This window comes from Elephas maximus, chromosome 23, assembly GCF_024166365.1.
Source record: "Elephas maximus indicus isolate mEleMax1 chromosome 23, mEleMax1 primary haplotype, whole genome shotgun sequence".
Taxonomy (NCBI): Eukaryota; Metazoa; Chordata; class Mammalia; order Proboscidea; family Elephantidae; genus Elephas; species Elephas maximus.
In genome coordinates this window covers 55,311,792-55,547,746 of record NC_064841.1, presented here as the reverse complement: position 1 = coordinate 55,547,746, position 235,955 = coordinate 55,311,792, and the positions used below count along the sequence as shown (strand labels likewise).

At 39.7% G+C, this 235,955-nt stretch overlaps 1 protein-coding gene across 5 annotated transcripts; it reads left to right on the top strand.

Moving 5' to 3' along the window:
- Window positions 1-3,822: 3,822 nt before the first annotated feature.
- MIPEP (mitochondrial intermediate peptidase) lies at window positions 3,823-232,558 on the top strand. Of its 5 annotated transcripts, XM_049867153.1 has the most exons (19): window positions 3,823-4,123; window positions 7,264-7,437; window positions 11,765-11,853; window positions 14,656-14,742; window positions 29,005-29,068; window positions 39,720-39,902; window positions 40,600-40,756; window positions 56,296-56,344; window positions 57,987-58,047; window positions 62,812-62,864; window positions 95,622-95,775; window positions 97,613-97,690; window positions 99,473-99,677; window positions 112,644-112,753; window positions 151,958-152,032; window positions 154,893-155,012; window positions 194,482-194,603; window positions 197,801-197,874; window positions 232,301-232,558. In XM_049867153.1, the coding sequence occupies exons 1-19, from the start codon at window positions 3,935-3,937 to the stop codon at window positions 232,396-232,398; spliced, it is 2,142 nt and encodes a 713-aa protein (XP_049723110.1). In that variant the 5' UTR covers window positions 3,823-3,934; the 3' UTR covers window positions 232,399-232,558. The 5 variants fall into 5 exon arrangements, 2 of the variants coding, with proteins under 2 accessions (XP_049723110.1, XP_049723111.1); XR_007515047.1 differs by lacking the exons at window positions 197,801-197,874; window positions 232,301-232,558 and adding an exon at window positions 153,071-153,201 and having other exon boundaries at window positions 194,482-194,573; XR_007515046.1 differs by lacking the exons at window positions 194,482-194,603; window positions 197,801-197,874; window positions 232,301-232,558 and adding exons at window positions 153,071-153,201; window positions 154,210-154,543 and having other exon boundaries at window positions 154,893-154,977.
- The last annotated feature ends 3,397 nt before the right edge of the window (window positions 232,559-235,955 follow it).

Genomic DNA, 235,955 nt, shown 5'->3' with positions numbered 1-235,955 from the left:
GGTGGCGCACTGGTTAAGTGCTCAGCAGCTAACTGGTGGGAAAAAAATCTGGAGGTCTGCTCTCAAAAAAAGATTAGAGCCCAGAAAACCTTATGGGGCAGTTCTGCACTGTCACATGGGGTCACTATGAGTCAAACATTGACTTGAAGGCACGTAACAACAAAAACATTTTTCTTCTACCAATTTTAAATGATCTATGAGAGAGAAAAAAATTTACTGGACAGAGACACCTTATGAAGTTACAATCATAAGAGCAGTGGGATGAATTTATTATGAGAGTAGGGTAAAAGGGAACCTTCTCTTTAGGCCTGTCAAATTTAGGGGGGGATATTTTTTATAAACGATGAGGCGTAAATTATGTTTTAAAGGACATGAAAAACAAAGTTGATTGGGGAGTCTATTCTCCCATCTGAGATTATTTTTCATCAGTTGTCTGTGAATCTGGAATCCAGTTTTCAAAAGTCTAACAACTATATTCAGGCTTTCTGGGATGCCAAACACCTTGTTAACATACCACCTGCCACCACCTGCTGAGGGAGTCTTTTTGCTTAAGTGTTTGCATTCTAAAAGGTAAGGTCCTCTTTTGTGAAACCAACTCTGGGCTAAGAAAAAACCCTCATATTTGAAACTTTTTTCTAAAAACATAATGAAACCAATGTTTTTGTAAAATACATTGATGAATATTTCTTTTTCAAGTGACATATTTCCTGTCTTTGCAACGGTGTGCCCCAGGCACCAGGTCTGCACTGTGACCTGGCTGCCTTGAAGACACATGGCCCCTGAGTAACGACTCCAGGAGCCAACAAGCTACAAATAACTCGATGTTAATAATAACATGGAGTCAGGAGTTGGGGAATTTTAAATAACTGTAAATCTCTGATTAAAAAGCTAATAGAGAAGGAAAGCACAATTTACTGTATATACACAATGAAACATAAAATTTATAAAACCAGTTGCCATCAAGTCAACTCTGATTCATGGTGACCCCATGTATGTCAGAGTAGAGCTGTGTTCCACAGGGCTTCCAGTGGTTGGTTTTTTGGTAGTAGATCATCAGGCCTTACTTCCAAGGTGCCTCTGGGTAGAGTCGAACCTCCAACCATTTGGTTAGCAGCTGAGTGCAGTAATGGTTTATACCACCCAGGGATTCCGTAGAATTTATAGTCAAGGTAAAAAATACCACAGGTACGCTATAGTCTTTGTTTTAACTAAACTTCACTGGTTATCATCATCATCACAATCTCTTGCACTTTTCCCCATACCAGGTAAAACTTAAAATTTGATTTCATGTGTGGGGGTGGGGAGGGGGAGTGTTAGAAGATTCTATAGGAAACACATACAATGCCCTTGGCCTTCACCTCTAGCCCTTTGGGACTTCAGAGAAGGTCTCCAGCCTGCTCAAATCCAACAGGAAATGTTAAAATGAGCAAGGCTTTTACCTTAGAACCAAACATTCGGGGTGAGATAAAGCTCTGAACAGGACTGCACAGGAAGCACCTTTTAAATATGTGACTGTTGTTTGCTGTGGAATGAAAAGGTTCACTTGGATTCTTGTTCCTTTGCACAACTCACACCTCTGGTATATAAAAAAAAAAAATTTTTTTTTTTATAAGGTAACTAAATCACCCTTTGATTAGTTCATAAAAGACCATAGTCCATCTCATTCAGACACAGATACGCAGGAGTCAATAGGTATCCAGCTCCTGCGTCAAGCAGAGAAGGAGACGTGTTACTTAGAGGGGCTAGCTGAAGTCCTTGGGTGGTGTAGATGGTTAATGAGATTGGCTGCAAACCTCTAAGGCCTTGTGATCGATCCACTTCCAAAAAATCTGCAATTGAAAACCCTATGGAGTGCAATTCTACTCTGACACACATGGGGTCGCCGTGAGTTGGAGTCAATTTGGCGACAACTAGTTTAGCTGAAGGCTGAAGTGGCAGGCTGGTGGATTTGAGCTGCCGACCTTTTGGTTAGCAGCCAAGCTCTTAACCATTGCGCCACTGGGGCTCCCATTCTTGCCTTCTCTCCTAAAAACCAGAAAAAGCAGTTGCTGTTTAGTTGACTCCAACTCATGGCAGCCCCACGTGTGTCAAATTAGAACCGTGTTCTATAGGGTTTTCAAGGATGTGACCTTTCGGAAGCAGTCTCGAGGCCTGTCTTCCAAGGCACCTCTGGGCAGCTTCAAATCACCAACCTTTTGGTTAGCAGTTAAGTGCTTAACCACTCACACCACCCAGGGGCTCCTCTACTCTCCTAGGTGGTCTTCTCTCCTCAGGCCCAGCCCACCTGGCCGCACTTCTGCAGGAGGGTCAGTTCTCAAAGGGTGAGTCTCACGTTGATTATCCATTCAGCAGCCTCACCCCAGGAGATTACCAAGAAGTGGCAGGTTACTGCGACCAGCCTCAGAAGCAGGGCTCTGTCCAGGTAAAATGTGAAAGAGAGTTGCTTTTACAGCCTCACTTTTCCTTATGTACAACAGAACGAAACACTGCCCGGTTGTGTGCCAACGTCACAATCATTGTTATGCGTGAGCCGGTTGTTGTGGCTACTGTGTCAATCCAGCTCTTTGAGACGCTTCCTCTTTTTCTGTGAACCTCTACTCTATCAAGCATGATGTCCTTCTCCAGGTACTGATCCCTCCAGATGTGACCCCAAGTACTCCCCAGCATGTTTATTCCTATTTCAAAATGGGCAGCTGAGAACTTGACACAACTAATGCCATCATGAAACTGTAAGTTCTTCTCCTTGCTCTGCCTGCCCCCTCCTTCACATACCTCTGTTAATGACTTTGTTTTGACCAAATGTTAATGGCTTTGTTCTCTGTCTGACCACCTGTGGCCTACAATCCCCACAGGAAAATCAGAGACCAGGTATCTGATATGAATATCTTTAGCCTAATAAAGAAATGTCTGGCAGGAGACTACGAAGACATTTGTAACCCTTGTAAGATTCTATAAAAGCTCAAATGTAAATTTGCTCTTTGGGGCTCCATATAGACAGCCGGTGTTGCTGCCCGGTCCCCGGTGATGTAAACATCTCCTTAATAAACTTTCTCACTCTTTCTGACTCGGGGTATGTTTCATTGGCTCGACTGCTCCACGGCACGGACCCTAATCAGGTAACACTGAGAACATGTCCAAAGCATGTGAGATGCAGTCTTGCCATCCTTGCTTCTAAGGAGCATTTTGGCTGCACTTCTTCCAAGACAGACTTGTTCATTCTTTTGGCAGTCCGTGATATATTCAGTATTCCTTGCCAACACTATAATTCGAATATAATTCAAAGGCATGAATTCTTTGGTATTCCTTATTCATCATGATATTATAATAATCATTCATTATGATTGTCATACAAGTTAAAATAGATAAAGAAGATTCAGTGTTAATTTACCTGGTTACACTCAACCGGAACCCCGACACGCAGTCACACCATGTATTTAATTTAAACCATCTTTTAGAATTTTTTTTTTTTTTTTAGAGTGGAAATAGATTCATTGAAATGTGCACTTGACCGCGTGTCAGAGACCCTGGGTTAGGCCACAGGCTTTATCACTAAATCACGCCGGACAAGGCAGTGATTATTCACACTGCTGCCTTCTCTAACTACCCTCTTCCCAGGGGAATCGGAGTAAGTCAGACTTGGCCCGCCCCGCTCCACTCACGCGAGAGGTCAGACACACAGTAGTAATTCCTTACTCCAGACACACGGGGGCGCCATACAGTAGCGGCTGCTGAGATGGCGGCGGGCGACGCTCTTGCCCGTGGGACGTCGACGTGCGCACGTCCTGAAGGAAGTGTTCTTTGACCCGGAAGCGCGGGGTATCACGTTTCATAGCGTGGGCCGCTGTCTTGGAAACACGGAGCGAGCTCCGTGAGGGAGCTGCGGGGCGCGCGGCCGGGGCAGTGCGGCAGGGGCAGGGGGCTGATACCCGACAAGATGCTGTGCACACTGAGGCTATGCGGCCTCGGAGCCGGGGCGGCAGCTTTCCAACTGCTGCGCACCGGGCGGGGCGACCCTCTCGCCAGGATCTGGCCCCGAGGGGTCAGCACTAGCTGGTCCCCGGTGGGCGCCGCCTTCAATGTCAAACCTCAGGGCCGCCGCCTGGATCTCTTCGGCGAGCGCCGGGTGAGCGGCGCGGAGAGGGCGTCCTCTCGTCACCCCGAGCTAAGCCTGCTCCCTTCCCAGGGGGCTAGCGGAGCTCCGAGCGGGGTTGTTGGGCCTGGGAAGACCCAGGGCGGCGAATCCACGTGTACTGTGGTGTCCTTGCCGGTCACCTCCGGGCTTAGCTAGGGGGAGCAGGGCAGAGAGGCCTGAAATGACCGCTTCTCAAAGCGTGGGGCCCAGCGCTTGCCTCTGCGTGAGCCCCTTGGCGCCATGGGAGCTTAAAATCGGTCACCGTGGCGGTGGCGTTCGGCCTGCCGCGTCCCGCCCTCTCCCCTTGGCCACACTCACCCCTACCGTCGCTGAAGCCCACACTTTTGCTCTGACCTTTCTCTTCTGCCTTGAGAGGCCTTGCCCGGTGATTTCACATTGGGTATCAGGTTGTCGTTTCGCAAGAACACATTTTCCGTTACTGGTGTAACAGTAATTCCACTGATACCCGAAATTTCTTCACTTACTGATTTCTTTTTTCAGAACCTTTCTGTTTTCTTTTAGAACACAAAACTGCTGAAAGGGGTCCAAGTTCCTGTAATGCGGTGGATTGATCACGTAAATTTCTTCCCAGAGGAAGTCACTAGACTGAAATCTTATTTGTATATGCACAGTGTCTAGGATGGTGTCTGGCATTCAGTAGGCACTCAATGATACTTGAATGAATGATTTAAAGGTGAAAGGAAGGCAAGCTTGAAAAGCGGGCGTGGGAAAGGATCTTGAAAAGGACTCACCTGTTTCTAGTTGGCATTTTTGGATGTTGTCCATCCTAGGTTAAGGGTTACTTTTGTTTTTGTTTTTTTATTTCTTCATTATGCCATTGCCTTTCTTATAAATGGAGTCTAAGACATGGTTGCAGTGAGTTAAATGGTGTGTTTCTTATTTTATCTATTTCATCTATTTTTAAATTCTTTTTCTTTGAAATGTGGTAAGCTGAATATCCCCCATGAGGTAGATTATGTTTGTATTAACGTTGGTGTGAGGAGGAAAAATGTCACCTGTAGCTACTCACTCAACAGCTCAAAGAAGTGATGGGTCAGCCTGGTTTTCTGGTGGATGAAATACAGCTAATTTTAGCTTGGTTTTTCTCTGTGCACTGTGATTTTAAGCGCTGATACTAGATTTTCAAATATATGAATTGGCTTTTGCCTCAGGAACAAAAAATTTCGTGTAATTGGTGTTTTTTTTTTAGCATTATCATGTTTGGTATTCCAGGAACAGTGTGGGGAAGTTGTACTGGGAAACGGAAATAGTGCTTGAATTAAATTAAATCACTTTAAAGATCAAATTGATCTTTGCTCCCCATTCTACTCTACCTCCAACTGTCTTTCATTTATTTTCTTCACATTATTACTATGTTTTGAAAAGAGTTCTGTTTCACGAATTGCATCTTGCAAAAGCAGTTGTGCCTGACCAGGCTGAACATTTTCCCTGTTGGTATTTCAGAAAATGTATCTGTCGAAAAATTTGAGCGTCTGCATTAGTTTGTTTTACTTTACTGAGTTCATTCCGTGTGTTAGGCACTGTGTTGAGCAACTGGTTAAAAAAGATGAAGCACAAGGTTTCTGCCGCTAGGAGCTTGCCTTCTAAATACCAAACACCAGTCATCGGGTCCATTCTGCCTCAGGTGACCCCATGTGTGTCAGAATAGAACTGTACTCTGTAGGGTTTCCAATGGCTGATTTTTCAGATATTGATCACCAGGTCTTCTGAGATAGACTTGCATTGCCAACCTTTCGGGTGGTAGTCGATCATGTTAACCGTTTACTCCACGAGTAGAGAAGTCTTTTAAGCGGATACATTCCAGTACAGATGTATGGAAAAAAGTGGGCTTTAGAGATGTATGTGGCAGGTTCCAGTTCCAGCTTTCCCACTGTTAGTTGGTGACCTCATGCGTGTTTTTTTAACTTCTTGAAGTGTTTCTTTATCTGTAAAATGGGAATGATAGTCTCTGCTCTAGAACTGTGCGATTTAAATAAGAAACAAAAAAAACCCAAATGATTTAAACAAGAGAACCCATAAAAGCTGCATAGCTCACGACTTGGCTTGCAGTGGGTACGTACTGAATGGTTGGGTGGCTTTTCCTGCCATCCTGTGTGCTGTAACAGAGGTGGTTGAGCTGGTGCAGAGGATGGTTATGTCAGTGAGCAGTCATCCTCATTAGATCTAGGGTTTTTTTTTTTTAGTCTTTATCAATATATTAAAACACCTTTGAGAACTATAAAATTGGCTGCCAGTTTCAGCCTATGACTTGGTTTAATTTGTTTATTTAAATCTTTCTAAAAGTCCTTAGGTAAATGGTTTGTGCTCAACTGCTGGCTGAAAGGTTGGTGGCTCAAACCCATCCAGGAGCACCACAGAAGAAAAGGCCTGGTGATCTCCCATAAAGATTATAGCTCACAAAACCCTGTGGAGCAGTTCTATTCTGTCATGCATGGGGCCACCAAGAGTTGGAATCAACTCAATGGCAACCAACAACAAAAGATCTATATACTTGATAATAAGTCATCTCCCTATTTTAGCTTGTAGAATAGTTGGTATGTGTACTGAGACCTTACTGTGTGCTAGATGTTTTCCTGAGTACTTTGCATGCATTTTCTAACTTAGGACCTGCACCCATGCTGTGAAATATGTGTTATCATCCCCATTGTACCGGATGAAAACAGTGAGGCCTGGGAGCGTAAATAAATTGGCCATGATTACATACCTAATAATGTTTCTAGATGACATTTATTAAATTTCTTTTTATGTGCCTGGCACTGTTAGGGTTTTTTTTTTTTTTAACATGTCTTATTTAATCCTCCCAACTGCTTTGTGAGTTAGGTCCCGTAGTAGTGACAGGGCTGGATTTGGAACCCGTATCATAATATTGTTTCTTGTCTTTGCAAAAATAATTACAAATTGAAGAAAACTTATGTTTCTAAAACATTGTTTTTAGTCTCGTTGGTGTGGAGTGATGGGGGGAATATGAAAGTGATGTTCGTGATCACAGGTGTTGTAATTACATCATACAACAACAAAACCAAGATTTTCTGTATGACAAAATATTTCTGTTTCATGCTCATGTTAATCATATTTTTGGTTATCAACTGGAAATATTCTTTGAATTTTAGGGCCTTTTTGGAGTTCCTGAGCTCAGTGCTCCAGAAGGATTTCATGTTGCACAAGAAAAAGCCTTGAGAAAAACAGAAGCGCTCATGGAGCTGGTGTGCAAGACCCCACCAGGCCCGAAGACCGTGCTCATCTTTGATGAGCTCTCAGATTCTTTGTGCAAAGTGGCCGACTTGGTAAGGTGCTTTGTTTAAGACTTGAGACCACCTTTTTAGCTGTGAAAAATTAAGCTAAATATATCCTTTTGTTGTTTAAGGTTAATATTAGACAGTAAGATTCAAATGCCTTAAACTTTGAGAGCTGTTTGGTGTAATGAGGTGTAATAGTGAAGAGTGTGATTAGGAATGGGTGAAATGTATAGGAAAAGGTGTTTAGGCAAAGGTGGTATTTGGAACGTGTACATTAATATGTAATAAAAGAATGATTACTTGTATGGCAAAGACTCTTCATTTATGAAAGCTTCTGCCAAAATTCTAATAGAACATTTTATCTGTACATTTGCAGTAAAATTCCTGTTATGAAAAAACACTTTTTATAAACCCTTTTTGGAATGCATTTTCTGATTAAAAACGAGGTTTTGGCTTCAAACTGATTGTATTAAAGACTTTTTTTTAACATTTTAAAATTGAAATACACGTAGTTTTCTTCACCAACTAAGAAACCCATTGTCGAGGTAGAAAGCATGGTTTTCTATCAGCCCAAAAGAGAGCCAGACCTTGGTTACTCATATCAGTGAAGGTAGTGAGTAGTGCGAATAATGATAATTCATGATCCTCCCCACTTGGTGTTGGACTGTATAGTTTTTTTTTTCCTCTCATATTCGTTCAATATTGAGCACCTACTATGTGCCAGGCACTGTTCTAGGCACTGGGAAGACAGTAATGAAAAAGACAGACAAAATCTCTGACCTCCTGGGGTTTACATTCTAGTGTCAACTTTTATTTTGATCTTATTAGCTCTCAGGCCTTATGGTAGGATCTTTGCCTGGGTTGTCTGATTTAACCTTCTCAGCACCTCTCCACTTTCAGATGAGAGAAGAAAGTCACTGAGAGGCTAAGTGATGTGCCCATGGCTACCCAGCCAGTAAGTGGTGGATCTAGGTTTGAATCCAGCAGCTGAGTGTGGAGTTCACGGTCTTCCTTGCTGGTCTCTGCAGTTCCAGGGGCTGGCTGGCTGCTCGGTAGATGAAACCTTGCTGGCGGATATTGGATGTTCGTTAACGTCCCCATCTTTTTTAAAAGTATTTATTTAAAAAATTACAGTAAAATTAACTCTTGCGGGGAAGGGTACAGCCAGAGTGGTCCTTGGAAGCAGGGATGGCGGCAAGACTTCATCTCATGTACGTTGGGCATGTTATCAGGAGGGACCAGTCCCTGGAGAAGGACATAGTGCTTGGTAGAAAGAGGGTCAGTGAAAAAGAACAAGACCCTCAACGAGATGAACTGACGCAGTGGCTGCAATAGTGGGCTCAAACACAGCAACGATTGTGAGGATGGTGCAGGCCCAGGTAGTGTTTTCGTTCTGTTGTACATAGGGTTGCTAAGCGTCGAAACTGACTGGATGGCACCTAACAACGACAGTAACAGTTCTGTGATTTTTTTTTTTTTCCAACTTTCAGTGTCTTCTTTACGCATTCTAAGTAATTTTTACAAAGAAAGGTAACTGTTCAGCTTCGGATGGTCTCAGACAGGTTCTACATTGTTTAACAAACTTCCGAAAATACATCCTTGTGTTGGGGAAATAGAATTAAAGAAATCTACACCCAACCAGGAAAACCTCTCTACAAAAGTAAAAGAGCAATAATTTTATTGTTTAAGAAGCACTCAACTAGGATATGATGCACCACAGGGAATCTTCTAAAGAGATTGTAGAGACAGAAAGGAATCTGACCCTTTATGTAGCTGAGTGGATACAACCCACTGTTGTGTTGTTATTAGGTGCCATTGAGTCATTTCTGACTTATAGTGACCCTGTATTCAACAGAACAATATACTGCCCAGTCCTGAGTCATCCTCACGATCCTTGCTATGTTTGAGCCGATTGTTGCAGCCGCTGTGTCAATCTATCTTGTTGAGATTCTTCTCTTTTTCACTGACCCTCTACTTTATCAAGCATGATGTGCTTCGCTAGGGACTGGTCCCTCCTGATAACGTGTCCAAAGTACGTGAGATGAAGTCTTGCCATCCGTGCTTCTAAGGAGCATTCTGGCTGTACTTCTTTCAAGACAGATTTGTTCGTTCTTCTGGCAGTTAAGGGTATATTCAGTATTCATCACCAGCACTATAATTCAAAGGTGTCAATTCTTCTTCAGTCTTCCTTATTCATTGCCCAGCTTTCACATGCATATGAGGTGATGGAAACACCATGGCTTGGGTCAGGCGCACCTTAGGCCTCAAAGTGACATCTTTGCTTTTTAACGCTTTAAAGAGGCCTTTTGCAGCATATTTGCCCAATGCAGTTTGTCATTTGAATTTTTTTTTTTTTGTGCTTAAGTGAACGTTTACAGCTCAAGTTACTTTCTCATACAAAAATTTGTACACATTATTATTCGACATTAGTTGCAATCCCTGTAATGTGACAACACACTCTTCCTTTCCACCTAGGGTTTCTTGTGTCCATTCAACCAGTTCCTGTCCCTTCCTTCCTTCTTATCCTGCCTCAAGACAGGAGCCGCCCATGTGGTCTTGTATATCTGCTTGGACTATGAAGTCCACTCTTCACGAGTAGTATTTTTTATAGTCCAGTCTAATCTTTGTCTGAAGAGTGGGCTCTAGGAATGGTTTTAGCTCTGAGTTAACAGCACCTGGGGGCCATGGCTTCGGGAGTTTCACCAGTCTCAGTCAGACCATTAAGTGTGGTCTTTTTATGTGAATTTGAGTTCTCTGTTGTGTTCCTTGTCAGGGCGGTCATTGGTGGTAGCCAGATACCATCTAGTTCTTGTCTCAGGCTGATGGAGTCTCTGGTTTATGTGGCCCTTTTGTCTCTTGGGCTAGTATTTTCCTTGTGTCTTTGGTGTTCTTCATTCTTTGCTTCAAGTAGGTTGGGACTAATTGATGCATCTTAGACAGCTGCTTGCAAGCTTTTAAGACCCCAGATGCCACTCACCAAAGTGGGATGCAGAACATTTTCTTAATAAACTGTTAGGCCAGTTGACCTAGATGTCCCCTGAAACCATGGTCCCCAGACCCCAGCCCCAGCTACTTGGTCCCTTGAAGTGCTAGTTGTGTTCAGGAAGCTTCTTAGCTTTTGCTTTAGTCCGGTTGTGCTGACTTCCTATGTATTGTGTGTTGTCCTTCTCTTCACCTAAGATGATTCCTGTCTACTGCCTAGTTATTGAATTCCCCTATCCCTCCTTCCCGACCCTCCTGAAGTTCTATGACTTTTAACTCATGTGTAAATTCATAGCAGTCAAGAAATAAAACGACAGATTGCAGTGGGCAAATCCGCTGCAAAAGACCCCTTTAAATTGTTAAAAAGCAGAGATGTCACTTTGAGACTAAGGTACACCTGACCCAAGCCATGGTATTTTCAATTGCCTCATATGCACGCGAAAACTGGACAACGAATAAGGAAGGGTAAAGAAGAGTTGACACGTTTGAGTTATGGTGTTGGTGAAGAACGTTGAATATACTATAAACTACCAGAAGGACAACCATATCTGTCTTGGAAGAAGTGCATCTAGAGTGCTCCTTAGAAGTGAGGATGGCTAGACTTTGTCTCACGTACTTTGAACATGTCGTCAGGAGGGACCAGTCCCTGGAGACAGACATCATGCTTGACAAAGTAGAGGGTCAGTGAAAAAGAGGAGGACCCTCAATAAAATGGATTGACACAGTGGCTACAACAATGGGCTCAAACATAACAATGCCCCATAGTAAGGAGTCCTGGCTAAGTTTAATTCTGGCGTTCAGTACTGTAGTGGTGGTGGTACTACTAGTAACGTGCTCTTCTGTTTTATCCTGGAACTGTGATTTCATATTTTACTAAAAGGGCAATCAAGAAAGAATGTGCCCTTTTTTCCTGCACAAAGACTAGAATATAGTTAAATCAGTCTTGAAACTATACTACATAACAATTTTTTTAAAAGAGTGTTTTTAAAGAGCTTTTCTCTGGCACCAGTTTAAGATGTGAAAAGCCTGTTGAAAACAATTTTAGTTGGAAAGTTTTAGAATAATTAATACAATTTGAAATAAGAGTCTGCTTATTTTGAACTACAGACTTTGGAAGAACTCTCTTGGTGTTTATATTTGAAGGCAAAAGACTTCTAAAGTTAGTACCAGTATTTTCCTTGGAGTGAAGCAATCTTGGTCCTAAGGAATAACAGAGTTAAATGTCGAGGACGAAGCTGTTCGCCTTACTAGTTTAGGGAGAACTCAGTAATGGAAACACTTGGGTCAAGCCAGATGGCACATTTTAAAGCACAGGTTTTCCTTTTAACTCTCAGATCCAGCAAGAAAGTTTTCCATCAAATTCCCTTTGGTTTTTTCCTCTCCCCTTTACTAGGCTGATTTTGTGAAAATTGCCCACCCCGACCCAGCATTCAGAGAGGCTGCAGAAGAAGCTTGTAGATGTATCGGCACCATGGTGGAAAAGTACGTGTTGTCCCCTTCTTTACTGTCTGGGCGGCACGTGCCGTGGGCTTGCTGTAGGAGAGTTGTCCACAGGGCCTGTCTTGCATATGTAGTGTGGGAGGTGGTGTGTGTGCTGACTGTGGAAAAGGGCCTCTGGAAGCCGACTGCGCCCAGCAGTGTGACTTTGGACTGGTTCTTTATTTCTTCTCCAACTTGCTTTCCTTGTCTGTAAATGGGGTGATAAGATTATCTGCTTCTTAGGCTGGTTATGAGGATTGAATGAGATAATAAATATAAAGTGCTTAAAATGGTGTCAGGCACACAGCGAACATCCCATACCATTATCACTGTCATCGTTATTTGTATTATGTAAGGGCTTTTTAGTATCTTACTGGTGAGTTAGAGTTACTAGATTTTCACATGATTAAATTGCAGTTGCCATTGATGGCTCTAGGCCACGGGGCAGGAAGCCAAAACACTAACCTTGGAGTTGCTGCCAAGTCAGGATTAGGGTGGTCTAGGAAGACCATAAAACAACCTGGGAGGGCCGAGGTGGGCTGTAAACTGAGGTGGCCATGATGCAGTGAATGCCTTTAAAGTGATTTTGAGGTAAATTTAAACATTTTAAGCCACTTTTGAGGGCTCCAATGTGCTTGTTAAAATAACTTAGAGGTGGGCAGTGCTATATTTAAAAGCACTCAGGTGCATGACACCATGCCAGAAAGCGTGAAGTTACAATTAGAAGCCGTGAGAAGCAACACATGAGGACTTAATTTCACAAATCAGAAGCTATTGTGGGAGGAGGCCGATGGCTTCCTAGAGGACCTAACACTTCAGATGTGTTGCTGCTGCTTTTCACTGCATTGAGCAACACTTAGGACAATAAATATGATTCTTAAAGAGCCATTGAAAATCAGCTCGCTGAGTGGGGTGAAGCTGGTCCCTGCAGCCATTGAAAATCAGCTCGCTGAGTGGGGTGAAGCTGGTCCCTGCACACTCCAGCCACTGAGTTGACAGTGGGGCTGAAGGCGGGGACTCTTAGAGAAAGAGAAACTTGCCCAGGTGAAAGGGCTCTGGGTTGCTTGCTGGTCACTCTGACTGTTGTATGGCCCGGAACCTGGACACAGTTCTGTCCTTGTGGACACATACTCTCAGTCTCTGGGAGGATGATAGGAACATGTAGCAGCAAAGCCTTGTCAAGAGTGTCTGCCTATGGCCTTCATTTACCACAGACAGCTTTCGAGCCTCTTGTTCTTCTTGACCACACTGTTGCCGCCTCCTGTTGGCCTGTCAGGGTTGAGGGGAGTCGGAAACAGTCTCCATTATTCCTTAGAGCTTTGTTTTCTAGTCCCTCTGAGCACCATGACTCATTTTCTCATTGAGTCTAACTGAACCATATCTTAACTGACTTCCTCAGTTGATGTTTAAAAACCAGGATGATTTAGTTGCACATGTAGAATTGATTTATTTTCCAGTAATGGAAAAAAAGCCTAAAACAAGGTGTACTTTTTTAGACTTAATTGCAAATGTAAACTAAACTTTAGGCTTTACATCAGGATCCTCCAACAAAACCTAATGTGAGAGGTTTGCTTAAACTTCTGAAAAGAGTACAGTGAAGGCCACCTCCCTACCTGCCGTTGTCCTTTTTGACCTGGGGTAACACCTTACCTGCACAGGCCCCAGGAGGGAGGCACCACACTGATTTCCTCCCTGTCTTCCTGGAATCAGTACTTGGAGCCAGGCATGAGAGGGTATGCCAGCCCTCCTTGATGAGAGCTTCTTGATTGGAGGTGACTGCCTTAGTGCCCCTGGTATTTGGGAAGACCCATGAGCACAGAGCCAACAGAAACCCTTTGATTTATATAAAACTTCATTTTGTTGATTGTGAACTGACTGGGGAACCTGCCCGTCATTGGGTCCTGAAGAGGAGTTGGTGGATGGTTTTTATAACCTTGCCCTTACGTGGGGATCTACCAGGCAGAGAGCAGATTTTTTTAGAATAGCCTATGCTTCAGCCCTGAGAATGCCGGGGCTTTCTGGGGTCTAGGGAACTGACAGCAGCACCCCAGTTTGGGCTGAGATTGGTGCTCGGTTTGGGGCACAGTTTGCTCCACAGCTCTGGCTGAGGGAAGCCTGGCATGGCCATGTGGTAGTAGCTACACTTAGTATAGGGAAGGTGTGCTTCACATGCATCATCTCATTTAGTTCTGACTGTAGCCTAAGACTGGCATTGTCCCATTTTATAACAAGCTGGGTGGGTTTACATATCTTGTCTAAGATCACAGAGCAGTAGTACAGCCTGAATTTAAACCCAGGTTTGTGACTCCAGAGCTCATGCTCCTGACCATGACCGTATGAGCAAGGTCTCCTGCACTCTAGGGTGCTTGGCTTAGGACTGGAAAATCTTTGTGCTTGTTCACCCTCCTGCCCATCCTCACTTTCCTTTCATTAAAAGAAAAAAGGCCTTTGGCATATTGCTAATGGGAACTGGTTCTAAGTGGCAGCTGGGTCAGTTAAATTGCCAGTTACCACATACCTCTCCCCTTTACATCATCTTTTCCTCCCCAGCTGCTGACTGTAGTTTAAATTTACTCTTTCCACTTCCAGAGCAGTTAGTACCTTGACCCCTTGCCTAATCGATTGCCTTTCCCTCTGCTAACTAGTTCAGTTTCTAAGGATGGTCCAAATGAAAGAAGCAGACAAAAACCTACCCCGAACCTTTGGACTCTGAGCATATGTGTACTAGGATTAGACATTGTTTTTTTGATGGAAAGTAAAAAATATAGAAAATCATTTAATTTTTTTCATTTGTAATTTTTCCAGGTTGAACACAAATGTGGAATTATATCAAAGTTTGCAAAAATTGCTAGCTGATAAGAAACTAGTGGATTCCCTTGATCCAGAAACCAGGTACTCATTCCTTTGCGTGCATTGTGATTGTGGTGGGGTAGGGTGGCTCTGCCTGGGATGTCCCTCCACCAGTGCCTCCATGACCCACACTTTCCTTAGGGCTCACTCACATAGTGGCTCTCCTGAGATCTTACCAGGTCATGTTATACTGCTTTAGTTTTCTTCGTAACTGAATAATCTCTTCATAACTTCATAATCACTCCCAGTGTTATGTGATCTGTTTTTTGTGATACTTGTTTATCTTCTTTCTACCTCAATGGACTGGAAGCTTCTTGAGGGCAGGGACTTGGTCTGTTTTATTCACTGCTGCATCCTCAGCACCTTGGCATGTAGTAGGTGCTTAATCAGTGAATGGATTCCTAAAAACCATTGATAAGTACACTTAGCTTTATGGTTAAAGTTTTGGAATCAATGCCATCAGAAAATGTAAGCAAAGTGATTTTATTTACTGGGTTGATGTTAAGGTCCTTGAAATGATTTGCATTTATTATTACATAGATTTATTATATAGATTACATTTATTATTCTGAATTTAAAAGGCCTAATTTCTAAGTTCTTTTTTTTTTAATTTCTAAGTCAGTACTTAGAAATATTTGTTACAAAGACCTATACAAAGAAAACTACAAAGTACTAGTGCAAGAAACTAAAAGGGACCTACGTAAGTGGAAAAACATACCTTGCTCATGGATAGAAAGACTTAACATACTAAAAATGTCTGTTCTACCACAAGCCATCTATATATACAAGGCACTTCCAATCCAAATTCCAATGACATTTTTTAATGTGATGGAGAAACAAATCACCAACTTCATATGGAAGGGAAAGAAGCCCCAGATAAGTAAAGCATTACTGAAAAACAAGAAGAAAGTGGGAGGCCTCACTCTACCTGATTTTAGAATGTATTATACAGCCACAGTAGTCAAAACAGCCTGGTTCTGGTACAACAACAGGCACATAGACCAGTGGAACAGAATTGAGAAGCCAGATATAAATCCATCCACATATGAGCAGCTGATATTTGACAAAGGCCCAGTGTCAGTTAATTGGGGAAAAGACAGTCTTTTTAACAAATGGTGCTGGCATAACTGGATATCCATCTGCAGAAAAATGAAACAGGACCCATACCTCACACCATGCACAAAAACTAACTCCAAGTGGATCAAAGACCTAAACATAAGGACTAAAACGATAAAGATCATGGAAGAAAAAATAGGGACAACATTAGGAGCCCTAATACAAGGCATAAACAGAATACAAAACATTACCAAAAATGACGAAGAGAAACCAGATAACTGGGAGCTCCTACAAATCAAACACCTATGCTCATCTAAAGACTTCACCAAAAGAGTAGAAAGACCACCTACAGACTGGGAAAAAATTTTCAGCTGTGACATCTCCGACCAGCTCCTAATCTCTAAAATCTATATGATTCTGTTAAAACTCAACCACAAAAAAACAAACAACCCAATCAAAAATTGGGCAAAGGATATGAACACACACTTCACTAAAGAAGATATTCAGGTGGCTAACAGATACGTGAGAAAATGCTTTCAATCGTTAGCCGTTAGAGAAATGCAAATTAAAACTAGGTTAAGATTCCATCTCACTCCAACAAGGCTGGCATTAATCCAAAAAACACAAAATAGTAAATGTTGGAGAGGCTGTGGGGACATTGGAACTCTTATACACTGCCGGTGGGAATGTCAAATGGTACAACCACTTTGGAAATCTATCTGGCGTTTCCTTAAAAAGTTAGAAATAGAACTACCATACAACCCAGAAATCCCACTCCTCGGAATATATCCTAGAGAAATAAGGGCCTTTACATGAAAAGATATATGCACACCCACGTTTATTGCAGCTCTGTTTACAATAGCAAAAAGCTGGAAGCAACCAAGGTGTCCATCAACAGATGAATGGATAAATAAATTATGGTATATTCACACAGTGGAATGCATCAGTAAAGAACAGTGATGAATCTGTGAAACATTTCATAGCATGGAGGAACCTGGAAGGCATTATGCTGAATGAAATTAGTCAGATACAAAAGGACAAATATTTTATGAGACCACTGTTATAAGATCTTGAGAAATAGTTTAAACTGAGAAGAACACATTCTTTTGTGGTTACGAGAGGCGGGAGGGAGGAAGGGTGGGAGAGGGTTATTTACTGATTAGATAGTAGATAAGAACTACTTTAGGTAAAGGGAAGGACAATACTCAATACAGGGAAGGTCAGCTCAACTGGACTGGACCAAAAGCAAAGAAGTTTCCTGGATAAACTGAATGCTTCCAAAGTCAGTGGAGCAAGGGCGGGAGTTTGGAGACTATGGCTTCAGGGGACATCTAAGTCAATTGGCAAAATAAATTCTTTTAAGAAAACATTCTGCATCCCACTTTGAAATGTGGCATCTGGGGTCTTAAATGCTAACAAGGGGCCATCTAAGATGAATAATTGGTCTCAACCCACCTGGATCAAAGGAGAATGAAGAACACCAAGGTCACAAGATAACTATGAGCCCAAGAGACAGAAAGGGCCACATGAACTAGAGACTTACATCATCCTGAGACCAGAAGAACTAGATGGTGCCTGGCCACAACCAATGACTGCCCTGACAGGGAGCACAACAGAGAAGCCCTGAGGGAGCAGGAGAACAGTGGGATGCAGACCCCAAATTCTCATAAAAAGACCAGACTTAATGGTCTGACTGAGACTGGAAGAATCCCAGCGGTCATGCTTCCCAAACCTTTTGTTGGCTCAGGACAGAAACCATTCCCAAAGACAACTCATCAGACATGGATTGGACTGGACAATGGGTTGGAGAGAGATGCTGATGAGGAGTGAGCTACTTGTATCAGGTGGACACTTGAGACTGTGTTGGCATCTCCTGTCTGGAGGGGAGATGGGAGGGTAGAGAGGGTTAGAAACTGGCAAAACGGTCATGAAAGGAGAGACTGGAAGGAGGGAGTGGGCTGACTCATTAGGGGGAGAGTAAATGGGAGTATGTAGTAAGGTGTATATAAGTTTATATGAGAGACTGACTTGATTTGTAAACTTTCACTTAAAGTGCAATAAAAATTATTTAAAAAAAAAACTTGTTACAGGACCTTGGGTATCTTATATTTTGTTCAAATGTTTTTATTTATAAAACAAGTGTAGTAGCATTTGTCATTAACCTGCCTAGGATATTTGTGTCATAACACAGAGATTAATTTTTTTCTCACTCACTTGTACCTGTTCGTCTAGTTTTTATTTATGGGAGATTTACTTCTTTTGGAGCTCTGGTGGCGCAGTGGTTAAGAGCTCGGCTGCTAACCAAAAGATCAGTGGTTTGAATCCACCAGCCGCTCTTTGGAAACTCTATGGGGCAGTTCTGCTCTGTCCTGTGGGGTTGCTTTGAGTTGGAATTGACTCGACAGCAACAGGTTTGCTTCCTTTGGCTACTTGATTCTCCTGCTGCTTTTTCTCTCTTTTTCTGTTTCCATATGTGGTTAGTGACCCAAGTGAAACTCTATTTCACAGGGGTTAGTTAATAATAACCCATTGCCATTGAATTGATTCTTACTCATAATGGCCCCATAGGACAGAGTAGAACTGTCCCAGAGTCTTTCTCCTAAGGAGTGGCTGCTGGGTTCCAACCACCGACCTTTTGGTTAGCAACGGGTGCTTAACCACTGGGTTACCAGGACTCCTTAGTTAACAATAGAATCTTGCTATTAATATAGCATGTAAACACCATCATAGTTAAGTCACGTGAATAGACTCAGTCCTCCAGGAATTATGTCACATGAGTGATTGGCACACAGATAACAGTTTGGTCTTGTTTCACTTCATCAGTCCTGCCACTTAGGATACTAGTAAAGCTGACTGCGTCCTCTGAATAGTTTGTTTTCATTATTTTAGGCTTGAACATTATCCTTTATTAGTGAAGCAAGTAAAAGTTGAATGCCTACTAGTTGTGCCAGATTTATACTCAGCTAGTTTTTTTAGTACTGAGTATGGAAACCCTGGTGGCATAGTGGTTAAGAGCTACGGCTGCTAGCCAAAAGGTCAGCAGTTCAGATCTACTAGGCGCTCCTTGGAAACCATATGGGGCAGTTCTAACCTGTCCTATAGGGTCGCTATGAGTTGGAATCGACTCGATGGCAATGGGTTTGATTTTTTTTTTTTGGTTATACTGACTTTAAGTAAAGACAAAAAAAAAAAATGCTAAAAATAACGTACTGATAACCTGACTTTACTAACAATTGACTTTTCCATACTTGATGTATGAAAATTGTAGTGGAAAAGCAGACTGTTTTAGATACAAAGGACTTATAGTAATATACATGCCGTACTTCTGGATGTTACTAAAAACGCCAGTAGGAATTTTTATATAACAAAATGGTTCTAAAATGCATTCAGAAAAACAAGCTAGGTAGAATATCGATATTCTGAAAAGGAAAAGCAACCTGGAAGTAGGAGGAAACAATAATTTGAAGTGCTAGTTATTAAAATCCCATGGCATTGGCATCATTAAGAGGCTTGGCTGAACACAGAAAGAACTGTATTTTAGAACTTTGCATATGATAGAGTGTAAGATAATGGCTGAAAAAACAGAGTTGTATATTTAGTAAATTATACCGTCATGGCAAGCTAATGAACAGGAAAGTAATTTGAGTGGAGTAGACTTCCATCTTAGTACTTCCCAAGCTGCATTCCTTGAAATAATAATTCTATGCGATATTCAAAAGTATTCCTGGAAGTGTGCTGTTGGTCAGTAAGTTTGGAAACCTGACACAACTAATACATTTCCCCCTCTCGGAGAATTATAGGATATTAGAGTCTCCGAGAAGCCCAGCCCTAAAGGAACCTGTTTAACTTGGGGTTTTCCAAAACCATCAAGAACTTTTCTGAATGCAAAGAATATGATAGACACGCTCTTCAGAAAATACCGTGGAGGGAAAATCCCAGCCATTATAACAGCAAAAACTGTAATATACTTCAGGATAATCTTAAAAAAAAAAAAAAAAAAAAAAAACTTCAGGATAATCTTAGGAAGGCAGAAAGTGCAGAACCTCAACACACACACACACGCATGCTCGCCCACACATACGTGTATGCACATGATGGGGAACATGAAAGGTGACTTAAACACAATACTGTTTTCTTAGCTAAGGAAGCTCAATAGTGTTTTCTGCTGGCCTGTATTTTTGACATGGTCCAATATTTATCTTAAGATTTTTTTTGTTTATTACTTAGGAAAATGTTTTTTAAGCCCTAGAGAGTGAATATACAAGAATAGGCAGGAAAAATCTGGCAAAAACAAAGGTACTACAAAAGAACTTATACCAGATGATAAAATATAAAAATACTGCCAACTGGGCTAGCGCAAAAGCTAAGAAGTTTCCTGAACACAGCCAAACACTTTGAAGGACAGAGTAGCTGGGGCTGGGACCTGGGGACCATGGTTTCAGGGGACGTCTAGGTCAATTGGCATAATACAGTTTATTAAGAAAATGTTCTGTATCCCGTTTTAGTGAGTGACATCTGGGGTCTTAACAGCTTGCGAGTGGCCATCTAAGATGCATCAATTGGTCCCAACCCACTTGGAGCAAAGGAGGTTGAAGAACACCAAAGAAACAAGGAAAATATTAACCCAAGAGACAAAAGGGCCACAGAAACCAGAGACTCCATCAACCTGAGACCAGAAGAACTAGATGGCGCCCAGCTACCATCAATGATGGCCCTGATGGGGAACACAACAGAGATTCCCTGACAGAGCTGGAGAAAAGTGTGGAGCAGAACTCAAATTCACGTAGAAAGACCAGACTTAATGGTCTGACTGAGACTGGAGGAACCCCCAAAGCCATGGCCCCCGGATGCTCTGTTAAGCCAGAACTAAGACCATTCTAGAAGCCCACTCTTCAGACAAGGATTAGACTGGACTATAAAACAAAATAATACTCGTAAAGAGTACGCTTCTTAGTTCAAGCAGATTATACATGAGCCTAAATGGGCAGCTCCTGTCCAGAGGCAGGATGAGAAGACAGAAAGGGACAGAAGCTGGTTGGATGGACATGAGAAACCTGGGGTGGAAAGGGGGAGTGTGCTGTCACATTATAGGGATTGCAACTAATGTCATATAACAATAAGTATGTAAATTTTTGTATGAGAAATTAACTTGAGCTGTAAACTTTCACCTAAAAAAAAAAACAAAACCTAAAGCACCATAAAAAAAAGAAAATACTGCATTTAAAAGAGGATTATATTCAGTATAGTCAATTAGGTCAATGAAAAAAGAGAGAAGGTTCAGACACAGACACGAATTTATGTAAGACTGTATCTATATGTGATAGGAGTGTCATTTCACATCAGTAGGGAAAGTAACCATTTTGGAAAAAAAGTAGATTGATTAAAGGTTTAAATGTTAAAAGAAAAAAAGAAGAAAGTCATAAAGTATTAAATAATCTTCGAGTCTTGAAAATCTTTCTTGGCATGATACCAAAGACACACCATGAAAGGAAAGAGTGATTTAATTATATGAAAGTTGCAAACTTTACTATAGCAAAACACTTCCACATTCTAAGTCAGAGTATACAGTGGGACAAAATGCTACTTACGTGGCACAGGGTTAATATATTTACTAAGTTAAGAGATAATTACAAATTACTTAAAAAAAAAGTGAAGAGCTATTGAAAAAGGGGGCAAAGAATTTTTTTTGTGAAACTATGATTTCACAAAATAATAGCAACAAATGGCCATTATACTTATAAAAATATGTTTCCCTTTATTAATAAGTGTAAAGTAGTAGCTGGAAATGTGGGCTCTAGAATGGGTTTAATATTAGCTCCGTAGCTTTCTAAGCCTTAGTTTTCTCCTCTGTAAAAGAGGCATAAAAAAGTATTGCATAGGATTACTGTAAGGTTTAAATGAAATCATGTAAAGTGCTTTGCTTAGTACCTGGCATTTAGAAATCATGCTGTGATGCTGGGAGCTACACTGCTGGTATTTCAGTTACCAGCAGGGTCACCCATGGTGGATAGATTTCAACAGAGTTTTCAGACTAAGACACACTAGGAAGAAAGGCCTGGCCATCTACTTCGGAAAATTAACCAATGAAAACTCTGGATCACAACAGAATATTGTCTGATAAAGGCTGGAAGATGAGCCCTTTTAGGTTGGAAGGCACACAAAATACACAGTGGCCACAATGAACTAGAGCTTCCCAACAATCATGAAGATGGTGCAGGACAGGGCAGCGTTTCATTCTGTTGTACATGGGTCACCGTGAGTCAGAGCCAACTTGATGACAACTAACGCCGCCACCACCACCACTATTCAAGAAATGTAGAATAAAACAAAGAGCCTATCAAATTGGCAGAGTTGAAAAGGAATAACAGTATTGTTGATGGTTTGAGATATGGGTTCTCTTTGTTGTTACGTGCCGTCGAGTTGCTGCCAACTCATAGCAACCCTATAGGAGGTTTAAATTGATAAATTTTTTGGAGGACAACTCATTAATACTTTCTGATAAGTTTCTTTTCTTGGAATTTATCCTAACAAACAAGAATAAAGAGATGTATGTTGAAGAATTTTTATCATAGTGTGGTTTTTGAGGGTGGGAAAAATGAAAGCAGTTTTAGCCTATATGACAATCCAATAAAACATAAAAATCATGGTTTTTGAAGAACATTTGAAGATATAAAAAAGCATTTGATGTTTGTGTTATAATTTTACTAGAAAAAGCGAGATACAAAAGTACATGTAATCTGATCCCAATTATTGTAAGACAAGTAATACAGTAAAACCTGCGGAAGCCGGAGCCTGTGTAAGGCGAAAACCTGGCAAAAAAGGAAAACCCAACTATTTTCCACATAACGAATGATAGAAACGTAGTAAGACTGTACACTGTCAAAAGTGAAAAACTTGTGAGATCAGGAAAAACAAGATAGTTGTGTGAGTTCCAGCTGTCACAGGTTTCACTATGTAATATTGGAAGTAGATTGGAAGGAAATATATGAATTGTAACAGCTGTTATCTTTGGGTGGTGGGATTAGTGAATTTTAATTTTTTCCTACATTTGTGCAATGAAACTATTAAACAATAAGCTGTGGTACTCTAAACTTCTACAGTAAATTCCCATCGCCCATTTATCAGGCTGTGCTACCTTTCTTCCCTCTTATTAAACAGAAGACATTTTTGCTTGAAAAAGAGAGTGGCATGGTTTTTAGATTGTTCAGGAAAGGACATCAAGTGACATAGAGATAATGGGGACAGTTCTAGGCGTTTGAGTGATGTAGTTTATTTAAGAAAGAAAGTAAATGACTAAAACGTTAACGTGGTCTATTGAATTTTCAAAGTTTTTGGAGAACTTAAAGTAATTCTGTTCATTCCAGATGGTATTTGGCACAATCACCAGGAAGATAAATACATCCATTTTGAAAAGTCAAGGAAAGCCAGAGAGTAGATCAAATATTTGGTTAACTTTAATTCCAGAAAAAAGCAGGTTTTTTTTTTTTTTTTTTTTAATTGCTGACAGAGGTGTTACACTTGAAATTGGTTCCAAGCATGAAGCAGGGTTAAAAGAAAAGAAAGAAAATTTTCATTAGCCAAGAAGCTCAGTTTCCGGCACAGCATCAAAGAATTTAATATTCTAACTAACTGCTACTAGTTGGAAGAAAAACTGAAAATCTCATCCACAGGGCCTTTGAAAAATTGTCCAAGTATAAACTGTTTTATGTTTTTAATTATTGCTGTTTGGATGGAGTTGAAATAAATGACTATCATGGTGGCTTTCACAGGCTTGTTCTCTGTGAATAAAAGAATGAGCTCCTACATGAAAAGCTAATTTTAATTGTGTTTCATCTTCTGCAGTACATATACTGACTTATTTAAACATTGGTTGAAGCTCCCTTTTTATTCCTTCTTCGCTTATTATACTTAAATACCCATATGAAGTGTTTGTGCTATTTATGCTTTAGGTCTTCTGCGGCGTACGTGACTTTCTATCATAGAAGCTCAGTACAACTTTTTTTTTTAATTCAATGTTTGTACAACAAATACATTTTTTAACCCTTTCATGTTTGTGGGTACCTCTAGGGACCAAATACTTTCTCTGTCTCTGAAGGTTTATTGGGAAGCTGCTGCACCATTGATAGTGCGTGCTGCCACAAGACAGGGGTCTTTATGACTGTTTGACACTGAAGAAACAGGTGTGCTGCAAATTACTGTTTTTACATGGTATCATATGAGTTGTCTGAATTTTTGGTAGGAAAAAGAGAAATTTGTTACACATACATTACAGTAGACCCTGGTGGGGGGACTCTGGGATATAATTAGTGGCAATTCTCATGTACCACTAAACACTTAGAGTAGGCTTGTGGGAGGGGGCAAGAAAAAAAAAATCCATACTACCCACCAAAAATATAGACACACTCAATGATTCAGCATGCTTCCATTAATGAAAACACATGTATTAACAAAAATTAAAAGCAGAAAATAATTGGTTCACAAAAGGGTTAGTGAAGCCTGTTAAGTGGAAATGACAAATGCTGTCAGTTTGGTCGGTGGTGGAGAACAGTGTTCAGGGACCTTACATGGCATTTCCTGGGGTACCAGGGAAATCATGCTCAGGACTCGGCTTTGGAAAGATCCTGCTGGCTGCAGGAGTGTGAGACCAGAGGCCAGGTGGCCATCAGGGGGTGGTTGCCATGTATCAGGGCCAGGGCGACAGCAGCCTGGGTGAGGGTGGTGGTGGTACGGAAGGAGAGGAGAGGCTAGTATGGATGATTGCTTTACTCCTTTCTAATCCTTTTTTCTCTCACCACCAAATAAATAGCTACCATTATCGAGCAATCTTTATATGCCAATAAATAAATGATATAAGGTGAAACATTACGTATATTTTCATAATGCTTATATCAACCCTATGCGATACACTTGATCCCCTGATAGTTACCAGTCGTATTTATTTATGAGTGATGTGTCATCTCTTGGAGGCCAGGGACCAGGCTTTCTCACTACCTTTGACAGGCTGTGTGTCCCAGCTGGTGCTTCTCTGACATAGCATGATGGTATCTTGTTTCCAGGTTCAGGTGGTTTTCTGTCATTTAGTGTATGTTACGAGTTTTAGTATTTTGATTCTGGTGGTACTTAGCAGAAAAGTAAATGACACTAAATTAGATTATAAGTAAAAAGGGGAAGATGTAATTCTGAGTATAAAGTGTTACAGGAGAACACTCACAAAAAACTACTCCATACTTGAGATGTCATCCACGGTATTTTCCGTTCCAATGTTGTTATTAAAGATGCAGTTGGTATTTCTTGCTAGTTGTCTTAGTTATCTGTGCTGCTGTAACAAAAATACCACAAGTGGATGGCTTTAACAAACAGAAATTTATTCCCCCACAGTTTAGGAGGCCAGATGTCTGAATTTAGGGTGCTGGATCTAGGGGAAAGTTTTCTCTCTCTGTTGACTCTGGAAGAGGGTTCTTGTCTGCTTTCAACATCTCTGGGCCGGGAGTTCCTTGGAGATCTACTTGTGTCTTGGCATTAAATCTTTCCCTGGGTCTAGAAGGTTCTCAGCACAGGAGCCTCGGATCCAAAGGACTTGCTCTACTCCTGGCTCTTCTTTCTTAGTGATAGTGAGGTCCCTCTCTCTCTGCTCACTTCTCTCTCCTTTTAGCTCATGTAAGATAAAAAGTATGGAGGCCACACCCTAGGGAAACTCCTTTTGTATCAGTCAGGACTGTGACCTGAGTAAGGGTGCTCCATCCTACCCTAATCCTCTTTAACATAATCTAGTCTTGCCTGATGAACCACAAGCAGAGATTAGGATTTATAACACATAGAACAATTACATCAGATCACAAAATGAAGGATGAGCACACAATACTGGGAATCATAGCATAGCCAAGTTGACACATATTTTGGGGGGACACAATTTAATCCAGGACACTAGTACTTGATATTCTGATGAAAGTCTTACATTAAGGAAAGGCTAGGAAAATTAGGGCTTATTGTTAGTTTGCAGAAGCATTTTATGGCCATTAAAAAAAAAAAAGGTAATCTCTATAAAATAGTTCTAATTCTTGAAATACTAAGGAATCTTCCTTCGTAAGTCTTTGGCACATTTAACACAATAGGAAGAGGTTGGTGGATTGAGCTAATGAAGAGCGTGCTTTTTAATAGTGTTATGGAAATAAAAGGTGGTACTATAAATGCTGTTGACAATTCAAAGGGTGTCATTGATGGTCCCCCTTTGAACTGCCCACTGTACTTGTACCCCTGTTACGAGATTTATTTTTTCTTTCACATTGTATTTATCATTCATTCATTGTAAAAGTATTTATCCCCTTATTGGACCATGCCTTACAGAACATCCATAGTCTTTACTGGCAGGCAATTGAGAGTATAACTCTGTTAAACAAGCTACATATAATGCATTATAGGTATAGGTGTACAGGCTTACCAAGTTCCAGTTGATGACTGTGTTTGTTGTTGCTGTTAGCTGTTGTCTTGGTCATCTAGTGTTGCTATAACAGAAATACCACACGTAGGTGGCTTTAACAAGGATAAATTTATTCTTTCAAAATCTGGTAGGCTGCAAGTCCAAATTCAGGGCATCAGCTCCAGGGGAAGGCTTTTTGTCTGTCAGCTCTGAAGGGAGGTCCTTGTCATCAATCTTCCCCTGGACTAGAAGCTTCTCCGCACAGGAACCCTGGGTCCAAAGGACGTGCTCTGCTCCCAGCGCTGCTTTCTTGGTGGTATGAGGCCCCTGACTCTCTGCTTACTTTCCTTTCCTTTTATCTCTTGTTAGATAAAAGGTGGTGCAGGCCACACCCCTGGGAAACTCCCTTTACATTGGATCAGAGCTGTGACCTGAACAAGGATGTTACATCCGGCCCTAATCCTCTTTAACCACAGGCAGAGCTTATGATTCATAACACATAGGAAAATCACAAAATGGAGGACAACCACACCATGCTGGGAGTTGTGGCCTAACCAAGTTGACACATATTTTTGGGGGACACAGTTCAATCCGTGACAGCTGCCTACAAGTCACTTGCAACTCATGGTGATAACTGTATACATCACCCCCCAAAACCTAAAACTAAACCCATTGCTGTCGAGTTGATTCAGACTCCTGGTGGCCCCATGTGTTACAGAGTAGAACTGCTCCGCGGGGTTTTCTTGGCTGTAATCTTCATGGAAGCAGATCACTAGGCCTTTCTTCTGTAGTGCCGTGGGAGAGATTGAACTGCCAGCCCTAGGTTAGTAGTTGGCCACAAACCGTTTGTACCACCCAGGATAATACTTAATTGGTGTGTTGCATACGGTAAAAATTGGTCAGTGTTCACCCATTTCAGGAGGTAGCATATGATCAAGAGCCGATGACATTGAAGGAAGAAGTCCAAGCTGTACTAAAGGTGTTGTTGAAAAAGAAGACTTCAAGAATTGACAGAATACCAACTGAGATGTTTCAGTGAATGGATGCAATGCCAGAAGCACTCACTCGTCTATCCCAAGAAATTTAGAAGACAGCTGCTTGGCCAGCTGACTGGAAGATACCCATATTTGTGCCCATACCAAAGGAAGGTCATTTAACAGAATGCAGAAATTATTGAACAACATCATTAACATCACACGCAAGTAAAATTCTGCTGAAGATCATTCAAAAGCGATTGCAGTAGTACGTCAACAGCGAACTGCCAGAAATTCAAGCTGGATTCAGAAAAGGATGTGGAACAAGGGATATCATTGTTGATGTTAGATGAATCTTGGCTGAAAACAGAGAATACGAGAAAGATGTTTTCCTGTGTTTTATTGACATTGCAAAGGCACTCGACTGTGTGGATCATAACAAGTTATTGATAACATTGCGAAGAATGGGAATTCCAGAACACTTAATTGTGCTCGTGCAGAACCTGTACACAGGCCAAAAGGCAGTCACAGAACAGGGGGATACTGTGTGGTTTAAAATCAGGAAAGATGTGTGTCAGGGTTGTACCCTTTCACATATTCAATCTGTATGCTGAGCAAATAATCCCAGAAGCTGGACTCTATGAAGAACACAGCATCAGGATTGGAGGAGGACTTGTTAACAACCTGGAATATGCAGATGACCAGATGACACAACCTTGCTTGCTGAAAGCAAAGAGGACTTGAAGCACTTACTGATGAAGATCAAAGACTACAACCTTCAGTATGGATTATACCTCAACACAAAGAAAAACAAAAATTCTCACAACTGGATCAATAAGGAACATCATAAGAAACGGAGAAAAGATTGAAGTTAACAATTTTATTTTACTTGGATCCACAATCAATGCCCGTGGAAGCAGCAGTCAAGAAATCAAAAGATGTATTGCATTGGGCAAATCTGCTGCAAAAGACCTCTTTAAAGTACTAAAAAGCAAAGATGTCACTTTAAAGACTAAGGTGCACCTGACTCAAACCATGGTGTTTTCAATTGGCTCATATGCATGTGAAAACTGGGCAATGAATAAGGAAGATGGAAGGAGAATTGATGCCTTTGAATTATGGAGTTGGTGAAGAATATTGAATATACCATGGACTGCCCAGAAGAATGTCTTGGACAGAAGAATGTCTTCTGTCTTGGAAGAAGTACAGCCAGAATACTCCTTGGAAGTGAGGATGGTGAGACTTCGTCTCACATACTTTGGACGTGTTATCAGGAGAAATCAGTCTCTGGAGAAGGTCATCATGCTTGGTAAAGTAGACGGTCATCAAAAAAGAGGAAGATACTCAATGAGATGGATTGACACAGTGGTTGCAACAGTGGGCTCAAACATAGTAAGGATTGTGAGCATGGTGCAGGAGCAAGCAGTGTTTTGTTCTGTTGTACATAGGGTCGCTATGAGTTGGAACTGACTTGAGGGCACCTAACAACAATGACAGATATAGTAAAAAAGCAAATATTTGTTGAAGGAATAACAGCTGGACGGTTGGAAGGTTGTCCAGCTCCTCTAGAAGAAAATGGAGTCATTGGAATAATTGTCATTCCTTTGTTTCAATTTAAAGCTTATTGTTCAGTTATTCATATGATAGCTTAAAAACCTAGTCAGTCAGCTAGATGGTATACCTAACTTCTAAGATGTTAAGCTCTTGAATTGTAAATACATGAAGGTGTTGAGTGTGTGTTGATGCATCTGGCTTTTGGGCAATAAGGCTCAAAAAGGCTGGTTTATTTAACAAAATACTAATTTTTGTTAATAGTTATTCTTACTATAACCTAGAACTCATTTTTTTTTTTTGTAGACGAGTGGCTGAACTGTTTATGTTTGATTTTGAAATCAGTGGAATCCATTTAGATAAAGAAAAGGTAAATCTTCTCTTGTTATTTTGACTCCTCTTGTTTTTTAAACATTTAGTTGGTATCTTTATTGCTACAGTCTTTGCATATTGCTTGAATTTGCATTTTTCTTTGTTGTCCTAATAATAATTATAATTAAAATTAATTGAACATTTGCTACTTACAGCATCTATTTGTCATCAGATACCCATAACAACTCTAAGATGGGTGCTATTATTCCTATTTTACAAATGAAGAAACCCAAGTCCCTAGAAGATTTTTTTTAGTTGGGTTTTAGATGAAAGTTTACAGCTCAAATTAGTTTCTCATTCAAAAATTTATACACAGAACGTTTCATGACACTGGTTGGAATCCCCACAATGTGTCAGTACTCTCCCCCTTTCCACCCTGGGTTCCCTGTTTCCCTTCGTCCAGTTTTCTTGTTCCTTCCCGCCTTCTCCTCTTTACTTCAATGCACGTGTTGCCCATTTGTGCTCATTTACTTTATTGATCTAAGGAGCATGTTTCTCATGTATTTTATAGGCCTGTCTGTTCTTCGGATGAAAGGTGGACTTCGGGAATGGCTGCAGTTCTGGATTACAGGGGTTTCCGGAGGGTCGTAGTCTCAGGGGTTCCTCTAGTCTCTTTTAGACCAGTAAGTCTGGTCTTTTTTTGTGTGGATTTGAATTTTGTTCTCTGTTTTTCACCCGCTCTGTCTGGGACCCTCTATTTTGATCCCAGTCAGAGCGATCAGTAGTGGTAGCTGGGTACCATGTAGTTCTTCTGGGCCCAGGCTGGTGGAGGCTGTGGTTCATGTGGTCCATTGGTCTTTTGGATTAATATTTTCCTAGTGGCTTTGGTTTTCTTCATTCTGCTTTGTTCCAGATGGGATGAGATCAATAACTGTATCTCAGATAGCTGCTTCAAGCTTTTAAGACCCCAGACACTACTCACTGAAGTAGGATATAGTACTTTTTCTTTATGAACTATTTTATGCCAATTGAGCTAGATGTCCCCCAAGACCATGGTCCCCAGCCTTCAACCCCAGTAACTCGGTCCCTTAAGGTGTTTGGATGTGTCTAGGAAGTTTCTGTGACTGTGCCCCGTTTTTGTTTGTATACTCTTATATACCCTCCTTTCCGTTTTCAGCAGATGTATCTGCCTATGTATCTGCTTGTAAGTTATTGTTTTTTTACTGTTGTTGTAGGGTTGTATATGTTATAGTATTTACTGTGATCACCTCTTTTTTTTTCTTGCGTTCCTCTAAGTGTCTTCCTTTGCCTTGATCAAGTTGTGCTGATGTCCCCTATATTGTGTATTGTGTTTCCATTCACTAGAGTTAACACTTGTCTACCATCTAGTTGGTAATTTACGCTCCTCCTGCCTCCCCTCCCTTGTAACCATCAAAAATTGTTTCTTTCTGTGTGTAAATCCTATCTTGAATTCTTATAAAGGTAATCTCATACAATATTTGTCATTTTGATTGACTTATTTTGCTCAGCAAAATCCCCACCAGATTTCATCCATGTTGTGAGACGTTTCTCGGATTCATCATTGTTCTTCATCATTGCTTAGTATTCCATTGTGTGTATGTACCATAATTTGTTTATCCCTTCATCTGTTGATGGGCATTTAGGTCGTTTCCATCTTTTTGCCGTTATGAATAATGCTCCAAGTGAATATGTGTGTATGTCTGTTTTTGTGATGGCTTTTATTTATCTAGGATTTATTCCTAGGAGTGAGATCATATGATATTTCTATTTCTAGCTTTTAAAGGAAGTGCAATACCCTTTTTCCAAAATGGTTATACCATTTTAGATTCCCATCAACAGTGTATGAGAGCAGTGTATGAGAGTTCTAGTCACTACAACGTTGCCAGCATTTATTGTTTTCTGAATTTTTTATCAGTCCCATTCTTGCAGGTATGAGATGGTGGTTATCTCATTGTGGTTTTGATTTACATCTCTCTAACTGCTAATGATCGCAAGCATCTTTTCATGTATTTGTTGGCCACCTGAATGTCCTCTTTGGTGAAGTGTCTGTTCATATCCTTTGCCCATTTTGTGATTGAGTTGCTTGTCTTTTTATTGTTGAGTTGTTGAAATTTTCTGTATATTTTAGAGATTAAACCTTTATCAGATATGTCATTGCCAAAGATTTTTTCCCAGTCTGTAGGTTCTCTTTTTTATTCTTTTGGAAAATTCTTTTGATGAGCATAAGTATTTAATTTTTAGGCAGTCCCAGTTATCTGGTTTATCTTCTGGAGTTTGTGTATTTTTAGTTATGTTTGACATTCTACTTACGCCATACGTTAGGGCCCCTAACATTGTCCCTATGTTTTCTTTCATGATCTTTATAGTCTTAGGTTTTACGTTTAGGTCTTTGAACCATATTGAGTTAGTTTTTGTATACGGTGTGAGGTGTGGATCTTGTTTCATTTTTCTGCAAATGGATATCCGGTTTTGCCATCAATATTTGTTGAAGAGATGATCTCTTCCCTGTTTAATGGACCTCAGCCCTTTGTCAAAGATGAAGTGTCCGTAGGTGGGTTGATTTATTTCTGGGTTCTCAGTTCTGTTCCATTGTTCTATGTGTCTGTCATTGTGCTAGTATCGTGCTGTTTGACTACCATAGCTTTATAATAGGTTCTGAAATCTGGTAGTGAGGCCTACTACTTTGTTTTTCCCCTAGAGTTTTGTGATTTGCCAAGGCCACAGAGTTAGTCAGTGGAGGAGGTTATTACATGGCCCAGAAAGGCAGATCCAGAGCCTGCCCTGTGAGCCCTCCCATTTGGTCTTCTCTTTTGTCAGATGAGCCTGTGTAGGAACATCCAGTTTTTTTAAGTATTGATTTGATTCTTACGCTGCTGCAGAGAACGTTTCTGTGACTTCCTATTTTCTATTGAAGAAGTAAAATAGCCAATCAATATGTGACAAATAACTTACAGGTGAGGCTTTCCCAGCATCCTCTGCTTTTATTCGCTCATGTGAACCCAGTGTTCCAGTCATTAATCACATGCCTTGCCATGTCTGTGGTCATGGTGTGTCCTGCTCACCATGTCTGTGGTCCTGGAGTGCCCTGTTCACCACGTCTGTGGTTCCTGTGTGTCCTGCTCACCATGTCTGTGGTCCTGGCATGTCCTGCTCACCATGTCTGTGGTTCCTGTGTGTCCTGCTCACCATGTCTATGGTCCTGGCATGTCCTGCTCAGCATGTCTGTGGTCCTAGAGTGCCCTGCTCCCCATATCTGTGGCTCCTGTGTGTCCTGCTCACCATGTCTGTGGTCCTGGAGTGCCCTGTTCACCATGTCTTTAGTTCCTGTATGTCCTGCTCACCATGTCTGTGGTCCCGGCATGTCCTGCTGACCTTGTCTGTAGTCCTGGAGTGCCCTGCACCTCATATCTGTGGCTCCTGTGTGTCCTGCTCACCATGTCCGTGGTCCTGGAGTACCCTGTTCATCATGTCTGTGGTTCCTGTGTATCCTGCTCACCAGTCTGTGGTCTTGGCGTGTCCTGCTAGCCATGTCTGTGGTTCTGGGGTGCCCTGCTCACCATGTCTGTGGTCCCTGTGTGCCCTGCACACCGTGCCTGTGGTCTCTCTTTGCCCTGTTCACCGTGTCTGTGGTCCCTGTGTGCCCTGTTCACCATGTCTTTGGTCCCTGTGTGCCATGCTCACCGTGTCTGTGATCCTGGTGTGCCCTGCTCACCATGTCTGTGGTCCTGGTGTTCTCTGCTCACTGTGTCTGTGGTCCCGGCTTGCCCTGCTCCCTGTGTTTGCCACCCTGAAATCCCTGTAAAAGCTCCATTTTCTGCCGTGTTGTCTCAAGGTTTTTACCAGTCCTCCCTGGTCGAATTTTGCATTCATCTGGATTCGTATTTGATTTATTTCACTCTTATGGCATTTATTTTGAACTGCATTTTATTGAGGTTGTTGTTATTATATTATTCCATGTCTTATCTAATTGGAGAATTATGAATGGCAGCATGGACTAGTTTTTAATACAGCATCAGTTTTGGACTCAATGAAATATTGAATGAATGTATGATGAGCCATACTAAATTAGCTAACATTAATTTTGTTTGATATCTAGTAGAAAGGTTGCTAGTAAGGAGTCTCTGTGAATAATTTATTTTACATAAATCTCATGAAAGATGTTGTTGAAACCTTACTGAAACGTAATATGTTCTATTTCACCAGCATAGACGTTACTATTTTATCTAATGTGTTTTCTTACAAAGTATAGGTACCCTCTTCCTGGCATGTAACTCTGAGGAATCCACAACATTAAAGGTGCAAGGAAGTTGTCTTAGTTATCTAGTGCTGCTATACCAGAAATACCACAATTATATGGCTTTAACAAAGAGAAATTTATTCTCTTACAGTCTAGTAGGCGACAAGTCGAAATTCAGGGCACCGGCTCCAGGGGAAGGCTTTCTTTCTCTGTCAGCTCTGGAGGAAGGTCCTTGTCATTGATCTTCCCATGGTCGAGGATCTTATCAGGTGCAGGAACCCCATGTCCAAAGGACACGCTCTGCTCCCAGTGCTGCTTTCTTGGTTGTATGAGGTCCCTAAAAATTTTGTGTGCTTGCCACATGTAAAACATACTCACCCCATCATATCATAACAAAAGTATTAAATCAAGTCCAAAATCCAAAAATTCCTCTTCATCTGTGAAATGTAAAATACAGGTTATCTGCTTCCAAAGTACAATGGCAGAACAGACACAAGGTAGACATTTCCATTACAAATGGAAGAAATTGGAGGGAAAGAAGGCATAACAGGCACTGAGCAAGTCAGCAGAACACATTACATTAGCCCTCAAGGCTTTGAAAATAATCCTCTGTTCTCTGAGACCATTTACAGAAGGTAAACGTGCTAAATTCTTACCTCTTGTAACTTCTATACTTGTTCCCAAAGATGCTCCCGTAGGACAGGACACAAGGAAGACACATTACAATTTTTAAAATAGCCTTAAAATAGTACCGCCAATATAATCTACAAACCATAAAGCCCTGTATTCTTTCCAGTTTTTTTCTTACTTAATTTTATTGTAAATTCTCATATGAACGTAATTTAAAAGTTTAAAATTAATGTAAGTATATGTTTTTTTAGCAATTCTTTAATAAATAACACAGTTTCATGGAATTTTTAGAGTTCACAGTACTGCACATGTCATTATTATCTCAGAATGTTGAAATGGCAAACCTAGCCTAGCAGATCATTGGTAAAGTTAGGAAGTGAACCCAGTTTTTATTTTTCCAGGGATTTTATCACTTCTTCCTCATAGTGCCCCTATGTACAACAGAATGAAACACTGCCCAGTCCTGTGCTGTCCTCATGGCCATTGTTGTGCTTGAGCCCATTGTTGCAGCCACTGTGTCTACCCTTCTTGTTGAGGGTCTTCCTCTTTTTCGTTGACCCTCTACCTTACCAAGCATGATGTCCTTCTTCAGGGACTGATCCCTCCTCATAACATGTCCGAAGTACGTGAGACAAAGTCTCAACATCCTCGCTTCCAAGGAGCATTCTGGCTATACTTCTTCCAAGACAGATTTGTTCGTTCTTTTGGCAGTCTATGGTATGTACATTCAATATTCTTCGTCAGCATCGTAATTCAGAGGCATCAATTCTTCAATCTTCCTTATTCATTGCCCAGCTTTCGCATGCATGTGGGTGATTGAAAACACCATGGCTAGGGTCAGGCACACCTTAGTCCTCAAAGTAACATCTTTGCTCTTTAACACTTTAGAGGGATCTTTTGCAGCAGATTTGCCCAATGCAATGTGTTGTAAATTTCTTGAGTGCTGCTTCCATGGGCATTGATTGTGGATCCAGGTAAAATGAATTTCTTAACTTCAGTCTTTTCTTCATTTATCATGATGTTGCTTATTGGTCCAGTTGTGAGGATTTTTGTTTTCTTTATGTTGAAGTGTAACCCATACTGAAGGCTGTACTCCTTGATCTTCATCAGTAAGTGTTTCAAGCCCTCTTTACTTTCTCTCCAAGCAAGGTTGTGTCATCTGTATATCACAGGTCGTTAATGAGCCTTCCTCCAATCCTGATGCCCTGTTCTTCTTCATACAGCCCAGTTTCTCAGATCATTTGCAGAGCATACAGATTGAATAAGTATGGTGAAAGGATACAAACCTGACACACACCTTTCCTGACTTTAAACTATCCAGCATCCCCTTGTTCTGTTTAAACGACTGCCTCTTGATCTATGTACAGGTTCCTCATGAGCACAATTAAACGTTCTGGAATTTCCATTCTTGCCAATGTTATCCATAAATTGTTATGATCCACACTTTTGAATGCCTCTGCATAGTCAGTGAAACACAGGTAAACATCTTTCTGCTAGTCTCTGCTTTCATCCAGGATACATCTGACATCAGTAATGATATCACCTGTTCCATGTCTCCTTCTGAGTCTGGCTTGAATTTCGAGCAGTTCCCTGTTAATGTGCAGCTGCAACCGCTTATGAATGATCTTCAGCTTAATTTTACTTGCGCATGATATTAATAATACTGTCTGCATTCAGTTGGGTCACCTTTCTTGGGAATAGGCATAAATAAGGATTTCTTTTAGTCAGTTGGCCAGGTAGCTGTCTTCCAAATTTCTTGGCATAGATGAGTGAGCACTTCCAGTGCTGCATCCATTTGTTGAAATATCTCAATTGGCATTCCCTCAATTCTGGAGCCTTGTTTTTCACCAATGTCTTCAGTGCATCTTGTACTTCTTCCTTCATTACTGTCAGTTCTTGATCATATGCTACCTCCTGAAATGATTGAACATCGACCATTTCTTTTTGGTACAGTGACTCTGTGTTTTCTTTCCATCTTCTTCTGATGCTTCCTGCTTTTGGTCAATATTTTGCCCATAGAATTCTTCAGTATTGCAACTCAAGGCTGGAATTTTTTCTTCCGTTCTTTCAGCTTGAGAAATGCCAAGTGTTTTCTTCTCTTTTGGTTTTCTAACTACAGGCCTTTGCGTATGTCATTGTAATACTCTGTCTTCTCTAGCCACCCTTTGAAATCTTCTGTTCAGCTCTTTTACTTACTTCATCATTGCTTCCATTCGCTTTAGCTCCTCGGCTTTCAAGAGTAAGTTTCAGAGTCTCTTCTGACATCCCCTTTGGTCTTTTCTTTCTTTCCTGTCTTTTTAATGACTTCTTGCTTTCTTCATGTGTGATGTCCTTGGTGTCATTCCACAACTTGTCTGGTCTTTGGTCATTAGTGTTCAGTGTGTCAAATTTATTTTTGAGATGGTCTCTAAATTCAGATGGGATATACTCAGGGTTGTACTTTGGCTGTCATGGACTTGTATTAATTTTCTTTAGTTTTAACTCGTATTTGCATATGAGCAATTGATGGTTTGTTCTGCAGTTGGCCCTGGCCTTGTTCTGACTGATGATATTGAGTTTTCCCATCACCTTTTTCCACAGATGTAGTTGATTTGATTCCTGCGTATTCCACCTGGTGAGGTCCAAGTGTATAAAATAAAAAACCCAAATCCATTGCCATCCAGTCAGTTCTGTCATAGTGACCTAACAGGACAGAGTAGAACCGCCCCATAGGGTTCTCAAAGGGTCCCTGGTGGATTTGAACCGCTGACCTTTTGGTTAACAGCCAAATTCTTAACTACTGTGCCACCAGGGTTAGTCACCGTGTATTTGCAAGATAAGGTTTTCGGGGAGTCCCTGGTGGATTCGAACTGCCGACCTTTTGTTTAGTAGCCGAACTCTTAACTACTACACCACCAGGGTTAGTCACCGTGTATTTGCAAGGTATTTGCAATGAACAAGTCTTGGGTCTTTCAAAATTCTATCATGTAATCTCTGACATTATTTCTATCACTAAGGCCTGTTTTCCAACTACTGATCCTTCTTCTTTGTTTCCAACTTTCACATTCCAATCACCAGTAATTATCTGTGCATCCTGATTACATGTTTGATCAATTTCAGCCTGCAAAAGTTCGTAAAAATCTCCAGTTTCTTCATCTTTGGCGTTAGTGGTTGGTACGTAAATTCGAATAATAGTTGTATTAACTGGTCTTCCTTGTAGGCATGTGGATATTTTCCTATCACTGACAGCGTTGTACTTAAGGATAGATCTTGAATGTTCTCTTCGACAATGAATGTAACACCATTCATCTTCAATTTGACATTCTTGGCATAGTAGACCATATGATAGTCCAATTCAGAATGGCCATTACGAGTCCACTTTAGCTTACTAATGCCTAGAATATCAATGTTTATGCATTCTATTTCAATTTTGACTATTTCCAGTTTTCCTGCATTCCACTTCCCGATTATTATTGGCTGTTTGCAGCTGTTTGTTCTCATTTGAGTCGTGCCACATCAGCAAATGAAGGCCTTGAAAGCTTGACTCCATCCGTGTCATTAAGGTCAACTCTGCTTTGGGGAGGCAACTCTTCCCCAGTTGGGCCTCACTCTATCAGACAGTGTTCTGCTGCCTTTTGTAAAGTTTTCACTGGCTAACTTTTTTTTTACAAGTTGACCACCAGGTCCTTCTTCCTAGTCTGTGTTAGTCTGGAAGTTCACCTGACACCTGTCCACCATGGGTGACCCTGCTGGTATTTGAATACCGGTGGCATAGCTTCGAGCATTACAGCAACACGAAAGCTCCCACGGTAGAACAAACTGACAGGTGCACATGCGCGTGCGCACGCGCGCGCACACACACACACACACACACACACAAAGACGTAGTAAAGGCTTAAGCACTCGGCTGTTAAGTATTCAGCTGCTAACTGAAAGGTTGGCAGTTTGAACCAACCCAGCGGGTCTTCAGGAAAAAGACCTGGTGATCTGCTTCCATAGAGATTATAGCCTAGAACAATCTATGGGGCAGTTCTATTCTGGTACGTGGGGTCGCTGTGAGCCAAAAATTGACTCGATAACATCCAACAACAGTAAATGCTTTGGGGAAAAGTTTTGGAATTGTACTGTTATTTTCAGTTATCTATCATCTTTTTTTTTTTTTTTTCTTCCTTGAAGGCCCTGGTGCAGTTGTTAAAATGCTTGGCTGCTAACCAAAAGGTCGGTGGTTTGAACGCATCAGCCACTGCGTGGGAGAAAGATGTGGCCGTCTGCTTCCATAAAGATTTACAGCCTTGGAAACGCTAGGGTATAGTTGCACTCTGTCGTATAGGGTGGCTATGAGTTGGAATAGATTAGATTGCAACGAGTTTAGTTTTGAATTTTTTAATTATCTTTTTTGCTATTCCACTGGTTACCATTAGGTGGTGATAAATGGCCACGTCAGAAACAAATTTGGCAATTGAAATCCTGGATGAAATAAAAGATTGGAGTCTCTGAGCACTTTATTGTTCCCATGAAATTTGAATCTTCTATGTTGGAAAATTTTTATTGTTACTATATACTTATTTCTTTTTAGGATCTTTAGCAAGCATGCATCTGCATCTTTTGTATTTATCTTAAAAAAAAAAATTAAACCTGTTGCTGTCAACTCGATTCCAACCCATAGCGACCCTATAGGACAGAGTAGAACTGCCCCATAGAGTTTCCAAGGAGCACCTGGTGGATTCAAATTGACGACCTTTTGGTTAGTAGCCGTAGCACTTAACCACTACATCACCAGCATTTCTATTTTTAGGATCATGGTATAGTTGAGAGTCTATTGATAGTTATTGACCCCTTCCCTAAAGCGTTACATGTAATTTCACCTGTTGCCCATCATGTGTCCAGGTCCAGATGCCTGATTAGTTTTCTCGTAATAAATTACTGAAAATTCGTCTCTCTTCCTCCAGCCATCTTGATGAATTACACGGACTGTGATTTATATTTCATCTTAAAACATTTGGGGCAATGCCTTTAGTAATGAATGTTTTCTGAGGAGATTGTGCATTATAAAGATAAACCTACATAGGTATACCAGCATATCACCATTGTCGTCATTGCCTACTGAGGGCATCCCAGGTACAGGTTCTATGCCAGGTTCTGGGGAAAAGAACTGGAGCCACACTCCTGCCCGGCCATCTCCAGTCTGCTTCCTCTCACCACTACACTGACCTCATTCTGCAGCAACTAAAACATATGGACAGTTAGAACTGGTACAGTGTGCTTTTCACTCTTCTGGATGTTCACTACACTTTGTGGAGAATTGAATTAGTTTCTTTCCCTCTGTCCTTTGAGCCTAGCCTTTTAAGATTAAGTATATTTTATAATCTACCCTTCAAATACTTAATGTTTTAGTCTAAAAATACTTTTTATGTTTCATACCAAATAGATCCAACTTTCAGATTCTCTTCCATAAGGATTTTTTAGAGGGCAAGGGAGGATTCTGTACTTGTTAGTATTGTTAATTTCAAAAATTAGTTTGATAACCTAGACATAAAATAGAACTCTAGAAGTTATGTAACTCGTAAAGCATAGAAACAGCTATAAAATCATAAGAATATCATTTTGTCAGGATATTAAGTGCTTGTCAAAAATAGAAATAATGTATTATAATATGTATTATACTTTTATAAAAATGTTTAATGTTATTTTATATTTATATTTAAAGTTTGTTTTATTTAATGTGTCATTAAATTCAAACACATTTCAACAATATACATGTTGATTTGCCATCTTTCTGTCTATTAATTGTGAAATACTCATTTTAAATACCTTTAAATAAATTTACTTGCCCCGCATACAGCGTAAAAGAGCAGTGGACCTCAATGTTAAAATCTTGGATTTGAGTAGCACATTTCTGATGGGAACCCACATCCCAAACAAGATTGGGAAGCATCTCCTTCCAGAACACATTCGCCACCACTTTACGCTCGATGGCGAGCATGTACTAGTTGACGGTCTACATGCAGAAGCTCCGGATGACTTGGTTTGTGTGTTTCCTTCTCTTTATGTCTCATCTGTGTTTCTTAATCGACTCGACGGCACTGGGGTTGGTTTAATACCCTTAAAAACATAATAATACCCTTAAAAACACTTGGGTGTTATTAAGCCCTAAAAATTTAACTTGTGAGATTGTTAATCCCATAAATGCTTAGAATAAAGAAAATGGATTAATTACTCTCTTAAAGAATGCCTCATGTTAAAGTCTGATAAATAACAGCAATGATTGACATTCTAGACTACTCAGATTTTTAACGCACGCAGGTAGAGTTGTGTTATGGCAGAGACACATGCCCTGGGTAAGATTTTGCCCTACCTTTCCCATGGTGGTGCAGTGGTTGAGAGCTTGGCTGTTAATCAAAGGGTTGGCAGTTCGAATCCACCAGCTGCTCCTTGAAAACGCTATGGGGCAGTTCTGCTCTATCCTATAGGTTCACTCTGAGTCAAAATCGACTCGATGACAGTGGGTTTTGATTTTTAGTTTTTCCCCATAATAGCACCTAGAGTGCCAGGCAGGTATGCTGTTGTAGCCTGTACCGTTATTTGCCTTGTTTAAGCTGTGACTTTATTTTTAAAGCAGTGCTCATCTGCAGATAAAGTGGTGAAAATTACTTTCTATTATTGTTGCATAAGATTTTGTGTCATGGTATTTACACCTTGTACCATTTACTTTTTAAATATAGGTGCGAGAAGCTGCTTATAAAATTTTTCTTTATCCCAATGCTCGTCAGCTGAACTGTTTAGAAGAATTACTCAGCAACAGAGACCTTCTGGCGAAGTTAGTGGGATATTCCACATTTTCCCACAGGGCTCTCCAAGGAACTATTGCCCAAAATCCAGGTAAGCCTGCTTATCCAACTTTTAAGGATAAAGTTGGGTTTTTATGAAACTAAGCTTCTGATTTTATGCAGCTGTAAGTTATGCTCTGTTTTTAGTATTCTCAAAGACCTATTTTTGGGGGGGGGATTTTCTCCATTTTTAGATAGGCATGGTTTTTATTTATTCATTTTTGTTTTATTATTATCTTTTTATTGTTTTAAGTGAAAGGTTGCAACTCAAGATAGTTTCTCTTAGAAAAAATAATACACACATTGTTATGTGACCCTGGTTTCTCTCCCTATAAATGTGACAGCACACGCCTCCTTTCCACCCTGGCTTTCCTGTGTCCATTCAACCAACTCCTGTCCCTTTCTGCCTTCTCATCTCACCTCCTGACAGGAGCTTCCCATTTAGTCTCATGTTTTTTTATCTACTTGAGCTAAGATGCACTTTTTTCACAAATATCATTTTATGTCTTATACTCCAGGCTGATCTTTGTTGTAAGAGTTGGCTTCAGGAATGATTTCAGTTCTGGGCTAACAGAGTTTCGGGGGCCATATCGTCTGGGGTCCCTCCAGTCTCAGCCAGACCATTAAGTCTGGTCTTTTTACTAGAATTTGAATTCTGCACCCCACTTTTCTCCTGCTCCGTCAGGAACTCTCTGTTGTGTACCCTGTCAGGGCAGTCATTGGTGGTAGCCGGGCACCATCTAGTTTTTCTGGTCTCAGGCTGATGAAGTCTCTGGTTTATGTGGCCCTTTTGTCTCTTGGGCTAATATTTTCCTTGTGTCTTTGGTGTTCATTATTCTCCTTTGCTCCAGGTGGGTTGGGACCAATCATGCATCTTAGATGGCTGGTTGCAAACTTAAGACCCCAGACACTGTTCATCAAAGTGGGATGCAGAACATTTTCTTAATAAATTTTGTTACGCCAGTTGACCTAGGTGTCCCCCAAAATTATGATCCCCAGGCCCCTGCCCCTGCTACTCTGTCCCTCGAAGTGTTTGGTTTTGTTCAGGAAACTTCTTAGTTTATATTTTAGTCCAGTTGTGCTGACTTCCCCTGTATTGTGTGTTGTCCTTTCTGTCACTTAAGAAAATTCTTGTCTGCTATCTAAAAAAAAAAAATTTTTTTTTTTTTTTTATCTAGTTAGGTAACCATCAAAGAATGTTTTCTTCTGTGTTTAAACCTTTTCTTGAGTTCCTTTAATAGTGGTCTCATACAATATTTGTCCTTTCATGACTGACTGATTTCAGTCAGCATTATGCCTTCCAGATTCATCCATTTTATGAGATGTTTTGCAGATTCATCGCTCTTCTTCATCGTTGAGTAGTATTTCATTGTGTGAATGTGCCGTAATTTGTTCATCCATTCATCCATTGATGGGTACCTAGGTTGTTTCTGTCTTTTTGCTATTGTAATCAGTGCAGCAGTGAGCATGGGTGTGCATATATCTATTCTTGTGATGGCTCTTATTTCTCTAGGATATATTCCAAGGAGTGGGAGTGCTGGATAGTATGGTACGTCTATTTCTAGCTTTTTAAGGAAGTGCCAAATCAATTTTCAAAGTGGTTGTACCATTTTACATTCCCACCAGCAGTGTATAAGTGTTCCAGTCCCTCCACAGCCTCTCCAACATTTCTTATTTTGTGTTTTTTGGATTAGTGCTAGCGTTGTTGGGGTGAGATGGTATCTCGTTGTAATTTTGAATTGCATTTCTCTAATGGCTACTGATCATGAGCATTTCCTTATGTATCTTTTAGCCACCTGAATGTCGTCTTTGGTGAAGTACCTCTTTATATTCTTTGCCCATTTTTTAGTTGCCTAATTTGTCTTTTTGTTGTTGAGTTTTTGCAGTATCTGGTAGATTTTAGAGATTAGACGCTAATTAGATTTGTGGTAGCCAAAAATTTTTTCCCAGTTTGTAGATTGCCTTTTTACTCTTTTGGTGAAGTCTTTTGATGAGCATAGGTGTTTGATTTTTAGGAGCTTCCAGTGTCTACTTTGTCTTCTGGTGTTTGTGCATTGTTAGTAATGTTTTGTATTCTGTTTATGCCACGTGTTAGAGCTCCTAGCATTGTCCGTATTTTTTCTTCCATGATCTTTATCATTTTAGGTTTTATGTTTAGGTCTTTGATTCATTTTGGGTTAGTTTTTGTGCATGGTGTGAGGTATGGGTCTTGTTTCATTTTTTTGCAGATGGATATCCAGTTATGCCAGGACCATTTGTTAAAGGGACTGTCTTTTCCTCAGTTAACGGACTTCAGGCCTCGCAGCAGCTCATCGGTGAATGAATTTATGTCTGGATTCTCAATTTTGTTGCAATGGTCTACGTATCTGTTGTTGTACCACTACCAGGCTGTTTTGACTACCATGGCAGTATAATAGGTTCTAAAATTAGGTAGTGATGTGAGGCCTCCCGCTTTGTTCTTCTTCAGTAATGCTTTACTTACCTGGGGCCTCTTCCCTTTCCATATGAAGTTGGTAATTTGTTTCTCCATCTTGTTAAAAAATGCCTTTGGAATTTGGATAAGGCTTGCATTGTATCTGTAGATTACTTTCAAAGCGCTCCTTGTTGGTGTGGAAGAATCCAACTGAGTTTTGTATGTTTATCTTGTATCCTGATAATTTGCTGAAATCTTCTACTAGTTCCAGTAGTTTTCTTGTGATTCTTTGGGGTTTTCTGTGTATAAGATCATATCATCTGCAAATAGAGATACTTTTAATTCTTCCTTACCAATTTGGGTTCTCTTTATTTCTTTTTCTAGCCTAATTGCTCTGGCTAGGACCTCTAGTACAATGTTGAATAAGAGTGGTGGTAAAGGGCATTTTTGTCTGGTTCCTGTTCTCAAGGGAAATGGTTTCAGGCTCTCTCCATTTAGGATGATGTTGGCTGTTGGCTTTGTGTAAACGCCATTTATTATGTTGAGGAATTTACCTTCTATTCCTATTTTGCTGAGAGTTTTTATTATGAATGCATTTTGAACTTGTCAAATGCCTTTTCTGTGTGAATTAATAAGATCATGTAGTTCTTGTCTTTTGTTTCATGTATGTGATGGATTACATTGGTTGTTTTTCTAATGCTGAACCATCCCTGCATACCTGGTAGGAATCCCACTTGGTTGTGGTGAATTTTTTTTTGATATGTTGTTGAATCCTACTGGCTAGAATTTTGTTGAGGATTTTTGTGTGTATGTACCTTAGGGATATTGGTCTGTAATTTTCTTTTTTTTGTGGTGTCTTTACCTGGTTTTGGTATCAGGGTTATGCTGGATTCATAGAGTGTGTTTGGGAGTATTCCATCCGTTTCTGTGCTCTGAAATACCTTTAGTGGTAGTGGTGGTAACTCTTCTCTGAAAGTTTGTTAGAATTCTGCAGTGAAACCATCAGGGCTTTTTTTTTGGCGGGAGTTTTTAAATTACCTTTTCAATCTCTTCTTTTGTTATAAGTTTATTTGGTTGGTCTACCTTTGTGTTAGTTTAAGTAGGTAGTGTGTTTTTAGAAATTTGTCCATTTCCTCCAGGTTTTCAAATTTTTTAGAGTACAGTTTTACATAGTATTCTGTTATGATTCTTTTAATTTCACTTGGGTCTGTTGTGATATCACCCATCCCATTTCTTCTTCAGGTTATTTGCTTCCTCTCTTGTTTTTCTTTTGTCATTTTGGCAGTGGTTTATTGATTTTGTCAACCCTTTCAAAGAACCACCTTGTGGTCTGAACTCTTTCAATTGTTTTTCCTTATTCTATTTCATTTAATTCTTCTCTAATTTTTATTATTTACTTTCTTCTGGTGCTCGAGGGTTTCTTTTGCTGCTATTTGTTTGAGTTGCAGGGTTAATGTTTTGGTTTTCGCCCTTTCTTCTTTTTGGATGTGTGTATTTATTACTATAAATTGGCTTCTGAACACTGCTTTTTCTGTGTCCCAAAGGTTCTGGTAGGATGTGTTTTCATTCTCATTTAATTCTGTGAATTTCTTTATTCCATCCTTAGTTTCTTTTATAACAGTATATTTTTTGAGCAAGGTGGTATTCATTTTCAAAGTGTTAGATTTTTTTTCCTTGCTTTTTCTGTTATTGATTTCTACTTTTATAGCTTTACTGTCAGAAAAGGAGCTTTGTAGTATTTCAGTGCTTTGGATTCTGTTAAGGCTTGCTTTATGGCCTATATGTTGTCTGTTCTAGAGGATATTCCATGTGTGCTAGAAAAGAAAGTATACTTGGCTGCTGTTGGGTGGAGTGTTCTGTATATGTCAATGACATCAAGTTGGTTGATTGTGGCATTTAGATCTACCTCTTTATTGAGTTTCTTTCTGGATGTTCTGTTCTTCACCAAAAGTGGTGTTTTGAAGTCTCCTGCTATTATTGTGGGGCTGCCTCTCTCTCTTTTCAATGCTGTTAGCGTTTGTTTTATGTATTTTGGAGCCCTGACATTGGGTGTGTAAATATTTATTATGGTTATGTCCTCCTGATATTTTGACCCTTTAATTAATTAATTACATAGTGTCCTTCCTTATCCTATGTAGTAGATTTTACTTTAAAGTCTATTTTGTCAGAGATTAATATTTTCACGGCTGTTCTTTTTTAATTTTTGTTTGATATATTTACTTCCATCCTTTGAGTTTTAGTTTGTTTGTTTCTTTAAGTCTAAGGTATGTCTCTTGTAGGCAGCACACAGATCTTACTTTTTTATCCATTCTGCCGCTCTCTGTCTCTTTACTGGTGCATTTAATCTGCTTATATTCAGTGTAATTATTGGTAGGTATGAGTTCGCCACTGTCATTTTGATGTCTTTTTTTTGTGTATTATTGACAGTTTCTTTGTTCCACTTAATTTTCTGTGCTGAGTTGTTTTTCTTTATGAATATCTTTTCATATTTTTCATCGTTGCTGATTTTGTATTTGCTAAGTCTTTGTGTTTTTCTTGTTTTTTATTTTGATGTGTAGGATTGTTAGTTTCCCATGTGGTTGCCTTCATATTTACCCCTGTTTTTTGAAGTTTAAACCAATCTTTTATTTCTTTATTTCAATGCTTACATTTTTCAGTCCCTCCTTTTTGTTTTAATGTTGTCATCTTTTACATATTGACGTCTGTGTTTCCCCATTTGTAGCATTTTGGCTTTAATTTATTTTTGTGACTTGACTTCCATATCTGGGTTTATATCTGGTTGCTCTTTCCTGTGTTGTAGTCTTGGGTCATTATCTGATGTTATTGATTTTCTATTGTAAAAATTTATTGTAATTTTGGTTTGGTTTTTGCAATTTCTCTGAACTTCTTTTTATCTGGGAATACCCTAGTTTCACCATCATATTTGAGAGACAGTTTTGCTGGATATATAATTCCTGGTTGGCAGTTTTTTTCTTCAAGGCTTTATGTATGTCACCCATTGCCTTCTTGCCTGTATGGCTTGTGCTGAGTGGCCAGAGCTTAGTCTTATTGACTTCCCTTTGTAGGTGACATTCCATTTATCCCTAGGTGCTCTTAAAATTCCTTCTTTATCTTTGATTTTGACAAGTTTGATTATAATCTGTATTGGTGACTTTCTTTTGGGATCTACCTTGCGTGGGGTTCAGCAAGCAACTTGGATAGATATCTTCTTATCTTTCACAATATCCAAGAAGTTGTCTGCCAACAAATCTTCAACAATTCCCTCTGTATTTTCTGTTGTCTACCCCTGATCTGGTACTTCAGTCACTCATAGGTTATTCTTCTTCACAGAGTCCCACATAATTCTTAGAGTTTCTTCATTTTTTTTTAATTCTTTTATTTGATTTTTCCTCAGATAAGTTGATGTCAAGTGCTTTATCTTCAGTCTCACTAACTCTGACTTCCATTGCCTCAATTCTGCTCCTATGACTTTCTGTTGAGTTGTCTAATTCTGAAATTTTACTGTTAATCTTCTGGATTTCTGTTTGCTGCCTCTCTGTTGATTCTTGCAGTGTGTTAAATTTGTCATTGAGCTCTTTTATAATCTTCTTAAGTTCCTCTGTTGCTTTGTCTGTCTGTTCCTTGGCATGTTCTCATTTTGCCTATTCTCCTTCTTGATCTCTTGAAGAGTTTTATATATTTATCTTTTGTATTCTACCTCCGGTAATTCCAGGAAATTCTCCTCCTCTAGAAGATTTCTTGATTCTTCGTTTTGGGAACTTGCTGAAGCCATCATGGTCTGCCTGTTTATGTGATTTGATATTGACCGTTGTCTCCGAATCATCAATAAGTTATTACATTTATTCATTTTATGTTTACTTATTGTGTCCTAGCTTCTTGTTTTGTCTTGTTTAGATATGCCCATATAGGCTGTTTGAGCGAGCTAGTTGGATTATTGGTGCTGTTGAAGCTCTAACGTCCTGTCACCAGGTGGTTAGATTTGTTACTAGAAAAAAAAAATTTTTTTTTTTTTTATGTTAGCCCAGGAGTCCGTTTACTTTTCTTGTATGGATTCTGCTCAGGTGTCCAGATAGTTGGTCACCAAGTGTGTGGTGTAGGCTCTGACCTACAGTCCTAGACAGGCAGAGATGATTGGAGTAGGTGCAGGTATCTGGCTGCAGTAGGGTGGTCATGCGCTGAGCAAGGCAGGTGGCTGACGGCTGCCCCTGAGCATCTGGGATAAAAGTGTGCCCACTACTTAGAGTGCGCACATGGGTGGGTTTTGCAGCCAGATGGTGGGTACCCTGTGCTGTTGGCTGTAAGGACTAGGAGGCACCACTTATTATTGGACCCCTGTCATAGGTGGCTAGGTGGCATGGGTGGAGCCACTAGTCCTCGGGCCCCTGATGTGGGTAGGTGGGGACCCTGCAGAATGGTGTTAAATGTCATAAACCTACCACTCCACCACATAGTTGACACAGTGAAGTTAGGCTTCAGGTATATACCCTGTTTTACTGTGCTAATGACGGCCTATGCTGTTAAAATGGGCCCACACAAGTCATGCAGGGATGAAAGGCATTCAAAATCCCTGGACCCCTTATGCCTGTGCCTAGGCAAAGGAGCTGTACCTGCCCTGAGTTCCCGGCTTATGGAAGCTGGCAGATTATTTTTTCCTGTTTGTTAACTTGTTCCCTCTCCCAGGCTGGGAGAACTGCTCAGGCTATGTGACGGGCCCTACTTCCACCCCAGGGGAGGTGGCAGTCGGCAATCTCTGAAGCCGGCCTGGGACCAAGTGCAGAGCGGGGAAGGAGCAGTGAGAGAGGTTTTTCTCAAATGGGGTGTCTTTTGATCCAGGCAGTAGGTTGTATGCATGTATATGCATGTACTTAGCTTTTGCCGATTGAGGGTTGCTTCCCGCTGGTTCTGGAGTGTTAAGCAGACTCTCCCCGACTCAGTCTCTCCCAATGTGGAAGATGCATCCTGAATGATATCGCTCGCGTCACTGCGCTTGTCAGCTGATCCGGCCTGCACGGTGCCGGTACCCACTGGGTCAGGTCTGATAACTCCTCGCTGCTTCTGAACTCTCTTCCTCCCCCGCCACTCATCTGATTCCTCAACTTTGCCTTTGATGTTCAGGTCTCCTAGATTGTCACATATAATCCATTTACTTGTTTTTTCGGATCTTTGATGCAAGAGGGACCAATGGAAGAGTCTGACTACTCAGCCGTCTTGGCCCCACACCCCTAAGCATAGTTTTTAAATAGAGGTAGTAATTTGGCATATGTTTTATTTCATGTACACATGTTGAAAATAAATCATACTTAAATTTTCATTTGATGCTAGTTAAAATTATTAGCATATTAACTCAACTAGTTTTTGTGTTCAATCTAAGCAGATTGTGCCATTGGTGAGAATTGGGGCAAGAGAGGATGAAAGATCAAGGTTAAATGTAGGGTAGATCATGTAAAAACACAGGATCTTGTAAACTTTTCAGAGAGCAGAAGACTGCTTGGGAAGGAGAAAAGCATCTTTCCTTGGGTTTGTGATAAACTTGCATTGTGCTGTATTGAATTCTTTATGATTTATGATGTTACATTGTAATAATATGGTGTGGTTGTTGTATGATGTAGAGTCAATTCTGACTAGTAGCCACCCTATATGACAGACTAGAGCTGCCCAGTAGGGTTTCCTAGGCCATAATCTTTTTGGGGGCAGATGGCCAGTTCTTTGTCTTGCAGAGCCACTAGGTAAGCTTGAACAGCTGACCTTTAACTGAGAGCTTAACTATTGTTACCAGGACTCTTTCGGTAATGATGTAAAGGTAAATAAATAAGGTTTTTTTCAAAGACATTTGTTAAACTACAGTTTAATTTTAGGAACTGAGTCAGGAGTAGGGAGGTGGTTATGGTGGAGCTGTTCAGATTTAAGACGTGTTTTAGAGGTAGAATTTACAAACCTTGTGACGGATTGTGAGGGGAGTAGACAGTGGAGGGTGACCTTGGTTTCTGATTTGTGCATCTGGATGGGCATGCTATTTACTGATACAGGAAATGCTGGAAAAAACTGGGAGGAAGATCACATTCCTAATTCTGTCCTGTCTTTATCCATGTTTACCCCTTCTGTCTCTTAAAATCAAACCAGTTGCCATTGGGTTGGTGACAACTCATGGCGACCCCATGTGTATCACAGTAGAACTGTACTCCATGGGGCCTTTGATGGCTGAGTTTTGGAAGTAGATCGCCAGTCCTTTCTTCCGAGGCTCCTCCTTTGGCTTAGCATTTGAGTGTACCCTCTGTTCGCACCACCTAGGGATATCTTCTCCAGAGTTTTCTTACCTTTACTCAGTCTTATTTCCCAGTCTTCAGTAAAAGCCATTCCTTTGATCTTTCAAGGCTTTCTGGGAAGCCATGAGCACGTCACACCTGTTCCCTGTCATGGAGAACAGCTTCAGCTTCCCCTTCCCAATTGATTTGTTAACATTTTTTCCAGTTTTTCTGCGCTCAGCTCAAAACCCACCTCTTTTTTTGAAGCCTTGTCAAACTTTTTCACTTTCCTTGGACTTCCTTGTTCTTGAACCCTTAAAAAGCACTTAAAATTTGTGTCAAATAATTTAGCTCCTAAATAGATATTGTATCATTTTTATGTGTTTCTGTAGTTATTGTTGTTGCCAGATTGTTACAGTAATAAAAAATAAATAAAAAGAAAAAAATAATAATTGCCAGATTGTTACAGTAATAAAAAAAAAAAAAAGACATTTATTCAGTGTTACTCTGTGCCGTTATCTCATTTAATTTCTCTACACCTTTGTGAGGTGTTGTTGTTGTTGTTAGGTGCCATTGAGTCAGTTCTGACTCATAGTAGCCTTGTCCACAACAGAACAAAACACTGTCTGGTCCTGTGCCATCTTCTCAGTTGTTTCTATGCTTGAGCCCATTGTTGCAGCCATTGTGTCAATCCATCTCATTGAGGGTCTTCCTCTTTTTCACTGACCCTTTACCAAGCATGATGTCCTTCTCTGGGGATGGATCCCTCCTGATAACATGTCCAAAGTATGGGAGACATAGCCTCACCATCCTTGCTTCTAAGGAGCATTCTGGTTGTACTTTCCAAGACAGATTTGTCCATTCTTTGGCAGTCCATGGTATATTCAATATTCTTTGCTAACACCACAATTCAAAGGCATCAGTTCTTCTTCGGTCTTCCTTATTCATTGTCCAGATTTTGTATGTGTATGAGGTGATTGAAAACACCATGGCTTGGGTTATGTGCAGCTTAATCTTCAAGGTGACATCTTTGCTTTTTGACACTTTAAAGAGATCTCATGTAGCTAATTTACCCAGTGAAATGCATCTTTTAATTTCTTGACTGGTGCTTCCATGGGTGTTGACTGTGGATCCAAGTAAAATGAAATCCTTGACAACTTCAATCTTTTCTCCATTTATCATGATGTTGCTTATTGGTCCAGTTGTGAGGAATTTGTTTTCTTTATGTTGAGGTGTAATCCACACTGAAGGCTGTGGTCTTTGATTTTCATTAGTAAATGCTTCAAGTCCTCTTCACTTTCAGCAGTCAAGGTTGTGTCACCTGCATAATGCAGGTTGTTAATGAGTTTTCCTCCACTCTTGATGCTACGTTCTTCATATAGTCCGGCTCCTCGGATTATTTACTCAGCATACAGATTGAAAGGATACAACCCTGACATACACCTTTCCTGACTTTAAACCATGTAGTATCCTCTCGTTCTGTTCGAATGACTGCCTCTTGATCCACATAGAGATTCCCCATGAGCACAGTTAAGTGTTCCTGAATTCCCATTCTCCACCATGTAATCCATAATTTGTTATGATCTGTACAATCGAATGTCTTTGCATAGTCAATAAAACACAGGTAAACATCTTTCTGGTATTCTCTGCTTTCAGCCAGGATCTCTCTGACATCAGCAATGATATCCCTGGTTCCATGTCTTCTTCTAAATCCGGCTTGAATTTCTGGCAGTGGCCTGTCAATATACAGCTGCAGCCGCTTTTGGATGGTCTTTCAGCAAAATTTTGCTTGCATGCCATATTAATGATATCGTTCGGTAATTTCTGCATAAGGTTGGATCGCCTGTCTTGGGAACAGGCATAAATACGGATCTCTTCCAGTTGGTTGGCCAGGTAGCTGTCTCCCAGATTTCTTGGTGTAGATGAGTGAGCTACATCGGTTTGTCGAAACACCTCAATCGGTATTCCCTCAGTTCCTGGAGCCTTGTTTTTCACCAGTGCCTTCAGTGCAGATTGGACTTCTTCAGCACCATCAGTTCCTGATCATATGCTGCCTCCCGAAATGGTTGAGTGTTGACCAACTCTTTTTGGTATAGTGACTGTGTATTCCTTCTATCTTCTTTTGCTGCTTCCTATGTTTTTTTTTTTTATGTCATGTAATATTTTCCCCATAGAATCCTTCAGTATTGCAACTCGAGGCTGGAATTTTTTCTTCAGTTCTTTTAGCTTGAGAAATGCTGAGTGTGTTCTTCCCTTTTGGTTTTCTATCTCCAGCTCTTTGCACATGTCATCATAATACTTTACCTTGTCTTCTCTAGCTGCCCTTTCTGTTCAGCTCTTTTACTTCATCATTTTTTCCTTTTGCTTTAGCTACTCAACGTTCAAGAGCAAGTTTCAGAGTCTCTTCGTTTATCCATTTTGGCCTTTTCTTTCTTTCCTGTCTTTTTAATGACCTATTGTTTTCTTCACATATGATGTCCTTGATGTCATTCCACAGCTCACCTGGTCTTCAGTCATTAGCGTTCAGCGCGTCAAATCTATTCTTGAGATGGTCTCTGAATTCAGGTGGGATATACTTAGGGTTGTACTTTGTCTGTCATAGACTTGTTCTAATTTTCTTCTGTTTCAACTTGAACTTGCCTATGAGCAATTGATGGTCTGATCTGCAGTCAGCCCCTGGCCTTGTTCTGACTGATGATTTGGAGCTTTTCCATTGTCTCTTTCCACAAATGTAGTCGATTTGATTCCTGTGTATTCCGTCTGGCAAGGTCCGTGTGTATAGTTGCCGTTTATGTTGTTGAAAAAAGGTATTTGCAATTAAGAAGTCATTGGTCTTGCAAAATTCAGTCATGTGATCTCTGGCATAGTTTCTATCACCAAGGCCATATTTTCCAAATATTGATCCTTCTTTGTTTCCAACTTACCCATTCCAATCACCAGCAATTATCAGTGCATCCAGATTGCATGTTTGATCAATTTCAGACTGCAGAAGTTGGGAAAAATCTTCAATTTCTTCATCTTTCACCTTAGTGGTTGGTGCATAAATTCGAATAATAGTCATATTAATTGGTCTTCCTTGTAGGCATATGGATATTATCCTTATCACTTACAGTGTTGTTCTTCTGGGTAGATCTTGAAACGTTCTTTTTGACAGTGAATGCAATGCCTTTCCTCTTCAAGTTGTTGTTCCTGGCATGGTAGACCATATGAGTGTCGGATTCAAAATGACCAATACTAGTTCATTTCAGCTCACTAATGCCTAGGATATTGATGTTAATGTATTCCATTTCATTTTTGATGATTTCCAGTTTTCCTAGATTTATACTTTGTACATTCCAGGTTCCAATTATTAATGGACATATGCAGCTGTTTCTTCTCATTTTGAGCCATGTCACATCAGCAGATGAAGGTCTCGAAAACGTGACTCCATCCACATCATTAAGGTTGACTCTACTTTGAAGAGGCACCTCTTCCTCTGTTGTATTTTGAGTGCCTTCCAATCTGAAGGGCTCATCTTCTGGCACTGTATCAGACAGTGTTCTGCTGCTATTCATCTCTCATCACTTCCTTCTGAGCCCTCACCAGAATTGTCTTAGATGTCCGCTTTTCCACCAAAAGTCTCTTCAAGGCAATCTAAGTGTTTATTCTTAGGCACTTTAAAACTCAGCCTGTACCCATTCACAGTTTCAAAACTGCTTCCACATTTTAGGTATCTGTTAGAGTAACACCCCACTCTCAGTACCAAGTATCGTCTTAGTTATCTAGGGCTGCTATAACAGAAATACCACAAGTGGATGGCTTTAACAAAGAGAAATTTATTCTCTCACAGTCTATGAGGCTAGAAGTCCAAATTCAGGGTGCCAACTCCAGGGGAAGACTTTGTTTCTTTGTCAGCTCTGGGGGAATGACCTTGTCATCAATATTCCCCTGTCGAGGAGCTTCTCAGCATAAGGACCCTGGGTCCAAAGGACGCACTATTCTCCTGTCTCTTATTTCTTGGTGGTATGAGGTTCCCCTGTCTCTCTGTTTGCTTCTCTATTTTATATCTCAAAAGAAATTGGCTCAAGACATAATCTAATCTTGTAGATTGAGTCCTACCGCATTAACATAACTGCTGCTAATTTACCTCATTAACATCATCAGAGATAGGATTTACAACACATAGGAAAATCATATCAGATGACAAAATGGTGGACAGTCACACAATACTGGGAATCATGGCCTAGCCAAGTTGACTCACATCTTGTGGGGACTATGGTTAGGCTGGAAACCTTGGTGGCATAGTGGTTAAGTGTTATAGCTGCTAACCAAAAGGTTGGCAGTTCATATCCGCCTGGTGCTCCTTGGAAACTCTATGGGCAATTCTGCTCTGTCCTGTAGGGTGACTGTGAGTCAGAATCGACTCAATGGCAACGGGTTTAGTTTTGGGCTTGGTATGGTTAAGTTAATTAGATACTGTTAAAAAGGGGCAGAGCCAAAGCCGGACCCATGCCCTAAATTTATGGTCTTCCATAGCCTGCTTGAGACCAACAGTCCTATCTTTTATATACTCTTTATCCTCTAGCTTCATTCATTGATTCAACAAATATTTACTGAGTGCCTGCTATATGTCAGATATTATAAAACCCGTTGATGTCAAGTCATTTCCAACTTGTAGTGACACTATAGGACAGAGTAGAACTGCATAGGGTTTCCAAGGCTGAAATCTTCACTGAAGCAGACTGCTGCATCTTTCTCTCACAGATATTATTATAGGTCAGGAAATAAGTCAGCATATGAAATAAATGAAAATCCTTGCCCTTATGCAGTTTACATTCTTGTGGGGGAAGACAGACAAGAACAAAATGAATAGGTAAACCAGATGGTGTGTTATTAGTTAATATATGCTGTGGAGAAAAATTAGATAAGGGAGGGGACAAGGAATATGAGTGGGTGGTGGTGCAGTTTTAAGTAGGGTTGCCAGAGAAGGGCTTATTGAGAAAGTGACATGCAGGCCTTTCCCTTGAAGGAGATGCAGGATAAGACTGTGGCTCTGTGGGAGGAGGGTTACAGGTAGAGGGTAGAAAAGTGCCTCCATGTTTGGGGAAGAGCACAGAGGGCAAAGTGGTTAACATGGAGTGACTGAGGGGAGAGTGGTAAGTGGTTTGAACAGATGTTATAAAGGACTGGTTGAAGTAGGGATTTGACTGTAACTGAGATGGGAAGCCGTTAGAAGGTTTTAAGCAGAGAAGTGAGATGATATGACTTAAATTTATTGTTAAGTCACCTACTGGTGATACTGAGGACAAACTACAGAGAAACAAGAATGGAAGAGAGACAAACCATTTAAAAGCCATTTTGCAGCAATCATGAGAAATGATGGCAGCTTGGCCAGTATGGTCATCATGTAGGTGGTACTGTGTGGTCAGAGTTGAGCTGTTGAATATTTTGAAGGGAGAGGCAAAAGTTTTTGACCTGAGCAACCGGAAAGACAGACAGAGTTCCTGTTCACTGAAATGGGGAAGTCCAGGAGTTTGGTTTGATTGAAGTTAAGTTCGAGATGCCTGTTAATGTTCAGGTGGAATGTGAGTAGGCAGTTGGATATACATCTCTGTAGCTGAGGAGCATGGTCTGGCTGGAGATTCACATTTGGGTCATTATTTAAAGTCAGGAGACTATATGAGGTCACCAAGGTGGGGGATGTGTTTAGAGAAGAGCTGGGTTAAGAGGACGAACCACGAAAGGAGACCAAGAAGGAGCCATCAGGGGGATTGGAGGAAATGAAGAGCACGTGGTCCAGAAAGTGATGGGAAAGAAGTGTTTTAAGGAGAAAGGAATGATTGATCAGCTGACTCAAGTGCTGGAGACAGGTCGAGTACGAGGAGGACTGGGGATTGACTGTCGTGTTTAGCAGTGTGGGTTGGAGGTCACTGGGCCTGCAGAAAATCACAGATTTTCATTAAGTGGTAGATATGGTAATTTCTTGAAGTCAGCATATTGTGCACTTAGTCATATAGGATGTAACCCATGTCTTTCTTGGATTTAAAATTTTGTCGAGGAGCTCAGATATTTGCATATAAAGATAAGTAATAATGCAGGCTGGTGTATTTTCAATGCCAGATGAGTGGTGTAGACCAAAAAAATACTCTAGGATTTTAGGAATTCAGGAAGTTCAGAAGTTCAGCTGTGTATGTGGCTATTGAAGGTTTCATGAGGATGTGAACTTGAGATGGAGGGAAGGAATGGTGAGACCTAAGCGGAGAGGAGAAGGAAGGTAGGAAATGGGGAAACAAAGGTGAAGGTGGGCCTTGGTGGGACAGGTGAATCAGGAAATCATTTTATAGTGAGGCATTTTTTAGGGGATTTCAAATTTGGTCTTATTAATATGATAGTTTTCCAGGTATACTAGTTGACTAGATTCTTCTCCTATAACTTAAAAAAAAAATGGGTAAAACCTAGTGGAAAACGGTTATTTAGAAATAAAAAGCATATACAGAGATATTTGAAAACAATTCTTTATGGCAACTGGTATGAAATGATATCCTGAAATTAGATTTTATTTTTAACTAAATAACAAATCAGAGTCTACCTATCTCAGAAAAAAATTAGACATGTCTGAGAAACTTATATTTTTCTCTTATCACGTATGTAAGTAGATAGAAACATTGAAATTTTAGATTCTTTTCTTTAGCCTGCTATTAACTCTTTTCATTTTGGGGTGTAATCTAAGGCTTTTGGTTATTGCTATGCCAGTTTAATCTGCTTTTCTGATAAAGAGATCACCCTCATCTAGAGTGTTAACTATGTTCCCAGTGTACGTTAGCAGCTCTGCTTTCATTTGAAAATCATCACCCTGTGGGAATCGTGGTATATAGATTATGATCATCTTGGTATAACTTTAACAGCTATGTTCATTTTATTTTATGTAATTGAACTTTATTTTAATTTCATTTTTAGAGACTGTCATGCAATTCCTTGAGAAGCTATCAGACAAACTTTCTGAAAGGTTAGTTTTTATCTGCTCTTTAGAGTGTATGTCGTTTATTTAAAAAAAAAATACTTGATTTGTAAAAATTTAGGACAGGACCTATTGAGAGAGTTAAGTGTTGGAAGGACAGAATTGTCTTTTTGGGTGCCAGTCTTGAAAACTTAGGCGGTCTCCTCTGATGAACTGATTGCTTTTAGGAGCCCATCATTCATGTGTAATTAAACATTTTTTGAAAACATTTTTGACAATACGTATTTTACCATCAGCTGTCTTTAACAACCTTATCAAGTAGTATTTCCTTCTCTTGGCCTGGCTGTAGGCAGCTCAAGGATGTGGTGAGTTGATCTCAATGTATGATTTTATGTATTTTAAGAACGCTCTGGCCTCAAAGTCATAAACACAGAAAGTAGATTAGAGATTAGCTGGGACTGGAGGAAGGGAGGATAAGAGAGTTATTCCTTCCTGGGTACAGTTTCTCTTTGGAGGTGATGAAAAATTTTGGAAATAGATAGTGGTAATGGTTGCACAGCATAGTAAATGTCATTAATGGCCCTGAATTGCACACTTAAAATGATTAAGATGGTAAATTATGTTAAATATATTTTAACACACACACAAAGAATGCTGTGCCTCAACCTTTCTAATTGAAGCCGAAGGGTTCTAATCTCTCTCGTGGCCCCTTTCCTATATTCCTGCCTTCCCTTCTCCCCACCTGCCCCTTGATCATGTGACTTGCCCTTCACCAGCTCTCTGCTAGTATTGTTATCTTTGTTGAAGGGCAAACTCCAACTGCCTTTACATGTAAGATTCCAGATAGAGGCATGCTATGGTTTGTCAAAGAGAGTAATGTTTTCTATTTTCTTTTTCATAGTGTTATCTAAAATTCCTTTTGCCTTTTCTACTACACCAGCATGTTAAATTTTAACTCAGATTTCTGTTTTGGATTGTAAACTTCTGCCTTAGAACCCATTACTTTGTACTTGATCGTATTTATAAATTTTAAAATTTTCTTTTTGATACTTCAGTGACCATGGTTTCTTTGCCGTAATGAAGAGTGAGTGTTAATTATGCAATTATTTGAGAATTTATTCTACTTGGTTCTGTTGGTCATTAGTATTCTTTCTCTAGTTGTTTGTAGCATAGATTATATTTTGAGCACGTACCGTGATAATTTTACAGTTATATACAGGAGTTTATTCTAACAGTCTTCATGGTCTATAAATATTAAGCACCTATTTAATTACTGCTAGTTTTTCTGTAGGGGAAAAAGTTATGAACGGAACTCGTAAATATAATGTTAATATTCTCTTATAGAATGTAATTTGTTAGTCTACTTTTTGAGGTATAGCAAAAATTAGTGATTTAAAGTTTGCTGATAGGTGCTTTACATTTTTCTGTAACTTTCTTAGTTCTCCAAGCCTTAGTACTTTCAAGACAAACGTCTGGCACAAGATACTTTGTAAAGTAGAAATCCAGTAACCTACTGATTGTATATTGCTGTCTCTTCTAATAAGTTATGTAAAATTTGGATAAATACTGGCTTACATTTGCACTACAAATTTTATCTATTTTGTCATAAATTTTGGAAAGTAGCATAAGCAAATTAGTTCTTTCACAGTGTAATTGTGTTTTAATAATTCATAATAAACATGTTTTCTAGAACTGTAAGGGATTTTGAGATGCTACGAGGGATGAAAATGAAACTAAATCCTCACAATGCTGTAAGTCACTGTTGGGATATTTCTGTCAAAGTATAAATAATCTACCAGTTGAGATCATTGTCCGCTCAATCTAGAACCTAACTGTGATATGCAGGAGGTTCGCATGATTTTGTTTCTGATCCTTGGTCTTGGTGAATAAAGGTGTTGAAATATTTGGTCCATGTGACTGAGTCTAACATTGCCTGGAAATCCAACATTCCTGGTCGTTGGTTGACATATTATACACACACACACACACACACACACTCACACTCACAACCACGTGCGCACTCATATATAAATATATATTAACACCACATATGTTAACGTGTATTAATCCAAAGCCTGAGACTACTTCCTTTCTATAGAAACTTGGCTTCTCAGTTTGAAGCAGCTCAGTCAAGGCTTGATCTGGCAGATGGCGGTTTTAACTATCAGGGTTGGCGTTATGGTTTACTCATCTATTTGCTAATTTATGGAGCTCAACTAAGTAGATCAATATTGACTGACGAAGTATACCCCATATATGTGATTGCATGATCTTATAGATCAAGTGTTTTTATGGCCAGAGTGCTGCCCAAATGGTTGGGTTCCCTGACAAGTGATGGGATTCCAGTTATTATGACCCTAGTCCCCACTTGATGCTGGGGCTGGCTACTCTGTTCTTTTGTAGGAGCTGTAGTTGAGAATTCTTGAATTGGTAGCAGCTGCCAGAGCCATAGTTCTAGGAAAGATCTAGGGAAATGGGCCTTAAAAATTCGGAACCTGTTTTACCAGCTTCCCAGAGACAACCACTAAGAAATAGATCAATCCTATCAAATTTGCCAATTTATAGAGTATAATGTCAATTTGTTAATTTATGGTAGGAACTTTATCTACCAAAGTAATTAGCATTTGTCATCTGTACACTCTGGCTTGGTATGTAGTTGATATGTAGGTTCACTTAGGAAACTAGATCATAAATCAGAATTTAGTTTAGTGAATATAGAAACAAAAAATAAAATATGTTGCCAGAAGCTAATTCGGTAAAAGCTAATATGGTTTGAAACTTTAACCTCCCTAGACGTTTTTGTATAGCTATTGGGACAGGTTATTCTACATATATTTGTGAAATGTCGATCTTCTCATGTTTTCCCTTTTTTTTTTTCGGTGAATGGTACCTCCATTTACCCTGCTACCCAGTCCGAACCTGGACAAATTCCAGACCAGTGGTTCTCAAAATGTGGTGGTTTGGGTTATTATTATTTCTCACCTAGGTTATATTTGTAGTTGCTTTACTGGTTTCCTAGTCCTTGTCTGGCTCTGCTCAAAGCCATCCTGGATTCAGACAGCTTAGCAATGTACCTAGCCCAGTTTCAGGCATAAAGTGGGTTGTTGTTATTTGTTGTTAGGTGCTGTTGAGTCGGTTCCAACTCATAGTCACCCTATGTACAACAGAATAAAACACTGCCTGGTCCTGTACTATCCTCACAATCGTTGCTGTGTTGGAGCCCATCCTTGCAGCCACTGTGTCAAATCATCTCATTGAGGATCTTCCTTTTTTCCACTGACCCTCTACTTTACTAAGCATGATGTCCTCTAGGGACTAGTCTTTCGTGATAACATGTCCAAAGTATGTGAGACAAAGACTCGCCATTCTTGCTTTTAAGGAGCATTCCAGCTGTACTTCCATTTATTTTTGACAACTTCCAGTTTTCCTGGAGTCAGACTTTATAGATTCCACTTTCCAATTATTAATAGATTTTTGCAACTGTTCCTTCTTATTTTGGGTTATGCCACATCATCAAATGAAGGTCCCGAACGAAAGCTTTCCTCCATCCACATCATTAAGGTTGACTCTACTTTGAGGAGGCAGCTATTCCTCAGTCATATTTTGAGCGTCTTCCAACCTGAGGGGCTCATCTTCTGGCACTATATCAGCAATGTCCTGTTCCTATTCATAAGGTTTCCGCTGGCCAGTTCGTTCAGAAGTAGATTGCCCGGTCCTTCTTCCTAGTGTGTCTTAGTCTGGAAGCTCCACTAAAACCTGTCTACCATGGGTGACCCTGCTGGTATTTGAGATACCAGTGGCGTAGCTTCCAGCATCATAGCAACACACAAGCCACTACGGTACAACAAACTGACAGACACATGCTTGGTAGATAGAGTGGGTGCTCACCATTTATTTGAAATATGATGAATAAATGAATGAATTGCTACAAGAATGATTTATCTTAAAAGCACATCTGGTCCTATCAACTCTTTCACCTAAAATTCTTCAATAAAAAAAAATAGCTCCCTGTAATTCTCAGATTTACTGTTATATTTTTGGGGTCTTCCCACCAAGCCCTTCATGATTTGGCCCCACCTGCCCCTCTTGTCTTACTTTCTGCTGCCTAAAGCCAAGTTCACATCCTCAGCTCTCTACTAATACCTCTATGATGCTCATGTATTTTGTTCACTTTCCTTTGCTTTGCTTTCTTTGATTCTTTAATTTTTATGGGTATTGCTGTGCCAGCTGCTGTGGCAGGTAGCTTCCAATCAGTCACACATTCTGTGCACAGGAGGGCTTTCCCTTCCTCATCTAGAAGAACGCCTCCCATTCTTCAAAACTCGCGTCCGGCATTGTCTTCTCCAAAATACTTCCAGACTTTACATTCTGGTTTAATTTCCCTTCTCTTGGGCGCTCTTGCACATTGTATGGCATCACAGACACGTCATACAGTCTCTGATGGTTAATCCCTTGTCCTTCTACCTGCCTGGACCATCAGCTCCTCGATGCAAAGGCTGTGTCTTACTGTTTTTGTGTCATTCATGCCTGCGTGCTATCTGGCATCTAGTAGTGAGTCATCTTCTGTTGAAGGAAGTGTGTTCCAGGAATGAGCATTCATTGCTGGAGTTCCAGGGATGCAGTCCCTGCCCTTGAGGGGCTCATGATCTAGCTAGGCAGACAGAAAATAAACCTTGAAGTATCTTATGATGTCGTATGGCCCGTAATAGAAGTAGGATGATGACTTATGGGAAAGAGAACCCTGTTGAAGGAGATACCATCTAAGCTGAAATTTTACAGGGTAATGGTAATAAGGATAGTAGCCGACACTGAGCTCTTACTCAATGCCAGGTATTCTACTTGACACTTTAGATGCATCAAGCAATCCTATTTGGGAGGTGCCGTTGGTTCATATGACAGGCATTTATTGAGTGCCTACTACGTACTCGGCACTGTTCAGGGTCATAATAGAGAATAATGTAAACAAAGTGCCTGTCCTTATGCAACTTACACTCTAGTGGGAGAAAAAAATAGTAAGCAACTGAAAAAGTGAGTATATACTGTGTAATGTGGTGATAAGGGCTATAGAGAAAAATAATGCAGAGAAGGGGTGATAAACCAAAAACCCATTGCCACAGAATTGATTTCAACTCATGGCAACCCCATGTGTTACAAAGTAGAACTGGTTGGTAGGGTTTTCTTAGCCGTAATCTTTAAGGAAGCAGATAACCAAGCCTTTTTCTGCGGAGGTGCTGGGTGGTTTGAACCTCCAGCCTTTAGGTTAGTAAACCATTTGTGCCACCCAGAAAGGGAGATGGGGATTGCTGGTCTGTTTGAGTTGGTCAGGGAAGATTTCTCTAGGAAGATGACACTTGAGCAGAGACTGCAAGAAGTGAGGGAATGGCCATGGAGATACTTTAGGGAAGAAACTTCTAAGCAGAGAATAGCAAGTGCAAACGCCTGAGGCAAGAGCCTGCCCAACGTGGCCACAGAACAGTGAAGAGACCAGTGTGGCCGGAGTGGAATGGGTGAGGGGAGTCTAGGAGATGGGTTCAGAGGTACAGTGGGGTGGGGTCAAATCGTGTGGAAGGAAGATGGGAAAGCTTTGGAGAGCAGAAATAACTTCTAGGTTTAAGTAGCGTTGATTGAACTTGAACTCAGGGAGCTTAACTTCACAGCTTGAGCTCTTCACTATTCTCTTGTCACCTGGACAGTTCGGGGGAGACTATTACATTCAGAAGGAGCACTGGTGGCACAGTGGTAAAGTGCTCAGCTGCTAACCTAAAGGTTGGCAGTTCAAATCCACCAGCCACTCTGAGGGAGAAAGACGTGGCATTCTGCTTCCGTAAAGATTACAGCCTTGGAAACCATATGGTACAGTTCTGCTCTGTCCTAAACGGTTGCAACAAGCTGAAATCAACTACACGACAGTGAGTTTGGGTTTTTTTTTTTTTTGATACATTCAGGCACTCAAGCTTCCCTTTCTTTGGATATTCTATACCAGTCATCAAAAAACTACTACATATTATCACAGTACTACTTTATGACATACTTTCTTTGCCAAGATTAGAGTTAATTTTGCCTTAGTTACATTTTAAATTGATGCTTTTATTTTGAGAATCCACCCTAAGCTTCTTGCTTAAGTTTAGAAAGAACCTTAATCTTACCTTTAGTACCCTAATCTTACCTATAATATGCTTTATGGTTTAGTACATGAGCTACATTTTGGGAAAATTTTTGACATGACTAATTTAATCCATTAATGCTGACTTTTGTTCGTTTATATTTTAGAATGGTATTTACCTTCCCGCCTAAATCTGAGGCTATGCCTTATTGATACCACCACCCTACCCACTGATTACAAGGGGGTCAAAAGAAGGAAGTACTGGTATTTCCTACCAAGCCATAAATGCGTAAAGGTTTTATGAAAATTTTCTGATACAATAATAAGCTTGCATTTTATAAGCTGGCTGAATTATTGATAAAAATTATGAAATAATTGGTAGATTTCATAACAGTGAACTATTCCGTTGTAGGAATTAATGCCTTGGGATCCCCCCTACTACAGTGGTGTGCTTCGTGCAGAGAGGTAAGTTTCCTGTATTTTCAGAAATACTCAGATAGGAGAAGGGAGAAGAAAGCGAATATTTACTGAGCACTCTGCAACTACTGCCATCCACTCAGCTGCCCACGTTAGAAACCTGCACCTCAGATTCATCCCCTCTGCTGGCATGCCCAGCTAATGCCCACATAGTTTTTCATCTAGATCACAAGTATATGCTCTTAGTCATAGTGTCACACTTTACCGCGCCCCCACAGGCCCATTCTTCCGTTGCTTAGGTCATTTCTTTTTTTAAAACTCCCAGATGTCTACCCGTGGTAGCAAGAATCTAGCCCCTGTCTCTCTCTCCCTGCGTGCAACTTGCTGCTTCCCTTACTCCACTCTGAGCACCTCAGGGACTGGGACTTCCTGGAACCCTTGTTTTATCCCATTACTGGCCCAGCGTAGGTGCTCAGGAATTGTTTGGTGAACCACTGAAGGAATAAAGTAGCACTTGCTGTTGTGCTGTCTGATTTTCTTATGTCTTCACATTTTTATTTGAACGTATTGTCAACACATTATTAGTACATCTGGAGGATGTAAGTGAAGGAACAATTTAGGAAGCTGCAGGTGATTGTTATTTTGACTTCTGTATCCTTCTGTGTTTATTATGTTGTGGCAAAGGGGCGCATATGTCTCCCCCCCGAAAAGTATACTCTATTTCTGTCATTTTTATGTTTATATGTAAACTGAAGCAACAGAGAGGTCTGTTCAAAGTGAACACCTTTTAGAATATTTATGTCCCAAGCAAATTTTATGTATGTAATGAGAATTAAATCTCAGAATCCCACCCTTTAGCAAATTACTATCATTTTTCTCTTATGGCTCATTTTTTAGACTATACAGTTTAACTAAGAGATTAAGATTGATTTAGGAAATAGAAGAAAATATAGGTTGTCGGAGGTTTCTTTTGTTCATTTGTTTCCTCATTAAAGTATCCTGGCATATATTATGATAATATATTTATTTGATTGGTATTAAGCTTTAAAGTCTTTTTTGTTAATATGCATTTTTCAGCATCAGATAAAGGGTAGTAGGCACCTCTCCAAAATTAGACTTTATTTTTGTGCGTTAATTACTTCTTTTGGCATTTGTCATAAAAGTAGAAAGGAATAGCTCTGTATGCTCCTTTCCGCACTGGCAGGCTGAAGGGTCTCGGGTCAGTTAGTATGCTGAAGAGCTCACCCACTTGACTTTCTTTTCCCTTCTTTGACCTCTCCATTATGTCACTATTCCCCAAACCGAACCTGCTTATAAAACATAATTGTCTCATAACCCTTAGGTAATAATAGTTCTCAGTAAATGGGAACCCTGGTGGCGTAGTGGTTAAGTGCTACGGCTGCTAACCAAGAGGTTGGCAGTTTGAATCCGCTAGGCACTCCTTGGAAACTATGGCGCAGTTCTACTCTGTCCTGTAGGGTCGCTATGAGTCAGAATCGACTCGACGGCAGTGGATTTTTGGTTATGTATCCCAAATTCAGTATCAGTCATCTCCATGAAAGTGCATTGAATACATCTGAAAGCAGGCCTTCTGTTAAGTAACCGTTATTTAAAATATTTAATAATTTGATCATGATAAACAGTTCTTAGAATGCAGTATAACAACATAAGATTAACTTCACAAGTGTGTTTTATGGTGGCAAGACTTCAGATCCTGCTACTGTAGTTGCATGTTGTTCTTATTGTGTGCCATCAAGTCAATTCTGACTCACAGCGACTTCATATGACAGTAGAACTGCCCCATAGGGTTTCCTAAGCTGTAATCTTTATAGGATGAGAGCCTTGGTGGCACAACGGTTAAGCACTTGACTGCTAACCAAAAGATCGGCTGTTCAAACCCTCCAGCCACTCCGTGGAAGAAGGATGTGGCAGTCTGCTTCCGTAAAGATTACAGCCTTGGAACCCCTGTGGGGCAGCTCAGTTCTGTCGTGTAGGGTCGCCATGAGTCAGAATCGACTCAGTGGCAGTGGGTTTTTTTGGTTTGGAATGTATTACTGCTATTATGTATTAATGTGTTGTTTTTAGTAAAATGCTATTAATATATGAAATTAACCATCTGTAGAAGTTCTTAATGGTTCACTCTAGGAGATGCTTTTTAAATGCTCTCTGAAATCTTCTGAAGGAGGGGCCAGTTCTCTTTTAAAGCTCCTCTAAGATAAGTCATTTTTAATGTAATGAAATGTGTCAAATGAGTTGTAGAATGCACATCAGAAGAGCTTTTGGTGATAGATGCAGACTATTGAGAAGGGCAGTAATCTTGCTGGTGTTTGCCAATGCCTTGGGGTCCAGGGTAATAGGAACCCTGCCTCTGGAGAGCAGGACCCCTGAGCATTTGTCCCTCCCCTCTGCAAGGCTGCGGGGTTACCACTGCCTTCCAAATAAGATGAGAGCTCTCAGTCAAGTCTTGCAGGATCTTTGATAGTAGATAAATGTACGCATTTGTTTATAGCCTGCCCTCTGACTTTACCGCCTATCAGTCCTCTTCCTCCTTAAGTCACTCAGCCAAGCTATACATCTCTCTGTTCCCCCACCAGACTTCTCTCTGTTTCAGAGACAGAGCTGTAGCTGCAAGCTGTTATCTCCCATCACCTTTCTTCTGTCTCATGTACCTGAGACCTTACTGACAGGGTCCAGGAAAGTAACCCAGGTCTGGACTGCCCGCCTCAGCTCCCTTTTGCCTTGCCACGCATCCTGTCCAGGTGCTTGCTGGACAGTTGACCTCTAAGTATGTGTTCCTTCAGGCATGTTACTGTTTCATATGTGCTCAGTGTGTGTTGTCAACTATACTATAAAGCTCTTAAGCTCAATGGTTGTCTTATTTCTTCTGTTGGCAGTGAAATGCAGAATACACACCCTTGCTGATAGCCGTTGTTCAGACTTGCATCAAAGCCATTCATTGGAAACTGCTATAAAAGCTATCCATGATGAGTTTTTTTGGAAAGAGAACATCCGGTTTTTTGGATGACATTTTTGGTATTTCACATTTGTGTAAAGCAGTGTGACCCTAGGAGGTGTGTAATGCTCACTTGCTGACAGAGGCTTTGACCAGCCTCATGGACTCAGAGTCTGCATCCACAAGCTGGTCTGGGAACATGTTGTGACCTCCCTGACACCCCCAAGCTGGTCAAGGAACATGGTGTGACCTCCCCGATACCCCCAAACTGGTCTGGGGACACAGTGTAACTTTTCTGACACCCTAGCTGGTCAGGGGACATAGTGTGACCTCCTTGACACTTACAGGCTGGTCTCTGTACTTCCCTGATACCCGCAAGCTAGTCTGGGGACACAGGGTGACTTTCCAGACATCCACAAGCTGGCCAGGGACAGTGTGACATTCCTGACATCCACAAGCTGATCTGGGACAGTGCGACCTCCCTGACACCCACAAGCTAGTCTGGAGAGGTGTGACCTCCCTGACATCCACAAGCTGGTCTGGGGATAGTGTGACCTCCCTGACATCCACAAGCTGGTCTGGGGATGCTGTGACCTTCCTGGCATCCTCAAGCTGATCCGGGGACAGTGTGACCTCCCTGACATCCACAAGCTGGTCTGGGGACAGTGTGACCACCCTGACATCCACAAGCTGATGTGGGGACAGTGTGACCACCCTGACATCCACAAGCTGATGTGGGGACAGTGTGACCACCCTGACATCCACAGGCTGGCCGGGACACTGTGATTTCCCAGACATCCACAGGCTGGCCGGGACACAGTGTGATTTCCCAGACATCCACAAGGGGCTTTAGTTTTTCATAGTTCAGGCTTCAGTACGAGTTTATTTGGCTGTTGACTCAGTAAGGGAACCAAGAAAAGGGATGCAGAATGCCCCAGAAGGGCTTGTATTTTAAGTAGCTTAAAAGCAAATGACTGAGTTTGGTTTGAGGTTTCAGCAATCCTGATTGATAAAAGTAGGCTGAAAAGCACAGGTAGTGGAAGAGAAAAGAAGGGAAAATATAATAATTTGAATTTGGGGTTAGAAGAGTAGAACAAAGTGAAGATTTCTAAATCCTTTTTAGATTTATCAACTTTCAAGTAAAGACTTTTAAGTGTGTGATTTGGCATGGAATGAAAAACAGAAGGGGTTCTCCCCGATGTGAACTTTTCTTCAAGTTAACCTCAGGGACTTGTTTTATTTTTATGTTAAGTACTTCAGATTTATTTCAAGCTTCTTAAATGTCCGCCCAGAGAAAAGAAAGAACCTATTAGGAGGAGAACAAGAAATTAACATGTTTTAAAATTGCCAAAGGTCGATAAGGAAAATAGTGCGGAAAAGTGAGGGACATAAATGTTAAGGAGCAGCTCATTTTTTTTTTCAAGTTTTAGTGTTAGCTTTTTAGTTCAGATTAATTAGTTAAATTTAATTTCAAATAATGTGATTATTTATGAAATTATTTTATTTTGAAATTAAATTTTATTTTTGAATAGTCAACACATTCATACGGTTAAAAAAAATCAAAATACCATTAAGAAGTGTTCGTTAAGGACTTTTGACCCCATCCCTGTCCTGCTCCAAGCATTCCTCCCTTCCCCCCATCTTCATAGGTGGTCATTTTAAGTCGCTGTATAATGTACCCTTCCAGGTTTTATTTATTTATTTATTTAAATGCTTTGGGGACTTTGTTTTCTTCTAGTAACCAGTTTCAGTGAATCATATTTTATTTATTTTGGTGCTATTTTATGTAGATATTATAAAAAAAAAAAAGATGTGGAATTCATTATTGTCTATTCCATGCTAAGATACACTGTCAAAATCTAAAGAACATTTATATAGTGAGATAGGAATGCTTTGTGTTTCAACTGTCCGGAAAACATTGGATTACTACTCTCACAGAAGGACCGTATGGTGGTTTTTCAAGATGACTTCTCTTTGATATGTGTCATTATGTAGGTGGTAAGCCTGGTTGTTTTTTTGTTTTTTTTTAAATAATGAAAACTTCCAAAATAAACAGAAGTGGAAAGATAAATATATATTCATAGATAATTCAAGATAATATATATTCATTTCCCAGATTGAATAATTATCAAGATTGTGTCATTTTTGGGTTATCCCTTTTTGTATTTCCTCTCTCTTTTCTTTTATCTCTTCCTTCCTTCCTTTTTCCTTCTTTCCTTCTATTCTTCCTTTCTTTTTTGTTATTAAAGTATTTAAAAATAAATCCTAGACCTCACGTCATCTCCCTCTTACATATTTATTATGTATCTTATACATAGACATTTCCTTACATAACCCTAATACCATCATTACCTAATAAAGTTAACAGTAATTTATTGACATCATCTAATACCCAGTCTATATTCCTGTTTACTTGATAGTATCAAATCCGTTTTATTCCCAGCTATCTTGTTGGATTCAGAATCCAAACAAAGCCTACACTTTTTGTTTGGTTTTTCTGTCTCCTGTATCTCTTACTCTAGAGCAGTACTCCACACCTCCTGCCCCTACTCCCCTCCCCTTATTTCCTGTCATCAACTTGTTGAAGGTAGCAGGCCACTTGTCCTTCAGAATTTCCAACCTCCTGGATACATCTGGTCGCTTCCTTGTGGTGTCATTTAGCTGGTTCCTCTATTCCTACAATTCCTGTAAACTGGATGTTATAGCTAAAGATTTGATGTTAAACATTTAACATTGTGGTAAGAACATTCATCGGTGATTTTGTATACTTTTTGTCATATCACACCATGAGTGGTGCTAAGATTGACCCCTAGGCAGAGTGAGGACCACCTGGTCCCTGCATTGTACAGTTAGGTTTTTCCCCTTTCAACTAGAAAGTCCTGTCTTTGGTGACACTGGCCATATGGACACATCCAGTTCACCATCAGTCATTCACTTAATGATTTTAACACCAATTTATAATCCTTGCCTGCATCAATGATTTCATCAGGGTTTGTAAGTTTTCTAAGTCTCATTGTATGTACACTTTTAGCTGACATTCTTCTATAAAGGGGGGAATGTAGAGTTTTTCTTCATCAGCTGGAGTTGTTTGGTTGACCTAAACTAGGTAACCTAGAAAATGCTGATCCTCTCTTTTTCATTACCAATTTTCAGAGAAAGGATTTATTGTAATAGTTTCCTGAAATGGTGATGCCAAAATTGTTGTAACTTAGCCAATTGCACTAAAAAGTTTTAATGCATTGATTTTTAGCTCATTCTTTAGGAGTTTGGTTAGTGAGCCTCAGTATACCTGTTTATTAAGGGAAACCCAATTTCCTCTCATTACCTCCCTCCAGGGCAGAGGGAGATGGAGAAACTCTCCAGTTCTGAGCCTGGGGGAGGGGTCTGTGAATGCACAGACCATTGAGCTAAAGAGGGTTGAATTTCCCTTTGGTATGACTCTTTACAAAAAAGGGCAGACCTGACTACTTCCCTTTGATCCTCTTTCTTTTTTTTCCCTAAGGGTCTGGGGAAAAGGGTTTACCTATTTCCCTCTCTACTGCTGCCACTTGTTGCTGCTCATTAGGAGTCTTACCTCCCTGTCCCAGTGCACATGTGAACACTGGTTCATACTCTTCTCCCTGAAGCAAGTATATAACACATTTGGGTCTCTGTCTCTTTCAACTATATTTTCATTTTTGACAATTCTTACTATTGTATTTCAGATATGGCTATTGCATTTCAAATATTGATACAATTTAAGAAGCAAACTGACTCGTTTTCCTACATCTCTAGGGTAGTGATGGAATTGTATTATCTTTGTTAAGTTTAGTTTTGATTTCTGTTAATTGTAGTTTGCAGTGAACTGTGTAACTGATCTGCTCTGTTAAGGAAAACTATTACCAGGAGGCTTGGCTGGAACAGTTCTCTAGCTTTAGAAGCCAAGATAGGACCAATTGGCAATGGCTAATTCCTTATAAAACAGAGAGGCAAAGAAAAGCCTTCTTTATTTTCATACTATGTAATTACCTAAAAGGTAAATAAACAGGTTTCCAGTATTGTTCAGTTCTTTTATTGCTACCTTACTTTTGTTTAACCAGATAAAACAGCAGTTCTCCCAGTGGATTTTAAAGACCAAACATTTTAAAATGCCATCCAACTATAACATTATAATCATGCTTAGGCAATCATTCCTGATGCCAAAAACATTCATTTCATTTTCTTTTGATAAAGTTAAAAATAGTTTCTCCAACTGTGTTGTCACATACTCTGTTTTTTCAGTATGTGATTTATACCTCGTCCGCACATGTCCTCTGGCAGGCTGTCTTGTTCATTGTGTACTGAGCCTCTGGAAGCATTTGCCATTTGGTGCAAATGTTCTCTCTCACACTTGCTTTCACTTACTGAATAGAACAAGCTAAGGCTGAAGCCTCTGTTTGCCAGCAGTTTCATCCTAGTTTCATTGACTGTACTTAATTGTGTTTTAAATTTTCACTAACTTCAGTGCCAAGACTTTTGGAGCTACTTTCCAAGTTCTTTCTTTACCTTTATTCCAGGTGCATCAGTGATTGAAATATAAGTCTGACTCATAGAGTGAGGTTCACAAATAGTTATAGTGATTTTTTTTTTTAAACTCAAATTACAATTAAAGGGGAATTATTAAGTTGAGAATCTCTTCTTGACTAATATTTCTGTGCTTTTGATTAGGATTTTGTGATATTGCTAAATTCTTTTTTTAATTGTACTTTAGATGAAAGGTTTACAGAACAAGCTAGTTTCTCATTAAACAGTTTGTACATGTATTGTTTTATAACACTGGTTAACAACCCCATGACATGTCAACACTCTCTCTTTTCGACCTTGGGTTCCCTATTACCAGCTTTCCTGTCCCATCTTGCCTTCTGGTCCTTGCCCTTGGGCTGGTGTGCCCTTTAGTCTCATTTTGTTTTATGGGTCTGTCCAATCTTTGGCTGAAGGGTGAACCTCAGGAGTGACTTCATTACTGAGCTAAAAGTGTGTCTAGGAGCCATAGTCTCAGGGTTTCTCTAGTCTATCAGGCCAGCAAGTCTGGTCTTTCTTTTTGAGTTAGAATTTTGTTCTACATTTTTTTCCAACTCTGCCTGGAACCTTTTATTGTGATCCCTGTCAGAGCAGTCAGTGGTGGTAACCGGGCACCATCTCATTGTTCTGGACTCAGTCTGGTGGAGGCCATGGTAGACGTGGTCCATTAGTCCTTTGGACTAATCTTTCCCTTGTATCTTTAGTTTTCTTCTTCATTCTTCCTTGCTCCCGAAGGAGTAAGACAAATGGAGTATCCTAGATGGCCACTCACAGGAGTTTAAGACCCCAGACACTACTCACCAAAGTAGAATGTAGAACATTTTCTTTATAAATGTTATGCCAGTTGAGCTTGATGTTCCCCAAGACCAGGATCCCCACAGCCCTCAGCCTGGCAATTCGGTCCCTCAGCAAGTTTGAATGTGTCTATGGAGCTTCCATGATCTTGCCTTGTAGAAGTGCTGGCTTCCCCAGTATTGTGTACTGTCTTACCCTTCACCAAAGTTACAACTTACCTATTGTCTATTTAGTGTTTTTCTATCCTACCCCTCCCCTCCCTTGTAACCATCAAAGATTGTTTCCTTCTGTGTGTAAACCTTTCCATGAATTTATACAGTTAGTGGTCTTGTACGATATTTGTCCTTCTCTGATTGATTTATTTCTCTCAGCATGATACTGTCCAGGTTCATCCATGTTATGAGATGCTTCACAGATCGATCGTTGTTCTTTACAGTTACATAATACTCCCTTGTGTGTGTCTACCACACTTTGTTTATCCATTCATCTGTTTATGGACATCTAGATTGTTTCCATCTTTTTGCTATTGTGAACAATGCTGCAGTGAACATGTTGTTGTTGTTAGGTGCTGTCGAGTCGGTTCCGACTCATAGCAACCCTATGCACAACAGAATGAAATACTTCCCTGTCCTGAGCCATCCTTACAATCACTGTTATGCTTGAGCTCATTGTTGCAGCCACTATGTCAGTCCACCTAGTTGAGGCTCTTCCTCTTTTCCGCTGATCCTGTACTCTGCCAAGCATGATGTCTTTCTCCAGGGACTGATCCCTCCTGACAACATGTCCACAGTATGTAAGACGCATTCTCGCCATCCTTGCCTCTAAGGAGCATTCTGGCTGTACTTCTTCTAAGACAGATTTGTTCGTTTTTTTGGCAGTCCATGGTATATTCAATATACTTCACCATCACCACAATTCAAATGCGTCAGTTCTTCTTCGGCCTTCCTTATTCATTGTTCAGCTTTCACATGCATACGATGTGATTGGAAATACCATGGCTTGGGTCAGGCACACCTTAGTCTTCAGGGTGACATCTTTGCTCTTCAACACTTTAAAGAGGTTCTTTGCAGCAGATTTACCCAATGCAATGCGTTTTTTGATTTCCTGACTGCTGCTTCCATGGCTCTTGATGGTGGATCCAAGTAAAATGAAATCCTTGACAACTTCAGTCTTTTCTCCATTTATCATGATGTTGCTCATTGGTCCAGTTGTGAGGATTTTTGATTTCTTTCTGTTGAGGTGCAATCCGTACTGAAGGCTGCGCTCTTTGATTTTCATCAGTAAGTGCTTCAAGTCCTCTTCACTTTCAGCAAGCAAGGTTGTGTCATCTGCATAACGCAGGTTGTTAATGAGTCTTCCTCCAATCCTGATGCCCCATTCTTCTTCATGTAGTCCAGCTTTTCGGATTATTTGTTCAGCATACATATTGAATAGGTATGGTGAAAGAATACAACCCTGACACACCACCTTCCCTGACTTTAAACCAATCAGTATCCCCTTGTTCTGTCTGAACAACTGCCTCTCGATCTATGTAAAGGTTCCTCATGAGCACAATTAAGTGTTCTGGAATTCCCATCCTTTGCAATGTTATCCATAATTTGTTATGATCCACACAGTGGAATGCCTTTGCATAGTCAATAAAACACAGGTAAATATCCTTCTGGTATTCTCTGCTTTCAGCCAGGATCCATCTGACATCAGCAATGATATCCCTGGTTCTACGTCCTCTTCTGAAAGCAGCCTGAATTTCTGGCAGTTCCCTGTCGATATACTGCTGCAGCCATTTTTGAATGATCTTCAGCAGAATTTTGCTTGCGTGTGATATTAATGATATTGTTCTATAATTTCCACGTTCGGTTGGATCACCTTTCTTGGGAATAGGTATAAATACAGATCTTTTCCAGTCAGTTGGCAGGCAGCTGTCTTCCATATTTCTTGGCATAGGTGAGTGAGCACCTCCAGCGCTGCATCTGTTTGTTGGAACATCTCAATTGATATTCCATTAATTCCTGGAGCCTTGTTTTTCGCCAATGCCCTCAGAGCAGCTTGGACTCCTTCCTTCAGTACCGTTGGTTCCTGATCATATGCCACCTCTTGAAATGGTTGAATATCGACTAATTCTTTTTGGTATAATAACTCTGTGTATTCCTTAGGTGTGCGTATGTCTATTCGTGTGATGACTCTCTTTTCTCTAGGATGTATTCCTAGGAGTACAATTGCTGGATCCGATGGTATTTCTATTTCAGGCTTTCTAAGGAAGGGCCGTATCATTTTCCAAAATGGACATATCATTTTGCATTCCTACCAGCAGTGCATAAGAGTTCCGATCTCCCTGCAGCCCCTCCAATATTTGTTATTTCCTGTTTTTTTGATTTGTGCCAATAATGCCAGGGTGAGATGGTATCTCACTGTGGTTTTGATTTGCATTTCTCGAATGGCTAGTGATTGCAAACATTTCCTCATGTGCCTGTTGGCTGCTTGAATGTCATCTTTGGTGAAGTGTCTGTTCATTTCTTTTGCCCATTCTTTAATTGGATTATTTGTCTTTTTGTTATAGAGGTGTTGCATTTTCTTGTAGATTTTAGAAATTACACCTTTGTCTGATTTGTAATAGCCAAAATTTTTTCTCAGTCTGTAGGTTCTATTTTTACTGTTTTGGTGAAGTCTTTTGATGAGCGTAAATGTTAAATTTTTTGAAGATCCCAGTTATCTAGCTTATCTTCTGGACTTTGTGTGTTGTTGGTTGTGGTTTGTAGCCTGTTAATGCCATGTATTAGGGCACCTAATGATGATTCTATTTTTTCTTCTTTTAACTTCATAGTTTTTGGCTTTATATTTAGGTCTTTGATCGATTTCGAGTTAGTTTTTGTATATGGTGTGAGGTATGGGTCCTGTTTCATTTTTTGGCAGATGGACATCCAGTTTTGCCAGCACAATTTGTTGAAAAGACTGTCTTTTCCCCATTTGATGGACTTTGGGCCCTTGTGAAGATCAGGTAATCACAGGTGTATGGATTTACATCTGGGTTCCCAATTCTGTTCCATTGGTCAATCTATCTGTCATTGTACCAGTACCAGGCTGTTTTGACTACTGTAGCTATACTGTAGGCTCTTAGGTCAGGTAGTGTGAGTCCTCCTACTTTATTCTTCTTCAGTAGTGCTTTACTTATTCGGGGTTTCTTCCCTTTGCATATAAAGTTAGTGATAAGTTTTTACATCTCTTTAAAGAATGTTGTTGGTATATGGATTGGGATTGCATTGTATTTGTAAATCGCTTTGGGTAGAATTGTCATTTTTACAATGTTGAGTCTACTCATCTGTGAGCATGGTATGTTTTTCCATTCATGTAGATCTCTTTTGGTTTCTTGCGGTAGTATTTTGTAGTTTTTCTTTGTATAGGTCTCTTACATCCCTGGCTAGATTTACTCCCAAGTATTTTATTTTTTTTAGGGGCTATTATAAATGGTATTGTTTTCCTGATTTCCTTTTTATTGTTCTCTTTATTGGTGTATAGAAATCCAACTATGTTGATCTTGTATCCTGCTTATCTGCTGAATCTTTCTATTTGTTTCAGTAGCTTTCTCGTGGAGTCTTTTGGGTTTTCTATGTATAGTATCTGTCATCCGTAAATAGGGAGAGTTTAATTTCTTCATCACTTATTTGGATGCCCTTTATTTCTTTTTCTTACCTTATTGCTCTAGTTAGAACTTCCAGCACAGTGTTAAAAAGGAGTGGTAATAAAGGGGGCATCCTTGTCTTGTTCCTCCTCTCAGGGGGAATGTTTTCAGCCTCTCTCCATTAAGAATGATGTTGGCCCTTGGTTTTGCATAGATGCCCTTTATTATGTTGAGAAACTTCCTTTCCATCACGATTTTATTGAGAGTTTTTATCAGGAATGGGTGTTGGAGTTTGTCAAATGCCTTTGCGTAGATTGAGATGATCATGTGATTCTTTTTATTATGTGGTGGATTACGTTGATTAATTTTCTAAAGTTGAAAATCCTTGCATACCTGGTATGAATCCTACTTGGTCGTGGTGTATTATTTTTTTGATATGATACTGAATTCTATTGGTGGAATTTTGTTGAGAATTTTTGCATCTATATTCATGAGAGATACTGGTCTGTAATTTTCTTTTTCTGAGGTGTCTTTGCCTGGTTTTCATATGAGGGTTACGCTGGCTTCATAGAATGAATTTGAAAGAATCGCTTCCTTTTGCATGTTCTGAAATAGTTTGATTAGCATTGGCATAAGCTTTTCTCTGAACGCTTGGTAGAATTCTCCAGAGAAGCCATCTTGGCCAGGAGTTTTTTTTGTTGGGAGTTTTTAAATTATGTTTTCAATCTCTTCTCTTGTTATGGTCTGTTCAGATTTTCAACTGCATTTTGTGTTAGTTTGGGTAGGTAGTGTGTTTCTAGAAATTTGTCCATTTCCTGTAGGTTTTCAAATATGTTGGAGTATAGTTTTTCATAATGCTGTGTTATGATCCTGTTTATTTCAGTTGGGTCTGTTATAATGTGTCCCCCATTTCATTTCTTATTTGTGTTATCTGCATCATCTCCTGTTTTACTTTCATCAGTTTGGCAGTGGTTTGTTGATTTTGTTGATCCTTTCAAAGAACCAACTTCTGGTTTTGTTGATTCTTTCTGTTGTTTTTCTATTGTCTACTTCATTTATTTCTGCTCTGATCTTTATTGTTTCCTTACTTTTGGTGGCTGTGGGCTTCTTTTGCTGCTCTCTTTCTGTTTGTTCAAGTTGTGTAGCTAATGTTTTGATATTGTCCCTTCTTTTTTGATATGTGTATCTATTGTTATAAATTGACCTCTGAGAACTACCTTTGCTGTGTCGCAAAGGTTTTGGTATGATGTGTTTTCATTTTCATTTGATTTAGGAATTTTTTGACTCCATCTCTGATTTCTTCTGTTATCCAGTGGTTTTTAAGCAGGGTGCTATTCAGTTTCCATGTAATTGATTTTTTTCCTTGCTCTTCCTGTTGTTAATTTCTACTTTGATGGCATTGTGGTTGGAGAAGATACTTTGTATTATCTCAGCATTTTGGATTTTGTTGAGGTTTGCTCTGTGGCCTCAGATGTGGTCTATCCTGGAGATAGTTCCATGTGCATTAGAAAAGAATGTGTACTTTGCAGCTGTTGGGTGGAGTGTTCTATATGTCTATGAGGTAAGGTTGGTTGATTATGCCCTTTAGCTCTTCTGTATCTTTGTTGACGTTCTTTCTAGATGTTCTGTCCTTTACCGAGAGTGGTGTATTGAAGTCTCCTACTATTATTGTGGAACTGTCAATTTCTCTTTTTCAGTGTTGTTAGAGTTTGTTTTATATATTTTGAAGCCCTGTCATTGACTGCATAGATGTTTATTATGGTTAAGTCTTCATGATGAATCTTCCCTTTAATCATTATATAGTGTCCTTCTTTGTCTTTTATGGTGGATTTTGTTTTAGAGTCTATGTTATCTGAGATTAGTATTGCCACTACTGCTCTTTTTTGGTAGTTATTTGCTTGATATATTTTTTCAATCATTTGATTTTTGATAAATTTATGCCCTTGTTTCTAAGGTGTGTGTCTTGTAGACATCATATTGATGGATCCTGTTTTTTTATCCATTCTGTCACTCTCTGTCCCTTACGGGTGCATTTAAGCCTTTTACATTCAGTGTAATTATTGAGAGGTGTGAGCTTATTGCTGTCATTTTGCAGTGCTTTTTTTGTGGTGCTGACATTTTCTTTGTTCCTCTTCTCCTGTGCTGAATTCCTTTTGTTTGCGGATTTCTTTATTTCTTTTGTTTTTGTAGATTTTGTTTTTAACAAGATTTTATATTTTCTTCTTTATTTTGATGAGTAGGTTTGTTAACTTTCTTTGTGGTTACCCTGAAATTTACCCGTATCTTCCTAGGTCTGAGCCAGCCCATTATTACTTGGTATCACCTTGCATTCCTCTCCATTAGAAAATTCTATACCTATACCGTTTAGTCTCTCTTTTGTTGTTCTGACATTGTTGTCATTTACACATTAACCTCTCTAACTCCCTGTTGTAATCCTTTTGGTTTTGGATAGTCCTTGAGAGTTCATTTTCCAGGTTGGTATCTGGGTGGTACAATCTTGTGTCCTCAATTCAGGGTGTGGTCTGACATTGTTTGTTCTCAGACTGAAGGACTCCCTTTTATAGTTCTCATAAGTTTGGTCTGGTTTTTACATATTCCTTTAACTTCTGTTTATCTGGAAATGTCCTAATTTCACCATCATATTTGAACAAGAGTTTTACAGGATATATTATTCTTGGTTGGCAGTTTTTTTCTTTCAAGATTGTATATATGTCATCCCTTTGCCTTCTTGCCTGCATGGTTTCTGCCGAATACTCAGAGCTTAGTCTTACTGTTTCTCCTTTGTATGTGACTTTTTGTTTTTCTTGAGCTGCTCTCAGGATTTTTTCTTTGTCTTTGGTTTTAGTGAGTGTAATTATGATATGCATTGGTGATTTTGTTTTGGGGCAGCTTTTCATCTTTCATCATTTCATCGTGAATGATTGTGAGTCGGAATCGACTCGACGGCACTGGGTTTTGTTTTGTTTTTTTGGTTTAATCTTTGATATTAGGGAAGCTTTCTGTCAGCAATTCTTCAATGATCCTCTCTGTGTTTTCCATTTCCTCCCCCTGTTCTGGAACTCTGATCATGTGCAAATTTTTCTTTTGATTGTATCCCACATAATTCTTAGGGTTTCTTCATTTTTTTTGTTGTTGTTGTTCTTTTTTCTGATTTTTCCTCAAACAGAGTTGTATCCAAATGTTTGTCTTCAATTTTGTGGATCCTGTCTTCCATCATTTCAAACCTGCTCCTTCGCTCTTCTATAACACTGTTTCTGAAATCTTGTTGTTTATCTTTTGGATTTCTAGTTGTTGTTTTTATATGATTTCCAGTTGTGAATTTATTTTGGCATTTTATTTCTGAATTATTTTCCTGAATTGTTCCTTTTTTTTTTTTTGTCTGTACTTTCAATGAATTTGTCTATTTTTTCCTCATTTTTGTCTGTTTTTTGCTTCAACTCTTGGGTAGGTCTGAATATTAGAGATATTTGAATATTTGAATTATCTATCAGGTAGTCTAGTGCCGTTTCTTCTACTGGAAAGGCATCTGGTGTTTTATTTTGGATGCCTACTGGAACCAGTCTTCCCTTTTTTTAAAAAATATGTTTTGATATTGTATGCTGTCTTTGGGGCATTCTGTAGTTATTTTCTTCATTTATTGATTGTAGATCTGTTTGTTTCATCTTGCTTTTTTGTTTTATTTGATTATGTCTGAGCAGGAAGGCTGTGCAGTCTTTGTCATTTACTTGTCTGTGGTCACAGTACTTTTCACCTCTCGTCCAATGGGCAGGGCCAGTTGCTCATCTATGGTGCAGCAGGGCAGGTCCAGCTGAAGGAGAGGGGCTGGGATGGGTTCTTTGTGGCACATACTAGGGCTGACAGGGTAGGCTGGAAATCAGTGCTGGGCAGGTTCCAGTAGGCCGTGCCTGTACTGCTCAGGGGTGTGATGTTCAGTGCAGAGAGCAAGTAGGCAGGAAGAAGGGGGAGGATGTGATGTGTGGAGCTAATATGGGTATGGGAAAGAGGAGAGAGAAAAAGAACCAAAAAACAGACAACCAAACAAACAAAAAAAGAGTGCTAAGGGAGCTTGCCCTTGGAATGGAAAGATGAGAAACCAAGACATGGAGAAAAACAAAAATGAAAAAGAGAAAAAGAAAAAAAAGAACTAGATAAAAATTTGGGAAAAAAAGAAAGAAAAGAAAAGCCCCCAAGACTCCCACTGGTGAGGTGGCAAAGACTGGGGAAGTGGCTCCCAGGCAGTGTATATAGCTTGGCTAGAGGGAATATAGAAGTCATACAGTACCAGGTATTCAGAAGACAGGTAAGTATAGATAGACGAGAGCTGAGAAATGAAGACAGACAGAAAGGAACAAAGAGAAAGAAAGAAAAAAAAGAAATGCACCCAGTGATCCCACTGACATACCTGCACAGACAGGGAAGGTGGCTTCTCAGCCGCGCAGTGCGACCCAGCTAGACGGGGCTCCCAAGATGCAAAAAGAAAAAGAGATGAAACAAAAGGAAACAGAACAAAGCAAAATAAAACAAAGCAAAAAATAAAAGCCCCGGGATCCCATCAGTGTGGTGTCATGGGCCGGGGAGTGGTTCCCTAGTTGAGTGGTGTTTCACAGGCTTTCAAGAAGCAAAGATGGCAGACGGAGCCATGTGTTGGAGAGGAAGGAGAGGGCAGTGGTGGGAAGCATGGAAGAAACCAAAAGAACCAACAGCAGCAACAGACAAAGGGCACTCAGGGAGCTGAGCAGTGTGGGCGAGACGAATCCATGTGGCTTGGGGCCAAAGCAATTGCCTGCTGTCCAAGAGACTGCTGCCGGCTGTCAGGAAGCAGAGGAGGCTGAGGGGGAAGGGTAAGAAGGGTCAGGGTTAGGAAAGCATATACTGGTGGTTAACAGGTGCTCTGTCTTCTGCTGGGAACTTTGTGAAGCTGCTTTCCTGTACTCCCTGTCCGCCTATCTTCTATGTTGACGGGGCGAATCCAAGTGCCATGGAAGCTGCACTTCCATGGAAGCAGGAAGTGCAGAGGTAGAGCAGGATGGGGGATGGGAAAGCGTGTATCACTGGTTACCAGGTGCCCTGTCTCCTGCTGGTAGCTCTGTGAAGCTGCTTTCCTGTGCTCTGTGTCTGCCGATCTCCTACAGGAGTCAAAGATGGCAGATCCGTGCTGCGTTAGCTGATAGGGGACCTCCGCAGGTGTCTCTCCTCACTCTCTGTTCTCTGTCAGTTTCATATTCTGTTCAGTGCTTGACTGAGTTCTTTATCTCTTCATTTGACACTTCGGGTTCCAGGATTGACATTTGTCTCTGTATTACTTAGTTTTTTGGGTCTTTGCTGTGGAGGGACTGCGTGGTGCTTCTGTCTATGGCAGCATGTTGATTTTAATTAAAAAAAAAAAAGGCCTAATTGTACTTATACCATTTTAACATGTTGATTGTAATATATTCTAGTTCTCTGAAAATCTGTAAACCCATATATAGCATAACCAGAACAAACAACAGAGCATTTATTGAACTTCGTTCAGCATCTGTGGTGGACAACAATGATTTTCTTTGTATTTCTTCAGAGGAATCAATGAATTCTAGAGATTCTTCTGGCTCCAAATCAGTGGAATATATTTTTTAAAATAGTAGTAAACTTCTCTTGTAAAATTACAGAACAGTTTGAGGTGATGAAAGGATGGCAGTGAAACTAAATCCTTAAAATCCAATTAAATTTTACTGTGTTTATTTAGGCTGCAGCTCTGATTGGCTGTCAGGTTTAAAAAAAAAAAAAATTATTTATTTATTTATTTATTTATTTATTTATATCTCTGGCCTGTAGTACTTTTCCATCGTTTTGGGTTTCTAGATGATAAAGGACAAAAAGTCTTATATGCAGTATGTGTGCAAATAAGAGAAGTCTCTGGGTGGTGCAAATGGTTCACATACTCAGCTGCCAACTGAAGAGCTAGAGGTTCTGGTTTACCCAGAGGCATCTTGGAAGAAAGTTCTGGCAACTTTCTTCTGAAAAATCAGTCATTGAAAACCCTAGGGAGCACAGTTCTACTTTGACACACTGGTGTGCAAATAAGAAAGTTGTGGATGAAGACGCCGTGACCCTGAGTTCACAGGCAAATCTTGACGCATTTGAGGTAGCTGCAGGTCTCTCTTTTGAGCTGGGAGCATCATATGTGAAAAGGTGGTCTCTGCACTTGAGGCCTGCTGAGGCAGGGTGCAGTGAGATCCTGAGCTTGTCTGAGATGGCTACAGGTACTACACCCTTGAGGGGGTCTAAGTAATAGTGAGTCAGTGAACTACAGGCAGCGAGACATCCCACTTACTATTTCCTAATGTGCTGAAAATCTAAGCTGAAAGTATCAAAGGCAGGGAGCCAGAAGGATCAGGGCAGCTGCCTCCTGACTGAGTGTCGTCAGGACCTGCTCCTCAGGTTTCTGAGACCTGGGGTGTAGCTGCTGGAAGTATACTCTAGCTCTTTGGATCTCTTCCACTCTCTCTGGATCTTTTCCCATTCTGGCTCTTCTTCAGAAAGGAATTAACTTTCATTTCATGAGTGCCTGGGAGGGTGTGGAGGGCATGCAAGTGTATGTAATCTCGTGTGTGGTGTTTCGCGTGGTTGAGTAAGGTATAAGACCGTTGCTGCATGACCGAGCCTGTATGCCCTATTTTCTTTCATTCCCTCGAGCCTTTGCTGGTGCTCCTTCTTCCACCTGGAATGCCCTTCCCCTGCCCTCAGGAAAAACTTGCAAGGTGCCTCAAGAACCACCTTCCCTCTGTGGCTTCCCCTGACCCTCACGTTCTGTCCTCCCCGGTCTACCAGGTAGAATTACCACCACATTGTCTTTGTTCCCAGAGCACTTTGTACACCCAGTTATTCCCTGTCACTCTGATCAATCTCTTCTGTGGTCAAAGGGCCTTTCTCTTGCTAGCATCAGGGAGTTATCAGGCACACCAAAAAATCCAAACCTCGAGATGATTCTGACTCATAGCCACCCTGTTGGGCAGAGTAGACTTGCCCCATAGGGTTTCAAAGGAGTAGCTGGAGGATTTGAACTGCCGACCTTTTGGTTAGCAGCTGAGGTCTTAACCATTGTACCACCAGTACTCCTATCAGGCGGTGATTAGTGCATGTTGACTGCATTTACTCAGGCCTCTTCACCATGTTGTGTTTCCCTTTAAAGTTAATGGCAGCACTGAGGAGTCGAAAATAGCTGGGATGGGGTAAAAAAATGGTTTGGTCTTGTCTCTGTCACTTTCTAACAATAATGATAATGATAAAAAACAAAAACACTGTTGCCATCAAATTGATTCCCACTCATATGCATCCTATACGGCAGAGTAGAACTGCCCCCGTAGGGTTTCCAAGGTTGTAATCTTGATGGAAGCTGACAGCCACATCTCTCTCCTGAAGAGCAACTGGTAGGTTCAAACTGCTGACCTTTTGGTTAGCATCCAAGTGCTTAACCACTGTGCCACCAGGGCTCCTTAATAATAATGATAGTGGCTACAATTTATGGAGTGCTTCCTGTTTAGCAGGCATCATGCCGAGTTCCTTGCATGAATTTTTCTAATCCTCAGCGGAACCTGGAAAATATTACCCCTATTTTCCTGATGAGGAAATTGAGGCTCAAAAGAGCCAAGTAACTTGCTCCAACCACAGAACCAATAAGAAATAAAGCCAGGATTTTTTTTTTTTTTTAATCGCGCTTTAAGTGAAAGTTTACAAATCAAGTCAGTCTCTCTTACAATAAAGTTATACACACCTTGCTATGTACTCCTAGCTGCTCTCTTCCTAATGACACAGCACATTCCTCCTCTCTACCCTGTATTCCCCATTTCCATTCAACCAGCTCCTGTCCCTCTCTTCCTTCTCATCTTGCCTCCAGACAGGAGCTGCCCACATAGTCTCAAGTGCCTACTTTAGCCAAGAAGCTCACTTCTCACCAGTATCATTTTCTGTCTTATAGTCCAGTCCAATCCCTGTCTGTAGAGTTGAGAGCCTGGATTATAACTTCAAACCCGGGGCTCTTTCTCCTATTCCAGGCTGCCTTGGGCTGTCCCTAACCTCTTTGAGCCTGTTTCCTCAGTAGTAATATTAGGTAATTATTCTTGTTCCACCTGTCTCACAGAATTATGTAAGAATTACAGGAGATTCTATTTTTTTTTTTAAGAATTTTTATTGTGCTTTTTTTTTTAAGTGAAAGTTCACAAATCAAGTCAGCCTCTCACATAAAAACTTACATACACCTTGCTAAATAACACCTTGCTACATACTCCCAATTACTCTCCCCCTGATGAGACAGCCCGCTCTCTCCCTCCACTCTCTCTTTTTGTGTCCATTTCGCCAGCTTCTAACCCGCACTACCCTCTCATCTACCCTCCAGGCAGGAGATGCCAACATAGTCACAAGTGTCCACCTGATCCAAGAAGCTCACTCCTCACCAGCATCCTTCTCCAATGCATTGTCCAGTCCAATCCATGTCTGAAGAGTTAGCTTTGGGAATGGTTCCTGTCCTGGGGCAACAGAAGGTCTGGGGGCCATGACCACTGGGGTCCTTCCAGTCTCAGTCAAACCATTAAGTCTGGTGTTTTTATGAGAATTGGGTGTCCACATCCCACTGCTTTCCTGCTCCCTCAGGGGTTCTCTGTTGTGTTCCCTGTCAGGACAGTCATTGGTTGTAGCCGGGCACCATCTAGTTCTTCTGGTCTCACGCTGATGTAGTCTCTGGTTCATGTGGCCCTTTCTGTCTCTTGGGCTCGTAAGCACCTTGTGTCCTTGGTGTTCTTCATTCTCCTTTGATCCAGGTGGGTTGAGACCAATGGATGCATCTTAGATGGCTGCTTGCTAGCATTTAAGACCCCAGATGCCACTCTTCAAAGTGAGATGCAGAATGTTTTCTTAATAGATTTTATTATGCCAGTTGACTTAGATGTCCCCTGAAATCATCGTCCCCAAACCCCTGCCCCTGCTACACTGGCCTTTGAAGCATTCAGTTTATCGAGGAAATTTCTTTGCTTTTGGTTTTAGTCCAATTGTGCTGACCTCCCCTGTATTGTGTGCTGCCTTTCCTTTCACCTAAAGTAGTTCTTATCTACTATCTGATTAGTGACTATCCCTCTCCCACCCTCCCTCCCTCCTCTCGTAACCACAAAAGAATATTTTCTTCTCAGTTTAAACTATTTCTTAAGTTCTTATAATAGTGGTCTTATATAATATTTGTCATTTTGCAACGGATTAATTTCACTCAGCATAATGCCTTCCAGGTTCCTCCATGTTATGAAATGTTTCACAGATTCCTCACTGTTCTTTATCGATGCGTAATATTCCATTGTGTGAATATACCATAATTTATTTATCCATTCATCCATTGATGGGCACCTTGGTTGCTTCCATCTTTTTGCTGTTGTAAACAGTGCTGAAATAAACATGGGTGTGCATATATCTGTTTGTGTAAAGGCTCTTATTTCTCTAGGATGTATTCCAAGGAGTGAGATTGCTGGATCGTATGGTAGTTCTATTTCTAGCTTTTTAAGGAAGTGACAAATCGATTTCCAAAGTGGTTGTACCATTTTACATCCCTACCAGCAGTGTATAAGTGTTCCAACCTCTCCACAGCCTCTCCAGCATTTCTTATTTTGTGTTTTTTGGATTAATGCCAGCCTTGTTGGAGTGAGGTGAAATCTCTTTGTAGTTTTGATCTGCATTTCTCTAATGGCTAATGATCGTGAACATTTCCACAGGAGATTCTTGATGTGAAAGTGGTTTGCAAATTGTAAAGCACATGCAAATCTAAGATGATAACATCTCAGACCATTGCTTTATGAATTATTCTAATGATATCAGCAGGGGCAGTTTATCCAATAAGAAAGTTAGTCACAGGCTTACTTGTTAATCTGTAGTGAACAATTTGACTTTTTTTTTTTTTTAACCACATCAAAGACTCTGCTCCTAGTTATGGCTGGCATCTGTCTTTCTTCCGGTCTTACAACACCTTCCTACAAAATCAAATCCTCTTTTCCAATTTTCAATCCCTGACAGGGGCAGATGACCCAGTAAGCCAGGTAACCACAGACTGACTTGTGCTTATTTACTAATCTGTAGTGAACGATTTCACATGGGTTTCCCCACAACTTTGATGTGAAACCCATGTGAAATTGTTGACCACAGATTAGTAAGTAAGCACAAGTAAGCCCGTGCTTACCTTGCTTATTGGCTAATCTGCCCCTGGATATCATATATCTTCATATCTTCAATCTCTTCTTTTCTATTAGCTTCTTCCTCTCTGCCTGCAAATGTACTACAATAATCCTTGTCATAGAATAAATAAAAATAAACCCCTCTCATGACCCTTGGAGAAGTTGTAGCCCTCTCTCATTTTTTCTGCCAAACTTGGCTGAACAGTAGTCTATACTGGATGCTTTCGCTCTGGAATCTCTGTGGTCTGATTTATAGCCCTGTTAGTCTCCCGAAATTAGCCTTCCCAAGTTGTCAGCCACATGCCAGCCAGTCATAAAATTCAGTAACCTTTTTCAGTCTTTAACATCCTTATCTTCATTGTTTGACGTTGCTTACCATTTCCTGTTCCCTAAAATTCTGTCTTCACCAGATAACCTCAGCTTCCTGCTCTGCACTTTTTCATCCCCACACCAGGTCTCTTTTTAGTTTCTTCTCTAGGTTGGAGTTCTCAGTCTTCTCGCTCGCCATTATGGAGCCTTAGGAGTGAACTCAGGGTTGCAGTTCCCAGAATCTGGTCAGCTGCTCTTCCCTCCTCTCTCTTACTCATGAAAACATTTTGGGAAATGTGAATAAGGATGAATGATACAGCTATAGTACTTCCTTTTGTACTTTAAACTTGTAACAAATATTTGTGAAAAAGTGCTTCAACACCCCAGCCTAAACAAAACCATGCCCTCGGTTCTCTTCTTCAGGATCATTTTTTTCCCAACTCCTATGCCCTTATTGTCCAATTAAAGAGAAAATCTCAGCTTTCATAGTTATTAGTTGTGTAACCTTGGGAAAGTTACTTATCTTCTATACACCTCTGTTTTCTTATTGGTAAACATTGGGATAACACCACCACCTGGTAGGATTGTCTTTAGTATTGAATGAGATACACTTAAAGGTCTTGGAACAGTGCCATGGTAAGCACTTACCAAATATTAGTTGCCAGCTTCATCATCATCCTCATCATTGTGACTTTGATTGGGAGAGCTTTCATTTTGTAGATTAAATTTAGGGGAAATGGACATATTTGCAATATTGAATCTTCTCTTGCCATAATAATAATGAATTTTTGCATTCTAGACTGTCATGACTAATCATTCTTGTTCTTTTTTTGTGCTTTAGATGAAGGTTTACAGAGCAAATTAGTTTCTCATTAAACAATTAATACACATGTCATTTTGTGACATTGGTTGCCAACTCCACAACTTGTCAACACTGTCCCCTTCTCGACCTTGGGTTCCACATTTCCATCCATCCATCTTTCCTGTCCCCTCCTGCCTTCTCGTCTTTGCCCCTGGACAGGTGTGCCCATTTAGTCTCATACATGGTTGAGCTCCATGTATTATTGTTTGTTTTATCTAATCTTTGGCTGAAGGGTGAACCTCAGGAGTAACTTCATTACTGAGCTAAAAGGGTGTCTGGGGGCCATACTCTTGGGGTTTCTCCCGTCTGTGTCAGACCAGTAAGTCTGGTCTTTTTGTGTGTGTGTGAGTTAGAATTTTGTTCTGCAGTTTTCTCCAGCTCTGTCTGAGGCCATCTATTGTGATACTTGTCAGGGAAGTCGGTGGTGGTAGCCGCGCACCATCTAGTTCTGCTGGACTCAGTGTGGTGGATGCTGTGGTAGTTGTGGTACATTAGTCCTTTGGACTAATCTTATGCTTGTCTCTTTGGTTTTCTTCATTCTCACTTGCTGTGCAGACAAGGTGGGACCAATGGAGTGTCTTAGATGGCTGCTCACAAGCTTTTAAGGTCCCAGACACTACTCACCAAAGTAGGATTTAGAACATTTTCTTTATAAATTGTGTTGTGCCAATTGAGTTAGATGTCCCACGAGACCATGGTCCTCACAGCCCTCAGCCCAGTAATTCAGTCCCTCAGGGAGTTTGGATGTGTCTATGAAGCTTCCATGACCCCTGCCTTGTTCAAGTTTTGCTGGCTTCCCCAGTATTGTGTACTGTCTTACCCTTCACCAAAGTTACCAATTATCTATTGTCTAGTTAGTACTTTCCCTCCCCACCCTTTCCCTCCCTCTTAACCATCAAAGATTGTTTCTGTGTGTAAACCTTTCCATTAGTTTTTATAATAGTGGTCTCATACAGTATATGTCCTTTTGTGATTGACTTATTTTACTCAGCATAAAGCCCTCCAGATTCATCCATGTTGTAAGATGTTTTGTGGATTCATCATTGTCCTTTATCATTGTGTAGTATTCCATTGTGTATATGTACCATAATTTGTTTATCCATTCATCTGTTGATGGACACTTAGGTTGTTTCCATCTTTTTGCTATTGTGAATAATGCTGCAGTGAACATAGGTGTGCATATGTCTATTCATGTGACGGCTCTTATTTCTCTAGGATATATTCCTAGGAGTGGGATTATTGAATAGTATGGTATTTCTGTTTTTTAATGAAGGAAGTGCCATATCATTTCCCAAAACGGTTGTACCATTTTGCATTCCCACCAGCAGTGCATAAGAATTCCAGTCTTCGTGTAGCCTCTCCAACATGTGTTTTCTGTTTTTTTTTTTTTTTTTTTTTTTGATTAGTGCCAGTAATGTCGGGGTGAGATGGTATCTCATTGCAGTTTTGATTTGCATTTCCCTAATGGCTAATGATAGCGAGCGTTTCCTCATGTGTCTGTTAGCTGCCTGAATGTCTTCTTTGGTGAAGTGTCCTTTGCCCGTTTTTTAAATGGATTATTTGTCTTTTGATTGTAGAGGTATTGGATTTTTCTATAGATTTTAGAGATCAGACCTTTGTCAGATATGACATAGCCAAAAATTTTTACTCTTTTAGTGAAGTCTTTCAATGAGCATAAGTGTTTAATTTTTAGAAGATGTCTAGCTTATCTTCTGGTGTTTGTGTATTGTTAGTTAGGGTTTGTATCCTATTTATGCCACGTATTAGGCCTCTAGTTTTGACAGTATTTTTTCTCCCATGATCTTTATAGTTTCTGGTTTTATGTTTAGGCTCTTTGATCCAATTTGAGTTAGTTTTTGTGCACCATGTGAGATAAGGGTCATGTTTCATTTTTTACAGATGGACATCCAGTTTTGCCAGCACTATTTCTTAAAAACACTCTTTTCCCCATTTGATGGACTTTGGGCCTTTGTCTAAATTCAGGTGGCAGTAGGTGGATAGATTTACATCTGGGTTCTCAATTCTGTTCCATTGGTCAATGTATTTGTCATTTTACCAGTACCAGGCTGTTTTGGCTACCGGAGCTGTATAGTAGGTTCTGAGGTCAGGTAGTGTGATGCCTCCTACTTTGTTCTTCTTCTTCAGTTATACTTTACTTAGCTGGGGCCTCTTCCCTTTCCATATAAAGTTTATGATTAGTTTTTCCATCTTGTTAAAAAATGCTGTTGGTATTTGGATCGGGATTGCATCATATTTGTATATTGTTTTTGGTAGAATTGACATTTTCACAATGTTGAGTCTACCTATCCATCAGCATGGTGTGTTTTTCCGTTTATGTGGGTCTTACGTGGTTTCTTGCGGTAGTGTTTTGTAGTTTTCTTTTTAGGTCTTTAAGTCCCTGGTTAAATTTATTCCTAAGTATTTTACTTTTAAAACTTTTTTTGTTGTTGTTATAAATGGTGTTGCTTTCCTGATTTCCTTTCCATAGTTCTCTTTATTGGTATATAGGAATCCAACTGATGTTTGTATGTTTATCTTTTATCATCATGCTCCTCTGCTGAATTTTTCTAGTAGTTCCAGTAGCTTTCTTGTGGAATCTTCTGGGCTCCCTATGCATAGTATCATATCAGCTGCAAATAGGGACAGTTTTATTTCTTCCTTTTTTTCATTTCTTGCCTTATTGCTCTAGTATGGCGTTAAATAGGAATGGTGGTAAAGAGCATCCTGTCTTGTTCCTGTTCTTAGGGGGAATGTTTTCAGCCTCTCTCCATTGAGAATGATGTTGGCTGTTTGTTTTCTGTAGATGCCCTTTATTGTGGTGAGGAATTTCACTTCTATTCCTATTTTATTGAGAGATTTTATCAGGAATGAGTGTTGGACTTTATGGAATGCCTTTTCTGCATGAATTGAGGTGATCATATGATTGTTTTGTTCTGTTTATTTTATTTATTTGATTGATTGATTTTCTAATGTTGAACCATACTTGCAAACCTGGTATGAATCCCACTTGGTTGCAGTGTGTTATTTTTTTGATATGATGCTGAATTCTGTTGGCTAAAATTTTGTTGAGAATTTTTGCATCTATATTCATGAGAGTAATTTTTTTTTTTTTTTTTTTTAGTGTCTTTTCCTGGTCTTGGTATCAGGGTTATGCTGGCTTCATAGAATGCATGTGGAAACATTCCTTTCTTTTCTATGTTCTGAAATAGTTTTAGTAGTACTGGTGTGAGCCCTTCTCTGAATGTTCAGTAGAATTCTCCAGTGAAGCCATCTGGGCCAGGACTTTTTTGGTTGGGAGTTCCTTTTATTACCTTTAGTGTCACCTCACCGTGAGTCAGAATCAACTCAATGACAATGGGTTTGGCTTTTTTCGTTTGGGGGGGTGGGTTTCTTTTCTTTTGTTATGGGCCTGTTCAGATGTCCTACTTCAGTTTGTGTTAGTTTAGGTAGGTAGTGTGTTTGTAGAAATTTATCCATTTCCTCTAGGTTTTCAGATTTGTTGGAGTATAGTTTTTCATGGTACTCTCTTATGATCGTTTTTGTTTCAGTTGGATCTGTTGTGATATCCCCCATTTCCTTACTTGTTTGGGTTATTTGCATCCTCTCCCATTTTTCTTTTGTCCGTTTAGCCAATGGTTTGTCAATTTTGGTGATCCTTTCAAAGAACCAACTTCTGGTTTTGTTGATTTTTTCTATTGCTTTTCTCTGTTTCATTTATTTCTGCTCTGATCTTTATTATTTTCTTTCTTCTCTTCGCTGTGGGATTCTTTTGCTGTTCTCTATTTGTTCAAGTTGTATAGCTAACATTTTGAGCGCCCCCCCTTCTGTGTCCCAAAGATTTTGGAATGATGTGGTTTCATTCCCGATTGATTCTAGGAATGTTTTGATTTCATCTTTGATTCTTTCTGTTACCCGGTAGTTTTTAAGCAAGGTGTTATTCATTTCCCATGTTTTTTTTTTCCTTTGCTCTTCCTGTTATTAATTTCTACTTTTATGACGTTGTGATCAGAGAAGAGGCTTTGTATTATCTCAGGTGTTTTGGATTTTGTTGATGGTTGCTTTGTGGCCTAAGATGAGTATTCTGGAGAATGTTCCATGTGCATTGAAATAGAATGTATACTTTGTTGCCATTGGGTAGAGTGGTCTCCCTAATGGTGCATTTGTTAAGAGCTTGGTTCCAAACCAAAAGGTCGGCAGTTCAAATCAATGAGCTGCTCCGTGGAAACCCAGTGGGGCAGTTCTGCTGTGTCCTTTAGTGTTACTATGAGCCAGAATTGACTCAAGGTCACTGTGTTTTGTTTTGTTTTTCTGTTTGTTTGTTTTTATGAGGTCCAGTTGGTTGATGATGGCCTATACATCTTATGTGTCTTTTTTGCATTTCTTTCTAGATGTTCTGTCCTTTACTGAGACTAGTGTGTTGAAGTCTCCTACTGTTATTGTGGAACTGTCAGTTTCTCTTTTCAGTGTCGTGAGTGTTTGTTTTATGTATTTTGGAGCTCTGTCATTGGGTTTGTGGATATTTATTATGGTTACGCCCTCATCATGGATGTCCTTTTAATTATCATATAATGTCCTTCTTTTTCTTTTGTGGTGGACTTTATCTTAAAGCCTGTTTTTTCTGAAATTAGTAATGCCGCTTGTGCTCTGTTTTGCTTGCTGTTTGCTTCATACGTTGTTTTCCATCCTTAGATTTTTAATATATTTATGTCTTTTTTTCTAAGGTGTGTCTCTTATACACAGCATACTGATGGGTCCTAGGTTTTTATATCCATTCTGTCACTCTGTCTCTTTATGAGTGCATTTAAACCATTTACACATGATTATTGATTTTTGTTTTTTGTTGATAGGTATGAGTTTATTGCTCTCACTTTGTAGTGCTTTTTTTTTTTGTGGTGCTCATGTTTTCTTTGTTCCTCTTACTCTCCTGTGTTCAATTCCTTTTGTTTGTCGATTTTCTTTTTGTTTGTTTCATTTTTGTAGGTTTTGTGTTTACTGAGACTTTATGTTTTTCTTATTTTGATGAGTAGTTTTGTTAACTTTCTTTGCTGTTACCTTAAAATTAGCCCTATCTTCCTAAGTTTTTTTTTTTTTTTTTCCTAAGTTTAAACCAGTCTTTTATTACTTGATACTGTCTTGGCTTACTTTCCATTTGAAGTTCTATACCTATACCATATATTTCTTCTTTTATTGTTCTGAGGTTGTTGTCATTTACAAGTTAACATCTCTGGTTCCCTGTTGTAAGCCTTCTAGAAGGTTTTGTTTTATCCTCGAGAGTTCTTTACCTAGGTTGGTATCTGGCTGATGCTGTCCAGTGTCCTAGATTCAAGTTGTTGTCTGATGTTGCTGGTTTTCTAAATAAAGGACTCCGTTTAATAATTCTCATATGTTTGATTTGGTTTTTACATATACTCTTAGTTTTTGCTTGTCTGGAAATGTCTTAATTTTGCCATCATATTTGAGTGAGAGTTTTGCAGGTTATATTATTCTTGGTTGACAATTTTTTTCTTTTAGGGTTTTACATATGTCATCCCATTGCCTCTTTACCTGCGTCATTTTCTGCCCAGTTAATCAGAGCTTGGTCTTATTGTTTCCCCTTTGTATGTGACTTTTTGTTTTTCTTATGCTCCTCTCAGGATTCTTGCTTTGTCTTTGGTTTTGGCGAGTGTGATTATGATATGTCTTTGTGACTTTCTTTTGGGGTCTATCCTACATAGGGTTCATTGCACTTCTTGAATGGTCAGCTTTTCATCTTTCATGATATTGGGGAAGTTTTCTGTCAACAAATCTCCAGTGATCTTCTCTATGTTTTCCATTTTATTCCCCTATTCTGGAACTCTGGTCACGCATGTATATTTGTTGTTGATTGTATCCCACATAAATCTCAGGTTTCTTTTATTCTTTTCTCTGAATTTTTCTCAAACAAAGCAGTATCCAAGGATTTGTCTTCAATTTTGCTGATTCTATCTTGCATTGTTTCAAATTTGCCCCTAAAACCTTCTATTGATTGCATTGCCCATTTCTGAAATCTTGTTGGTTATCTTTTAGATTTCTAATTGCTGTTTTTGTATGATTTCTAATTATTTATTTATTTTGACATTTTCTTCCTATATCATTTTCCTGAATTCTTCCATTGCCTTGTGTTTTCTCTGATTTTGTCTGTATTTTCCATGATTTTGTCTACTTTTTCCTTAGCTCTGTCTGTGTTTTCCTTCATCTCTTGGAGAGGCCTGAATATTAGACTTTTGAATTTCTCATCAGTTCCAGTGCCTTTCTTCTACCAGAAGGCTGTCTGATATTTTATTCTGGTCACTTACTGGAGCCATCCTGTACTTTTTTAAAATATGTTTTGATATTGTCTGCGATCTCCGGGACATTCAGGAATTATTTTATTTATTGATCGTAGACTTGTTTCATACTGTTTTTGTTTCTTTTTTTTTTTTTTTTAATTTGGTTGTGTCTTGGTGGGCGGACTGGATGTGTTTTGTTGCTTGCTCGTCTGTGAGGACGATAGTTCTCACCACCTTGTCCAGGTGGGCGGAGCTAGTCACTCAACTATCATGCAACAGGACGGGTCTAGCAAGGAGAGGGAGGCAGAAGGGTTGGGTTGTTTGGGGTACAAACTGGGGCCGGTATGGCGGGGCCAGGGAGCAGCACAGGGCGAGGGCCGGGGGTACATGCCAGTGCCGCTTAGGGGTGTGGTGCTTGGTGCGAGGTGCAGATAGACAGGAGGGAAGAGAGAAGATGTGATGTGCAGAGTAGGTTCTCTGCCTCCTGTTGGGATCTGCATGAAGTTGCCTTCCCATACTTCCTGTCTGCATTCCTTGGTGGCTGTAGTTCAAGATGGCAAGTCTGTGTGGTTTTAGCTGGCAGGGGACCTTCACTCTGTAGCTTTCCTCGTTCTCTGCTCTCTGTGAGTTTCTTCTTCCATTGAGTGCTTGACCGAATTCTTTATCCCTTCATTTGATGCATAGGGTACCAGGCTTGATGTTTGTATCTGTTTTACTTAGTTTTCCAGGTCTTTGCTGCAGAGGGACAGCATGGTGCTTCTGTTTACAGTGCCGTGTTGCCTCTGCCTTCTCCTATGTGCTCTTTTCTAAGAACTTTGTCTTTATTACCTCATTTAAAATTTACATCAACCACATATCCCTGTTTTTACAGATGATGAACCTGAAACAGTGAAGGAAACAATTTATTCATGATTACATGATTAGCAGTGGAGTCTGGTTTCAAACTCAGGCATTCTAGTTCCAACCTCATACTCCTATTAAATACTTTATGTGTCCAGATGTAGAAACTCTTTTTCTCGTACCATAAATTTCAAGAATCCGTTCCATCTAATGGGTAAAACTATTCCTCATTTAATAAGAAGGCATTTCCTATCCATAGTCCCACAAGGGCAGAGTGAGCACAGTGAGAAGCTACGCATGTGTCATGGTTCCTCCTGCAGATGATTGTTTTGACTCCACTGCCCAGTCCACTTTGCTCGAAAGTCCTAAGTTCTTCTGGTTTGCCTGTGCCACTCAGAAACACATTCTAGAACCCAGCTCCTCCAGCTTGTCTGTTCTTCCAGACCTAGCCAGTCCCTCTGAACTCTCAGGGTTCACTCACTTCCCTGGGACATGTTTGTTCTGGTCCTGATTCCCCAGCTCCTGCGCAGGATTGCTCTCGTGGACTTGGCTAGGCAGGCATAGTAGCCTTCGGCTTTCTTGGCCAGGTCCATTTTGATCTTTTTCTTCCCTATTTCTATTATATCCCTTTCTTTTGGTTCTCCAATAATTCTAACCATTCTTCTTGGTTTCCTGTTCCACACGTTACTGTGGAGTTTCAGGGATCTGTTCTTGACCCTTTTATCAATCCACATTACCCTTCCTGAGTGACCACATCTCATTCTACAGCTTTAACTAACACCTGAGGCGTGAAGTTTTAAAAATCCTTAACATCCTGGTACCTAATGTCTCATGGGCACTTCAAAGTCAGTGTCTCCAAAACAAAACTTGTGTTCTGTGCATCCTTCTTTCTTCTCTCACAAATGCACCCAAACTACCCTCTTCCTTTTTTGGTGTTCACTGCTCTGATTAACTGACTCTACTATCCACCCATTCGCCCAACCCAAGAATCTGAGTGTTTTCCTAGACCGTTCTGTCTTTTTTGCTCACCTCCAATCCACTCTTTAGCCATGAAAGTTTTACATCCCAAAGAAAAAATTCAAATCTGCCTCCACATCCTTGGCCCTATGGCTACTGCCTTCATTTGAACTCCTGTGAATTTGTCATCTGGAGTGTTGTGTTTCCCTGCCTCTCCTGCACTCCGTCCGCATGCTGTCAACTGTGAAGTCTTCTAGAAACGTCAGCTGGGTTCTCTGTTACTTGCACCAGTGCTCTCCAAAGTGGTTTCTCTGTAAGGCCATCCTTACAGGGGTATAGAAATAAAATATTAGAACTTCTATTTATATTATTTTTCTTTATCTCAGCCTTTTAAGTCTGTCTTTTTTGTTTCATAACAAAATACAACAGTAGTACATACGTATAATTTATAAATGTATGAATATATTAGGGTTGTTTGCTTAAATATTATTTTATTCACAGGCGTGCATGATCAAACAGTGTAGGGACCACAAACCAACCAAAAACCAAACCCGCTGTCCTCAAGTCAATTCCGACTCAGAGTGACCCTATAGGACAGAGTAGAACTGCCCCATAGAGTTTCCAAGGAGCGACTGGTGGATTCAAACTGCTGACCTCTTGGTTAGTAGCCGTAGCACTTAACCACTATGCCTCCAGGGTTTCGTTAGGGACCACAGCCCTACAATATAAATTCCAAATTCCTCAGCTTGGTACACTAGGCACCTATTCTCTGACCCTGCGTACTCGTCCTGACTCTCCCGCTTTTTCCATTTATCCCTGCATCATGAACTCTGTCGTGTTTAGCCACTTATAATTTCTGGTAGGTACTGGGCTATTTCATGTCATTATACTTCGGTTGAGCTGTTGCTTCTGCCTGGAATTCCCTCATCCAACTCTTTTCTCTTGTGCCTCCTTCCTACCCACCTAGGAAACTCCTTTCTTAACCATTTTCTGTAGAACCTTTAAATTAACTTAGTCTTCCTAAGCAGTTTTATTTGTTTAATATTTATGTGATGTAAGTCATAATTTTTTAGAATGAAACACATTTCCTAAAGTGAGGTTTACCATTGTACCTAGTACTGGTCACATTTGTATGTAATATGTGTAAAGAAATGTATATACTGTGATCAGTTGAGACAGACTGCTTAATTGGGCCATGAAGGAGTAAGTAGCCTGAAACGATCAATATTAGGGAATGGTATATCTACCTTTATTACTAGTATTACTGTAAATATTAGTCATAGTTAGGTTTCCTTTCTTCTGAAGAAAATTGAGTCAGAAATCCCTCAAAAGATAGAAATATACTTTTAAGTTTTGAATGCTTTCTTTAGCTACTGTGATCCTAAATATTAAGTGAAAAGTAAATTAAATTTACCTTAAGAAATTAAACAAAAATGCTTTTGAACCTCTTTTCCTTCTCTTAGGTATAATATCGAGCCCAGTTTATATTGCCCATTTTTCTCCCTTGGAGCATGCATGGAAGGTCTGAATGTTTTGTTCAACCAGCTCTTCGGGACTTCATTATATGCAGAGCAGCCTGCAAAAGGAGAGGTGTGGTGTGAAGATGTTAGAAAACTGGTAAGTATCCCATGTACTCACAGGGAGTACATTCCACCATATCTCTGTTTCATGAAAAATCCAGCTTGCCGTTTCTGAGTTAGGTCACTGTATAAAGAAACATTTTCCTTTAAAATTGCTTGGTGCCTAAAAGTCATCTAACCATGGAACAGCAGAGTTCTCTGGAAAAAAAGAAATTAGGAACTTGATAGAAGGTTGAATCTTCACATGCATCTGCATGTGTTTGTGGATACTGGTTATAGGGAAATTTGTCATTACTTTTCATATCCTTTTGGTGCTAACTGTTGCTTTTGGAAAATTCCAGAACCCACTGCATTGGCCACCTTTCCTTTCTTTCTAACCTCCTTCACACGCTGTAGGGGCTTATTTTTCACCAGGTATTAATTTATATCTTATGTTCTGATTTATTGGACTTCTTTGTTAATAACTAAGCCTAGAGCCCATCTCTCTCTTGTTTGGGACCATTTTATTTGAGGTACGAATATTTTTATTACTGTCCTGGTAAGATACTTGAGGATTTATTGACCCATCTTTTTTTATTACTCAGGCTTTGGATTGTGGTGGTTGTTTTATTTTTTGCTTGTGTACTTAACCTACTGTCCTTTTTTTTTCTTTTTTTTAAATTACATTTTAAAATCCTAAGCTACCATGTTGTGTCTTGGCTATATTTTGTGGGCATAGACTAGGAGCGGTAGTGGAATTGAAAGGAGAATTAGAATGGGAGGGCATTTCATCACTGTATTTAATTATCTAAATACCTTATCTGTTTATATACTACTTACTCAAAAAATGGTAGATCCATGTAATGCGGAAATACAGTAAAAAGAGCAAGTAACAGAAGAAGGAAAGGATAGTGAATGGAAGCCCCAATGAGGCAGTGGTATTTGCCAGCTTTGCTCACCATTGTATCCCCAGTGCCTGGATCAGTTTCTGGCACAGAGTAGACAGGGGCTTAATTAATGTTTGTTGAATGAATGAATATATTCCTGCAGGAAATTTTGAAGGAAAAAGTTGGGATTCTCTTTGGCAGAATCACTAAGTTCTGAAAAGACAAGGGAGACAAGATGGAGACTAGTGATGGCATGCTCCCCTGTAAGCTGCACCTCTTTAATAGGCCCTGTTTTTGAGACAAAGAGTCCTGGTGACCTAGTGGTTAAAGCACTTGGCCGCTAACCAGAAGGTCAGCAGTTCAAACCTAGCAGCCACTCCAAAGGAGAAAGGTGTGGCAATCAGCTTCCATAAAGATTTACAGCCTCGGAAAACCCCATGGGGCAGGCAGTTCTGCTCTGTCCTAAAAGGTTGCTATGATTTGGAATCAACTTGATAGCAATGGGTATTTTTGCGATGGGCATATATGATGATATTGCTGATTTTCACCTGGAGCTGGAAGCCACATTTTGTTGTTTTTGAATTGAAGAGTTATAATTTGTGTGGGTGTTCTTATGTTTGAAGGAAAAATAGTTTTGGCACTGAAATTCTTCAGTCAGCACCTAGTCTTGACTCCCTTGTGGTCATTTGTGAAGAGTTGGTCAATGTATGTGTTTGGTAGAGGTATTACAGAGGTTTCCCAATCGGGACATAGGACCCTAATGAGATTTCCTATCCTGGACATAGTGTTCCCAAATCAAAATCATTGGAGAGATGGAGCAAATGAGGATGATGGGGGGCAGGGGGAGGGAATCTATTTGAGACCATATGGAATGTAGACAATAATAAAATGTGTATACATGTGGCTCTGGGTGTTATATACAATTTTTTGTATGCAGAATGTTTTTAATACCCATTTCAGAGTTTCTGCTAACCCTGTTCACCACTAAATTTAATTTTCTCCCCATAGGCTGTCGTTCATGAAGCTGAAGGATTGTTGGGATACATTTACTGTGATTTTTTTCAGCGAGCAGACAAACCACATCAGGTGATTTTGTATTTATAAACTTATCTTTCTAGAAGTGATCAACAGTTAATTTGAACTTTATATTTCATTTTTGTAGTTCCATCATATTTAAGAGGAATTTAAAAAATTACTAAATATGTAAATTTGAAATGAGTGTAAATTTAAGAATAAAGTTTATGAAAATAATTACATGAATCTATATCTGTTACTTTTATCTGGGCCATCGTAATAACGATAGTAATAATGATAGCTGACATTTTATAGCTCTTTTACGTGCCAGGCAGTGCACTGAGCACTTGATACAGATTATATCTTTTGAACTAGTTATTATGGTTATGAGGAGACTGAGGCACGGGAAAGATAAACTGCTTACCCATAGTTACACAGCTAGAAGTGCTAGGATTTTGAACCCACACATTCTGACTTGAGCCCCAGCTCTTAACTACTTCCATACTTGACAATGAACCTGGTTTAAAATTGCAAAAGATATTGTCCATATGAAAACCTTAGCAACTGTCAGTGTTACTATGTGGGAAGGGTAAGGTTCATTTACTCCAGCTGCATGCTAGATTTGTCAGTCAGCTTCAGCAGTTGGTTTCATGCAGCTTGATGGGAAATGTTAAGAGTTAAGGTTATAAATTATAATACAAATAATAGTACCTTGTATTGGAATGAGGAGCCTTGGTGATGTGATGGTTAAGCACTTGGCTGCTAACCGAAAGGTCAACGGTTCCAACCCACTGGCTGCTCTGTGGAAGAAAGATGTGGCAGTCTGCTTTTGTAAAGATTACAGCCTTGGAAACTCTATGGGGCAGTCCTATTCTGTCAAGTAGGGTCACTATGAGTTGGAATTGACGACAGTGGGTTTTTTGGTTTTGGCTTCTATTGGAATAGTGAGTTACAATTTTCAAAGCATGTTAACAGACAGTAGCTTTTTATATCTTCACAAACACACTGTGGGTTTTACAAGGTAGTGTTCTATAGACAAGTCTCATAGAGGCAAACTTTCTGAGATGATTTGGCTAGTCGGTGCTAAAGGGGAGACCAGAATACGGGCTGTCTGACTCAAAGTCCTACGTTCTTCCCTCTCTGCCTGAATTGATGGGACAGAGTACACTTCAGTGCCTAAGAGCTCTCTGGCTTATCGTCAGTCCACCTGGGTTCAGGTCTGAGATGCAGCAGCAATCCTAGCTGTTGCTCATGGACATGCCACTCAACATTTCCAAGACTCAGTTTCAGTCTTCTCACCTGAAAAATGAGATAATACTAGTACTTGCCTCCTAGGGATGTTGTGGAGAATAAGTGATATAATGTATGCCAGTCTCAGTCTAGGGCCTGTTACATAGCTAGTTACTCCAGATTTCTTGCTTCATGATGCTTTAGAGCCCATCACTTCCAAGTGATAAAGACTGTAGGCGTGAGAAAGCGCCTCCTCGTTCGTTGCCTCATACAATGAGTAGCAGTGTCCCTTCCCCCAATAACCAGAGCCTGTCTCTTCCTACTTAAATGTGACCTCTTTGAGGGCATAGATCTAAAAGCTCTTTGATGATTGCATTTCCAGCACAGTATTAGCTCAATACAGTTAACATTAACAGAACTCAATGTTACTGCTGTTTTAAAATTTTTAATTTTAGCAAAATAAAAAGTATTAGGAAAAAGTGTCTATAACTAAAATAAATAGAATAATAATAAAGTTAAATATTGAACACATGCCTTTGATATAATGGTATATTCATTAAAATTATTTTACCCTTTAGATTACCTAGTGCTTTCTTCTCCTTTTATGTTTTCTGGTTGTTCAAGGATTGCCATTTTACAATCCGTGGAGGCAGATTAAAGGAGAATGGAGACTATCAGCTCCCAGTCGTAGTTCTTATGCTGAATCTTCCCCAGTCATCACGAAGCTCACCAACCTTATTAACTCCTGGGATGATGGAAAATCTTTTCCACGAAATGGGGCATGCCATGCATTCAATGCTCGGACGCACTCGTTACCAGCACGTCACTGGTGAGTCATGAAAAGGGACCTGTATTTAATACGGTCCTTTAAAAGCATTTTATTCTGAATCAGAAAAAAGCTTTTTATTTGGATAATCTGGTCATTTATAGTAGTGTCCTATGATCAGTTATCTCAGATCACCTCCTCTTAGACTTTCCATTGTTATGCAGCCTGATCCCCTTACGCTTGTTTCTTCTTGCTAACAGTTCCCACCTAATCATTCTTGTCTGTCTTTGAGCTTGTGCCATTTTACATTTTATAGTGTTTTATGTGGAATTTAAGGAGCCCTGGTGGCACAACGGTTAAACACTTGGCTGCTAACCAAATGGTGGTAGTTGAAACCTACCCAGCAGCTCTGCAGGAGAAAGACCTGGTGATCTGCTTCCATAAAGATTGTAGCCTAGAAAATGCCACGAGGCCATTCTACTCTGTCACTTGGGGTCACTGTGAGTTGGAATCGACTTGACGGCACTCAGCAACAACAATGTGGAATTTAAGGTTGTGGTGGTATGTGTATATGCATAAATATGTATCTCAGTACCTCGCACAGAGTGAGTGAATAAGTGAACTTTTAATTTGTAACTGGAATGTATGGTTTTAAAATGGTACTGTGTGTTCAAAAGTAAGAGAGTAATTTCTTTTGCTCATGTTTCTATTGATGTGTAAATTTAAGGATGGTATTAAAAAAACCTTTTTTTTATTATTAACTGTAGTCATATCATTAATATGATTTGGTTGTCTAATATTTGAGCATAAAAGATTTGAGAGAATAGTTCATGGAGGGGCTTTTCTTAGTATGTAGTTTTTTAGTATGTCAGTCCATAAAAAGCGTCATGATGTAGTGCAGGATTACAACCACTAACTCTTAAAAGGACCACTTCTCTTAAGGAGTAAAGTGGCATGGCCCCGGGATTTGGGGACATCAAGGGAGGGTCTGTTGTTGAAATGTGTAGGCCAAAAAAACTTGTCTGTGGGGTGAATTCAGCCTATTGTTGTGCGCTGTCCAGTCGATTCCAACTCATAGCAGCCTGTAGACCACCAGTTGACATTCTTAGTGGTGGTGGATAAAGCATGGACTAGAAGTCAAAAGGCCTGGATTGCAGTTTCTTTTGGGTTCATGGATTAAGTGGTTAAGGGCAGGCATCTCTCTGAATCTCAGTGTTACAGTCATTGAAAAATGAGAGGCGTGGATCCAGGGCTTTCTAGCACGTATATTTTAAATAGAATTAGCATTAAAAATCTAAGAACATATTAAGAAAGGAAGATCAAAATATTTTATGTCTCTTAGTTTTTAATAATTGAGTTAGGTTTTTAAAAAATAATGTCTTAGTAAAATACAATGAAATAGATTTTAAGTGTACAGTTTAATGAGTTTTGACAAATGTATGCATCTAATATTTAACAAATGTAATAAAAGGATGCATCCTTATGTTTACATCCATGTAAACTCCAGTCTGTAAAGATAAAGAACATTTTCATCATTCCAGAAAATTCCCTCGTACTTTCTTCCAGTGAGTTCTTATCCGGCAAGAAGAAAACAACTCTTTCGTTCAGGAATTTCATTTAAATGGAGTCATTAATATGCACTGTCTTGGGTCTGACATTTTTTTGCCCAGCATGATGGGTATGAGATTCATTCACGTTGTTACATTTAACAGTAGTTTCTTTTCATTACTGAGTACTGCTCCATTTTATGAATATACACAATTTATTTATCCATTCAGCTGTTGCTGTATATTTTGATTGTTTTCAGTTCGGGGTTATTTTGAATAAAGCTTCTGTGACATTCTTGTATAACTCTTTTTGTGGACATATGTTTTTATTTTCTTGGGTAAACATCTCGGAGTAAAAATATAGTCCATAGAATATGTATTAATCACTACGCTATGAGTCAGAATCGACTCGACGGCACTGGGGGGTAGAATATGTATATGGTTAACTTTCTAAGAAATAGTTTTCCAGAATAATTATGAATCATGTTTTCTACTTTTTCGTGTCTTATAACACAAAACAATAGAGCTTGAAGTAAATATTTACTCACAGAAAAGGGCATGCTCCTTTCTCTGGCAGGCCACTAGAATTGGGGTTTGAACCTCTCTAGTTCCTTTTACAAATTTTATATTCCTACTAGTCTTGTACAGACTTTCCAGTTGCTCCACATCTCCAACAGTTGGTCTTTAATTTTAACCATTTTAGTTGGAGTAAAGTGGTATCTTATTGTGTTTCTAATTTACTTTTCATGTGCTTATTGGCATTTCATGTGTCTTTTTATTATTTATTTGTAGGAATTATAATATATTCTGGATAAAAATCCTTTTTCAGATATGTGTTCTTCCAGGTTGTTATTTGCCTTTTCGTATCCTTAATTATCTTTTGATGTGCAAAGTTTTATAATTTTGATCAAGTCCAATTTATCGACCTTTTTTTTTAGAGTCCTGGCTCAGAAATCTTTGCCCATCCCAAGATCGTGAAGATATTCCCCTACATTATCTTCTAGAAGCTTTATAGTTTTGTGTTTTCTTCATCATTCAGTTAAAAATATTTTGAAACTTTTTTTTTTTCATTAGTACATGGTTTATTTTGAAGTGTTTTGTTTAATTGCCAAGTATTTTGGGGATTTAACTCCACTATCATCAGAGAAAATGCTCTTATGAATTTTATCTTTGAAATTTATACTTGTTTTATGGCTTAGCTTACGGTCAATTTCAGTGATTTTCCATGCGTTCTTCAAAAGAATGTGTATTCTACAGCGTTTGGGTGTTGTGTTCTGTAAATATCAATTAGGTTTAATTGATTAACAATGTTCAGATCTATATGTCACTGATATTTTGTCTGCTTGTTCTATCAGTTATTGACAAAGGAATGTTAACATCTCTAGTCATAATTGTGAATTTGTCTATCAATTTTTGCTTCATTTTTCTGAAGCTATGCTGTTTAGGATTGCTGTATCTTCCTGGTGAATTGACGCTTTCATTATGTCATGTCTCTTTATCGCTAGTAACACTTACTGCCTTAAAGTTTATTTTATCTGATATTAATTCACCCATACTGACTTTCTTCTGGTTAATGTTTTATTATTTCACAGTTTCCTTCTGTTTAAAGTGTGTCTTTTGTAAATACCATATTAAAAACCAAAAAACAACCAGTTGCCAACTAGTCAATTCCTATTCATGGTGACCGCATGTATGTCATAGTAGAACTGTGCTCCATGGGGTTTTCACGGTGCTGATGTTTTCATTGTTCCTCTTACTCTCTTGTGCTAAATTCTTTTGCCTATGGGTTTTTTTTTTTTCATTTCTTTTGTTTTTGTAGATTTTGTGTTTACTGAGACTTTATATTTTTCTTCTTTATTTTGATGAGTAGGTTTGTTAACTTTCTCTGTGGTTACCTTGAAATTTACCCTTATCTTCCTAAGTGTGAACAGTCTTTTATTATTTGGTATTGCCTTGCATTCCTCTCCATTACAAAGTCCTATACCTACACCGTTTATGCCCTCTTTTATTGTTGTGACGTTTTTGTCCTTAACAGATTAATCTCTCTGGTTCCCTGTTGTAAATCTTTTAGTTTTGATTAATCCTTGAGAGTTCATTTTCTAGGTTGGTATCTGGCTGGTGTGGTCTTGCATCCTAGATTCAGGCTGTCGTTTGATGTTGTTTGTTCTCAAACTGAAGGACTCTGTTTAATAATTCTTGTAAGTCTGGGTTGGTTTTTACATATTCCTCTAATTTCTGTTTATCTGGAAATGTCCAAATTTCACCACCATATTTGAACTTGAGTTTTGCAGGGTATATTACTCTTGGCAGTATTTTCCTTCAAGGTCTTATGTATGTTATCGCATTGCCTTCTTGCCTGAATGGTAATCAGAGATTAGTCTTACTGTTTCTTCTCTGTAGGTGACTTTTTGTTTTTCTGGAGTTGGTCTCAGGATTCTTTCTTTGTCTTTGGTTTTAGCAAGTGTGATTATTATATACCTTGGTGATTTTCTTTTGGGGTCTATCCTATGTGGGGTTTGTTGAGCTACTTGGATGGTTAGCTTTTCATCCTTCATGATATTAGAGAAGTTTTCTGTCAGCAACTTTTCAATGATCCTCTCTGTGTTTTCCGTTTTCTCTCTCTGTTCTAGAACTTCGATCAGATTTTTGCTTTTAATTGTATCCCACATCATTCTCGGGTTTTCTTCATTTTTCTTTGTTCTTTTTTCTGATTTTTCCTCAAAGTGGTATCCAAGTATTTATCTTCAATTATGCTGATCTTGTCTTCCATTGTTTCAAAACTGCTCCTCAGACATTCTATGACACTGTCCATTTCTGAAATCTTGTTTGTCTTTTGGATTTCTAATTGCTTTTTTTGTGTGATATCTATTGTGAATTTATTTTGACACTTTGTTCCTGTATTATTTTCCTGAATTCTTCCATTGTTTTGTCTTTTCCATGATTTTGTCTGCCTTTTCCATGATTTTGTCTGTTTTTTTCCTCATTTTTATCTGCTTTTTCCTTCAACTCTTGGATAGCTCTGAGTATTAGAGATTAAAATTCCCTATCAGGCAGTTGCAGTGCCTGTTCTTCTGCTGGAAAGTCATCTGGTGTTTTATTTTGGACGCCTACTGGCACCATCCTGTCTTGTTGGCTTTATATGTTTCGGTATTGCCTGCTATCTTCAGGACATTCAGTAATTATTTTCTTTGTTCATTGATTGCAAATTTGTTTGTTTCATCCTGCTTTTTGGTTTTATTTGGTTATGTCTGAGCAGGCAAGCTGTGCATTGTTTTTGTCTGCTTGTCTGTGGGCATGATTCTTCTCACCACCTTGTCCAATGGGCAGGGCCAGTCACTCAGCTATGGTGCAGCAGGGCAGGTCTAGCGGGAGTTCTGTCTCCTGCTGGAAGCTCCGTGAAGCTGCTTTCCTGTACTCCCTGTCCGCGGATCTCCAGCAAGAGTCCAAGTGGCGAATCCGTGCTACACTGGCAGATAGGGGACCTCTACTCTGTATCTCTCCTCCCTCTTGTTCTCTGTCAGTTTTTTATTCCATTCAGAGCTTGGTTGAGTTCTTTATCTCTTCATTTGATGCTTAGGGTTCCAGGACTGATATTTGTCTCTGTTTTACTTAGTTTTTCGGGTCTTTGCTATGGACAGATGGCATGGTGCTTCTGTCTATAGTGCCGTGTTGGCTCTGCCTCTCACTCCATAGGGTTTTCAATGGCTGATTTCTCAGAGGTAGATCACTGGGCCTTTCTTCCAAGGTACCTCTGGGTGGACTCGAACCTGCAGCCTTTTGGTTAGCGCCTGAGTACATTAAGTGTCTGCACCACCTAGGGACTCCAGATACCATACAGCTGGTTCTTATTTCTTTATCCATCACGACCATTTTATTTAAACATGAAGTATTTAATGAATTTACATTTAAAGTAATCATTATTATCATTGTATTTAAGTCTGTCATCTTACTATTTGATTTTTGTTTCATTTGATGTTTATTTGTTTCCCCTTTCTTACACTTTTAGATTAGTCGAGTATTTTTTATTTCCTTATATTTCACCTAATGACTTTGTAAGCTATGTTTCTTTTATGTTATTCTTATTGTTATTCAAATTATATTATGCATTAATTCATCAATCTGTTCAAATAATTTTATACTAGTTTGCTAACATTGTAAAAACTTACAGTTGTAGAATTCTGTTCATACCCCCTTGACCTTTGAGCTTTTGTTGCTTTATATATATTGTACTTCTACAAATGGTATGAATTCCACAGAATATTGTTATTTTTAATTTGAATAGTTAATAGTCTTATAAAGAAACTTTTTAAAATATAAAAAAAATTAAAATAGTCCTTTATATTTATCTACAATTTTAACCTTTCTGGAAATCTTCATTCCTTCCTACAGACCTGGGCTTCTACCTATATTATTTCACTTTAGCATGAAAACTTACTTCAGCATACCTTTCAGTGTGAACCTGGTGGAGACAAATTCTCTCAATTTTTATATGTCCGGAAGTGCTCTATTTCAACTTCATTTCCAAAGGATATTATTGCAAGGTATTTGACTTAGGTATCTAGTGTTGCTATAACAGAAATACCACACGTGAGTGGCTTTAACTAACAGGAATTTATTTTCTCACAGTTTTGGAGGCTAGAAGTTCGAATTCGGGGTGCTAGCTTTAGGAGAAGGCTTTTTCTCGTTGGCTCTGGATGGAGGAAGGTCCTTGTCTCTTTTCAGTTTCTTTTCTTTGGCGACCATGGTGATTTTCATGTGGCATGGCATCTATCTTCCCCAACTCTTCTTGGTTAATCTACTCCTTTTATATCTCAAAAGAGATTGACTCAGGACACATCCTATACTAATACTGCTTCATTAACATAATAAAGAAAAGCCATTCCCAAATGGGATTATAACCACTGGTATAAGAGTTAGGATTTACAACACATATTTTTAGTGGACCCAATTCAATCCATAACAGCATTCTAGGTTGATAGTTTTGCTTTCTTTCTTTGTTTTGACATTTTAAAGATACCTTTACATGTTTCTTATGAGAAGTCAACTAAAATTCTTTTTGTCCTTTGCTGAAAGTACTGGTCCATCCCCTCTCCCCTGGATGCTTTTAAGATTTTTCTGTTTATCTAGGGTTTTTGGCAGTTTGACTATTATGGTACTGAGGCATTCTTTTCTTTATATGTATATTACTTGGATTTGCTACGCTTCTTCAGTATGTGGGCTGATGTCTTCCACTTTCTCTGGAAAATTCTTGGTCATTATGTCTTTAAATTCCAGGGCACTTAATTGTGCTCATGCAGAACCTGTACATAATCCAAAAGGCAGTCGTTCAGACAGACCAAGGGGATACTTCATGGTTTAAAATCAGGAGAGGTGTGCATCAGGGTTGTACCCATTTACCATACTTATTCAATCTGTATGTGAGCAAATAATCTGAGAAGCTGAACTATGTGAAGAAGAACACAGATCAGTATTGGAAGAAGACTCATTAATAACCTGTGATATGCAGATGACAAGATGACACAACTTTACTTGCTGAAAGCAAAGAGTACTTGAGGCACTACTGATGAAGATCAAAGACTACAGCCTTCAGTATGGGTTACACCTCAACATAAAACAAAAATCTTCAGGACTGGGCCAGTAAGCCACATCATGATAAATGGAGAAAATATTGAAGATGTTAAGAATTTCATTTTACTTGGATTCACAGTCAACGCCCACAGAAGCAATAGTCAAGAAATCAAAAGACGTATTGCATTGGGCAAATCTGCTGCAAAAGACGCCTTTAAAGTGTTAAAAAGCAAAGGTGTCACTTTGATTACTAAAGTGCACCTAATCCAAGCTGGATATTTTCAGTTGCTTCATATGCATGCAAAAGCTGGACAGGGAATAAGGAAGACCAAAGAAGAATCAATGCCTTTGAATTATGGTGTTGGTGAAGAATATTGAATCTATCATGGACTGCCAGAAGAACAACCAAATCCGTCTTGGAAGAAGTACAGCCAGAATGCTTCTTAGAAGGGTGGATGGCGAGACTCTGTCTCATGTACTTTGGACATGTTATCAGTAGGAACCAGTCCCTGAAGAAGGATATCATGCTTGGTAGAGGGTCAGCAAAAAAGAGGAAGACCCTCAATGAGATGGACTGACACAGTGGCTGCAACAATGGGCTCAAACAGCAACAGTTGTAAGGATAGCGCAGTACCAGGCAGTGTTTTGTTCTGTTGTATATGAGATCACTGTGAGTTGGAACTGACTCAAGGACGCCTAACAACAACAACATATCTTCGAATAGTTCCCTTGCTCCATTCTCTCTTTTCTTCCAGGAATCCCAATTTCTCGTGTGTTAGACCATTTATTATTGTCCCACAGGTCTTGGATGCTTTGGTCAGTTTTTCATTATTTTTTCCCTCTATGCTTCCATTTGGGTAATTTCTGTTGACTTGTCTTTGAGTTCACTGATCCTTTCTTCTGCTGATACCAACCTGCCATTAAACTCATCAATTGAAAAATTTTTAAATATTTATTGTGAACCTTTACACAGCAAATTAGTTTCTCTTTTAATAATTTCAATGCAAATTATTTAGTGGTATTGGTTGCATTTTTCAGAATGTGCCATTATTCTTATCCATTTTGTTCTGGTTGTACCATTTCCAGTTTTCTAGTTTTCTTGTCCTCTTACCTTCTCATTTTGGCTTTAGAATAATTTTTGACCATTTGATCTCCTATAGATGATTTTGTAAAGAAGCTCATTACTCATGGGCAATATTCTTTATGAGTCAATCTGTTATTTTGCTAAGAGGTGAGTTGGTTTAAGTATAAAGGGTATCTCTGGTTGATAATCTTCGGGAGTCCTCTAGCCTCAACTGGTCTAATATGTCTGGACTTTTTTTTATTGTACTTTACATGAAGGTTTGCAGAACAAACTAGTTTCTTATTAAACAGTTAGTACACATATCGTCTTATGACATTGGTTAACAACCCAACGTTCTCCCTTCTTGACCTCGGGTTCCCTATTACCAGATTTCCTGTCCCCTCCTGCCTTCTAGTCCTTGTCCCTGGGCTGGTGTGCCCCTTTAGTCTCGTTTTGTTTTACAGGCCTGTCTAATCTTTGGCTGAAAGGTGAACCTCAGGAGTGACTTTATTACTGAGCTAAAAAGGTGTTCAGTGGCCATACTCTCAAGTTTTCTCCAGTCTCTGTCAGGCTAGTAAGTCTGGTCTTTTTTTGTGAGTTAGAATTTTGTGCTACATTTTTCTCCAGCTCTGTCTGGGACCCTCTATTTTGATCCCTGTCAGAGCAATCAGTGATGGTAGCCAGGCACTATCTAGTTGTACTAGACTAAGTCTTGTGGAGGCTGTGGTAGATGTGGTCCATCAGTCCATTGGACTAACCTTTCCCTTGTATCTTTAGTTTTCTTCATTCTCCCTTGCTCCCAAAGGGGTGAGATCAGTGGAGTATCTTGGCTGCTCACAGGCTATTGAGACCCCAGACACTACTTACCAGAGTAGAATGTAGAACATTTTCTTTATAAACGAAATTATGCCAATTGTGGTAGATGTTCCTTGAGACCATGGTCCCCACAGCCCTCAGCCAAGTCTGGACTTTTTAAGAACTTGAATTCTGTTCCACATTTTTCTCCCGTTCTATCAGGATCCATCTACTGTGGCCCTGATCAGAACAGTCAGTGGTGGTAGCCAGGAACCACCTAGCTCTTCTGGCTTCAGGGTACATGAGGCCGTGGTTTGTGTAGACTGTTAGTCCTATAGACTACTTTCTTCTCTGAGCTTTGGTTTCCTTCTTTCCCTTTTGTACTGGCCAAGTAGAGACCAATAGTTGTATCTTAGATGGCCGTTTGTAAGCTTTTAAAACCCCAGACACTACTCACCACATTGGGATGTAGAACATATACTTTATGAACTATAGTATGCTGATTAATTGAGTTGTCACATGAAACTATCGTCCTAAACCTTCAAACCTAATGATCCTATCTCATCTGGTGTTTGGTTATGTCTAAGAACTGTTCATACCTGTGTCCCCTATGTGGTTTATTATATATGTGGATACACATGCAGGCACGCATGTACCTCTATGTACATATTCCTACAGATACTTATATCTGTGCGCACATTGGCACCCACATATTCATACTCGTACACACATATGCCTATATACATGTTTGTGTATCCAGACACATATTTTTTGTTTGTTGTTTGTGTTGTTGCAAAATTATATTTGTATGTCCTTCTCTCCTGTGTACTTTTTAGTGATATCATTTACCTTGGTCAAGCTGTGTGTACTTCACCCACATTTGATGCTACCTTTCCCATCACCCAGCAAAACAAGCGTCTGCTATCTTGAGAGTGCTCCCCTCCACCAATGGTAACCACCAATGAGCGCTGGTCTCTGTATATGTATCTGTTTTTGTCATCTTATAAAAGTGTGTTCATTCAATATTTGTCCTTTTGTGACTGGCTTATTTCACTTGAGCATAATGTCCTCCAGATTCATCCATGTTCTAAGATGTTTTGAGGAACTTTTTCTTTTTGGCTGTATGGTATTCCATTGTATGCATATACCACATTTATTTATCCTTTCAATCACTGATGGATATTTAGGTTGTTCTTTCTTTTTGCTGTTGTGAATCATGCTGCAATGAACATAGGTGTGCATGTCTGTGTGAATTTTTCTTTTAAGACTATTATATTCAATTTTAGAATTTTTGCTTGGCTATTTATTTTTATAGAGTTTCTATGTCTGCAGAAATTCACCATCTGTTCATGCATTTTGCCCACCTTTCCCATGAAATCCTTTAACATATTTATAATATTTTTTTCTTCACATTTCTGGTCATTCTAACAGCTGGGCCAGCTCTGAAACTGCTTCTTTTGACTGTTTTTTCTCTTGATTATGAATCATGTTTTTCTCCTTTTTCATATGTCTCATAATAAAAAATAGTAGAGTTTGAAGTAAATAATATTTAGTCATAGAAAAGGGCATGCTCATTTCTTTGCCAGGCCACTAGATTTGGGAGTTGAACTTCTTTAATTCCTTAGACTGGGTTAGGTTGCAGCTTCAGTTAGCTATAGTTCATCATTAGTTTCAAAATATTTGGTAATAGAATGAAGACTCTCTTTTAAGCAGGGTTTGGGAATCAAAACACTGGGAGACTCTAAAATCTTCTTCCTGCGCTATTGACCAACCTCTGGTTTTTGTGGCCACTAGAGAGTTCCCTCAGCTTTCCAGATTAACCTCTGGGTTTCATGACTGTGGGCGATCCCTCTCAGCTCTCTTGTTCTGCCCCAGCATATGGTGTACTGCCACCCTGCTCTAGGTGAAGACTGTTGGATGGTAGATGTTCCTTGAGGGCCCCTGTCTATCTCTCCTTTGGCCTTGCCCCTAGACTTTGGCAGAGGTTGTTGAAAGCTCCGTGCTGGAAAATTTAGCGGGTGGATGTGGACTCCTAGGTCTCACTCACATAAGACCATTGCCTTTCCATATCTGTAACTTCCTTCATCTGAGCATGGTATTTAAGATATAGCAAGATTCAAGCTGTTGTTGACACATTTATTTGTTAAAATGAGCAGAAGTATTAATTTTTTGACCAATCCATTTACAGTGAATGTGTCCCAGAAGTAAAGGTAGAGAATTTGCTTATTAACATAGGACTTACAGTAGCCGGCATTGAATGACTGAAATAGAAGCTGTTCCATTCACAGTCTGTTAATCATGGAGAATATGTAATCTAATGAAATCGATAGTTTTAAAAATGTATGGATCAAATACATTTAGATTTTTATGTTCTCCTTCTTTTGGAATCAAATGCAATAGAAGTAGTTCCATTAAAGAGGGACCAGGTATTACTTAAATCGTAATTTGCTTTTCAAGTTTTATTGAGTGTAATGGTTTTCTAATCTCTTGTTAAGACCTCTTCGTTCCAGATTAAAGATATAAGTAATTAAATTTGAGATTCAACCTGTCATTTGCTAAGTAAGCTTCTTCTAGGTGAGGGCTGTGACTACTTAAAAACTCCTTAACTGTGTTCCTATCATGTTTTGTATATACCTCAGTGCAATATGAGTGTGTTAAGTGAATGTCCCAGCTTTATTGCTGACTACAATATAGTTTTTTTGCATCTTTTTCCAGGGCCAGACTTTGAGCTTCTTGAAAACATGAAATGCATGTTACTCATTTCAGCATTCACAATGCTAAACGCAGTGCAAGTGACTGGTTACTCAATAAATTTTAGTTGAATTAAAAATAAAAATTAGACTTTTTTTTTTAGAAATTAAAGGAATGAAATTGTCACTGCACAGTATAATAAAGGCAAGTACAAGGAAAGTATTTTGAGTTTCATTATTTCCCTCACCTATTAAATGAACATAACACCTGCCTTTTCAAGCATGCTTGAAGATTCAGGGAGAAAGAATATCATAATTCAGTGAAGATAATAACTGTACATACATATAGAGAGAGAGCACTACAATTTTATAAGTTTATTCATATCTGTTTATTTCATGTGACCTCCCAGGGAACTTTGTGAGGAAAGCATGGCAGGTATAGCCTGATTTTCTTATTAAGGAGCTGATAGTTTTGTGTGTGTGATTAAAGAAACTCAAACTCTGAGTTATTTTGATGTCAGGTTCAGCACTCTTTCTTTTACACAGTGTTGCCTCTTTTTATCCACAGCCAATTAGAAAACAAAAAAGCATGTAAAAAAAAAGCATGGTATTTTTTCTTATATTTCTTCCCCTGTATAAAATTGTAGTTCTGCTTTGTTATTTTGTGTGCGTGTTATGTGTGTGTGATGATTATAGACTTTCTTCTTAGCTGTCTCATCTCTAGGTCTTAAGCTTACTACCATATATAGTCAGCGTTAGACCACCTAGTAAATGTTGGCGTTCAGTATTTATTAACTTTATACATATACTACCTTGGAGAGGAGAAAATATTTGAAAAGTCTGTAGGTGGGCTGAGCAGTATCATAAGAATCCGCTGCTCTAAGAAATCTTTAGCTTAAAATACTGCTTTTCTGCGTTGAAGATTAACTTTATTACAAAAAGCAGGTAAATGGATAAAATTAAGTAGTTTTAAAACAAAAGAAGGGTAAAAGCATTTAGTAGTGGAATTCAGTGAATTAAGTACAAGTGTTATAGTAATTGTAAAAAGGTTGTAATTTGTACTGTATGTATAGCCAGGAAGCCAAAGACAGGTTTATTTGTAGAGGGTGTGAGCCATTGCTTTATAAGGTGTTTTATCCAGCTGTACAAATATTTTGTTTTACTTTTGATTTAAAGTAAAATACACAGGGTTATAATAAACTTCTCTGCAAATACGTACAATAATTGTATAGAAGTAAAATATTGATTTAATGAGTTAAGGTTTACCATAGTTCATCAGAAGTACAAACAAGCTTTAAAGGGTGAATAAAAAGAAAGCTAGGTTGATTTAATTTGTGCCAACTTTTTTCTTATTTCCCTATTTTAGGAACCAGATGCCCCACTGACTTTGCTGAGGTTCCTTCCATTCTGATGGAGTACTTTGCAAATGATTATCGAGTGGTTAACCAATTTGCCAGGCATTATCAAACTGGGCAGGTAGGAAAAAATGATAATGTCCTTTGGATACTTAGTCGATAACTTTGTGGATAAGAATCAATATGAAACTGGTCCTCAAACTGTGGGAATTGATCCAGTCCCCACCTTCCCACTTCTCAGTCAGTTCTGACACCAGCCGCCCATGCCGTACACCTTTTCTGACCACCTGGAGCTACGGCAGATCTTACAGGTTGAAAGGACACTGCCCTTTAGACTGCCAAATAGATGCCAGCTACAAGTTTGGGAGTCCACAGGACACCCTCACTTTCATCACTGTCTCCCCCCTCTCCTTTGGGCTCAGTAATTTGCTGGAACCACTTACAGAACTATACTTACGATTAGGGATTTATTATAGTAAAAGATACAAATCAGGATCATCATAAGGAAGAGATGCTTGGGCAAGGCCTGGGAGGGTCCCCAGAGTGAAACTCTCATGTCTTAAAGAGGGTGAACAGGAAGCTGTCTGAGCCACCATGTTCAGGGCTTTTATTGGCCAGTCCTGCATGATAGGCTAAATCATGCCTCCCGAGGCCAGTTGATATTGGCCTCCCAGGTAAGTCTTTTCTGCTCTGGCCAGCTGATACTCTCCAGCACAAATCTTAAGGTGGGACCTGGAAACCTCAGACCAAGGCACTCCAATTAGCCTAAGGGTTATTTCTCAGGAACCAAGGACAAAGGCCACCTTAACTTTTTTCTTAACCTTAACTTAAAGCTGAATTCTTTACCCCACAAACTGCTAATTTAATAGGCAATTTGATTAATTCTGTAAAGCAGCAGCTTTAAAACTGTTTGGTTTCAGGATGGCTTCATCCTTTTAGAAATTATTGAAGATCCTAAAAAGCTTTTCTGTGTGTGGGTTGTATTTATCAATATTTACCATATTAGAAATTAACATTGAAATTAAGAAAATATTAATTCATTTAAAAATAATAAACCCTTTCCATGTTAATTAACAAATTTTGATTAAAAATAACTATGTTTTTCACATAGTGAGAAGAGTAGCATTGTCTTATGTTATCTCTTTAATGTCGGACTTAACAGAAGACAGCTAGATTCACATATCTGCTGCTTTTTCAACCTGTGGATATAAGTTGTGTTGAAGTATATGAAGGAAATCCAGCCTCACACAGATATGAAGGTAGAAAAGGGAGGAGAATTTTAATAGCCTTTTCAGATAATTGTGGGTGTTCTGTGATACTATGCCAAAACTCAACAGTGGTGGTGTGTTAAAGTTTAGTGCAGTGTAGAATCTGAAACCATATCCATATAAGCTTTTCATACTCTGTTATATTAAATCCATTGGTCTGTTTTGCCCTTTGTATCTTTTACCCATGGAAAATATTGACAAAGTTTTGCATATGTGTTCCAGATGTTGACATATTTCATTATGCAGTATATTTTATTTGTTTGTTTATTTATTGTGCTTTAGGTGAAAGTTTACAGCTCATGTTAATTTCACATACAAAAATTTATACACATTGTTTTGTGGCATTAGTTGCAATCCCCACAATGGGACAGCACACTCCCCCTTTCCACCCTGGGTTCCCTCTGTTCATTTGACCAGTTCCTGTCCCTTCCTGGCTCCTCATCCTGTCTCTGGACAGGAGCTGTCCAATTGGTCTCATATATCTGATTGAACTAAGAAGCATATCACTCACATGTATTCATCTTTGTTTTATAGTCCTGTCTAATCTTTGTCTGAAGAGTGGGCTTCAGGAATGGTTTCAGTTCTGGGTTAACAGTGCATCTGGGGGCCGTAGTTTCAGGGGTTCTCATTGTGCAATATTAAAAAAAAAAATCACATTCATTAATATCACCACCAATCTCATCAGAAAAGCCTTTAAGTATGAGATGCTATCACGTTCACAGCGGTAAATAGGAGTTTTCTAAAATTCTAATTTTTGATTGAAAGTTAGATTTTCATTGGCTACAAATACTGTCATTTGTTTTCCTTGAAGTGCCAGGCTTACTTAATTCATTTTTCAGAAAACGTCTGCCGGATACCTAAGTCCGAATAACCATAGTTTGTCTTTTAGTCCTTCTTTCAAGTAAAAATCACATTCCATGGACAAAGTACCTAGTTTAGTTCATAACTCAATCACTTTTAGGAGTATCTTTTCCTCAAGACCACCATCGTACAGCAGAAATGTATCGTATTTATTTCTCATTTCGTCACCCAGAATAATAAAAAGATATATACTCAAGGATTGAGATTTAATAAAATGAATGATTTTTCCTTTTTTTCACTGCTTCATCAAGGGCATTCTTAACAGAAATGAGCGTTTTTTTTTTTTTTAATTAACTTTTATTAAGCTTCAAGTGAACATTTACAATTCCAATCAGTCTGTCACATGTAAGTTTACATGCATCTTACTCCCTTCTCCCACTTGCTCTCCCCCTATTGAGTCAGCCCTTTCAGTCTCTCCTTTCGTGCCAATTTTGCCGTCTTCCCTCTCTCTCTATCTTCCCATCCCCCCTCCAGTCAAGAGTTGCCAACACACTCTCCAGTGTCCACCTGATTTAATTAGCTCACTCTTCATCAGCATCTCTCTCCCCCCCACTGACCAGTCCCTTTCATGTCTGATGAGTTGTCTTTGGGGATGGTTCCTGTCCTGTGCCAACAGAAGGTCTGGGGAGCTTTGCCGCCGGGATTCCTCTAGTCGCAGTCAGACCATTAAGTGTGGTCTTTTTATGAGAATTTGGGGTCTGTATCCCACTGATCTCCTGCTCCCTCAGGAGTTCTCTGTTGTGCTCCCTGACAGGGCAGTCATCGATTGTGGCCGGGCACCAACTAGTTCTTCTGGTCTCAGGATGATGTAGGTCTCTGGTTCATGTGGCCCTTTCTGTCTCTTGGGTTCTTAGTTGTTGTGTGACCTTGGTGTTCTTCATTTTCCTTTGCTCCAGGTGGGTTGAGACCAATTGATGTATCTTAGATGGCCGCTTGTTAGCATTTAGGACCCCAGACGCCACATTTCAAAGTGGGAAGCGGTGTTTTTTTACTGAATGCGTATGGTGGTGAGGAATACCAGGACTGCTAGTACAGTTTCCTGACAAGGCATGACTGCTTTTACCCATCAGTGCTTTTGCACCATCAGGGCAAATGTCAGCACAGTGGAAAGGTGAAATGTCATTTGAGTATTATTGCAAAAACAGTTTTGACCTTGCAGAGTTTTGAAAATATCTCAGGAACCCATAATGGCTTGCTGACCATACTTTGAGAACTGCCTATAAAGGAGTGGAAATTGTACTTAGAGGGAAATTCCTGATAAAATTGGGGCTTAAAAGAAATTTGACAGTTTAGCCTAACAAACATTTATCATGTGTCAGGTAGTTTATAAGTGCTGGGATACAAAGATAAATAGCACAGCCCCTCCCTCAGGAAGTTAAATTTCTAATGGGTCTAGATAGACAGGTAAGCACATAGTTCCAATACATGGTAGTGAGAGCTTTGATGGTAGCGATCAGAGAGTACATGACACCTGCAGCCTACGTCCTGCAGGAAATAAAGAAGGGTGGGAATTGGCCTCCAGGGCCAATGTTGACCTCCAGGGCCAGAGATGAGCCCTAAGGATCCACTGGTCTTTGAGGCATTTTATTAAAAATAATTTTCTTAAAGCCTCAATTGTATGGAATTTGACTAAAACCATATTTACTTAAAATGAATATCACTTTCCCATTTGCTTTTTTTTTTTTTTTTGGCTGTTTTTAAAATTGGAACTATGTTGTCCTGGAAAGAATTCCGAAAAGATTGAGTCTTAAATTGTGGCAAAGAGAGAGTTATGATGGCCGGCTTTTATTGTATGCTGGGTAAATTTGAACTGTTAGTGTTTTGTCAGAACTCTACTACACCCCACCCCCAGCACCAGAATCCTCTATTGTTGCCTTCCTGATTTCCCCCCCCTTTTTTTTTCTGTCCAGATTATGGTATCATAGACCTACAATACATCCATGTATTGAAAAATAGCTAGCCTTTATTATATGCCACATTACCATTTCATCTTTAGAGCCATCCCATGACATAGCACTTTGTCCCCATTTTCCAGGTGAGGAAAAAAGGTCTATGGTAGAACAGGTTTCAGACTCGGGTCTCTTGCACTTCAAAGCCTTTGCTCTTTACGCTTTTGAATGTTTGTCCTCGTATTAATTTTTGTTTCATAAAACTCAACCGCAATGCCATATTTTCCTTTAAGCTTGTCATCAATATGTGATGTGCTTTAGTCTGAAAATTCTTTAATTTTGAGGTTTAATTTTAAATAGTGCATTGTAATTTTAAAATTTTTTCAGTTTTATAAAATAAACCCATTGCTGTCAAGTTGATTATGATTCATAGTGACCCTGTAGGACAGAGCAGAACTGCCCCGTAAGGTTTCCAAGGAGAAGCTGGTGGATTCAAACTGCCAACCTTTTGGTTAGCAGCCATATTAAAATGAAAGATATCTTATAATAAATTGCTGCTAATACAGCTATTAACATTATATAGCTTACCATCCACATGTGCATTGGAAAATACAATCTTTCTTGTCTCTGTGAACTTTGTTATGTAATATTACATCAGATAATGATTTTTCCTTTCAGACTATACCTCCTTAAGTGTAGTTATAAAATTCTACTCATCTTTAATTCCCAACACTTAGCATAGTGCCCAGCACATAAAAAGCACTAAAAACAGTCAAAGGAAAGAATGGAATCAGAAAAAGAAGCACCCAAGACACCTTTATTTGTGACTCTTTTTCTGATTATGTCTCCAGATGCACAATATGATTTGGTCATTTATTTTACATGATTTTATTTAACTATTATTGTCAACTGTGGACTAATGGATGAGTATCTGGATAACTAAGTGAATCTTCATCATTATCTATTTTGGTTACTAAGATGACAAAATTGAAATATTTGTCATCCAATTAACTACTTGTACATCAACATGCAAAGAATTACCCTGGGCAGTTGTGTAGAATTATCCTGGGCAGCTCTAGCATGCCAGCACAAGCAGTTCTGATGATCTACTCCCCAGTGAAACTGGTGAAAACTGTATAAAAAACAAACAAATAAACAACCATTTAAAGTCTCTGAAAAGGATCCTAAGGACAAACAGCAAATCAGGAAACATCTATTCAAGAACATTTACAAAAATTTGGTAAGAAAAGTGAGAGTCTGTGATATTTAAACCAAGACCATTCCTCCTGCCTGCTAAGTGAGGCAGAGACTCCTCTCTAGACTGCCACAGCCAAGGACACAGGGCTACCTTTCCCCCCAGTTCCCAGTCAGAGGGTGTTCTTTCTAGGATGCAGAGACATCAGCGTTTCTCATCTTGCCCCCAGCTACCTGTAGCTGAGGATAAGTCCCAGGAGAGTGCTTTTGAGAGGTGAGGGGCTCTCTTTCACCCACCACACCACTCATGGAACAGAGTTCTGCCTTGGGCATGGTGCACTGAGAATACTGGGGCCCTGATAGCGCTTCCACTGTCTCACAAGGTGGTGGTTCCACGGCAGGACAGGCAAGCCAACAGGACCTCAGGATACTGCCCTCTGCTCCACTTAGCACTCAGCTCCTAGAATGGGGTATCACTTAGAGGGGAGCTTGCCATTGCCCCTACCCCAACTCCACAGCCCTGTCTCAGAGATTTTGCCTTGAGGGAGAAACAGGCCTTAAAACAAAAATGAAATCTGTTACCCTCAAGTCTATTCTGACTCAAGGTGACCTGATGTGCTACAGAGTAGAACTGCTCCAAAGTGTTTTCTTGGCAGTAATCTTTATGGAAGCAGTTCACCAGGTCCTCCTTCTCGAGAGCCTCTGGGTGGGTTTGAACTGTCAACCTTTAGATTAGCAGCCAGTTGCAAATCACTTGAGCTACCCAGTCTATTTGGCTTTAAAACAGCTCATAATCTCTTTCCAGAGAAATTGATTTCATTTGCAGCTAAGGTAGAGAAGTTTAAGCCTAATAATGCTCTCAATAACAGTGGAGGCTGTGGTGAAGACAATTGAGAGGAGCTTCCTGAATCTAATGAAGATACAGTCTAGATAGACTGTGTAAGAGAGCTGGGTGGAGGCTTCCTGGGGTCAGAACAAATTCAAACACTGACCTCAAAAACTATTCCTTCAAAGGAGCCACAATTTGATCGGATTAGTTTGTAAACTAAGTGCCCCAGGGCATTGTTGGAAACAATAGAGCTATCAATCTGTAATTAGTGCAGTTTAACAGCTGGCTGTAGTCAGGAAAAGAAAAGATGAGAGCCCTTCTAATACCACTGTCATCTTAGGGTGACTTCGGGCATATCAAAAGCTGTGCCTCCCTGAGGAGTAACATTAGAGACTTAACATTGTTTGGGGGGAAATAGACTTCATTGAAAGTATCCAACCAGTCACTAAATAAACAATAAGAAGTCCTGGAGCGGGAGAACTGTACCTAGAGTTGCCACAGTACAATCTAGAATGTCCAGTTTCCATCAAAAAATTATGAGCCATGCATGCAAAGAAATAGGAATGTGTAACCCATACACCAGAATAAAGGCAGGCAATAGGAACTACCTGTGAGAGTGACCAGATGTAACATTTAACAGAAAAAGATTTCAAAGTAACCATTATAGATATGTTCACAGAACTAAAGGAAAGCATGATTAAAGAAGTAAAGGAAGGTATGATGACAGGGTTATATCAAATAGAAAATATCAATAAGGAGATATATTTAAAAAAAAAATTCTGGAGTTGAAAAGTACAAAAACTGAAGTAAAAAAATTCACTAGAGGGGTTCACCAGTAGATTTGAACGGGCAGAAGAAAGAATTAGTGAGCTTGAAGATAGATCAATAGAGATTATAAAAACCAAAGAAGAGAGAGAAAAAGAGTGAAGAAAAATGAACAGAGCCTCGGGTAAATGTGGGGCACCATTAAGCTCACCAATATATGCATAATGGGAGTACTAGGAGGAGAGGAGAGAGAGAAGAATAAATATTTCAAGAAATAATGGCTGAAACTTCCCAAATTTATTGAAAAACAATAACCTATGCATCCAGGAAGCTTAATAAACTCTAACTGGGGTCAATACAGAGACTCACAAACAGCAACATCATAGTAAAAATGTTGAAAAGTCAGAGATGGAGAAAATCTTGTTCAAAGAAAAAAAACTCAACCAAGAATCCTATGTTCACCAAAGTTATCATTCATAAATGAAAGGGGAATACTTTCCCAGATAAACAAAAATGGAAAGATTCGTAGCTAACAGAACTGCCTTACAAGAAATATTAAAGTTCTTCAGGCTGAAGACAAGTAGCCTTACATAGTAATTTAAATCCATATGAACAAAGAGCATTGGTAAAGGAATTATGCAGTTATAACAGACACTATTGATGCATGCTGTGTATCCACTGGGGAAAAGCCAAGAGTAAGTCAGACAGTATCCCAGCACTCGTGGCATTTAATTCTCAGGGGAACTAAGGCAGCGCTAAAGAAGAAGGAAGCAAAAGAGATAAAGAAAAAGGAAGGAAAAACCCATACAAAGGCATGGGACAGTGAGAGAACAGCTTGTGGAGGTATGTCAGGGAGGTGTGTGTGGCTAGAGCAGCAGAAGGAGGAGAAGAGAGAAGGACAGAAAAAGACCCTGGAATGAAAGATTAGTAGAGTAAGACTGGGAAAGGCTGCATATTGTAAATAGGAGTTTGGACTTTCTCCTGGTGTCAGTGAGAAGTTATTAAAGGTTTTTGGGCAGGGAAGTGACACAACCTAATTTTTTTTTTCGTAAACTAACTCTTGTGGCAGAGAGGAAGATGGATTGGAGAGATATGAGATTAGAATTAGAGAAGGCTTAGCGGTGGCAGCAAACTGCCACGGTTCCCTTAAGAGTCAGGGCTGAAAGCAGTGCTGCTAGGACTACACTCTGAGGGCCACACAACACCCCTTTTTGTCTGAGGGTGTTTTCCTGGTCCCTGAGCCTGGCTCATCTTGAGAGACATCTCCGACCCCTGCTCTCACTGACTCTGTTCTTGTTTCTAGAATTTGTCCTTGTCTCTGCACTCAAACTGCCCCCACACACCTTCTAATCACAACTCACTTACTGGGACCACCACCTCTGTTGCTGCAGTGATTTTCCTGGGATTGTTTATTACTGGGTTTTGGGCCAGACTTCCTTTGGGGAATTGTGTCTACTCCTTCTAGTCAGAGGCTCTCATACAACTCTGTCTCAACTCATTTTCTCATTAGCCTTTAGCAGCCAGCTTCTTTGGACTCCACCTTTGGACTTGTGACCTTGCTCAGCCTTGAGCAGGGCTTAAGTGAAGGTGATTGCATATGTGTACTCGAGAGATGCTGATGGTCTGGCCTACAGTGGGGTGGGCAGAGAAGCAGGATTCAAGGGCTGTGTGAAGACTTGATTGGAAGGACTTGAGAATACATACTAGGTATGAGATGAAAAGTCAAGGTGGAGATTCCATGAACAGAGAATTCTGGAATAGGGTCAAGTTTGAGAGGGAAGATGCTGAGTTGTTTTCTTGAGTATGTCAATGAACATCATTGCTGTCCACCAGGCCATTGGTAATACAGGTCTGAAGTTCAGGAGTCAAATAAACACTGCAGATATTGGGAATAGTTGGAATAGAGATGGCAGTGAAAATACAGTGAGATTAGAAATTACCCAGAGAGAAAAGCAAGAGACATCTAAAGAAACCAGCATCACTAGGAAAGGAGCTCTCTGATGGGCTTCAATTTTTTAAAGATATGAACACAGAGTATGAGGACATACATATATAAGGTGTATATAGAGTACCATGAGCCTTTCAGAGTAATAACTTAAAAAAAAAAATTACATTTTGGGTTGAAATTCACCAGAAACACTAACCCGTTGCCATTGAGTAGATTCTGACTCATAGCAACTTCATAGGACAGAGCAGAACTGCGCAAAAAGGGCTCCCAAGGATGGGCTGATAGATTCAAACTGCCGACCTTTTGGTTACCAGTTTGTAGCTCTTAACCACCGCACCACCAGGGCTCCAGAAACAGTAAAGGCAATTTTAAAAATATTATCATCTATTAACAGAACAAGTAGAAGAGCAAAGAAGGGCTTGAGCCTCCGCTTGTAGGGTGATATAAAAAGTCCAGGAAAAGGCAGAGCTTCTCAATAGCTATTTTAAAAGAACCATTTTTGAACTAGATAGTTTTAAGCAAACAGTGCTAGGTCTAAAATATACTCTAAGATAGATGCGATAGGAAGAAAGCACTAAGCTTCTTTAAGTTTCCTGACTCAGATGACATGTCCAATTGGCTAAAGGGACTTGCAGACACAATCCCTAAAGAATTTAATGTAATTTTGTGATACCATGGAGAATGAAAAATGTGCCAGAAGGCAGAGACATATAAATGCCTTGATTTTCAAAAAGAGGGCTTGCCTCTTCTTGTCACTAATTAAGACACCAAGTGGATTGATTCTTTTAATTTTAAGGCAGCCTTAGCCCTAAGGACAAGGAGTTAATTCCCTAAGATTCAAGTCTTTGTAAGTAAATGGCATTAAAGCCCATAAGGAAGAATAGCAGGCTTGCATCTTTATGCTTAATTTCCTATCCTGCTGCTTGTCAGGAAAGGAGTCATTTTTTAACACCAAAAGGTGTACTCCAGAGAACTCTCGGAGTATAGGGTAATATTAATTTATTAACACCTAGGGTTTTTGACAAGTATTTAATCTGAACTAAGGCCAGTCATTAAGGCCAGTCGTAGCCAATACATTCCTCGTGGTGGAGCAATTTAGCAGCATGCTTATCAGATGTGCGGATGCCATCCAGCTGTCAGAGATAACAAATACCAGAGGTACTCATTCTAGATTCAAACTGTCTTAACAAGCCACAACATCACAGCTGAAGTAGAATTAACTGTGAATTCATCTGAAAATCATTGGCACAAGTATAGAAGGGTGAAGACTTGATAGCAGTTTACATGAAAAAATGAAAAAGTTCCCAGATTTTTAGACATAGTAAACGTAACCACCAGTCTAGTGACGTTTCCCACCAGTCTCATTTGATCTTGCGTTGCATTCTTGGAGATGTGATGCCTAAAGAACTAAAGGTTGTTCTCTCAGTGGTTCTGGCCTTCAGCCTAACCCCTTTCCAATTGTTCCCCATAAGCCTACAGTTACCTACAGGCAGCCTCACGCTTCTGAAAGCATGGTCATCGCCCCCCCCCACACCCAAGTCATTCTAAGATGTGACTTCTTTCATGTTTTAATATTTCTGAAACTAGGACCTCATGTTAGCTATTTATACTTAATGGCATAGTCCTCCTCTCCCTCAAATCTGTTTTAAAATCACAGGTGCTTTTTCCAACTGTTGGGTTCTTGGATTCAAGAAAGTAGGATAGTCTTAGCCCCTTTGTCCAAAACTGAAAATGCTAAGCTTTTCCAATTTAAAAGCCTGATCATTGACCCCTCCCCCCATCCCTAAATATCTTGTCGGATATATGGTTTCCAAAGATATTCTCCCATTCGGTAGCTTATATTTTTACTGTTTTGGTAAAGTCTTTTGATGAACGAAAGTTTTTAATTCTTATGAGGTCCCATTTATTTGTCTTTTACTGTTTGTGCTTTTGTTATTATATTTGATAATTTGTTGTTAAAAGCTAGGCCTGAAAGTATTGCCCCTCCTTTTTCTTCTTAGAATTTTATGGTTTTAATTTTGACATTTAGGTTCCTAATCTATTTTGAATTTGTTTTTGTGTATGGAATGAGGCATGAATCCTATTTCATTTTTCTGCATGTGGAAATCCGATGTTCCCAGCACCGTTTGTTGAAGAGACTCTTCTTTCCCCATTGAATGGACTGAGCACCCTTGTCAAAAATTAGATGTGTTGATTTATTTCTAGACTGTCAGTTCTATTCCATTGGTCTATATGTATATCATTATACCGGTACCAGGCAGTATTTTTTTGTTTTGTTTTTAAAGTGTGCTTTAAGTGAAAGTTTACAGCGCAAATTAGTTTCTCATTCAAAAATTTATACACAAATTATTTTGTGTCATTGGTTGTGGTCCCCACAATGTGTCAGCACTCTCCCTTTCCCTTTCCACCCCGGTTTCCTCGTGTCCATTCATCCAGTTTTCCCGTCCCTTCCGGCCTTCTCGCCTTTGCTTTTGGGCAGGTGTTCTCCATTTGGCCTCATATGCTTGATTGAACTAAGAAGCGCGGTCCTCGCATGTGTTATTGTTTACTTTATATGGCTTGTCTAATCTTTGGCTAAAAGGTGGGCTTTGGGAGTAACTTCAGTTCTGAGTTATCAGTGTCTGGGGGCTACAGTCTTGGAGACTCCTGCAGTCTGTGTTACACCAGTAAGTCTGGTTTGTGTGTGTGTGTGTGTGTGTGAATTTGGATTCTGTTGTACATTTTTCTTGAGCTCTGTTCAGGACTGTCTGTTGTGATCCCTGTCAGAGTAGTCGGTGGTGGTAGCCAGGCACCATCTAGTTCTTCTGGGCTCAGGCTGGTGGAGGCTGTGGTTCATGTGGTCCTTTAGTTCTTGGGACTAATATTTTCCCTGTGCCTTTGGTTTTCTTTATTTTCCTTTGCTCTAGATGGGATGGGACCAATAGATGTATCTGCCTTAGGCTGGGTTTTCTAAAGAAGCCAAACCAGTGAAATGTATAGAGAGAGAGAGAGATTTATATCAAGGAAATGGCTCAGGTGATTTTTGGAGACCCTGTGTCCCAAGCCTGTGGGACAGGAAAGAGAATTCTGATTCACGTAGCTGCAGGGGCTGGCGAACCCAAGATCAGCAGGCCTGAGAGTGGGACTGTAGCAGGCTGTGAAGATGGACAGATCTCAAGATGGGCAGGCAAGCTGCTAGCTCAAGTCCCAAGAACCAGAGGTCAGATGAACAGGAGCCAGCTGCAGGGTCTAGAACAGTCAAAAGCCCCAACAGAGCGAGCAGGAGGGAAGTAGGTGGTGGAAGGCAGAGAGATGAAGGGCGAGGGGGCAGTGAGCTGCCACAGACCCTGCCCCTGCCAGTACCTCTTAGCAGATTCCATCATGGGGGTGATCACATATCAAATTTCAACAGGAAAGTGATCACAACATTATACAACTACCAAAACACTGAGAATCATGGCCCAACCAAGCTGACATCACAGTATCTTAGATGGTTGCTTGCAAGCTTCTAAGACCCCAGATGCTACTCAGCAAAGTAGGATGTAGAACGTTTGCTTTATGAACTATGTTATGCCAATTGAACTAGATGTCCCCTGAGGCCATGGACCCCAGCACCCAGCTCTAGTAACTTTTTCCCTCAAGGTGTTTGGATCCATCTAGGAAGCTTCTTTGACTTTGCCTTGTTCAAGTTGTGCTGTCTTCCCCTATATTGTCTGTTGTCTTTCCCTTCACCAAAGTTAACACTTGTGTTAACAAGTTAGTGATTTCCTCTCCCCACCTCTCCTGTCCCTTGTAACCATCAAAGGTCATTATTTTTTTCTGTGTGTAAACCTTTTCTAGAATGGGAACTCCAGAACACTTAATTATGCTCATGAGGAACCTTTACATAGATCAAGAGGCAGTTGTTCAGACAGAACAAGGGGATGCTGATTGGTTTAATGTCAGGAAAGGTGTGTGTCAGGGTTGTATTCTTTCACCGTACCTATTCATTCTGTATGCTGAACAAATAATATGAGAAGCTGGACTATATGAAGAAGAACGGGGCATCAGGATTGGAGGACGACTCATTAACAACCTGCGCTATGCTTGCTGAAAGTGAAGAGGACTTGAAGGACTTACTAATGAAGATCAAAAACAACAGCCTTCAGTATGGATTGCACCTCAACATAAAGAAAACAAAAATCCTCACAACTGGACCAATGAGTAGCATCATGATAAACGGAGAAAAGGTTGAAGTTATCAAGGATTTCATTTTACTTGGATCCACAATCAACAACCGTGGAAGCAGCAGTCAAGAAATCAAAAGACACGTTGCATTGGGTAAATCTGCTGCAAAGGACCTCTTTAAAGTGTTGAAGAGCAAAGATGTCACCTTGAAGACTAAGGTGTGTCTGACCCAAGCCATGGTATTTTCAATTGCATCCTATGCATGTGAAAGCTGGACAATGAATAAGAAAGACCAAAGAAGAATTGACGCCTTTGAATTGTGGTGTTGGCGAAGAATATCGAATATACTGTGGACTGCCAGAAGAACGAACAAATCTGTCTTAGAAGAAGTACAACCAGAATGCTCCTTAGAAGCAAGGATGGCGAGACTGCGTGTTACATACTGTGGACATGTTGTCAGGAGGGATCAGTCCCTGGAGGAGGACATCATGCTTGGCAGAGTACAGGGTCAGCGGAAAAGAGGAAGACCCTTAACGAGGTGGATTAACACAGTGGCTGCAGCAGTGAGCTCAAGCATAACAACGGTTGTAAGGATGGCTCAGGAAGGGGCAATGTTTCGTTCTGTACTGCATAGGGTTGCTATGAGTCAGAACCAACTCTACGGCACCTAACAAGAACAACAACAAACCTTTTCTTGGGTTTTTATAATAGTGGTCTCATACAATATTTGTCCTTTTGTGACTGTCTTATTGCATTCAGCATAATGCCTTCCAGATTCATCCATACTGTAAGATGTTTCACGGATTCCTCATTGTTCTTGATCGTTGTGTAGTATTCCGTCGTGTGTATGTACCATTATTTGTTTATCCATTCATCTGTTGATGGACACTTAGGTTGTTTCCATCTTTTTATTATTGTGAATAATGCTGCAGTGAATATGGGTATGCCTGTGTCTATTTGTGGAATGGCTTTTATTTCCCTAGGATATATTCCAAGGAGTGGCACTGCTGGATCGTGTGGTATTTCTCTTTGTAGCTTTTTAAGGAGGTGCCCTATTGTTTTCTGTAGTGGTTATACCATTTTACAGTCCCACCAGCAGTGCATAAGAGGTCCAATCTCCCTGCAACCTCTCCAACATTTGTTTAGTGCCAGTATGTGGGGGTGCGATTGTATCTCATTATAGTTTTGATTTGCATTTCTGTAATGGCTAATGATTGTGAGCATTTCCTCATGTGTCTGTTAGCCACCTGAATGTCTTCTTTGGTGAAGTGTCTGTTCATATCCTTTGCCCTTTTTTAAATTGGATTATTTGTCTTTTTGTTGTTGAAGTGTTGAAGTATTCTATAGATTTTAGAGATTAGATCCTTGTTGGTATGTCATAGGCAATGTGTCTAGACAAGTTGACACATTTTGGGGGGACACAGTTCAATCCATAACAGGTCCCCTAGCATCATCCCTATTTTTTCTTCCATGATTTCTTTCATTTTAGGTTTTATATTTACGTCTTTGATTCATTTTGATTTAGCTTTTGTTTATGGTGTGAGGCATGGATCCTGTTTCATTTTTTTACAGGTGGACATCCAGTTTTGCCAGCGCCATTTGTGAAAAAGACCGTTTTTTTCTTCCATTTAATGGACTTTGATCCTTTGTCAAATATCAGCTGACCAGAGGTGGATGGATTTACATCTGGGTTCTTGATTCTGTTCTCTTGGTCTCTGTGTCTGTTATTGTACCAGTACCAGGCTGTTTTGACTACAGTGGCTGTACAGCAGGTTCTGAGATAAGAGTACCAGGCTGTTTTGATTAATGTGGCTGTATAACCAATTGCCATGAGTCGATTCTGACTCATAGCAACCCTATAGGACAGGGTAGAACTGCCCCATAGCATTTCCAAGGAGCACCTGGTGGATTTGAACTGCCAACCTTTTGGTTAGCAGCTGTAGCTCTTAACCACTGTGCCACCAGGGTTTCCAAATTGTATGTTTTAAAATCAGAAAGTGGGAGTCCTCTTACTTTATTCTTCTTTTTCAACATTGCTTTAGCTATTTGGGGCCCCTTGCCATTGCGCATAAGCTTGAGGAATACACTTCTTTTTTTAAATTTGGTACTTAATTCTACAAAATATTTGTGGCATGAACACCTGTGAAAACACCACCTAGAAATAAAAAAATTACCAATTTGTTCCTTTGTGACCCCATTCCCACCTACTAGAAGTGAATTATAGCCCTGAGTTCTTATTCTTTGCTTTTATATGTAATTTTACCACATAAGTTATTTATGCCTAAGCAGTGTATTGTTTACTTTTATTTAATTTTGAGCTTTATAAAAATAGTATTATACTATTTATAATCTTCTGTGATATACTTTTTCCAATTAACACATGATAATTTTTGGCTTAGATCTTAGAGGAGCAAAATCAGTGAAGCATATATATAAATACATATGGAGAGATTCATTTCACCAAGGAAATGACTCACACAGTTGTGGAGGCTGGCAAGTTCGAAATACATGTGTAGGGTGTTAGGCTGGAGGCATTCCTGATTCACATGGTTGTAGGGGCTTATGAGCCCAAAATCAGCAGGTCAAGCAGAAGGTTGCTATCTCACCAGGTTGTAGGAGCAGGTGAACCCCAAAATCTGCAGGTCATACAGCAGGCTGCTGGCTCACTTCCCAAGAACCAGAGGTCAGAGGATGACAAGTCAAATGCAGGATCGAGAGAGAGTGAGCTTTGCCAGAACATTCATATGTATTACATGCAGGCCACAACCCTAAGGAAATTCCCCTTTCATCTGACTGGCTGCTCACATCGGATCACAAAATGGGGAATGGCTATATAATGTCTGCCAAATAGCTGAGAATCAGGGCCTGCCAAGTTGACATATAACATTAACTCTCACAATGATGGACTTAATTCTTTCATTTTGGTATTTTTGAATTTAGCAATCTTTTCTGTATAGTTAATGCTTTTTGTATCTTAGAAATTTTTATTTCTGTAGAAGTCAAAGATATTTTTGTTTCCTTTTAAAAATTCTGATGTTTTTCCCTTCATATTCAAGTCTTTAATCAAGTTTAAAATTTTTTTGTTTAAGATAAGGTAGGAATCCAGTTTCATTTTTTCTTTATGAATGATATCCCTATGGTATTCTGGTACCATTTATTGGATGGTTTATTCTTTTCCAGTGATCTGTCATACACAATTGTCTTTTCATGAGATTTCTCTAACATTGTCCATCTTGATACCAGTACCATGGTGTCTTTAATACTATAGCTCTATAATAAGTCTTTATATCTGGTAGGACAAGTCTTCCTCAACTTGTTTTTCAAAAATACCTTGTTTATTCTTGGGCCTTTCCTCTTTCATATACATTTCAGAATCAGCTTATCCATTTTCTTGAAAAACCCTGATGGGTGTTTGGTTGGGATTACATTAAACCTATAGATCAATTTGGGAGAACCGATATCTCTGAATATTGAATTTTCCAATCCATGAACATGGCACATTTCTCCATTTGTTAGGTCTTTTTAAAGGTCTTTAAATGAATTTTTTAAAATAATATTTTATTGTGTTTTTGGTGAAGGTTTACATAGCCGTTTAGGTTCCAGTTCAAACAGTTTCTACACAAATTGTTCAGTGACATTGTTTCCATTCTTTGCAATGCGTGAACATTGTCATTATTTCCATTCTGGATGTTCTGTTTCCATTAATGTAGTTTCCCTGTTCCTTTACATTCTCTTCTTTGTTTTAAAGTAATTTTTGACTGTTTGGTATCATATAGGTGATTTTTTAAAGGAGCACAGTACCTATGGGTGATACTATGTTTTTAGCCAGGTTGTTATTTAGCTACAAGGTGACCAAGGTTAGTTTCAGTTCAAGGTTTGATGAGTATCTCAGTGCAGTAGTCTCGGGGAGTCCTCTGGTCTCAACCAGTCCAGTAACTCTGTTTTTTTTTTTTTTAAGAAATTTAAGGTTCTTTTCCACATTTTTCTTCCTTTTTATCAGGTTCCATCTATTGTGCCCCTGACTAGAATGGTTGGTAGTGACAGCCAGGCACCATCTAGTTCTTCTGGTCTCAGAGTAGATGATGCCGTGATTCTTTGTCCCATAGACTAGTTTCTTTGAGAATTTTGTTTTCTTCTTTCTCTTTTGCTCCTGATGAGTAGAGACCAATGGTTTTATCTTAGATGGCTGCTCACAAGCTTTTAAGACCCCAGACACTACTCACCAAATTTTTTAAAAACTAAGAATTTTTTCCTAAGGGTCTTATTTATCTTTTGTTAAATTTAGTTCTAGATGCCATACCTTTTTGATACTATTGTAAATAGAACATTATTTTAAATTGTTTTATCATTGTTGTTGCTGGTGTTTAAAATGTAACCTGTCATTTAAAAAAAGGTATTGAGCTTATTTTCGTCAACCTTACTTAACTTCCTTATCAATTCTAATAACTTGTTAGTAGAATCTTTAGTTTTTCAACCAGATAGTTAAATCTGCTGCAGATCATGCCAGTTTTATTCTCCCTTTCCAATCCACATCTTTTCTTCTTCTTATAGTACTGCACTTGCTAGCACTTCCGGTACAGAGTTGAATAGAAGCTGTAATATAGGCTTTATTTGCTTTGATCCTGATTTTCTAAAGAAAATGTTTTACCATAAAATAAGGATTTTTGCTGTAGGTTTTGGTGTTTAAGCTGTACGTTAGATGTTTTTTGTTTTTTAAATCAGGAGAAGGAAACTGCTGTCTATTTCCAGTTTGCTGAGGCATTTTTTAAATCAATAACGGGTATTGCATTTTCAGATTGTGTTTTCTCCTACATCTTTTGAAGTAATAAGATTATTCTTTTTTTCTTTAATCTGTTACTGTAGTAAATGTTAAATGCTAAGCCACTTTTACATCCCTAGATTAAGCCAGCTTGTTCCAAAATTATTTTTTTGTACACTGCTGTCTTTAGTTCCCTAATATTTTGTTGAGATGATTTTTACATCTATATTTATGAGAAATTGTCTTGTAACTTTTTTTCCTATTCTTTGCTAATATTGATACTAAGCATATACTAGTTTCATAAAATGAGTTGGCAGGTGTTCCCTCTTTTTCTTTTCCGTACAAGCATTTTTATAAAATTGTAATAATCTGTTCCTTGAAATTTTGTCAGAATTCATCTGTAAAGCCATTTAGAGTGTGTTACGTTCTCCATGAGAAGGTTTTTAAATTACCTATTCTTTAGTAGTCACAAAATTATTCAGGTCTTCTTTTCTTCTTAAGTACCTTTGGTAAGTTGTAATTTTCTTGAAATTTATCCATTTAATCCAAGTGTTCAAGTTTATTGCCATAAAGATGTTTATGGTATTCTCTTTTCCTTCTAATCTTGCTAAATTTATAGTTATGTCCTTTTTCATTTCTAATGAAATGTCTCATTTTTTTCTCTACCAATCTTGCCAGAGTTTTGTTTATTAGTATTTTTAAGATATGAATGCTAACATATGGAAACCCTGGTGGAGTAGTGGTTAAGTGCTACAGCTGCTGACCAAAAGGTTGGCAGTTTGAATCCACCAGGCGCTCCTTGGAAACTCTACAGGGCAGCTCTGTTGTGTCCTATAGGGTCGCTACGAGTCGGAATCAACTCGACGGCAACAGGAGAAGGAGGAAAATGCTAACCTTGCTTGTCTTCTCTATTTGGTTTAAGTTTCTTAGTTTCTGCTTTTACTATTACTCCCCCCTTTCCTCTTCTTTGTCTGTTTTATTTTCCCCCAGTTTTTTAAGGTAGACTCTCAATTAAGTTTCAGTCTTCTTCTTTAACATACGCATTTAATGCTATACATTATAAACTGTGTGCTACAGTGCTTCAGCTATACCCTGCAATCTTAATACAGCGTATTTTGTTATACATTTTTAATATTGCCTAATTTCCATTATAAATTCCACTTTTACCAGTGAGTTGTTTGGATGTGTAGTTTTAAATTTTTAAACTTCAGCAAGGGAGTTATTTATCTTTTTGTTTGTTAATGTCTAATTAGTTGGTCAACTGGTATTCTTTGCAGTTTATTGAGATTTATTTTATGGCTTCGTATATTATCAGTTTTTTGGTAAATGTTCCATCTGTGCTTGAGTAGATTGTATATTCTCTAATTATTGGGTCTGGGATTTTATACAAGTTTAGTAAATCAGCTTTGTAGTTGGCGTTGTTCAGATTTTCTATATATAATTTTTTGATTTAGCAAAAATTGAGAGTTTACTAGGGTGGTGGATATATCGGTTTTCCCATTAGTTCTATCTATTTTTGCTCAGTTTATTTTGAGAATATCTTATTAGATGCATGAAGCTCTAGAGTCGTTACATCTTCCTGATGAACCGTTCCTTTCTTCCTCCTTTGTGATCCCCTTGATCATCACAATATTTCTTGTTTTAAAATCTGCTTCCCCTCCCCCCAGTCATAATTTTGAACGTGTTATCAGGAGGGACCAGTCCCTGGAGAAGGACATCATGCTTGGTAAAGTAGAGGGTCAGTGAAAAAGAGGAAGGCCCTCAATGGGATGGATTGACACAGTGGCTTCAACAGTGGGCTGAAACATAGCCAAGATTATGAGGATGGCACAGGACTTGGCAGTGGTTCATTCTGTTGTACATAGGGTCACTATGAGTTGGAACCGACTCGATGGCACCTAACAACAGCAGCAACAAAATTTTGTCCCTAAGGGGCTCTGGTGGCACAGTGGTTAAGCGCTCGGCTGCTAACTGAAAGGTCGAGGTTGAACCCACCAGCTGCTCCATGAGAGAAAGATATGGCAGTCTGTTTCTGGAAAGATTACAGCCTTGGAAACCCTGTGGGGCAGTTCTACTCTGTCCTGTAGTGTCTCTATGAGTCCAACCCGATGGCAGTGGGTTTTGGAATTTTGTCGCATAACGTTAATAATCACAAAGCATATCCGACTGGTTTTTTAGGGAACCTGACTTTTTGTGTAATTCTATCCATTAGCCACACTACTCTAGGTTTGTAGCTTAGTTGTCTTTCTCACAAAAAATTTATCAATCAGTGATGGAAATTACCATTTAGTATGTTTTTTATTTTTATTATTTAATCTTCTGCTGCAATCTGTGGAGTAGGTACATAGTTACCTACACTTTATAGATGGGGAAACTGAGTCTCAGACAGGTAAGTAATTTGCCAAAGGTAACCAATAATTAGGAGAGAGTTGGTAGATCCATTACTTTCGCATTAGAATTTTCTTAAATTCTACCAAATGCTAATTAAATCGGTATTATAACATTGTGGGATTTTTTTCTGTCTCCAGTTTATTCTAGTTAAAAATCCCTTAATATGATAGGAAATAACATATATTCCCAAAAATATGTCTCACCAAATAGCAGACCCATTTCCATTTTAAGTGGTACTTCTTAGAATAGAAGGATTCTGGTGCTCTCATTTTAGAACTGTTCTGTGCTGCATCATTGCAAGGATTTAGTTTGTTGCCTTAGTTTGGGACAGTCAGCCCAAGGCTAAAATTGCTTAAGTTCCATTTCCAAGGAGACATGCAGACTTGTAATAAATCTTGTGCCGTCATTCTCTTTCCGGAGATGTGAACAAGGGTTGCAGGTAAAAATTATACTGCAACTAGAGCTAGATGAGTTTTGGCAGGTTTAGATTGTTTTTAAACTTTTCTTATTTCAAGCTTTAATGCTTCTCAATTCTGTCTAGACAGGAGCATTGGGCTGGCAAGCTGGGATAGCACTGATTCTGGCTCCATACTACATGCAGGGACCTCCCATCAGTCACTAAAATTCTGGAGACTTCATTGCTCTTTTATTTTTTTTTTAATTTAGAAATTAAGTTAATAATGCCTCCATACCAACCTGAAACATTTTGGTCCGTCAAATTTAAATGTAAAACTGCTTTGCAGACTGTAAAACACAGAATTATTGCAATTTTTTTAGAAAAAATGGAAGTTAGACTTCCACCACACATTAAAATGTTTAAAGATGAGCCCTCTAAAACTCTAAGCCCTTCTGACCTTGCCTGTTTTTTTGCGCCATCCATGGTAATACGTAAGCATTTCTAAAGTCTCTTTTATCTCCTATTTCTAAGATCATCTTAGTTTATTGGAAAACACCACTGAAAAGCAAGTAAGTGAAAAGTAGTATTTCCGATGCAGACCTGAGGCTTTGTCTCCTTGGGCCTTGGCACAGTGTTTGCTCTGTGGGTGATGTGCCACTTGGGTTACCGAGGAGAGCACAGAGGCCAGTTCAGACGCCCGCCTCCGGTGTCCTCCCATTACCCGTGTGCAGGGCTGGCGTGCCCTCACACCCAGGGGCCTCGGCCTCAGCCCTGGAGATCCAGGCTGCTGACTTGCAGCCTGGGCAGTCTTGGTGCTTGGCTTGAAGCCTCTGCAGTACTCTCCTGTCTTGGATGACCATGTCTTAACAAGTTTCACATCATTAGATCCAGCACGTTCTCAGGGGACATCTATACGAGGAGCTCTTTGCTTCAGGAGTTGAATTATTACCGTAACAAAAATCTGGACCAGGGAATGTCTTAACTTTTAAAATTTACGTAGCTTCTACCATAGTAAATTTTCTCAGGGGTTATAGTAAAACAAGATATTTTATCACAGTGCCTTGGCTCTGTAAGAATTTGGTGCCAAACTTATAACGCCTCATTACTTAGACAAGTGAGATTGTGAAATGACAGAAAATGTCTGGCAAATTGAGAAGGGTCCATATTTACAAGTCAAGTTGATGAGGAAATATTCAGAGAACCCAAAGTAGTGCCACGTTTGCTAAAGTGTTTGCTTTTTTGAATGTATTTCTTTCTAATTTTGCAACAATGTTGTGCTATCTTTATTATGAAAACCATTATTTTAATATTTTTGTTCTTAGATATGGTCAGCAGACACTGCTGCTTTTGTTTATCACAAGAGTAAAGTAAACAACTGCCTTTCTTTTGGTGGGGGTAACATCTCTGAGGCTCTGGACCACTAGCAGTGTTTGGCACATATGAAGCTCTTTTTATGACCAGGGTGATGATGTAATTTATTGTCCAAGCCAAAATACTTTAAGAAAGAGAGGGGGCGCTATTATATCACACTATGACAGCGGACTTACCCTGGGACTGTCAGCCCACATGGTATGTGGTCACCTCATTGTAGCAGTATTTAGGACCTACTTGCCATACGAAGGAAACCCTGGTGGCGTAGTGGTTAAGTGCTACGGCTGCTAACCAAAGGGTCGGCAGCTCGAATCCTCCAGGTGCTCCTTGGAAACTCTATGGGGCAGTTCTACTCTGTCCTATAGGGTTGCTATGAGTTGGAATCGACTTGACGGCATTCGGTTTGCTTTTTGGTTTGCAATAGAAACAGGGACTTGGATTTCTTCCTAATGGGAAGTTAAGGCAACTCACAAGTTGATTGAATATATGTTATCTCATTCATACTTCATACTAATTTTGTTAGGAAGTATTTTTATCCTCATCTTACAAAAGAGAGAGCAGAGGATACCAAGAGACTTGCCTGAAGCCATAAAGCAATTAGTAGCCACAGAAATCCAGAGACATCTTACCTCACACCCAGTCCTTGTCTTTCATGTGGACGACCTCCCCACAGGCAGGAGGCTTCTCTGCCTGTATATTTAGGATGTTTTTATGTTCCTGCACCTTCCTTTTCTGAGCCATTGTGATGACTTTCTTTAATTTAAATTGGGGCACCTTAAACTTTAATGTGCTTGCAGATCACTGGAGAGCTTGTTAAAATGTAGATTCTGAACCAGTAAATCAGGAATGGGCCTGAGGGTTTGCATTTCCAATAAGCTCGCAGGTGATGCTGGTGCTACTGGTCTGTACTTGCTTTGGGCTTCATATACAGTAAGTCACCAGGTTAAGAATGTCCAACTTACGAACAGCTTGTACTTAAGAACAGACTGCCATAAAGCCTATTGTATTAAAAATTTGAGTTAAATACAATGGTTTATAATAAAGAACGTGTGCATTACTTTGTGATGCTCATGAAAACATTGCACGGCTTCAGGGGTTCATGGGCTCCAGCCTTTTTTAAGTTGGATGATGTTGCCGTTAGTACTGCGTTGAGTAACTTTGTATTTGGCTTAAATTTTCCTCTCGTAACTGTGCCTCCAAAGCATAAGCTCGATGCAACTGCTTCTGACGCATCAAAGAAAAGGAAGACGATCACCATTGAAAATAAAGTGGAAATATAAAAGTGATCAGAAAGAAGTGAGATGCCATCTGTAGTTGGAAAAGCGTTAGGCTATAGTCAGCCCACGATCGGAAAAATTTTAAAGGATAAAGTGAGAATAATGGAACATGTGAAAGGCTCTGCCTGGTAAAACCTTCAGTTATTACTAATCAACACAGTGGTTTAATTACTGAAGTGGAAAGGGTATCGATAATTTGGTTAGAAGATCTAAATGAGCATTAAGATGCCTCTTAGCCTTACCCTAATGCAAGAAAAGGCTCGAAGTCTTTTCCATGAGTTACGTGCTGCACACAAGTGAAGGTGTTTGTGATGAAGAATTTGTTGTGAGTAGGAGTTGGCTTATTTGTTTCAAAGTGAGGGCAAATTGATATTCAAGTGCATGGTCAAGGTGAAGTAGCAAGGGCCAATGTAAGTGCTATGAGTGATTTTCCTGAAATGTTGGAAAAAATTATTTAGGAGGGAGGTTATTTGCCAGACTAAAATTTAATGTAGACGAGACTGGCTTATTTTAGAAAAAAAAATGCCTGAAAGGACCTACATTTTGAAAGAGGAAATAGATGCACCAGGGCATCAAAGGATAGGCTAACGTTATTGCTTGAGGGTAACACATCCAGGGATTTCAAGCTCAAACTTTTGCCCATGTTTTGTCCCCTAAATATGAGGGCACTTTGCCATATCATTGAGATATCTCTTCCCATTATTTGGAAGGCAAATGCAAAGGCTTAGGGTACAGTTGCCATCCTGAAGGTTGATTCTTGAACCATTTTGTCCCTGCTGGTGAACATTATTGCTTGGCCAGGAAAATTCCTTTCAGGGTTCTCCTTGCGCTTGATAACACACCTGGACATCCAAGCACTTTAGAAGATCTTCAGCTCCATGTAAAAGTCTTTTTTTTTTTTTACCCCCCAATACCACGTCGCTACTTCTGCCAATGGACCAGGGAGCCATAGCCTCCTTTAAGGCCTGTTACTTATGGTGGACCTTCTCACAAGCAGCAGGGCTAACCAAGATGATGTGATGAGCTCAAGAGAGATCTGGAGGAGTTGTAACATCTAGGATGCCATCAAGAGTATTGCTGATCCTTGGGATGAAGTGAAACAGTCAAATATGAAAGGAATGGGGAACAAATTGTATGCTCAATTTGTGCATGCTCATTAGAGGTTTACAGTTAACAACATCGCCGAATCCAGGCAAGCTGTGGTTGCTATTGGTAATTGTCGAGGGACAGCCCCAGCAAGGAAAGACCCTCACCGTGTGTCCTGGCGGACAATCCGGAGAACTGACACATAGCCCTTTCCAAATTCATACGTTCAGGGAAACTTACTGACGCAGGCAAACAGCTGCTCTCCAGTGGCGGCCGGCTGGAGTATTTTCTCCAACCGCCTAGCAAGAGACCCAAGCTTATATACCATTCCAGCTGGGTCCAAGGCTCATTGTTTTTCTTTCACATCCCTGGGCAGTCAGTGTTCCCAGGACTTCACATCCAGGCCCAGGCGATTTCCTTCCTGTTGCTAAGGTATTCCTTGGCCTTGGCCACTGGCCCAGTCATGCCACTCCCGGCCTTGTACCTTAGCCTGAGTCCTTCCCAAATTCATCCCTAGCATGCTTTGGGGAAGAACAGAGCTCATTCCATTAGGGAGGGGATGCATATAGCTGAGCAGTATTACCCTACAGTAATAACTGCAGTTAGACATCAATGAAAATGATATTGTAGAGTTACTCGACCCCCGTGCCAAAGAACTAATGATAAAGACCTTATGGAACTGGAACAGCAGATGGTAGTATTTGAGGAACTACAGCAGCATATAGTAGCATTTGAGGAAGAAAATGGGGACCTAGAAACTCCAGAACCGAGAAAGTTTTTGACGAAAGAGTTAGCTGAAGTCCTTCATCTCATTGAAGCAGGGATGGCAAAGTTAGAGGAGCAAGATCCTAATATAGAGAGGTTCACCAAAGTTTACTGTACAGTCACTTAGGGCCTTAGCTGCTACAAGACCATTTATGATGAGAAAAAGAAAAGCTCTGTACAAATCTCCCTTGATGCCTACTTCAAGAAGTTGACTCAAGTAGTAAACACCCCTCTGCAGCAGCAGAATCAAACCCTGACTCTCCAGCACCAGGTTCACCTTCTCCTGCTTCATCCAGGTTACCTCACGAACACCCCTTCCAGTATGCAAGACATCAGTGGAACAAGAGTAAATGTTAACCTCTATTTTTTTTTTAATCATGATCTTTTTTCTATCTAAATTGTCTTAGTCATAAAAAGCCAGATCTCAGTTCTTCAGACAAACACAGGCATTTTTAAATAAAGAACAAAAATAATTGTGGAAAATTTAGGTAAATTAAGTAAGTAAATTAGGTCGTTACGGTTAATTGTTGACATATTACGCTCCAATTGTAGAAACAAAATTTCTGCCATCTTGCCATCAATGGCAAACAAATCACAACCCAAATACTACCACTTCGATAATGCAAGAGGCTTTAAGTAATTGTTAGAATAATCACCTTTCAGACACTGTGGATAATTGCTGTCTCCTAAATTCCTAAATTGCTCTACCTGTACCTCTTTGGTGACACAGAGCACATTTTCCCTTGCATTGTTCTTAATCTTGCCACTCATCCTTCTTCTTGTTTTGGTGGCCGGGCCTGTGTCAGAGCCATCGTTGTCTGGCCTGCCCCACCTGGCATGGTGCCGTGCACACAGTGCGATGCTCAGCAGAGGGTAGTGTGTGGTCCTCACTGACAGCCCTGACCTGCCTCGTGCCCTACCATCTCCCACAGGCAGGTCCTCCATTCAAAACAGGCACAGCTATCAGTCCGCATCGCACCACAGCCACTTCAGGTGCCACCAGACTCTTTGAACGAATCAGACAGGCATTCATATAAAATAAACCCAGGGAAGGGCATACTATAAAGTTCACCCAATGAATGTTAGTTTGAAAAAAGTCACATTATCACTTGTTGAGGGATACAGATTGTTTCAGAAAACCATTTCTGAAGAATTCTATACTAAGATAGTTTGTAAAAGTTGCAGATTGCAAAGTTTTGTTAATAGTATAGCTAGACTTCTATGGAAAATGGTATGGTGCTTTCCCAAAAACCTAGAACTAGAAATACCTTGTGATGCAGCAGTCTAACTCCTAGGTATATACCTTAGATATCTAATAAAAGAGACATGCACAGACATGCATGCCCATATTCATTGCAGCATTATTTACAATAGGAAAAAAATGGAAACAATCTAATTGCTCTTCAACGAATGATAAGCAATATGTGGTACATACATACAATGGAATACCTCTCAATCATAAAGAACAATGATAAATCTGCAAAACATAACATGGATGGATCTGGAGGACATAATGCTAAGTGAAATAAGTCAGTCACATAAGGACAAATATTGTATAATCCCACTTTTATAAGAAAACAAGAATAGATATATATACAGAGACCAGAGTTTATTGGTGGTTACCAGGGGTGGGGGGTAATCACTCTCTAGTCTGTAGATACTTATTATCAGATAAAAGTATCTATATGTACATGTATGTACAGATATATGTGTGCACACATATATATTCATAGAGGACACAGTTACAGATACTTCTCAGATGTAACCAAACACCTTGCTAGAATGGTTTTCTGCGTTTGAAGGCTTAGGACCTTAGTCTCATGGGACAACTCAGTCAACTGGCATAATATAGTTCACAAAGTTCATTTCTGCCTCCTAGTGAGGCAAATAATGTCTAAGGTCTTAAAAGCTTGTGAAGAGCCATTTAAGATATAACTATTGGTCTCTACTCATCAGGAGCAAAAGAGTAAGAAAGTAACCAAAATCTCAGAGAAGAAACTAGTCTACAGGGCCAATAGCCTTCATGAGCCGTGGCCTCATTTACCCTGAGACCAGAAGAACTAGATGGTGCCCAGCTACAACTACCAACTGTTCTGATCAGGGCTACAATAGATGGACTCTGATAGGAGAAAAAAGTGGAACAGGAATCAAATTCTTAAAAAGTCCTAACTTACTGGACTAGTTGAGACCAGAGGACTCGCTGAGACTCTCGCCCTGAGATACTCTTTAAACCTTGAACTGAAACTATCCCCTGAAGTCACCTTTTAGTAAAATAACAGCTTGGCACACAAAATAAAGGATACTAACTGTGAGTGTGGTGTTCTATTAATAAACCATCTATATAAGATCAAAAGGTCAACAGTTACTCTAAAGCAAAGATGAGAAAGGGAACTATAGAACTGGAAATGGAACAATTGGAACACAAATAAAGAGGATGTTGACACATTGTAAAAAATGTTAACTAATGTCACTGAACAGTTTGTGTAGAAATTGTCAAATGAGAACCTAATTTGCTGTGTAAACTTGCACCGAAAATAATAAAAATATTTAAAAAAAAAAAAAAGGAAAGCTAGACTTAGTGTTGTAGGAAACGTACCAGTGAAAAGAATGGTAGATACTAGGAGGTAACTAAAAGATAACAAAGTGGAAATCTGCTTCCCTTTGCTGTGGAAAGAGAATTACAGGAGGAAGATGTGAGGCTTGGGTTTGGTGTATTTGGTTGTTTTCAGTGTAGAGTCAGTGTCTGCAGCTGGGTATATTTTCTTTTTTGTCTGTTGCTTGATGGAAAAGTAGCAGGTGTTCTGGAGCGTAGCAGTCGGAAGGGCCTTTGTAGATCTGTTATTGTAATGAGGAGACTAGAAAAAAACAGTGTCTTTCTGTAATTCTCTCCATTTGTTCCCTGACCGTAAAGAAAAGCAAATTAATATGCTCCCTTTCATTAGCTCCATCAGCTTAACATTAGTTGGACGTGACCTGTGTGACCAAGGCAGAGAAATTGGTGGCACCCACAGGAAGCAGCTGCTGGCATTCTGGAGCCAAGTGAACAGAACATCTGAGGAATCTTCATGGGCCCTGGGAGAGTTAGTGCCAAGATGGGATTTAGAAGAGCTGAAAGGAGCTTTCCAGGGAAAGCCTGTGTACAACTATGGAATTAGGAAGAAGGCTAAAGATCAGTGAGAATGATACAACTTGTATTTATGTATTTATTTCTTTAAGAAGTTTTACTAATTTTTTTCTTTTATTGGTAAAAGTTTATATGTCATCTTTTAAAGATACCATTTCCCAGCTGGTGTCATATTTTACATTGCCTGATAGTAAAGGAGATGTTACAGGGAAAGTGTTCTGTTTTCAAATAATTTGAGGAAATAGATGTAGCGGTTAAATGGGTGTCTACACTTAAGGACTACTCATAGCTTTCAGTGTGCTAATATGAATTGGGAATTCCCTGGAAGGGAATTTACTTGAGTGAATCTCAATTGAAAAACCTGACCTGGTTTTATTGCTGTTATCTTCTCCCACAAGACAGGTCCTCCATTCAGTAAGTACGGGCACAGGAGTTGATCAGCTTCAAACTAAGTCTAAATTATCAAAGCTGAAATACAAAGGCAGAAAAAAAAAAACTGGAATAGCGAATCCAGGAACTGTGGGACAGTATCAGAGAGCGTGACATACTCCCAACTGGAGTTTCAGAAAGGAGAAGAGAGAGCTAAGAAGACAGAAGAAATATTTGAAGGATAATGGCTGAGAATTTTCCAAAAATAATGAAAATCAAACCAGATATCCAAGAAGCTTAGAGAACCCCCCAAGCAGGATAAATAACAAAAAGAACACACCTAGGTACATCATAGTCAAACTTCTGAAACCCAAAGGTAAAGAGAAAATCTTGAAATCAGCCAGAGAAAGAAAAAGATAAAGAAGTTTAGCAGACTTATCAGAAACTATGCAAGTCTAAACTCTCAAGACTCATAGCATGAGATATATTTGATTAAAATACCATCAGAAGGGGAAAGTTTTCTGATTAGTGCCAGTTTTTTCTGAATATGAACTGGAGCCTGCAGATAAAAAAGTAATTCATTGTTTGACAATCAATTCCACTAAAAGTGGAAGTATTTTCAAAAACTGAGTTAATGACCAAGTTCTGTGGCATACATTGAAACATTGAAGATAGACTGATAACACTTTGATTTCATTGTTTTTTTGAAAACCTGTAAAAGAATCACCCGGTTGGAGAATGTATTGTCTTCTGAAACACAGTTATTTGAGGAGGTAGATGTGTTTGCTTAAGCATATTTGGCTATTTTATAAGTGAAAAGAAACAAAGAGGTAAACAGGAAACGATGAAAGTACATTTCCTTACTAAGAACTTGATTGTTGGGTCCTATATAAAAAGCATTTAGCTTTAATTCCTGTGTCCTGAGAATTGATAGGAGTTGGAATCGACTTGACAGTATACAACAAGGACAACAACAAAGAATTGAAAAATCTAAAACAGACCACATTTACAGGATATGTAGATAAAACAATAGCATGTAAATTAAATATTAATCACATTCGAGGATTATTGTATAGGTCAGTAGTAACAGTAACAATACTAGCCAGAATTGACTTGATGGCGCTAACAACAATTATTAATACAGCATCTACTCTATACTAAGCCTGACTATGTTGTTGTTGTTGTTAGGTGCCATCGAGTCGGTTCCGACTCATAGCCACCCTGTGCACAACAGAACGAAACACTGCCGAGGCCTGCACCATCCTTACAATCGTTGTTATGCTTGAGCTCATTGTTGCAGCCACTATGTCAGTCCACCTCGTTGAGGGTCTTCCTCTTTTCCGCTGACCCTGTACTCTGCCAGGCATGATGTCCTTCTCCAGGGACTGATCCCTCCTGACAACATGTCCACAGTATGTAACACGCAGTCTCGCCATCCTTGCCTCTAAGGAGCGTTCTGGCCGCACTTCTTCCAGGACAGATTTGTTGGTTCTTTTGGCAGTCCATGGTGTATTCAATATTCTTCGCCAACACCACAGTCCAAAGGCGTCAACTCTTCTTCGGTCTTCCTTATTCGTTGTCCAGCTTTCACATGCATAGAATGCAATTGAAAATACCATGGCTTGGGTCAGACACACCTTAGTCTTCAAGGTGACATCTTTGCTCTTCAACACTTGCAAGAGGTCCTTTACAGCAGATTTGCCCAATGCAATGCATCTTTTGATTTCTTGACTGCTGCTTCCATGGTTGTTGATTGTGGATCCAAGTAAAATGAAATCCTTGACAACTTCAATCTTTTCTCCGTTTATCATGATGCTGCTCATTGGTCCAGTTGTGAGGATTTTTGTTTTCTTTATGTTGAGGTGTAATCCATACTGGAGGCTGTGGTCTTTGATCTTCATTAGTGCTTCAAGTCCTCTTTACTTTCAGCAAGCAAGGTTGTGTCATCTGCATAACACAGGTTGTTAATGAGTCGTCCTCCAATTCTGATGCCCTGTTCTTCTTCATATAGTCCAGCTTCTCATATTATTTGTTCAGCATACAGCATACAGGTATGGTGAAAGAATACAACCCTGACGCACACCTTTCCGGACTTTAAACCAATCAGTATCCCCTTGTTCTGTCTGAACAACTGCCTCTTGATCTATGTAAAGGTTCCTCATGAGCACAATTAAGTGTTCTGGAATTCCCATTCTTCGCAACGTTATCCATAGTTTGTTATGATCCACACAGTCGAATGCCTTTGCATAGTCAATAAAACACAGGTAAACATCCTTCTGGTATTCTCTGCTTTCAGCCAGGATCCATCTGACATCAGCGATGATATCCCTGGTTCCACGTCCTCTTCTGAAACCCGCCTGAATTTCTGGCAGTTCCCTGTTGATATACTGCTGCAGCCGTTTTTGAATGATCTTCAGCAAAATTTTGCTTGCGTGTGATATTAATGATACTCTTCTATAATTTCCACATTCGGTTGCATCACCTTTCTTGGGAATAGGCATGAATATGGATCTCTTCCAGTCAGTTGGCCAGGAAGCTGTCTTCCATATTTCTTGGCATAGACGAGTGAGCACCTCCAGCGCTGCATCTGTTTGTTGAAACATCTCAATTGATATTCCATCAATTCCTGGAGCCTTGTTTTTCGCCAATGCCTTCAGAGCAGCTTGGACTTCTTCCTTCAGTACCACTGGTTCCTGACCATATGCCACCTCTTGAAATGGCTGAATATCAACTAATGCTTTTTGGTATAATGACTCTGTGTATTCCTTCCATCTTCTTTTGATGCTTCCTGCATTGTTTAATATTTTCCCCATGGAATCCTTCACTCTTGCAACTCGAGGCTTGAATTTTTTCTTCAATTCTTTCAGCTTGAGAAATGCTGAGTGTGTTCTTCTGTTTTGGTTTTCCATCTCCAGCTGTTTGCACATGTCATTATAATACTTTGTCTTCTTGAGATGCCCTTTGAAATCTTCTGTTCAGTTCTTTTACTTCATCAATTCTTCCTTTTGCTTTAGCTGCTTGACACTCAAGAGCAAGTTTCAGAGTCTCCTCTGACATCCATATTGGTCTTTTTTTTTTTTCTTTCCTGTCTTTTCAGTGACCTCTTGCTTTCTTCATGGATGATGTCCTTGATGTCATTCCACAACTCATCTGGTCTGCCTGCGGTCACTAGTGTTCAGTGCATCAAATCTATTCTTCAGATGGTCTTTAAATTCAGATGGGATATACTCAAGGTGATATTTTGTCTCTCGTGGACTTGCTCTGATTTTCTTTAGTTTCAGGTTGAACTTGCATATGAGCAATTGATGGTCTGTTCCACAGTCGGCACCTGGCCTTGTTCTGACTGATGATATTGAGCTTTTCCATCGTCTCTCTCCACAGATGTAGTCAATTTGATTTCTGTGTGTTCCATCTGGCGAGGTACATGTGTATAGTCGCCATTTATGTTGGTGAAAGAAGGTATTTGCAATGAAGAAGTCGTTGGTCTTGCAAAATTCTATCATTCCATCTCTGGCAATGTTTCTGTCACCAAGGCCATATTTTCCACCTGCTGATCCTTCTTCTTTGTTTCCAACTTTCACATTCCAATCGCCAGTAATTATCGATGGATCTTGACTATAAGTTTTTGAAATACATTATCATTTTTGAATCTCATGTAATCCCATGAAAAGGTATTGTCAGCATTTTGCAGATGAGAAAAAATGTTGGTCAGTAAAATGCCCAGCTTTTTTCCACTAAGCTGGTTAAGTAGCCTATCTAGGATTCAGACTCCAAAAGCTGTGCTCTTTCCTGTATGAGACAATGGAAGCGAAATAAGGGGAGGTTCAGTTTCAGGCAGGTGTTGGTTTTAAGGCAGGCCATGCTCCAGTTCTGCGTTCCTGGGGCTAAGGCGAGGGTCAGTGAATGGATGTGCTGGATGATGTAAAGCAGCCATTTTAGCAGGCAGAAGCTAAGGATGCAGGGTATGGCCTGCAAGGCCCCGCGGCACCATGCGGTCAGGCCATCTCTTGTACGTTGTTCTTTACCATCGTTAGCTAATCTGAGCATTATGCTTGATTTGTCACATTCTTGATGTGCTGGCAGGACTCTGTTTAACCTTTTACATATGATAATAACCAGATCCCAAGAAGAACTGTGAAATTATACGTCACTGTTAGGATATGGGAAACCCTGGTGGCATAGTGGTTAAGTGCTACGGGTGCTAACCAAAAGGTTGGCAGCTCAAATCCACCAGGCGCTCCTTGGAAACTCTATGGGGCAGTTCTACTCTGTCCTGTGGGGTCGCTATGAGTCAGAATTGACTTGATGGCAATGGGTTTGGTTTGGGTTTGGTTAGGGTATGAGATTTAGCCGTTGCTGGAAGGCAAGGTAGTATTTTCTCCCTTGGAAGGTATGAAAACTGAAGTAGAGTCTGGTATAACATAGAATTGACTATATGGTGAAGTAGTAATTAATCGCTTTTAATGCGCCAGACTGGTAGATTTTAATTTTAATATAAGGAAAAGTAACAATATGATTTTAGCTTTCGGTATTTTGAATGCACTTTCATTGATATATAATTACTCATTACCTGTCAGGTTGGATGTATTCATTCTGCTTCTTCAACATAAAAGATGCAAGAGTCTTGAGTTTAGGGGCAACAATATAAAACATCTGTGCTACGCTGTAGCTGTAACCACTTTTGAAATTACAGCAAAAAAATGTGTTATCTCAGCATTTGTTATCATGACTGATTCCTGAAGTGATATCTACAGCAGAAAATGTTGGCCAGGAAACATTTTTCTAACTTGAAGTTTAAGATTTAACTTCTAATATTGTTTATTTTTAAAAAGGCATATAAATTTACACAAAAATCTGTTTTTTGTTTTTATTTTGCTTTTGTTGTGTTTTTTGTTCTTTTATTAAAAAACTTTAAAAAAGGAAGTATTCTCTAAGGGAATAAATATATAACTCCATTCCAAGAGCTGAAATGCATTTATTAATGCAGTTAACTACAACTGGATTTAAAAAAAATCTATTTTACTGTTTAAACCTGTTACCATCAAGTTGACTCCGACTCATAGTGACCCTATAGGACAGAATAGAACTGCCCCATAGGGTTTTCAAGGAGTGGCTGGTGGATTCAAACTGCTGACCTTTTTGTTAACAACCTGAGCTCTTAGCCACAATGCCACCTGGACTCCGTTTTACTATTTACACCACCAAAAAGAAAAAAAAAATAACCCACTGCCTTTGAGTGGATTCCAACTCATAGCAACACTATAGGACAGAGTGGAACTGCCCCATAGGATTTCTAAGGCTGTAACCTTTACATAAGCAGACTGCCACATCTTTCTCCCACAGAGCTGTTGGTGGGTTTAAGTCGCCGACCTTATTTACACCATGCATAATATAATTTTTTATTTAATTTGTGATTTGATGGGTTAATATCTGCCCTTTGAACTATTTTACTAGGATTGTACTTACCTTCTATTTACATGGTTTCTTATATTGTTGGTAAATGTTCTTTGTATTCACCTCGAATACATAATCTTTCAAATACTGTTTTCAGGTATCTTTTTTTCGCATGCTTTTTTTTCTTTACACCCTTTGATTTGTTGTAAACCTGACAAGGAAAGAATTAAGCTTCATTAAATTTATCTCAGTGTTTGCCCTTCCCATTTATGTTTGGATTTCTAAGATACTGGGTACCTAAAGAAATGAGCTACTTCCAAATGGAAAGGGGTATTTTGCGTTTGCCTCTTAGATCTAATACTTGGAATTTCCCTCGGCATAATCGTCCTCAGAACAGAAATAGTAAACCTTTCAAAGATCCCTGAGCACAGCTGTGTGCCTTTGCAGCTTGCCCATTTCTCCCCTCTTTCTCTAGCCATTCTCAATCTCAACACAGGCACTATGCCATCGAGCCTTCTGTTTTCTCCCTCCACTGCGGACTTGACTTCCCTCCTTATCTGCTATGGATCTCCACCCCTCCATCTACTGCATCTGTGCCCTCCCCTTCCACCTGCTGTATCTATGCCTGCCCTCCTGCACCTACTGTACCTCTGCTTGCCCCCTCCATCTACTCTATCTGTGCCTACCCCCTCCATCTACTGTGTATCTGTGCCTGCCCTCCTGCACCTACTGTACCTCTGCTTGCCCCCTCCATCTACTCTATCTGTGCCTGCCCCCTCCATCTACTGTGTATCTGTGCCTGCCCCCTGCACCTACTATGTGTGTATCTGTGCCTGCCCCCTCCATCTACCGTGTATCTGTGCCTGCCCCCTCCATCTACTATGTGTGTATCCGTGCCTGCCCCCATCCATCTCCAGTGTGTGTATCTGTGCCTGCCTCCTCCATTTACTGTATCTGTGCCTGCCCCCTCCATCTACTGTATCTGTGCCTGCCCCCTCCATCTACTGTATCTGTGCCTGCCCCCTCCATCTACTGTATCTGTGCCTGCCCCCTCCATCTACTGTATCTGTGCCTGCCTCCTCCATCTACTGTATCTGTGCCTGCCCCCTCCATCTGCTGTATCTGTGCCTGCCTCCTCCATCTACTGTATCTGTGCCTGCCCCCTCCATCTACTGTATCTGTGCCTGCCTCCTCCATTTACTGTATCTGTGCCTGCCCCCTCCATCTACTGTATCTGTGCCTGCCTCCTCCATTTACTGTATCCGTGCCTGCCCCCTCCATCTGCTGTATCCGTGCCTGCCCCCTCCATCTACTGTATCTGTGCCTGCCTCCTCCATTTACTGTATCTGTGCCTTCCTCTGCTATCTGCTGTGTCTGTGCCTGCCCCCTCCATCTACTGTATCCGTGCCTGCCCCCTCCATCTACTGTATCTGTGCCTGCCTCCTCCATTTACTGTATCCGTGCCTGCCCCCTCCATCTACTGTATCCGTGCCTGCCTCCTCCATTTACTGTATCTGTGCCTTCCTCTGCTATCTGCTGTGTCTGTGCCTGCCCCCTCCATCTACTGTATCCGTGCCTGCCCCCTCCATCTACTGTATCTGTGCCTGCCCCCTCCATCTACTGTATCCGTGCCTGCCCCCTCCATCTACTGTATCCGTGCCTTCCTCTGCTATCTGCTGTGTCTGTGCCTGCCCCCTCCGTCTTCTGTATCTGTGCCTGCCCTGAATTATGATATCTACCAGCACCTCTTTCCACCTATTCCTCTGACTAAAGCCAACCCTTTCACCTGTGATCTTGTAGCTTTTCTTTCTGCCTTCTTGGGAACTGAATGCTCTTAATTCCCTCTGCTTCTCTACATCTTTAGTTTGTGCCACTTTGTGTATCTTTACCATTAGCATTATTTTCTAAAGCCAGATGAAGTCTTTTCCAACCTTAAAAATGTCTCCCTTCACCCAACGTCCCACTGCAGCTACTGCCTAAAATCTCCCTTTCCACCACTCAGTCACACTTCTGGGAACAGGTAAGGGTTGTGTGTTCTCACTCTTTCTGTTTCTTCACCTCCCACTCTGTCATCAGCCCACTCTAGTCTTGCCCCCATCACTCTGGCTCTTGCTTAGGTCACTGTTGATCCCATTGTCACTGGTTTTGTACCTGTAGTCTCCTAACTGGTTTTTTCTAATCCATTCTTGCCTTCTTTCTATCCCATATCTACCCTGCAGCCAAAGGAATTTTTTTAGAACACAAGTCTGATCATCTGACATCCTTACTTAAAACTCTGCTGTGGCTTAGTGTGCCGCTCAGTCCAGGGAGACTAATATCATCCACTTCTGACCGCCAAATTGTGTGGCAGATAACAAATCCCACTCCACACACCAAATGCATTTGTGGAAGTCTCAGCTTCCCTTTCCCTGTTCAGTTCAGACCCAAGTTGCTCATGCAGCCCTTCTCTCTTTCACCTCCTACCACCCGGGGCTAGGTCAGCCAAAAAGTTCAGGAATCCACATGACTCTCTCCACTTCAGACCAGTCAGCCTCCATTATCCTTTGCGTCCTGTGGTTCACTGCAGTGGCTCACAGAGCTCATAGGAAACACCATACCTGCGATAACGGAACAGTTTTAATATAACAAAAAAGGATACAAATGAAGAGACATTTACAGCAAGGTGTGGGAGGGGTCCCACCACAGAGCCTCCATGTCCCAAAGAGGGATGTGCCACCCTCTCAAGAGCAGATGTTCGCTCTTACCAACTAGGAAGCTCCATCTGAGCCTCACCACATGGCCATGATAGATTCCATCATGCCTTGTGAGGCTTAGTCAGCATTGGGACGTCAGGTGGCCCCCGCCTTGGTCTGGCCAGCTCCCACTCATTAGCCTCCAATGTTGGCCCGGCTCTCAGAAACCTGGAACAAAAGGCCACATTGCTTCCTGCACCTCACACTTATGACCACCTGGAGTCCCTGGGTGGTGCAAATGGTTAGCTCTCCACTACTAACAAAAAGGATGGAGGTTTGAGTCCACTCAGAGGTGCCTCAGAAGAAAGGCCTGTCCATGTACTTCCAGAAGGTCATGGCCATGAAAACGCTATGGAGTAGCTCTACTCTGCACACATGAGGTTGCCATGAGTTAGAATGGACTCAATGGCAAGTGGTTTGGCTTTTTTTTTTTTTTTGGTATACCGTCAGTTTGAAGATAGAAATGAACGTCCTCCCTTAGTTGACTACCAAGGTGCTACCCGATCCCACTCCTGCCTGCCTCTCCAGCCCACCTGCAGCCACTCTCCTGCCTCCCCCCACCGCTTTTCTTCCAGTTCCTGCAGACAGCCTGTCCTTCTCTGCCCTTCGTACATGCTGTTTCTTCCACTTCGAATGCTTTGTTCTCCCTCCCTTCCATCCATCCTTGGCTAAACAGAAAACCAAGCCTGTTGCCATTGAGTCGATCCCAAATCACGGCGACCCTGTAGGACAGAGTGAAACTGCCCCGTAAAGTTTCCAAGACTGTACTCTTTACGGGAGCAGACAGCCACATCTTCCTACGGCAGAGTGGCTGGTGGTTCTGAACCACCTACCTTTTGGTTGGTAGCTGAGTGCTTAACCTCTGTGGCACCAGGGCTCCTCATTCCATGTCTAGTTAGTGCGTATTCATTTCATGAAACTCACTTTGTCATGTCCTCTGGTGAGCCTTCCTAGGTCACCACCCCCACGCAGTCCTTCACCACTTTCTGCTCAGTACTGTTTTTTACATTTGTAGTCATGTGGATAATGCTAGCCTATAACTGTCTTGGGGACAGAGACCCTGTCTGTACACCATTTTGTATTTCTAGCTCCTGGAGAGGGGGAGCTTGCCCATGGAAGTTTTATTGTTTGTTGGGTAAGAACATTTTTGTCAAAATAAAGTTATTAAAGCGTTGTGAAGGTTGAACAACTCTCCTAAGGATACTGTCCACATAAAGTATAAAAAAAAAAAAACCCAGTGCTGTTGAGTCGATTCCGACTCATAGCAACCCTAAAGCGACCCTATAGTACAGAGTAGAACTGCCCCATAGAGTTTCCAAGGAGCGCCTGGTGGATTCAAATTGCCGACCCTTTGGTTAACAGCTGTAGTGCTTAACCACTATGCCACCAGGGTTTCCTAAGGTATAATATAGAGTATAATTAAAGAAGTCTTAACATTTTGAGACAAGCAATTGACAGATACTAAACTAAATCTTGACTTTTTAAAATTCTGTTTGAGAAAATTTTTCTTTCATACCCGATTGGTGTCTCTAGCATTCAGAAAGTCTTTGGCCTTTTACCTGTCTCAGGATTGACACTGTATGACTTCCTTCATTTCATGCCTTTTATACCTGGTTTGATTTTCTTATAGTCAAACGGAAAGAGAAAAGAAAAGACTACAGGTTTGTTCTGTGAGCCTTCATCAAGTACTTGTGTAGTCTTTTGCTTAATAAGCCATTTCCTAACCATCATTCTTGTATTCATTTATTCATTCAACATGTACACCTGAGGGTCTGCTGTGTGCTGGGTGCTGTTCTAGTCTCCGGGGATATGGTCATGCACGCTGCTCACGTTATCATTCACCAGCGGTTAATTTGTGCACTATAGTGCTGAGGAACTTGCACTGTTTATACTTAGAGGAGCTTGGGGAAGAAAGACCTGGCAGCCTACTTCTGAAAGATCAGCCATTGAAAACCCTATGGAGCACAGTTCTACTCTGACACGCATGGGGTTGTCATGAGTCAGAATTGATTCAAGGGCAGCTGATTTGGTTTTTGGTTTAATTTGATTGTAAATACAGAGTTGAATGAAGTAATAGGTTTCTTAAATAAACATCAGCATTAATGATTTTAAAGGTAGAGTAAGATTGGATAAAGTACCTCTTCAGATACATTATTAGTTTATTTCTAAGAGGATATTTAAAATTGTAGGATTAGGCCTAACAGTGATTAACTAAATCGTATAGGGACATTAGACTGTGTTCAAGCGCTGCGATTCTTTCAGCTTAGAAAATAAAAGAATATGCGGTTAATTATCATGGTTATTTGTTGAGCTATCAGTTCAGCTTTAATACTGGCTGGTACCATGAATTATAATTTATTTCTTGATATTTTAATCTTTTAGTCCTATCATCAGTTATTGTATACACTTAAAACTAGAGAGCACTTGAGCAGGCATTCATCAGTAAGGAAGGAATGGAAAAAGTATTAACGTCACGGCTTTAAGCAGATTTAAAAATACCAGCGTCAGTGTCTTAGGTCTCTACAATCTTGTGTTTGTATGTACAAACACCTATTTGACAAATTACCCCTTTTGAAATTGAACGTCTTCATTCTTGTTGTCTTGTCACCTAAAGTATTTAAAAGTAATAATTATTTTTAAAACTATAATAAAATTCTATTTTTTATTTGATGTTAAATTTCTGACTCCTCCATACATAGTGTAATGCCATGACTTATTAAGCAGTTTACTCATATGTTCTTTTTCTGTTGGTTTCTCAAGCCACTGCCAAAAAATATGGTGTCTCGTCTTTGTGAGTCTAAAAAGGTTTGTGCTGCAGCTGATACGCAACTTCAGGTATGTATCGTCCTGATGTTTTCCAGAGTAGTTATCCAGATAAGTGTGTAACTTTAGGTTCTTGCCAGTGCTGCACATTTATGATGATAATTATGCTTCTAAAACATCTTTCATCTGAGTTCAAAGAACTTGACTAAGATTGACTCAGTACTCGTACTGTCCTTACAAAGTGGATGTTAAGATTATTTTCCATTTTCAGTTGGGAAAATCAAACCTTGGAAAAGTTACATGATTTCTTCTAAATCACATATATCAGCATCAATGAAGTTAGGACTCAAACCTCGTTATATATGTATTTTTCCAGTTTGTATCTTTTTTTTTTTTAGATCTGAAGTTTAAACATTAATAGCCATTATTTTTAGGTAATATTCAAAACCAATTTTTCAGGTTTCTGGATGAAGAATAAAAAAAAATTGTGAACCATCTGGTTGTCATTTCTACATGATAGCAGATATTGAGGTATTTGTAATTACAGTGTTTGTTTATGGAATTTTTATTCTTCATCAGATCTCAAGACTTATGTAAACATTGCCTAAATACCCACCTTTTATCTTAGGCAATATTTGCTTTGTAATGATACAGTTGCCTATTTAAAAGTGTAAGCACTATTGAATTACCTTATACTTTTCCCTAGAAAGTAATAAATCAGCACTATTTTTGTTATACCTTAAAATATATTTCAGTGAAGAAAATGCATAATATAGGCAAAACCATGAATTTATGTTTGATTTATGTTAACCAATCTCTGTTCATATCAACATAATTAAAAGCAAGGAAAAACAACTTGAGGATTTTTGCATTATTTGAAAAAATTAACATTGCTTGGCAAAAGTCTTTTGATTTGCTAGTATCTACAGTAGAAATCCTGCCCCCTCCCTCTTTTTAAAAAAATATATATTGCATTGCTGTATGTTACTACTGACCGGCAATTTTTCTGTTGTGGTAAATGTAAGATAGCAAAACATTTGCCATCGTGATGTTGTTCAACCATCACCATTAACCATTCCTGAATTTGTGTTGTGGCTTTCTTTTGAACAGTTATTCCAGAGATTTTCTTTTAAAATGGAAAACCAACTTTTTCCCTCCTTCCACCCTCCAAAAGAACCACCCCCGGAGAGAGGGAGAATCAGAGAGAGAGGAGAGGAAAGAGGACAGAAAGAGAAGAGAAGGTGATTCCTGACAGAATAGCCGCTGTGCCCAGCTTTGACATGGTGCAGTGATCCTCTTGCACAGTAGAGACAAACAGGGTTGGGAAGGAAATGAATTGTTTCTGAGTTCTAAGGAGATAGAAATAGTGTTTAAAAAATTGTGAACTGTTTTATCATGCATCATTTTTCTGTGGCTCTAAGATTCTTGGTCCCAGGAAAGCACAACTCCCTGGGTGGGTGAATAGGCTCATCACTTCAGGATTGTTTGCTTTAACAGCAAGTAAGCAGGAAATAATGCACATTTAATTTATTTTGCGGTTTTTATAATTAAAAAAAAAAAGTCATTCCATGTTTCAGTTGTTTGTGAAAGGCATAATTGAAAAAAAAAGAAACTCTCAAATTTTGATTTTGTTTATAGACTGGGGCAAAAAACACCTCAGTTGATGTTAGAATTTAAAAGTTTTGAGTCCTAATAAAGACAGAACAGATGAGCTGTTTTAGCTTCTCTGCTTATCTTTATGGATTGTTACTTATTATAGAATATAGAGTTGAAAGAGCTGTATTTAGCTATATGTTTAGATTACCAGTTAGAGTAAAGCAATATTTATATTTAGGAAATGTCTATATTTTTTCCTAGGGAGGTTTAAACTTGAGTTTATAATTTAGAACCATAATTCCATATCTAGATGAAGCCAGAAGCTAGAGGTCATTTAAATTTTTTCTTTTATCCAAACTAATCCTCCCTTCTTTCAAGTCAACAGCTGCACATTCTCTACAAGTTCCATTTCTAAATCAGAAAGATATATATTGGTAGCATATTTGCATGTCAAAATTGTTCTTTGAAATAAAGCATTTTCTACCTTCTTATATTAGGTGAACTCCAAACATTGCTAATATTCAAGTCAAACGTTTTGGTGAAAAAGCACTTTATCTTGACTTTAGATTTTATAGGCAAAATTTAGTTTTCAGTACTTTGTAAGCAGCAGAGTTCATGTGCAAATTTCCTTTAATGCTTTCTTTCCCTCTTAGGTTTCAGTGGCCTATATCCTGCATTCTGAGAGGCGTGATCCCTCTCCCTGGTCACCTAGTTGCGCCTAGAATCACCCCTATTCGGCAGCTGCTTCCTTTGTGCTTGCTAAGACCAGGTGCTGGGGTCTGACTTGGCCCTACCTCCAGGCTCACCAGCAGCTGCATCAAAATTCTTTGCAACATCTGTACTCACCAGATGCTAGACTGTGGTTCCTTTCTCTGTTTGATGTTCTGTCACTTCTCATCACAAAACTAGGATTCTGACCATTTCATTTTCTCACTCAAGATACATCAGGATTCCAGGAAAAATCAAACAAGATTTGCCAGATTCCAGGTGGTCACAAGTTATAACTCTTTATTTTTTCACATTTTCAACTAAGTGTATATTGGCAGAATTCTAGTCTTGTTTAATTTGCTACATTGTGCATAAGGAGTATCTTATGAATAAAGCTCAAAATTCTTTAATATCCTTAATCATGAAAAGGTTAAAAGCATTCCTTTTAATCATTACCACAGTTTTAAACATGGTATGAAATAGGTCGCAAGCAACATACATTCATGTTTTTGGATGTTTTCAACTGATTTACAATTATTATTCTGGTACACTTATAATATCTTTGGTCTACCCCATCTTGGCTGTAAGGATGGACTCCCAAAAGTAAATGGATGTTTTCATTGTCTAGGTCTTTTATGCTACTCTGGATCAAATCTACCACGGGAAACATCCCCTGAGGAGGTCAACCACAGACATTCTTAAGGAAACACAGGAGAAATTTTATGGGTTACCCTACGTTCCCGACACCGTGAGTCCAGCATTTTAATCCTATCGTGTGTGAGTTTGAATGGTTTTGCTCACATATCTGTGAGAGTGAGCAGGTTGTGATCACCTTCTTCCTTGGAGAGCTTGAGATCCTTGCATTTATGTAGAGGTTTCACAACTTGGGGCAAGTGCAGGAAATTGCCTGGCTCACTTAATGTCTCTACACATCCATTTATATGTGTTTATTTTCCTCTTGTTAGCTATGTTTTTCTAGATTTCTGGGAAAGCGGTGGTTAAAGAAAGGCCATTGAAGTTAGTCTATATCCTTCTTTTTCATTCCTTTTCTATACGAAAGATGGTTAGCAATGTAAGATGAATGTGGCTATCAATCCGTAGTCATTTTCATTGCAGTGAACATTTATTGAGTACCTTACTGTGTGCCAGGGATAGATGTAATAGATGCTTTACATGTCTTACCTCATTTAGTCCCTGTCAGGGTAGATAGCAGGGGTGTTGTTACCATTTATTGAGAACCAGTTACCAGACAATTTATCTAATTACTTTGCAAAAACATATCTGATTTAACTCTCAAAACAACCCTCTGAATCAGGTAATATCCCTATATTTGGGCCTGAGATTGAGGCTCAGGCACATTAAATGTCTTATCTAAGATCACAGCACAAACAGTTAAGTACTTGACTACTAGCCAAAGGGTTGGTGGCTTGAACCCACCAAAAGGTGCCTCAGAAGACAGGCTTGGCAATCTACTTCTAAAAGGTCACAACCTTGAAAACCTTATGGAGCAGTTCTATTCTGTACACAAGAGCTCGCCATGGGTCGGAATCAACTTGGCAGCAACTGACAACAACAAAGGTCATTTCGGTAGAAGTGGTTATGTTGAGACCCCAAACAAACTACTAAAGGCATGCTTTGTTCATTACCCCAGCATTCCTGTGAGGAGGTTGGTGTAGTGGAAAGAGTACTGGCTGTTGCAGTTAGCCATATGCCTGACTCTTTTATACTACTCAGTACTCTTTCAGTTACAAGTGATAGAGGCCCAGCTCATTGGCTTAAGTAGAAAGGGAGTTTATGGAGTCTCATAACTGAAAAGTCCAGGATTATGTCTGACTTCAGGAACACTGAATCATGGTCTTAAACAAGGTTGTTAAAAATCACTCCTTCTTTCCATTTCTCAGCTCTGTTTTTCCCTGGGTTGGTCTCATTCTCAGGCAGGCTCCCCTGACTAGGTGGTGGGAGGGCTGCCAGTAGGTCCAGGTTTGTATCCTTCTAGCTGAGTTAGTCCAAGAAAGAAAGCTCACTTGAAAGTGCTCTATCACCTGTAAAATGCAGAGTAAATGTAAGGTGGCTTCATTTGTTATGGCACTGAACATCAGAACATGCCGTGCTAAGTGCTAAGAGGCAAAGTCAACCAGGAAACTATCATTGCCCACGTACCCTCAGGTCCTAACACTCAAACATGCACAGGAAGAGTTTATACTTACCAGACCAGTAGAGTAACAGGGTATTTTATCTTCATTATATTCTTTATCAACAGTTTTTTTTTTTTTTTTGTCTTAGAGGCATAGTCATCTGCTCCAGCTATATCAATGCTAGTCATACCAACTACTGATTTTTGATCTTACATATAATACATTGTTTAATACTGTACGTTATTGAGCTATTGATTATCTGTATTGTTGAAAACTTGTGTCAGTAAGAAGGATCTAATGATTCACCTGTGGAAAAAATAATAATAACAGTTGCCTAGGTTTTAATAAAGGAGCACTGGTGGCTCAAGGGTTAAGTGCTTGGCTCACCTAAAGGTCTGTGGTGGAACCCAGCAGCCGCTCTGTGGGAGAAAGATGTGGCAGTCGGTATCCATAAAGATTACAGCCTTCCAAACCTTATGAGGCAGTTCTCTGTCCTATAGGCTTGCTATGAGTTGTAATTGACTCGGTAGCAATGGGTTTTTTTGTTTTTGTTTTTGTTCGGTGGTGCAGTGGTTAAGTTCTTGGTCGCTAATCAAAAGGTTAGCGGTTTGAACCCACTCAGCAGTTCCATGGGAGAAAGAGCTGATGATCTGCTCTTGTAAAGTTTACAGCCTAAGAAACCCAACGGGGCAGTTCTGCTTTGTCACAGGGTCCGTGTGAGTCAGAAATTGATTCAAAGACACCTAACAACAACTGGTTTTAATAGCTTTTCCCGCTTGCACTCATTGTCTGAGTTGTGCTTTTGTGCTCATGCTATATCCCTTTTGGCTTCTTTGTTCATTTTTAAAATGAATGTGCCTTAAACTGCGTGTAGGTAAAGCTTAACTGGTAAATAGTAAAGTTATAGGAAGATCAAAAGTAAAAGAAACCGAGATGCTTCCCAAAGCTGCAAAACTTCAACTTGGCTGAGTTGCTTGCTTCTGCTTCTCCTTATCCTAAGCCTCATAATAAGACTAAGCCTCTTTTTAGAGGGTTTAATAATGAGCACAATGCGTGTGGAAAATGAGCAGTCACTGGTGCAACCGAAGGTATTTTTCATTGTGGTAAAATATGTATGTAACAAAACATTTGCAATTTCAGTTATTTTTACACCTATAATTCAGTGACATTAATTGCTCTAATGTTGTACGACCATCACCACTATCAATTTCTGAAGTTTTTCATCACCCTTAACAGAAACTCAGTGCTCATTAAGCAGTAACTCCCCTTTTGCCCTCTGACCTGCCGCTGGTAACCACCAATAAACTTTGCTTTCTCTATTTGGCTATTCTAGATATTTCATATAAGTGGGATCGTACAATATTTGTCCTTTTGTGTCAGATGTATTTCTCTCAGCATGTTTTCAAAGTTCATACATGTCATAGCATGTATCACAATTTCATTTCTCTTTGTGGCTGAATAACCGTTGAATGGCTATACTGCACGTTTATCTGTTCCTCTGTTGGTGGACACGGGTTGTTTCCACCTTTTGGCTACTGCGGATAATGCTGCAGTTAACACTGGCGTGCCAGTATCTGTTTGAGTCCCTGCTTTCAAGCCTTTTGAGTGTATACCTAGGAATAGAATTGCTGGTCATATGGTGACTTTATCTTTTTGAAGAACTGTCAAGCTGTTTTCCCACCAGTAATGCACAAGGGTTCCCTTTCTCCACATCCCTGCCAAGGCTTGTTTCCCGTTCTTCTGATAATAGCCATCTATCCTAGTGGTGTGAAGTGTTCTCTCATTGTGGCTTTGATTTGCATTTTCCTAATGCAAAGCTGAAAGGTTGGAAGTTCAGGTCCCCCCAGAGGTGCCTCAGAAGGAAGGCCTGGTATTCCAGTTCTGAAAAATCAGCCATTAAAAACCCTATGGAGCACAGTTCTATTCTGACACGTATGAGGTTGCCATGAATTAGAATCAACTCGATGGCAACTGGTTTATAATGATTATTGACGTTGAACATCTTTCTTTTCATGTGCTTATTGGCCATTTGTATATCTTCTAGGGAAAAATGTCTGTTCAAGTCCTTTGCTCACTCTTTAATTGGGTTGTTTGTCTTTTTCTTGTTGAGTTGTGGGAGTTTGTTAAATATTCTGGATTTTAAACCCTTAGATATATGACTCCCCAGTATTTTCTCCCATTCTGTAGGCTGTCCCTTTACTTTCTTGATTAATGTCCTTTGATTCACAAAAGTTTTTAATTATGTGGAAATACCTGTTTTTCTTTGGTTGCTCATGATTTTGATGTCATATGTAAGAGTCCATGATCAAAAACAAGGTGCCGTCGAGTCGATTTTGACTCACAGCGAGCCCGTTTGACAGAGTAGAAGTGCCTCTATGGGGTTTTCTAGGCTATAATATTTATGGGAACAGATTGCCAGTTCTCTCTCCTGCAGAGCCACAGGATGGGTTTGAACTGCCATCCTTTCAGTTAGCAGATGAGCACTTAACCATTGTACTGTATTTTTTTTTAAGAGTTTTATAGTTTTGGTTTTTATATTTTGGTCCTTGATCCATATTGAATTAATTTTCATATATGGTGTGAAGTATGGATTCAACTTTATTCCAGTTGTCCTAGCACCATTTGTTGAAGAGACTATTCCTTCCCCTGTTGAATGGATTTGGTACCCTTGTTGAAAATCAGTTAGCCATAGATATGCATTTATTTTTGGATTCTCAATTATATTTCATTGGTCTATATCTCTATTCTACCAGTACCACACTGTTTGGATTACTGTAGCTTTATAGTATGTTTTAAAATTGGAAATTGTGTGTTCACCTACTTTGTTTAGCCAGAGCAATTTTGAAGAAAAATTGGTGAACTTGCCCAATCAGGATTCAGGATTTAAATAAAGCTGTAGCAATTAAGACAGTGCCATAGTGATGTTAGGATAGACAAATACAGCAATAGAACAGAATCAAGAGACAAAAGCATACTCAACACATCTGTGGACTCTTGAATATAGCCTAGATGGTGTGGTAGACTTGCGGGCAAAGAATGGAATTATTTTTAATGGCGTTCTAATAATTACCTATATGGATAAATGAAAACTGGATCTGTATCTCATACTGCGTATAAAAAACAAACAAACCAATAAATAAATGGGTTAAAGATCCAAATGTGAAAAGAGAAATTTTACTTTACAGTTGTAGAAAATAATAGAAAAGAGTATCTTATGATATCATATGATAAAGATATTTTTTAACCTTTATCACAGTATCATATACATGATACAAGAGATATTAAGTATAAAGTAAAAGACTGATTTATTAAAACTGATAACTTCTGTTTATCAAAAACATGGAAAAGATAAAATTAAACATGTTAATGTGGTCTAAACCTCTAGACAGTCATGGAAGTGTCTATATTAGCGTTTCTTTAAGTGCATTAATAACTCATCTTGGGAAGAAGGTGTATTATCAGTTATGTTTGAGAAATACTACAGTGATACATAAATGAAAATTAGCACACCAATTATTACCATTTACCTGAGGCGGGGGGGGCGATGTTTACATAATCTGTAAACATTTACCCTACCCATTGCCATTGAGTCACTTCCAACTCATAGTGACCCTATAGGACAGAGTAGAGTTGCCTCATAGGGTTTCTAAGGCTGTAATCTTACAGAAGCAGATTGTCAGGTCTTTTTCCCGAGGAGCAGCTTGTGGGTTTGAACTGCTGACCTTTCGGTTAGCAGCTGAGCACTTAACCACTGTGCTACCAGGGCTCCTTCTCTAAACATTGGTTACCTGTAAATCTCTCTTGGGTGTGTGCTGCTTGGTGATTTGGGAATGTACCTGTTTCGCTGCCACATGCTCAAGATGCATCATTTCAAAACAGCCACTGCTACTGGAGACTGATTTCTATTAACCATAATTATACAGAAGTGATATGTATATTTTATATCAGGTATAGTTTTCCGTCTGTTGCAACAGACAGCTGAGAATAGAACAAACAGCTGAGAATAGTCCTAAATTTAGTCAGACACATCAAAATGCAAACACTTTCGTGTGTTATTTTGCATAATATATATTCATACATTAATGCAATTATATTATTTGTATTTGATAGAGAAAATTTATAAATTATTTCTATAATTTATATTTTATATAAAACTACCAAACCCGTTGCTGCTGAGTCAATTCTAACTCATAGCAACCCTATAGGACAGGGTAGAATTGCCCCATAGGGTTTCCAAGGATCAGCCCATGAATTTGAACTGCCAACCTTTTGATTAACAGCTGAGTTCTTATATTATATCTATATATAATAATACTTTTAAGTGCCTACTATATGCCAGATACTGTCTTGGTGGTGGGAATATAGAAGTGCATAACAGACAAAAATCCTTGCCCTCATGGAGCCTGTCTTGAAAATGGCTTAGTTTTGAATGTGTACGCATTCACTAATTTATGAGTACACCAGACTGTCTTGTCAGACATTTCATTATTAAGCAAATGTTCTTTGAGCCCGTCACAGGTGAAGTGAACAGATGAACTGTTTGCAAAAACCAAGAGTTTTGAGCAGATGAGCTGAATATGAAAGCTAAGAAGACTGAGACATTGTGATGTCGTATAGTATAGCTGATGCAATGAATATGTTGAGACCCTAGTTTTCTAATTTCCACAGGGAGGTTCCTTACCTGAAATAGTCATAAGAAAAAAGGGGTGCACTGCGTATGTTGAGTGGGCTCCTGCATTCTGCCTTACCTTCCCGGTATGGCAACCTGTACCTATTCATTCTACACCAGCAAGCAGCCATGGGGGCATGACGTGGACACAGCACTGGCTGGACTTTGGGAGATTAAAAAAAAAAATAGGAGGGGAGAGATGAATAGGCAGGATAGAAGAGTCATTCAGAGACTCAGATAGACCATCAGAGAGACCTGGGTGGTGGCTGTTAGGGTGGGAGGTGGTGATAATAGAGAAGCAGTGCGCAATGACACCTGTGTTTTAAACTGGGCCATCTCTGTGCATGGAGATGTCACTCAATGAAACATGGAATATAGGAGGGGCAGCAATGTTGTGGGGTGGGGGTGGCAAATTTTGTGTGTGTGTGTGTGTATGTGTGTGTATGTGTTTCAATAGGACTTTATTTTTTTCTGGTGCTATTATTTTTTTTTACTGTATTTCAGATGAAGGTTTGCAGAACAAACTAGTTTCTCATCAAACAGTACACACATTGTTCTATGACATTGGTTAACAACCCTATGACATGTCATCACTCTCCCTTCTCATCCCTGGGTTCACTATTACCAGCTTTCCTGTTCCCTTTTGCCTTCCAGTCCCCATGCCCAGGGCTGGTGTGCCCCTTTAGTCTTGTTTTGTTCCAGGGGCCTGTTCAATCTTTGGCTGAAGGGTAAACCTCAGGAGTGACCTCATTACTGAGCTGAAAGAGTGTCCCGGGGCCATGCTCTCAGGATTTCTCCAGTCGGTGTCAGGCCAGCAAGCCTGGTCTTTTTTTTTTTTTAATTCAACTTTAGCTGAAGGGTTACAGAACAAACTAGTTTCTTATCAAACAGTACACACATTGTTGTATGACATTAGCTAACAACTCCACGACATGTCAACACTCTCCCTTCTCAACCCTGGGTTCCCTATTACCTGCTTTCCTGTTCCCTCCTGCCTTCCGAAGAGTCCCTGCCCCAGGGCTGGTGCCCCCCTTTAGTCTTGTTTTGTTCCACGGACCTGTTCAATCTTTGGCTGAAGGGTGAACCTCAGGAGTGGCCTCATTACTGAGCTGAAGGGATATCTGGGGGCCATACTCTTGGGGTTTCTCCAGTCTCTGTCAGGCCCGTAAGTCTGGTCTTTCTTTTTGAGTTAGACTTTTGTTCTACATTTTTCTCCAGCTCTGTCCGGGACCCTCTATTGTGATCCCTGACAGAGCAGTCAGTGGTGGTAGCCAGGCACTATCCAGTTGTACCGGACTCAGTCTGGTGGAGGCCGTGGTAGATGTGGTCCATTAGTCCTTTGGACTAATTTTCCCTTGTGTCTTTAGTTTTCTTCATTCTTCCTTGCTCTCAAAGGGGTGAGACCTGTGGAGTATCCTAGATGGCCGCTCACAGGCTTTTAAGACCCGAGATGCTACTCACCAAAGTGAAATGTGGAATATTTTCTTTATAAATTGTTATGCCAGTTGAGCTAGATGCTCCCCAAGACCATGGTCCCCATAGCCCCCAGCCCAGCAATTCAGTCCCTCAGGGAGTTTGGATGTGTCTGTGGAGCTGCCATGGCCTTGCCTCGTACAGGTTGTGTTGGCTTCCCCAGTATTGAATACTGTCTTACCCTTCACCAAAGTTACCACTTATCTATTGTCTATTAAGTGTTTTTCCATTCCTACCCCTCCCCTCCTTGTAACCATCAAGGATTCTTTCTTTTTGTATGTAAGCCATTTCATGAATATTTACAGTAGTGGTCTCATACAATATTTGTCCTCTTGTGATAAACTGATTTCACTCAGCGTAATGCCCTCCAGATTCATCCGTGTTCTGAGATGCTTCACAGATTCATCCTTGTTCTTTATTGTTGCGTTAATACTCCGTTGTGTGTATGTACCACTGTTTGTTTATCCATTTATCTGTTGATGGGCGTCTAAGTTGTTTCTTTTTTGCTATTGTCAACAATGCTGCAGTGAACTTGGGTGTGCATATGTCTATCCACGTGATGACTCTTACTTCTCTAGGATGTATTTCTAGGAGTGGGTTGCTGGACCGTATGGTATTTCTATATCCAGCTTTCTAAGGAAGTGCCATGTTGTTTTCCAAAATGGTCGTATCATTTTGCATTCCCACCAGTAGTGCATAAGAGTTCCAATCTCCCCACAGCCTCTCCAACATTTGTTATTTCCTGTTTTTTTGCTTTGTGCCAGTAATGCCAGGGTGAGATGGCATCTCATTGTGGTTTGGATTCGTATTTCTGTAATGGCTTGTGATCGCGAGCATTTCCTCATGTGTCAGTTGTCCCCTTGAATGTTTTCTTTGATGAAGTGTCTGTTATTTCCTTCGGCCTTTTTTTAATTGGATTATTTGTCTTTTTGTTGTAGAGGTGTTGGATTTTCTTATAGATTTTAGAAATTAGACCTTTTTCTGATTTGTAATAGCCAAAAAATTTTTCCCAGTCTTTAGGTTCTCTTTTTGCTCTTTTGGTGAAGTGTTTTGATGAGCATAAGTGTTTAATTTTTAGAAGATCCCAGTTATCTAGCTTATCTTCTGGAGCTTGTGTGTTGTTGGTTGTGGTTTGTATCCTCTTAATGCCGTGTATTAAGGCCTCTAGCGCTGATCCTATTTTTTCTTTTATGAACTTCATGGTTTTTGGCTTTATACTTAGGTCTTTGATCCATTTTGAGTTAGTTTTTGTATATGGTGTGAGGTATGGTTCCTGTTTCATTTTCTTGCAGATGGACATCCAGTTTTGCCAACACCATTTGTTAAAAAAACTGTCTTTTCCCATTTGATGGACTTTGGGCCCTTGTCAAAGATCAGGTGACCGTGGGTGGATGGATTTACATCTGGGTTCTCAATTCTGTCCCATTGGTCAGCATATCTGTCATTGTATCAGTACCAGGCTGTTTTGACTACCATAGCTGTATAGTAGGTTCTGAGGTCAGGTAGTGTGAGTCTTCGTACCTTATTCTTCTTCAGTAGTGCTTTACTTATCCAGGGTTTCTTCCCTTTCCATATAAAGTTAATTACAAATTTTTCCATCTCTTTAAAGAATGTTGTTGGTATCTGGATTGGGATTGCATTGTATTTGTAAATTGCTTTGGGTAGAATTGTCATTTTCACAATGTCGAGTCTACCTATCCACAAGCATGGTATGTTTTTCCATTTCTGTAGATCTCTTGGCTTTTTGCAGTAGTGTTTTATAGTTTTCTTTGTATAGGTCTTTTACATCCCTGGTTAGGTTTATTTTCCAGTATTTCACTTTTTTAGGACCTAGTATAAATGGTAGTGTTTTCCTGATTTCATTTTCATCATTCTCTGTATTGGTGTAGGAATCCACCTGATTTTTGTATATTTATCTTGTATTCTGCTCCTCTGCTGAATCTTTCTATTAGTTCCAGTAAGTTTTCCTGTGGAGTCTTTTGGGTGTTCTACGTATAGTATCGTATTAGCCGCAAATAGGGAGAGTGTAACTTCTTTATTACCAATTTGGATGCCCTTTATTTCTGTTTCTTGCCTTATTCCTCTAGCTAGGACTTCCAGCACAGAGTTAAATAGGAGTGGTGATAAAGGGCATCCTTATCTTGTTCCTGTTCTCAAGGGGAATGTTTTCAGCCTCTCTGCATTAAGAATGATGTTGGCCCTTGGTTATGCCCTTTATTACGTTGAGAAATTTTCCTTCTATACCTATTTTATTGAGAGTTTTTATCAGGAATGGGTGTTGGACTTTGTCAAATGCCTTTTCTGTGTCAATTGACATGACCATGTGATCCTTTTCTTTCCTTTTATTCATGCGGTGGGTTATGTTGATCGATTGTCTAATGTTGAACCATCTTTGCATACCTGGTATGAATCCTACTTGGTCATGGTGTATTATTTTTTTTGATATGCTGCTGAATTCTGCTGGCTAGAATTTTGTTGAGAATTTTTATATCTATATTCATGAATTTTTTTTTTTTATTCATGAGAGATATTGGCCTGTAATTTTCTGTTCCTGTGGTCTCTTTGCCTGGTTTTGGCATCAGGGTTATGCTGGCTTCATAAAATGAAATCAGAAGGATCGCTTCCTTTTCTGTGTTCTGAAATGGTTTGGGTAAGCTCTGGTGTAAGCTCTTCTCTGAATGTTGGTAGAATTCTCGAGTAAAGCCATCTGGGCCAGGGCTTTTTTGTATTGGGAGTTTTTTATTATCTTTTCAATCTCTTCTCTTGCCATGGGTCTGTTCAGATTTTCAACATCATTTTGTGTTAGTTTGGATAGGTAGTGTGTTTCTGGAAATTCGTCCATTTGCTCTAGGTTTTCAAATTTGTTGGAATATAGTTTTTCATAATACTCTGTTATGATCCTTTTTATTTCAGTTGGGTCTGTGTAATGTCCCCCATTTCATTTCTTATTTGGATCATTTGAGTCCTCTCCTGTTTTTCTTTTGTCAGCTTGGCCAGTGGTTTGTCGCTTTTGTTGGTCCTTTCAAAGAACCAACTTTTGGTTTTGTTGATTCTTTCTATCATTTTTCCATTCTCTATTTCATTTATTTCTACTCTGATCTTTATTATATCCTTTCTTCTGGTGGCTTTGGCCATCTTTTGCTGTTTTCTATTTGTTCAAGTTGTGTAGCTAATGTTTTCATTCTGACCCTTCTTTTTTGATGTGTGCATCTATTGCTATCAGTTGACCTCTGAGAACTGCCTTTGCTGTGTCCCAAAGATTTTGGTATGATGTGTTTTCATTCTCATTTGATTCTAAGAGTTTTTTTTTATTCCATCTCCGATTTCTTCTATTATCCAGTGGTTTTTAAGCAGGGCATTATTCAGTTTCCATGTACTTGTTTTTTTTCCATAGCCTTCCTGTTGTTAATTTCTTTTTTGATGATACTTTGTATTATCTCAGTGTTCTGGTTTTTGTTGAGGGTTGCTCTGTGGCCTAAGATGTGGTCTATTCTGGAGAATGTTCCATGTGTGTTGGAAAAGAATGTGTACTTTGCAGCTGTTGGCTGGAGTTCTATATATGTCTATGAGGTCAAGTTTGCTGATCGTGCCCTTTAGCTCTTCTGTATCTTTGTGGACTTTTTTTCTAGGTGTTATGTCTTTTACCAACAGTGGTGTATTTCAGTCTCCTACTAGTATTGTGGATCTGTCAGTTTCTCTTTCCAGTGCTCTTAGAGTTTGTTTTATGTATTCTGGAGCCCTGTCATTGGGTGCAAAGATATTTATTATGGTTGAGTCTTCATGATGGATCATCCCTTTAATCATTATATAGTGTCCTTCTTTGTCTTTCATGGTAGATTCTGTTTTAAAGTCTATTTTATCTGAGATTAGTATTGCTACTCCTGCTGTTTTTTGGTAGTTATTTGCTTGATATATTTCTTTCCATCCTTTGATTTTTAACAAATTTACATCTTTGTTTCTTAGATGTATCTCTTGTCAACAGCATATGGATGGATCCTGTTTTTTTTTTTTTTTAATCCATTCTGTCACTCTGTGTCTCTTTATGGGTGTGTTTAGGCCATTTACATTCATTGTAATTATTGACAGCTGTGAGCTTATTGCCGTCATTTTGTAGTGCTTTTTTGTGTGTGTGTGTGGTGCTGATGTTTTCTTTGCTCCTCTTATGCGCCTGTGCTGAGTCCCTTTTGTGTGTAGATTGCTTTTTCATTTCTTTCGTTTTTGTAGATTTTGTTTTTATTGAGACTTTATGTTTTTACATTTTGATGAGTAGCTTTGTTAACTTTCTTTGTGGTTACCTTGAAATTTACCCTTTTCTGCCTTGGTTTGAACCAGTCTGTTATTACTTGGTATCGCCTTGCCTTCCTCTCAATTGGAAAGTTCTATACCTATGTTGGAAACCCTGGTGGCGTAGTGGTTAAGTGCTACAGCTGCTAACCAAAGGGTCGGCAGTTCGAATCCACCAGGCGCTCCTCAGAAGCTCAATAGGGCAGTTCTACTCTGTCCTATAGGGCCGCTATGAGTTGGAATCAACTCGACAACACTGGGTTTGGTTTTTTTTTAAAACCTATACCATTTATTCCCTCTTTTATTGTTCTGACCTTGTTGTCCTTTACAGATTAACCTCTCTGGTCCCCTGTTGTAATTCTTTTGGTTTTGGATAGTCCTTGAGAGTTCATTTTCTATGTTGGTATCTGGCTGGTAGTCATGTGTCCAACTTTCAGGCTGTGGTCTGATGGTGCTTGGTCTCAGACCCAAGGACTCCCTTTAATAATTCTTGTAGGTTTGGTTTTTACATATTCCCTTAATTTCTGTTTATCTGGAAATGTCCTAATTTTACCATGATATTTGAATGAAAGTTTTGCAGGGTATAGTATTCGTGGTTGGCGATGTTTTTCTTTCAAGGTTTTATATATATCATCCCATTGCCATCTTGCCTGCATGGTTTCTGTTGAATAATCAGAGCTTAGTCTTACTGTTTCTCCTCTTGTATGTGACTTTTTATTTTTCTCAAGCTGCTCACAGGATTTTTTTCTTTGTCTTTGATTTTAGCAAGTATGATTATGATATGCCTTGGTGTTCTTCTTTGGGGGTCTATCCTGTCAATCCTATATCAGGTTTGTTGAGCGTCTTGGATGGTCAGCTTTTCATCATTCATGATATTAGGGAAGTTTTCTGTCAGCAATTCTTCAGTGATCCTCTTTGTTTCCCATTTTCTCTCCCTGTTCTGGAACTCTGATCACTCGCAGATTTTTGCTTTTGATTGTATCCCACATAATTCTCAGGGTTTCCTCATTTTTCTTTCTTCTTTTTTCTGATTTTTCCTCAAGCACGGTTATATCCAATTGTTTGTCTTCTATTTGACTGATCCTGTCTTCCATCATTTCAAACCTGCTCCTCAGCCCTTCTGTGACACTGTCCATTTCTGAAATCTTGTTGTTTATCTTTTGGATTTGTAATTGTTGGTTTTGTGTGACTTCTAATTGTGAATTTATTTTGGCATTTTGTTCCTGTATTATTTTCCTGAATTCTTTTTTTTGGTCTGTATTTTCCATGAATTTGTCTGCCTTTTCCATAAATTTGTCTATTTTTTCCTCATTTTTGTCTGCTTTTTGCTTTAACTCTTGAATAGCTCAGAATATTAGAGGTTTGAATTCCCTATCAGGTAGTTCTAGTGCCTTTTCTTCTACTGGAAAGTCATCTGGTGTTTTATTTTGGACGCCTACTGGAACCATCCTCTCCTGTTTTCTTATTTGTTTTGACATTGTCTGCTGTGTTTGGGACATTCAGTAGTTATTTTCTTCATCTCTTTATTGTCAATTTGTTTGTTTTGTCCTGCTTTTTTGTTTTATTTGGTTATGTCTGAGCAGGCGGGCTGTGCCTTCATTTCTGTTTGCTTGTCTGTAGTCACAATACTTTTCACCTCCTTGTCCAGTGGGCAGGGCCAGTCATTCAGCTATGGTACAGCAGGGCAAGTCCAACTGAAGGGGAGGGGTTGGGATGGGTTGTTTGTGGCACGTACTAGGGCCGACAGGGCAGGCCAGGAATCAGTGCCAGGCAGGTTCCAGTAGGCCATGCCTGTGCTGCTTGGGGTGTGATGTTTAGCACAGTGTATAGGTAAGCAGGAAAGAGGCGGGTTGTGATGTATGGAGCTAGTATGGGTATCGGAAAGAGGAGAGAGAAACAATCCAAAAACAAACAAAGGAAAACACACACACACACACAAAAAAAGAGTGCAAAGGGAGCTTGCTGTTGGAGTGGAGAGTTGAGAACCCAAGAAATGGAGGGAAGCAAAAAGGAGAAAAGGGGCGGGGGGAGGAAAAAAAAGTAGATAAAAATTTAGAAAAGAAGAATTAAAAAAAGGCCCTCAGGGGTCCTGCACATGCAGCCACAAAGGCTGGGAAAGTCTCCCAGGTTGTGCTGGATAGCCTGGTTAGAGAGCTTATAGATGTCACACAGCACCAGGTATTCAGGAGACAGGAAAAGAAGGTAAGTATAGACAGGTGAGAACTGAGAAATGATGAAATACAGACAGAGAAAAAGAGAGAAGGGAAAAAGAAAAAAAAAAAAAGGAAAAGAATTGCCTTCAGGGATCCCACTTATGTGGCTATGTGCAGATGGGGGGCGTGGCTCCTAGGCCATGTAATGCAGCCTAGCCACAAGGGGTTCCCAAGTGCGAAAAGAGAAAGACGACAAAGAAAACAAAACAAGCAAAAAAAAAAAAAAGCCCCAGGGGCACCAGTGTAGTGTCGCGGGCCTGAGGAGTGGATCCCCAGTCGAGCAGGGCTTTACAGCCTTTCAAGAAGAAGCAAAGATGGTACATGGAGCCAGGTGTTCAAGATAAATGAGGGGCAGGTGGAGGGAGGCACGGAAGAAACTAAGACAGAAAGAAGCAACCCCAACTCAGGGACCCAGCCAGTGTGTACCGGGTGAATCCAAGTGGCCCGGGCTGGAAGCATTTGCCTCCTGGCCAAGAGACTGTGGCTGGTAGGATGCAGAGGAGGCCAAAGGGGAGAAGGGAAGAAGGATGGGGGTTAGGAAAGCATATATCGCTCGTTACCGGGTGCTCTGTCTCCTGCTGAGAACTTTGTGAAGTTGCTTTCCCGAATGCTGCGCTTCCCGGCTGGCCATTGCAGCCAGCCAGGAAGTTCAGGTGTAGAGCAGCAGGGAGAGGATGGGGGGTGGGAAAGCGTGTATTATTGGTTACTGGGTGCTCTGTCTCCTGCTGATAGCTCCATGAAGCTGCTTTCCTATGCTCCCTGTTAGCCAATATCCGACAGGTGTCCAAGATGGCGAATCCATGTTGTGTTAGGTGATAAGGAACCTCAGCACATGTCTTTCCTCTCTCTCAGTCCTCTGTTAGTTTCTTATTCCATTTCGTGTTTGGCTGAGTTCCTTATCTCTTCTTTTGACACTTTGGGTTCCAGGAATGACATTTGTCTCTGTTCTACTTAGTTTTTTGGGTCTTTGCTGTAGAGGGATGGCGTGGTGCTTCTGTCTATGGTGCCACATTGGCCAGAAATCCAGGGGGTGGCAGAATGGATGAGTTTATTTTGAAATGACTATAGAATGCCCAAGTGTAAATGCTTGGGGCCAGGTGTTGGGTCAGTTGATACGAAAATACATCAGTAGGTGTGGAAATAGATCAAAGCTGGAGGAACATAGGTTTGGAAGGCATTAACTCATAGCAAGCATTGACCAGGGAGAGTTTGCTGGGTGAGGTGAGGGGAAACTCTGGGAGCAAACCAGAGGAATACTGAAGTAAAGTGTGGAAAGGGATGTCTGTCGAAGGGCACAAACTGGATCAGCCAGTGTGGTTGGGATCTTCTCATTAGAACAGTCTTTTTTCAAGTACCATCAAAAACCAAAATTTTAAACATTTTTATTTTCTTTTCTGTTTCTACTACTCCAATCACAACAGTATAATGCTCTGCACTTTTCTATTATTTTAGGATTATATCGTGTGGTAGCTTGGAACATAACCATCATTTATAGAAGATTTATTTTGGACATATGTTCTGAGTTCCAAATAACAGACTAATAAACAACCAGAATACAGTTTATGTGTAATTTGAGGGCTTCCTCTGTTAAAATTGCTTGATTTTTAGAGCAATTTCTTAGGCTCACATTGCTGTTGTCATGTTTATATGTGCAAAGGAAAATAACCGCTAATTTACCAGTTGGGAGATGGAGTGTAACCAGTGGTAAACCTCATTGTTTATATAGTGTGCTCATCCCAGATCAACTTTCAAACAGACCTCTTAACCATGTGGAAGAATGGGAATAGGGAGATGAAATAAATATAATGAAAGAGTTCAGAGAGGTTTCGAAAGTACCATTACCATATTTACTTTACTGTTAGAGTTTTGTTTTGTTTTGTAATGGTCCCAAAAAAGAAGAAAAATAAACAAAAACACCCACCCTGAGAAAATGGCATTGCTGCATACAGTTCGGGTTTTAAGACTTTGGCTTATTACTACTAGAGTTTATTTTTCTTCCTAGTCACTTGATAGTCAATTTTGAAGAACTTCTTCAAAATATGTATGAGAATGTATATAGGGAGAAATATCTATAGATATCTGACATTTCAGAATCAAGCAGATTAAAATTTCTGTTTTCATATTATTATATTTAAAGTATATTTTAATGCTTTTCATGGATTTCATCATTTTAATTCAGTTATTAATATAAAATTTTATCACAGCTTATTGACCTTCATATCATCAATTATTGTTAATTTTATTTTAAAACCTTCAATTTTAGAATCATTGATAAAAAACATATTAAGATAAGAAATAATTATCTATTAAATGATTTCTACCATCCAGGTTAAAATGGTAATCAGATTTTTTTCTAATTGGTCCTTTTTAAAGTAAGGTTGTTAAGAGAAATGGTGACCGCATGCGAGTCTTTAAAAAGAAAGCTAAGGCCTCGTTTTGACCTTTGCTGTTCTTACCTCACACTTGTTCAGATGTCAGTGTAAAGGATCACATAAAAGATCTTTCTTTTTTTTTTCTTTTTAACATGTAAACAAAATACAGAGCTCCATGGTGGCAAAAAGTTCACCACTCTTCAGATAGTGTTCAATTTAAATTATTTGGTAAAAATGCACATTCCTCATATTTAAATTTTTTCTTAGGGAAGAAGTTACATTTTGTGCTACTCTGCCCCAGTTCTGCAAATGGATAACTCTTCCGAAAAGTTAAGGCACCGTTCGAGTTGCACTAGCTTTGAGTATTCGATGTTGCTAAGCACATGTTAGATTAAACAGAACAATATTTATTTTTGTTTTTTTTGTTTTTTTCTTTAACTGAAATACAAAGACCATATGGTGCGTATCTAGAAACACCTAAGTGGTTAATTACATGTTAAATTCCTTTCCTCTTTGGCTGCATAAACAACTGAGAAAATATTTACCTTCTCTGTCATGCTAGATTTATTTATGGCTTTGTAACTAAAACATAGAAGTGTTATAGATTGAAACTTTAATCTCATGATTGACTCATTTTCTAAAAATTTATTTGGTTTCAGTTTGTGAGACAGCTGCAACTTTAGATTCACTGATTTAGAACATGAGGAAATTACATGACTACCTGGGTTGTTTTTATATATAGTCCTTTGAGCCAAGTTGCTGACTTTCAATTTTGTCTTGGTTTTCACAAATAGTGCTGTGTGCTTTTTTTTTTTTTTTTGCAGCAAATTCATGTAGACAAGATATAATGAAATAAATATCCAGAATATTAGAAGTTCTTTCTTTAGCCAGTCAACTTTGTCTATTTTAAATGATACACGTGTGTCTTTTATAGGATGTTTACATTTCAGGAAGTTTTTTCTGTGGCGATCCTCTAAGGTAAATCATGTTCTTACCCGTGAGGAACGTGAGTAGACGCAGGGGCCTCAGTGTTATTCATGGAGTGACAGGTACCCAGAGGGGCTTGTTATAATCACCAGTGGAGACTCCAAGGGCAGCCTTTTCAATATAAGGAAGGCTCCAGTTGAGTGTTATGAATTTAAAATTTTACTTATATATTGAGTAAGTAACATATTCACATAGGAGCCCTGGTGATGCAGTGGTTAAGCCCTCAGCTGCTAACTGAAAGGTTGGCAGTTTGAACCTACCAGCTTCCCCGCAGGAGAAAGATGAGGCAGTCTATTTCCATAAAGATCAGAGCCTTGGAAACCCTATGGGACAATTCTGTTCTGTCCTATAAGGTGGCTTTGAGTTGGAATGGACTCAACGGCAGTGGGTAATATATTCACGTGGTTAAAATTCATAGGATGTAGAGGGTTTACGGTATAAAAATTCCTCATACTCCAGCCCCCGAGCCATGGTCCCTGTCTCTCCCTGGAGGCAACCAGTGTTGCTGTGTCTTGAACAGTGGTTTAAAGATGGAATTACCTCTGTTGAATATAAAGATATATAAAATCTGCAGTTCTTAGTAACTTCCTTCTTATACTATGCTTCCTTCCTTTTCTCCCAGTAGGGTAAGTCCAGCCAGACTATTGTACTCATCCCCTAATGAGGATCCCTTTCCTATTTTACTTCTCTCAAGCGTGCACAGCAGCCAGAGTGATCTTTTCTAAATACAAATTTGATTATAGCACCCTTCTCCTTAAGACTTCCATTGCTGCGTTGCTTCTATCGCTCGTAAGCTAAAGGCTAAATTCCTTAACCCATCCACAGTTCCCATGTGGCCTGGCCACTCTTGCCTCCTCCTGTAAACACACTCCGTTTCCTTTGGTACTTGTGTCCCTCAGCCTGGAGCACTCTCCCTGGCCTCCTCACTTTACCTCTGTTTGAAATGGCACTTCTCCAGACTTGGTCAGCTCCTGTACAGAAACTCAGTGCCCGGGAGGCAGTAATGAAAAGATAGAGTAGTTTAAACATTAGCTTGCAATATAGAAGTACAGTATTTCTGCTTCTTTCTTTGTTCCTGATACTCCAGGTATGGCCGAGGCCAGAAGGCTACTTCAGTTTTGTACTGAAGTGGAGAAACATTGCCACATTCCAAACTTTAGAGTTCTGTTGCAGGGAGAGAGTTAAGTGAGGATTCAGTAGTGTACCAAAGGTGTCACAGGCAGGATTAGGATGCCTGTTGCCTGACTTGTGGACTGGACTTTCTCTGCTATACTAGCTTATTACATTCCAGTTGGAGTAAAGACTTAGGTGGGAAAATACCAAGCCATTAAAAAACAAGGAAAATACAGGCAAATATTTCTTATTCATTTAGAGAAGAATAGTAAGTTAAAAAGCAATGGAAATAAATGACAAAAAAGGAGTGATAGATTGGTCGCACACACACAAAATGCGAACTTCTCTCAGAAGTCATGATGAATAAAATTTACAAGTAAGCAAGCTGATTTTAAAAAAACTATAACAAATGATTTTATTATTGCTGCATAAAGGACTCACACAAATAAAATGACAATAAAAAATAGAAACAAAAAATCCCAATCCCCACCGTGGGAAGGTGGACAAAGAGCATAAGGCCAGTCACAAAAGAGGAAAATACAAATGATTAATACCTGTGTGAAAAATTGTTTGACTTTCCGTAGAGTCGCAATGAGTCAGAACCGACTCGACAGCACACAGCAACAACAGCAAATAAAAATATGCAAATGGAAATAACAGTGAAATGACATATTCACTTATCACATTAGTAAATATTTTATAAGAGGACATTAGTACTTTCTTGGTACCCTGAGGTAGGCATTTTTGTATTTGTTCAGAGGAAACCAAATTGGTTTGGCAATAGGTATCAAGAACCTGAAGAGTTTACATACCCCTTAACCCAATAAGGTAACATTTGGAATTTATTCTAAATAAATAAATAGAAATTCAAATAAAGCTTTGTCCTTGATTCTCATCACATTTATAACAAATTGGAAAGAGTTCAGCATTCCAGGAGCGGTTAAGTACACTACAGCAGGCCCGTGTGGCCGCGTCTTGTCTCTGGCGCACAGAAGGACTGCACATCCTCACCTTGCACCGCTAGTTGTGGCCATGTGACTTGCTCTGACCAAAGAGATGTGAGCGGAAGTGATGTATGTCATTATTAGGCTGAAGCCTTTAAAAGCTACTTTGTAGTTTTCCACATTTCTTTCCCTTGCCCTAGCAACATTCCAGATGGTGGAGGCCCTGACGGCCTCCTGACATGGAGAAGAGGCCCTGCCAACCTGAGATGGAACAGATGTTGGTCTCAAACACTGAGATTTTACTGTTGTAGGTTATTGCCTCATAACTGAGTATATCCTGACTAACCTGTTTGCCGTCGAGTGGATTCCAACTCATAGTGACCCTTTAGGACAGAGTAGAACTGTCCCATAGGGTTTCCAAGGAGCCAGCTGGTAGACTTGAACTGCCGACCTTTTGGTTAGCAGCCAAGCTCTTAACCACTGTGCCACCAGGGCTCCATATCCTGACTAATATAGTCCATATGATGAAATAATATACCCCCAAATAATATATAGCAATTAATATTTACAAAGAATTCTTAAAGTAAGGTTAGTGAAAAATATAAAATTGGATATGGTGTGACTTCATATTTTGAAAACAGACTAAAGAGAACTTTACAATATTAACAAATGTTTATCACACAGTGATAGAATTAAGGATGAATTTTGTTTTCTTTTTTGTTATATTCCAGTTTTTCTATATTGAGCATGTATTCCTTATGAAAATCAGAAGGGAAAACACACACACACCCCTCTAGTTGGCTCCCAATGGTATGAGTATTCAGTTCTCTGCATACCATTAGGAAGCTGCAGTTGATTAAAATAATAGTAATTATTTGGGCTGTTTCTATACCTGGGTGGCCCAGCTTAGATGGAGAGTCAGGGCTAATGTTATACTGGGTCTGGAGTAGAAATTTCCCCTCCCCATGTCTTTAGTTAGGAATCCCTGGGTGGTACAAATGGTTAAGTGCTCAATTACAAGCTGAAAGCTTGGCGATTCCACTCCGCCCCCCACCGCCCCAGAGGCTGGAAAAAAGGCCTGGTCATCTACTTCCAAAAGGTCATGACCATGAAAAGGATATGGAGAAGCTCTACGTTGCACATGTGGGGTCACCATGAGTCAGAATAGACTTGAAGTCAATTAACAGCAACATGGCTTTAGCTGTGGGTACAAGATCCACTCCTCTAGAGCCTAAGTGTGTTCCCTCTCTTTTTTAAGTGACCTTGGAGGTTAGAAATGCCAATTCTCTTACCTTAGAAAAAGTGTATCCTAGAAGAGATATACTTTCAGGTGATAGTGAGATTCTTCACAAGATTTGTTTCTACCATAGGTGAACAAAAAGAAATAGAAAACGTATTTTTTGCCTGGATAAAACTTATACATAACGTTAATAAAGGAAAACGAATGAATTAGTTTAAAGCTGGGCATGCAATATGAGTCTCTTACTTTCCCAAATCATCTTGAAATCTCATATGTCTTCTAAAAAAAACACCTACTGCTGTCTAGTCAATTCCAACTCTTAGGGACCCTATAGGACGAGTAGAACTGCCCCATAGGGTTTCCAAGGCTGTAACCTTTACGGAAGCAGACTGCCACATCTTTCTCCTGCGGCATGGCTAGTGGGTTCCAACCACTGACCTTTTTAGGTAGCAGTGGAGCGCTTAACCACTGTACCACCAAGACTCCTTTATATGTCTTCTACTGGGCTTAAATTCCTATTGCTCATGAAATGTAGTTTTGACTTCATTAACTCATTTGTTTATCAAACATTTTCAGGCACCTACTGTGTGCCAGGCATATTGTTCTGATATCCGTGCACAGTGGACAGTATGTATGACACCTACCTGTGTGCTGCGCCATGCTGTAGCTTTCCCTTCTGCCTAGTGTGTTTCCTCAGGCCACATGGAGGCTGCTGCTCTTACTCATGGCTAGTACTCACATGCCTCCCTCTGCTCTGAAACCCTGCCCAGGAACCCTGTTCTTCTAGCCCCAGCCCTTATTCAAGATTCTGTACCAAAATAGACTGACGACGCTCATCCCTTATATTGCCGCCTGCCAGAATCTTGTGGAAAACATCCTTCCATCCCTTTGTGTCTATCTGTACAAATGGATATATCCATATACCAGAGTAATAATAAATATGTATGATCCTACTACATAGGCTTTTCTACAACCTGCTTTTGTCTTCTTTAGAATATGACTGAATGTTCCTATAGTGCTAATGAATGTAGATATCAATCTACTTTTTAGTGGTAGTTTTCTGCAGCGGTGTGCCAATGAATGTTTAACAACCGGCTTGGAGGAGGGCGGGGTCGGATGATTGGGAGCCCTGATTTATAGCATTTGCCAGTTTTGTTTGTGTAAATATTCCCACCATGGCCAATTTCAAGCTACCAGTATTATGTAACCAAGAGGGCTTGGGAAGCTATATGCACCATTGATTCTCACGAGCTGGTTCAAGTCAGCTTCAGCACACACTGGCTATATGGTTTATCACTGTATTTATGTACCGTAATTAGCCAGTCACCTATGGTGAGACCATTTGATGTTTCCCATTTTTCAGTGTGATATCCAGGACTGCAGATAAACCTGTAGACCCATGTGCACTTGACTACTCTATCCCTAAAATAAACTTCTAGGCTTGGGATAGCTGGGCTAAAGATGTGCGCAGCTTATGCTGCAATACACATTGCAGAGTTATACTCCAGAGAGTTTGTACCAATATACAATCCCAACAATTAATTCATGAAAGTGCCCATTTTCCACACCCTGGACAACTTGAATAGCTGATTTGATTTTAATTGTTGCCAGCCTGAGAGACTACAAACACTGTTATTTATGTTTGCTTGCAGTTCTTTCATGCACTCAGCTGCTAACTGAAAGGTCAGTGGTTCGGACCCACCAGCCATAGGGTCGCTATGAGTCGGAATCCACTCAAGGGCAGCGGGCTTGGTTTTGTTTTGTTGAATATGATGGAGTTTTGCCTCTTCTTGTCTTTTCCCCGTGTTTGTGTTGATTTTCTTTGTCCTAATGAATTTTTATAGGAATGTTAGCATTTTATCCCTATGTTATAAATATTCCCCCATTTTGTTCTTTCAGCTTCTTTTATGATTTTTTAACATATAGAATGTTTTATTTTTTGTTAGCTCATTTGTTGTTTTTAGTTATATTTATTAGGCTTTTCTTTTTGTTTTCTGTCATGCAAAAATAACTTCTTAACCCCCAAATATTTAAATTTTTGCCCACATTGTCTCCTAGTACTCTTATATCATTTTTCAGTTTTAAATCTTCAATTATTTAAATTTATTTTGGCAGAAGCTATGAGATTTGAAATGAACCTTAGCTTTTCCATTGAGTTTTGAATAATCCACCTTTACTAATTTGCAAAGGTCTCCTTTGTCAGATGCCAGGTTTTCAAGTATAACAAGATTTGTTTCTAAGCTGTCCGTTTTAGGGGCTCTTACCAGGCTGTACAATCATTTGTGAAATTGTTTGTTGTTGGTTAGTTGGTTTTTAGTACAGATGCCTTTATTCCACTCTGATTCTGTTTTATTCCACAAATAATTCTGATGCTTTCTTCAGTTGAAACTCAAACTATGTCATTTATCTGCCTGTTCCTATCGCAGTGTCATAAATCTGTAATTTTCTTCTTAGACGTCCTTCACACATCTTGCTAAATTTATTTCTGTTTTATGGATTTTTTTTTAAACTTTTGTGATAGGGTATTTGTTCCTTTTTGTTATTATTCTTGCTCGTTTGGTACATAAGAAAGTTTTTACTTTTAGTTTGCTGATTTTGTGGCAGGCAATCTTAATGGACACTTACTGTTTTTGTTACTTGGATTATAGGGGCTTTTCCAGGTATATATAGTCACAACATTTATAAATCATATTTTTGCTGCCCCTTTGCATTAATGCATTTCTGTTTGTGCTTGGTTGATTGACTGGCTTGGACTTTCAAAATCCTGCTAAGTGATAATGGAGAAGGTGAGCATCTTGCTTTGTTTATGATTTTAATGGAATGCATCCGGTTTGACCTATGATTTGAAAAAGGACTAATATGTGTGTTTGAGAAAACAGAACATTCTAGTATGAAGACTAGTATATTGAAACAGCAAAGGTAGGACTCAAAGTTGTATGTGGTAAAAAAAGTTGTCTTTTAGCTAGTGCTGCTTCAACAGTAACACCACAGGTGGGTGTCTTTAACAAGCAGAAATTTATTTTCTCACAAATAGGAGGCTAGAAGTCTGAATTCAGGGTGCTGGCTCTAGGGGAAGGCTTTCTTTCTCTCTTGGTTCTGGAGGAAGGTCCTCGTTTCTTTTGAGCTTCTACTCTTAGGTGATCTTCATGTGGTTTGGTGTCTATCTTTCCCCATCTCTGTTTGCTTGCTTGCTTATTTAATTCTTTTGTATCTCAAAAGAGATTGATTCAAGACATACCCTTCACTAATACTCTTATTAACATAACAAAGACAATGCATTCCCAAATGAGAGATTATAACCACAAGTATAGGGATTAGAATTTACAACACATATTTGAGGGGGTGTGGGGGGACACAGTTCAATCCATAACACCAGTTGTATGACACTGAGACTGCATGTGAGGGAGTAGCACCATGAGTGGGGAAGGCTCATCTGAGGAGGCTGAAGTTAACTGTACATGGTAGACAATACAGACAAGAGAGGTGGAGTAGTGATTTAGAGTACTGGGCTGCAGAATCAAATGACCCAGGTGGAGTCTTAGGCATTGTCAGAATAGTAAGTGATATAGAATTTGAAAGGGGGATTAAAAGGGTAAAAATGGTGTGTGAGGAAGATAATATCATCCACCGTATGTAGGACGGGTCAGAACGTGAGAAGCAAATTGATAAACCAAAATAGTTCGGAATCTATCTTCATGTTCAGGACTGTTCCATCAGTGAGTACTGAGGGTGATCTCTGCTCCCCAAGGACTGTGGTTTGCAGGATCACAAGGAGTCTCCATAATCAAGCTAAGCTTGTTGCTTGAGTACTGCTGTGGGGGAGTTTTGCCCTTCTAACTGCCTTCCAGCACCACACGTGGTTATTAATGTGCTAGAATAGTTTATATTGGTGTCTCCTGCACATCTCGATTTATAATGTATATATTTAATAATTGTAAGAGAGAACCCAGTTAGTTGCTTTTCTTTAATATACAATATCTCAAATTCCTAACTTAGCGATGAGGTAATCATTCTTTTAACGTGTGTATGTTTTTCTGTGTCTCAGGGAAGCTTTGAAATACTTGCTGATTTATGGAGAGTGAAAAGTGAACCAAACTTTCTCAGAGCATTTAGAAAAACTCCGACACTTAGAAGCTAAAATCAAACAGTATTTGAAATGATTTATACAATCACAGCAATAACTTTTTTCCACTCAGGCCGAAGTACAGTCTAAACAACCCTTTCACAGTGTTAAGTCTTTTAAATGAAAGCAATGAGTGTCTATAAATCAAATGATAGCTTACCTTTTTTTCACAACCACTTTTTCTAACTCATTTTCCCTCTTAAAGGTTTGTATATCCTCTAAAAAGTTGAACCAGTTCTGTACTGAATTAAAATGAATAAAGAAACACATAAAAATATTGTGGAAAAGAATATGCTGCCATAACTTAGTTTAGAAAAGCACGGTATTGAACAAAAGCAGCATAAAACTAGATACCATTAAGCTGGTCTATTTGAAATAAGAGAATTCATCTATAAGCTGGTTTTTCTTAAACACCCTCAGTGTGGTAGGGTGATTTCAAGCTAGCCTCTCAGCACTGATTCCAGGAATCTGCAGAACACTAGAGTCTGAACTATTTTTTAACAACTTTTAATTTTGAAATAGTTTAGTATTCAGAATTTGCAAAAATAGTTCTTGAGTGCCCTTCATACAATCTCTACAATGATGGTATCTTACATAACCGTAGTGCCATGTCAACTCCAGGAAAATGGCAGTGGTACAATACTATTAACTCAGTAACCTGAAGTATTTTAAAATCCTCTATTTGCATTTTGATTACTTTTCAAATTCACTGTCTTTTTTTTTTCCCAAGATGGTACATCTCAGAATGATTACATAAAGCTGGTTTAAACTTAATGTGCAACCTACAACTGCCTTTGTTCTGTTGAAAGGACACCAGATCTCAAAAGCATCATGAAGACAGCAGGACCAGTGGAGATTTACCCATTGTTCAAGAGCCTGCATTCTGAATGTGATCATTTTAGAAAGCACTGGTATTTTCAAGTGTTAGGTGTAGAAAGCCACAGAGGCCATTTCTCCCTTCATGGTCTACTCACTAAACAAAAACCAAACCCATTGCCATGAAGTCCATTCAGACTCAGAGAGACCCTGTAGGACAGAGTAGAACTGCCCCATAGCGTTTCCAAGGCTATAACTTTATAGAAGCAGAATGCCCCATCTTTCTCCTGTGGAGCAACTAGCGGGTTCTAACTGCTGACCTATTGGTTGGCAGCCAAGTGCTTAACTACTGCACCACCAGGGCTCCTCCAGTCTACTTAGTGAGTAAAGTACAGTAGATGCTGAGAGATCACCTATTGGAAGCTTTTTTTGTCTGCTTCTTTATCCTTGGCTTCTCTCTACTTTAGTAATTCTCTCTCTCTCTTTTTTTAATCTCTGCCCTTGAACTGTTAACCCATTTGGCTTTCAAAAGTTTTTTGACCAGACCCATAGTAAGAAATATGTTCTACATTATGACCTGTATGTGTACATGTGTTTATATGCATGTGTAAGCCATCTGTCTTAGTTATCTAGTGCTGCTATAACAGAAATACCACAAATGGATGGCTTTAACAAACAGAAATTTATTCTCTCACAGCCTAGGAGGCTAGAAGGCCAAATTCAGGGTGCTAGCTCCAGGGGAAGTCTTCCTCTCTTTGTCAACTCTGGGGAAAGCTTGTTATCATCAATCTTCACCTGGTTGAGGAGCTTCTCAGCGCAGGGGCCCTGGATCTAAAGGATGCACTCCACTCCCAGCACTTCTTTCTTGGTGGTATGAGGTCCCTTTCCACTCTGCTAACTTCTCTCCTTTATATCTCAAAAGAGATTGACTCCAGATAGGGTGTAGTCCTGTAGAGTGAGTCCTGCCTCATTAGCCTAACTGCCTCTAATCCTGCCTCATTAACATCACAGAGATTAAGATTTACAACACATAGGACAGTAACATCAGATCACAAAATGGTGGACAATCATACAATACTAGGAATCATGGTGTACCAAATTGATACACATTTTGGGGGGACACAATTCAATCCATTACACCATCTATGTGAAAACTGAAACAGAAGTGCAACATGCCAAAAATTACCCTAACTGTATAACTGTACTCTAACCTTTTCTATTCTCTTCTATTTTTATCTTCTTTTTTTGTAATGCTGGTCACAACCTACTATATTGATTTCACAAACCACTAGTAGATACTGTGCTGCTGCTTGGCAAACACAATGTTAGCTTATCCTGTCCTATGGTTTTGCTCATATTACCTTTCATTCCCAAGTCAGCCATAAATCCGTGTTCAGAGCGATGTTTTAGAACTAGATTAGTGGTTGCCATGAACTGTGGGGACGTCTTTTTGGGGTAAAAAAACGTTCTGGAATTAGATAGTGGTGATGGTTACACAACCTTGTGTACATACTAAAAACACTGAATTGTATACTTTAAAAGGGGGGGGGGTTGTGGTGCATGAATTTTATCTCAGTTTAAAAAATAAAAAGTCAATGTCGACACCAAGTCTTGAAGTAGAGAAGGGATGTGTTGGTCACACCTGATGGCCTCCATTCCTTTCCCAGAGGAGGAAACTGAATTGCTGTATAGGTTAGAGATCAGCTTACCTCAGAAAGACCTTCTGGCTACTGTTATGTGAAATAAGATTTAATTTAGTAACCTATAGATTTAGAAGGGAAATACAGCCATCGGTTCATTTCAGCCTGACCTTAAACAAGCCATCAGTCATTGCCAACACTTTTAAGGATTAGACCTTGAACTTTTAGACTTAGGAGATTTTAGAAGAAAGCCAGTTGATAGCCCCTATTACTGTAACATTGTAAAATAATACTAGTTGATACGGTTTTTTATATGAGTAGTTGTAATAATGTTTTGTTGTTAGTTGCCATGAGTCGCCTCCGACTCATAGCAGAACAAAATGTTGCCTGATCCTGCGCCATCTTGATGCTATGTTAGTCTATTGTTGGGCTGTTGTGTCAGTCCATTTCCTGGTGAGTTTCCCTCATTTTCACTGACCCTCTACTTTACCAAACATGATGTCTTTCTCTAGTCATTGATCTTTCCTGATGATGTGCCCAAAGTAAGGGAGCCAGAGTCTCACCGTCATCATCATTTCTAAGGAGCATTTGGTTGCACTTCTTCTAAAACTGATTCATTCATTCTTCTGGCAGTCCACAGTATATTCAGTATTCTTCACCAATACCACAGTTCATATGCATCTGTTCTTCTTTGGTCTTCCTTTTTCATTGTCCAGCGTTCACATGCATATGAGGCAATTGAAAGGACTGTGGCTTGGGTCAGGCACACCTTAGTCATTAATGTGACATCTTTGCTTTTGGAAACTGTAAAGAGGTCTTTTGCAGTAGATTTGCCCAGTGTGATATATCCCTAGATTTCTTGATTGCTGCTTCCATGGATATTGATTGTTGATCCAAGTACAGTGAAATCATTGACAACTTCAGTTTCTTCCTCATTTATCGTGATGTCTAGATGGGAGAATATTTGTTTCTTCAAGTCAGGTGTTGAAAGCTGTAGTCTTTGACCTTAATCATACTGAAGGCTGTAGTCTTTGACCTTAATCAGCAGGTGCTTCAAGTCATCTTCATTTTCATTAGGGTTGAGTCATCCGTATACCACAGGTTGTTACAACTTTATTCATAGTAACTACACATTTTAACTAACGGTATTATCTATCTAACACTTTTTGTTTTGAATTCCAGTAATACATACTTGGGATTACCTAAGTTTGTCGTATGTCTCAGCCATAACTATAGCAGTTTCTTTTTTACAAGAAGTTGCTAAAATCTGTTGCATCAGGAATTTCAGAAATTCTTCAGAAGAGACAATCGGAGAGGATTGATGACATGTTGATAGAAAGCAGGCAGCTCTAGTAATTTCAGTGGCTCAGTCACGTATTTTATTTCTGTCAGTTGTCCTATATAAAATGCATGTGGTAAAACGACCCATAGATGACATAGATCACAAGTCCTGGGCTATACTACAGAATATGCAGTTATTTAATAAATTGCTGGAATGCCTCCATGGTATTATATCGGGGCCAGGGGAAGTAGTTATTATGTATTCCTGCAGCTGAATGTGTTTTTACCATCTTTATTAACTTAATTTCATCTTAGCCTCAGTAAGACATATTTCCCAATTGCACATGTCTAGCTTTTGTACCTTGTAAGCAATATAAAAGAAAGTTAGTAGAACGTACCTTTTAATATGATCTGGGGGGATCTTTCAGCATGAGAATTAGAAAATAAGTTTGGAAAGCATCCTATTCAAACCAAAGAAGTTGAGTAAATATCATTTAAAGTTATGAGGTAAAGGTTAATGGATAAGAGCCCGTTAAAGGAAGATGTTATTGTCTAGACACACACACACACACACACACACGTGCACACCTACACACAAAACCTGTTGCCTTCGAGTCAGTTTTGACTCATAGCGAACATATAAGACAGAGTAGAACTGCCCCACAGGGTTTCCAAACCTGGAACCAATCCCCCACAGATGCCTAGGGACAACTATATATAGAGAGAGCACATATAGTCAGTAAATTAATTTGCATTAGTTATTTTTTTACCTATTTCTGTTGACATCTTTATAATTTTAGTGATTTTTGAAGCTAGTTATAGAAAGAGAATTTTGGATTTAAGATATAAGTTATGTCTATATTACAGTAATTTGTGTCTAATTTTTTTTGTGATTCCTTTTATCATCTTTTTTGTGAATATTTATTTAGGACACTATGCTGGGAACGAGACACAAAAAGGTGTATGGTATCATCCGAGCTTGCAAAAGGCTTGTTTCTATTAGCAGCTGACTCACTTGGGTGAGCGCCAGGCACAGGCAAACTTTTTTTTTTTGGTTTTTTTTTTTTTTTAGTATTTATTATCTTTGTTTTTAATAGAATTTGTTTAATTGAAAATTTACATAAATTATTTTTTATTGTTTTTGCGAATATACACAACAAAAACATACACAGATTCAAGTTTCTCCACGCACAATTCAGTGACATTGACTACATTCTTTGAGTTGTACAAACATTCTCACCCTCCGTTTCTGAATCGTTCCTCCCCCATTAACATAAACTCACAGCTCCCCAAGGTTCCTATCTAATCTTTCAAGTTGGTCTTGTCAATTCAATCCCATATAAACCAAAAAAAAAAAAAAAAAACGAACCTGTTGCCACCGAGTGGGTTTCGACTCATAGCGACCCTATGGGACAGCGTAGAACTGCCCCATAGAGTTTCCAAGGAGCAACTGGTAAATTCAAACTGCTGACCTTTTGGTAAGCAGCCATAGCTCTTAACCACTATGCCACCAGGGTTTCCATGTAGTAGATCTTAAAAAAGCATAATGCTCAAGGCATACATTCTTTACTTTTTATGCTAAACAATTGTTTGGTTTCAAGACTTCAGGGGATATTTTTGATTTAAGGATTAAAGATTAGGGCATTAGTTTTTGTGGTTCATCTAGCCTCCATGACTCCAGAAAGACTGGATTCCATGAGAATTTGAAATTGTGTTCTGAATTTTCCCCCTTTTGATCAGGATTCTTCTATGGAATCTTTATTCAAACTGTTCAGTAATAGTAGCCAGGCACCATCCAGTTATGGTCTCATGGCAAGGAGGCATTTGTTCATGGAGGCAATTATCCACACATTCCATATCCTCCTCCTGTTCCTGACTCTCCTTCCTTTGTTGCTCTAGAAAAATAGAGACCAATTGTTGTGCCTTGGATGGCCACTTGCAAGCTTTTAAGACCTCAGGCCCTACTCAGTGAACTAGGAGGTAGAATAGAAATACTAAACACATTATTAGCCCAATTAACTGTGATGTCCCATGAAACCATGACCCTAAACCTCCAAACCAAGCAAACAAATCCCATGAAGTGTTTGGTTGTGTATAAGCAGCCTCAGCAGCTACTCTTTTTTTTGTCACTGTGCAAATTATTTATGCATTTCGTCTTATTGACTCCACTAAGATCCTGTGAGGTGTGACCACAGTAACATTTTAAAATACTCATTGCCTTTGAGTCGATTCTGACTCATAGTCAACCTATAGGACAGAGTAGAGCTGCCCCAGAGGGTTCTGAAGGAGCAGCTGGTGGATTCGAACTACCAATCTTTTGGTTAGCAGCTGAGCTCTTACAGGTGAGAATTTAGGGAGGGTATGGAATTTGGAGACAGCCATTGTAATCGCTTGTTTGATCTTTTATTTAATGTCTGTCTCCTTAGTAGACTGTGTGGCCCATGAGAGCAGGGCCCCCTTTGTATCCACAGTGCCTGGCATTTCATGGTTGTTCAGTTAATTGTGGAAAGACAGATGATTTCAGGGCCTGTGTGCTAAAGCATGATGCTGTCCTACCCCTATATGAGGAAACAGAACACGTCCACAGAAACATATGGAACCATGCAGAGCCCTTTCTGCTAGTGCAGATCCTAAGGGCTCTAGGAGTTCAGAGGAAGGAAGAACAGCCTCCAATATTTTCTCTGAAGTGTTTAGTGTGAAATAAAAACTCAGTTGTAACTTGGATTACGTTTTGAAAACATGAAAGTCAGGTGTCTCATCCCTCTGCACTCATTCTGCTGTGAAAATCCCAGGTGCTAGTTGATGGGATCTCGGGTGAGAGGCAGGGGTAGTGGCCATAGTGAGGCACAGTGGCTCTGCAGTCAGAGCCATCAGTCAGCTGTCAATGAGATCTTCCTCAGTGAGCACCCAGGAGAGGATGAAGCAGTGGAAGGGGAATCCGCCCAACCAAGCAGGAGAGAATGGAGGAGTTCCCCAGCCATAGACTTCTGTGATGGGCATCAACGAAAGCAATGACCCTGTGGACCAGCAGCTACCACCCTGAGACCCATGTAGAGTGCTGTGGGGCCAAGGCCCAGGGTAGAGGATGCCTAGGCGCGGGAGACACCATGGTAAAACTGAAGGCAGGAAGATCCTAGGGTCACCCTCACGGCCTTGCTCAGGATCCATGCCAACTGAGCAGTATCTCTTCTTGTTTCATCTGAAAAGGCCTGATTGACGAAGCATAATTTGTCCAGAAACTGAAAAAAGTGAGGGAGTGAGCCATAGATGTCACTGCAGAAAGAGTGTCCCAAGCTGAGGACAGTGCAGAGATGGAAGGCAGGAGCCTCCCTGTCATGTTTAGGACCAGCAGGGATGCAGATGTGACTGGACAGAGGGAACTGGGACAGTGCAGGTGATGACATCTGAGAAGTGTGGGCTCACAGGAAGCTGTTCTGTAGCGTGCCTCGGGTTCTTGTTCCAGGGTTCTCCTTGCCTATTTCATGCAAGGAGAAAGGCCCTATTTGACATCAAATAGACATGATTACATTGATCCTTCCTCTGTGTATTGTGATGTTATCTTACAGCATGAAGATATTGTCTCCCTGATACTCCAAGGCAGGTTGGAGATCTTTGTTTTAAATCTATGAACTAGTTCCCTGGAGGACTTAAGTAAGAGCTGAAGGATATATTTTGTTTTTCCTCTGTCCCCAAAGCTGGAGCGTATCCATTCTCATCGCAGCTCCTTTTTTAGTACATATCTGTGGAATCTAGATTCTCACCTGCCATTGGACATTCTTTCCACTGGGAAATTTCTGTCCTTCCTGTGTTACTTTGATTGTACTCCTCTCCATGCTTGGGCAGAGAAGGCCATGGTCTGCAAGGGACCAGCAAGTTCTTTTTCATCTTTGCTTTCATGCTTTTTGTCTTCTCTAACCAGACATCCAACTTCCTTTGTTGAACTGCTCATGATTATCACAAAGACAAAAGTATTCTCCCCTCTTCTCCTGGCTAAGTTGTGAGGTTTCATTGGTGGTTAACACCAACAGCTGATTCATGGTGTCTTGGCACTTTGTGGCTTTTTCTGCAGGGGTTCCACTTGCTCTCTTGGGCTGGCTGTCCTGCCCATGTTCTTGTTGTTAGGTGCCGTCCAGTTGGACAAAAAAATTAGATAACCTAAATGGACAAATTAGTAAAAACACACACACACAAAAAAAACAAAACCCAAACCCGTTGCCTTTGAGTCGATTCCGACTCATAACACCCCTATAGGATAGAGTACAACTGCTCCATAGGGTTTCCAAGGAGCGGGTGGATTCAAACTGCACACCTTTTCATTAGCAGCCAGGCTCTTAACCACTGTGCCACCAGGGCTTCAGAAACACACAAGATACGCAAATTAACTCAAAATGAAATAGGAAATCTCAACAGATCTGTAACAGGTGAAGCAATTGAATCAGTAATCAAAAATTTTCCAGCAAAAAAAAGTCCTAGTCCAGATGGCTTCACTGGGGAATTCTACATAAAACATTTAAAGAAGAGTTAATACCAGTCCTACTCAAACTTCCAAAAAGTAGAAAAGGAAGGAGGCCTTGCTAACTCATTCTGTAAGGCCAGCATTACCCTGATAAAAAACAAAAACCAAACCAAACCCATTGCTATTGAGTCAATTCCAATTCATAGTGACACTATAGGTCAGAGTAGAACTGCCCCATAGAGTTTCCAAGGAATGCCTGGTGGATTTGAACTGCCAGCCTTTTTGTTAGCAGCTGTGGCACTTAACCACTACACCACCAGGGTTTCCATAATGGTAGAAAGCCAAAATGGAAGATAACAAGTGTTAGTAAGGATGTGGAGAAATTAGAATCCTCGTACATTATTGGTGGGAATGTAAAATGGTTTAGCACTGTTGAAAACTGTTTGACGATTCCTCAAAAAGTTAAACAGAATTACCATACAACCCAGCAATTCCACTTCTAGATATATACTCAAAAGACTTGAAGGCAGGACCACAGAGACTTGTACACCAGTGTTCACTGCAGCATTGTTCACAATAGCCAAAAAGTAGAAACTGCTCAAATGTCTATCAACGAATGGGTAAACAACATGTGGTATATCCATACAATGGAATATTATTCAGCCATAAAGAAAAATGAAATTTTGATAGTTGCTAAGACATGGGTGGACATAGAAAACAAATGAGTGAAGTAAATTAGACACAAAAGAACAAATACGGCATGATCCTACTCATATGAAATATCTAGCATAGGCAAATACATAGAGGCAAAAGTTTATCAGTGATTCTCAGGGGTGGAAATGGGAGTTATTGCTTAAGAGGTAATGAGTTTATGCTTGAGGTAATGTGGAACTTTTAGAAATAGAGGTGATGGTAGCACAACATGGTAAGAATAATGTCACTGAATTGTACAAATAAAAATGGCTAAAGGGACAAATTTTAATAAAATTAAAATAAAACGACACACATCTATTACAGGGCCTGTGGGACAGGAGATACAGGCTTAGCCCGGTCCTCTGCTCAAGGTCACACTAGGCTGCAACCAGGAAGTCTGCCAGACTGTATTCTCATCCCAGGGGTTGACTGGGGAAGAATCCACTTCACCCAGGTTGCTTAAAGAGTTCATTTCCTTGTGGTTGTAGGACTGGCTTCTTTCTGACTGTTGGCCAAAGGCTATTTTCCAGTCCTAGAAGCCATATGTAATTCCTTGCTATGTGGGCTTCCCCATCATGGCACTTATTTCATCAACCTGGCAAGGATGGTCTCTTGAGCAAGTCTGCTAGCAAGACAGAGATTTTATTTATAGCATAACAAAATCACAGAAGTGGTAACCCACTAGCTTTATCATATTCTGTTGGTTAGAAGAGAGTCCAGCCCACACTCAATGTCTTATACAAAGATGTGAACACCATAACTGGATCATGGGAGACCACGTTAGAGTCTGTTCACAATAGTAACTATATTCTTTTAAAATCAATTTGTATTTCAAGTTGGGAATTCTGTTTGGCATTGTTGTTTCATGAATTTTTGTAAAATGTCGATAAGAACTTTTTTCAAATTAGAAATGTTAGTGAAAGATATATATATAACCACACAGATTAATAGAAAATATGACCACAGGAAGAGGAATAGGAGAATATCTCCTTCAACTCTCCATTGTGGTTAAATAGTTGAATACATTGGAAGCCAGAGATTTGATATCTTAAGAATTACTCTACAGACAAACAGTAGTGTACACAGGGAATGTCAAAAGTGAAAATGATCTTTCTATAAAGAGTAGTTCAGGAATTTGTTTCTTCCTATCTTGCCATCTTTTAGTTATACTGATTACAACAGATGCCTTTTATGAGCTTTTACAGTATTGCTAGCTCATTATTTGTTTAGCCTGTGAAACTCGAAGGAGGCTGAAATCACACACTAGCAAGCACTAGGAAGATTCTGGACACAGCCCAGACCTGGAGATCTGATACCAAAATTAGTCTCAAAAGTTTTATACTACCTCTCGAATAATGTAGTCACGGAACTATTTTAAAAAAAAACTATTAACAGTCAGCTTAGGATCCAGAATTTGTTTTTAGCACAGTAGTATCCTATTGTTTATGTCATGGATGTTATACTTGAACTCATTTGGAAATCCAGCTTGTCAGCAACATTTGTTGAGCATCATTATGTAATAATCCTGTAGTGACCTTCCTTCCTTCTGTCCTCCCACCCACCCACCCATCCATCCATCCTACACAGCCATCCACCCACCCAACTGTCCATCTGTCCGTCCGTCTATCCATCCATCCATCCATCCACCCACCCACCCATCCACCCACCCACCGGATAGCAGTTGAGTTCCTGTTGTATTCCAGGTACATACTAGTCAAGACATGGGCATAGCATTGTGGTGCTTGCCCTTAAGGAAATTTCAGTTCATTATGACACACACCAAGGAAATTATAGGTGTCATTTTTCTTCTCACGCAGTTTATAACGTTCCAGTATTAAAATTGTTCTAAAATAAATTCTGGGTAAACGCGTTTATACAGGTATAGCTAGAAGTAAAGACATTGTGTACTGTTGAAGTGTATAATTAAGAGAAATGATTAGTTCAGTCATTCAACATTTGACATATAGTTAATGAGTGCTTACTCATTAACTGATCTCTGTTCTAGGTTTGAAACTGAAAATAGATACTATACTAAGTAAACAGCGGCATTGCTACCTTTACATTCCTGGCCCTGTCTAATTTGAAGGGTGGAAAATTGTGTAGTTAGAGAAAAGCTGTAGGCAAGTGAGAATCTCAATGGGCCTCACATTCTCTGGAGTTAAAAAGCAAGTAACAGTATCCACTGGGTTGTTGACATGTAGCTTTGCCTATCTTATCTAAACTCTGCTTCTGTGTATTTGTCTGAGATTATCTAACTCAAAAAGAGTTTTTAACAGCCATGCCTTGTGATAGTGTTAGAATTTGAAAATCTATATCCGTAGTCATAATAAAAGGGAAACTGCTATGAGTCGGAATTGACTGGACAGCAACAGGTTTGGATTTTTTTTTGGTAGCATAGGTGTTTGAGTCCTTTGTTTTTGAAATCAGACCCATATATTACACTTAGAAGAAAGGGTGAGTACTTTTGTCCATGGAACAAATGTCCTTTAGGAAAAAGAAAACTTCTAAAAGAAAGGGGATATCATGATTCCAGAGCTTAAAATGGAATACTCTTTCATTTTTCCTGGTGAATGAGTGAAAGGGTAGCAAGGACTTAATATTAGGTTGAATTAGCAAGAATTCAACTATTTATGTTCAAATAACAGTAGAATTGTAGGTCTTAGTCTGCTATAAACGCACGAACCTCTGATGAAAGGTGTCATGTGGATATAATTTATTTAGGGTGTCTCGAGGTATGAAAGCAGTGTAGTACCAAAATCAAACCGTCAATTAAACAGCAAGACACACTGAGGTATGTGTTGTGCAAGAATATCTGTATCCAGGTAGGATGTTAGTTTAAGGCAGATGCCGGGACAGTTCAGAAAATCCTAGCATTATACAAACCCTGCTGTCTCTGTTCTCTTGTTGGGTTTAGGAACTTGGTTACAAGTTTCTGAAGCTTAGAAACTGAAAATTTTTAGCTCCAATCGAATGCCATTCTTGAAGTAGATCTGCTTTCAAGACAAAACTGTACTCAGCTCAAATGTAAACAAAATTAGGATCTGCACTGTACGGCATAGGTTTTCCAACCAGTTCTGGCAGGTCACCAAGAAGAAAAAGTTTCAGAGATAAAGCCCCTTAACTGTATGCTACCAACCCTAGATTTCTCCCATGAGAGAAGCTTATGTCATTGGTAGCATAACCGCCAGTATCTTAGTAGAATGTCCGATTAAAACAGCAAGGCATATTCCTTTAATCCTTACAGAAGATATCATCATGTCTGGATTACTTCATGTGAGAAAGAGTACCAATGGCCCATGTGTTCTAAGCAACATTTTATAGATTAAAATTCCAGCATAACACAAAAACTGAGATACCTTTTTTTTTTTTTTTTAAATAAGGTAGAGTATAAGAACTTTGTATATGTTATGAATGAATTCCAAGGAATCTACTTTTTGGCTAAAAATTTAGTGCCTCAATTTGTTATAGTGGAATTTGGCCCATAGGTGGCTTTGTTTGCTGTTGTTTTAAATACTGCTTGCGTACAAATAGGATAAAAAGCTTGTCTCTACCTTCCCATGTCCTCCACTAACACCTGAGGGCACTTGTTGGCAGAAACCAAGTATTTACCTTTCTAGTGCTCTGCTTCTCCTAGCAAGGGCGAGGCCTCCAGGAGCTGTATGTCAAGTTTTCATGGTCCTGTATGGTAGCAGCACCTGTGCCTAGAGTGGAGGAACATCTGATATCAGGTTGGATATAGGTTTGGTTGCTTAACTGAGATCCTGATAACAACTGTGTGAGTGTAACTGCCCATACCGGGTGTGGTGGCCTTATGAGGTCAAAGACCCACACTCCTCCTTCCTTGCTGGTTCACCTTCCCTGGGGATGCACCTTCATCAGTGGTCCAGCATGGCTCACTACTGTCATATCCACATGCCAGCCAATCAAAAGAAAAAAAAAAGAGGAGGAAGGGAGAAGGGTACACTCTTTGAAGGAAATGACCCAGAAGTTGCCCACTATCATATCCTTTTTGCAATCATATCTTTTTTGCAGAAGGGGGAGAGTGGCTATCGAAGATAATCCTTTCTCTTGCCTTGATAGCCTGATGTTCTGAAGTAACTTGATTGCTCCCGCACACCTTCCTTTACAACAGCTCCTTTCCCAGTCCAGTCCAATTACTCCTCTTAAAGAGCTGGACACAATCAGAGAGTAGCTAGCACTACAGATGTCCTTCCATCCTTCGAGTCATTGTGTAATGGGTAGAGGACTTAGGATTTGTACTCCAATTTGTCATACCATTGTGATAAAGGAACCATATTTTCTTAGACATTTGTTTCCTAATATTTTAGCTTATCTAGTTTCTAGATTTGTGGCAAGGATTATACTTTATACTTGATTTTCTAGGGAGTTATGTTTAATGTCAGATAAAGCATACATTAGAAGAAAGTGGATCATTGCACGTCAGATTTGTTTATTTCAGAAAAGTAGAAACTTTTAAATCATAAAGGTGTCTTTGAAGGATAATTTTTATAATCCCAGCTTTTGTTGCAGCAACATTACAATGAATAAGTTTATGCTTTTATACTTGGACAACCCTCTTTTTATTAACCAGTCAGAATGTAGTGGTTTTCAGTTCTTAGCTACAGAGAAAGAACGGTATTTGCAGGGAAAGAATTTTCCAATGGAATAGTATCCTTGACAAACTTACGTGGTCTTATTTTTAATAACTAACTCATTGTCGTCAAGAAGAATGAATGTACTCATTGTCAGACTTGAAATGTCCTATTCCGATGCCAACAACTGGGCATTCCAAGCTGGCTGGCATAGACAGGAAGAGTCCAGCCCTGCTCCATTGTCAGCATTGCCACTGTCATCTCTGGGCCGTCCTCCCTGCATTTCTGTCAAGAAATGAATCCCAGCAGCCATGAACTTGTATAGACAATCAGATGTCAGCTTCTTCATTAGTGTGACTAAAAAACCAGCTAAATGAGCTTAGAGAGGGCAGGGAGCCCTGCCAATTCCTTCACCCTTACATTGAGAGGCTGAAATTGCTGATAGCTAACTTTGGGTTTTAGCATTTGCCTTTTCTAAAAAAAGAGATGCATTTCTAGATTACCCGTCTTTATAGAGTTTTTCCGTTCTATTTCATTTTTCTTTTGTTTTATGCCTTTTTGCTTTGTTAAAAATACAATTATGACAAAAACAGGGGACTTATTAGCTTTAGAAAGACGGGCCCATGTGAAAAGTGATTCATGCAGCAAGTATTCATTGTAAACTTTTTGAAATAACCAAATTATTAAAACATAAGTAAACTCTTGACTTTAGCTTTTTTCTAGTCATGTGAAATAAAATGTAATCAGCATAGGAGTCTGTGGGTGATACAAATGGTTAACATGTTTGGCAGCTAACCAAATGGCTGGAGGTTCAAGTCTACCCAGAGGCACCTTGGAAGAAAGGCCAGGCAATCTGCTTCTGAACAATCAACTGTTGAAAATCCTATAGATTACAGTTCTACCCTGACACACATGAGGTTGCCATGAGTTGGAATCAACTAGACAGCAACTGTTTTTGGTTTTTATAAGCAGCATAAGAAATTAAACTTTTTAATGAAAACGAGTAATCATATATTTGGAACAAAGCAGCTATAATATGCTGAAGATTATGGTGACTAGCTTGACTCTGTGAGTGAAGTTAAATTATAACATTTGCAGATCCCGTGTGCTTCCATTGTGTTCTCACTCCTAATACTCTCAGAATGCAGAGTGTCCATTATTTCCTGCACTGGTTTTGTTTTGGCAGGCCTGGCAGCTGCGATTCAGCCACCTTGTGGGCTATGGTGCCAAGTATTACTCTTACCTGATGTCCAGGGCAGTGGCTTCCATGGTTTGGAAAGAATGCTTTCTACAGGATCCGTTTAACAGGTAATAAGGGGAGAATGTTTATAAAATGGCACCTTTTTGAACTACAGTAACCTCCTACCCCATTGCATTAGAGGTGAGACTTGTGAGAACTTTCCCCTGAACAAACGGAGAAAATCTGAAGCCCTTGAGGCAATGTTGGTCCAAAGGTGGGCCCTTTGCTCTCATGACCTTCCTGTGTGAGCTTTTCTCCTGCTTCCTGGAACAGCCGTGACACCAGGCCTTCAGCCTCCCTCACGTGCCTGCCTGCTCCTACTCTCCAGAGTTCCCAGGGACCACTGGTAGTAGGGCTGTTTTACTTGGACACCAAACAGCCCTATCGGCCGTCAGTGTCTGATGGCAATCGGTGTTTCCTGTTACTTCTAATAGGTTCCCTTATTTTAGGTGCAGTCATCTGTCTCTTCTGTGGAGCACTTTACTTCCTCTTCATTTTCCAACAGAGGACTTCCTACTGTTCTTAATTTAGGAGCAGCACCATTGGGAACTTTGTTTATTGACATTCACATGCAGCCCAGCCCTCCCCAGTTTCTTTCTGGAAATCAGTCCTCAGCCTGATGTTTGGAGCACTTTGGCGCCTCAGGAATGTTCTGTCTGGTCAACAGTGACAGAACTGTGCTACTTACTGTTGCTCACATGGCTCACCTTTGTGGTGGCCATGTGCACATCGCCACCTAGATGACACTTTTCAGTTGTTTTGCCTTGTAGGCGCCCTCTCGTTGGGAATTTCTAACACCAGAGAATTTACACAACAAAGTACAGCTTTTTGTGTAGATGGCTACACTGCAATGTTTGTGTGAGGGCTCCCTGGTCCTCTCCTAGGAGCATGTTGCATTGGATTAGCCAGTGCACAAGGGCATCATGAGGAGCCTTTAATGATGAGGCAGTCCAGGGAAGGCCAACCGCGGATCGCGAAACAGGATGCACACGCCCCTCCCCAGGATGGAGGCAGGGCATAGCGGAGGAGGGGGCCGAGGAGGGCCTGGGATACAGGCAGTCCATCTTCTCAGTTTCGTAGCAAAGCTGGGTTAGAAAGGAGCCAGGTAGTAGTTCGGCCTCCCTTAGGTGAAGAGTTACAAAAGACCTCCTGTTGCTCCTGATTTGGCCGCCTTATCCTACTTACAAGACTCCCTCCAAGAATAGGAACCAAAGGGACGCAGAGGTTTGCTCTCATGAATCATTAGCAGAAACTTTCTTTGACAGTAAACCACTAATTTTGGTTTGGTCTCACAGTTGTGTAAAGTGTTTTCCCTCCTCACCACACAAGGAAACACATCAGGCCATGCGACTTGAACATGGTTTAAAACCAGTGACCTCTTACATGTCAGAGTGCCCGAGAGTTTTCACATGGTGTGTTAGCTTGCACTCACAGCAGCCTTGACAGAGCAAGTATTTTTTATAAGAAGAAACAGGCTCAGAGAGGGTGAGTAGTGAGTTCAAGGCCTCACAGTTAACTAGCTGGACAAGGACTACAGCCGGGGCTGCTGATTCCAGTGCAGGCTCCCTCCTTTCTCCCACCTGCTGCCCTCCACACCCCTCAGCTTCTCACACAATTCCACAATTCGACGTAGGTTGGAAGTTCCTTAGACGTTAATAACCACATTCAATTCCAAAATCTTTTGAACTTGCCTCAGATTTAATGTAGTTTTTGAATGTTTTATGGTTTGGTACCTACATGTTATTTTGTCTTCTGTCCTTTGCAGCCTGGAAGACATTTAGTCTGTATTTTGAAAGAATCTAAAGCCAAAATTGACTACAATAAGTTAATTTCAAGGATTATAGCTCCTGACTGGAGATTTCTATAAAATGGGCAGAATATTATCTTGTTTAAAGAAACTACACTTTACTAGAAAATCACAGACCATTAAAGAGACATAGTCGCAAACATTTCTGTCTTCTTTGGGTATGCATTCTTGCCTAGACATGCTGTTACCTTGCTTTTATATACACATAATAATAAAGTAAGCTAGTACAAATGCTCACTGGACTAGAAGTTTTCTAACCTCTGTCAAAAGAGCCCTTTTGATCCCATTTCTGGAAAATAACCAGGCTAGAAGCCTGCATCAGGAAGCCATGCAGTGCAGTACTGAGGCAGGTTAAGAACCGGGGGCCTAAAGAGGAGGCATTTAAATTGGGTGGGAGCAGGTGCTACATATCCTGGCAAGGAGGGGATACTGAGGCCCCCAGGCTGGGGGTCAGCCAAGGCCTCTCACCAGCCCTGTGCCCTGTCCATGTCTCCTGCTCCTTGGTACACTCTGCCTGAGCACTCGCTTCTGAACGTCGGGGCTGGCATGAGTTCTATATGTCTAAGGTGCTGTGATGCCATAAATTCTGAGTAGAAACCATGTTCCCAAAATTACCAGGACATCAGATGCTCAAGAAACAGTGGAATGAAAACTACATCAAAATTTAATTTGCTTATGTTATCAGAGGATGTAGTCCTTTGCATTATAGAAATTGCCTTTTCCATAAACTACAAAATAGTGGCTTATTGCCCGGTGCCATTAATTTGGAGAATTTCTGTATGTAAAAAACCTACCCTCAGTTGTTATTATAGACAGTGCTCATTATAGAGTTCAATATCACAAAAGTAAATATCCAGCTGATGAGGAGGGTTGGAAGATGGAAATGAGGTGTCACCTTTTTGCCTTGGCCACCAGGACACTCACTCGGGAGACACATTTTCATTCCGTTAGCCAGTTCCTTAGGCCGGGTGTGTTCTGGTGTCATTAACCCTCTCCTGCCAGCTCTTTTTCTTTCACCCTTATTTTAGAGCCTTTTTTTTTCTTTGTTAAATGTCATCTCGTATTCTTTTTTGAAAGTAGAGCTTGACATCATTTCAAATCTTAAACAAAATGCTAAAAGTTATGGAGAATAAGATTTAATCTTTTACTTATTTTACAATATATAAACTAATCCTTTCTACAAAGGGAGGTGGCATGCTACAAAACAGAAAGCCAAAAACAGTTATCCTTTTACAATAGATAATACCACACCTGGTTTCACTTATTTTAGAATAATTGAAAATCAGAATCAGGCTTTAAAAAAAAAGCAAGAAAATAATAAAGGGCAGAAGTATCCCATGGTGGCAGCCTTTATGAAAACGATTTATCAGCTTCACATGGGAAACTTGGGACAAGTGTGCACGGCAGCCGAGCGGGCTGTGCGTGCAGGTGTCTCACGTCGTCTTTCTGCTCCTCCAGGGCCGTGGGTGAGCGCTATCGCCGGGAGATGCTGGCGCACGGAGGCGGCAAAGAGCCCATGCTCATGGTTCAAGGTAAAGCAGCACGAGGGTGCTAACTGCTGTGATTTTGTTTTTTCTTCAGGGTTTTATGGGTTATGTGTTTTGGTATTAACAGTTTAAGTTACGTCTTCGTACCATTTGTGATGAAAGATGTTTCCTATTTTCTCCATACTTTTTCGTTTTGAAGAGATGATGCTTTAGCTGTGCATTTTGTTCGGAGTTTCTGTCTCATTTTGTCCCAAATCATATTTAAAATTTGGTTTATTTATTTAAAATTTAAGAAACAAATTAATTTTTACTCACTGATTTATTTAGATGCCAGGATAGAATTTCAGGTTTTAGCTTTCAGAATGTTACAACTGGAAGTTGTTAAAAAAAATTGTAGAAATATCATAAATTCTCAGAAACTTTGCCTTTAGATTCTATAGGTCACAATGTATTTTTTTAACCTAAAGAACTGTCCTCTTTCCTCCCTCCCTCCCTCCTTTCCTCCCTTCCTTTCTCCCTATTTTTATTTCTTCTTCTGAAAGCTTAGCTATACATTTGCTAGAAATTCCAAAGTATCAGGTTGGATTTTTTACCTGTTGAAAAATTGGAACCAGATTGAATCTTCTCTTTGAGGTGTCCCAATGCTTGCTTTTCTGTGTAATGTTTGTATTTAAGTATTTTCATTGAAATTTTAATTGTAAGTGGAAATGACCATCATTTTCCTTCATAAAATATCATCACAAATGTTTAAAGACGTGAATATTATTCTCAGTGTATTGAGAATATATATTATTCTCAGTATACTCTCAATTTATTGACAATTGAATTTACAGGCGACCCTTCTGATAAAAATTGCATTTTAGGAGATAATTCCCAGTATTGGGGAAATACTGTTTTCATTGTAGTAACTGAGTGGCTCCTGATAGAGCTCAGTCTGACTTCAGTGTTCCCTGTCTAGATCTGTTGATCTAATGCCTCTCGTTCTTTACAGCACAGCCCCAGTTTTCTCCCTTCAGTCAGTCATTTATTCAGCAAGTATTTGCTGAGTGTGAATCATATGCCAGGCTCTATTATAAGTGCTGCAGGTGAAATAGTAAGAGGCAACCTGACAGAAAGTCTCTGCTCTTACAAGTTTTACAGAGGGTTGTTCATCTGGGCTCTGACTGCCCAAAGCCACAGCAAGTTTGTAGAAAACTCAGCCAACCCAGTGATCGTACAGCTTTACGTGGCCCAACCTGGCTGTCCTTTGCCAACAAGCCTGGCCTTCCCTCAGTGAATGGGTGCTTGCAGTCGGCCTCTGTGATGAAGGACATCCATGGATGCTGATTCCCCCTCAGTTCTGTAGTCTCCCCATGATGCTTATTAAACTTCCCTACATGCAGGATATATTTTAAGTGATTTTCATGTCTCAATTAACTTAATCTCCTAAGTAACTGTATGAGGTAGGAATCATCATTACCTCCATTTTGCAGATGGTGAACTGGGTTAGGTAACTTGTCTAGATCACAAGGTTGTGATCAAAGAGCCAGGACTTGACTCTGTAATTTCTGGCAGCAGAGGTCTGCTGTTTCACCTGTTTGTGAAGTAGGACTCCTGTGTAAGGGTCCTTTAGGGACCAATAGAAAAGTGAAATTAATTGGCCCATTGTTGTAAGCAACTAATTATTTAAATGGTGTGTCTTTTAGCTGGCAATTTGTGGTGATGTACAGACAGCTCAAAGTGAGTTGAGAACAGTAGGGATGCCCCAGGATTGCTTTGTTATATAGATTTTCTATTACGTACATTCTCTCTGGAGTCATACTTGGCTTGTCCTTTTTCTAGAAGATAATTTTATGGTGGTAAAATATTTCTAACAAAAAAATTTACCTTTTTAAGTATAAAATTCAGTGACATTTATTACATTCACCATGTTGGGCAACCGTCACCACTATCTATTTACAAGAGTTTCTTACCACCTGAAACAGAAATTCAGTACCCCTTAAGCAACAATTTCTGTTTGTTTCTCCCTCCCCTCAGCCTCAGTAACCACTGATGAACTTTTGTCTCTCTGCAATTGTGTATTCTAGATATTTCATATAAGTGGGATCATATAATATTTGTCCATTTGTGACTGACTGACTTCACTCAGCATGTTTTCAAGGTTCAGCCAGGTCATATCATGTATCAGAACTTCATTTCTCTTTATGGCTGAGGAATATTCCATTATATGGATATACCATATTTTGTTTGTCTGTTCATCTGTTGATGGACAATTTTGGTTGTTTCTACCTTTTAGCTATTGTGAATAATGCTGCAGTGAACATTAGTATGCACGTTTCTGTTTTCAAGTTTTTCAGGAATTTTTTTTTTTTTTTCACATTTGCTGAAACCTTTTACATCTCTGCCAGCAATGCACAAGGGGTCCAGTTCCTCCACATCCTCACCAACACTTGTTATTTTCTATTTTTCTGATAATAGCCATCTTAGTGGATATGAGATGGTATCTCGTTGTGGTTTTGATACGCATTTCCCTGATGACTAATGACAACGCACATTTTTCATGTGCTTATTAGCTATTTGTATATCTGCTTTGGAGAAATGTCTATTCAAGTCATTTGCGCCTTTTCAAATTGGGCTGTTTGTCTTTTGCTATTGAATTGTAGTATGCTTTATATATTCTGGATATTAAACACTTATCAGATATATGGTTCCCAAATAGTTTCTTCGGTTCTATAGGTTGTCTCTTCACTTTCTTGATAAAGTCCTTTGTTGAACAAAAACTTTTAGTTCTAATGAAGTCCAGTATATCTACTTTTTGTCATATTGTTGGTCATGCTTTTGTGTCATATATATAAACCTTGTAAATAAACAAGGTTCTTTTTACCCATATGTTTTCTTCTAAGAGTTTTATGGCCTTTATATTTAGGTCCTTGGCCCATTTGAAGTTAATTTTCATGTATAGTGTCAGGTATGGGCCCAACTTCATTCTTTTGCACGTGGAGATCTAGTTGTCACAGCACCATTTGTTAAGAGACTGTTCTTTCCCATTGAATGGACTTATCACTCTTGTCAAAAATCAATTCACCATAGATGTATGGGTTTATTTCTGGACTCATTAATTCTATTCCATTGGTCTGTATGTCTGTTGTTATACCAGCACCCCACTGTTTTGATTACTGTAGCTTTATGGTATGTTTTGAACTCAGGGGGCATGAGTCCTTCTTTGTTCTTCTTTTTCGAGATTGCTTTGGCTATTCAGGATCCCTTGCAGTTGCATATGAGTTTGAGAATTAGCTTTTCCATTTCTGAAAAAAAATGCTTTGGAATTTTGATAGGGATTACATCAATCTATACACGGCTATAACAATATTAAGTCTTCTAATCCCTGAACACAGATGTCTTTTCATTTACTTAGATCTTCTTTAATTTCTTTCAACAACATTTTATAGTTTTACATATACAAATCTTTCATGTCCCTGGTTAAATTTATTCCTAGGTATTTTTAGATGCCCTTTTTTTTTTCATTAACTTTTATTGAGCTTCAAGTGAACGTTTACAAATCAAGTCAAACAGTCACATATAAGTTTATATACACCTTACTCCGTACTCCCACTTGCTCTCCCCCTAATGAGTCAGCCCTTCCAGTCTCTCCTTTCGTGACAATTTTGCCAGCTTCCCACTCTCTCTATCCTCCCATCCCCCCTCCAGACAGGAGATGCCAACAGTCTCAAGTGTCCACCTGATACAAGTAGCTCACTCTTCATCAGCATCTCTCTCCTACCCACTGTCCAGTCCCTTTCATGTCTGATGAGTTGTCTTCGGGAATGGTTCCTGTCCTGGGCCAACAGAAGGTTTGGGGACCATGACCGCCGGGATTCCTCTAGTCTCAGTCAGACCATTAAGTATGGTCTTTTTGTGAGAATTTGGGGTCTGCATCCCACTGTTTTCCTGCTCCCTCAGAGGTTCTCTGTTGTGCTCCCTGTCAGGGCAGTCATCGGTTGTGGCCGAGCACCAACTAGTTCTTCTGGTCTCAGGATGATGTAGGTCTCTGGTTCATGTGGCCCTTTCTGTCTCTTGGGCTCTTAGTTATCGTGTGACCTTGGTATTCTTCATTCCCCGTTGATCCAGGTGGGTTGAGACCAATTGATGCATCTTAGATGGCCGCTTGTTAGCATTTAAGACCCCAGATGCCACATTTCAAAGTGGGATGCAGAATGTTTTCATAATAGAATTATTTTGCCAATTGATTTAGAAGTCCCCTTAAACCATGGTCCCGAAACCCCCACCCTTGCTCCACTGGCCTTTGAAGCATTCAGTTTATCCTGGAAACTTCTTTGCTTTTGGTCCAATCCATTTGAGCTGACCTTCCATGTATTGAGTATTGTCCTTCCCTTCACCTAAAGCAGTTCTTATCTACTAACTAATCAGTAAAAAACCCTCCTCCACCCTCCCTCCCTCCCTCCCTCCCCCCCCTCGGAACCACAAAAGTGTGTGTTCTTCTCAGTTTATACTATTTCTCAAGATCTTATAATAGTGGTCTTATACAATATTTGTCCTTTTGCCTCTGACTAATTTCGCTCAGCTTAATGCCTTCCAGGTTCCTCCATGTTATGAAATGTTTCACAGATTCGTCACTGTTCTTTATCGATGCATAGTATTCCATTGTGTGACTATACCACAATTTATTTAACCATTCCTCCGTTGATGGACACCTTGGTTGCTTCCAGCTTTTTGCTATTGTAAACAGAGCTGCAATAAACATGGGTGTGCATATATCTGTTTGTGTGAAGGCTCTTATTTCTCTAGGGTATATTCCGAGGAGTGGGATTTCTGGGTTGTATGGTAGTTCTATTTCTAACTGTTTAAGATAACGCCAGATAGATTTCCAAAGTGGTTGTACCATTTTACATTCCCACCAGCAGTGTATAAGAGTTCCAATCTCTCCGCAGCCTCTCCAACATTTATTATTTTGTGTTTTTTGGATTAATGCCAGCCTTGTTGGTGTGAGATGGAATCTCATCGTAGTTTTAATTTGCATTTCTCTAATGGCTCATGATCGAGAGCATTTTCTCATGTATCTGTTAGCTGCCTGAATATCTTCTTTAGTGAAGTGTGTGTTCATATCCTTTGCCCATTTCTTGATTGGGTTGTTTGTCTTTTTGTGGTTGAGTTTTGACAGAATCATGTAGATTTTAGAGATCAGGCACTGGTCGGAGATGTCATAGCTGAAAATTCTTTCCCAATCTGTAGGTGGTCTTTTTACTGTTTTGGTGAAGTCTTTAGATGAGCATAGGTGTTTGATTTTTAGGAGCTCCCAGTTATCGGGTTTCTCTTTGCCATTTTTGGTAATGTTTTGTATTCTGTTTATGCCTTGTATTAGGGCTCCTAAGGTTGTCTCTATTTTTTTCTTCCATGATCTTTATCGTTTTAGTCTTTATGTTTAGGTCTTTGATCCACTTGGAGTTAGTTTTTGTGCATGGTGTGAGGTATGGGTCCTGTTTCATTTTTTTGCTAATGGATATCCAGTTATGCCAGCACCATTTGTTAAAAAGACTATCTTTTCCCCAATTAACTGACACTGGGCCTTTGTCAAATATCAGCTGCTCATATGTGGATGGATTTATATCTGGGTTCTCAATTCTGTTCCATTGGTCTATGTGTCTGTTGTTGTACTAGTACCAGGCTGTTTTGACTACTGTGGCTGTATAATAGGTTCTGAAATCAGGTAGCGTGAGGCCTCCCACTTTCTTCTTCTTTTTTCAGTAATGCTTTGCTTATCTGAGGCTTCTTTCCCTTCCATATGAAGTTGGTGATTTGTTTCTCCATCACATTAAAAAATGTCATTGGAGTTTGGATCGGAAGTGCATTGTATGTATAGATGGCTTTTGGTAGAATAGACATTTTTACTATGTTAAGTCTTCCTATCCATGAGCAAGGTATGTTTTTCCACTTAAGTATGTCCTTTTTAGTTTCTTGTAGTAGTACGTTGTAGTTTTCTTTGTATAGGTCTTTTACATCTTTGGTAAGATTTATTCCTAAGTATTTTATCTTCTTGGGGGCTACTGTGAATGGTATTGATTTGGTCATTTCCTCTTCGATGTTCTTTTTGTTGATGTAGAGGAATCCAAGTGATTTTTGTATGTTTATCTTATAACCTGAGACTCTGCCAAACTCTTCTATTAGTTTCAGTAGTTTTCTGGAGGATTTCTTAGGGTTTTCTGTGTATAAGATCATGTCATCTGCAAATAGAGATAATTTTACTTCCTCCTTGCCAATCCGGATACCCTTTATTTCTTCGTCTAGCCTAATTGCTCTGGCTAGGACCTCTAGCACAATGTTGAATAAGAGCGGTGATAAAGGGCATCCTTGGCTGGTTCCCGTTCTCAAGGGAAATGCTTTCAGGCTCTCTCCATTTAGAGTGATGTTGGCTGTTGGCTTTGTATAGATGCCCTTTATTATGTTGAGGAATTTTCCTTCAATTCCTATTTTGGTGAGAGTTTTTATCATGAATGGGTGTTGGACTTTGTCAAATGCCTTTTCTGCATGAATTGATAAGATCATGTGGTTTTTGTCTTTTGTTTTATTTATATGGTAGATTACATTGATGGTTTTTCTAATATTAAACCAGCCTTGCATACGTGGTATAAATCCCACTTGGTCGTGGTGAATTATTTTTTTGATATGTTGTTGATTGGTATTGGCTAGAATTTTGTTGAGGATTTTTGCATCTATGTTCATGAGGGATATAGGTCTGTAATTTTCTTTTTTTGTGATGTCTTTACCTGGTTTTGGTATCAGGGAAATGGTGGCTTCATAGAATGAGTTACGTTGTATTCCGTCATTTTCTATGCTTTGAAATACCTTTAGTAGTAGTGGTGTTAACTCTTCTCTGAAAGTTTGGTAGAACTCTGCAGTAAAGCCATCCGGGCCAGGGCTTTTTTTTGTTAGGAGTTTTTTGATTACCGTTTCAATCTCTTTTTTTGTTATGGGTCTATTTAGTTGCTCTACTTCTGATTGTGTTAGTTTAGGTAGGTAGTGTTTTTCCAGGAATTCATCCCTTTCTTCTAGGTTTGCAAATTTGTTAGAGTACAGTTTTTCATAATAATCTGATATGATTCTTTTAATTTCAGTTGGATCTGTTGTGATGTGGCCCATCTCATTTCTTATTCGGGTTATTTGTTTCCTTTCCTGTATTTCTTTAGTCAGTCTAGCCAATGGTTTATCAATTTCGTTAATTTTTTCAAAGAACCAGCTTCTGGCTTTGTTAATTCTTTCAATTGTTTTTCTGTTCTCTAATTCATTTAGTTCAGCTCTAATTTTCTTATTTGTTTTCTTCTGGTGCCTGATGGATTCTTTTGTTGCTCACTTTCTATTTGTTCAAGTTGTAGGGACAGTTCTCTGATTTTGGCTCTTTCTTCTTTTTGTATGTGTGCATTTATCGATATAAATTGGCCTCTGAGCACTGCTTTTGCTGTGTCCCAGAGGTTTTGATAGGAAGTATTTTCATTCTCGTTGCATTCTGTGAATTTCCTTATTCCCTCCTTAATGTCTTCTATAACCGAGTCTTTTTTCAGGAGGGTATTGTTCAGTTTCCAAGTATTTGATTTCTTTTCCCTAGTTTTTCTATTATTGATTTCCACTTTTATGGCCTTGTGGTCTGAGAAGATGCTTTGTAATATTTCGATGTTTTGGATTCTGCAAAGGTTTGTTTTATGACCTAATATGTGGTCTATTCTAGAGAATGTTCCATGTGGGCTAGAAAAAAAAGTATACTTTGCAGCAGTTGGGTGGAGAGTTCTGTATAAGTCAATGAGGTCAAGTTGGTTGATTGTTGTAATTAGGTCTTCTGTGTCTCTGTTGAGCTTCTTACTGGATGTCCTGTCCTTCTCTGAAAGTGGTGTGTTGAAGTCTCCTACTATAATTGTGGAGGTGTCTATCTCACTTTTCAGTTCTGTTAAAATTTGATTTATGTATCTTGCAACCCTGTCATTGGGTGCATAAATATTTAATATGGTTATATCTTCCTGGTCAATTGTCCCTTTTATCATTATATAGTGTCCTTCTTTATCCTTTGTGGTGGATTTAAGTTTAAAGTCTATTTTGTCAGAAATTAATATTGCTACTCCTCTTCTTTTTTGCTTATTGTTTGCTTGATATATTGAGTTTTAGTTTGTTTGTGTCTCTAAGTCTAAGGTGTGTCACTTGTAGGCAGCATGTAGATGGATCATGTTTCTTTATCCAGTCTGAGACTCTCTGTCTCTTTATTGGTGCATTTAGTCCATTTACATTCAACGTAATTATAGATAAGTAAGTGTTTAGTGTTGTCATTTTGATGCCTTTTTATGTGTCTTGTTGACAATTTCATTTTTCCACTTACTTTTTTGTGCTGAGACGTTTTTCTTTGTAAATTGTGTGATTCTCCTTTTCATAGTATTTGACTTTATGTTTGCCAAGTCGTTACATTTTTCTTGGCTTTTATTTTGAGTTATGGAGTTGTAATACCTCTTTGTGGTTACCTTAATATTTACCCCTATTTTTCTAAGTAAAAACCTAACTTGTGTTGTCCTATATCGCCTTGTATCCCTCTCCATATGGCAGTTCTATGCCACCTGTATTTAGTCCCTCTTTTTGATTATTGTGATCTTTTACATATTGACTTCAATGATTCCCTGTTTTGGGCTTTTTTTTTTTTTTTAATTAATCTTAATTTGTTTTTGTGATTTCCCTATTTGAGTTGATATCAGGGTGCTCTATTCTGTGACCTTGTGTTGTGCTGGTATCTGATATTATTGGTTTTCTGACCAAACAATTTCCTTTAGTATTTCTTGTAGCTTTGGTTTGGTTTTTGCAAATTCTCTAAGCTTGTGTTTATCTGGAAATATCTTAATTTTGCCTTCATATTTGAGAGAGAGTTTTGCTGGATATATGATCCTTGGCTGGCAGTTTTTCTCCTTCAGTGGTCTGTACATGTCATCCCATTGCCTTCTTGCCTGCATGGTTTCTGCTGAGTAGTCTGAAATTATTCTTATTGATTCTCCCTTGTAGGAGACCTTTCTTTTATCCCTGGCTGCTTTTAAAATTTTCTCTTTATCTTTGGTTTTGGCGAGTTTGATGATAATATGTCTTGGTGTTTTTCTTTTTGGATCAATCTTAAATGGGGTTCGATGAGCATCTTGGATAGCTATCCTTTCGTCTTTCATGATGTCAGGGAAGTTTTCTGTGAGCAGATCTTCAACTCTTCCCTCTGTGTTTTCTGTCCTCCCTCCCTGTTCTGGGACTCCAATCATACGCAAGTTATCCTTCTTGATAGAGTCCCACATGATTCTTAGGGTTTCTTCATTTTTTTAAATTCTTTTATCTGATTTTTTTTCAGCTATGTTGGTGTTAATTCCCTGGTCCTCCAGATTTGCCACTCTGCATTCTAATTGCTCGAGTCTGCTCCTCTGACTTCCTATTGCATTGTCTAATTCTGTAATTTTCTTATTAATCTTTTGGATTTCTGCATGCTGTCTCTCTATGGATTCTTGCAACTTATTAATTTTTCCACTATGTTCTTGAATAATCTTTTTGAGTTCTTCCACTGCTTTATCAGTGTGTTCCTTGGCTTTTTCTGCAGTTTGCCTTATTTCATTTCTGAGGTCATCGCTGATGTCTTGAAGCGTTCTGTAAATTAGTTTTTTATATTCTGTATCTGATAATTCCAGGATTGTATCTTCATTTGGGAAAGATTTTGATTTTTTCGTTTGGGGGGGTTGTAGAAGCTGTCATTGTCTGCTTCTTTATGTGGTTTGATATCGACTGCTGTCTCCGAGCCATCACTAAGATATTGTAGTGATTTATTCATATTTGCTCACTGAGTCTTATCTTGTTTTGTTTTCTTTCAATATACGTGGATGGGCTACTAGATTGTGGTGTCTTGATTGTTGTAGCCCTTGACTTACTTATGACCTATTACCAGCTGGTTTGGGCTGTTACCAGATTTATATGCCTGAGTCCATTCACTATTCTTGAGTAGAATCTGATTTTGGGTCATCAAGTGTGTGCTGCACCCTAACACCTATCCACCTTGAGAAGTAGTGGTGATAGTTGTGTGCACCAGATTCTAGTAGCAGCTCGGGTTCACCCTCCAGGGGGGGCAGGATGCTGACAGGCTTCCCCCAAGTGTCAGTGAGGTAGGTGTGTCTCTATTCCTAAAGCACCTTGGTGGGAGGGCTCTGCAGCTGTACCTTAGGCCCCCAATGCAAGTACCTCTACAGATTGGTAGGTGTCACCCTCCTTAGACCCCTAAGGCAGGAGGCTAGGTGGTCTGGGGGGAGCTTCAGCCCTCAGTTCCCTGTTGTGGGTCAGTGAGGGCTCTTTTGAATAAGCAGAGATATCAGACCTGGGAAACTTGTTTTTCCAGTAAATCTGCTTAAAAAAAATGCAGTGAGATCTCTATCAGAAATGCCTTTGCATTATAATAGCCACCTTGTTCCCTATAGGGATGAAAGCCCGAGACTGTGGATCACATATGCTTGGCTGGAGTTGGTTCTGTGTTTTTAGTCCAATTGGGGAAGGATTTTTGGTCCCTGGGTTTTTTGTGGTTGCTTCTCTCAGGCCGGAAGAATGGGTTAGGAAAAGACCAAAAAAAAAGGGAAAAGAGAAGCCGTGGAGCAGTTCTCCCTCTGGCTCTGGAAATTCCAATGTTACTGAAGCTGCCTGGGAAGGGGAGGGGAGGGTTCAGAAAAACAGGAGAGAGTAGCACCCCGGAATATAGACAAAGTTACTTATCTTGCTTGGGATGACTATTTTATCTGAGATTCCCGAGGGGCGTGTCGCCTATGTGTGCTGGCTGGGTAGAGATTGCCCCCGAGGGTCAGGCCCGCAGAAGCCGTGGTCATTTCCTCTTCTGCCAGTCCAAAGCCCGGCGCCAAGGTTCCCTGGCTGGGGTGCTGCACTCCTGGGTCCAAAACCAGTCGCTGCCTCCCAGGGACTTCTCCTCCCGCCAGCCGCGTCACCGCGCCATCCGAGAAGACCGGCTGGGCCCCCTCCTGGGAACAGTTCAGGGGCGTAGGGCTGCGCCCCGTGTTTGCACATTCACAGGATGTCCTGCTCAGCTCCCCTGTGCCCTGTCCAAAGTCCCGCACCAAGGTTCCCCGCCTGGGACGCTGCACTCCCGGCTCCAAAACCAGTTGCTGCCTCCAGGCGACTTCTCCTCCCGCCAGCCATCGCCACGCCGCCCGCACTGACGGGCTGGGCCCCCTCCCAAGGTCAGTTCAGGGGGGTAGGGCTGTGCCCCGTGTTTGCGCCATCACAGGATGTTGTGTTCAGCTCCCCTGCTCCCAGTCCTAAGCCCGGCGCCAAGGTTACCTGACTGGGATGCTGGCTCCAGGCTCCAAAAACAGTCTCTGCTTCCCTGTAGTTGTTTGTTCTCTGTCTCTGTCACTCAGGTCAACTCTTTAAATCTGTGTTTGTTGGTCAGGGTTCGTAGATTGTCATGTATGTGATCGATTCACTTGTTTTTCCAAGTCTTTGTTGCAAGAGGGATCCGAGGCAGCGTCTACCTAGTCAGCCATCTCGGCCCCTCCTCGTTTAGATGCCTTTTAAATTGGGTTTTTCCTAATTTCCTTTTCAAATAGTTCACTGCTGAACTAGAGAAGCCCAGTTGATTTTTATGTATTAACCTTATGCCCGCTACTTTGCTGACTCCGCGCATTAGCCTCGGGAGCTTTCTTGTGGATTCTTTGGGACCAGCTTACCCTTTTTGAGGCCAGGCTACAAATCCTGTCTGCACATTAGTATTAGCTTCCATACTGGTCCATCAAAAGTTTAAATCCTTTTCATTGTTTGTTTTTGGCAGGTATATTTATCTACTCTGCTTCTGAGAATGTTGCAATGACCTCTCTAAAAATTTTATTCTTTATATGAAACCTTTTTGTGCTAAGAAACTTAATATTTTAGCGTTAGAATTCACACACTCAAGTCCATGGTTCAAACTAGAGATGATGAAGTACTACAATCCCAGTTAACATCAACAATAGGATGAGTCTTCTTTTAAGCTCTAATTTTTTTTTTTTTTTTAATGTTTTTCTGTCAGATCTTATTAATTCACAGGATTGGTTACATGTCAAAGAAGAATGCAAAGAGGGTATGTCTGTCGTCACTTTATAGGATTGGATTTATAAGACAAGACCAGTAGTAGCTTCTCATTGTCTTGTATGCAGCCAACCTGTACCCCAAAACAGGAGCATCTTAGAGGATGGCTCACAACCTTAACATGAGGGGACCCCAGAAGTAAGTGGTGAAGTTACTGAGATTTGTAACATAAAAGCATATATGCTGTAGTTGGTATTCTTCTTCTGTGAAAATGTAATTTTTTGTAGGTGCTTTATATATTTTATTTAACTACTTACTGGATAAATGTAAAGAATTATAGTGAATAGCCAGAGGTGAAGAAATAGAATACCTGTCTTCAAACTATGTACCTCCCTGACCAAGTCACAACTTTGTCAACCTCCTTACTTGTTATTTGCCGTCAAGTTGATTCCGACTCATGGGGACCCCATGTATGCAGAGTAGTACTGCTCCATAGGGTTTTCAAGGCTATGATCTTTTGGAAGCAAATTACCAGGCCTTTCTTCCAAGGTGCCTCTAGGTGTGTTCAAACTGCCAGCCATTAGGCTAGTAGTTGAGTGTTTAACCATCTGAGCCAACAGACCTGTTTTTATATTAACTCTGAGCCATTTCTTAGAGTCACAGTACCTATGCATTGTACTTAATGCTCTTTGAATGACACATGTACAGAGTAGTCAAACATAGAATACTTTTGGTCTTTGAATAATAAATGCTACGTAGGAGAACTTTTTTTCAGAATGAATTGTCCTTGTGGGAACCTGGCGGTGCCCATTAGCTCTGAGTCCCTCAGCCTTTCCTACCCTCCAGAGACAGATGGGCTTCACTGTGGCCAAACCCACATCCACCAGCTAAAGGCTACTGCTAGACCACCATGTGTCTGTGTTCTCTAACTCTGGGCTGCAGAGTATTTGTTCAACAGTTTTCTTAACTCTGCATATAATGGTCCTCAGAGGGAAAATCCGAGTTGCAGCAGAGGAGACTTTTCTTAAGCATCTATGTTTTTTTCTTCTCAACACTCTAACACTATCACATGGTAAAGTAGAACTGGACTAGCTCTGCTACTTCCTATCTGTAAATTACCTGGGAAAACTGCTTAATCTCCCTATTGTTGTTGGGTGCTATCAAGTCGATTTCTACTCCTGGTGACCCCATGTGGCAGAGTAAAACAGTCCCATAGGGTTTTTTAGGCTGTGATCTTTATGGGAGCAGATTACTAGGTCTTTCTCCTGTGGAGACGCAGGGTGGGTTTGAACTGCTACCCTTTCAGTTAGCAGCCAAGTGTTTAACCCATTGTGCCACCGGGGCTCCTTATAGATAAAAAGATTTGAGTTTATAACACCTCTTTCTCACCTGCCTCTTCTTAGCTCCTTTATCTAGGTTTATCTCGGGGGTGTGTGTGTGCATCTGTATGTGTGTATTATTACACAATAGATGCAATAGAAAGCCAGAGTATATGCGATTGAAAACATGGCCTTAGCTATTTCTAAACACATTCAAAGCAGTGAAACATATAAAGATCATGTTACAAGTACAATATTCAGTTCCTTAATCTAACACTAACCACAATATGGCAATACCTGAGTGAAACCAGCTTTCTTAATTGCCAAGAACACTGGTGCGAGGTTTTACTATCTTTGGATTCTATATCAAAACAAAACAAAAACCAAACCCATTGCCATCGAGTAAATTCTGACTGATAGTGACCCTATAGGACAGAGTAGAACTACCCCATAGGGCGTCGAAGGAGTGGTTGGTGGATTTGAACTGCTGACCTTTTGGTTAGCAGCCAAGCTCTTAACCGCTGTGCCACCAGGGCTCCTTGAATTCTATATACTTTTTTATTAAAATTGTCATTGTCAAATACTCTCTGCTATTCATTCCCCACCCCCACAATATTTATTGGTTTATGTTAAGTCTTGTATTTCTGAGTATTTTCTTTAAAATAAACCGCAATGATATGACATTTTCATTTGTTCTACCATTTTATAAAATATTTACTAGTATTTTTTTTTAAGTGTGCTTTGGTGAGCATGATCCAAAGTTTAGTTTCTACTCCGTCATTTCAGAAAATGTATGATTTTCTAGAAAGATAAATATGCAGAGAGGTTTGTGAATAGCAAGGAAGTAATATTTTATATCCACTATAAAGCAAAATTGTTTATAAAGCAAAATTGTTTCTTACTACAAAAAATAAAGCAATAGAATTATTAGGGATAGAAATTATATTATCTCAGCAGTTTGTGAATGACAGATGAATTAGGCATACAAGTTGATGTATCTTCTTATGTAAACTATGTTGTCTTTTGCATGTTTTATGTTACCTAAAATTCTTGGGTAAATGGCCCTTGCTGAGTTTTTAAGCTCAGATTTTACTTGTCTTTCAAACAAAACAAAACGACTGATATGTTGCTAAACTGCCATGTGCCAGGTGCTTTCTCCTGTGCTACCTCATTGAATTCCATACAGCGTAGGTAATAATCTCCCTATTTTTATAGTCTAGTCAGAGTTCATCCTTTTTCCATGTTGCCCCTCTTCCAGGGCATTAAGAGCCACTGTGGGCTGAACTGGACCTGGAAACTTCAATAAGCAATACTCTTGCCTGTTGGTTAGCGCAGAATGGTGCCAAGGGTAGCAGACCTAGCCAGTCAGGGCCACCATTATCTGATTCTCATCCTGGGATCATCTGAGCCAAGGCCCAAGTGAGCGCTAACTGAGTCAAGCCTTGTGGGGCCTTAGAATGTCCCAGCCATACGCGGATCTCCTGAACTAAGGTAGAACCAACTGCAGCTCGTCTTTCTGGGATTGCTCTGTATTGCCTCCCACATCTTCCTCAGCTTATCCTTATGATCTGACTTGAAATGGTCTGGTTTTTAGAATGTAGGCGATGTAAAGGACATGAGACTTGAGGTCTGATGGGAGCTTGAATGACCCCTCAAAACTCCTTTTTTTTTTCCCCCTCTCTTTCTCTCTCTCTTTAACTGACATTGGAGAGGCCTACCTGGGTTGTAGTAAGCCAAAAAACCAAGCCCACTGCCATCAACTTGACTCATAGTGACCATATAGGGTAGAGTAGAACTGCCCCGTAGGATTTCAACATCTTTAACGCAGAGCGGCTGGTAAGTGAATTGCCAACCTTTGTTGTTTGGGTTAGCAGCCAAGCACTTGCACTGACCAACAATAAAATCTTCCTTAATCTGTTTTCATATGAGCCCCTTGAGATTTTTATAGCAAAACTATCAATCTTTAATCATTTTTAGCCAATGTAGTTCTGTTAGAAAGGTTCTCAGCAGAGCTGAAGAAGCATGAGGCCCCTGTTGGGTGTTGTCTTTCTGCCTCCAGTTATAGCATTCCTGGCGCTCTCACCCTGCAGCCTTTGAGGCATGCTGAGAATTGAGTGGGGGAAGGGGAAGGTTAGAGTCCAAAAATTTTAGCATTCCAAGAGGTTTTTTGCAAATATCAAACAACTTTCTTTCTGTGTTCCTTTCCAGAAAGTAAAATCTTAAAATATTTTTAGTCTCTTTGGCCCAAAGCAGTATGCATGTAGAGATATAAAGTGATAACTTGACATGATTCTAAAAAGGACCAAACATCAGATAAGACTAAAAGAACGGCAGATAAGTGAGTCATTTTTCAGCAGTGATACTTCCTTCAGTTTGTTTTGCACGTTGCCAAACTGACTCACGAAACCAAATTCTAGAAGCCCACAGGGCCTTACCTTAAGCTGATTAAAATCATGATACCTTACATATCTGCAGAGCTTTATAGTCTTCAGAACACGTTCATTTTGTCGTAAGTATCCTATATCACCTCTTCTAACCTGTTGCATATTATTTTTGTTCAAGAAACAACCAGAGAATTATAGTTTGTACTTCAAAAGGTCACCCTAATATTCTAAGGAGAATTGATACAATCTGTAAGGATTTCCTTTCTTTATAAGCACCCAGATCGTGATTTCGAATGCCATTCTCCAATCAAAGGAAGCAGGGCTTCTTGGAGAAATGGCTAATTCTGGGTGCGGGACAGGAATATACAAGTTGAGCCTGGAGCATCTTGTAGAGCCAGGAAGTCAGAAGAAAAAGTTCGGAAACACACAATGATGGGAGCGCACCAAAGGGAGTCGGGAGCCAACTGAAAAAGCTCCCAGCGGCCAAAGCTGGAATAGTTAAGCAACCAAATAAATAATGCCATATTGGATTATAACGTAAAGTATAAAACAAATATCCATGAGTCCATACTGATACACAGAAATGAGTGAACGGTCAAACAAATAAATAAACAGACAAATCTCCCATGTAGAAGAATTCCAAATAATTGATATAGACACTCTCCCCCAAAGGAGGTGATGCATAACTGCCCACCCCTTATATGTGGTCTGTTCATAGTGTCTTCCTCCCAAAGAGTACAGCATGGAAATGGGGGGACAGAATAACGTTTCAGTGGAGAAATTGACAAATACCGCCTCAGCCAGATGATCAAGGTTAGCGTCATCTGTGATAAGTCATGTTGATGGCATGTACCCTTGATGTATTTGATGAGAATAGCACTTTACCTATGTGGCCGTCCTCCCAAAAAAACATAACTCCAGTCTAATCTTGAGAAAAACACCAGACAAAGTCAAGTTCGGGAACAGTCTACAAAATCCCTGACTAATACTCCAAGGATGTGACCCTTAACGGAAGCAGACTGCAACATCTTTCTCCCGAGGAGCAGCTGGTAAATTCGAACCAATGACCATTCAGTTAGCAGCCGAGCACTTAACCACTGCACCACCAGAGCTTCTTTAGCTAATAATAAACCCCAAAAAACCCATTGCCATCGAGTTGATTCCAACTCATATCGACCCTACAGGACAGAGTAGAGCTGCCCCATAGAGTTTCCAAGGAGCAGCTGGTGGGTTTGAACTACCAACCTTTAGGTTAGCAGCCATAGTTCTTAACTACTGTGCCACCCCAGGGCTTCTTAGTTAATAATACTGTCTCAGTATTGGTCCATTAGCCGTGACAAATGCACCATCCTAATGTAGGATGTTAATAATTGGGGGGGGACTCTGTGTGGAGTAGATGGGAGCTCTCGGTACTCTCTTTGCAACTTTTCTGTAAAGCTAAATCTATCCTAAAATAAAAAGTTTATTTAAAAAAAAAAATCTGCTTCTGTAATGATTACAGCCTTGGAAACCCTATGAGGCAGTTCTACGCTGACCTATAGGGTCCCTATGAGTCAGAATCAACTTGAAGGCAATGAGTTTTTTTGTTTTGTTTTGGTGGTAGGGTCAATTGAATAGGCCTCTTGCTGTTTATTGGCAGTGATCCTGTGAAAGATGAGGGTAGTAGAGTGGGCAGTCTGGATGGAAGGAAGTAGACTGATTTCAGGAGTTTTTATGAGGCAGAATCAACAGGAGTTAGAAGTGATGTCCTGGGGAGGTGGGAGAGAGCGATGTCACGGTTAACTCCTAAATATCCTGCTCTCGATGCTCTAGATAAATAGTCCCCTTAATTTATGGCGATTGAGAGCCATGCGAGACCCACTGATCACAGCCGAGGGCAGCAGTGGCAGAATAGACTGGAAAGAATATGCTGCAAACATAGGATTGAGAAGCAGGCCGTTTTCCCTAATACAATTCAGCCGTCTTGTAGAATTCGAGAAATTCCCAAGCCACGGGGATTCAATGACTGAATTCCTGAAGAGACTTTGTATCGAATTGGCTGTAGGAAGCACTTCTTCTGCCCCAAATAGTCTAATGGTGGGAAACTCACCTTTTCACAGGGCAAATTCATTTTAATTTTAGACAACTGACAGGATGATGTGTTTATTCACGTTAACCCAAAATATTTAGGGAACTTTGAAAGTTTGATGTCTTGTTGACCCAATTAGGTAACGAGCATTGTTGCTTTTATTAGTTTTAATAACCTGATTGCAAACCTAAGAGGCTAAATGTGCTTAGCATGGGGCTTTACCGTCAGGTGTCATTTGTACAATACAAACATGACAGCAGTCAAGTAGCAGTAAGTCCTCTGTCAGCAGAAGTACAGAAGACATTTAAAGTAAGAAAACTAAATAAACAGTCATTATTCGACAAGAGCTTGATGGATTGTCGCTATTGTCAAAATAGATACAGACCGGCTTGAACAGAAAAGGGATTTTACTTTGTTTCATAACTCTGAAGATCAGTGGTAGATGGGACTTCCAGCTCTAAAGCAGGCATTACTATATTTGATGGGGCCATCTGGTTTACCCCTGAGTGCCACAGGACTACGTGAGAGCAATAAAGGCATCCTGGCTCTGGACAGCCATTCCCAAGGTGTGCAGTTTTTGAAACATGTCACTTTGCTCTTTATTTTTTTAATTAAGTGGGATTTTAACAAGAGAGATAAGCATTAGCACATGGCAGGTTCTGCCTGCCTTAGCCAACATCCGTGCCCTGGGGATGTGGAGACAGCGAAAATAAATGCCCTGACGTGCTAAAGGACATGTGCCTGGCCTTCAGGGAGCTGCCCCAGAGGGCAATTTACATTTTTAAGTGACTCCTGGGGAGTCGTACAGATATATGTCACATTCAAAGATGACACTATTGAAACTCGTAGCTTGCCACACGTGAGCTATGCTGTTGGAAAGAAATCCTTAGATGGATTTCAGTGGGTTACTCAAAAGTTTATTAAACACAGATGATCACCATTTCCCCCTTGTAGTCAGACCTTCTCTCACTCACCTCCCCTTCATTCTGCTTTTGTCTCATAGCACATACTTACTTCCTGACATAATTATTTGTTGTTTTTGTTTGGTTTTGCTGTCCAATCAATTCCGACTCCTGGAGACCCCATGTGTTACAGAGTAGAACTGCCCCATAGGATTTTCTTGGCTGTAATCTCACCTTGGAGACTCTATGGAGCAGTTCTACCCTGTCCTATAGGGTCGTACAAGCTCTGTGAGGGCTTGGAGACCGAATGTTATGCTCACTGCTGTGTCCCCAGCATCAGGAATAGGGCTTAACACATAGGCTCTTGATAAATATTTGTTAAATGAAGTTGAATTAAATGATTATCAAAATATACTTAAAAGGTCAAATGTTTCTTGTGATTATTGAAATGGAAACAGGTTTTCGTTTGCTTCATTCTGAAAATCTCTGTATCACATAAATATTTCCAAGTATTTTGTAGGCCTAAATTTTTTTGAGAATGTAAAATTCTTTTATAATGTAAAAGAAAACATAGGGACAGAGAGAGAGTAAGGGTTTTCTGTCCCACCCTTGTTCACTACCTCTCATCTTCTCAGATTTCATGTTATCGTGTCTCCCTAGTTGTCTGGGTGTCAGGTTTTTGCCTTACCTCCTCCTGTCCCTGGCCCAGCTCCCTCCTGCCCGCTACATCCTACCTCCGATCCTTGTTTAATTGCCAGCTTCATGGGCCTAAGTCTCTTTTTTAATCAAGGAGCCTCAATTAACAGATTGCAGGAAGCCATAGCTCTTAAGTAAATGCTATCTGTTTGACTTGTGGAGATGGTTCATATTCTTTCTTTGTAGAGTATTTCTGATAAGCCCCACAAATATTTGTTGCACTGTTCTACAAAGTATAGTAAAATAGATTCTTCTATTGTATAATTTTTATAATGCAAGACTACCAAGTCAGTCCGGCAAATTACTAAAGTTATATAAGTAATAGCATTCAAGTGGAAAATACTTCCATTACTGTAGGATATCAGCGATAACTCTTGCAAATTGATTTAAAAGGAGCTAGACAATCTATGACTGTTAACATGCTTTGTTATATAAGGTAAGTCAGCTGTTGGAGCTTAATGAAAGCAGGCCCAAATCTAGTCCCTTGGCCTTCAATACCTCCTTTTGATGTTTCATTCTCCCCCCTCCCCCCCGCCCCGAGGTACTGTGTGTGTTAGCTTCCCAGGATCACTTGCTTCCAGCCCCACTGCCTTTGCAGCCTAAGCTTGAACAGCTGCCCAGAGTGCTGTCTTTCATCCCAACTTATGGTTTTAATATCCTTAGATTGGTGACCAGTAAATGATCTAACACAATGAAAAAATGGTGTTATTGGTGATGTTGATTTACTTAGCTCAGCAAACATTTATTGAGTACTAAATAAGAATAAAGGAGCTTTGGTGGTGCAGTGGTTAAGCACTTGGCTGCTAAATGAAAAGTTGGTGATTCAAAATCACCCAGCAGCTCTGCAGGAGAAAAGACCTGGTGATTTGCTTCCATGCATGAATATTATAGACTAGGAATCCCTATGGGGCAGTTCTACTTGTCACATGGAATCGCTATGAGTCAAAATCAACTTGACGCACCTAACAACAACAAATAAGAATAATACACGGACCCTGCATTGTGCAGGCCAGAGTGTTGTGTGTACGTGGGGGGTCTTGCATCCTTGTGAGCATTACAGAGAGGAGCCAGCTCGGGAGGTAAAACTGCAAACAGGTGCCTGCTTTGGGCTCTGCAGTCCTGCACTAGGCCACAGGGCTTGGTAACTGAGGGCTGGTTGGAACTCAGTCCCTCCTTACCCCCCTAGCTACCTTATACTCAGCACCTGTTAGATAGCCAGAGGAGGCAGCCCTGGGGATGAGCACTGCGGGGAGGTACTATGCTGCAGAAACATTCATAAAGAAGACAGAATGCCTGGCCTCTGCAAGGCTCTCAACACGCCTGTGGTATTGATGGGGTCCAATTTTAGAGTCTGCAGCCTACTGTCACCAGATGCCATTCCCAAAAGGCATCCAATCTGCTCCTCCAGTCAGATAGCATTCCATAAAAATCAGAGGTGCCCACTCTCTGAATAGCCACTTAAGTGCCCTTTGCTTATAAAGAGAAAGGAAAAGGTCCAACACTGGAACTAAACAGATAATAGGATTTGAGATGCAGAGAACTCAAGCCAAAATACAAGGTCAGTATTCCAGAGATACAAATAAACAAAAAGGATAATGTATGGGTGTTATAAGTGAAAAGCCCTCATGGAAAAGTGTCCTTTTTTTTTTTTTCCTAAATAAATTGGCTTTGTAACTTAAGGAATAAATAATCCATGTGTGTTATGGTAACACATCAGGCTGATAGCTGCCTAATACCAGGCTAGAAACTGATAGGCATTTTGGGTAATTTTGACAGTGTAGGGTAATAGAAACCACATGGCGTGTTGATCTGTTTACATCAATAAAAGGAAGTTGCCTTTACCAGGGAATGATAAGTCCTTTTTATCTGCCGAACTTAACCGAGCCTCTAGTATTCTTGGGTGTTCCTTTTTTTCATATTTGATTCAACCAACCTAAAACAAAAATCCTCACAACTGGACCAATAAGCAACATCATGATAAATGGAGAAATGGCTGAGGTTGTTAAGGATTTCATTTTACTTGGATCCACAATCAACACCCGTGGAAGCAGCAGTCAAGAAATCAAAAGACGCATTGCACTGGGCAAATTGGCTGCAAGAGATCTCCTTAGAGTGTTAAAAAGCAAAGACGTCACCTTGAGGAATAAGGTGTGCCTGATCCAAGCGATGGTGTTTTCCATCGCTTCATATGCATGTGAAAGCTGGGCAATAAATAAAGACTACGAAAGAAGAATTGACACTTTTGAACTGTGAACAAATATGTCTTGGAAAAAGTACAACCAGAATGCTCCTTGGAAGCAAGGATAGTAATACTGCGTCTCACATACTTTGGACATGTTATCAGGAGGGATCAGTCACTGGAAAAGGATATCATGCTTGTAAGAGGAAGGACCTTGACAAGATGGATTGACATAGTGGCTGCAACAGTGAGCTCAAGCATAACAACAATTGTGAAGATGGCGCAGGACTCTGCAGTGTTTCCTTCTGTTGTGCATAGGGTTGCTATGAGTCAGAACTGACTCAACGGCACCTAACAACAACAACAACAATTCTTGCTAGCCAACAGACTCTGGGCACTTTAAACAGGAAAAATTTAACTCTTAACCTCTATCACCCCTGCACTAAATTATGTCTATTTTAGGCACATTTCATTTCAGTACAGTGCCTCAGATTCTGCCCACTGGATGAGTGAGTATTGATTGTAAAGCAACTGGATAGAAGGGGTAGGTAGAGGGCCCTGGTAGACAGAAGGGCCGTTGCGACCTGATCCCACTTGACTTGTGTCTGGGTCAGAGCCCGCACCTCTTACTAAACCACGTGCATCCGTCAGGGAGTCCTACCTTGGAAGTTCCTGCGGAATGATCTCCAAGAACACTGTTGTGCACAGCACCTCAGAAGGAGATTCATCGTGAAGGAGGGGTCGAGGGATCGTGACATACAGGTATGCCCTGGAGGCTTGAAGGGACAGTATCTTCAGTCCCCTTAACACCGTGCTGGTAGGTGGTGTGTATCATCCCCATTTCATATATATGGAAATTAAGGCCCAGAGAAGTTAAGAAATTGGCCAGTGTTGCAAAGCTATTAAATAAAAACATACTTAAAATTCAACTCAAGTCAGGCTCCTTTCAAAACCCTGTGGCACCCACTTCATCTTGACCCCTCTGTGAATGAAAGACCATTAATTACAGCAAGTTTCCTACTTGCTGTGTGAACTTAATGTAGCCCTCCTTCGTTTGTGTCCCCGTTTAAGATAATGTCTCTGGAGTTTGACTTTATTTGAGGTCTGAGAGCTCTTTTTTTCCCCCCAAGTAAATATCTTCTTAATAGACATACTCTAAGAAATATACTGTAGATTCCATTTTTAGACTAAAAACAATTTAGGTAATATTTTCTCAGCCTCTTTTGATTGAGTAATGGAAGCAGCTTCTTTAAAGATGGTTACTTACAGATGGTATTCTTAACATGTGGCTACCAGTGTGTGCTGCTGGCAATGGGTTAAAAACAGATGTCATTCCTCCAAAGCTCTTGATCTAGCTTCTAAGCTTTCCTTTGACCTCCCTGGGGCATTGAGCTTCAAGGGCTGAGGAAATTAGGAGCCAGGAGCGCCTCAGACAGGCCTGATGTTAGGGATGCACTGATGAGTTACATTTAGAAGGCATACCAATGACTGTAAAATAAAAAATAAGAATAAAAGTAGAGAGAGCAGATTTGGGTTGATGAATTGAGATTGGCACTTGCTAACCAACTCTTGTTTGATATGTTGCCATGGAGCATAGCGACAAGGAAATTTCTCTTGGTTTAACTGGGTCATTTCCTGAAAGCTTGTTTACAAGATACCTTCTGGTGTTTATTTAGGCCTTTCCAACTATCTCTTCCAAAAGAAACTTTTTCCTTTTGACTCTGATATAATATTAATAGTGAAACTAGATCAAGGAATTATCATACCTAAACCTAATTTCTTTTTTTACTTAATAGTTCATTTTTTGGCGGGGGGGACACTGGTGGTGTAGTGGTTAAGTGCTGTGGCTGTTAACCAAGAGGTTGGCAGTTCAGATCCACCAGGTGCTCCTTGGAAACTCTATGGGGCAGTTCTGCTCTGTCCTGTAGGGTCACTATGAGTCGGAATCGACTCGACGGCAGTGAGTTTGGTTTAGTTCATTTTTACTTTAAAGGTTTTTTATTTATAGAATAATCCCTCCTTAATCTCGAAGTTTTCACATCTCAAGATTCTGAATAACATTATCAAGTTGCTTTTCTTGATAAGTTAGGGTATGTCAAGTAAGACATGTTTAGTTTTTAAATCTCTTTCCCGACAGTACTAAATGTCTGTTTAGTTTTGACTAAGCTGTAGGGCCAGGAGTAAGGCTACACTCCACCCTCTCAAGCAGTTTAAACAAAACAAAACTTTAGACATTTCTTGAAATCTAAAATCACACGCTCAAAATAATTGAAATTTCAACAGTACACCCACCTTCGGCTTCCTTTCCACGCACATGCCTTTCACTTCAGGATAGGGGCTTTATGCCAATACTGCAATTAGGAAGACTCATTTCTACTGCTTTTACATTTTTCTAGTTGAATAACAGTAGTAATAATGAGAACAACTACCACACAAAAACATTTGTCCAGTGTTTTCAGCCTGTCAAGTACTATACTAAGCACATATTCTCATTTAATTCTCTAAATAGTCCAAGGAGTGGTGAAGTCGTCTACTTGCACAAGGTTGTGGAACAAGGATTATTTCCACAAATGGTGGAACTAGGATTCAGATTCAGGCACTCTGACTTATCTTGGGTGGACTGGTAATTCCTTAAGCTTCTTTTTCAGGTTATAACAGGAAGCTTTTGCTTTGGAAACAGTTGCGTGTGTATTCCACTCTTTTTCCCCTTGCTCTACTATAATTCTTGGCAACTGAGTTGCCTTGTCATAAATACTGATGCTCAAAGAAGCTGTAATGTTCTCAGAGTGAGATACTGTGGGGGCCAGTCTGAAAGGTGGCATAGCAAAACGGTTTTATGACAAATAAGATGTGTTGACTGAGAGTGCATGAGTAAACGCAGGTATAGCAGGTTTAGGTTCTTTGCAACATACTCGCTAGCGAAAACCTTAACTTGCACAGCAAAACGAGAATATATGAGAAAAGCGTGTCGTGGAATTAGACTTAGAATTTAGTGACTCTAAGATTACAACATAGTTTCAATAATAGAGGTAAATGGCAACCCAGAATAATAGCCAAGTAAATGAAATCCCTAATCTTTGGCTTATTTAGATATTTACTCAGTTTAGCCTCCGAAATAGCTGAGAGCTTTTTGGAAGAAAGAAATAGAAGGGCACACCTGCGTTCTCAGGGCTAAGACCTCCCTTTTGTAAATGCACTGACTTTTTTAAGAGGGTGTGTATGTGTTTAATGTGTGGGTGTGTTTGTTTAAGGAAGACATTGAGCTTCAAAAGGCAAAATGTTTTGTAACCAAGAAATGTAAATAGGAACCTTTAAATCTGACAATGAAATTAAAACAAACCAGTTTGTAAACAGAGCACATATGTGAAGATCAGTGTGCTGGATCAGCTCTCTGGCAAGAAGTCCAGAGCCTCCACGTGGGTGCAGTCAGTACCTCCACGAAGATAAACCGAGGTCTGAACACCAGGGATAAGCACCCAGCCTAGGGAGCCATCGAGTTTTTTTAAGTTCAAAGGAGGAAAGGAATTTCACTTTCTGGCTGATATTCTGGTTTTCTCAGGAACTGATTGTAGATAGTAGGAATCCACCTTTAGAAAGAGGTGTGGGCAACCGCAGCCTTGTAGCAGAGAAAAACTTCAAAGTCAGGGGTGAGCCATACATTTGCCCCAGGCTTGGGAGAGACAGACCTGGAACGAGAGTTCTCATCTCATAAAACCCACTGAAGAGTTCTCAAACTGCCCGGCCAGCCTTTGTAGCTACAATTCTCAAGCAGCCTGGGCTGAGTTTGGCACATGGAATTATTTCAGCATAGAAAATCGCCATTAACAACAATTATGGGTGGTGGTTTCACAGCATGGTCAATGTAATTGATATCACTAAATTGTAGATGTGAAAAATGTTGAACTGGCAAATGCTGTGTGTGTGTCTATCTTTGCAACAGTAAAAATAGCCGTTAAATATTATGGTGGGTTTTTAGAAATGGAAATACTCAGAAACTCCTTTTACTCTTCCCAAATTTCCGTATAGATAATCTGCTTTTCAGTATATCTAGATGACTGCTGGTAACGGAGAACAGGAATCACACAGACAACCAAACATCTCAAGGATCAAAGGCTTTATCTTACTAGTTTTGATCTCTTCTGGATGCACCTCTTATCGCAGCTGCCGACAGATAGAAATATGGATTGGTTTTAGTTACATCTTCTGTTGGTTTCCTGTATTAAATAAACAACTCTGATAAGAAGCAGAAGGCAAAGTGTAGAAAAAAGTAAAGTACGTGATCATTCATTAACTGGATAATTAGCCTCTGGTTGCAAGTTTTATGATAAAATCTCAACTACTTAATCACGGCTCAATGTTTTGGAGTTCACTTTGTGCAAAAATAATGAGCAGCCTCACCCTTCAATTCTTGACCTGGGAAATAGGCTTTTATAAACCTTTGGGTCTGATTGTTAGTGTTACCAGTTCCTGAGCCGGGTGTGTGCTGAGTGCACCATCTTACGTAACCCTCACAACGGTCTAGCAAAGGAGATGTTATTTTGCCAATTTTACGAACATCAAGGAATTTTTATACAACTCTAGCATTTTACTTGTACTCAGATTGCTTCCAGCAGAAATGAGGCTTCAGGAAGTTAAAGTTGTCTGAGGTTTAGGGTTAGGTTTTTGGTTCTGTGTTGTTGAATTTATCAGTAGTTCCTTGACAAGCCTTCAAACGAAAGCCTTTCTGTAGTCTAAAGAGAAGCTTTAGACTGGAGTTTTCAGTAATATGCTGAACCAGATAATGTTCCATTCAGCCCAAAATTCTCACCTGAAAGTGCCCCAGGGGCTGTTTCTGGAATGCGTGGTAGTTACTCTGTTGCGTTTTCATAGGTGAGCTGTCATCTGGGTGGGGATCCCTACGACGGCTCCTTTTTTGGAGCTGAGGTCTTTGCTGGTTCACCACACTGTTCCCTAAATAAATTGCTATCTGTGGGCCTTCAATATAAACCTGGCTGATTTAACTAATTTCAACCAAGTACCAGTGCTGTGTTTGAAATGTAAGGGTATGACTAGCTTTTAGCACTGGTTTTAAAAGAACTGAAAAGATATTTGTCCTTGGCCATCTTGGCCTCTGAAGGTCCGGCCAGTTCTGAGGGGAGCCAGGACTACATTCACCTACCCCCAAATATGGAGAGCCAGGCCTCATTTCTCTTGGCAGCCTAGGAAAAGCACCCAGTCCATGCTGCTTGCATTGCACAGTTGAAAACGCACAAGGATGCTTCCTTCCCTGACTCCAAAGGAAAGAACCCATTTCGCAAGAACCCACAAACGATGGAGACAGCCCCCCACCCTGTGCCTCCTACCATTCTCTTTCCTATCCCCTCATCACACCCCTTAGTCAAACGAAGATATCAGTATCCCCCAAATATCAAGTTCCCTTTAATAACTTGTGAGCTGATCTTTTTGTCAATTGGGAATCTTCTTTAAAGAACTAGAACCAATGATATGGAAGAGGTCACAAAGTGGAAAAGAGAATTAGAAACAGTTCAGAAGAGGCAGGAATAAAAGGAGCTCTGATGTGTGATCTCAGGAGCCTGGTGCCAGCATGAATCTGCTCCAACCACCTTCAGGCCTCCTATTGTTTCTGCTCAAGACTCAGATGCCAGGGAGAGCACTTCGCCTGAGCCTCGTTGGGCACTGGGCAGGTGGGAGCGCCCTTTGAAGCCCATAGCACTTCCTAAATTGTGGCTGGAGAAACGATAGCTCATTTTCTGGTTTAATTGGTTTCCTCAGGCCCAGCTGATTAGTGGTTCTCACACATTAGTGTGAAGACAGATGACTGATCCCACTCCCAGATTTTCTGATTCTGAGAACCTGAGGCAGGAACAAGGAATTTGATTTTAACGTGTTCCTCAGTGATACTAGTGTGGGAACCACACTTTAAAAACCTCTAGATAATACATTTCTGTAAGACAGATTCTCAGCGGCTTTTACATCTAGCACCTTCCTGATACATAACGTGATTTTTTTCGTCTGCCCTAAGTCCACATTAGGCATTCAGGTACAGATGGAGAGAATAAATGAAGGAAATGGAAAACCCTTACAAAAGCTCTCTTTATACTTACTCCATTCCTCTTTGCCTTTCACTATTAAAACTTTGATCTGCACTGATCAAACACAATCACAATTTATTTTGGGGGCACCCTCGGTTGGTGTTAAGCAATATTTGAAATAGACTCACAGAGGAGATGTAACTGTTTCACTTCTCTTCCAAGGTTCAAATACTTGTGATGGTTTTTAGCTGCCTCGGTAATCCCCAGTGCTGCCTAGGTAATCTCCTGTGCTCCCTACACTAAATGATACATGAGCCATCTCACCCGGGCACTGAGGAAGGGAGACCAGAACAAGATTTCTTCTCTGCTGTGTGAGGTTGGTTTAGGGTGTTTTCAAGTCTTTGTATTAATTGTACATCCAAAAGGGCACTCGGGATTAAAAAGTTCCTGCCATGAGGACATTGCTGTTTAAAGGACGGTCTGGTTAGATATTATATTTTACAAAATAACAGGGTGTGAGCTCTGAAGTCACGAAACACTTGCTGCTTTATGATGTACTGGACACATCCTGAGACGGGAAGAACTTTTCTTGGTAAAAACATAGAAATATGCAGATTTAGGAGCCCTGTAAGGACCAAGGGCTTCTGTTTGCAAGGGCAACCACAGATACCTGGAGGCCACCCAGAAGACACCCCAAAGTGCAAAGCTATGAGGCACTGTCTCCCAGTGTGAAGCCTACGGAAGAGCTCTAGCAGCCACCTGGCTGGCATGACTGAGACTGTGCCCTGCTGAAAAGTGGCTCTTTGTCACACACGACAGTGTGTGTCCCTATCACACTTTTCAAAACCAGCTCACTGCCACCCAGCAGAGACTGTGCCCAGCGTCTTTGTCCTCATCACCAGTTAGAGTGAGCATTGCATAGTTGTACCTGCATGTAAGGTACAAATTGCCAGAATACAGGGCATGACTAATGCATTTGGTACATGTGGACATGGGTGGCGTTAGGAAGCAATGAGACTTTCTTTTTCAGGATTTCTCCACACGTTTGTGTTTTGTCACATTAAGGATCTGATAATGAAGTATAGACATTTTTAGAATGTACATTATTTTACAAAATTATAGGACATGAGGTAATACAGTGCTTTGAGAGCATGGGCTCTGGGAGCAGACTGCCAGGCTTCAAAGCTTGCACCATCATTTAAGAGTCATGGGCTCTGCTTTTGCCTCAGTTTTCTTTTTTGTCAGATAGGCTCCTCCCAGGTTTGTTTTATGATCAAGGGAGTTATACACTTAGCACAATCTCTGGCACATAGTACATAGTACCTGCTCAACAAATAGCTCTCGTTACCATTCCGTTGTCGCTCTTGACCTCGGTCTCTCTGGTAAGCACTTTCTAGATCATGGTCTGTGGGTCAGGTCTTCACACATGGCATCTCCGTCTTCACTTGTGTCCAACTCTGTGTCAGCAGCCAGCAGAGACGATGGCGCACAGTACCACGTGGAGACCCTCCTGCTTACAGAGTCCATCTTGGCATCCTTTGGATATCATAATTTATTTTAGTCAGGCCTGGAAAAATTGCCCTAGTGCTTCAAGGTTATGAAACATGCTAGTTTGTGCAGAGCAATTGAGATGAAAAATGTTCTGGCTTGTACCATCTTTTATTTGCCTATTTGCCTCTCTGGTAAAAATGAGGGAATTAAAAAAGGCATCATTCTTCAACTACTCGTTGTATATTCTCTATCCCTCTGAGTAGGACAAGTGGGTAAAACTCAACTGCCCATTTTCCTTTTTGTGAACTAATATGTGAACTAACGCAATTTTGTCTCTTATATTGCCATTGACACTTTGCTCTTTTCAGTTGTAAAGTTGTTCCTTTCTTTTCATTCTTTTGACTAAATCCATCCATCCATCCCCCCCCCACCCAATTTTAGATGATTTCCACGATGAAGTATCTATGTAAGTCCCACCCACTTACGGATTTAACAGCTCCAACCTTGTTCCCAGAGGCTCCTAAGGAATTACAAGCCTAATTGTCACCCTGTTAAAATGAAGATCCGAAGTCAGCTTTAAAAAATCAAAGTTTTTGGAATTTTTTTTTTTTTGACTGTACACATATATAAAAGCTAACTTAAGTTTTCTTATTTGTGAAACTGTTTGAAAACACTGGGTTTTTCTTTTAATTCCCCGAATAGAGGTTAGTTCATATTGACACTTGCAAAACACTTTAATTAAAGTGAGGATACTGTAACAACGTACCACGAGAATTCTTGCCCCGTGTAACTGTACCTTATCCCTTAGGGTCCTATTTTCCTCCTTCTGAGCCTTCATCTTTAGCAATCACATGACACACAAAATTAACAAACAAGCTATTTAGCTCTGACCATTTTTTATTTAAAAATGCAATGCATATATGTACGTGTGTATATATATATGTTTTTTTTTTTTCCTCTTATTGCCATGGTTCCCATGGTTCCCATTCTCGGACGTGCAAGAAGGGTGTAGGAGGAGAAACTGGAGAAGGATCTGTGTGGGCTGGTGTTAACTGTCGAGAAGGTTTGAGACGGTCATATTTATACTGGCAGTCTATTGAATGAAAGTGAGCCACTTCAAAGGAGCAGGAGCCGCACATAGCTGCATAGGTTGGCTCTGAATACATGGGTTTCACCTTCTGACAGTTCTAGTCATTGTATTATAAATGACCAGTCACTTAATTGTAGACATGTTTCAAATAATAAAAGGAAGAAAACGCTGAAATAGGTTCATACCTTCCATTGAAAGCCGTGTTTAAATGTTTTTCCTACAAAATATTCTCTGTATTGAGTCCATGGTACCTGACTTAGGTTACTTGAAGGTACAGTGTGAAATGTGCACCTTTAGCGCTCATCAAAGACCCAACATTTCTGTCATCAGTGACACAGCTGGACCAGAGGAGAGGCCTTCTCTCATCCGTAGAGATTATTTTACTGTTTAAAAAATAGTGTTTTTAGTTTTAGTTTCGAAAATGAAGACATACCAATGAAATTCTCTTCCAGTAACTGTTCCTTATTTTCCAGGTGTTTCCTAAGATGGAGATATTAGAATTTGAATTTGAATACGGTTGGAAATATTTTGGTCTGCAGTTGAAAATATTACAACATTCTTTATTACAACATTCTTATTGCTCTTAACTACCCCAGGTCTAGTTAGTGGCTTGAAAGCCTCTGTTGGGATATACTGTTTTGACATCCACCATGTTGGGATAGACTATTTTAACATCACACTGTGCTCCGCCTTGTGTGAATGACTGCCACATTTAGGCTTCCAGCTCTGCCCCCCTTCCATTGAGGCCTGGACATCTGTGTGCAGACCATCCCTTTGGCCCTTAAAGTTGACAAACCTGCTCTTCCTGTGTGCCCATCTCAGCTCATCCTTCCTGTTCTTGTTGCTCAGAGTCTTCTCAATTGCTGTTCTCCCAGAGTCTCCTCCACCCTTAGTCTAGCCCTGCTAATGGGGTACATACGATTTTCAGTTTCTCACCTCTGTGCCTTTCTTAGGTTGTCCCCTCCACCCAAAAGGCCCTTATTTGGACATAAATCCTACCCGTCTTTTAAGTTTCTATTCCAATCCCATCTCCTCCACAAAGCTTTCTAAATCTCTCCATGGGATTTACTTTCTCCCTCTGCCCTCCCAAGCATTTTATGTTGAAAAATTTCTAACCTTCAGAAAAGTTGAATGAACAGTGCAGTGAACATTCATATGCTTGCTATTTAGATTGTACAGTTAACACTTTGCCCTAGCGGCACAGCAGTTAAGAGCTTGGCTACTAACCAAAAGGTCGGCAGTTTGAATCTATCAGCTGCTGCTTGGAAACCCTATGGATCAGTTCTACCGTGCCCTTTAGGGTTGCTATGAGTTGGAATTAACTCTGTGGCAATGGGTTTTTGTTTTGTTTTGTTTTATCACATCTCCATCTTCCATCTTTCCATCTACCCATCAATCCATCATGTATTTTGACATATTTCAAAGTAAGGTACAGACTTCAGTATACTTTGCCCCTAAATACTATAGCATACATATCAATAACTAGAGTCTGATATTTATTTATATTTAAGGTGAAATTTAGATACAGTGAAATGCACACATCTTAAATGTACTATCTGATGAATTTTGTCACATGTATACTCCTTTGTAGCGAAAATCACTGTGAATATAGAGCTTTACCATCACACCAGAAAGTTCTTTCACGCCCCTTCTCAGTCATGTCCCATCTCTAATCCCATACATAGCCATTATTGCAATTATTTTCTCCATAGATTAGTCTTGTCCCTTTTAGAGCTTCATATAAATGAAATCAGTGTGTACTCCTTTGTGTAAGGCCTTTTTCATTCTGGCTAATGTTTTTGGAGCCCTAGCGCATAGTGGTTAAGAACGTGGCTGCTAACCAAAAGGTCAGCAGTTTGAATCTACCAGCTGCTCCTTGGGAACCCTGTGGGGCAGTTCTACTCCATCCTGTAGGGTCACCACGTGTCGGAATTGACTCAACGGCAACAGGCTAGGGTTTTGGTTCTATGTTGTTGCATTAATCAGTAGTTCCTTCCTTTCTATCACTAATTAGTATTCCATTATATGAATATACTCTTGTATTCATTATATGAATATCCTGTTGGTGGAAACTTGGGCTGTTTCCATTTGGGGATTACTAGGGAAGAAGGCGTTTTGTACAGGTCTTTTTTTGTGGATGTATGCTTTCATATCTCTTGAATAAATACCTAGGGGTGAAATTGATGTGTCAAAGGATAGATGTGTATGTGTGTGTTTAGTTTTATAAGAAACTACTAGACTTTTTTTTCCTAAGTGGTTGTATCATTTTACCCTGTCATCACAAATATATGACAATTCATATTGTGCACAGCCTTCCCAACATTTGGTGTTGTCAGTCTGGTGAATGTACGATGGTATTTCGTTTGATTTTAACTTTCATCTTCCTGATGATTGATAATGTTGAATATCTTCACAGTGCTTATTAGTTGCGTGTGTTTATTTGGATATCTTCTTTCGTGAACAGTCTGCTCAAATTTTTTGTCCATTAACTTTTTTTTATTTTTATCCTCTAATGATGAGTTGAAAGAGTTCTTTTTATGTCCTGGATACCAGTTTTATATCAGATATATGTTGTGTGAATATTTTTTCCCCCTCTGTTTTTTACCTATTCATTTTCTTAATAGTGTCTTGTAAAGAGTGGATGTTTTTAATTTTGATAAAATCTAATTTATCATTTTTTTTCTTTTATGGTTATTGTTTTCTGTGGTCTAAGAAACCTTTGCCTACCTTAAAATAAAAAAAGATTGTGTCTTCTTTTAGACACTTTATACTTTTAGCTTTTACAATTAGGTTTGTGATCCATCTCAAATTACTTTTTATGTGTGGTAGAAGGTGTCATGGTCAAGGTTATTTTTCCCCCATATGGGTACTCAGTTCAATCCAGTACACTTTTCTGGTTGTGTCCTCCTCACCCTCATAGTGATTAGCCTGTCTTCTGTGTGCTTATCACCTGGCCTGATCCTACACACAGCAAATACTCCATCTGTGCTCACTGAATTGCATTGAAGATTTATAGGAGGATAGAGGACTTGGGAATCTCTTAATGTCTCAGTGTTGGAAGGAGTTTTATGGGATCCTTTCCCAAAATTAAATGCCAATATGTACAGAGCCATGTTCAATTCTTGAGTTATCATTGTTGCTGTGTGCTGCAGAGTTGATTCCAACTCATAGCTACCCTATAGGACAGAGTAGAGCTGCCCCATCAGGTTTCCTAGGCTGCAGTCTTTATGGGAGCAGACCACGAGGTGTTTTCTCCTGCAGAGCTGCTGGTGGGTTTGAACCACGGACCTTTCAGTTAGCTGCCCAGCACTTAACTATTGTGCCACCAGGGCTTCTTTGAGTTATCAGTAAAAAAAAAGAAACCCACTGCCATCGAGTCGATTTTGACTCATAGCGACCCTGTAGGACAGAGTAGAACTGCCCCGTAGGGTTTCCAAGGAGTGCCTGGTGAATTTGAACTGGTGACTTTTTGGTTAGCAGCCATAGCTCTTAACCACTACGCCACCAGGCTTATCAGTAAAAAAAAAAAAAAAAAAAAAAAAATTTTTTTTTTTTTTATCAGTTGAGGCAACACATAGATTGCTCCAATCTGTAGATAATTAAATTTACCTTTTTATTTAACTCTTAATATATGCTAGACACTGTGCCTCATTGCTTTCTGTGCTTTCTTGTTTCATCTTTACAGCAAACTTATCTATTAAACTTATCTATTAGTTAAGTAAATTTCGTTCCCAGGGATTTCAGGTAACTTCCACATTACAGAACTAGTAAGTTGCAAAGCCAGGAGTTCTCCAATACAGGAAAACCTGGAGGAATGCAAATAACTTGATTCTGGTATAAGATTTCTGCAAAGGAATTGACATCTGACTTACTGAAGTGTATAGAACTTGGTAATAAAACTTGATTTAAAAAAGTTATATGTCTAAAAATTGTGATCCATCCCCAAAGATAGCTAAAAAATTCAGTCTTCTAAAGTCTCTCGAAGTGTATAGTAATATCTGCAAAAATTAAATCATATTTAAGCCTAACTTTTCAGAGCTAAGTGTTCATTACATAGTAAAAATACATTATAATCATAATTAGCTTCAGGGCCCACACACTGTCTATGACTTTATGAAATGTTTTCATAGGTTATAGAACCAAGCTCTTGTTTGACAAAGCCAGAATGGTTCCCTCATGTGTACATTTGACTTGTCTCTCTGCCCTTCTTTGCTGTCTACCAGGGAGTGTGCTGGCTGACCTCTCTTTGCTTGCAGGTATGCTTCAGAAGTGCCCTTCCATCGATGACTTTGTAAGTGCCCTCGTTTCTGACTTGGATCTGGACTTTGAAACATTCTTCATGGATTCTGAATAACGGAAACACTCTGAGTATTTTAAATCAAGGTCATGTAGATACCAACTTTGTTATAAATGCTACAGCTATGAAAACTTTTTCTGATTTCAGTATTCACTTCTGTAATAACTTCTGAAAAACCCTAAACTGATAGAACTTGGAATAAATAATTTGTTTTGATTATGCTGGCTTTTGGCAAATTTGTGAACATCTGGAAATCTACTGAGTGAGTTAGTAAAAACTACACTTGAGCATGGAGTTGTTACATGTAGAGTGTGGGCACATACTTCCTACTGTGAAAGAGCAAGAATCATTGAGCCTGCTTAAGGTAAAAGCAAAGAATTTTATTGGGAAATAAAAAGACAATTTACAAATTGGGGAGGCAAAGAGTTAAGAAGGTCTTAACACAGTGCTCCCAGGAGCTGGTCATTTACGAATGTTTATAAATGCAAAAACTGTAGAAGAAGTCAGTAACAATTGAACAAGCATTTGATTAGCTGATACTTACAAAGAGGTAACCAGGGTAACTAGGTAAGCAAAGCGTAGCTGGGTGTTTCTTAGAACATGGTAAAAAAAAAAAAAAAAAAAAAAGTATCTTCTCTTAACAATTGGCCATTTCTAACCACAAACACATCTTCCTAGAATTGGGCAAGCAAAACCACATTTTCTATAGAGCTACTTATTTCTAGGTCAAAGGGCACAGTGGAAATTTACTGGAGGGAAGCAGTGTTATATGGCAGAAACTGCATTTAAGAACTTATATGACATCTAAACTTAAGGTTAGATGAGATGGAGTGAGTCTGGCTCACAAGTCAGTTAGATTTCAGTCATGTCAAATGCTTGTTTTGGAATGCTGTCTCTCATTCCCCCCTTTTGATCAGTAATTCCCCTGGGAATTCAATGATCACACTTAAGAGCGTTTTCTTCTTCATGGACTTTGTTGTATAGAATTATAGATGGCTGCTTGACATTTAGAAGTTTTTAAAACCTCAGTGCTATGCATTGAGAATGGTTTCGAGGCACCATCTGATTTTATCACTTCACCATGCCACAGCTTAAATACTCTGTTTCAGTGATCCTTTACATTGGGGAGATGAATGGAGTGAGGCCAAATTGCAAGGAACAACTTGACAGAGAGAAGGCCTCTAATTAATGTGTAAGGCCAAATTCCTCTAGGCAGGCCGTCCTCTTAAAATACATAGTTCGTTGAGTAGGTAAAGGAATTTTAACGTGTATGCAATATTTTGAGAAGCAAATGATTAAACATTTTATAATTCCAAATATGATAATAACAGTAGAGTATAGCCAAGAGCTAATACCGTTTGGAGGCCAGTTTTAAGAAATTAAATAAAGAAGAACCAGTTTTGGGATTGTTGATATGTAACCAAGTAGCTTGTTGGCATACCTTTTTGGTGTCCTGTTCTATTAGACTGGAGATGTTGATCCAGGTGCAGCAGAAGGTATTGGCTACAGCATAAACTCCTCCTTGTGCTAAGAGGAAATCTAAGGCTTATTCTATTACCTAATACAACTTTAGCAAGAGAATTTAAAGATTTCTGCTGTGTTTCTATAGAGTCAGTTAAGTATTTTGGAAAGCTGTAAGTATTAAATAAAGGGCAATGATCTCAAAAAGTTATATATCAGACTATTTGTATGGAAAAGCATGATATTAAAACAAGGAGTGAGGTCAGTAGAGTGAATAAAGCAATTAACATGAAAATAGCTAGGATCATAAGACAAAATCCAAAAATTTCATTAACTTGCATGAGGTCTTGTTATGTAATCTTGGGTTCCAGCTGTCTGCTCTTGCAGTCTTCTTTTAGCCTTGAGATCACTTCAAATTAAGCCTCTTTTCTCCAGAGGATTGGGTAACTCTTTAAGTCCATTTTTGTTGAAATATTTTAGCTAAACCTTTTAGTGAATCAATAAAGTAAAACTTACCTGCATATTACAAACTTAACAGTGGCCATGGTGATTTATAATAATGATTTTTGAAAGTGATAGATCTAATGGGAATTAACCGTAAAGTAATATAAAGTCAATTTTAAAAACTTTAGATAAAAATATCTCTAAACATAATAATTAACCTTTTCAAAGGGCTCTAGAGATTGCGTATAATAATTTTGAGTCATAGTATCAAATAGTTAGGCTATATCAAGCATACACCAAGATCATCAAGTCTTTAAACATCTGAGTAGTAATAAAGACTTCATAAACAGCGTGACTTCCCAGTTAAAATCATTGACTTCGATGATGCCAGATTCAAAGGAAACAAAGTTGTGACTGAGTTAGCAATTGAAATAATACAGTTATATTATGCACTTGTGTAATACTAAGCAAACATCATTGACATGTAAATTTTAATCTAAAGAAAATTTGGCATTTCTTTTGATCTGACAATATGTTTCATGTAAGTCATGGCGTGTAACTTATTAAGGATTGTTCTCTTTATAAAACAAACAAATTTCTTGTGGCTTAAATTTTAAAGTTGTCAGGAGTTTATCATAGGTCACTGAGAAACAATATTTGAGTTACTTAACTAAAGATCTCAAAGGTAAATCTTTTTTTTTTTTTTTTTTTTTCCTTCTTCTTCAAAGCTATGCAGCTTGGTTTTCATCTCAGGAATTTATTTTATTGAACCCTTGCCCTTGAGGCAGAGTGTACAGAGAATAAATTAACTCTTCAATCTAGCAATCAAGGAAAACTTTGTTATTTTAACAAGAAACTTAATTCTTTGCTTTATACACTACATGACATCGAACCTCTCAAAAGTGTCGTGAATTAACCCATCAAACCTCTAGCTGCAGCAAATAAGAACTTTGATTATATCAAATAAATTCTTTTTCAATAAGCCTTTTAAGTGGCAAAAAATGAACATACTCATTACTAAATTTACATATATATGTGTGTACACACACACACACATATATATATATCCTTTCTCTGTGGCATAAAAAGTTAGAGCCTATAAACTTTAATTATAATGAGTGCCTTTTAATTCAATATTAGTAACTTACCCAGAAATTTTGGAAATTAATTTAAGCTTATATACTACAAAACATAATTATTGTTGCAATAAAGTTTGTTTGAATAGCCTATATTTTCATTCAAATTTTTATTTTTTTTTAGTCTACTCTTAGATTTGTTAGAGTTTTTTTATGCTAGAGATCTATTCAATTTTTGGTAACTGTATTAACAGCATTTTTCTTTAGATGTCATTAATATCCATATTATTAATCATGTTTTCTTTTGTCTCAAAAAGGCTTCTATTTGGTTGGAAGGAATCTCTTCAAAACCTGTGAAGCAGTGTGAGATCTCAGAGGCTCATTATCAGTAAAAAATCAGCTAATCTTGATTCATTTACATGCATTTAGGTTGGTTTAGGTATTTTGAAAGACAAAAGATAAGCTCTTCTCGTCCTGGAATGAATAAAAATTACTCCTTTTTTCCTGATTAAAACATATTACAATAATATCTAGCTTAAGTTAGTTTGAAAGGTTTTGTTTTTAAGATTTTGTTCTCAAGGTAGATATACATATAAAAACCTTTTTCGGAATGGATTCATTTTCATTAATTCT

What these genes read in the sequence shown, in the direction of transcription:
- MIPEP (XM_049867153.1), top strand. Translation starts at nt 3,935, where the DNA reads ATGCTGTGCACACTGAGGCTATGCGGCCTCGGAGCCGGGGCGGCAGCT. An exon ending in TGTGCAAAGTGGCCGACTTG is followed by an intron (nt 7,438 to 11,764) that starts GTAAGGTGCTTT and finishes CCCCTTTACTAG; the next exon opens with GCTGATTTTGTGAAAATTGC. An exon ending in TCCCTTGATCCAGAAACCAG is followed by an intron (nt 14,743 to 29,004) that starts GTACTCATTCCT and finishes TTTTTTTTGTAG; the next exon opens with ACGAGTGGCTGAACTGTTTA.